This window comes from Mobula birostris, chromosome 25 (genome assembly GCF_030028105.1).
Source record: "Mobula birostris isolate sMobBir1 chromosome 25, sMobBir1.hap1, whole genome shotgun sequence".
Taxonomy (NCBI): Eukaryota; Metazoa; Chordata; class Chondrichthyes; order Myliobatiformes; family Myliobatidae; genus Mobula; species Mobula birostris.
The window spans coordinates 3,135,637-3,413,392 of NC_092394.1; the positions used below are offsets into that span (position 1 = coordinate 3,135,637).

At 47.1% G+C, this 277,756-nt stretch overlaps 3 protein-coding genes and 2 long non-coding RNA genes across 11 annotated transcripts; 3 read left to right on the forward strand and 2 right to left on the reverse strand.

Moving 5' to 3' along the window:
- Positions 1–6,198: 6,198 nt before the first annotated feature.
- Positions 6,199–42,346, reverse strand: ywhae1 (tyrosine 3-monooxygenase/tryptophan 5-monooxygenase activation protein, epsilon polypeptide 1). Of its 2 annotated transcripts, XM_072242789.1 has the most exons (7): positions 41,998–42,346; positions 17,444–17,643; positions 15,280–15,386; positions 13,305–13,511; positions 12,408–12,544; positions 9,795–9,840; positions 6,199–7,225 (listed from the first exon to the last, which is right to left on the reverse strand). In XM_072242789.1, the coding sequence occupies exons 1-6, from the start codon at positions 42,059–42,061 to the stop codon at positions 9,833–9,835; spliced, it is 723 nt and encodes a 240-aa protein (XP_072098890.1). In that variant the 5' UTR covers positions 42,062–42,346; the 3' UTR covers positions 6,199–7,225; positions 9,795–9,832. The 2 variants fall into 2 exon arrangements, with proteins under 2 accessions (XP_072098890.1, XP_072098889.1); XM_072242788.1 differs by lacking the exon at positions 9,795–9,840 and having other exon boundaries at positions 41,998–42,345.
- Positions 42,347–42,452: 106 nt separating this feature from the next.
- LOC140187470 (uncharacterized) lies at positions 42,453–93,261 on the forward strand. Of its 3 annotated transcripts, none has more exons than XR_011883100.1 (4): positions 42,453–42,698; positions 78,658–78,749; positions 87,729–87,934; positions 91,767–92,097. It is a non-coding gene; the product is annotated as an uncharacterized lncRNA (long non-coding RNA). The 3 variants fall into 3 exon arrangements; XR_011883101.1 differs by lacking the exon at positions 91,767–92,097 and adding an exon at positions 93,118–93,261 and having other exon boundaries at positions 42,454–42,698; positions 87,743–87,934; XR_011883099.1 differs by lacking the exon at positions 91,767–92,097 and adding an exon at positions 93,118–93,261 and having other exon boundaries at positions 42,460–42,698.
- Positions 59,496–148,328, reverse strand: crk (v-crk avian sarcoma virus CT10 oncogene homolog). Of its 3 annotated transcripts, XR_011883098.1 has the most exons (3): positions 147,220–148,325; positions 100,930–101,303; positions 92,004–99,382 (listed from the first exon to the last, which is right to left on the reverse strand). XR_011883098.1 is itself a non-coding variant. In XM_072242787.1 (2 exons), exons 1-2 carry the CDS (start codon positions 147,982–147,984, stop codon positions 59,531–59,533), a joined length of 936 nt encoding a protein of 311 aa, XP_072098888.1. In that variant the 5' UTR covers positions 147,985–148,328; the 3' UTR covers positions 59,496–59,530. The 3 variants fall into 3 exon arrangements, 2 of the variants coding, with proteins under 2 accessions (XP_072098888.1, XP_072098887.1); XM_072242787.1 differs by lacking the exons at positions 92,004–99,382; positions 100,930–101,303 and adding an exon at positions 59,496–59,701 and having other exon boundaries at positions 147,220–148,328; XM_072242786.1 differs by having other exon boundaries at positions 92,004–101,303.
- On the forward strand, positions 148,324–181,934 carry LOC140187471 (uncharacterized). Its single transcript, XR_011883102.1, has 3 exons — positions 148,324–148,552; positions 149,787–150,065; positions 180,552–181,934. It is a non-coding gene; the product is annotated as an uncharacterized lncRNA (long non-coding RNA).
- A 23,213-nt stretch (positions 181,935–205,147) lies between these two features.
- Positions 205,148–257,322, forward strand: LOC140187467 (leucine-rich repeat-containing protein 75A-like). Of its 2 annotated transcripts, XM_072242785.1 has the most exons (4): positions 205,150–205,899; positions 243,554–243,682; positions 251,207–251,319; positions 255,653–256,307. In XM_072242785.1, exons 1-4 carry the CDS (start codon positions 205,648–205,650, stop codon positions 256,206–256,208), a joined length of 1,050 nt encoding a protein of 349 aa, XP_072098886.1. In that variant the 5' UTR covers positions 205,150–205,647; the 3' UTR covers positions 256,209–256,307. The 2 variants fall into 2 exon arrangements, with proteins under 2 accessions (XP_072098885.1, XP_072098886.1); XM_072242784.1 differs by lacking the exon at positions 251,207–251,319 and having other exon boundaries at positions 205,148–205,899; positions 255,653–257,322.
- The last annotated feature ends 20,434 nt before the right edge of the window (positions 257,323–277,756 follow it).

The window sequence follows — 277,756 nt, forward strand, 5'->3', positions numbered from 1 at the left end:
ATGCAGATCAATCACAATCTTTCCAAATGTTTCCATGAAATTTGGAAACTTTTAGTTTTAATACCTGTTAAAGCACTTAAGGATCCAAAACAAAATCAAATATATAGAACATTACAATCCCTTGAGCCCACAATGTAGTGCTGAGACTCTAACTACTCCAACTAATCTACTCCTTCCCTCCAACATAGTCCTCCATTTTCCTTTCATCCATGTGCCTATGGCAGGGCATTCCAAGCACCCCCCACTGTTTAAAATAACTACTTGAAATCCCCCACCCACATATTTCCTTCCAATCACCTTAAAATTATGTCTCCATTTCCATCCTGGGGATGGGGAGAATCTCTGGCTGTCCACTCTATTTACACCTCTTATCATCTTGTACACATCTCAGACTCCTTTGCTCCAAAGAGAAAAGCCTTGGCTCACTCAACCTTTCATTAGACATGTTCTCTAATCCAGGCAACATTCTAGCAATTCTCCTTGGCAGCCTCTCTAAAGCTTCCACATCTCTCCTACAATGAGGTAACCAGAACTGAACATAATATTCCAAGTGTGGTCAAGCAGGGTTTTATAGAGCTGCAACATTATGTCCCTGCTCTTGAACACAAGCTGACTAATGAAGGTCACACACTTGGTCTTTGTCTTAATTACAGATTTTCACAAAATTTGCAACTTGTCCAATGCTCTACTTCCTGGTTGACAATCCTGCTTTCCAATGGACTACTATGGAATGGGCAACAGCTCTGCTAATTGTTTACTACAGATTTAGATTTCTTGGCCAAATAGACCTTATTATGGCCCTGCCCTCCCCATCTCTGCTTTTTGCTAGAACAACATTCAACAGTATTGTTGGTGAGTTTTTTCCTATGTACTTCATACAGTAACACCATCACAATTTAGTTTCTTCCTATCAGGCATAAGACACTTCCAGAGTTATCCATATTGTACTTCACCTTTCAAGGCGATAGGCTCCTTATTCTCAGAGCTAGAAGTCTGATCTACTCTACAGGTGACTAGCTCAACAATTGTTCACAGCAACCACTATATTCAACATGACAAGGGTAGAACAAGTCCCATTTACAATTTAGCTTTTATCATGTAATATTTTCTTACTGAAAATGGGCAATCATCACAGCATTTCACTCATTAAAGGATTTGGCTAAATTGTCTCCATTTGAGGAAATGGGAACTCAAAATCGCACAGTAACACACACACAACACTGGAGGAACTCAGCAGGTCAGGGACATCTACAGAATTAAAAAGTCAACGATGGAAATAAACAGTCAACGTTTTGTGCTGAGACCCTTCAATGGGACTCACTGCCTTCAGGGGTTGATGGATAGAAAGCAAGGGTTTCTGCTGAAGATGTTACAAAATAGTCAGAGTGCTACACCAGAAACAGGCCCATCTGGTCTGTGCTGAACAATGAATCTACGTATTCCCATTGACCTGCACTTGGTTCAAAGCCCTCCACACCCCTCCCATCCAAGTACCTATCCAAATTTATCATAAGGCTTCAAATTGCCTCCGCACCCACTTCTACTCGTTCCACACTCTCACCACTGAGTTAAGTTCTTCACCTTAACCTGTGACCTCTAGTTCTAGTCTCACCCAACATCAGTGGAAGACTGCTTGCATTTACCCTATCAATACCCCTCAATTTATACCTTGATCAAATCTCCAAAGTCTTAACCTATTTAACCTTTCCATAACTTAAAAACCTCTACTACCCAGCAACATCCTTGAAAATTTTCTTGATCTTTTACAATCTTACTGAACTTCCCTATAGATAGCTGACCAGAACAACACACAATACTCCAAATTAGGCCTCACCAACAACTTATACAATTTCAACATAACATCCTAATCTCCATACTCAATACATTGATTTATAAATGCCAATACGCCCAAAGCTTTATGACCCTATCTAGCTGTGACACTATTTTCAAGGAATAATGCAGCTGTATTCCCAGATCCCTCTGTTCTACAGCATTCCTCAGTGCTTTACCAGTCACCATCTAAGACCTACGCTGGTTGGTACTACTGAAGTTCAAAACCTCACTTGGGAGTGCAACGGCAGTCTGCACCTGCCTTTTTTCAGCCCACTTTTCCGGCTGTTCCAGATCCCTCGGCAAGCTTTGACTGTCTTCCTCACTATCCACTGCACCCACAATCCTGCAGATTCAGTTAACCACATTATAATTCAGATCACTGATATAAATGACAAACAACGTACCCAGCACCAAACCATTAGTCAGAGATGTAACCATCTACAACCTCTCCCTGGCTTCTCCCGCGAAGCCAATCTTAAATGCCAAGTGACTAAACCTTGACCAACTGCCCTTGTCAAAGAAATTGCTGAAGTCCACACTGACAACATCCACAGCCTTGCCTTCATCAGCTTTCCTGGTAACTTCCTCAAAAAACTAAGACTGGTTAAACACAACCTACCATGCACAAAGCCTTGCTCACTATCCTTGCCTTATCCAAATACTTACATTATATTCAGTCCCTTAGAATACCTTCCAATAACTTTCCCACAACTGACATCAGGCTCACCGGCCTATAATTTCCTGATTTATTCTCAGAGCTTTTCTTAAACAACAGAACATTAATAATCCTCCAATCCTCCAGCATTTCACCTGTCACTAAGGATGTTTTAAGTATCTTTGCTCAGGCACCTGGAATTTTTGCACTAGCCTCCCACAGGATCCAAGCGAGATTTATCCACCCTAATTTAACTTAAGACAGCAAGCTTCTGTAACCATGCTGCTCCTTTGTCTCATAAAGATGCAAAAAATTCAATTTAAGACCTCCCACATTTCTACTGGATCCATGCAGATTACCACTGATCTTCCACTTTTGTCCCCTGTAGACACTCTACGATTCTCCTTCACCTGTCTGCTAAAGCAACCTCATCTCTTCTTTCAGTCCTCCTGATTTCCTTCTCCAATGTTCTATTGCATTTCTTACTCAAGTACCTCATTTGTTCCCGGCGGCCTATACCAGCTGTGCACCTACTTCTTAACCAGGGTCTCAATATCTTTTGAAAACAAAGGCTCCTTAAATCTGTTAGGCTTGCTTTTCGTTCTTTCAGGAACATACAAACCCCATACTCTCAAAATTTCACTTTTGTAGGCCTGCCACTTATGGAATACACCTTTGCCAGAAAACAAGCTATCCCAATCCACACTTGCCAGATCCTTTCTGATACCATCAAAATTGGCCTTTCTCCAATTTTGAATCTTTTCCATATTTATAGGCATCCATTAGTCTCATGAGACCATGGATTTGAGCAGGCCTGGGCAAGGTTGTATGGAAGACTGGCAGTTGCCTATGCTGCGTGTCTCCCCTCTCCACGCCACCTATGTTGTCCAAGGGAAGGGCATGAGGGCCCATACAGCTTGGCACCGGTGTTGTCACAGAGCAATGTGTGGTTTAGTGCCTTGCTCAAGGACACAACACGCTGCTTCAGCCAAGGCTCGAACTAGTGACCTTCAGATCACTAGACGAACGCCTTAACCACTTGGCCACTTTGAAACTAATGGCATTATCATCACTAGATGCAAAGTGCCACCCTACACAAACTTCTGTCACCTGCCCTGTCTCATTCCCCAATAGAGATCCAGTATCACACTCTAATTGGGACTTTATGTACTAATTAAGGAAACTTTCCTGGACATTTAACAAATTCTTCCCCATCCAGTCCTTTACAGCATAGGAATCCCAGACAATGTGGAAAGTTAAAATCACCTACCATCAAAACCTTATGTTTCTTGCGAGTCTTGCGTTTCTTTCTCAAGTCTGCGATCACTCTAATTTGCTCCTCTAAATCCTGTGGACTGTGAGTAGCCTATATAATCCCATTAATATGGTCATACCTTTCTTATTCCTCAATTCTACCCATAAAGCATCACTAGACAAGCTGTCCAATATGTCGTGACTAAGCACTGCTGACTTTTTCTGACGAGTAATGCCACCCTCCTCCTTCAATTCCTCCCTCTCTATTACATCTAAAACAACTGAACCCCGTCTAGTCCATAATAGACTAGATGGTATAATCACAATGTATAATTTTTAGATAACAAAGTCATCATCTAAAAAGCAGCTGCTGTGGTGCCCGGAGACGTGCAGTACTTAGGAGAACATCTTACTCAACTGAAGTGTTTGCATTTCTACTACATGCAGTATACACTGGGACCAGATCTACCACCACACATTCATAACTGCTACTGTAGTTGCAAAATTGTGAAGGGATCCTGTCATCAGAACAGAAACAGACGGCCATTCAGCTCCTCTTGGCTGCTCTGCCATTCAGTAAGGTGTGGATGGTCTTGTATCACAATGCTGGTTTCTTGCATCAACACCATATTGTTAACATCAACATTCAGAAATCTATCCAATACCTCAAATGTAATCAAAAGCAGAGTGCAGCTGCTCTTTGAAGCAGGAATGCCAAAATATTTATTAGCCTCTGGGCAAAATTCTCATCTGCCCTAGTTGGACAACCATTGAGACCATCACTCCTAGCTGGAATTTAATGGCAATTGCCACCAACTATAGAAGGCATATACAACAGCTCATCTCAAACAGCTGTGATGTAGAGTCCAGTGAAGCTGAGATTATCCACATTACAAGTCAGACCAACACCCCAAACTACTGACAAACAAATAGATTAAGATTTTAACAGCAAGTAGGTCACTCAGTCCTGTAAGCCTTGTATTGCCTGATCTGACTACATCCTCTACTTTACAATTCCACCTACCACAGTGACCTTTTCACTTCCTTTGTACACTGCCCTTTTGATTGTCTAAATAAAATCAGGGCAGACACCTAATGCAAACAATGGACTGCCTTCATTATCTTCCTGCAGTCACAAGACAAAATTACTGCTTTTTGAATTGGCAGCCATCAACCCAAATAGATAACATAACACAAGCACACACATCTAAATGCTATTTAAAAACTGTTTGCCCTAATGTCTAACAATGGTTTCTGGCATCTCCAACCCTGCCTGAAACTATAGTGAGCAAACAGTTGTGAATTGTCTGCTTAATTTTCAACTATCAGTGACAATTACTGCTTTTTGAACACAAGCACATGCAACTGACACCACTTAAAAACTTCTAAGCATGGTGTAAAGTCTAATGGCCACACTATTGCACATGACTGACTAGTTATAAACTGTTCAGCAACAGGCTCCTGTCCCAAATTAAAGGAGGGAATCCCAGCTATTTTCTCAATTTGTTTTTATCCCTTAAGAATTGTCCCAAACAAGCAGCTGTCCCGATTAACCGATGTCCCAATTAATCGGAATCCACTGCATTTTCAAAAAAAGTCCAGGGCTCTGCTCCCACTGTCTTTTGAAAAGTTTCAAGGGCAATTCAGTATCTTTGGGGAAAAATTACCTCTTCTGAAAATGGCCACCCCCTTAATTTTAAACGGGTATCATTTGTTGAGATTTTTCCCACTAGAGGAAATATCTTCACTACCTGATCAAAGCTCTCAGGATCTTGTACTTTAATCATCCCATTTCCCCCCATCAATTCTAGCAGATGCAAGCCTAGGCTATCCAAGCTTTCCTCAGACAAGCCCAAGTTATTTAAGATTTTAATCTAATGGACTTTTTGGCGAGTTAACATCCTTTCTTAAGCAAAGACAAATAAATACTCAACACTCTAAATAACCTCAACTTCTATTCAATTTCACTTTGAGGTGAAATTCTTCCCCTTCCTAATCATTAATATTACCTGCACACTATCCTTTTAATAGTGCATTTAGATCTCTGCATTTCAGAGTACTGTGATTTTTCATACCAAAATGAAATTCATGCTATACTCCATTTTCCATACCTCTGCCCATCAACACTATCCATATCCTTTGTAGTCTTCTTTTCAGAACTTTTGTGTCATCAGTAAACTCAGTAATCAAACTTTTGTTAACCTTATCCAAGTCATTTATATAAAAGGTACTAAGTTGAAATCCCACCACACCATTCAGTATATCTTGTCAACCAGAGAAAAACAATTGATGTGAACTAATTTATTTAGCCAGGAACACTGCAGGGCAGTTTAAGATTCTCAAACTTCTCTCCACTATCAGTTCAAATGTCAACACCAACTCCACACAAACAACCAATTCTTTCCTTAATGTCTGCAAAGAAAAAGTGACCATCAGGATAAACAGTAAAACAGATCTTAATTTAGGTTCTTTTATTTTAAGTTTAATATTAATCCATGCTGTGTTTCAGTAAGAAGGATACATATCTGTATCGGTGGCTCCAGTCAGATATATCCAGTAGTACAAATTAGCTTCAAGTTACACATACTGAACAGAGAGAGAAACAAGGGGGCAGTGGGAGGAGGGAGAGAAAGAGGAGGAATGGGTCAGAAAAAATTTTTTTTTTAACAAAGCATGCAGGCTTCAACAGCAGCTCAAACACGACCTGCTCTGCCAGGATGGACAAAAAAATAACAGCAAAGGACTACCCATGGATTGTAACTGGTACCTGCTAGCTTCAGGGTTAAAAACACTGAAAGAAAACAGTGCACATCACGCTCAAAGACTTTCAGAGCTAGCTACTCAACTGCTCACAAATAACACAGTTTTATTTGCTTAGATAGTGGATGTGCATGTACACTTTGAGGTGTAAAGCAAACCAAGAGCATGCAATCACAAAGGTGGTTAAGACTGTTTGGTGCGTTGTAAATACCTAATTTCTTTACCGCTCCCCCCCTCCCCCAAATGGACCAAAGATTTTTGCAGCATTCACAGGAGCTGGGCTCAGATCAATCACTGTGATTCATGTCTGACCACCAATTCACTGCTCAGATTGCCACGGGTAAAAAGGTGCAGGCATGAATTAGTCACAAAACTGGATTTAGTAGAATTGAACAGTTTATTCAAAAAGATTTTCAAAGGATTGTGATATCTAGTCAAAGACAGCAGGTCCCAGTTAAGCATCCACAGAGAGCCAGCATTGCCTTTTGATTTTTTTAAACAAGTAAAAAATAAAAATAAAAAAACAAAAATAATCCTCGGAACCCAAATGGGCACATAGCTAATTCTGAGGTCCAGTACCAACATCAAATTTACTGGTTCTCAGCTTGGACTGGGACTATAGGGATGGCAGGAGAGGGGCAGACAGGGTCTTCTCATTTGCCATGTCTTCTCACTGATTGTCGTCATCAACATCTTGCACCACATCTTTACTTGGTTCTTCCCCTGTGCAAAAGGGAACAAAATGATCATAAAGATAATTGGTTTACAATCTAACAACACACAGGAACAGCAGCTACAAATCACAGCTCTCAGAGATACATGCAGCTTTCTAGAGATTAGCTGGCACATTCCAGCTACTGAAGCAACGGGCAGCCTGCCCCAAACCATTCCATATCTACTGAATGCCACTACTCTTCAGTTCAGGCTAGTTTCAACTCTACTTAGCTTCAAGCACACACTCAACAGATGATCAGACAACTGATAAATCCTCCCCCACCTCCACTGTTTTTACCATGAGAAGATGCAGGATCTGATCACAGAGTAACAAGTTATTCTGCACATGCTACAGAGAGTATATCCAACATTTTCTCCCCTTGTTAGAAGGGCATGGAAACAGGGCCTGATCAAAATCACCAACTATAAATTAAATCAAGTGCCTTCAGCATTATTAGTGGTTACAGCAGAGAAATGGAGAGATCAGATGACTGGTGTTATGCTTGTGTCCAGACCAAAGTGAACACCTGGCAAACACTACACTTCCAACTGTTGGGTACAACAAATCCAGCTTCTGACTACAAAGATCTCAAAATACTCGTACATGAATGTTCAACATACTCACACTTTAGCAGGCTTACTTTAGATTGCATTAGATCTGTTAAAGTAACATTGGAAGTAATTTCATTTAATTACTATGATAACTCAGATGGGCCCAAAGCAGGCCACCTTCCAAAGATAGAATCACTACCTTCAGGAATCATTTTCTACGACTTAGTGGCCATAAGTACAATTTTGATTATTCTAGGTAAAAAAAAATGTACATATGATTATGTAACAGGAACAGCAATTCCTCAGAGAAGAATTTAGTCAAATTGAAAAGGTTCAGTAGCCAACTCTAAACCCCAACACATTTTAAACACTGCTAGGATTCCTAACTTTTAAGAGGAAACTGGTTCAACACCAAATACATCTCTCTCCATGGAGTGACATTACTACATCTAGAATTTAGGCATAATTTCTATCTATTAATAACCAACAGTGGAAAACTACTGTTGCTATAACTACCAAGCTATTTACCATTGTTTCTGGGTTAGTTGAAAACTGCAAAACTCTAGCATGCACCAATGCCACTTAAATTTTGAGTCTAATTATCAGTTAACTCCACACCAACTCTCCCGCACTCCCCAAAAAATTGACTGAATATATCATTTTGTACTAAGTTCAGGGGAAGATTTCAGTGTGAAGGGCAAGTTCCTGGTTTAACTTCAGTGCAAATACACTACATGGTTTTAATGAATAACACAAAAAAATACTAGAGGATTCTGCTAATGTTTTGAGCTGAGACCCTTCATCAGGACTGGAAAGGAAGGCAGCAGAGTACAAACTAGCAGGCATTGCACCCCCCCCCCCCCCCCACATCTGCATCTGGCCACATCATGGTAGTAGAGCAAGCCACAGGCAGACCTGTTGGTAGGGATCGGGAGATCCTGGGTGCTGTGGTAGACAGAGCAAAGGTGCTCAAAGCAATCCCCTTAATTGTCAGGTCTCAATGTAGAAGAAGTCAACACCAAAAGCAATGGATGCAATAAAACACTGGCAGGTGAAAGCACCACTTCAACTGGAAGGTTTCGGGTCCTGAATGGTGATGAGGAAGGTGCCGGGGCAAATATAGCACTTAGCACAGTTGCAGGGGTAATTGGGAGGGTAAAGGGGACAAGGGAATCCTGGAGAAAGCTATCCTTGCAGAAATACAGAAATGGGTGAAACCACATCACACCTGAGCAGACCCACAAGTTGAAATGCAGCTTTGCCGAGTATGTTTCAACTCTATTAGAGCAACTGATTCAGGTCCAACTGTGAACAACTACACAAAAGTTAACACAATGACGGGCTGATGTCACAGAAAGGAAAACCACAATCCAATTTTGATTTTCCTTGTTTGCCTATAAAGATTTTAAGAACTCAACTGGGGTTACAGCATAAAGTATCCATTTGATTAGTAAACACATCTCAAAGATATTAGCATAAAGCTCATGTTTCTGGGAGTGCTTTTGTACTACTCAATAGTCAGTACTATTGGCAGGCAAGGTATACAAAGCCCTGCACAGAATTAGGGGGATGGGGTGTTGTTTTGGGCCCTGAATTTTGTTTGGTTGCAATTTTTGTCAAGCTACTAGTTTTACTTTCTTCTGAATCTTTACATCACCAGAACTGAAGACAGCATTTTCCGCTGTCCCAGACACGGTCATGTCATTTGAAACAGCTGCCAGGATGGAGAACATCAGAATTAGGAAGCATCTGATCTTCACTGGTTAACTCCACAAGTTACTGAGAGCACCAGCACAACCAAACACCTAGGTTCAACTCTCTAATGTTCTTGGGATAATTACATCTCACAGCTTTGAAATTTACAGCAAGAAAAGAATCACAAAACGGTCCTGAATCAGCATTAGTTAACAACTTACTGCTTGCAAGCCAAAAGCCGCACATTATGCATCATTAGAATTTAGTTTGAAAATGGGACTGTGACATCTTGGGATATGCAAGAACTGCTTGGCATTTTACAGCGACTTACAAATTACAGATTACAGGGGAGTGAATGGTTCATATCCTTTAGGAATCTATTCAGGAAGGAGAAAAGTAAAACAGAAGAAAATGAATATAGAAACAAAAGAATATTTAACAATGCTACAACTAAGGACACAAGTAATAGAATAAAATTGCTTGAAATGCAAGATGAATTATACTAGGCAGCCTAATTACCTTGTAGTGCCAATCCCAAATGTAATTATTCACTCAGCAACCAAGCTGACATTCAATACCATTAAGGTTACATTCAGCATTATACTTCCTGATAGAAATGGTTTTCACAATATTAAATCGAAGAACAAAGAGCAAGAGCACTAAAGAAATTCAGCAATGTATTAAACCTAGCCACCCTGTACATGAAATTCAGAACTAAAGCTCAATTTAGAGCATATCAGTTTTAGATTTGGGGGAAAAAAGGGGACTAATCAAAGTGCAGTGAAAGATGCCCCAACTGACAAGTTCTTCTGAGAATTTTTGGCCTTTAACCCAGTTTTGTGTGTCACAGTTACTGCTGCCAACTATGGAAAGATCAACCTGCAGTTGATTGGACAGAATTTATCAAATACTTCCCAAACTGCCACTCAGCAGATGGCAGTGTATGATTAACACTTAAGTGTTCACTTTCCTCACTTGCTTGGATGTTGAGAATCCTTGGGACAGGATAGACAAAGCAGAGTCAATGGATGTTGTTTCCTTGGACTTTCCAAAGATCTTTGACAAGATGACTGAACAAGACAAGGGCCTATGGCGTTATGGAAAGAAACCAAGAAGGCAGAGTAGGTAGGAATAAAGGGGATCTTTTCTGGTTGGCTGCCGGTGACTAACTGTGTCCTACAGAGGTTGATGTTGGGATTGCTTCTTTTCACATGTCAATGATCTGGATAATGGGATTGCTGGCTTTGTGGCCAAGTTTGTGGATGATTAAAAGATAGGTGGACAGGCAGGGAGTTTTGAGAAAGCAGGAAGCCTGCAGGTCTTGGACAGATTAGGAGAATGGGGAAAGAAGAGGTCAATGGAATACAGCATAGGCTAGTGCATGGTAATGCACTTTGGTAGAAGGAATAAAGATGTAATTATTTTCTAAACAAGGAGATTTGGAAGCAAGGGTAAAGAGGATTTGGGAGTCCTCGTGCATGATTCCCCAAAGATTAACTTGCAGGTTCAGTTGGTGGTAAGAAAGCCAAATGCTTTGTTAGGGTTCATTTTGAGAGGATTAGAATATAAAAGGAAGTAATTCTGAGGCTTTATAAAGTGCTGGTCAGACTGCACTTGAGAGTATTGAGGTAAGTTTTGGGTTGGGCCCCTCCTCTAAAAAGATGTGTTGCCATTAGAGGTTCCAGAGGAGGTTCACAAGAATGATTCTGGGAATGAAAGGGTTAAGTATGATAAGTATGAGGAGCATTTGATGGGTCTGGACCTGTACTCATTGGAGTTTAGAAGATTGGTGGTGGGGGAAGAAGAGAAAAAGAATCTAATTAAACCCTCTAAATATTGAAAGGTTGAGAGTGGATGTGGAGAGGATGTTTCCAATAGTAGTTCAGAGGTCAGAGACTCAGAACAGAAAGGCATCCCTTTAAAACAGATGAAGAGGAAATTCTTTAGTTGGAGAATGGTGAATCTTTGGAATTCATTGCCAGACAGCAATGGTGGGAAAATTACTAGGTATATTTAAAGCAGAGTTTGAATTAGCCAAAGGTTATAGGGAAAATGGGGTTGAAGAGGAAATCTGTCATGATTGAATGACAGAGCAGACATAATAGGGCAAATATGCAATTTTGCTCTCAAGTCTTAAAGCATTTATGTCCATAACATGACTGCAAACGAAGCCTTACAAGTGGCTACTTAAAAGACCCAGAAGGCTTTCATAAAACTAAAACCACAATGTACCAATTTGAAACACAAAACCAGTGGAAATAATCTTATTAGGTTATTTCCAGTTGACAAAAGACCGGCAACGGTGACTTGACAATTCATTGCAAGTCAAATAGGATAAACTGTCCTAAAGGATGTTTCCAAAATACCAGTCACCTCAGAAGAAATCCATTTAATTTCTTATCCCTGTAATAATCTGGATGAAAAAAAGTGTCTCCATTATCTTTACTGCATGACACATGCAAGGAGATATAAAATAGTTGTACAGGTCGACCTTCACTAATCCGGCACCACTGGGACCTGAGGAGTGCCAGGTTAGTGAAAATGCCAAATTATAGGGATCACATTAAGCATAGTTACATATGGCCCTTGTGGCTACGGGGGTCAGGGGGTATGGGGGGGAAGGCTGGGGCGGTGTTCTGAGTTGGATGATCAGCCATGATCATAATAAATGGCAGTGCAGGCTCGAAGGGCTGAATGGCCTACTCCTGCACCTATTTTCTATGTTTCTATGATCAGTGCCGGATTATCGAAGGAACCGGATTACAGGTAGTCGGATTAGTAAAGATCGACCTGTACTGTGATCTCACTACATAGCTCAAACACAACCACTCCTCCTTGTGTTTCAAAGAAACAAAGGTAAAGAACAGATGCATACAGGAAAATAAGTTGATTCTACACAAGGAAATAAGATCCTGCAAATCAATAACTTTGGCCATTTACGTACCATCTCCCTGCATGTCTGAAGTCCATAGTGTCAAGTTGTCACGTAACAACTGCATAATGAGTGTAGAGTCCTTGTAGCTTTCTTCACTCAAGGTATCCAGTTCTGCAATTGCATCATCAAATGCCGCCTTTGCCAATCTGCAAGGTGAAAGTTTGTTCTATCAGTCAAATAAGGATGTGACAGTCCAGATTGGTACTTAGCATCTCAGCCTACAGCTTTTGGTGGAATGATTCAGCAGCTGGAGGAACTGCTCTAAAGGAGCAAACTCTCAAAACCTGCATAATTTAAATGAGCACGCTGTTTGTTTTGGCAGCACTGCATGAGAAAAGAATGTCGACTGGAAGTTCATCGAATATGTACCAGGAAACTTTTATCCATTTGAAGCACAGAAAGGGCAGCGGAGACATTAGTTTAATGTTACACACCAAGGTTACAGTAATCCCTCAGATTGGCATCCTAGAGTGGGGATAGATCAATTAATTTACAGATAGAGCGCAGAACAGGCCCTTCCAGCCCAGTGAGCCGCGTCGCCCAGCAATACCCCTGATTTAACCCTAGCTTTATCACAGGTCAATTTACAATAAACCTATTAACCTGTATGTCTTTGGATAATGGGAGAAAACTTTGGCACCCTGAGGAAACCCACACGCTTACAAGCTTCTTACAGAGGACGCCAGCACTGAACTCTGAAATCCCACACTGCAAGCTGTAACTTGCACGCTGACAACTTCTAACATAGTGAAATAGCACATACACAAGGTACTATTCAGACAAGACACCAGAGTACTCCTGGGACCCATAGTAAAGACCAAAGCCTTCAAAACAAACTAACAAAAAATAATTTTGACATACAAAAACAGCTAAGGCAACATTTGCAATTCTATATTCCATACATACCTGCAGGCACGGTCAGGGGAATTGAGGATTTCATAATAGAATACAGAGAAATTCAAAGCAAGCCCTAAGCGGATGGGGTGCGTTGGCGGAAGTTCTGTCATTGCAATATCACTAGCCGCCTTGTAAGCGACCAAGCTGTTCTCTGCCGCTTCCTTCCTGTCATTCCCTGTTGCAAACTCTGCCAGATACCTGTGGTAATCACCTTTCCTGCAATAAGAACAACTAACAATTAGTGATCCCAAGCAACATCACTGCAGTGGTTTCATTCCCATTATTCACTGCAATGGAGATTTAAAACCAGTTTCATTAAAACAGATCAACACAAAAATTACTTGCTTTTGAAAACTGCCAGTAATTAAATGATTCCCACATTACTGTACCTCCTTCCTTTACATTATGTTCTATCCCACATCTCAAATAGAAGCAATTACAATGAGACTAGATTAACATCTATTGTTTAACAAAACCAAGCAGAAGTCAGTAGGTTCATCAAGGCTACTCCAACTTTCATAACTTGTCTGCCTTAGGCCTTTGCATTGCCCACAGTTCCTCAACCTTTCAAATGCTTACCCACCACCTCAAACACCTCCACAATCCTCTTGGGTACAGGGTTCTTGACCACCACCACCTCCCACTTTAAATGACTTGCCTCTGACTTTGCAACGAGGCTTCCTTGTTGGAGTCTTCCACTACTGGAAACATCTCAACATCTACTGCCATGCCCACTTCTACTCTCAACCCTGGACTGGGGCTCAGCCATCCATATGATCACCCATCAATCATCTGCACTTTAAAGAATACAGATCCACACTATACAGTTTTTAATCATTCATGATGGACAAATGCCTTGGCACCACTATTAGCCCACAGTAAATCTTTTCTGGACTGCCTCCAATATTAGGAGGGCTACAGTGCAGAATACTCCACGTGCAACTTGACACACTGTAAAAATGAAACAACATTTATAAACCAGCTACCTTGAAAAGGCCAATAAGCCATTTACCTTTGTAGCCAGTTACATTTGTCTATCCTTTTTTGATTCCTGCAGGGGAAAAAACCTAGATCCCTTTGTACTCCATTTTGAGATTTCTCTTGAGTCAGAGAAGTTTGCCTCTTGATTTTTCTTACCCAAGAGTAGGACCTCATACTTTCCCCACATTAAACTCCATTTGATAACAGATTACCTACTCAACTATCTACATCCTGTGGCTGCAAAAGTAATTACAGCATACCAGCCTTTGCTCCACAAACTTGGTTGGTATTCTGCTACCATTTCAAGTGATTAATATTTCTGGTAAATAATTGAGGGCCAAGAATGGATCCTTGGGATACAACACTAATTACTGCTTGAGAAAAGACCCATTTATTCTGACCCAGTTTTCAATCCATATTAACACTTCCACTGATTTTGCGAGTTCTTACCTAATGCAAAAGCCTCTGGTGGAATGTTGTCAAATGCTTTCTGAAGATCAGTTTAAAGCCTTATTTCAAGGCGTAATAGCATCCTACCCTGCTTAACCCAGCCAGGATGCAGTTTAACAGTACAAAGCAGACAGTCAGTCATGGCTGCCTCTGACATATTTGCAGATATCCACATGGAAGTACACTCAAAGAAATCACTGGATAATTGTACTGATATTTTCAATGGATGTACTGGTTAATTACAGTGGCCCCAAGTATTGTTCTGATGACAGTCCAGAAATACACCTTACATTCTGTGATCACAATCATGAGGAAGCAGCTAGCAACTGGACTAGATCACTAAGGCAATATTATCATTTCTCAACTCTTGGATGAATCCCTCATAAAAAGTGCTATTTTATAATTGAGCTGCAAGCTACAGGGCAATATGTACATTCCAGCTGATTTAAACTGTGCATCGCTCCTATTGAGAGCCAGTATGACTGTGGAACACTTCTGTGCAATCAGTTCTTAAAAAGTAACTGCACACTTCCCCAAAATGCCTGGTACGTACATTTTATAGTAGAAAACCTTCGACTCCCCAGTGTTGGCAGCAGGAATGAGGTGTTTATCCAGTACATCCAGAATGTCATTACAAATTGATTTCAGCTCATTCTCAACCTGAAACAATAAAAGCACTTTAAACACTCTAGAGCCTATATAAATCACCATTATATATTGACAAGATCAATGCAAATTTCACTGGATAAAATTGTGCTTCTGCTAACATTGACAACCAGAGCTTACCAATGAGCCATGGAATGCAAGTTATTTAAGTGCAAATGTCTCAATACATTCAGCTAGAGGATAGGTTAACTGAATTGCTATGCCTCACAGCAGTTTAAAACAAAAAGTCACAGATGACAATGCATATCCATGCAGTATAGCTTTTGGGTTTGGAGCTGCGTATTGGACATCTGTGTTTGAGATACATTTAATGTGTTCCTAGATAGAAGGAAATTTATACTGATTTCTAAGGCAAAATGTATCACTGAGGCATCAAACACCACATACAAAATACTGAACTGAACAAAAGCACCAGAAGCGTGCTCAAGTGTAACACTAATTGAATGGAAGTCTGTATTGCATCACAGGGATATGATGCACCTTTAAGAGGGCAAAGTTAGATTCTAACTGATCCAAAACACCACAGTATTTGCTTTGCAAAGAATTAGGAAGTTTCCAACTGCCCTCCTAAAGGGAAACAAATGAAAAGATTTCTGAACTTGAGCCTGTGATAACCAAACCATTTCTGCCTTGCTCCAAACAGACTTTCACTGATGTAATTAAACCTCAGCCAAGAGTGACTACTATTCCGATTAGATCAGCAAGTGAAACCAATGACAAAAGGAACATGGGAATAAACTGCAATGGCCCACTTCCACACAGTACATGCAGTCATCCACTGAATGTTAGCTTGGACCACGTTCTGTATTACCCTGCCACGTTATGCTCTGTAAGATCATCCCATAAAAACTGCAGGAAACTGCAAAGAAAATTGTGAAATGTAGATCTTCAGAAGTTTCACAACTTAAGGGGGAGGAAATGAAAATACTGGAACAGCTCCTGCAATTCGCCCACTTAAAAATAGAACATTCCTACCAGCACTTAAAATTTAGCCACATTACTCTCACATACTAAGATCTCAAATGGGAATTATCTCAGAGCAGCAGATCACCATGTACAGAGGCAGGAATTTGGCACTAGACAAAATATGTCATACTACACCTATATTACATAACCACTGTGAATTACGAACTAAATGGATTTCTAAAACTGAGATTTTCCAAATAATTTGAACTGAAGTCTATATGCTAAACATCGACCAGAACAACAGAATGCTGGAATTAATTAACTTAATATCTTGGTAGCCCTTGAATCAGACTTTTCCCATCCAGCTAGTTTCCAGCATTCTCAGCTGAAATTTGCTTGCAAAGCAAGATTTGAATCTTGGTTGGAACAGAATTGATAGAACAGTAGAAACAGTTTTACTGTAAGATTAAGTTCCTGACAATGCAGATCACTCATCTGCGGCAGAGAAATATAGCTAAACCAAGCACTGCTCCCTATGGCTGGAAGGGTATTTAAAAATAAAGGACCTCCTTACTACTCAATCAAGGTTGAGCTTTATCTGCAGAGTTGTTAATACGATGGAACCTTTTAAAAAACAGAATTTTGCCATTTCTAGCCTTATGGTAAAGCAGGAATGGTTGAGCCAAGGCACAAACCTGATCAACTCTTAAGTCATAGAGCATCATTTATACCAAATATGCAGAACAAAGGTTATATATATGTACCTACTCCCAGTGTGGATAATAATCCAAGGTATGAAAGGGTTAGTCTGTTACTCTTGTTTTCCTTTTAAAATGCTTAAATCTTGAGAATATTTTCAAGACTGTCATCAGCTGCTCTGACCAAATGGCTATCTGGACCAACCCCCTGCAATCAAATCTGGCAGGGACCCCATCACCTTACCTGGCAACTTTGCATTTTCTCCAAAGATCATTTAATTGTACAATGAAAGTAACATTGAACAGAATTTTAATAAGATAATTAATACAATACACAAAACAAAATCAAGCCCAATGAAAAATACTGAGGTTCAGAAATCAGTGTTGTAAGCAACCAAATCACTGTCTGCTGACATACACTAACACCTATAAATTTGTAAGGCTCACCGTCTGTCTGTATTCACGGATCATTTTTATCTTTTCCTCTCCACCCTTATTCTCCTCCTTCTGCTCAATACTGCTGATTATCCTCCAGGATGCTCTCCGTGCTCCAATAACATTTTTGTAGGCCACAGACAGCAAATTCCTTTCCTCAACCGTCAACTCCACATCCATACCAGCTACTTTCTTCATCGATTCCACCATTTCTGTTGAAGAAGGAAATGTGTTTATTGGCATAGAAACAATGATTGACCAATCTAAAGCCATAACTGCAGCCTTGCAAGTTTCTCATTTTATTATTTGATGCAAAATTAATCCTTGTAGAGCAAGAACCTCAAGTTTTACTGTTCTAGGAGAGCTACCAAACACTTTTGCACTAATACTCCACATGCAAGTTGCCAAGTTTAGTGTTCAGTACAAAATTAACTTTGATGTCATACAACTACCTTGGGTGGATGCATTTTTGCTTTACACCTTAAAACTGCTAGTTTGTTTAATTTAACTAAGCACTACACAAGCTTCCATTATTCTTCAGCAGGGAACTTACAAACTGAATTAGCTGGAACAAAAGATAGAATCAAGATGAGACAAGTTTGCCACATTCCCTACTAATCTACATACATATAAAAATTGGGAGCAATTTTAAACACACACAAAATATTGGAGAATCTCAGCAGGTCAGGCAGCATCTATGGGGAGAAATAAAGTTAACATTCAGGCCGAGACCCTACACCAGAACTGGGGAGGAATGGGGCAGAAACCAAAATAAGGTGGTGGTAGAGTTAAGGAGTACAAACTAGCAGGTGACGAGCTGAAGGAATCTAAAAGACTGTAGAACATGGAAGGTACTTTTACTAGTGTTTTTTCCCCACCATGATTGCTTCTTACAGCAAAGAATTCTCATTATTAAACTCATGTAATTTTCCTACAGTTTGTTAGTTCTGGACCAGACAGGTATCTGTACAATTTGCAATCCATTAGATATGTCAAGAAAACCACCCATATTTGCCAAGCACCAAAAGCAATTTTTGCTTCAGCACAGAAGAGCATCAACACTAAAACCATAAAGAAACAAAGCACCTGCTTTAAATGTCCCAAATCTCTATACAGAATACATTTAGTTGTAAAGCACAGAAACAAGACCTTCGTGCTACACCTATTGTGACCATTATGCCTATCTATACTAATTTCACTTGTTGGCATCAAGTCTATGTATCCCTCTATACCATGCTCATTCAAGTACCTATCAAGATGCCTTGTAAATACTGTTCCTGCCTCCACAAACACTGCTAGCAGTCAACTCCCAATAAAAACTATGGTGTGAAAAATTTGTCCCTTAGATCCCCTATAAGCCTCTTCCCTCTCACTTGAAACCCATGCCCTCTATTATTAGGCACCATGGGAAATAGACATTACATACTTGTACTTAACACAATCTCATATATGCTTCCATTTAAAACTATGTAGTACAAGATTTGCACACATCAACTTCAAAAACAATCAGTCGCTGATTGACAGTCAAATGCAGAAACTCAGCAAATACAAATCACTCACGAATGTTATGTATGCCACCTAGAAACACATTACACTAGCGATGTTAACTGAAATAGAAAATTATTAGACAAACTGATCTATGCCCTGACATCTACAATTAGGAGTGCATGTCTACCAATAGCAGGAGCTCCTGAGACAAGCCAGAACCACTACAAAATTTTCAATTGTGTACACCCAGTATGATTGACAGACCAGTCACAATTGTCAAAGGTAACAATTCAAGATAATTAAAGACAAGATGTAAATGCGTATCTCACCCAATTTATTACACAACAGCAAACTTACTCAACTTTTCAATCCAACTGCAAGCAAAGATCAGATTTAAAAAGGCTAATTGCAGAGAATAGAGACCTGCATTAGTCATTTTGTTTTCCTGATAGTTTGTAACATAGTCTGGTGGTCGCAGGCTATTTGTAAGGGTAGGCATAAATTTACTTTCTACTTTGTTAACTTCTTCAGATCTGGGCATTGCTGCTCATACTCAATTGCCCTATAGATGGCATATGAGAGCCACTAAGTGAAGTCCTGAAAGATTTATGAAGAGTTAAACCAGGATATAAACTCAAATAATGACAACACTTTCATATCAAAAAGCACTAAGAGGGAAACAAGCAGAGATAGTTTCAAGCACATCCTTCTTAGTGGCAATGATTTTGGCAGGGGCTGCTGGAATTAGCCTGGTCCAGTAACCACAGATCAATGTCTAGCTAGTACATCGTGCAGCCACTACGTACCAGTGGTGGAGAGAATGAAATTTAGAATGATGGATTGCTGTATTAACTGAGCAAGCTGATCCTGATTGACACTTTGGAGTATTTGGAGCTACACTCATCCAGTCTAGGTCATTCTCCACAATGTTGACTTGTCTTACAGATGGTGGAAACTTTTGAGCGTGATAGAACATCAAGCTTCTGAACTATTCTTTCCACTAGTGGGGAAATTGGTCCTGTCAATGACTATTCAACAAAGTTAACAATGGGGAACTTGGCAAGGACATTTAATGTAAAAAGAGCATTGCTAAAAGAACTCTGTTGGAGATAGGGCAACGGCATCAATATGGGTGATGCCAATAGGCTCAATAAACTGATTAGAAAGGCTGGCTCTGTTATAGGAATCAAACTGGACAGGCTGGGAGCTGTGGGAAAACAAAGGACCCTTCAGAAAATCCTGGCATTTCTGGACAATGTTTCTCACCCCCTGCATGCCACCATAATGAGTCAACCTACAGCTGGGGAAGTGATGACCCCACTCTAGTTACTGTTTGAGGTATTTTTTAAAAATTCTCTTGCTTCTCTACTAATATGTGTATGTCTGTGCACTTGTAATACTCCACTGTCTGGCTGATGCTGTCTCTCAGGTTTTTTTCCTCCCAATGCCTTTCCTACATTGGCACAACCTGACTAACCTTGAATGTTGGTACTGCATATACTGACCTTAAGTAATCTGACGTCATGCAGCAAAGATTTTAAAGATTTGTCAGCATTCCAGCATTTTCCTTCCTTGTCTCCTATAGCATACTGGGATATATCACCAGTTTTTGGGGGTTACATCTGCCTTTATGCTTGTTAAGCCATTTAATACATCCTACTTTTTAATGTTTGGAATATCACTGCCTCCCTGAAATCTGTATTTCTCATAAATGAATCCCTTAACAATAGTCACTCAAACCTTGCTCACTTCCTTGTGTTCTAATCTATCTCTAATGGGCCCTACTCGCTCCCTGGCTACTTTTTCTGTAAGTATAGCTATTTAATATAGTTGGGATTTTCAAGCAGTAATATTTCATGGTCTGTCTTTGTTCTCCAATTTCATCTGATATAGCACTTCCTCTCCCTTTGCCTGCTTTCAGTATCCATTACTTGCCTCATAATCCCTTTATCAAAGCCTTAATATCTTTCAGCTTCCAGGGTTCAAGGCTTGTCGCCTTTACCTTTCTTTCACACATTCTCTCCACCCCCCATCCCCACCCCAGGGCAGTCAGGAGCGCTGGCATCCCAATACGTTTCTGCAGTTTAATTGTGTGCTCAACAAATACAATATTCCAAATATCTGCACACCAATTTGAATTATCAAGTGGTGATAATTGGGATTAGTATAGAAGGGTAACCTGATGATTGACTGGAGTGTGTCGGGCTTTAGGAGCAGTTTCTGTGCTCCATTTCTACCATTAAGGTGCAAGGTCAGTCAAGATAAGAAAATACAAGCAATAAAGATCAGTCACATAGACAGGCGAGGTCCTTGTATGAACTGCCAGAAGTCAATCCCATCTTCCTGAAAATGTAAGTACCAATAACTAGGATGCTGCACAACAGTGATAGCCAATAAACCAGCTGCAACTGGACAAAGATGAATGGGATTGTCAATGTGGTATCATCTAATCAGATCATAGAAGGCATAAGGCATGCATTCTGGTAACAGGGTTAACTTCTAATGGACCCTGGAGCAAAAAGAATATGAGACTTCAGAGTACGCAAGAACTGGGTTGAGCGCAAAGGGAATCCACAAGTCTAAAACAGATCAGAATATGATGTGTAAGGTGGTATTTCATTCAGTGTTACAGAATTAAACAGTTTCAATGAAAAACCAGTGGCATGGGCTGAATTTGCACTTAAATTGCTAACAGGTGGGAATCTGCCTCAGATTAACTCATCATCACTGACAAATTACACTGCCACAGCTAGATCTATCCCTTGTTGGTTTGTAACTTCTGGACTGGGTCTGCAACTACAAGACTTGGCCAGCTCAGTCAATGGCAGTGCTGCCAAGCTACCCTTCCCACCTCAGCCAGATTGCTACGGTTCTGGAGTTCAACTCCAGTAGTTTGTACAATCTCCCCATAAATTTGGGCATGTGAAAGCTACTAAGTCCCCATTCAGAATGCTATAAGTTAAGCTATCTATTCAGATCTCAGCTATACCTGTCTAGACAAGTCTATTCCAAGAATCAATGTTCAATACCTGCAGTACAGCTAAATTACGTATGATCAAAGGCAAACGTGTGACAATTGTATTGTAACCAACTGAACAGAACAGACATATACCCATACCCTTATGCTCCATAGAAACAAAATATGACCGATTCAGAACCACCCACTGTCTATGCACGCCCCGCCCAATGACAATACACTACAAACTCTCCCAAAATTAGAAACATCCACTTTATCGAATATTGGAGGACACAAGTTTTCAATGAGCTTCCCTCCCCCCTCATTCTTCCGAACACCAGCAAGTACAGGCCCACAGCCATCAAATGTCTTTAACTTAACTCTATAAATATAATGCTAGCTTCATTTAGCTCTCAACTTCTTGCGCTTTAAAAACTGAAAATCAAAGCTGACTGAAGATACTAAGAGGTGCTAGGGAATCAGGTACAAAAATACAAATTTAAAAATGGTAACCCTGAGTCTACCAACCCACGAATAAAACCATCTTGCTTGAAATATCTGCCATCTCACGAAACTGGAATTCCATGTACTGGCTGTCCTCCTGCACCATATCTAAATATACACTCACACACTAATGTATATTAATAAGGTGATAACATTCAGGCTGAATACAAGAGCCAAACCCAAAATGCAATACTAATTGGAAGTACTAATCCATCAAGTCTTTAAAGACCTGTAACCTTAAAAAACCTACAGCACTTGACCCAGGAACATACCTTTGAAGTAAAACCACTGGGTGTATACAGTAGAGATGCTGGCAGTGTTGGTTGCGTTGCGATGGGTGGAGAAAGCTAGACAAGTCAAAGTGTTGATATGCTCAGATTCATCCTCAGTTCTAGCAAGTTTAAGGTCTTTTCACTCAAACAGTCAGCAAGATGTACTTTATGAAGTCCTTCAGTCAGTCACAAGAATTGCAACTCAGGGAGGTCAGGTAAAATTTTTTATGGGTTCCAGCACATGTAGGGATGAAGGGGAATGAGAACGTGGATGAGTTGGCAAAGAGGATGTTAAAGAAAATATAGAAATGCACATTAGTATCAGTAAAGCAGAGGTTAAGTGTGTAATCTGGGAAAAAAAATCAATCAAATGTGGCAAGAAAGATGGGACAGGGAGGCATTTATATCAAATATATAAAAAAAAAGTGTTGCAGGTACTAGGATAGGTAGTGGATACAGAAGAGAGGAGACTGTGTGGACTAGGTTAAAGCTGGGGCACTGTCTATTAAACAAAACATTAAAAAATGATAGGAAAACACCAGACAGGATTGTGTGAGGAATGTCAGGAAGAGGAGTCAGTAGAACATGTAGTTCTGAGTTGCAGGAAGTATGGGATGCAGAGAGAGATGATGATAATCAATCTAAGGGAATTGGGGGTGCAGAAATTCACATTAAAAGGGTTACTGGGCATGGGTGAGAAAGCACAGGTCAGGGTATTTTTAGCTTTAAGGGGTACAGAGTTTTTTTTATAGGATACGATGAATAAGCAGGAATAAGGTACTAGAATGGCCAAAGATGAGAGGATAAAATGTAGGTTAGGGTATATATGTGTGTACAATTGGGTGAAGGACCTTGGAATGCAAGTCTATTGAACACAGCGGAGCAGAAGGTGGCAGTGATGCACCAGTAAGCCGGGTGCCAACTGCCGTAAAACAAGGACCACCACCATTGGGTCATTTATCCATTACTTAAATTTACACTGCCAGAACGCATCTTTCCACTCAATATCCACCCAAAAGTACAAACATTATGAATTGCGACGTAATTATGTGGAGTCAAAAACTTGAATTTTCTCTTTTTCATGGCCTAAAGCTAGAACAAATGCAGTTCCAAACTTGTTTCTAACCAAGCCCTCAAACAGCACTATTGAAACCACACTGTGCCATGCCTCCACCAGCTGTCCTAACAATCCTCAAAGCTAGTTCAATTTCATTTGAACTACAGCTTTAAATATCAATAAATTTTGTGCTGTTTGTACTGCTAAGTCATTGAAAACTAAAAAAAAGCACGAGGTTAGCAAATAGTATCCTGGCCATCATGAGCATCTGCGAACAGATATCCTACATGGGAAGAACTGTGCAGTTTTGCTCTTCTGAACTAAAAAGTGTATTTTTTTGTCAAGAGTATACCAGAGCTTCACTTGACAGGCACCAGAGATTTGACAGTTTTCTGTCAGAGACAGCAGACTAGTTCTATTCTCCAGTTAGAAAATTGTGAGTAATCCATTGAAACATGCCAAATTCTTACAAGACCCAACAGCTGCAGGGAGAATACAGATGAACCGGGGTAGCGGCCAGGAAATAGATGGAATTCAGTTCAGGCAAGTGCTAAGCATTATATACTGGAATGTTACACAAGGGCAGGACTTGTATCACAGATGCTTAGGCCCCCAGAGAAGAGAGACCATGGGGTGCATAATTCTCTGAAAGTGGTGACACAGGTAAACAGGTTGAAGTTAGTGTGGCGCACACTTTACTTCATCAGTCAGGGCATTGAGTTGAAATATCATGTTGCAACTGTACAAATCGCTGGTGAAACCATATAAGCATTGTACAAACATCTGGTTACCTAACTATTTCTAAACACCATTAGGCTAGAAAGTGTGCAGTTAAGATTCACAAGGATGTTACCAGGACTGGAGGGCTTTAAGTTATTAGGAGATGCTAAGACTTTTGCTCCCTGGAGATAGAAGGCTGAATGGTAAACAAAATCAAGAAAAGCATAAACATGGATTGTCTCAAACACACACACACACACACTGTATAATCATACAAAGCCAGAAGACACAAAAAGGTGAGAGGAAAGATTTAAAAGAGAGCAGAAGGAAAAGCTTTTCACATAGGGGGCTGGGCATTTGGAATGAGCTGCTAGAAGAAATAGAGGCAGGTACAACAACAATGTTTAGAGGGACAGTAAAGATTTATAAGGAAATCAACCAAATAGGACTAAATCCTAAACATATCTTGGCTGGCATGGTCAACTTGGGCCAAAGATACTGTTCCTATGCTGCATTACTGACCCTATAAAGCCTAGAATCCAGAGATTAGTCTCAGAAAAAAAGGGTAGACCATTCAGAATTGAGATGAGGAAGAAAATTCTCAGAGACAAATTTTAGAATTTTCTACCGCAGAGGAATACCAAGCATTAGTCTCTTTTGAACAGAAACCCAAAGTGCTTGCAGCATGGTGTGCTTGTACAACTTGGAGCTTAATGCCATTAAGTCCGTGGAAATGAGGACTGACTTCTGCTGACAGCCCCTACCAGCTCCACCTTCGAGATTAACGGTCAGGTGGTGTCATTCAAATTCCTGGGAACTACCAGTATTAATACAGTGAAGTGGAACAAGCATGTTATGCTCATCATTTGGAAAACACAGCAGAGAACTGTCCTTCCTTTTCCAGCTTCAGAAATTTAACATCTCAAGGTGTATCATGATGAGTTTTTACTCAGCCACTGAGTGTGTTATGACCACCTCTATCACCATTTGGTTTTCCACTGCCTCCTCCCTAAGCGTAGGTTGTAGTGAGTGGTTCACTCAGCAGAGAAGACCACTGACATTAAAAGACCTATTCAACACCAGAGCAGAGTTCAAAATGTTACTGGCTCCACCCACCCTAGCAGTCACCTATTCAACAAACTGCCATCAGGGAGACACTAAAAGTCCACCAAAACTACATGTTATCTCTGAAGCTTCTCTCCTGTAGCTATCCAGTTTCTCAACAATACTCACTAGGGTGTGATATCCTAGATGCCCTTGCACATCTGTTAAATTGTCTTTCCTGCTCTCCTTGTTCTGTTGATAATTACCTAATCTACCCATATGTTCCAACTTATTTAGGTTTGGTTATTCACGTACACAAGCAGTAAACATCTAACCATTACATCTCCATCTGCACGCGCAACTTATAGTAATTTGTAACGAACAGTACGTACAGCAAGGCAGTCAATATAGCATAGAAATCCAATTGTATCAGTGTGAATTAATCAGTCTGACAGCCTGGTGGAAGAAGCTGTCCCAGAGCCTGTAATTCCTGGCTTTTATGCTGCGGTACCCTGTCCTGGACGGTAGCAGCAGCAACAGTTTGTAGTTGGGGTGACTCGGGTCCTCAATGATCCTTCGGGCCCTTTTTACACACCTGTCTCTGTAAATGTCCTGAATAGTGAGAAGTTCACGTCTATAAGTGCTGCTGGTCTGTCCGCAGCACTCTCTGCAGAGTCCTGCGATTGAAGTACAGTTCCCATACAAGGCAGTGATGCAGGCAATCAGGATGCTCTCAATTGAACCCCTGTAGAAAATCCTTAGGATTTGGGGATCATGCCAAACTTCAACCGTCTGAGGTGAAAGAGGTACTGTTGTACTTCTTTATCCAACCACACAGCCAGTATGTACAGACCACGTGAGATTCCCAGTGGTATGTATGCCGAGGAACTTAAAGCTGTTCACCCTCCCAACTCCTGATCAATTGATGTCAATATGGGTTAGCCTGTCTCCATTCCTCCTGTAGTCCACAACCAGCTCCTTTGTTTTGCCAGCGTTGAGGGAGAGGTTGTTTTCTTGACACCACTGGCAAGGTGAAGACTCTTCTGCAGGCTGCCTCATTATTATTTGAGATAAAGCCAATCTATGTAGTGTCGTCAGCAAATTTAATTAGCAGGTTGGAGCTGTGGGTGGCAACAAGAGTCACGGGTATACAGAGCGTAAAGGAAGGGGCTTAAGACGCAGCCCAAACTTACCACCCGCTGGCGATCTGACAGGAAGTCTAGGATCCAGCTGCACAAGGCAGGGTGAAGGACAAGGTCTCCAAGCTTCTTGTCAAGCCTGGAGGGAATTATGATGTTGAATGCTGAACTGTAGTCCAAGAACAGCATGCTCATATAAGCATCCCTCCTCTCCAAATGTGTAAGAACGGTGTGTAGAGCTGTGATTATTGTGAAATCTGTCGATCGGTTGTAGCAGTAGGTGAATTGTAGGGGGTCCAGTGTGGGTGACAGCATGCTACAGGTGTCGTCCTTGACCAGTCTCTCCAGGCATTTGCTTATAATCAAGGTGAGTGCCACAGGACGCCAGTCGTTCAGACATGTTACCTTGATCTTTATAGGTACAAGGACAATGGAAGTTGTTTTGAAGCAAGAGGGCACACTACACTGAGAGATGGAAAGACTAAAAATGAGTGGCAGGTCAGGCTTAAAGGACCAGACAGCTTATTACCACTTCTAATTCTTACAAATGTGCATCCCTACAAACCACAAGACCAGAACCATAAAACACTTTATAGTACCAGTGTTAAGGGTTCAATTCCCGCTGCTCCAGTGTCATGCCAATGTCCAAAGATGTACTGATTGGTTGGTTCATTGGTTATTGTAATTTGCCTTGTTATTAGACTAGGGTTAAAACTCGGGAATGCTGGGCGATGAAGCAAAAGGGGCCCAGTTTGTACCGTATCTCAATAAAATAAATTTCATCCATCATACTGCAAGTAACATACTTTACAGCTATATCAAAAACAAGTGTCTTCAGATCCACATTGATGTATTACCACTCAGAAATGAAGGGAATTCTAGCATACCCCTTAAGAGGCTACCAAATTTGGCCTTTAAAAAAATGTTTTGACATCAATCTATCATGGATTTTATGATTTCCATACAATCATTTCTTTTATTCAGGTCCTTGTTCTATTAAAACAAGGTTGAATTTTATTAATTAAAAAAATCTTCACCTAGCTATATCTAATTTCTCTCTTCAAACACCAGTATTTTCTTTTTGAATACAAACACAGGAAGATTGTTAAACATCTTTCAAACATGTTATCACTTCACTGGGGTCCCATTTCTAGATGCATGGTGAGTTTTAGTTTACAATTATGCCCTGACAGAACAGATGGGCTGGCACAGCCAAGAACAGGAGCTCAAAACACAAAATGCTATACACATTTTTTCTATTAAAGCATGTTAATCAGCAAAGCTAAAATCAGCTTCAGCTTTGATAAAAACATCTTCAAATTGATATCGTGAACAGCATGCTGAAGGCAACTTGCAAGACCGTATCTGGAGTGCAGTGTACAGTTACCATTTCAAAATCGGAGGTCATATAGAAGTTTTCCCCAGTTCCTGTTAACAGATGGAGAGAACAAGTCGGTATGAGTGTAAAAAGGTGGATGCTACTGAGTAATTTTCTCTAATGTATTCTGGAATTTGGGGGCATGCCCCCACAATAACAGAACCCAATTTAACAGTGAAGAGGAAATTCTTCCCACAAATCTACAAAGGCAGTCGACGAATATTCAAGACGATGATAGAAGTTGATTAAACTACAGGGAAGGGTAGGTTAAGTGGCATCAAACCTATTACCCTACTCATTGATGGAGCAAACTCAAGTAGCAACAGATCTCTCATTTCTGATGTTCTATTTTATATTTGACAATTTAGTTTATTTCGCTTGACACAATTAACATCTTTTTATCCACACCCTTCCTTGAAACAAGTAGGTAGATATTACCAATATTTCTTACAAAACTGCATTGGTCATATGAAGGAAGGAAATAACCTGTTATAAGTAATAATTCCCTAATGCTTATTCTGTAATGGCCTCAACTACCCAACTAACACCCACCACATTAACCCACAAGTACAAATGAATAGCAAATGTATATTAAGTTTTATTTAATACCAGACTTTCATTTAAATCAACACAAGATGAAAACCTATATGTTATAGACTTCCAATTTCTAATTTCCCCTGCCCATCATGTTCAAAACTTGAAAGCCTAGGCCGAAATGAGCAACACCAAAACTTCAAAACAACCGATTCTCAGAGCTGACAATATAATAAATACAAATAACCAGGTAAAGCTGACTAGTGAAAGTGAGACTGTGTACCCAAAGGCAAACTGAACCATCAATCGTTACTCTGATCACATCCATTAAGCTGGAGGCATTGTATAGACATCAGTTGTTTAAAAAAAATCCTCAAATTCCAATGTCAGCAGTTTTCTTCATGCAATAAAGATGTGTATAAGTATTCAACATTCAACCAAGTCTAACTTTGTGCTCTCATACAAAAGCTCACTCTCTACAAACTAGGCTGTACCCTGAGCTATCAAACCATGGCAAGATGATAATTTTCAACTGTGCCTGTTTGATTACTATACAGAATCTCCAGTTTTCAGATCTCTTGCAAACAAGACTTAAAACTATAAATAACAATTGGCCGTAAACCCATTAAGACAGGTACATTAGATTTTCACCCTTAAACTGCAACTGCTATATATGGTGCACGCAGGCCAAAGAGTATCCAGATTGAAAATAGGAGTTTCATCCGAAAGCAAAGCAACTGAAGATAAAAGGAAATATAAATTTTGTGATTGAAACATTTCAAACTCTGATCATTGAATCAAAAGCTGCCCATGGAAGTGGTAGGTACAGATTCAAATGTAACAGTTAAGAGAAGTTTGGGTTTGTACATGGATAACGGGTATGGAGACAATGGTTGAGGTGCAGGTTGATGGAACTCAGCAAGCAACCAGCTCTTCAGGTAAATGAGCTAAAAGGGCATACTTCTGTACTGTAGTACTCTATTATGACTATTAGTTCCAAACAAGCATACTTCTATTTAACTACTTTATACATGCCAGCTCTACTGCTGACTGATACAATGTCCAGCAATTAATGACTGAAAATGGAAAAGCAGTCTTTTAACCTAAGCAAATTAAGGATTCTTGCAAGCTGCAGGTCAAATAAAAGCAAAAACAGTAACTATCATGCATGTTAAATAAAGAGCTTAAAGACAAAAGGATCACAAGACATAACAGCATAGCAGAATTATTCAGACTACTTAACCAGGCAGACATTCCAAATTACTTATTACATGTATGCTCCATGCTTGATATCTAAAGGTACAAAGGATAAAAAGACTAAGTTAAATAAGTTCTAATTTCTGAACTCTAGCACTGGTACAGAACAGCAAGAATGCACCCAATTCAATTCACTGGAAATAGACTGAATTAGTAATGTCAGCCATGATAAATTAACTGGTGTGGAACAGTTAAGGAGTGGTTCTCAAATGGACCAACACAAGCAGCAACTCCTTTCCAAATAATGGGTAATAGTAGAGAGCAACAGCAAACAGACTGATAAGACTGAGCCCTGTTGATAACATTGTTTAAATGTGATATGATCCAAACTAAAAGCTTAAACTCCAGTCGTAATTTGCTGAACCAGCATAGACAGAAAACATTGGGGATTCTGCAACTGAAGACAAAATGAATTAAAAATTTAGACTAATTACCAAAAAACAATTCAGTTTTCAGTTTGCCAATTTGCTCACAAACCTTTCCTTTGCTCCATTATCACATGCAATCTTTCATAATAAAAACGCTTAGAAAAGATTTGTGTTAAGTTCATTTACGAAGTCCACTCAAGATCCAGGTTACAGACATAGCCTGCTATCACACAATGAACAGCAGTCCACAGAAAAGCTGTGCCATGAACAAACACCTGCCACCTTAATCGTAAATGATCTTAAGCAATCTTAAGTCCACAGATGTGGTTTGAAAACAATAATTTCTAAATTGAACTGCGGTATCCAGTTTTTCCAAGCAAGGACTGCAGTACACTGGAAAGCTTTCCCTGAAATTATTGAATCTGAGAATTTAGATTTTTAACAAGTCACTCCCACTGTCAGTACAAGTACTGAGTGTTCACCCTGGTGACATCACTGCTGCTGAAATCCTCTACAGCTAATATAACTGAATGAGCTTTATGGGAAACAGACAAACAGCAGCAGGCACCATCACTTTGCAGATCATAAAATCCTGCCCACAACTCCAGACAAACCATTTTTTTTCCTGTAAATGTACTAAAACTTTTGCAGTTTGTCACCACTGATTTTAGTGTATTCAAACACTGAATCTAAAAGAAAAAGTGATCATGAAAATTGAGACAAAAGCAGTTAATGAAAGTTAATCCCGTCAAGCAGATTAACATTAAACATTTCAATTTTCAATATGGCTGTGTTTTTTGGACATTGTATTTGGCAGAATACACTGTTTAAATGTGACTCCTGCCACTAAAGTGGTAACATTAACTTAAAATGACATAGCTATAACCCTAACACAGTTGGTTAAATGTTTAAATGTTAACCGCAAAATGTTTCTGTTCGAATACATGTACCACGGCTACTGAAAGACAAACATTCAAATGTATTGGATTTGGATGTTACTGCCACAGATTTCAAAAAAATGGTGGTTTTTAAATATCCACTTGCTCTTTAAAGATAAGCTTGCAGCTACAGTCAATGACTGTTACACACTCAACCACAGCAGTATGGATCCATTGGACAGACTGAAGTAGTGTATCTAATTCAATTAATTGCCTTTGAATGCAAATATTCAGTTTTAAAACTCCAGACTTGAATGGATAAACATTTGTCATCTCCGATAACTTGATCTGAATCTAAGAATTAATGACATTTCTTTTAGCTGGCTTTAAGAGCTATTGACATTGTAAGGACCTTAAAGATAGCTCAAGATAATAATCCCACAAGTAATAGGTATTCTGAGGCATGTACTAAAGTAAACTTTCACTCAAGGAACACCTTAAATCAGAATACAGCTGGAATAGTAAAATCTGAACCAGGAGCAACAGAAAATCTGAAATGTCTTTCACAAACATTAAAATGATGATTCACCCAACATTTCAGCCCATATGATGGACATCCATTTCAAGTGGAAAGACAGGTTTAGCATCAGACATATTCAAAGGTTCATTTATAATCAAAGTATGCATGCAGTATACAAGTGTGGATTCTTCTCCAGAACGCACCAGAACAAAGAAAACAAACAGCAACAAGATCAACTCCCAAACCCCACCTCCCCGTATCAAGCACAAGAATTCCACCCCCACATATCCCTCTCCTCACACAAAGAAGCTAACAAATAATGCAATAAGAACATTAACCCCAAATTCCACCCCCCACACAAAAAAAAATCAGGTAAAAACACAGTATAAAAATCTAAGAGTGAAAAATGTTCATAGTCCATATCCAAAACACAGAAAACATATTTAAAGGATTAATGGCTTAATGCTCAATTCCACTACACCCAACACTAACCAGCTCGATTTCAGCACTGCTCACTCCCTTTCGAACCTTACCCCCTCTGAACGCAGTGCCCTCCACTCTCTCTGCACCAATCTTAACCTTGCCATGAAACCCTTAGACAAAGGAGGTGCTATTGTAGCGTGGCAGACTGACTTCTACCTTGCTGAACCAGGTAGTAACTCAGACACCACCTCTTACTTACCCCTTGAAGAGGACCTCACTGACTATTATAAAACTCCAGAGAACTCTTACCCATTGCAACCACTCATATTTCCCTTACCCCACATTGCCTGCTTCTACCTCCCAGCCAAGATTCACAAACATGACTGTCCCACTGAACTTGTGTCCTCATATCTCAAATCTATTCCACCCCGCCAACCAAGTTCAGTCACTTCCCACCTACTGTACATATACAACACTTCACATGTTCTTGTTCTCACTTTCCCCACGCTTGTCCAGTCCATATACACTTTTAACCCCCATCAATGCAGTCTTAACCAGATCCCCTCCAACAGCACCCTCCCTCTGGCAGAACTGGTCCCCACCCTCAACAATTTCTCCTCAGCTCCTCCTCCTTCCTACCTGGCTTCACCTTATAGCTGTCCTCATTTCACCTCCCCATTCCCCCCCCCACCCTTTACTCTGGATTTCCCCTTTCCCTTCCATTCCCGAATAAAGGTCTCGGCCCGAAATGTCGACTGTTTATTCCTTTCCGTAGATGCTCCCTGACCTGCTGAGTTCCTCCAGCATTTTGTGTAATGCTATTGCATTTCCAACATCTGCCTAGTTTCTCATTTCAATTAGGGTATTATTGTATTTCCTTCAACTAACAGCTCCTTATACTCAATTCTTCATATTCACAACCAGCAATTTTAAAAGAATGGTCTATCACTGAGTGAAGTAAAATAACCCACGTAATGTCTTAACATTCATTTTAGCTGGTGCAATGCTCAAATTCTAAGTGCAGCAGCAAGTTAAACTTTGAAGCTTAGGTAAGTGAGAGACAATTAGAAATGCATCTAAAAACACCTAATTGCAATACACCAATAATGCTTTCACAGTAACTCAAAGCAGATTGTGGTCTGGAATTCTCAGGAAATGCCTTTAACCGAATGAAGAGGAGCTTTAGTCACCATTGTAACTGTTTTTATTTCTAGCTCCTTAATCCCCACCTAACCTACTCTGTCAAAATGAAGAATGTGACCAGGTACAAAATGCTAAATACTCACAACCTATTTACAAATAATTATGCCAATTTCGAATAGTCAATAGTAACCTAAAAAATTTTATGCTGTTCAATGTGGAAGATTTCAAATTACAATGAAAAGGTAACCAATTTGTATCTCAAATTACACGAACTATAAAAACCTTCAAGACTGCCTTACAATACACCTGAAAACAGCATTACCACGCATCTGACATTTCAAATAGATCACAGATTACTAGGTTTCAGCAGCTCTTAAGATTTATCCTAGGCTCAACATATTGATGAAATTACAAAGAAGGGACAACAGAGTGCGCATTTCATCAGGAGCTCGAGGAGACTTGGTATGTCCATGATGCTCAAAATTCCTACCGGTGTACCATGAAGAGTATTCTAACTGGCTGTATTACAGTCTGGTATGGAAGAGCCAATGCGCAGCATCAGGAAAAGCTGTAATAAATTGTAAGTGGAGCCAGCTCTATCAAGGCACCAGCCTCCCCAGCATACAAGACACCTTCAAAAGGCAATGCCAAGAAAAAGTGGCCTTCATCATCCAGCACATGCCCTTTTCTCATTGCTACCATCTGGGAGGTGGTCCAGGAGGCTGAAGTCACAATCTTAATGTTTCAAAAACAGATTTTTCCCCTCTGCCATCAGATTTCTGAATAGACAATGAACCCAAGTGCACTATCTCACTAGTTTTTTTCATTTTTTGCACTTTTTGAATGACTAGTTTATTTTAATATACTGTATTTCTCAATTGTTGGTTATGCTTTTAAAAAAATGTATGCAATGTACTGATTCTGACATTGAAAAATTATTTAAATGCACCAACATGCCCATATCTGCCACTGGGAGAATCTTGACACACCAATAGAACGTTTTGGCAAATTTGCTTAAGCATCTAATCTGACTGCAACACCTTCTGAAGCATAGCTTTATGGATCTTCCTGCTTTTAAAGGATATATTAAAATTGTATTGTACATGTCAACTACTCAGTGAATATTTATTCCCAAATATCCTCCTTTGAAGCTGACTGGTTCCCCAAGTACCCATGCTCCTTCATAAGCACAGATAAGATCCTTACATGGTTAAATCAGCTTGCCAATAGGATTAGAGTTAAACTTATTTACTGTTTTCTCAGTTGCTAAATTCCACCCCTGGAAGCAGCTAATAATTAACATTAGCCTCCTCTGTATTGGCAGAGCTGTTGGGATTACCAATCCTGAGGATTTAATGAGTTCAGATGTAAATGACACATAGCCAGGTTGAGTTCAGCATTCAAAAAGCTTTCCCACTATCTAGGTCACAAAACAACTAATAAATTGAAAATGGGACCATCTTTGAGTTACAAGAGATGGCAAGGAGAAACTACAAATTCACAGCAGTTTCACTACTGGACTAACATCCATAGCGTAGACTACTGATCCAGTGACAAATTTCAATCACACAGCAGCAACTGCAGAAATAAGTGCATCTGAAATTGAAATGGTCATCTTCAAATCGAACAGTTAAAAATCCATTCAATTATTATTTTCTCAAAAAAACTTATCTTTTCCCAGAGCGTGGTACACAACTCCAGATACAGCTGATGTTAGTAATTAGGAGAATCTTGAAATAGCAGGAATCTCTATTGGCAGGCTACTCATTTGAAAAGGGCATAAAGCAACCATATTACGAGAACAGCTATCTCTCAGATTGACTGATGCTGCCATATGCACTAACACTTAAAACACAAGTGCAATGGTTTTTTATGCCGTTTGCTTAATCTGTTATACAAGAAAAATTCCTGGGGTGCTTAATCTCAACTAATATCTCTTGCCCCATTAGTCACCACACCAAGATTTCACCTCCTTGGCTCTACTGTCTTAAGCATTAAAAATATCTCCATCAGGCACCGTATATTTTCTACCCAACTGTATTGTACAGCAAACATCCAGTTACTCCAAAATCACTCCCCTGGTCCTTTTGAAAAAGGGGGGGGGGGGGGGAGAAATTTACCATTGGAAGAATGTTTTTCCCCAACAATAGCTTCCATATACCAAGTAAGCAAACAAGTTTCTCCTTTGGCCTCTGGGGAAGGAAGTTTCCAATCTAAATAATCACCTTAACCTAGGAGCTCTAACAATTTAAAGGAATCTTAACATTCAGTGAAAATGCTTTAGAAAACCAATCCAGAAAATAAACAAGGACACATACAGAGAATCCCTGCACCACGTAGGGGTCGTATTCCTTTAGAGGCATCTATTTAACTACTTAAGTGGTTAAGGCATTGGACTAGCGACCTGAAGGTCGTGAGTTCCAGCCCAAACCGAGGCAACATGTTGTGTCCTTGAGTAAGGCACTTAATCACACATTGCTCTGCGATGACACTGGTGCCAAGCTGTATGGGTCCTAATGCCCTTCCCTTGGACAACATCGGTGTCATGCAGAGGGGAGACTTGCAGCATGGGCAACTGCTGGTCTTCCATACAACCTTGCCCAGGCCTGCACCCTGGAGAGCGAAGACTTTCCAGGCGCAGATCCATGGTCTCGCAAGACTAACGGATGCCATCAATACAACCCCACTTTTCCTAAGCAGAGATAGGATTCTCTATATTTTTTTTCTCATATTAAACCACTTTAAGCAACAAACTGACTCATAGCTGATGCCAACATTAGACTTGGGCAAGGAATGGACAGATAGATTTTGAAAGAACTTAGAAGGGGGATATCAGGGTTCACAAGACTAAAGTAGTTTAGAAATTAGTGTATGGTGGGTGATGGGTAAAAGCTCAAGCGATTCAGTGAAATGAAGAAAAAGCCAAGAGATTACACTTTTGGAGCAGGTTCAAGAGCTGGTCATGATACTGTGGGTCCCCACAACGTAGCTCATCAGACAAAGTAGCAAGGAGACAAAGAACATAGTAGAGCAACACTCCGAAGGTGCCTGTGCACTTGCCCTTGGACTGGAGAGGGCACAGGAAAGGACTTGGCTGTGACTGCCAACCCAACCAGCCAATGCGTGATGCCATATCCAAAGCCCAATAGTACCAAATGATTAAGAATAAAAATTGACATTTCTTTCACTTTGTTAGATCTTATTCCATATCACAAACTTTTGGGGTGTGATTTGTGAATCCCACGAGGAAAGTCTCCATTAGCTGAACCGTGAAAATGCAGGGATCAACTTACAATGATTGGCAGAAACTAGGCTTGGACATCAATTTCAAATGGAAGGTTATAACCTGAGCATTGTTTTTTCAACCGATGCTGCTTAACATTCAGACTTTTTAAAGCTCCTTTTGTAAAAACAAATCTTCATAAAACACAACATATAGATCACAGTAGCATAGTGGTTAGGGCAATGGAGTTTGGAGTTCAATCCCACCACTCACTAAATTCATACACCCTCCTCATGGAATAAGTGGAGTTTCTCCAGGTGCTCTGGCTTCCTTCCACATTCCCAAAACGTACAGATTAGTAGTTAATTGGCCTTTGTAAATTAGAATACTACAGCACAGTACAGGCTCTTCAGCCCTCAATTGTCCCATGATTAGGCTAGAGTTAAATCTGGGGTTACTGGGCAGTGCGGCTCAAAGGGCCGCAGTGAATCTCTAAATAAAAAAAAATTAAATTACCACTTAGAAATAGGGGTATCAGTCAAATATCAAGTTTATGCAAATCAATTAGGATCTCTTTGGAATATCCTCCGGCATTGTTATAGCTGCCAGATGGTACAAAAAAAAACTAGGACACATTCAACAGGCTTGGAAAACTAATGGTTTTAACAAGATCAGAATAGGGTCAAAATACCTGCTGCCTTTGAAAAATAAGCTAATTTATCAATGGAAAATGAAAATATGATATGGGATAGTATTTTCAACTGAAAATGTGATGCAAATTAAACCTGTACTAGTTAAATACTTAAATTGGAAAGTAAAAGGGAAGTGACCAGTGCATCAATTTGAACTTTTGGGGCTTACATGACATACTATGCAGATGTGTTCCCACAATTCTGATCCCAAGGCTTGACACCCTCACTACCATACCAATAGTTAGCTCCACTTGAAAGAAACAAAAAATTAAGCTACTTTTCTCAAACACTAGCCCACTTCCTTTCTGCCATCTGTTCATCATAACAATAATTGGATTTGTCAGATCATCTGAATAAACACCAAGACCTCAAGCCACCATCACATCCCTCTAGAATTATGTTCCAATATCGGTTTCCTAGAAATCCTTGCAGTTTACTTATACTTAATTTGACAATAAAATTAATCCTTAAAAAACTTCTTTCCCAATACATGCTGTTCTGCAAAATCTTTAATGATACAACAGTTGACAGCTTTCATAATACTCCAGGTTCTTACAATGGTAGCCAATTTGTCAAAGTGGTCTTAATCCATCTTTAGTGTCACCACATCATTCTAAATTCCTCCAAAGTTTCACATTACTTAATTTAGTAAGTGCCATCACCGTAGTCCAATATTCTTCCCCCACCCCCAAACACACTCCAATACTTTCAAACTGAATGCCCTCCATTAAGCTTCAATGTTCACCTCAAGTTTCTCAACAATTATATATAGCAAACTGGAACATACCAAATTAAAAGACAAGGGGCATAACCCACACCATCTCTGGGGCCTATACAATCTCCACTATGCACTTAAAATCTGAAGACTTGCCATGATTTTTAACTTAAAACTAAGTAATTGAATTCCCAATTTCACATTAGCTTTAGTTGCAAGAGTCAGAAATTAATGCTTCATAATAAGTATTAAAATGACACAAACCCTTTAAGCTGACTGGAAACTTACAATGTTTTTAAAAATACATTAAAAGTGAGCTATGGTAATTTAATGACAGATGTATTAACTGAATTGACAAATTCCAAAAATATTTCAACCAGGAATGAGAGAATATCTGCAGATGCTGGAAATGCAAGCGATACACACAAAATGACGGAGGAACTCAGGCCAGGTAGGATCTATGGAAAAAAAAAGTTGATGTTTTGGGCCTAGACCCTTCATTTGGACAGGTGAAGTACTACATTTATAACTAAGCCCTAGAAATTATTCTTCTCCAAATTTCCCAGAACACACAAACTCACCTAAACCAGTAATTATGTTTGCCCTCCAAGATGCAGGAATGTAAATATTAACCTATTGCATCTTGTTTATGAACATGCATAATTTGTTTTAATGAAAATTGGCATTTTTTGGCTTCTCAGGTGGCAAATTGGATCCTGCATCCAAGCTTCTAAAAAACTTAACATCCTTGCTGACTTCAGCACTAACTCTGGGCAAACATCACAAACACAATATAGGTACAAAATATGTGGAATGAATTTTGATTTGAAATCTCTAGCTGGTCGAAGCAGTTTTACCCACACGAAATGTCCACCTTTGTGCCCCGCTTACCTATATTAACAGACTGCACATCATTATGTGATTGGATGCAAGGTCATTCAGGAGCAAGATTCATTCTTCACTAGCCACACACATAATAGGTGTCAACTGCAATCTCAGTCAGTAGGAAATTAGGTGACCCTGGTTACAAAAGAAATTGAGGTGCTACAATGTGGATTCCTAAATCATTACTGTTTACACCTCATTTTAGGGGTAGGCAACCTTAAACACAAATGATTTTCTAGCATGCGTTATTCATTAATTTGAGGCAAAACATAACTAGATGTATTTAAATGGATAATTCCTATACTTCAAGTTTTTTTATGGCATTTATCTGGCCCACTGTCCACTCATTAATACACGATCCAGCCCAAGAGCCAAAAAGGTTGCCGACCCATGGTCTATCTGATGAGTGTGCTGAGTGTTATGGCTGCTGTCATTTGCGGATGTACATAAAATTGAAATCAAGATTCTAACACTTGGTTAAATCTCTACATTTAAGATTCTGTACTCCAGTTAAATAAATGGGATGAAAAAAAAAGCAGAAGTGCCACCCACATAACTAGCAGGCAGATGTCAAAGATGCCTTAGTCACAGGTCTTGAGGCATTTTCAATCTCACGAGCCATCATGATGTATTTCATATCAGCTAAATGGTTTAGGATGAGGAGGGGGATAGGACATGGAACATAATCAGAATAAAATCAAGGATACAAGTACACCAAACTGCAGACAAGTCTATGCAAATTTAAAATTCTGAATGTCAGACCAGTTTAGAAGTAGACAATAAATTTTTGTTACTATGAACAATTCAACTTCCCACTCCATGTTTCCCCTCAAGAGGATGGATGAACCAAAGATTAGCTGATGGATTAATTAATATCAGGGTTAGTTAGACTGTAGATCCTGGAAATCTTGACCAACACACACAAAATGCTGGAAGAACTAAGGTTAGGCAGCTGGGAAATAAATCTCAGACCAAAACATCAAATATGTCCCTCCAAAGATGCTGTCTAACCTGTAGAAATTTTTTCCAGCATTGTGTGTGCGTGGTAAACAGATCAAATTTTTAGAGATACAGTTTGGAACAGGCCTTTCAAGCCCAGCAACCCACCTGAAACCTAGCCTAATCACAAGACAATTTACAATGACCAATTAACCTACTAACCAGTACATCTTTGGACTGTGGGAGAAAACCTGAGCTGCTGGAGGAAACCCACCCAAGTCATGGGGAGAAAGTACAAACTCCTTAAGGACTGTACCAGAATTCAACCCTTTGCTCTGTCTAACCACGATGGTACACGGTGCCCAAATGTCCAACTCTGCCAGAATGACCCAGCTCCTGCAGCCCATTAAAACTAGCTAATTACTTTCCAACAGTAATATGAAGATCAACGATGCCTTGACTTTATGCAGGTATTAAAGAAAACACATAGGAGACTTGTTTACGAATTAAGCTTTATTTGTTGCAAATATGAACTGTTCACAATCATCCTAGACCTCTGCCGCCCACCACTTCATGCTGTTGCTCAATTTAAACCTACACACCATTACCAATTTCAGAATAGGTAACACGGAGTGTGCTGGAATCAGTTTGTGATCTCTGCAGATGAGATGCCTGAAAGCCATTAAGGTAGGTACTTTTAATATACAAATGGATCCTGCTGAAAAGATACTATTTCTTATCTTTGAAAACTTTCATTAAATCGTTTGTAACTAGATAATTATTTAAGCTAAAATACACAATGAAATCAGATCTATAGCAGTGTAAACCTGCTAGCATGGTTAGCATAATAAACCAGGTATCCACATCTCAAACTAATTCCAACACATCACATGCTGCCTGTGAGCCAGTGGCTGCATAGATGTATTATGCACTCTGCTTATGCCACCCACGCACCAGAATAATGGCAGTACTGGCAAAAATCTCTGTGGAGCTGTACTTAAGTGTACAATCAGCAAAAATGAGAAAATAATTATTATGGCAATGACTGAAATAGTTAAGTTTGATGCAAGCTGACAAGCCTTTGAGACAAAACACTTGACAACCTCCCCAAAAATTGCAGCAATACTAACCTAATCTGTTAGCTTTCTGAATGTGAAACTAAAGGCACAACACCAATATCTCAAAGACACACGGGACACAACTTTTTTAAAATACCAAATAGCCCCTATTATAGCTGTGGAATATACCATGAAATGAACAGATAAATTATACCACAAAACAAAGTCAAATTAATAATCTCTCTGTAATCACAAAAGAATAGCTCCCCACCCTTCGAACAGAAACACACAGAAGTATACAGACAATGAAATGAACCTAATGCCATGACACTGCTAAACGGTAACAATAGCATTATTTGATTGTATAGTTGAAGGACTGGAATTTTAAAATATTTGCCACAATTAACAAATCAACAGATGAGCTGTTCAGTTAAGGTTTTTTAAAAATATTAAATGGTAGAATTTTGTCTCTACTTAACCCAAAACTACACATTGGCTGTGCTGTATAATCCTTTAAGAGAGATTGAAAAATTAACAGCCCACCAACCTATACTACATGTAAATTCAACAGGGAAGCGGGGGGTGGGGGGGGAGAGAAGAACAAAAATATTCAGAAAAAGCAAAAACAGCATGTTACTGGACTTGAAAAATTCTTTGCCCCGTTGCCTAGCATGTGTTCGCCAAGAATGACCTGTAACTTCCGCCTCGGCAGAGAAAAAAAATTCTATTGTGCAGTTATTCAAACTATGACATAGAAATTATCCCAATTTAATATTTGTGTTGAACACAGCTTTAAACACGGAGGTTTGACCCATTCTCCGAGTGGGACAAACGCCAATAAAAGCCAGGCAGCGACCCTGCCCCCTTGCACTGACCCCACCATGGATGCAGGAAGCCGCTCTCCGCCATTCTGGGCGGGGAGGAGGGGAATCAGGTCGAACCGGTTTCGGAGGCAGGGACTGACGAAAGAGTCGGGAGAATAAAATGTAAAAGAGGAAGCGGCGGGGGGCACGAGGTAGAAATAAAGGGGGAGGGGTGAGAGTATATGCAACAGCGAGGAGAGGCGCCTCGCTGTGCCGGGGAAGGGAGGGGTCGGCTCGGTGCGCAGCGGGCTGGGTGGATGGTGGTGGGTGTAGGTACGGATCACCGATCCGGCGCCGCGCCGCGCCGCGCCACCCCACCGTGCCCGACCCACAGCCGGGGAACGGGGCGGACGGGGGGGGAAGGAGAGGAAAGCGAGCGCGGGCTCCGAGCCGCCGCCGCCGACGGCTGGCCGCCATTTTGTGAGTGGATGGAGCCGGCGGCCGGGGGCGGGGAGGGGGGTAAGCAAAAACCCCCGCCCCGAATCATGGCCCCTTCTCCCCATCACTCACCGTCATAGCGCTCGGCCTGCTCGGCCAGCTTGGCTTGGTAGACCAGATCCTCGCGTTCATCCATCTTCTCCGGCAGGGGGGAAGCTGAGGCGCTCGACAGGGGGGGGAAGGAGGGTTTTCTCTCTGCCGAGAAAGGGGCTGGTCGAGCTTTATTTCTTCAATCCGCTAGCGAAACAAGACAAAGCTCACGGATGATTTTGGCTACTCTGTTGTCGGGAGGGAGGTGAGAGAGCGGGAGAGTCACCGAGCTACGAGCGCCGTGCTCAGGAAGCCGCCGACACACCAGCCTCGCACCCGCCGCCGAGCAGCTGCCAAAATGGCGGACCAACAGAGTGTAGTGCCGGGCCGGGCCTGCCGGGCGCTTGCGCCTCAGCACCTCGGCTCCGACGGTGATGAGGTTAGCGCACTTTTTTCCTTGCGCTCCCACTCTCAGCTTCGGTGTGGGCACGCACATGCGTAGCGGGGAGAAAGGAGTGCGGCGGAAGGATATCGGTCCAACCTTTTCCCCACCCCTCCTCCCGCCCGCGAAAACAGGCACAAAGCATAGTGCCGGGCACCGCGCCCTCGGTGCCTCGCCCGAACCGTCCGCGAGGTGCACCGGTGCAGCAGAGAACAGGCACAAAGAGAAGATGAGACCGCGGTATCAGGCCGCCCTCGGAAAGTAGTGCGGCTTTCGGCGGCGTGTGGGAGCCGGGATCGCGGTGAGTGCACTGAGGGAGCGTCGCGCCGTGTGGGGGGGAGCAGGTGGCACCGGGGGAGCGCCGCACTATGCAGCGGCGGGGTTCTGAGGGAGCGTCTCGCTGTGGGGGACGGTGCTGAGGGAGCACCGCGATATGTGTGGGGGTGCTGAGGGAGCGTCACGTTGTATGTGGGAGCATCGCGCTGTGGGTGGAGACGGGGATGGTCGCGCTGTGGGAGGGGGGGTGACTGAGGGAGCATCGTACAGACAGAAGGACATTAAGCCCGTCCTTCAGTTGAATGATAACACTCCATCACACAATGTTGAAGACGCCCCTGCAAGTGTCCTTGCCAATAATTATTTATTATGAAAATTGAATATCTGGTACTGCCTGTTGTTTGTGGGATCTTACTGTGCGCAGTGACTGCATCGCCGTTACACTGGCCCAGGGAAAGCAGACTCCCTGAACCACCCTTCCTCCAAGCTTCAATTGGGAGGGGTCCCACAACATTCTCCTCAGAGAATGAACACAAGAGATTCTGCAGATGCTGGAAATCCGGAACAACACGCACAGAATGTTGGAGAAACTCAGCAGGTCAGGTAGCATCTACGGAGGAATAAAGAGTCTACATTTCAGGCTGAGACCCTTTAAGAGGTCGTGCTTCCCTGACACTGCCCTCCCTCAGCGCCACTCTCCCCTCTCCCAGCACAGAGCTCCCTCAGCGCCACTCTCCCCTCTCCCAGCACAGAGCTCCCTCAGCGCCACTCTCCCCTCTCCCAGCGCAGAGCTCCCTCAGCGCCACTCTCCCCTCTCCCAGCGCAGAGCTCCCTCAGCGCCACTCTCCCCTCTCCCAGCGCAGAGCTCCCTCAGCGCCACTCTCCCAGCACAGAGCTCCCTCAGCGCCACTCTCCCAGTGCAGAGCTCCCTCAGCGCCACTCTCCCAGTGCAGAGCTCCCTCAGCGCCACTCTCCCCTCTCCCAGCGCAGAGCTCCCTCAGCGCCACTCTCCCAGCACAGAGCTCCCTCAGCGCCACTCTCCCAGCACAGAGCTCCCTCAGCACCACTCTCCCCTCTCCCAGCGCAGAGCTCCCTCAGCGCCACTCTCCCAGCACAGAGCTCCCTCAGCGCCACTCTCTCCTCTCCCAGCACAGAGCTCCCTCAGCACCACTCTCCCAGCGCAGAGCTCCCTCAGCGCCACTCTCCCCTCTCCCAGCGCAGAGCTCCCTCAGCGCCACTCTCCCAGCGCAGAGCTCCCTCAGCGCCACTCTCCCCTCTCCCAGCGCAGAGCTCCCTCAGCGCCACTCTCCCAGCACAGAGCTCCCTCAGCGCCACTCTCCCCTCTCCCAGCACAGAGCTCCCTCAGCGCCACTCTCCCCTCTCCCAGCACAGAGCTCCCTCAGCGCCACTCTCCCAGCGCAGAGCTCCCTCAGCGCCACTCTCCCCTCTCCCAGCGCAGAGCTCCCTCAGCGCCACTCTCCCAGCACAGAGCTCCCTCAGCGCCACTCTCCCCTCTCCCAGCACAGAGCTCCCTCAGCGCCACTCTCCCAGTGCAGAGCTCCCTCAGCGCCACTCTCCCAGTGCAGAGCTCCCTCAGCGCCACTCTCCCCTCTCCCAGCGCAGAGCTCCCTCAGCGCCACTCTCCCAGCACAGAGCTCCCTCAGCGCCACTCTCCCAGCACAGAGCTCCCTCAGCACCACTCTCCCCTCTCCCAGCGCAGAGCTCCCTCAGCGCCACTCTCCCAGCGCAGAGCTCCCTCAGCACCACTCTCCCCTCTCCCAGCGCAGAGCTCCCTCAGCGCCACTCTCCCAGTGCAGAGCTCCCTCAGCGCCACTCTCCCCTCTCCCAGCGCAGAGCTCCCTCAGCGCCACTCTCCCAGCACAGAGCTCCCTCAGCGCCACTCTCCCCTCTCCCAGCACAGAGCTCCCTCAGCGCCACTCTCCCAGCACAGAGCTCCCTCAGCACCACTCTCCCCTCTCCCAGCGCAGAGCTCCCTCAGCACCACTCTCCCAGCGCAGAGCTCCCTCAGCACCACTCTCCCAGCGCAGAGCTCCCTCAGCACCACTCTCCCCTCTCCCAGCACAGAGCTCCCTCAGCGCCACTCTCCCAGCGCAGAGCTCCCTCAGCGCCACTCTCCCCTCTCCAGCGCAGAGCTCCCTCAGCGCCACTCTCCCCTCTCCAGCGCAGAGCTCCCTCAGCGCCACTCTCCCCTCTCCAGCGCAGAGCTCCCTCAGCGCCACTCTCCCCTCTCCCAGCGCAGAGCTCCCTCAGCGCCACTCTCCGAGCACAGAGCTCCCTCAGCACCACTCTCTGAGCACAGAACTCCCTCAGCGCCACTCTCCCCTCTCCCAGCGCAGAGCTCCCTCAGCGCCACTCTCCCCTCTCCCAGCGCAGAGCTCCCTCAGCGCCACTCTCCCAGCGCAGAGCTCCCTCAGCGCCACTCTCCCCTCTCCCAGCGCAGAGCTCCCTCAGCGCCACTCTCCCAGCACAGAGCTCCCTCAGCGCCACTCTCCTCTCTCCCAGCACAGAGCTCCCTCAGCGCCACTCTCCCCTCTCCCAGCACAGAGCTCCCTCAGCGCCACTCTCCCAGCACAGAGCTCCCTCAGCGCCACTCTCCCCTCTCCCAGCACAGAGCTCCCTCAGCGCCACTCTCCCAGTGCAGAGCTCCCTCAGCGCCACTCTCCCAGTGCAGAGCTCCCTCAGCGCCACTCTCCCCTCTCCCAGCGCAGAGCTCCCTCAGCGCCACTCTCCCAGCACAGAGCTCCCTCAGCACCACTCTCCCAGCACAGAGCTCCCTCAGCACCACTCTCCCCTCTCCCAGCGCAGAGCTCCCTCAGCGCCACTCTCCCAGCGCAGAGCTCCCTCAGCACCACTCTCCCCTCTCCCAGCGCAGAGCTCCCTCAGCACCACTCTCCCAGTGCAGAGCTCCCTCAGCGCCACTCTCCCCTCTCCCAGCGCAGAGCTCCCTCAGCGCCACTCTCCCAGCACAGAGCTCCCTCAGCGCCACTCTCCCCTCTCCCAGCACAGAGCTCCCTCAGCGCCACTCTCCCAGCACAGAGCTCCCTCAGCACCACTCTCCCCTCTCCCAGTGCAGAGCTCCCTCAGCACCACTCTCCCAGCGCAGAGCTCCCTCAGCACCACTCTCCCCTCTCCCAGCACAGAGCTCCCTCAGCGCCACTCTCCCAGCGCAGAGCTCCCTCAGCGCCACTCTCCCCTCTCCCAGCGCAGAGCTCCCTCAGCGCCACTCTCCCAGCACAGAGCTCCCTCAGCGCCACTCTCCCCTCTCCCAGCACAGAGCTCCCTCAGCGCCACTCTCCCAGTGCAGAGCTCCCTCAGCGCCACTCTCCCAGTGCAGAGCTCCCTCAGCGCCACTCTCCCAGCGCAGAGCTCCCTCAGCGCCACTCTCCCAGCACAGAGCTCCCTCAGCGCCACTCTCCCAGCACAGAGCTCCCTCAGCACCACTCTCCCCTCTCCCAGCGCAGAGCTCCCTCAGCACCACTCTCCCAGCGCAGAGCTCCCTCAGCACCACTCTCCCCTCTCCCAGCGCAGAGCTCCCTCAGCACCACTCTCCCAGTGCAGAGCTCCCTCAGCGCCACTCTCCCCTCTCCCAGCGCAGAGCTCCCTCAGCGCCACTCTCCCAGCACAGAGCTCCCTCAGCGCCACTCTCCCCTCTCCCAGCACAGAGCTCCCTCAGCGCCACTCTCCCAGCACAGAGCTCCCTCAGCACCACTCTCCCCTCTCCCAGTGCAGAGCTCCCTCAGCACCACTCTCCCAGCGCAGAGCTCCCTCAGCACCACTCTCCCCTCTCCCAGCACAGAGCTCCCTCAGCGCCACTCTCCCAGCGCAGAGCTCCCTCAGCGCCACTCTCCCCTCTCCAGCGCAGAGCTCCCTCAGCGCCACTCTCCCCTCTCCAGCGCAGAGCTCCCTCAGCGCCACTCTCCCCTCTCCAGCGCAGAGCTCCCTCAGCGCCACTCTCCCCTCTCCCAGCGCAGAGCTCCCTCAGCGCCACTCTCCCAGCGCAGAGCTCCCTCAGCAGCACTCTCCCAGCACAGAGCTCCCTCAGCGCCACTCTCCCCTCTCCCAGCGCAGAGCTCCCTCAGCGCCACTCTCCGAGCACAGAGCTCCCTCAGCACCACTCTCTGAGCACAGAACTCCCTCAGCGCCACTCTCCCCTCTCCCAGCGCAGAGCTCCCTCAGCACCACTCTCCCAGCGCAGAGCTCCCTCAGCACCACTCTCCCCTCTCCCAGCACAGAGCTCCCTCAGCGCCACTCTCCCAGCGCAGAGCTCCCTCAGCGCCACTCTCCCCTCTCCCAGCGCAGAGCTCCCTCAGCGCCACTCTCCCAGCACAGAGCTCCCTCAGCGCCACTCTCCCCTCTCCCAGCACAGAGCTCCCTCAGCGCCACTCTCCCAGTGCAGAGCTCCCTCAGCGCCACTCTCCCAGTGCAGAGCTCCCTCAGCGCCACTCTCCCAGCGCAGAGCTCCCTCAGCGCCACTCTCCCAGCACAGAGCTCCCTCAGCGCCACTCTCCCAGCACAGAGCTCCCTCAGCACCACTCTCCCCTCTCCCAGCGCAGAGCTCCCTCAGCGCCACTCTCCCAGCGCAGAGCTCCCTCAGCACCACTCTCCCCTCTCCCAGCGCAGAGCTCCCTCAGCACCACTCTCCCAGTGCAGAGCTCCCTCAGCGCCACTCTCCCCTCTCCCAGCGCAGAGCTCCCTCAGCGCCACTCTCCCAGCACAGAGCTCCCTCAGCGCCACTCTCCCCTCTCCCAGCACAGAGCTCCCTCAGCGCCACTCTCCCAGCACAGAGCTCCCTCAGCACCACTCTCCCCTCTCCCAGTGCAGAGCTCCCTCAGCACCACTCTCCCAGCGCAGAGCTCCCTCAGCACCACTCTCCCCTCTCCCAGCACAGAGCTCCCTCAGCGCCACTCTCCCAGCGCAGAGCTCCCTCAGCGCCACTCTCCCCTCTCCAGCGCAGAGCTCCCTCAGCGCCACTCTCCCCTCTCCAGCGCAGAGCTCCCTCAGCGCCACTCTCCCCTCTCCAGCGCAGAGCTCCCTCAGCGCCACTCTCCCCTCTCCCAGCGCAGAGCTCCCTCAGCGCCACTCTCCCAGCGCAGAGCTCCCTCAGCAGCACTCTCCCAGCACAGAGCTCCCTCAGCGCCACTCTCCCCTCTCCCAGCGCAGAGCTCCCTCAGCGCCACTCTCCGAGCACAGAGCTCCCTCAGCACCACTCTCTGAGCACAGAACTCCCTCAGCGCCACTCTCCCCTCTCCCAGCGCAGAGCTCCCTCAGCGCCACTCTCCCCTCTCCCAGCGCAGAGCTCCCTCAGCGCCACTCTCCCAGCGCAGAGCTCCCTCAGCGCCACTCTCCCCTCTCCCAGCGCAGAGCTCCCTCAGTGCCACTCTCCCAGCGCAGAGCTCCCTCAGTGCCACTCTCCCAGTGCAGAGCTCCCTCAGCGCCACTCTCCCCTCTCCCAGCGCAGAGCTCCCTCAGCGCCACCCTCCCAGCGCAGAGCTCCCTCAGCGCCACTCTCCGCTCTCCCAGCGCAGAGCTCCCTCAGCGCCACCCTCCCAGCGCAGAGCTCCCTCAGCACCACTCTCCGAGCACAGAGCTCTCTCAATACCACTCTCCCTGACTGCCCTCTCACGTTCCACATTTCACTGGTGAGAAGTCTTTGGCCGAGCTCGTTCTCTTTGTAGGTGTTCTTTGGAATACCTGGCTTGGGTAGAGGAAGATAATTCAGATTTGGGGTTACTAAACTGTGGGTATGCTATGTTGGTGCCAGAAGTGTGACAACACCTGGCACTGCCCCCAGCACATCCTCTGACTATGTCGGTCATTGACACAATCAACACATCTCTCTATGTTTTGAAGTACATATGACGAATAAAACAGATCTTTATCACGTGTACATCGAGACAAGTTGTTTATATCAACAACTAACCTAAGAATGTGTTGGGGGTAGCCTGCAAGTGTCACCACACATTCCAACGCCACAGTAGCAGGCACACCGCCTGGCCATAGACTGCATTCACGTTTGTTAGCAAACACTTAAGGTGAGAGGAGGTAGGTTGAAAGGAGATGAATGGGGTGAGTATTGGACATGGTGGGTGCCTTGAATTCACTGCCGGGGTGTGGGGAGATGTTGATATGATGGAGGCATTGAAGAGTCTTACATAGGCATGTGAAAGTGGAGGGATATGAAAGTTATGTAGGCAAGAGGAGTTGGTGTAGTGAAGTGTTCAATTGCTATTTTAAATGGTTTAGCACAGCTTCATGGGCTGAAGGGCCTTTTCCTGTGCTGTCTGGTCTACATTGTTCTCTGTCCCTGAACTTGGTTGCCTCTCTGTTTAACCCACAGTGGGTAGCATAGAACAATTCAACATAGAGACAGGCCTTTTGGCCCACAATGTTGTACCAAAACAATTAAATTAGTAATCAAATGACTAAACTAATCCCTTCTGCATTCACAATATCCATATCCTTCCATTTTCCTCACATTCATGTGCCAATCTAATCATCTCTTAGAAGTCCCTAATGTATCTGCGTCTACCACCATTCCAGGCACTCACCACTCTGTGTTTAAAAAAAAATCTTGCCCCTCACATCTCCTTTGAAATGACCCCCTCTCACCTTAAATGCATGTCCTCTGGTATTAGACATTTCAACTCATGGAACATATTAGTTTTTGTCTGTTCTATCTGTGCCTCTCATAATCTTGTAAACCTCAATCAGATCTCCCCTCAGCCTCTGTACTCCAGAGCATGTGAACACACATTAGATGTTGATGGAATCAAGCTTGGCTCTAATCACAGGTCACTGCTGCCAGACTTGGATCACTAGATCATACAGCAAGACACTGGTTTTGGTTGCAAAGCCCCAACATTAGCCAGGAGATGACCCTAAGACCATAGGGAAGAATTAGGCTATTTGGCCCATCACATCTGCTCCACCATTCTATCATGGCTGATTTATTTACCCTCTCAACCCCATTCTCCTGCCTTCTCCCCGTAACTTTGAAGCCCTGACTGATCAAGAATTTATCAACCCCTTGCTTTAAATATACCTACTGACTTGGCCTCCATGTCCGTTTGTGGCAATAAATTCCACAGATTCACTATCCTCTGGCTAAAGAAATTCCTTCCCCTCCTCCTCTCTGTTCTAAAGGGATTGTCTTCTATTCTGAGGCTGTGCTCTCTGGTCCCAGACTCTCACGACAAGAAAGGTGCTAGGAAAAACAGCATGAAGAGTCTGTATCATTATTACAAAATGGGCTGCACCCATGACACTTGGTCAGAGGCAGATGGCTGATACGGCATAGGATGTCTATCGCCGCCCCCAAACATCTTCCCGCCACCTCAACAGTGATAGAGTTCCTATTCTCTTTTCCTACCACACCACGAGCCTCTGTATCCAACACATCACTCTCTGCAACTACTGCTACCTCCAAAGGGATCCTACCACCAAACATATCTTTACCTCATCTCCTCTCTCTGCTTTCTGTAGGGATAGCTCTCTCCATGATTCCCTTCTCCATTCATCTCTCCCCACTAATCTTCCTCCTGCAAGTGGCCAAAATGCTACACCTTGTATTCTTTCCAACCAGATGGCATGAATAACGATTTCTCCTCTTTTTTAAAAAAAAATTCCCTCCCCTCTTCTTCTATTCCCCACTCTGGCCCTTTACCTCTTCTCACCTGGTTATCACCTCTCCCGGGTTCCCTCCTCCATCCCTTTCTCCTATGATCCACTCTCCTCTTTTCTATCAGATTTCTTCCTGTTCACCCCTTTACCTTTCGCACCCACCTGGCTTCACCTATCACCTTCTAGCTATCCTCCTTCCCTTCCCCTCCCCCCACCTTTTTATCTTCCCCCTTCCTTTCCAGTCCAAAATGTCGACTATTTATTCATTTCTAAAGATGCTGCTTGCTGAGTTCCTCCAGCATTTTGTGTGTGTTGTTTAAGATGTCCAGCACAGTTATAGGCCATTTAGCCCATCTAGTCTATTACCAGTGTCTATGCCCTACCACCCCATGGCATTTGACAGCCTGCGGACCCCAGAATTGTCAAACGTGACGAGCACAGCAGGGAGGTTTCAGTCTGTCAACGGCTATTTCGATCAGTCGCATTCGTGCTTGGTTAGCACAGTGCTTTACAGTGCCAGTGACCCGGTACAGTACAGTACCCGTCGCTCTCTGTAAGGAGTTTGTACATTGTCTCTGCGATCATGTGGGTTAACTCCCACAGTCAAAGATGTACCGGTTGCTAAGTTAATTGGTCATTGTAAATTGTCACGTGACTAGGCTAGGGATAAATCGGTGGGCTGCTGGGCGGTGCCGCTCATTGGGCTGGAAGGGCTCGTTCTGCATTGTATCTGAATAACTAAATAAACAGATTTTCCTGTGAGGCAGAGTACTGGTGTTCAGTATGAAGGAGAAACCCTGGGCTGCCATGTTAAACCTCTGACCTCTCTGTCCATCGCCTGTGCTGTTACATCAAGGGCCAACATGCAACTTAAGCTGAAGGAACAACACCCAGCACCTCACCTTCCATCTGGGCAGGCTGCAGCTGTGGCAAGTTCTCCACTTTCAGATAACTTGCTAATTCTGTCTGTTGTATTAAAATAAATTTATTATCAAAGTACTTATATATACTACCTTCACAGTAAAACAGAGAAATACAATAGGATCAATGAAAAACTACGCACAGAGACTGACAAGTATCCAATGTACAAAAAAAGACAAACTGTGTAAATAAACATTAGCTAGATAGATATTGAGAACATGAGTTACATAGAATATAGAATAGTACAGCACAGTACAGGCCCTTCGGCCCACAATGTTGTGCCGACCCTCAAACCCTGCCTCCCATATAAACCCCCACCTTAGATTCCTCCATATACCTGTCTAGTAGTCTCTTAAACTTCACTAGTGTATCTGCCTCCACCACTGACTCAGGCAGTGCATTCCAAGCACCAACCACTCTCCGAGTAAAAAAACTTTCCTCTAATATCTCCCTTGAACTTCCAACCCCTTACCTTAAAGCCATGTCCTCTTGTATTGAGCAGTGGTGCCCTGGGGAAGAGGCGCTGGCTATCCAGTCTATCTATTCCTCTTATTATCTTGTACACCTCTATCATGTCTCCATGTTGTAGAGCCCTTGAAAATGAATCCGTAGGTTGCGGAATCAGTTCAGAGTTGAGGTAAATGAAGTTTTCCACACTGGTTCAGGAGTCTAATGGTTGAAAGGTAATAACTGTTCCTGAACCTGGTGGTGTGGGACCTGAGGCTCCTGTATCTCCTGCCCAATGGTAGTACCAAGAAGAGAGCATGGCCTGGATGGTGAAGGTAGTTGGTGATGGATGCTGCTTTTAGATTATGAAGACACGTAGTCCTCTTTTATTGTCATTTAGTAATGCATGCATTAAGAAATGATACAATATTTCCTCCGGTGTGATATCACAAAACACAGAACAGACCAAGTCTGAAAAAACTGACAAAACCACATAATTATAACATATAGTTACAACAGTGCAACAATACCATAACTTGATGAAGAAGTCCATGAGCACAGTAAAAGTTCAAAGTCTCTCAAATGTACCACATCTCACGCAGACAGGAGAAGGAAGAAAAACTCTCCCTGCCATGCCCGACCACAATCCGTCTCTGAGTCATCCGAAAACTTCGAGCCTCCGAATCAGCTCTCTGACCCCGAGTACTGAGCGCCATCTCTGTCCGAACGATTCGACCTCAATCTCGGTCGCCAACAGCAGGCAAAGCCGGGGATTTTGAGGTCTACCCTCCAGAAGATTCCCGACCACGCAGTAACGACAGCAGCGAACGAGCGTTTCAGAAATTTCTCCAGATGTTACTCTGTGCTTTCATGTCCTTCTCCATCAAATCAGAATTGTCTACGGTCCCTATTTAACGGATACGATATCATTTTTCACTGGTGGGCTGCGCACGTGCTTTCTTGTGGCAGTGCTCCTTGTGGATGTGCTCGATGGTGGGGAGGGCTTTGCCTGTGATGAACTGGGCTGTATCCACCACTTTTTGTAGGCTTTTCCGTTCTTGGGCATTGGTGTTTCCATACCAGGCTGTGATACAGGCAGTCAGGATACTCTCCACCACACATCTTTAGAAGTTTGTCAAAGTTTTAGATGTCATGCCGAATCTTCACAAACTTTCTAAGGAAGTAGGGGCACTGCTGTACTTTCTTCATAATTGCACTTGTGTGCTGGGCCCAGATCAGGCCCTCTGAAGTGATAACACTGAGGAACTTAAAGTTGCTGACCCTCTCCCCCTCTGATCCCCTCCTGAAGTCGATAATCACCTCCTTGGTCTTGCTGACATTGTTGTTGTTCTGGCACCACTCAGCTAGATTTTCAATCTCCGTCCTATACGCCACCTTTGATTTGAGCTGTGATGGTGGTATCGTTATATATAGTACTGAAGCTGTGCTTAGCCACACGGTCATAAGTGTCAAGTGAGTAGAGCAGGGGGCTGAGCACACAGCCTTGTGGTGCACCTGGGCTAATGGAGATCATGGAGGCGATGTTGTTGCCAATCTGAACTGACTGCGGTTTGCAAGTGAGGAAATCAAGGATCCAAATGCACAAGGGAATATTGGGGCCCAGGTATTGAAGCTTATTGATTAGTTTTGAGCTGGTGAAACTTTGGAATTCCCTCCCATGAGAGCTGTGTAAATGGCGCCACTGAAAATATTGAGGTCTGGAACTTCAAGATGGTTAAGGATCAAAGGGGACAGATAGGGAAATGAAGCTAAGGCCAAAATCACATTAGCTGTGACTTTCTGGGTGGCAGCAGTACAATCCCAGTTTCGCAGTTTCTCCATGTGAGGTAATCTTTATATATTAAAAAATTGCTAAAAGTTTTTTCTTTTTTCCGAAGAAACACTGGGAGATTTTCTTTCAACCACCCCTTGTGGAAGGGAGTTACCCATTTCTACCCTTTGAGAGGTTTACAGGAAGCAATTAGTAATGGCAGAAATACATTAAGACCTGTTTGGAACAGCCAGTCTCTTCTGGGATGCACTCAGGGTTTGAGGGGTCACACTCAGGAGGTTAAAGAAAGGCACTGGGGTGGGGGAGCAGTGTTAGAGAAGGGCATGTTCTCAGTCTGAGACAAAGCACACAGACCCTGAGGTGGCACACTTGGATGTTAAGCAGATGTGCTTTGGGGGGTGTTGGGGTTAAGAGGATGTGATTAGGGTTAGGTTTAGGATGATGTTAATCCTAATCCATTTGGACCTATGTGTCACAATAGTCCCAAATTAGAGTGCTTGATTCTTGACTGTTGTAACAAAGTTACAATTAGCAATGCAAGAAGGTAACACAAGACCATGTCATCAAGGTTGGCGCAGAACGAACAATAAAGAGTTCCAACACACTCAGCAGCAGTGAACATGGATCCCCACTGGAGGAAACAGGTGTGGGTTACCTGACTGGGGTCAGGTGAACAGCTTCGGGAAAGCTGGCCGATTGCAGTGTGCGGTTAAGGTCCTCCGTTATTTCTGGCAGTTCTATTCACTGTTGGTTTTAGACAAGCAGACACATGGCTGTGTTTTGGTTGTAGTTGTTAAACACTGTCCTCTTCACACCCAACAATCTATTGTCACTGAATGAGTGCTGGTTCTGAATTTGTTGTTGAACTCACCTCCGAGGCTGAGATGGACTTCCACCAATCTGTGCATAAACCTGGCGGTTATCTTGTTAATTTGTTTATTTGCATGTTTTGGGGTCAGTCCAGAGGCCAGCATTTATAGCCTGTCCTTGCCCGCCTTTGAGAAAGGAGATGAGTACCCTCCCCCTAAAAAAACAAATATCCCACAGCAATTGTGACCCAGAAGAGAAGTTTTACATGTTATTAAGTTAAAGGAGGTTTTCAATGTTGCTAAAACCATTGGTCTGGGGATGGGAAGTGTCTGGCAGTTCAGCTCAAAGGATGATGAAGAAATCTCCGAAGGAGGAACAGTGTGACAGTGAACGATCAGACTAAAAACTCAAGCAGGAATCTACATAGAAAGCAGAAGGAAATGCTTGTCTTTTAATGCTGGCCACATAGCCTGTTTAGGGAGTTTGCTGTTGTGTTCATCACCGTTCTCTACATTCCCCCCACCCCCCTCATGCACTAACAACAAGAACGCACTGGCAGAGCTTTACACTATCATCAGCTCTGTACAAAACAAGCATCCGGACGGCCTCTTCATAATTGCAGGAGACTTCAATCATGTTATTTATTGTGTTCTTTATGCTTATTGTTGTCTTTTATGCTGAATCGGATCCTGAGTAACATCAGTTTGTTCTCCTTTACACTTGTGTACAGAAGAATGACAATAAACAATCTTGAATCTTAAAGGGAGGGGAATTATAATAGGGTAGTTTAAAATAAATACTTCTTTCTTCAGAATGGAAATGAGTGGAGGGCCAAGGATGCAGAGTGAAGGTTTTAAAAGGCAACAGGGACAGGAATTAAGTGCTGGCAGCCATATCTTGTGAGAGAATTAATTTTATAAAGTACTGTGAGTAAAAGAAGCAATACTGGAGAATTTAATATCCAGTAATGCTCTGGACCGGATGACCGACATCCTTGAGTTTTAACGTGGTGGCTTCCATTTAGTATCAGAGAATGTTTATAATATATAACTTGAAATTCTTACTCTTACACAAAAACATGAGAGAAACCCCACAGAGTGAATGACAATAAAATGCTAGAACCCCAAAGCCCCCTTCTCCCCCTCCCACGTACAAGCACCAGCAAAGCATTGACCCTCCCCCTCCGCCACATTTCAGCAAAAAGCATCAGCACCCTCCACCCACCAGGCAAGCAACAGCAAAGCCCCCAAGAGAGACTGTCATCTGCAGTACAGATCGTTTACCCATCATGCCACAGGCTTCATCCCTTCCTAATAAAGGGGTAGAGAGGTGTCACACAACAGAACAACTCACTAATTACTTACACAGTGCTAAAGTCTGCTACGTTGCACATTCTTTCAGTTCTCTGACTCAAGAATCGACAGCAAACTCTCCCCCCACCAATGAGAGAAAGAGAGAGCGCACACAATTCGTCGAGTACAGGGATCTCCAACTGGTGTTCCTGATATTCCGTTTTCTCCTGCAACACTTCATTCGGTGGCACTGGCATGGAAGCCACAAAGCCTCAGAACCCTGAAGGTACGCGCTCGTCTTCTAGGCCACACCCTTGGGGTATCGAGAAAAGGCCAGTTGGTGAGCCCTGGAAATGGGAACCATCATTGTAAAGAACCACAGTTTGAGTGCAGCTGCGGGTCAAGGGCACTGACAGAACCCATCCAACTTGAAAAGGAAAAAAAAGAGAGGTTGAAGTTAGAAATTAAGCTGTTTCCGCAGATGAGCTCAAAGAAGCCGTTCTCCAGTGCTATTGTAGCTCCACTAAAGACACTGGATTCAACATTGTCACATTGTAGAGTAGTCCCTGTGGATCAGGAGGTGGGAAAATAATTGTCATGTTTGAAAGGAGGGAAAGGAGCAGTCTTTCCAGCTGAGACAACACTTCCCCTGTGAAAATGCTGGGATCGTCTATTGTGTCCAGTACTCCTGGTGCAACCTCCCCTCTGTCAGTGAGACCATAATAAATTGGGGAACCTTTTCGTCAAGCATCTCTGCTCCAGCCACGAAAAGGGGAACTTTCGAATGACCAAACATTTTAATTCTGATACCCATTCCCATTCCAGTATGTCGGTCCATGACCTCCCCTTGTGCCACGATGAGGCCACCCTCAGGGTGGAGGAGCAACACTTTGTATTCTGCATCTCCATTCCTAGACCAAAGGTTTTAGCAACGTTCAAAACATTCTTTAAAGGAAGCCCTGAAGGAGGGTCTAGGCTTGAAATGTCAACTATTTATTCATTTCCATAGACCTCCTGAGTTCCTCCGAGATTTTGTTTTGCTCTGGGTTTCCAGCATCTGCAAAATCTCGTGTTTGTTATTTATTTGTTTGTCTTATTTAGAGATACAGCACAGCTGCAGGCCCTACTGGCCCATCAAGTCCGCACCACTCTTCCCTCCGGTTTCCTCCCACATTCCAAAGACATTCGTAGGTTAATTAGTCATTGTAAATTGTCCTCTGATTAGACTATGGTTAATTAGGTGGGCTGCTGGGTTGTGCGGTTTGTTGGGCCTGAAAGGCTTGTTCCGTGCTGTATCTCCAAATTAATTGATTGTGCACATGTGACCAATTAATCTACCAACCAGTATGTCTTTGGAATGTGGGAGGAAACCAGAGCACCCAGAGGAAACCCACGCAGTCACAGGGAAAAAACTGGCTGTCAGACTGACCAGGTGTCGTAGAATTAGGTGAGCATGTTATGAAAGAGATGGCTGAAAATCATATTGCAATAGCTGCTGGAAATGGAGTCAAGCAGCAGAAAGAGACTCTTTGGCCCATCATGTCCTTGCCAACCATCAAGTACCCATCATTGCTAATCCCATTTAAAACAGAACAGTATAACACAGTACAGGCCCTTCGGCCCACAATGTTGTGCCGACCTTTTAATCTACTCTAAGATTACTCTAACCCTTCCCGCCTATATAGCCCTTAATTTTTCTATCATCCATGTGCCTGTCTAAGAGTCTCCTAAATGTCCCTAATGTGTCTGCCTCTACCACCACCCCTGACAGCATGTTCCATGCACACACCATCTTCTATGTAAAAAAAACTATCTTTCACACCCTTCTATATTTTCCTCCAATTACCTTAAAATTCTATCCCCTTGTATTAGCCATTCACCTGCACTTGGTCCTCTGCTTCCATACCTTGGGGATCTAGGGCTCATCCAGATGCTGCTTAACTGACTGCACTTGACTGCAGCATCCCTTGGGTAGTGCATTGCAGATTCCACTTTGGGGATGGTTAGTCTGTTACCATCTCTGCCGAGTCTCTTGCCAGGTGCAAAGAGATCACAAAAGCACGCAGACTGGTCAAGTCAGTTGGCAGCAATAAGGCAAATGCAAGGTAGGACTTGAATTATTTTGATTTTTAATGTCTGTAAAAAAAAAAAATGAAAACAAAATAGTAAAAATGGGAAAACAGGTGGATCTTGGACATAAGACGTTCAGTGAAGGCTACTTGAGTCCGTCTTTAGCTTATTATAAGCTCAACTAAATCAAAATAACAATATAGCGAAACCTTGTTACAGAGTTGGTGTGGATGTTGGGCTTCTCGCTACAAACACCTCACATACAGCTCTGTCTGTATAGGGTGTGGTGGCTTTCAGAACACTTTATCACCCACCTTTTCCTTTAGTTCCGGTTTCTGTTAGTGACTTCTGTCCAGCTCCCGATATTGGCTCTATGTGTGTGCTCTGAAATCTGAAGATTGCTTTGATCAACTCTGGGAAAAAGCTTCATTTTGTGAGATGGAGCACCTTTTGCCTTCTATCCCATACCCCCCCCCGGTAGATTCCTGTCTGCCAGGCCATTGACCAGCAATCCCATAAGCTGTTCCATGGTCTAGGAGTGGGTTCGATAGACCACGGGCAGCAAGAACATAGAAACATAGAAAATAGGTGTAGGAGTAGACCATTCGGCCCTTCGAGCCTGCACCGCCGTTCAGTATGATCATGGCTGATCATCCAACTCAGAACCCTGTACCTGCCTTCTCTCCATACCCCCTGATTCCCTTAGCCACAAGGGCCATATCTAACTCCCTCTTAAATATAGCCAATGAACTGGCCTCAACTGTTTCCTGTGGCAGAGAATTCCACAGATTCACCACTCTCTGTGTGAAGAAGTTTTTCCTCATCTCGGTCCTAAAAGGCTTCCCCTCTATCCTCAAACTGTGGCCCCTTGTTCTGGACTTCCCCAACATCGGGAAAAATCTTCCTGCATCTAGCCTGTCCCATCCCTTTAGGATTTTATACATTTCAATCAGATCCCCCCTCAATCTTCTAAATTCCAGAGAGTGTAAGCCTAGTCGATCCAGTCTTTCATCATATGAAAGTCCTGCCATCCCAGGAATCAATCTGGTGAACCTTCTTTGTACTCCCTCTATGGCAAGAATGTCTTTCCTCAGATTAGGGGACCAAAACTGCACATAATACTCCAGGTGTGGTCTCACCAAGCCCTTGTACAACTGCAGTAGTACCTCCCTGCTCCTGTACTCAAATCCTCTTGCTATGAATGCCAGCATACCATTCGTCTTTTACACAGCCTGATGTACCTGCATGCCCACTTTCAATGACTGGTGTACAATGACACCCAGGTCTTGCTGCACCTCCCCTTTTCCTAATCGGCCACCATTCAGATAATCTGTTTTCCTGTTCTTGCCACCAAAGTGGATAACCTCACATCTATCCACATTAAATTGCATCTGCCAGGAATTTGCCCACTCACCTAACCTATCCAAATCACCCTGCATCCTCCTCACAGCTAACACTGCCGCCCAGCTTCATGTCATCCGCAAACTTGGAGATGCTGCATTTAATTCCCTCGTCTAAGTCATTAATATATATTGTAAACAACTGGGGTCCCAGCACTGAACCTTGCGGTACCCCACTAGTCACTGCCTGCCATTCTGAAAAGGTCCCGTTTATTCCCACTCTTTGCTTCTTGTCTGCCAACCAATTCGCTATCCACATCAATACCGTGTGCTTTAAGTTTGCACACTAATCTCCTGTGTTACCATTCAGTACCAGGATTGAGTGAGCGTGCTCTGCCTTTTTCCAGGCTTGAGGAACTAAAAACTAGAGAGCACAAGTTTAAGGTAAACGGGGAAAGATTTAATAGGATCTTTAGGAACAACTTTTATTTTACACAAAGGGTGGTATTTATGTGGAATGAGCTTGATGCAGTACAATACAGGTTCAGACAATACTTGACTGAAATGTCAAAATCCCAAAAGCTTTGATATTCAATTTTTTTGAGTGCTGACATGACATCACAAATGGAAAATCCCACCAGGCGCTGGGAAGGTTCCCAGGTGATGTGCAGATCTCTGCGCAGCACTGACAGTTTTGAGAAGTGACCTCGCATACCTAATGAACAAAAGTAAATGAAAAATACAGCATAAAGCAAAATGAAGATCTCGATTGTGTATTGAAAGAGTGGATTTGTCAGCGTCAGAGGGAACATATGCTGCTTAACAGTTTGCTGATCATGAAACAAACAAAGCTCTATCATGGCTGTTACATACTTCATGGATATTTTGTGACTGTCTTATGAGGATGATGTAATGGTCTTGCGGAGGTCACATGATGTAATTTCCCACCGATGTGAGGTCACGTGATGACATGTTCACCACAGGTATATAAGGAGACCCCTGATGTGACGCAGTTAGTTTTCAGTTTAGATCGTCAGTCAGATACTCTGCTATTTTGTGTACTTGGCTCATGACGCAGTTTTGTTTTAAAGTGAAGTTCTACTTCCTATTGTAAGTAGTATTGGAGAGTGAAGACCTTGCCAAAATACAGGAATTCGCTGAGTTGAGTAAAGCTGATATCATTTGGCGGTTTTGGAGAGGATCGACCTTTATTAAATCTTCGTTCAAGTAAAAGTGACCTGCAACTGAGATATCCCCTGCTAAAGTAGGAAAGATAGTGCAGTGTCTAATTGCCAGAGGAAAAGGTCAGTTCCTTTAAACCATTTTATTTCTATCATCGTGAATCCTGTGGACAAGACAGGTTCCAGTTGGGATCAGCAGTATCGTGACCTCTTCGAGGAATTCTTTACTTCAGGAAATTCTCTCCTAATTGACTGTATAAATCTCTTGGACTTTCGAATTTACCATTCTAAGAACTGTGTTCGAATTTACCCTTTTAAGAACTGTTCCAGAGTTGCCGTATAGCGGTTAACTTCCGGTTAAGTCAGTCGTTTAAATATATTTCGCTATGTTCTTGTGCAGAGTTTAATAAATGTTTGTTTGCTTTTATAAAACCTGACTCAATTGATATTCATTGTTGCCAGTCACGTGACATAAATCTGGGGGCTCGTATGGATATGTTCCAATTTTGAGTTTAAGTACTTGTTTAAGTATCAACCTGATTTGGAAAAGGGAAATACCCAATTCTTTTGATTGGTCTGTGGGTGGTATTCGGCAGCAATGAATATTGACAACTTTATGGAATCGCCAAACCTGGAGTTTTTAGCAACAGTGAGAACGGGTGTTGTATCCGAGATTGCTAGAAGGTTGGACCTTAAAGGAATTAACGAAGGTTGCAACAAAGCCAGTAATTCAGAGAAAAATCGCGGCACACTATAAAGAGTTGGGTGTTTTTGATGAAGAAGTGTTAGATAGGTTTCCACTGAGTAATCTAGAGATGCAGTTACATCTTGAACAAATAAAATTAAAGCAATTAGAAGCTGATTTGGAAAGAAGTCGGTTAGAAGCTGAAAATAACCAGAAGGAATTCAAGGCTAGAGAAGCCCATAGGAAAAGGGAATTTGAAGAAAGAGAAGCAAATAAAAGGAGGGAGTTTGAGCTAGAGATGGAGAAATTAAAGTCTGAAAATCAGTCCTCTGGTTTTAGGAAACAGTTTGTTGCTTGTCGAGAGGTTATGTTGGCTCCTCCAGTTAATGAAGCAGAGGTGGACAAATATTTCCAACATTTCAAAATTGTTGCTCTGAGTTTAGAGTGGCCGAAAGAGAGATGGCCAGTGATGTTACAAAGTGTAATTAGAGGCAAGGCACAACAAGTTTATACAGCTTTAAATGCTGAGCAAGCACTTGATTATGATATTGTGAAACAGCATATATTGAAAGTGTATGAACTGGTTTTGGAAGCTTATAGAGAAAGATTCAGAAATTTGAAGAAATCTGTGTAAAAAGCTTGCGTGGAATTTGCCTACAAGAAATCTGTGTGTTTTGAGAGATGGGTTTCCTCTAAAAATGTGAATGAGGAGTATAATAAATTAAAAGTGTTGATTTTACTGGAGGAATTTAAAAGGAGCATTCCTGTTGAAGTGAGGACATACTTAAATGAAAGGGACACTGCTACATTGCAGGAGTCTGCTAAATTAGCTGATGAGTATGTTTTAATTCATAAGAGTAAATTTTCTCCAGGTAGGACTTTTAAGAGGAAAAATAGCACAGAGCATCCAGGTAAACCAGAAATTAAATCTGAAGTTAGTGAGAAAGGTAAGGATGAAGGGAGATGTGAAGGAAAGACTTTTTGGTCTGATTTGTAATTATTGTAAGAAACCTGGACATGTAATAGCTAACTGTTTTCAATTGAAAAAGAAAGAGAAGGAAGAAGTCCCAGATGCTTGTGTGCAGCATATTGAAACACCTGTAAATCCACAGATTTCGATAAATACCAATGAAATTTTGTCAGAGTCTGACCAAGTTAAGAGGGGATATGAACATTTTATAACTTAAGGATTTGTATCCTTGAAAGAGGGATCCAATCCAGTACCAATAAGAATCCTTAGAGATACTGGAGCTTCTCAATCACTAATGTTAGACAGTGTTCGAAAGTTTAGTGACGAGTCTGACATTGGTGAGGTAAACTATATAAGAGGAGTTGGGAGTGCCCTTATGCCGGTATATTTGCGTAGAGTAAATATAAGATCAGGGTTAGTTACAGGGCTTGTTAAAGTAGGACTACAACCCAGTTTACCCGTGAATAATGTTTCTGTTTTGTTAGGGAATGACTTAGCAGGTGGACAAGTTTTTCCTGAAGTGCACTTGACAATCAAGCCTATTTCTGAGGAACCACAGAGGGATTCTAACACAGATTCTTCCTGTGTTGTAACCCGAGCTATGGCTAAAAAGACTGATGTACAGGATGAGGTTGTTATCCATGACTGTTCAACTCGGGATGTGAATTTTGAGGATGTATCAGAAATTTTCTTACCTACATTATTTGATCAGAATTTTGGTAGTAAGTCTGACCATGAAGATTTGTCTTTATCTCGGAAGGAGATGATAGCAGAGCAGGGTAGAGATCCTGAGATTATCAAATTAAAGGAACAAGCTCTTCCAGATAGTGAAATTGAGAAGGTGCCAGTAGGATATTATTTTGAAAAGGAAGTATTAATGAGGAAGGGGAGATCACCTACAATTCCTGCTAGTGAGGAATGGGAAGTTAATCACCAGGTAGTAGTTCCTGAAGTTTATTGAAATGAGATTATAACTATGGCTCATAGTATGCCTTTGGTCGCCATCAAGGTGTAAAGAAAACTATGAACAAGGTTTTTAAACATTTTTACTGGCCTAGTTTAAGAAAAGATGTGGTGACATTTTACAGGACGTGTCATACTTGTCAGATTGTGGGAAAACCTAATCAAGTTACTCCAGTGGCCCCACTGCAACCGATTCCAGCACTTGGTGAGCCGTTTTCCAAAATTATTATAGATTATGTAGGCCCGTTGCCAAAAACTAAAACTGGACATCAATATTTGTGGACCATTATGTGCACAGCGTCTAGGTTTCCAGAGGCAATACTTCTTAGGAATATAACAGCCAAAACTGTGACAAAGGCTCCTATAAAATTCTTTACTTATTTTGGGTTGCCTAAGGAAATACAATCTGATCAAGGTAGTAATTTTATGTCTGGATTGTTTCAGCAGATAGTTTATAAACTGGGAGCAAAACAGATTACCTCATCTGCATATCAACCAGAATCGCAAGGAGCCTTGGAGAGGTTCCATTCTACCCTCAAAACTATGATTAGGACATATTGTGTGGAAAATGAAAAGGACTGGGATGAAGGTGTACATTTACTACTTTTTGCAGTACGAGAGGCAGTATAGGAATCATTAGGTTTTAGTCCTTTTGAACTTGTGTTTGGGCATAGAGTTCGAGGACCTTTGCCCTTGTTGAAGGAACAGTGGATTAATAAAGAGGTACTGAAGCACCTTCAATAACTCCAAAAGACTGAAGCTGGGTGAAATACTGAAAGGCTTTTATTCACTGTACAATATGACCTCCGTGCTGATTGTCTGCCCCTGGACTGAGGGGAAGGGGCAAGGCGAAATCACCTTTATTCAGGATCTGTGGGAGGAGCCACAGGGGCAGTCAGCAGAGGGGCGTGTCCAGACAGTTAACCCAGTTACAACATATATATGAGGTTTACCACATTCATCCCTCCTTTTTTTAAAAAGAGTCCCGCGGGGTGAAGTGACTGGCAATATTTAAACAAGTATATTTACAGGTTAAGTCTATCAGGCAGTCGAGTCTGTCGCTGTGATCTACATAGCATCGGCGACGGTGGTTGTGCTGGCTCCAGCCTGACTTGAGGTGTTAGCACGTTAGGCGTCGGTAATACCTCGTGCGTGTGCGTCACGCCAGGTATGGGAGTGTCATGTAGGGTCTGTATAGGGTTTGGGGTGCACAGTGTCTCGTAGGTACATACATTGGTGGGTACGGGGTCAATAGTCACCACAGAGCGTTCAGGGTAGGGGCCCGGTGCTCCTGCGGGTGCCAGGTCGTGGATGGAGACTGTGTCCTCCCGCCCATCAGGTAAAACCACATAGGCATAGTGGGGGTTCGCATGAAGTAAGTGAACCCTCTCGACCATCGGTGAGTATTTATTGCTCCTCGCATGTTTCCAGAGCAGCACTGGCCCCGGGGACATCAGCCAAGTCGGTGGGGTGATCCCCGTGGTCGACTTTCTGGGAAAAGAAAAGAGCCACTAATGAGGGGTGGCATTGGTGGACGTGCATAACAGGGAGCGGACGGAGTGGAGTGCCTCGGGAAGGACCTCCTGCCAGCGGGAGACCGGCAGTCCCTTTGACCTGACAGCTAAGAGTGTGGCTTTCCACACTGTGCCATTCTCCTTCTCCACCTGTCCATTCCCCCGGGGATTATAGCTCGTGGTCCTACTAGTTGCAATTCCCCTAGCCAGTAGGTATTGGCGCAGCTCGTCACTCATAAATGAGGACCCTCTGTCACTGTGGATATAGCATGGGTATCCGAACAGAGTGAAGAGCTTGCGCAGGGCTTTTATAACTGACGTGGTAGTCGGGGCAGGGGATGGCAAAGGGGAACCGCGAGTACTCGTCGATAACGTTAAGAAAGTACACATTGCAGTCGGTGGAGGGAAGGGGGCCCTTAAAGTCAACACTCAGTCGCTCAAAGGGGCGGGTAGCCTTGATGAGTTGTGCCTTTTCAGGTCTGTAGAAGTGCAGTTTGCACTCTGCGCAGACTTGGCAGTCCCTGGTCATCGTCCTGATCGCAAGGGAGCAAGGGTTCCGGGCTTTCACAAAGTGGAAAAGCTGGGTGACCCCGGGGTGGCAAAGATCTACATGTAGGGCATATGGCCGATCGATCTGCGTGCTGGCGCACGTTCCCCGGGATAGGGCATCGGAGGGCTCGTTGAGCTTCCCAGGCCTGTACATGATGTCATAGTTGTAGGTGGAGAGTTTGATTCTCCACCTCAGAATTTTATCATTTTTGATTTTGCCCCGCTGTTGCTTACTAAACATGAATGCGGCTGAGCGCTGGTCAGTTAGCAGGGTGAACCTTTTGCCAGCGAGATAGTCCCTCCAGTGCCTAATAACTTCCAGTATGGCCTGGGCCTCTTTCTCTACCGCAGAGTGCCGAATTTCAGGGCCTTGAAGGGTACGGGAGAAGAACGCCACTGGTCTTCCTGCCTGGTTGAGGGAGGCAGCCAGTGCAAAGTCGGAGGCGTCACTCTCTACTTGGAAGGGAATGGCCTCATCCACCGCATGCATTGCTGCTTTGGCAATGTCCCCTTTTATGCGGTTGAAGGCCGCGCGGGCCTTGGCTGAGAGGGGGAATGTGGTAGACTTGACCAGGGGCGGGCCTTGTCTGCGTAGTTAGAGACCCATTGGGCGTCATATGAAAAGAAGCCCAGGCACCTTTTGAGGGCTCTGAGGGTGTTGGGAAGAGGGAGTTCCAACAGGGGGTGCATACGCTCGGGGTCAGGGCCAATGACTCCATTCTCCACGACACACCCAAGGATAGCAAGTCGGGTGGTCCCAAGTACACACTTGCCCTTGTTATAGGTGAGATTGAAAGCTTTGGCCGCTTGGAGAAATTTTTGGAGGTTGTTGTCGTGATCCTGCCGGTTGTGACTGCAGGTGGTGATGTTACCCAGATATGGGAACGTGGCCTTCAGTTGGCACTGGTCCACCATCTGGTCCATTGCCCTCTGGAAGACAGATACACCATTCGTGACACTGAAGGGGACGCGCAGGAATTGATAAAGCCTGCCGTCCGCCTCGAAGGCAGTGTAAAGGCGGTCCTCCCGGCGGATGGGGAGTTGATGGTAAGCGGATTTTAGGTCTATGGTCGAGTACACCTTGTACTGTACTATCTGATTGACCATATCCGCGATGCGGGGTAGAGGGTACGCGTCGAGCTGCGTGAACCTATTGATGGTCTGGCTATAGTCCACGAGCATCCTATTCTTCTCCCCGTTCCCAACAACCACCACCTGCGCCCTCCAAGGACTTGTGCTTGCCTCAATGACCCCCTCCCTGAGCAGCCGCTGCACCTCCGACTTAATGAAAGCTCTGTCCCCCGCGCTGTACCTCCTGCTTTTAGTTGCCACAGGTTTACAGTCGGGGGTCAGGTTGGCGAACAGCGGTGGGGGAGGGATCCTGAGGGTGGAGAGGCCGCAAATGGTGTCGGTAGTGTGGCAGTTGGCATGGTGTTGGGTGGGATGTGCGAGTCGGTGTGTGTGTGGTCAGTAGCGGGGTATGTGACGTATCTCTACAAAACTGGGGATTTACGACAGTAATTGGCGGGAGGGGCCCATCATACTTCATTGTCACGCTTTTCATGTGGCTCTGGAAGTCCAACCCCAACAGCACAGGGGCGCACAGTTGAGGCAAGACCAGTAACGTAAAGTCTCGATATTCTGTGCCCTGCACCACTAGTGTCGCTACACAACCCCCCCGGATGTCTGTTGTATGCGACCAGGAAGCCACGGTGACCCTCTGACTTACCGGCTATATCATGAGTCCACAATGCTGCACCGTGTCCGGGTGGATAAAACTCTCCGTGCTGCCTGTGTCAAACAGGCAGCTTGTCTTGCGCCCCTGCACCAGGATGTCCATCATTGACCTCGCGAGCTGGTGGGGAGCGCTTTGTTCGAGGGTCACGGAGGCCAGGGTTGAGTCACTGTCTTGGTCCGGCGCAGTGGGGTGCCCCGTGAGCACCCGTTGGTCGTAGGTGATGGGAGGGGGCACTGACCAAGATGGCTGCCCCCATGTCTCGCACATGGTGGCGGCGTGCAGAGAAGATGGCAGCAGGCAAGATGGCTGCCCCCATGTCTCGCACGTGGTGGCGGCGTGCAGAGAAGATGGCAGCAGGCAAGATGGTGACCCCCATGTCTCGCACGTGGTGCTGCTTGATCCCACTCGTTGTTTGGACTTACAGACCTTGGCGAAGTGGCCCTTCTTTCCGCAGCTGGAGCAGGTAGCTTGTTGAGCCAGGCAGTGTTTCCGGGGGTGCTTCTCCAGTCCGCAGAAGTAGCACTTTGCGGACTCACGACTGGCGGGTTGTGGGGTCTGCGGCGCCCACGAGGCCATCGGGGTATCGCGTGCCTGGAGAGCCTCAGAGTTGTGCAGAACGGCCTCCAGCGTGTCGGCCAGCTCGATCGCCGAACTTAAGGTAAGATTGTTTTTTTCCAACAGCCGCTGGCGCACATACACTGACCTGGTCCCTGTGACGAAGACGTCTCTCACTAGGAGTTCTGCATGCTGCACCGCCGTCAGCTCCTGGCAATTGCAGGCTCGCATGAGCGTCCGTAGGGCCTGGACGAACTCAGCACTTGACTCCCCGGGCCGTTGTTGCCGTGTCGCTAAGCGATGTCGCGCATAGACGCTGTTTATTGGCCGCAGGTATTGTCCTTTGAGTGTGCTCATCGCGCCATCGTAGCTCGGCTGGTCTCTGATCAGCAAATAGACCCGTGGACTGACCCTGGAGAGTAGAACTCTGCGCTTCGCTGTGAGGTCGGTCGCTTTAATCTCCTCTAGGTACGCTTTGAAGCAGGCCAGCCAGAGTTCGAAAGCGTTTCCAGCTTCAGGCGTTTGTGGATTGAGGTCTAACTTGTCAGGTCTCAGTGAATTTTCCATGCTTTAAAATTTACAGCGAATAAAATTGAAGCACCTTCAATAACTTCAAAAGACTGAGGTTGGGTAAAATACTGAAAGGCTTTTATTCGCTGTACAATACGACCTTCACAGTGAGTGTCTGCCCCCGGACTGAGGGGGAGGTGCAAGGCGAACACCTTTATACAGGACTCTGTGGGAGGAGCCACAGTCAGCAGAGGAGCGTGTCCAGACAGTTAACCCAGTTACAACATATATGGTTTACCACAGGTACACACTAATTTGCTAGATTGTGTTTTAAAATTTAAGGAAAGATTACATAAAGCTTGTAGCTTGGCCAAGGAAAATTTAAAATTGGCTCAGGAGAAGATGAAAACTTGGTATGATAAGGAAGCAAGAATGAGGTCATTTAAGCCTGGGGATAAGGTGTTGGTTCTTTTCCCGGTGCAAACGAACCCATTACAAGCTAAATTTCATGGTCCTTATGAGATTAAATCTAAAGTAAATGATGCGGATTATGTGATTAAAAACCCCAGATCGAAGAAAGGCAACACAGCTGTGTCATATAAATATGATAAAACCTTATTATGAGAGGGAGGTTGCTACTATGACTGTTATGGTCAATACCGAGTCTGATCTTCCTAAAAACTTAATGGATGGTTCATGTGAAACTCATTTTAAGCTCAACATTATTTCTGCCAGGTTACCAAACTGCACAATTCTGGGAAATATTGATGAGAAATTAGCTCATTTACAGCCAGAGCAGAGAGAGCAGATGAAACAGTTAAATTTTAAATATAGGGATTTATTTCCAGACGTTCCTAGAAGAACCACCATAGCTTCGCATGATGTAGATGTTGGAGATGCAAAACCCTTAAAACAACATTCGTATCGGATGAACAGGGAAAAATGTGAACTTGCTGAACAAGAAATTAAGTATATATTAGAGAATGATAATATTAGACATTCTAATTCGAATTGGAGTTCACCGTGTGTTATGGTGCATAAGCCAGACAGTAGTTTTGTACAGATTACAGGAAGGTGAATGCTGTGACAAAAACTGATGCATATCCAATCCCTAGGGTAGATGATTGTGTGGATAAAGTTGAACAAGCAAAGTTCCTTACAAAGATTGATTTGTTAAAAGGTTATCGGTGTGTTCCATTGATGGATAGAGGTAGGGAGATTTCTGCATTTGTAACCCCATCTGGGTTATATGAATATGATGTTCTTCCATTTGGGATGAAGAATGCACCAGGTACTTTCCAGCAGATGATTAATAGTGTGATTCATGGGTTAAAAGATACAGATGCCTATATTGATGATTTAGTTACAGGAAATAATACGTGGAAAGCCCATATTACTGCGGTGGAGAAACTATTTGAGAGACTTTCAAAAGCTAACTTCACTACTAACTTAGCTAAAAATGAATTTGGTCATGCCACTGTGACTCATCTTGGTTCTGTTGTAGGTCCGGGCTCAGTTGAAGGAAATGCTTAAGGAAATAAATCAAACTCTAATTTAGCAACAAAGTTTGATGTTACAGGAGTATAATATTTTGATAACTCATATTAAAGGTAAAGATAATGTGATGGCTGATTGTCTATCTAGATGTTAAATGTACAATGTAAATTTTTTTATGGAGTGATATTTTAACCTTTGTAACACTCCTACTGTATGTTAGTTTGCAAAATGCTGTATGATAATACTGTGTATGTTGTAAATTTTATACATTTGTATTTTTTTGTAAATAGTTAATTGTTAAAATTTTGCTCTTAAAAAGACCAAAATTTTTGTTTTTGGAGGGAGGTGTTACATACTTCATTGATATCTTGTGACTGTCTTAGGATGATGTAATGGTCTTGTGGAGGTCACATGATGTAATTTTCCTGCTGATGTGAGGTCACGTGATGACATGTTCACCAAAGGTTTATAAGGAGAGCCCTGATGTGACGCAGTTAGTTTTCAGTTTAGATCGTCAGTCAGATACTCTGCTATTCTGCATATTCGGCTCATGACGCAGTTTTGTTTTAAAGTGGAGTTCTACTCTCTATTGTAAGTAGTATTGGAGAGTGAAGACCTTACCAAAATACAGGAATTCGCCGAGTCGGGTAAAGCTGATATCGTTTGGCGGTTTTGGAGAGGATCGACCTTTATTGAATCTTTGCTCAAGTAAAAGTGACCTGCAACTGAGATATCCCCTGCTAAAGTAGGAAAGATAGTGCAGTGTCTATTCGTCAGAGGAAAAGGTCAGTTCCTTTAAACCGTTTTATTTCCGTTGTTGTGAATCCTGTGGACAAAGCAGGTTCCGGCTGGGATTAGCAATAACGTGACCTCTTCGAGGAATTATTTACTTCAGGAAAGTCTCTCCTAATTGACTGTATAAGTCTCTTGGACTTTCGAATTTACCGTTCTAAGAACTGTGTTCGAATTTACCATTTTAAGAACTGTTTTTGCATTTACCCTTTTAAGAACTGTTCCAGAATTGCCGTATAGCAGTTAACTTCCGGTTAAGTCAGTCGTTTAAATATATTTCGCTATATTCTTGAGCAGAGTTTAATAAATGATTGTTTGTTTTTATAAAACCTGACTCAATTGATATTCATTGTTGCCGGTCACGTGACATGGCTAACTAAAAATTGAAGGGGATTGTAAATATTCAGCAGGCTGGTTGCAGAAATTTAAGAAAAGACATTGCATTGATTTTTTTAAAGATTTACGGTGATGAAGCATCTGCTGGTGACGAAGCAGCAGAAAAATTCATTGCTAAGTTTGCCAAGATCGTCACTGATGAAAATCTAACACGCTGAATGGCTGCCTCAGTACGTATGTGTGATGAACAAATGTAAGGCAAAGACTGCTTGCTGGTAGCACATAAATTCTGAGCCAGGAATGATGGCGATCCCAAAATATATGACATATTCTGAAATCTGAAACACTTAAACAAAACAGCATTCCACTGGGGCCAAGGTGCAAAACACAGTCACACACAGCACGCATAGTTACAGTACACATGCAGTCACAGAAAGTAATGTTAGCTCTAGTCCCTGAGTGGCATGACCTGTAGATTGATGGTGCATGGGATGTTGTTCTGGAGTCACACTTCTATAAGAACAAGCACACAGCAATTCCTCATCCCACGTGAGTGCAGCTGCAGGCAAAGGCAATCGGCTTGTCTTCCAGGGAGCAAACACTAGAGCGCAGCGTCAACAGGAGGCGCAAAGTCCCCAGCCTAGCGCATTTGCTGCACGTGTTCTGCCCCACACCGCCTCCGTTGCCTCCTCCCCTGGGAGGTTGTAATAGGCATGAGGGCATTGTCTATGCATCAGCTGAGGCCACGCATCTCCCTCACCATTTCAGTTAGAACGTTATGAACCAAACTCTGGCGAGTAGAACTAGCTTGGATGGACATGGACCAGTTGGGCCAAAAAGCCTGTTTCTGTGGTTTATAACTGACTATCAGTGAAGGCAAGCTGGCTTTTGTGGATGTCTTACTATTGCTTTATAATTTAAAACCAAAGATTCAAGTGCTGGGTACATGTAAAATGGAAAAGTAGACTTTTCTTTGAAAAGTAAGAGAATGGGAAATATTGGTATTTAGAGAGATTTGATCCTTGTACATCACCCCCAGCAAATTAACAAGCAAGAATAAGAAAGTATTGCAGCCAACAAAAGATGTGTCATCATTTTGCAAAAAGAAAATAGAGTCCAAGAGTTAAAAAGTGTTTCTGCAATCATCTTGGGGTCTGTGTGCAGTTTTGGTATTGTAGACTTCACTGTAACAGGCCCTTCAGCAGACCGCCGTGCCTCTCGGTGGTCATCCTATTTGCCCAGCTCAGACCTGGGGCTCTGTATGCTTTTCCTGCCAAATTCCATTTAAACATTGTAATTGTATCTACCCCACCACCTCCTCAGGCAGCTCATTCCAGATATTCACCACCAACTGTTTGGAAGGACTTACTCCTCAGCTCACCTTTAAAATTCTCCCCTCTCACTTTGAACATGTGCCCTCTATTCTTGGCTGACCTGACCTTGGAAAAAGACCCAATCTGTTGCATAGCGGTTATCACAGCGCCTGCAACCCAGGCTGACCGGAAGGAGTTTGTATCTTCTCCCTGTGACCACGTAGCTTTCCTCCGGTTGCTCCGGTTCATCCCACATTCTAGGCGTATTGGTCAGCGCGGGCTCATCGGGCCTTAGGGGCCTGGTACTGTGCTGTATTTCTAAATTAAAAAATTTTTAAAACATAGCATTTTATGAAAAACTACACATAAACAAAGACTGACAAACAACCGACGTGCAAAAAACGACAAACTGCAAATAAAAATAATACTAAGAACATGAGTTGTAAAGAGTCTTTGGAAGTGAATCTATAGCTTGTAGAATCCATTCAGAGTAAAGGTGGGTGAAGATATCTACAGTGTTGGTTGAAGGATAATAACTGGTGTGGGCTGTAAGGGTTCTGTACCTCCTGCCCAATGGTGATAGTAAAAAGTAGGGAAAGCCTGGATGGTGGGGGTCCTTGACGATCAGTGCTGTCTTCTTGTGATAGCACTTCTCGTGGATGAGCTCAACAGCAGGGAGGGTTTTTCCTGTGATGGACTGGGCTGTATCTACCACTTTCTGTCGTCTTTTCCATTCCTGGGCATCGGTGTTTCTAAAACAGGCTGTGATGCAACCAGTGAGGATCTTTGTTACATAGCCTGTCCTTCCCACTAAAGAATGATTTATTGTTACATTATCCAACTGAGATCACTGCCACACAGTTCTTAAATCCTCTGACCACTTCCATCCAACACCATTTACAATCATAAACGTGGGACGCTAGAATTCTGGTCAGGCAGCATCTACGGAGGGAAATAAACAGTTGACATTTTGGGCCTGGTCTCTTCACCAGGACTGGACAGGCTTCTTTCTCTTTCCTTTCCAGTCCTGATGAAGGTTCTCGGCTCAAAATATCAACTGCTTGTTCCCTTCAGAGACGCTGCCTGGCCTACTGTTTTACTTGTATTTTATTTAAAGATGCAGTACAGCAACAAGCCCACACCATCCAAATACACCCCTGTGAGCAATTAACCTACTAACCCGTGTGACTTTGGAGTGTGGGAGGAAACACACGTGGTCACAAACTCCCTAGAGACTGAACGCAGCTTGCTAGCACTGTAACAACGTAATACTGCCATACCACCCCTGAGTTTCTCCAGTACTGAGTGTGTATGTTGCTACCATTTACAGACGGTTTAGCCAGAAATCTCAGTTTTAAGCTGAGAAGAAAGTTTTTCTTGCACAGGATTATAATTCATTGGAATTGTCTTCCCCTTCAAAGAGCTCAGGGGTGATACTGATTAACAGTTGTACATTCAGGGAATCGACATGTGTGGGTGAAGAACAAGGTACAACTGAGGCAGAAGGTGATCTTGCTGTTGTGACTGGAGGAGGCAGTCTTTAATACACACACATCAAGGCCTCAAAAATCATGTTCTCGTTCAGCGAGATCACTCCTTGTTCTTCCCAACTCCAGAGGGTCTGCAGGATGTGTGAGTGGGTGATCATCAAGCTCGTTGCCGTCTCTGCAGCTTGGAAGCAACAGCGATGCTTTATGTCATCACTTCCAGATTTGCTGAGACTTCTTTACAGGAGGGATGCCAACACTTTGGAGAGGGTACAGAAGAGGTTTACCGGGATGCTGCTTGGATTAGAGGGCGTGTTCTATAATGAGAGGAAACACAAGCATTCCACAGGAAGGATATACGAATTCCTTACAGAGGACACTGGGATTGAACTCAGAGTTCCGACCAGCCCGAGCTGTAATAATGTTGTGTTAACCACTATGCTACTTTGTCACCCATTAGTGAAGCCCTTTCCCATCCCTCATCCAACCAATCCCCGCAGCCATGTGGCCCTCATTGCCGACTCTCGACCAGCTCCAGAACTCAGCCTCCCCCACCCTCCCCAACTCAACTCAGCCTCCCCCACCCTCCCCAACTCCAGAACTCAGCCCCCCCATCCTCCCCAACTCCAGAGCTCACCCTCCCCCACCCTCCCCAAATCCAGAACTCAGCCCCCCCCACCCTCCGAACTCCAGAACTCAGCCCCCCCACCCTCCCAACTCCAGAGCTCACCCTTCCCCACCCTCCCCAACTCCAGCCCTCTGTCTCCTACACTTACTAGCACATAGAAAGTGCTGGAGGAACTCAGCAGGCCAGGCAGTATCTCTGGAAAAAAGTACAGTTGACATTTCTGTCAGAAAATCTTCATCAGGACTGGGGAAAAGGGATGAGGAGTCAGGGTAAGAAAGTGGGGGGGAAGGGAGGAAGAACCACAAGGTGATAGGTGAAACTGTGAGTGTGGAGGGGTGAAGTAAGGAGCTGGGAAGTTGATTGGTAAAAGAGATACCAGGCTGGAGAAAGGGGAATCTATTAGGAGAGGACGAAAGGCCTTGGGAGAAAGAGTGGGGGAGCACCAGAGTAAGGTGATATGCAGGTAAGGAGATAAGGTGACAGAGGGAAAAGGGGATGAGGAATGGTGAAGAGGCCGGGCATTACTGGAAGTTCGAAAAATTGACGTTCATGCCATTCGTTTGGAGGCTACCTGGACGGAATATAAGGCATTTCTCCCCCAGCCTGAGTGTGGCCTCATCGCGGCAGTAAAAGAGGCCATGGATTGACATGTCAGAATAGAATTGGGAAGTGGAATTAAAGTGGGTGGCCATTGGGAGATCCCACTTTTTCAGGCAGACGAATCTTTGGTGCTCGGCGAAACAGTCTCCTAATCTACATTGGGTCTCACTAATATACACCCAGGAGCACCAGATACAGTCGATGACCCTAACAGACTCACAAGTGAAGTGTCACCTCACCACCAGCTCCAGGGCTCTGCCTCCACTCTCTGCCCAGCCACTCAGTAAAACAAATGATAAACTGGTTTTATTGCATTTCTTGCAGGAAGACTGAACCGGGGCTTAGGGGAAGGAACTAACAGGCGTTATCACAATGACCAGCACGCACTATGTGGATCAAATGGGGAACTGAGGCTGTTATCTGCAGAGACAGAAGTGTTTAAAGACCAGGAGAAGGAGCTCTGGATGGGTTGTCTATAATCTTCCAAAGTCTCAAAGGGGGAAAAAAGAGGAAGTAAATGCTGTGTGTGTGGCATTAACAGGAATGCATCAGTGAAGATAAAGATGAGCTTTATTTGTCACATGTACGTCGAAACATAGTGAAATGCATCGTTTGTATCAACGACCAACAAAGTCCGAGGGGGAGGAGAGGGGCAGCCCACAGGTATTGCCATAGCATCTCCACAGCTTGTTAACCCGAAACAGTACATCCTTGGAATGCATGAGGAGACCCACGCGGTCACAAACTCTTTGCAGACTGCGGTGGGCGTTAAACATCTGTGGAGGCGCAAGGATGGTGAATGTTCCGGCTTGAGACCCTACATCAGGAGATGTTGCCTTTTGTTCTGGGGTTGGACTGAATATCAAGACAGGCACTCAACTGGCAGCCAACCGGAAATCCACAGAGGGAGCGTCCAGAGTCTGGATAAACAGTGGAGGGCAGGGATTGAACTGTGGAGCTGGTTAACATCGTTGGATAATTTTTTTGCATACCAGGTGAATTCGGGTTATAGGGAAAAGTTTAGATTATGAAGACACGTAGTCCTCTTTTATTGTCATTTAGTAATGCATGCAAGTTAGGTAGGTAGAGCTGAGTCCAAGTTCTTATTGATCTTGCTGAATGGTAGAACAGTCTCTTCAGGCCCGATGGCCGACTCCTGCTCCTATTTCTTATGTTCAAAATACCCAACAGCAAGTTACAAATCAGCCTGAGGCAGATGACAAAAGCTGCAGTTGCCAATGCTAATGTACAAAGAGGAACAAGTCCTCTTGGCCAACATGAGGACAGCAGTCTGCACCACATCCTCCACTCAGCCAGGTCACTGCTGGGGCTAGAGAGACTGTGGAGTGGGCCTGGTGAAGCCAGATCATTGCTCGGGATACAGAGCCTGGACTGGGCCTGGTAAAGCGTGTTCTCATTTTCCTGAGTCACCAGAGGTCAGTGCAAGCCGCAACTGCTGCAAATCAGATTTAATGCAACATCTTGCACACCACTGAAACCGTTCAGTCCTTCGTCCTGTTCTAGTGTTAAAACAAGGTCATTTCTGGGCCCCTCTATCCCAAAATCAAAGTCAAAGAAAAATTTATTCTCAAAGTACCTTGAGATTCATTTTGTTGCAGACGTTTACAGGGGATAGAAGAAATACTATAAAATTCATGAGAAACTGTACATTTCATAGACAAACAACCGATGTGCAAGAGAAGACAAACTGTGAAATAAAATAAATAATACTGGGAACATGAGTTGTTGAGTCCTAGTCTGTAGGTTGTTGAATCAGTTCAGAGTTGTGGTGAGTGAAGTTATCCACACTAGTTCAAGAACCTGATGAAGGGTCTCGGCCCGAAACGTCGACTGTACCTCTTCCTAGAGATGCTGCCTGGCCTGCTGCATTCACCAGCAACCTTGATGTGTGTTGCTTGAATTTCCAGCATCTGCAGAATTTCTCGTGTTTAGTCCTTTCAACATTTATTAGGTTTCAATGAGATCCCCTCACATTCTTCTAAATTGCAATGAGTACAGACCCAAAGCTGCCAAACCCTCCTCATATGTTAACCCCTTCATTCCCAGAATCGTCTCATGAATCTCCTCGGGACTCTCTCCAATGATAACACATCCTTTCTGAGATACGGGGCCCAAAACTGTTGACAATACTCAAAGTGCGGCCTGATCAGTGTCTTATAGAGCCTCAGCATTATCTCATTATCTGTTTGCTTTTATATTCTATGCCCTTGAAATAAATGCCAAAACTTCATTTGCCTTCATTACCACAGACTCAAACCTGTAAATTAACCTTCTGGGAGTCTTGCACGAGGATTTCTAAATCCCTCTGCAACTCTGATGTTTGAATCTTCTCCCCATTTAGATAATAGTCTGCATTATTTTTCCTTTTACCAAAATGCATTATCATCCATTTCCCAACACTGTATTCCATCTGCCACTTTTTTGCCCATTCTTCCAATTTGTCTAAGACCTGTTGCAATCGCATTGTTTCCTCAGAACTACCTACCCCTCCACCTATCTTCATATCATCTGCAAACTTTGCCACAAAGCCATCAATTCCACTATGTAAATCACTGACAAACAATAAGAAAAGCAGCGGTCCCAATACTGACTCCTGAGGAACACCAGTAGTCAATGGCAGCCAACCAGAAAAGCAGCCTCCCTTTATTCCCACTCACTGCCTTCTCCCTGTCAGCCATTCCACTATCCATGCCAGTATCTTTCCTGTAACACCATACTGTTTTATCTTGTTAAGCACCCTCATGTGTGGCACCTTATCAAATGCCTTCCACTGTCTCTCTTTTGTTCACCCTGCTTGTTACTTCCTCAAAGAACTCTAACAAATTTGTCAGGCAAGATTTTCCTTCACAAATTTCCCTTTGCTGACCTTGCCTTATTTTACCATTAGTCTCCAAGTACCCCAAAAATGTCATCCTTAATAATGGACTCCAACACTTTCCCAACCACTGAGGTTAGGCTAACTGGTCCATAATTTCCTTTCTTTTGCCTTCCTCCCTTCTGAAAGAATGGGCAACCTTCCAGTCTTCCAGGACCATGCCAGAATCAAGTGATTCTTGAAAGACAATAACCAATGGTTCCTGGCACTCCAGCCAAGGAAATCATCAGTTTCATCCATCCTGTTAACTCTTTAGTGAGATCCCATGGTCAATGGTGTGGCCAGGGACAGTGACTCCTCCTCACCCCCACCCCAAGGTCAGCAGGTCCCGGGATTGGAGCTCCATGCAGACAAGAGCCACAAGGGTCGGGGGACCCAGGTTGGTGAATCCCAAGGTCAAGGTCCATGAGAGTCCAGAGGTTGAGGCTTAGAAGTCATTGTTCTGTGATGGGCAAGTCCTGGTGTCGATACCCAAAGGTTGGCAAAGTCTAGAGTCAAAGTCCAATCCAGAAAATGAAGCCTGAAGGTTGCCGGGTCAGCCCCAGATCGGCGAGTCCCAAGGTTAGAGGTCTGTTTGGACAGGAGACACGAGGGCTGAGGATGAACACATAGTCAGTGACTGAGGTTGTAGGCCCCGTAGACAAGGCATGGTAATCTCCCAGGTTGGTGAGTCCAGTGGTCAAGGCTCAAACGTCAAAGCCCCTGGGACAGCGGTTCCAAAGGCCAAAGTCTGCATATCTGAGAGTCCGGGGCGAAGGATGGGTGGCCAGAGGCCCAGAGATGCCATGTACTGGGTCTGTGTGTGAATGGGTGGGTGGGAAAGGGGCTTGTTCTGCTGCCCGCCCCTCTTCTTCTATTTCCCATTCTGGCCTCTTATCTCTTCTGATCTGCCTATCACCTCCCCCTAGGTCCCCTCCTCCTTCCCTTTCTCCTATGATCCACTCTCCTCTGCAATCAGATTCCTTCCTCTCCAGCCCTTTACCTTTCCCACCCACCTGGCTTCGCCTATCACCTTCCAGCTGCCCTCCTACCCCTCCCCCAACATTTTTACTCAGGTGTCTTCCCCTACCTTTCCAGTCCTGATGAAGGGTCTCAGCCTGAAATGTCAACTATTAATTCCCCTCAATAGATGCTGCCTGATGTGCTGAGTTCCTCCAGTATTATATGTGCATTGCTCTGCTGTTGTTTTGTTTTGTTACTGCTTGTGTCGTTTTGCTGAACATGGTGGGTACATTATGTTGGTGCCAGAATGTGTAGTGACACTTGGGGGCTGACCCAGTGCGTCCGTGGGTTGTATAGATTGTTCATACATTTCACTGTATGTTTCAATGTACATGTGCTTAGTAAATGAATGAATCTAAATCAGAATCCGAGATCACATCTCAATCCTCTGAGCTCCAGATAGTCCATATCCCGTCTGTTTAACCTCTCCCTGTTCAAAAAAATCTGCCATCCAGGGAATTAGACCAGTGGAGGAACAGAGAGAACTTGGAGTCCGTGTCTACAGATCCTTCAAAGTGCCACACAAAACGATAGGGAGGTTAAGAAGGTAAGTGGTTTATTGACTTTCAATAGTCGGGGGATTAAGTTCAAGAACCATGAGGTAATATTGTAGCTCTATAAAACCATGGTTAGACCATGTTTTGGAGTATTCTGTTCAGTTCTGGTCCCTTCATTACAGGAAGGATGCGGAACATTAGAACTGATACTGTAAAACTATAGGAGATAGGAGCAGAATTAGACTATTCAGCCCATCGAGTCTGCTCCACTGTTTCATCATGGCTAATCCATTTTCCGTCTCAACTCCATTCTCCTACCTTCTCACCTTAATCTTTCATGCACTGACCAATCAAGAATCTATCAACCTCTATCTTAAATATACCCAAGGATCTGGTCTGCACAGCTGCCTGTGGCAACAAATTGCACAGATTTACTGCCCTCTGGCTGAAGAAATTCCTCCTTACCTCCATTCTAAATGGACATCCTTCTATTCTGAGACTCTGCCCTCTGGTGCTAGACTCCCCCATTATAGGAAATATCCTCTTTACCTCCACTCTATCTAGGCCTTCCAACATGCAATATGTTTCAATGAGATTTCCCTTCATTCTATCAAATTACAATGAGCACAGGCCCAGAGCCATCAAATGCACCTCATACAATAACCCTGTCATTTCCAGAACCATTCCCATGAACCTTCTCCAATGTTAGCATATCCTTTCTTGGATAAGGTGCCAAAAACTGCTCACAATATTCCAAGAGAGGCTTCACCAGGGCCTTATAAAGCCTCACATTATATCCTTGCTTTATATACTAGTCCTCTTGAAATGAATGCTAACATCGCATGTGCCTTCCTCACCACAGACTGAACCCGCATACTAACCTTTAAGGAATCCTGCACAAGGTCTCCCAAGTCCCTTTGCACCTAAGATTTTTAAATTATCTCTCCATTTAGAAAAAAATAATATATGCTTTTATTTCTTCTACCAAAGTGCACGACCATACACTTCCCAACACTGTATTCCATCTGCCACTTGTATGCCCATTTTCCTAATCCATTTAAGTCCTGTAGTTTCCCTGCTTCTTCAATCTTGTATCGATTGGTAGCTGCATACCTGACCAAACAAAAATGACATGCGGAGTGCCTTAAGGGTCCATACTAGGGCATCTCCTGTTTAATCATGGCAAGCAACAAGATATCTTGCCTTAATCATACCGATGACACTCAGATTTATATAACAGTGTCACCAAGTGACCATGGTCCCATACGATTACTAAAAAACTGTATTGAACAAATCACTGATTGGATGTGCCAAAATTTCCTCCATTTAAACAAAGAGAAAACTGAAATAATTATTTCTGGTGCCAAAAAGAGTTAGTGCTCACTTAGAATCCCTGTCATTATAAACCACAATGCAAGCCAGAAACCTTGGTGTTGTGATGGACTCCGACTTAAATTTTAACTGCCACATTAAGACAATTACAAAGCCGCCTACTACCATTGTAAAAGTACAGTGAGAGTTAAAGGGCTTATGTCTCAGCAAGATCTAGAAAAACTCTTCCATACATTTATTTTTAGTAGGCTTGACTACTGTAATGGCGTTTTCACAGGTCCCTGTAAAAAAAATCCCTCTGACAGCTGCAGCTCATTCATAACAGTGCCTCTAGAGTCCTCACTAAGACCAAGAAAGCAGAACATATCACTCCAGTTCTCAGATCCCTACACCGGCTTCCTGCCCATCAGAGGATTGACTTTAAAATATTACTAATGGTTTATAAAGCACTGAATGGTCTATGGCCAAAATACATCTCCGATCTTCTGCTGCATTGTGAACCTTCCTGAGCTCTCAGTTGTCTGGAGTGGGTCTGCTTGTCATCCCCTGGATCAAAACTAAACATAGTGAAGCAGCTTTTAGTTACTCTGCTCCACATATCTGGAATAACCTTCCTGAGGATCTGAAGTCTGCCCCAACTTTAAGCTATTTTAAATGGAGGCTTAAAACTTTTCTTTTCACTGTAGCTTTTATTTAGAATCTCCTGCACTGTAACTTCTATTTATCATATCTATTTTTGTGATTTTATACACTTATATGTTTTATGCAATTTGATGTTTGATTTTTATATCTTGTTCTATGTAAAACACATTGAGTTACCTTGTGTTTGAAAAGTGCTGTGCAAATAAACTTGCTTCCTTGCTCAATTCTACCTACCCCTCCACCTATCTCCGTTTCATCTGCAAACAATCACAAAGCCATCAATTCCACCATCCAAGGAATTGACATAGAGTATAATGTCAAAAGAATCGGTCCCAACACAGACCCCTGCAGAACACTACCAGTCACCTGCAGCCAGCCAGAAAAGGCTCCCTTTATTCCCACTCTTTGTCTCCTGCCAACCAGCCACTGCTCTATCCATGCTAGAATTTTTCCTGTAAAACCATGGGCTCGTATCTTGTTGAGCTACCTCGTGTGGCATTTTGACAAGGGCTCTCTGAAAATCCAAATATATTACATCAACCAATTCTCCTTTATCTATCCCGCTTGCTGTTCCTTCTAAGAATTCCAACAGATTTGTCAGGCAAGATTTTCCCTTGAGGAAACCATGCTGTCTTGGGCCTATCTTATCTGCTGCATCCAAGAACCCTGCAACCACATCCTTAACAATTAAGTCCAACATCTTCGCAACCATTGAGGTCAGACTAACTGGACTATAATTTGTTTTCTTCTGTGTCTCTCCATTTTTAAAGGACAGAGTGATATTTTCAATTTTCCAGTCCTCTGGAACCATTCCAGAATCCAATGGTATTTGAAAGATCAGTACTAATACCTCCACAATCTCTTTAGCTACCTCTTTCAGAACCCTGGAGTGTAGACCATCTGGTCCAAGTTACTTATCTGCCTTCAGACCTTTCAGTTTCCCAAGCACCTTCCGCCTAGTAATGGCAACTTCACACACTTTTTGACCCCTGACACTCTCGAACTTTCAGCATACTGCTAGCATCTCCCACAGTGAAGACTGATGCAAAATACTTATTAAATTCATCTGCTATTTCTATGTCTCCCATTACTTCCTCTCCAGCATCATTTTCCATATACCCTTGCTTCTCTTTTCCACTTGATATATCTGAAGAAACTTTCTGTATCCTGTTAAATATTATTGGCCAGCTTACCTTAATATTCCAACTTTTCCTTCTTTATGACCCTGTTAGTTCCTTCTGTTGTTTTTTTTTAAGCATCCCAATATTCTAACTTCCTGATTACTTTTTGCTCCATTATATGCCCTCTTTTTGGCTTTTGTGTTGGCTTTGACTTCTCTCGTCAGCTATGGTTGTGTCATCCTGCCTATACTACTTCTCTGGAATGTAAGTATTCTCTGCCAGAAACTGCAGCCATTGCTGATCTGCCATCATCCTTGCTAGTGATCCCTTCCAATCAATTTTGGCCAATTGCTCTCTCATGTCTCTGTAATTCCCTTTACTCCACTGTAATACTGATACACCTGACTTTAGCTTCTCCTTCTCAGAATAGCTGATCCTCCAGTGGGTTCAACAATGAGCTGCTCTAAAAGCCATTTTGGAGGCATTCTACAAATTCTGCCTCTTGGAATCCAGCACCAAACTGATTTTCCTAATCAACCTACATTTTGAAATTACCCATGACTATCATACCATTGCCATTTTGGCATGCATTTTCTATCTCCCGTTGTAACTTCTAGACCATATCTTTACTACTGTTTGGAGTTCTTTACAGTGGTGCTAGAAAGTTTGTGAATCTTGTATGATTTTCTCTATTTCTGCATAAATATGACCAAAAACTGATCAAATCTTTGTGTAAGTTCTAAGTCCAGATAAAGAGAACACAATTAAACAAATAACACAAAAAATTATATTGACTTCGTTAACTTTGCCTCCAACTTTCACCCTGCCCTCAAGTTTACCTGGTCCATTTCCGACACCTCCCTCCCCTTTCTTGATCTTTTTGTCTCTGTCTCTGGAGCTTATCTACTGATGTCTACTATAAGCCTACGGACTCTCACAGCTACCTGGACTATTCCTCTTCCCACCCTGTCTCTTGCAAAAATGCCATCCCCTTCTCGCAATTCCTCCGTCTCCACCGCATCTGATCTCAAGATGAGGCTTTTTATTCCAGGACGAAGGAGATGTCTTCCCTTTTTTAAAGAAAGGGGCTTCCCTTCCTCCACCATCAACTCTGCTCTCAAATGCATCTCCCCCATTTCACACACATCTGCACTCACTCCATCCTCCCGCCACCCCACGAGGAATAGGGTTCCCCTTGTCCTCACCTACCACCCCACCAGCCTCCAGGTCCAACATATAATTCTCCGTAACTTCCGCCACCTCCAACGGGATCCGACCACTAAGCACATCTTTCCCTCCCCCCTCTCTCTGCTTTACGCAGGGATTGCTCCCTATGCGACTCCCTTGTCCATTCGTTCCCCCCCCCATCCCTCCCCACTGATCTCCCTCCTGGCACTTATCCGTGTAAGCGGAACAAGTGCTACACATGCCCTTACACCTCCTCCCTCACTACCACTCAGGGCCCCAGACAGTCCTTCCAGGTGAGGCGACACTTCACCTGTGAGTCGGCTGGGGTGATACACTGCGTCCGGTGCTCCCAATGTGGCCTTCTATATATTGGCAAGACCCGATGCAGACTGGGAGATCGTTTCGCTGAACACCTACGCTCTGTCCGCCAGAGAAAGCAGGATCTCCCAGTGGCCACACATTTTAATTCCACGTCCCATTCCCATTCTGACATGTCTGTCCACGGCCTCCTCTACTGTAAAGATGAAGCCACACTCAGGTTGGAGGAACAACACCTTATATTCCGTCTGGGTAGCCTCCAACCTGATGGCATGAACATTGACTTTTCAAACTTCCATTAATGCCCCACCTCCCCCTCGTACCCCACCCGTTATTTATTTATTATCCCCCCACCCTTTTTTCCTTTTTTTTTTCTCCCTTTGTCCCTCTCACTATAACTCCTTGCCTGCTCTCCACCCTCTGGGCTCCCCTCCCCCTTTCCTTTCTCCCAAGGCCTCCTGTCCCACAGATCCTCTCCCTTCTCCAGCCTCGTATCCCTTTTGCCAGTCACCTGTCCAGCTCTTGGCTCCATCCCTCCCCCTCCTGTCTTCTCCTATCATTTTGGATCTCTCCCTCCCCCTCCAACTTTCAAATCTCTTACTAACTCTTCCTTCAGTTAGTCCTGACGAAGGGTCTCAGCCTGAAACGTCGACTGTACCTCTTCCTAGAGATGCTGCCTGGCCTGCTGCGTTCACCAGCAACTTTTGTGTGTGTTGCTTGAATTTCCAGCATCTGCAGATTTCCTCATGTTTGCGTTGAAAGATTATATTTGTTCATTTATTTATCGAGAAGAATGACATGTATTTGTTGGAAAAAGTATGTGAAACTTTGCTTTCAGTAACTGGTGTGACCACCCCTTGTACAGCAATAACTTAAATCGAACGTTTTCGGTAACTGTTGTTCAGTCGTGCACATCAGCCTGGAGGAATTTTAAACTATTCCTCCTTACAAGACGGATTCAACTCTGGGGTGTGGGTGGGCTTCCTTGCATGACTGCTTGCTTCAGGTCCTTTCTCATTATTTCTCTAGGATTAAGGTCAAGACTTGAGTTGGCCATTCCAAAACACACATTTTCTTCCTCCTAAACCATTCTATTGACTTACTCTTGTCTTTTGGATCATCGTCTTGTTGCATTATCCATCTTCTATTAAGCTTCAGGTGGTGGACTGTCATCCTGCGGGAGTTCTCTTTATCTAGGTTTAGAACGTGTGAAAATCTGATCATATTTCAGGTCATATTTATGCAGAGATGGAGAAAGCTATACAGGGCTCACTGACTTTCTAGCAGTACTGTATAAAGCTCCAAGGGTCTTTTAACCCTTGCAGTTCCTTAGCTCTATCCACAACAATTCTACACCTTCCAATTCTGTCACCACTTAATGACTTTATTTACTTATTACAAACAAAGCCATGCCACCTCTCTGCCTACTTGCCTGTCCTTTTGTTACAAAGTGCATTTTAGATGTTAAGCTCCCACCTATTATCACCTTTCTGCCACAATTCAGTGATGCCCACAATGTCTTACCTGGCAATCTGTAGCTGTGCTACAGGTTTCTCTAACTTATTCTGTATACTGTGCATATTCAAATATACCACCTTCAGTCCTTTTCAATTTTGTCCCCCTTTTACACTGTACCTCAACTCATTCACCGCAGTTTTGCCCTTTCCTTGACCTCTCCTTGTCTCACTACACACACCCATCCTCAGCACTGTCAGTTAGATTCCCATCCTCCTGCCAAATTCGTTTAAAGCTTCCTGAACAGCTCTAGCAAACCTCCTCTCAGGCTCAGGTGTAACCCATCCCTTTTGTACAGGTCACACCTTCCCCAGGAGAGATCCCAATGATTCAGAAATCTGAACCGCTCCCTCCTGTACCAGTTCCTCAGCCACACATTCATCTGGCAAATCGTCCGATTCTTACCCTCACTGGCATGTGGCACAGGCAGCAATCCAGAGATTACTACCCTGGAGATCCAGCTTTTCAGCTTTCTACCTAACTCCCTAAACTCTCTCTTCAGGACCTCTTCCCTTTTCCTACCTATGTCATTGGTGCTGTTATGAACCAAGACTTCTGGCTGCCCACCCTCCCTGTTTAGAATGCCTCAGACCCAATCCAAGACAGCCAAGACTCTAGCACCTAGGAGGCAACATACCATCCAGGTGTCTTTTTCACATCCACTGAAGCTGATGTCTGTTCCTCTAACAATGGAATCACTACTGCAGTCCTCTTCTCCCTCCTTCTTCTCTGAGTCAGTGCCTCCCTGGTAGGTTGTCCAGCCCAACAATTTACAAAGTGGTATACTTACTATTGAGGGAAACAGCTGGAGGGGTACTCTGTACCCGCTGCCCATTTATTTTCCCCCTCCTGACAGTCACCCAGGTACCAGCCTAGGGATAGCTACCTCCCTGTAGCTCCTATCTAACACTTACTTCGTTTCCCAAATGAGCGGAAGGTTACTGAGCTGCAGCTTGGTGAACCTGGTGCAGGTGTGGTTTCTTCACTCTCCCAGAATCTCCACATTTCACACACACAGCACAACACAGCCCTGGAGCCATTCTTACTGCTCCACCCATGTACTGCTAACGGACGAAAAATGAAGAAGTTGCAATCTAACAGAGATGTTTAAAATGATTAAAAAGCTACTGTACATTTAAAGCAGAGGTTGATAAGGGTGTCAAGGATTACAGGCTGAAGGCAGGAGAATGGGATTGAGGGGGTGATGAATCAGTCATGTTGAATGGCAGAGCAGACTCAATGGGAGAAATGGGCTACTTGTGCTCCTACGTCTTATGGTCTTGTATAGGAATTTATTTTCTGGGAGGACAGCAACCATTTGCTCTACTGGAAGAATCCAAAGCAACTTTCACATTGGAGCTATGTCTTTTTAAGATTAATATTGTAAAGCATTTTTTGCCTTCACAAGACAATATATACTTGGGTCTGGATGGCACCAAAACAAAGTTCCCCTCCACCCGGGATAATCTCTCTTCTCCGCACTTCCATTTGGGGAAAGAAATGTGTACCACCATGCATGAACATCAATTTCTCGAACTTCCGGTAATCCCCCCCCCCCCACCATTCCTCCTCCCCTTTTCCCCTCTCGCCTTATCTCCCATTTGGCAGGACTGGAGAAAAAAAGCAGAGTATTCTTACTACTCACCTTTTTTCCTCCAGTCCGGCAAAGAGTTTCGGCCCGAAACATCGACTGTACTCTTTTCCATAGATGCTGCCAGGCCTGCTGAGTTCCTCCAGCATTTTGTGTGTGTTGCCACCATGCTCAAGGACAGCTCTACGCCACTGTTATCAGAATATTAAATGGTTCCTCATACGAGAAGATATACTCTCGACCTCAGTCTACCTTGCACCTTACTGTCCATCTGCATTACACTTCCTCTGCACTCTGTCATTGTTTTACCTACTCCCCCCAATACACTGTGGACACTCTGTCTGCAAGCTCAGCTTTACATTGTCTCTCAATAGATGTATCAAGGGATGTCAGTCAAAGGTGACTACATGGGGCTGGGGTAAGTAAAGATTCTGTCACTGATTGGTGGAAGGGGTTTAAAGGGCAGATCTTTAATTCAAATCATAGCTCATAGATGTCGTAGGCAACTTACCCCCAGTTGGCCTCAAGGTGGTAGTGGTAAGCTACAGTCCACACGAAGCTGTGGGGAAGGCAGTTCTAGCAGAGGAACAATATTATTTCCAGGTGTGGAAAGTGCAGCCTAGAAAGGTTCCCACAGTAATTAACTCTACAATTTGTGAATAGGCTTACGGGCCGACCAGTTGGAGCACTATAAATATAGGAACAGAACTGGGCCATTTGGCCTGTCAAATCCGCTCTGCCATTTGTTCATGACTGATTTATTGTCCCTCTCAACCCCATTCTCCTGCCTTCTCCCCGTAACCTTTGATGCCCTGACTAATCAAAAATTTATCAACCTCCACTGATGACCTGGCCTCCACAGGAGTCTGGCAGTGAAAACCACAGATTTATCACCCTCTGGCTAAGGAATTTCCTCCTCATCTCTGTTCTAAAGGGATATTTGATAGGTGATTTGATAGGTTCAATATTTGATAGGTGTCCATGAGATTTCCCCTCTTTCTTCTAAACTCCAGTGAGTACAGGCCCAGAGACATTAAATGCTCCTGTTACATTTAACCCTTCTATTCCTGGGATCTTTCTCATGTACCTCCTCTGGATCATTCCCAATGCCAGCACATGTTTCCTTATGGGTATACGGGGCCTAAAACTGCTCACAATACAACAAATGTGGTCTGATCAATGCCTTATACAACCTCAGTATTACCTGCTTGGTTTTGTATTGTAGTCATCGTTTTAGGAAGTGTTAAGTAACTCAGTGTGTTTGTTGTTAAAAATACTCCTCATGTTGCATCAGCAAACAAGGAAAGTTAACGTGGTGTCAGTTTGTCCCGGACAGTGACAATCGATCAAACTGCATTCCTCAAGACTGGTGCCTCTATATTTTGGACAACTGTTAAAATGAACAAGCCTCCATTTAAATGGTCTTCAGCTGTTGCAGCTGCCCTGGGGAGGAGACACTGGACCTGCCTGCTGATGTTGCTCTCCAGTGTTCATTCTCTGGCTTGTCTTCGGCTGCATTAGCTGCATGGTGTGTATATTTGTTTTTTTTTTGTGTGTGACTATGTTTTTCTATTGTAACTATTTGTGCTACATGCTGCATGTGGCTGTTGGCACTATGTTTTGTACCCTAGTTCCAGAGGAATGTTGTTTCATTTGGCTATGTGACAATCAGACTTGAATTTGAACTAAATGGTCCTCTGCTGAACCAATACTTTCAAACCAAATAAATGCAGAATGTCATAGCCAGTTTGTATGTAGTAAGATCTCACAGGGCCGTTGAAACAACAGGATATCAAATGAGAAAACAGAACCTCAGAATTTATTCCAAAAAGGACCATAGGGAAAAGCTAAGAAACTACAAGTTGTGCATCAATAGTGGGGAAATTGTTGGGAAAAAAAATTCTACAGGACACCAGTTGTTGGAAAGACAGGGATTGATTAGGAGTGAACATGATTTTGTCCCATCTCACAGGTCAAATAGTTACCACCTCAACAAAAACTAAGAAGATTGATTGCACTCCTAGGAAGGCTGCGGAAGCTTTAGAAGGGTTGCAGAGATTTACCAGGTTGCTGCTGGGTAGAGAGCATGCCTCATGCGGATAGACTGATTTCTCTTTGGAGCAAAGGATAAGAGATCACTTGATAGAGGTGTGTAAAATGATGAGGCATAGATAGTGGATAGGCAGCAACATTTTCTTCAGGGGAAATAGCTGATACAAGGGAGCATGATTTTAAGGTGGAGGAAAGTATAGTTACAAGGGAGGGGGGAAGAGAGGGAAGATGTCAGAGGTAAGTTTTTTTTTTGCAGAGTGGTGGGTGTATAGAACACACTGCGGGGGTGGTGGTAGAGGTTGGACAGACTGCATTTATTCTCACTGGAGAGGTGTCTATAAGGGACATAAAGGGTAGTCACAATCTTTTCTCAGAATTTGGGGAATCTAAACTAGGCTTAGAGTGAAGGATGGACACAGATTTAGGGTAAGGGATTAAGAGGGGATCTGTGGTTACCTGGAACACTGCCAGAGAGAGCTACAGAAGCAGTTGCTAACAGCAATTGAATTACTTTGATACCAAAGGCTACAGGCCAAGTGCTGGGAGAGGGAATTAAAATGGAACGTATGTGTAGACCTAATGCCCCATTCCTAAATCGTGACTGATCCCACCTTCCCTGGGAGAGAGCCCAATAATCCAAAAATTTGATGCTGTCCCTCCCACATCAACTGCTTAGCCACAAGTTAAACTTTATAATCTTCCGAGTTCTGGCCTTATTAACACGTGGCACAGGTAGCAATCCTGAGATTCTGCCCTTTAACTTAACACCCAAGACCCTATGCAGAACCTCACCACTTGTTCTACCCATGTCATTGGTATCTACATGGAGGACTTGTGGCTGTTCACCCTCCCACCTAAGAATACTGAAGACTCAATCTGAGATATCCAGGATCCTGGCACCAGGGAAGCAACATACCATCCAGGAATTAAATTCTCAACCACAGAATCTCCTGTCCATTCCCTATCACCCCAACCCACCTCTTCTTCCCCCCTTCCCTTCTGAGTCATGGAGCCAAACTCAATGCCAGAGACCTGACCACTCACTTTCCTCTGTTAGGTCATCTCTCTCTCCCCCACCCACCCCCCACCAATAGTATCCAAACTGATACATCTATTGTTTGGGGGATGGCCGCAGGGGTACTGCACTGGCTGCTTAATCCCTTTTCCTTTCCCGACTGTCACCTAGTCCTGGTTTAATACCAGGTCCTACCTATTCCCCCCCCCCCCCCAACACCCACCTACCGAATGATCCCGAGTTCATCCAGTTCCAGCTCCAACTCCGTAATAGGGAGTGTTAGAAGCCACAATTGGATGCACTTCTTGCAGGTGTAGTCATCAGGGACACTGACGGTTTCCCCACATCCACAACAGGAATATTCAACTATCCTGTAACTAAACAACAAACAAACTGTATCAAAGTAAATATGGAAACAGATAGGTCTAGTCCACAGGTTCAGTTCTAAATTGGAGAAAGGGCAATTTTGATGGCATCATAAAGGATTTGAGAAGTGTGGATTGTGACAGGCTGTTTTCTGCCAAAGGCGTAGTTGGTACGAGGGCAGCCTTGAGAAGTGAAATTGAGAGCACAAGGCTTGTATGTACCTGTCAGAATAAAAAGATGAAGATAACAGGTTAGGGGAACCTTTGTTTTCAAGAGATATTGAAGCTCTGGTTAAAGAGAGAAAAAAGGTGCTGATTACAAGAAATGCAAAGACAGCTAAAAGGCTGCATGAGGTTGTCCCAAAACACAAGGAAAGGAGAATCTTTAAGGGATTCTGCCGATACGTAAAGGGCTCAAGGATTGCAAGCAACAAAGTTAGTCCCCTGGAAGATCCAAATGGTAATCGATGTGTGGAGCCAAAAGAGATGGGGAAAGATCTTAAATGAATGTTCTACATCTGAATTTACTCGGGTGATAGACTGAATTTATAGAAGCAAGGCAAAACAGATTGCACAGGAGGCAGTCTTTGCTGCCTTGAGGCAAATTAGGGTAGATAAATCCCCAAGGTTGATCCTCAGGCCCTGTGGGAACTAAGTGCAGAAATCACAGGGGTCCTAGCAAAGATACTTAAACCATTTAAGAAAGGCTCTAAAAATAAACCAGGAAATTATAGGCTGGTGATCCTGACATCAGTAGTGGGGAAAATAATTGGAAGGCATTCTAAGGGAGCAGGTATTATATTATCAAAGTACGTTCCAATGAGATGGGGAAAGGATGGTAGGGTACAAGAACCGTAGTGTACAAAGGTTGTTGAAAATCTAGTCAAGAAAAGCTTTAAAAAGGTTAAAACACACAACTAGTTAATGATAGAGATCTAGAAGATAAGGCTAGCAGGATTAAGGAAAACCCCAAGGCATCCTACAAGTATGTGAAGATCAAAAAGGTAAGACGTGAGAGAATAGGACCAAGTGTGACAGTGTAAAGGTGTGTATGGAACCGGAGAAGAGAGCAGAGATACTTAATGAATACTTTGCTTCAGTATTTGCAATGGAAAAGGATCTTGGCAATTGTAGGGATGACTTACAGCAGATTGAAAAGTTTGAGCATATAGACATTAGGAAAGAGGATGTGCTGGAGCTTTGGGAAAGCATCAAGTTGGATAAGTCACCAGGACTGCAGGAGATGTACCCCAGGCTACTGTGGGAGGCAAGGGAGGAGATTGCTGAGCCTCTCGCAATGATCTTTGCATCAATAGGGATGGGAGAGGTTCTGGAGGATTGGAGGTTTGCAGTTGTTGTTCCCTTATTCAAGAAAGGGAGTAGAGATAGCCCAGGAAATTATAGACCAGTGAGTCTTACTTCAGTGGTTGGTAAGTTGATGGAGAAGATCCTGAGGGGCAGGATTTATGAACATTTGGAAAGGCATAATATTATTAGGACTAGTCAGCATGCCCTTCTCAAAGGCAGGTTATGCCTTATGAGCCTGATTGAATTTTTTGAGAATGTGACTAGGCATTATGATTAGGAATAGGCAGCAAGGCATAATGATTAGGAATTAGGAACAGTCAGCATGGCTTTGTGAAAGGCAGGTTGTGCCTTACAAGCCTGATTGAATTTTTTGAGGATGTGACTAAGAACACTGACGAAGGTAGAGCAGTAGATGTTGTGTATATGGATTTCAGCAAGGCATTTGACAAGGTACCCCATGCAAGGTTTATTGAGAAAGTAAGGAGGCATGGGATCCAAGGGGAATGCTATGGTGCTTAGGATAAGAAAAAAATTGGAGAGGAAAAGAGATAGGAGTTTAGTGCATATCTTTGACTTAACTCTTACTCATTTATAAATAAAATGTTATGTTCACTTCACAGTATATAGGACCTCAAGGACCTCAAAAGGTGGAACACCAGAATGGATTTGGACATTTTCAAGTGGGATGTTCCATGATTGCCCTGAAGTGGCACATGGAACTGTGCTTTGGGACAGTACCCTGGACAATACAAAAATCTCACCCTGAGATAATGTCCTCGAATGTGGAGGTTCTGAAATTGTAGACACTTTGTGCTTAGGGCAGCGTTTTAACCCAGATTGAAGCAGACATCACAAAGTAATTTCCAAAGTGATTTATTTGCTAGGTATAATAAACATACATTACAATACATGCTACAGAAAATAAAGATGTATTTTAATTGTCATGGAGAATATAGTGTTGATGGTTCATCTCTTCATATTAACAATGCAATAACATTTCCACAGTATTAACCCAGAATTCCCCCTCCCGACAGCTTGACAAAGTACAGTATAATTACAAAAATAAGAGCATCTTAACACATTTGCTGAGGGTTGAAGTCTGCATGGACATTGTTTTTGTAGGAAGACAAAGTCAAACCCATAATTCAACCAGGATTCCTCAATTTTGATCTCTATGAGTGGATAGAAATGATGGAAATGTGTTAACTTAATTTTGTTTTAATTGCTTGCATGTCCTGTAATAACTGCAGGTCATGTTTGGAATGAGGCAGGCTTAGTCCTTAACAGAACCCCAAACTGAGGTCTGAATGGAGAAAATTTGTAATGCTTGGACAATTCTTTTGTCAGTCCCATAGACAATGATGAAATTAGCAGCGGTGTGGTTACAGCCCACTGTCTGCATTAAGTTACTGCTACCCACCACAGGTCTGTAAACAAATCCCACTCCAAGTTCCTTATAACCAGCTACAGGATGGGATACAATTGCAATCACACCAGCAGCACCCTGCATTTACCCAAAATGCCGGCCAGCTGTTTAACACAGGTTCTTGGTGATGGCAGCATAGACCACAGTGAAGACCTCGTCTTTCCCCCCCATTTAAACTCCAGCTAATGCCTTGCTCAACCCTATTCAGTTGCGCAAATGGGTAGTGGCACCAGGCATACAATTATTCAGCACAGAAACAGGCCATGAGCCAAACTCATTCCTGTAATATAGCCCTCTATGTCTAACAAATACGTCAGGCATGTAGAACTTAGAAATCCAAAGTAACAGAAAATGCTGGAGAAACACTCAGATGGCATCTGTGGAAACTTGAAGGGCCTCAGCCTGAAATGTTAACTGTTTATCCCCTCTTCAGAGATGTGTCTGATCTGCTGAGTTCTTCCAGCTTTTTGTGAGATGCACAAGACAAGTATTCAGTAGAGATGTGTTAAATACTGTCAATATCCTAATTTCAAATAATCTTGCAGGCCGTGTACTCCACAAGCACTGGTACATGGGAATGTGGAAAGAAACCAGGGCATCCAGAGGAAACCCACGCAGTCACAGGGATTCAAGATTGTCACCTACTTTCCTGACTTTAGTGTCTGTACTACAATAAAACCATGTTTTGAACTGTAGAATGTCAGTTTTGAAAATAGCGTTTCTTCAGTCTCTTCCCTTTGTACATGATGCAGTTATAAAGTCAAACAGCCCTTCAGCCCATCCTACCTATACTAAACTGTGATTCTGTCTAATCCCATCAACCTGCACCTCACATCCATATACTTATCCAAACTTCTCTTAAATGTGAAAACAGAATATGCAACTTTTTATCTTCTGGGATGCAATCCTACTAATGGGTTAAAAACTTAAGGTGCAAAGTAACTCCAGCTAGTGGACAAAAGCCTTGATAGTCATACTTTATTGATCCCGGGGGAAACTGATCCCAGAGTATTTGGATTAACAATGGCCAGAACAGCCAGCTGATTGTACAGACGCCCATTTTTCAGTGCAATCTGTTGGGTTTTCAAGTACCAAATGATTGCCTTGAACATGGCATTCAGTCAATCTCACCTGATGCAGAGATTGGGAAGGGATAGGAATCTAAGATTCCCACCTTGGTTCAGATACCCAAGTAGGCTTCACGCTTAGTCACGCAGGCTTCACTCTCAACACTGTCTTATAGCACAGATAAAACAGATTAATATGGCTCCAATTATAGATAATTAAAAATTGACAAATGATAGGGACAGAGGCCAAAGCTCTCCCATGCAACGCTATACTCCCATTTCACATGGGAGACTTTGAATGGCATAAGGTGAAACAGCTAAATTAGCATGCTTTGTCACTGGTCCCTGATGGGTGGGGCAGCAAAACAATTCCTTTCATCCCCATTCTTCCATTTCAAGATTAGCTCAGACTATAATCCTGCTCAGTACCCAAACAAGAAATACTCTCAACGACTGAGCTCCAGGGAAATGTAAGAGTGTATTTCTTAATTGTCAGGATGGCTTACTTTGCCATCTTCCAGTAAAGGAAACAGTCTCATCAGCAAACATTAATAGAGCAGATCAGAGACAAAGTAATCGATGTTTTACTTCTCCACGTACACATTCAAACTGCATACATGTTGGAGGGCCAGAAGTATTATGCGGCACAAAGCACTGCTCCATTGATCATTGCGGAGAGGGGTCCAGTATCAGAACATTAGAAATAGTTGGTCCTGTGCAGCATCACAATGTCATGATAATCCAAGGTCTTTCCTCTGTGCAACCCTCTCACTCCAGACTGTCTACTCCCCGCCCCCCCCCCCCAAAAATGCACACTTGCCGTCACTTCTAGGTGATGGAAAATGCACACTGCACATCTTTCAAATGCTTCATTAATATTCCCTGCCTGTTTGTAGCAGGTTTATAGCAAATCTGTGGAGATATTTGAGAGATTATTAGATAGGCACATGGATGAAAACATAGGGGAAGGATCCTGGAGTAGGTTCCTGACGAAGGGTTCCGGCCCAAAACGTTGACCGATCTTTTCCACTGATGCTACCCGACCTGCTGAGTTCCTCCAGCATGTTGTGAGTGTTGTTTTGACCCCAGCATCTGCAGATGATTTTGTGTCTTGGAGTAGGTTAAAGGATTGGCACAACATGATGGGCCAAAGGGCCAATATTCACAGTTCCAGCATACAGCTCTGAGGTACTTACTCATGTTACACTGACTCAGGGAGATAAGGCCTCTGTAGTGGCAATTGTTGTTGTTGTTCAATGATTTCCTCAGAAAGTCCAACATTCACAACAAAAATATCAGTCCTGCCAACTGGTCAGACACTACTTGTACTTTATAATAGTGAATATCCCACCCCATCTGGGACTGACTATTCATCGGCCTTTTTTTTTGTTGACTACTGGTCAGTCATGCAGGACATACAGTCCCCTACAGGTATGTGGTTAAGGGTGCACTGAAACCAAGCACTGCAGCTGAGGAAGTCCATAGGGAAGGCCTATATTCCCATTTGTCTCTTCCAGCAGCAAAACTATTTGCAAGTTCAATTCAGGACCTCTCCACCTCAGTGGCAGGGTATAGTGTAGAATCAGGGAAGGACGTTGGTCCTCCTTACTAGTCAACACTGAACATTTCATTTCAGTCATTAAACCATTGGAAAATTTAGTGTTAAGTAAGTATTTCAAAACAAACAGCATTTAGTTTTCATTGGATATGTAAAATAGTGGCCAAATGGAAGTTGGCAAAAAGGATTCTTCCATGCATGTGGCTGTGAGTTCAACACCTTAGTCACTTTGACTATTTGCAGCAATGGGCTATTAAGCAGGACAAACCCGGGCTGTGTTTCTTAATTCATAATCTCCAAATAATTAACCACAAAAATTCTTAAATGCCATAACCAGAACCTTAAACAAGATTTTATAGATGGCATAGAGTTTAATGATAGTTTCATTTGGTGTAGGAAGTAGAAAGAACTGCATCTACAGAAATTAAATTGGAATTGAATTAAATATGTAAGAAAAGAGACGAAGGAAGAGCTATTATATCCTCAATATATGTATCCGCACCAAATGGCTTCTTGCAATAATGTCATATTCAGCACTCATCACAATGCTTTGATAGCGAAGTCTACACATCAGCTATGCCTATAGTTTTATCCGGGATAATTATCTTCCCCAAATGACAGGTTTAAACTCCGATCAACTTTCATGCATCAGATATACAAGGGCAAGCAGGGCAAGGAAATCAAGACCTCCCCACCATCCCAAATAGGCTAAAGTGGAACTCCTGCAACAGTCCCGCAAGTAAAAGGCCCGAAACACTCAAATAATTTTACTGGAGGGGCAAAATACAACACCAGAGACTTATCAGTTGCTCAGTTCATTTCTACATTGATATTTTAACCACAGGAACTGTAGGAGAGAGTTTAAAGTTACTGGCCATGAAACCTGCAGTCTTTAATGGGCAGAAACAGAAACTTCAAATACATGTAATAAACTGATTTCAGTCATTGCTTTGGAGTAACACTGGCATTGGAATATCAATAACACTTTGAATTTTAACACAAAAGTGAAACCTACTGTGCAAATTTCCATCAGTTTCTAATCAGGGCAACTCACTCAAATAAGCAAGTTCTATTCTTGCCCGGCAAGAAAATAAATTAAATCTGCAAATGAAGCTGCCACCAGGAGAGACTCGAGAAGTTTTGGCTCCACAGACCGTACGTGTGCTGTTGTGATATGGAATTGTTTCCACATTTCCTCAACCTCAGTAGAAACTACAACTGTCTCGTTGTTCATCTAGCATGCCTTTGAGAGTGATAATGTTAAATAGACTCCACCGGCTCTTTGAGCAAGCATTGGCAGGTAATCACCTGCAGATGCTCTCACTATTTTCCAGTCACTAACAATTAGGTATGGTAATCCTGCCAGAGATGGGTAGAGCTACCAACAATATGTCCATGGGGAAAATGCACACATTAACAAAACTGTAATAACCAGGACTTAGTGCGAACTCAAGCTGAAATAAATCACATTTAAAACACTTAACCAATGAATCACTACGTTTTACAGGCAATTCCAGAATGTAATAAGAATACACCCATTTCTGGAAAGCGAGACAGCTATTTGGAAAGCTGTATTAGCTTGCTGACATGCTTGTGTCATGGAGGACCAGAGGACAGACAAATAGATGGACATCCCTTTAGAATAGGAGATGAGGAGGGACTTCTTTAGCCAGAAGCTGCTGAATATGTGCAATTTATTACCGCAGAGGGCAAATCATTGGGTATATTTAAGGCGGAAGTTGATAGGTTCTTGATTAGTAAGGATGTCAAAGGTAATGGGGAGAAGGCAGCAGGAAGAGGCTGAGGAATAATAAATGAGCTACGATGAAATGGTGGACTCAATGGGCCTAAGGCTCCCATGTATTATGGTGTCAGCAAGAGTCAAATGAACAAGTCCCAGATTTGCAGTATTCTTTACATCGGCTGGTAAATGGAAAGGTGGGCAGCAGCCCGGGAGCTTCAGGTTCTGAGATATTCCACACAGTAGCAATGCAAAGTAATTCTGCATTGGACAGTCCCAAGCCTGGCTGCAAAAGGAGGACAATTTGGTATGGGGCTAGCAACCCCATAATCATGTTACAGGAACACCAACAGAAGCTTCAAAGACCTCACCCCAGGGAGAGCCGAGGAAAGATATAGCAACCTGGAAACCCCTGAAAGACTGGTGCAGGACAGAAGAGCAGAAGACTCTGGCAAGCAGCTGTCGGCAGCTTATGTCCCTGCAGGGTGACTGATGGGTTTAAGAAGCAATGCAAAGTGATCCACAGGAAAATAAGAGCAAAAATTAACTCATGGGCTTCACCCAATGGTTTTGCCCATGCACCGGCAGTAAGGGGAAAGTTACCATTTGTCTTAAAAAATGTCCCAGACCCTCCAATGATTCAAAACCTTCGTTCGGCTGGTTCCATTTTCACTTTCAACCAACTGAGGCTACTGACTGATTGCAACAAAGGACAGTGAGCTAAAGGTGAAGGAATTTGGTGATAATGAGCAGCACTGAACCATCATTGCTTTGTAGAAAAGGTGACCTAAGCTCAGAGGGTTGGCTCAAATATTAAGACCCCATAATTATAAAATTTCTGTAACTACAAGATCTTCTTTGAATTATAAACTTAATACTGTTCATATAATTTCTACTAGTAATAGTATTTTCATACAAAGTGTGAATTTGTACAGACCAACCATGATTGATGGGTAATATCACAAAGGTGGGGAAACTAACAGGAAATCAAGCCTACACCACTAATACTTTCAGATCACTTCTTCCAGCTTTGGTGTATGTTTTTTTTTAAAAAAACAAGGTGTAGTTAAGTACAGAAACCAATCAGCACTAGTATATAACCTCCTGTCTCCAAGGAAGCTCATCCTGACGATTCCCATTTTCCCTCCAATTGCCTTATAAATTAATGTATTTGTTACCTGGTAGCAGCCATCCAAAAACTTGTATACCAGTTTTTGTTTGGGAAATGTGTATGCTGTTCTAGATGTGCTTTAGAACTGAAATTCATTTAGGCTTTGGAAGTCAATGCATATACCAAAAGTCAAAGGCATCCATTGCTGTTGCCTCTTCCCCCACGACCCGCAGACACAGAAAACAGAGTCTGAAAATGGACATGTGTTACTCACTCACTCTTCTGCAACTAACATCAGCCTTTCCAAGGAAAGTGTGGACACAGGTAATTCAAAGAAAATCCTTTAAGCACATTTTCAGGCCACAATTATTCACTATTCTCAGGTAAAACTCGAGAACCAAGCTATCAATTATGTCATTGCTTACTTTCAATGTGCATGTAAGGGGGATACAAGGGAGAGGGTGAGATTTTAAAAACTCATGTGCATCTGAGACACGTCCTGATGTGATGTCTCCTGCATTTTAAACGACAGATGGGAGGTAAAACCACTGATCCCTTTTCATTTCACAATCTCTATCAGATGAAGCAACACACAAGGAGATAGTCAGGTTTAAATTTAACCACAGAGTACTGATGGCCAGTGAGAAATGCAGAGGGATGTCACAAATCACAGGGCTGAATAAAACCTTGTTTTAATGGACATCATACTGCTGGATGGGGTGGGGGGGGGAGCAGAAAAGAAGCCCACTTATTAAACTACCAGAAACAGGCCTGAAGTGACAATAAATTGCATAGAAATGTTTGGCCACTGAATATTTAGGTGAGATGCTCATTTCCCCAATGAACACAATTCTCCCTGCCATCCCACTTGTTTCACATCTCCAGCCTTTGCCAAAAATCAGTATGACAAGCAGGTCCTAATGCCACCACTGGCTACCCGCTCCACACACCACTCCCAGCTATTGGCGTTAAGGAAAAGTGGTCACAGCAACCCTATAACAATAAATACAAGTCTAGATTTTGTTACACTGAATTAAACAAAAACAATTTCAATATAATCTGAAATCAGAACAGAAATTGAACAAAGGTTAAAAATAAGGAAAATAAATTTCAGAGAAGACATTTGTAGAAGCGTTAGTACAGCTGCTATGTTTAACTGTGCTGTATGTCAAACGTAACATGAGAGATTAAGATGCAGTTCAGTCCAGAAGATGAAGTACGTGTTGTATGACGTCTTCCTGTACAATTCATTAGATCGTTATTGTGTCATGGAGCAACGAGGCTTCATATAAAGTAACAACTGGAAGACTGTATCTTGGAGTCCATTATGCGTCTGAGAGAAGGAACCATCCAAGGAATGTGCCAAGATGTAGGTAGTGTATGATAAAGGAAAACATTTTTCATTAACGCTGTTGAGAAACATGGTTCTTTGCTTTGGAATGCCAAAGCGTACATTAATAATTGGTCATTAGGCACTGATTGATCAGAAGACAAACAAACATGGTTAATTCATTGCCCCTGTCCCCCACCATAAACTTGCTGCACACTATCAGCACACAAGATCTAAACTTGCTTTAAACCCTCCCAAAATCAAGCATTAATCTTTTGTAGTGTTTCCTGGTTTATGTGGCAGCAAGTTTACAAAAAACACTTGCATCTCTTCTAAAAATCCTAAAATTACTTAGGTTTGTTGCTTGGCAAAAGTCAGTATCTTGGAAAAGGCCTGCAAGACTAAGTGGCATTTGATGTTTACAGATCAGACAGCCAAATGTTCAAAATGTCACCAAGATATGAACATATCTAACAGCCATTAAGTCAATATCGGTGAACATTATCAGTTACCCAGACCAAAAGTTAGTGTCTCTTTAATGGTTACTGCAAAATAAAAGCATTTACCATATTCACAAAAGATTTTACAGATGCTTGAGTTCCAGGGTAACACACACAAAATGCAGCAGGAACTCAAGTCAAGCAGCATCAATGCAGGGGGTTTCCTGATGAAGGGTCTTAGCCTGAAACATTAACACTGTTAATGTTTTCCATACATGCTACGTGACCTGCTGAGTTCCTCCAGCATTTTGTGTTACTTATAAACCCTACTGAAGTGATACACATAAATGATCTTAAACATTTGCTTAATATTCAGCTAAAGGTCCATCCCTATGCAGACAAAATGCTGGAGAAACTCAGGTCAGACAGCATCCATGGAGAAAAATAAACAGTCGATATTTTGGGCCAAGAACCTTCATGCCTTTTCCGTAAAAAGCAGCAACATTCAAAGGATGTCAGCCTGAAATGTCAACTCTTTATTCCTTTCCACAGAAGCTGCCTTACTTGCTAAGTTCCTCCAGTATTTTGTGTGTTAATTTAAATTTCCAGCATCTGCAGGACCTCTTGTGTTTACATCCCTATCCAGTAGTGTTTAGTAATTGCAACCATGAACCTTGATGTTGTGTGAGATCGTGTAAGAGGCTTATCGTCACTTCACCTGCTCCACTACCTTGATACTCCCTGCTACCAGCTGCGTTCAAGGTATAATTACAGACCTTGATCCGACCTTCATCCAAAGACCACAAACTGGCTGTTGTAGAAGGGCTACTGGATGACTTGGGCTGGGTTGAATCTCTTCTTCACTCCCTTTTCTAATTTAGGGGCATCAAAGACAAGACCAGCAAAGTACAGGGCTGAGATATGATTTAGTGTGGTACTGCAACCATCATTGCCCACTTGGCCATAGGAGAGTTCCATTTGCCCTTTACAAATCTCACACACACATCCAGATCAACAGCCACAATATACTTGCAGGAACATTGATTAGTTAGGAAAGAAACTCTGATTGTTCTCAGCTCCGAATGTGCCCATCATGTGAACATTACTCACCGATGAGTGCAACCGTTAAAGCATACACCAGAACCGCGGCTGCAAACCGCAACCTAAACAGTTTCAACAGTTCCATAGGCAAGTTAACCGCAATCTCACTGGGCTAGTGTAAACATTAGACGGCCAAAGTCTCCGGGTGTGGGCTTGGGCGGGGACCAGTTTGTTGGAAAATGGAACTGTAGAAAGTTTATTCCCATCTGAGACTCAAATCATTTTGTTGCCTAAAACAGATCCACTCAGCTTAGGTCCTCCTCAGGGTTCTGTTGATCAAGAAGTCGGACGTGGGTGAAAGGGAAGTGACCGTGTTTACCGTTACATTCTCCTTCCCACTGGCCATTCACGTTGATCTTGGTTACCTTCACTAGGTCACCAACCTACAAGAACAATACAAGGTCACAATCAGTTACTGTAAAAGGAGAATATCACAGGAATGTAATAGACATGATTCATAGCAGATTTCTCACTTTACACTTCCTTATGAAACAAGGTGGCCATTTGGCCCATCAAATCTATACCAGCTTTCAATTTAATCCTTGAAACTTATTCTCTCTCATGAGCCCATTAATTCTCAGCCACACTAGGAGTAATCTACTTTTTTACCTTTGGAGTTCCAACCATCCTGCCCATCAGTGATGAGTGCAAAGATTAAAATAATCTTTTCAAACAGGAAGGTTAGAATAGCATATTAGGAAGATCTAAACAGAGGGAGATTTGCGAAGGAAACTTCAAAACTTAGGATTGAGGACTAGAATATAAAATCAAGGATGCATTGCTGAGTAACACACACAAAATGCTGGAGGAACTCAGGCCAGGCAGCATCTGCAGAAAAGACATTTCAGGCCCAGACAATTCATCAGTCCTTGGAGTATTGAGAGCAATTTTAGGCCCCTTTTGTAAGAGTGGGTGCTGGCATTGTAGAAGGTTCAGAGAATTAACCCATGAATGAGCAGCGTTCAGCAGCTCTAGGCCTGTACTCGCTGTTTAAAAGAATGAAGGAGTGTTGAAACCTATCAAATATTGGAAGGCCTAGACAGTGGGTGAGGAGAGAATGGTTCCAATAGGACCAGAGGGCACAGCCTCGGAATAGAAGATGGCCCTTTAGAACAGGGATGGAGGAGTTTCTTTAGCCAGAGGGTGAGAAATCTGTCGAATTCATTGCCTCAGACAGCTGTGGATGCCAAGTTATTGGGTATCTTTAAAAGAGGTTGATAAGGAATCAGAGGTCACAAGGAGAAGGCAAGAGAATGGGGTTGAGGGCAATGATAAATCAGCAACCAGGGGGCCGGAATCTGCTCACAATAATCCTAGTGCAGTCCGACAAAAGCTTTTAAAGAGCTGGTCACTAACCACAGCCACCACTTATTCTCGCCCACATTGCAACAAAATGTGGATCTCAGATCAGCCTCTACAGCCACCTGAAGACCCACCAGTAAAAATGCTTCAGAATGTCATACTGGATTCAAGTGACTGCACTACTAAAGCCCCAGCATTACATCCTTGCTTTTATATTCTGATCCTCTGCCTTCTTTGCCACCAACTTAATCTTTAGGGAACCCTGCACAAGGACTCCCAAATCCCTTTGCACTTCTGATTTCTGAAGTGCTCTTATTTGGTATACTGGCCTCACTGATTCTAACTATGTCACTGTTACAAAAGCCCAAAAGTTCTGGAATTCCCTCCTACAACTTCTTCCTGCTTTCGAATTCCCCAGAAAATCCTTTTTTAGCTTTGAGCAGATGTACTATATCTGCTACAAAGACCACTCGAAAAAAAACACTGGAGGGCTCCTGACATACTAAGAAATACTTCAGGAGGACAGAAAGGGTAAAGTTAAAACACAGGAAAGCTGGATCAATTTAATTGCATTCAGCACAAAAGCAGGATGGGGACTATATGGATCAGATGCAGGGTTAAAAAGAAATTATGGTAATCTTAATATCTAACACCCACATGAGTAAGCAAAACCCATCCATCTTAAATCCTTATCTAGCTACATTCTTTCAGGCAAAGGAGTCAGACGTTTGAAATACAGCAGGTCGAGACTGATAAATTGCCTGGCTGTTCCTACGTCCTTGCACACAGAATCAAATGAGGGCTGGCTGCTACCAGTCACAGCCGCATAAAGTGTGAGTCATTGCAGTGGGCAGCCGTCAGGGCAACACCCAGCGCGTTGAGCAAAGCAGACTATAGCTAAAACATTCCTTTGTTCCAAATACTTCTCGTTTAGCTCTTGAGCAGAATTTGTGTTTACCCCTCAATTCTTTTCCACACTTATACTGAGTTTAATTTCTGAATGTTATAATTGAGCTTCCCATCTCTACTCAGCCCAAGTGCCTCCATGTTACCAAAAATAGCTATTTTGCCCTTTTGCCAATCACCTGTCCAGCTCTTGGCTCCATCCCTCCCCCTCCTGTCTTCTCCTATCATTTCAGATCTCCCCCTCCCTCTTTCAAATCTCTTACTAGTTCTTCTTTCGGTTAGTCCTGACGAAGGGTCTCGGCCCGAAACGTCGACTGTACCTCTTCCTAGCGATGCTGCCTGGCCTGCTGTGTTCACCAGCAACTTTTGTGTGTGTTGCTAGGTAACTCTATAGCTTGCCCAGGATTCAATGGTCAATTTGTGCTGTTGGCTTTAACCATTTTTCTCCTCCATCAAACAAGAAATATTACATTCAACCGTGCAGTGCCAAAGATATTCAAGGACAGAAACTGATGACACTGGAAAAGCCCCTAATCAGCCAAAATGGCAATGGAAACACAAGCGAGCTGGCTACTTTTTAAAAAGCATGGAACCTTCTAGATGTACACTGACTGTTTGCATCACAATCTGGTATGGAGACATACCGATGTATCCTTGAATGGAAAATCCTACAAAATGCAGTTGATACAGCCCGGTCCATTACGAGTAAAGCCCCCCCAATCACTCAATGGAGCAGCGCTGCAGGAAAGCAGCATCCACCAATGACTCCCACCACCCAGGACACGCTCTCTTCTCACTGCTTCCATCAGGAAGATGGCACGAGAGCCTCAGGACTCTACCGCGTTCAGGAACTGTTAATAACCCTCAACCATCAGGCTCTTCAATTAGAGGGGATAACTTCACTCACTCCCACAACCTGTGGACTCAGTTTCAAGGACTTTCTCTCATGTTCTCGATATTTATACAGTTCCTTGTCTTTTTGCACATTGGTTGTCTGTCCATACCCGTGTGCAACATTTTACTGATTCCACTGTTTCTTTGTATTTCCTGTGAATGCCCGCAGAAAATGAATCTCACGGTTATATAGGGTGACAGACAATACACACACTTAGTTCAAAAATTGAACTTAAATTTATTTCTAAGCTATGAAATACTATTCTGGAGAAATATCCAGAATGAAAAAAATCCTTATCATTCAAACCAGGACTGAAAAAGGCTTGTTTGAATTAATTAACCCAGCCCTCTTTTAGACACCCAGTCACGATGAACCATCATGTGCCAAACATAGCTGTCTGGTTCTGACTAACGTTAAACTGCCTCGGGATTGAATAAAACAATGCCAAAGGCATTTGTGTACGTTTCATATGAATATCTCTATGCACCTCGTTACACTGACATATGAAATGAGTGTTGAATATTGAAAGGCCTAGCAAGGGTGGATGTGGAGAGGACGTTTCCAGTAGTGTATAGCCTCAGAATAAAGGGACATCCATTTAGAATAGATGAGGAATTTCTTTGCCAGAGGGCAGTGACTCTGGGGAATTCATTGCCACAGACAACTGTGGAGGTCAAGTTGATGGGTATATTTAAAGCGGAGGTTGATAGGTTCTTGGCTAGTAAGGATGTCAAAGATTACGGAGTCCAGGCTCTCCCACCGCTCTATCCACCCTAATTTTGTGTCAAAGTCTGGAAGGCTTGAAGATAATTGGCAGAATGCAATCAAAAAAATTCATGCCCAGATTCTCCAATATCATTTAGCTTCTAAGTCCAGCAAGTAAAACTTCTGCATAAGTGAGATCTGTCAGATCTAAAGACTCTTTCCCCAAGACAAGAATAGAAACAGCATGAAAATCTGAGCCTTTGGGATTCTTCTAAGTGTGTATCTGTTTCTTTTAATTTTGGCCCAGTTGTGTTGCTGGTACAGGTTAGGGGTTTTAAAATCAAAAATATATTAAATCAGATGAGTTGACCTTCAAGTGCAAAGGGACTTGGGGGTCCTCGTGCAGGATACCCTAAAGATTAACCACCAAGTTGGATCGGCGGTAAGGAAAGCGAATGCTATGTTGGCATTCATTTCAAGAGGAATAGTGTATAGGAGTAAGGAGGTGTTGATGAGGCTCTATGGGGCATTAGTGAGACCTCATTTGGAATACTGTGCGCAGTTTTGGGCCCCTATCTTAGAAAGGATGTAATGATGTTGGAGAGAGTTCAGAGAAGATTTACGAGGACGATTCCTGGAATGCAGGGGCTAACATATGAGGAGCGTTTGTCACCTCTTGGATTGTATTCGTTAGAGTATAGAAGAATGAGGGGATCTCATAGAAACATTTCGAATGTTGAAAGGGTTGGACAGAGTAGATGTGGAAAGGTTGTTTCCCTTGGTGGGTGAGTCCAGGACAAGAGGCCATAGTCTTAGAATTACAGGGTACCCAGTTAAAACAGAGATGAGGAGAAATTTTTTTAGCCAGAGGGTCGTGGATTTGTCGAATTTGTTGCCACATACAGCTGTGGAGGCCCGATCATTGAGGGTGTTTAAGGAGGAGATTGACAGGTATCTAATTAGTCAGGGTATCAAGGGATATGGGGAAAAAGCCAGAAATTGGAACTAGATGGGTGAATAGTTTAGTTCATGGGGGAGCTGCGGAGCAGACTCAATGGGCCGAATGGCCTACTTCTGCTCCTTTGTCTTGTGATCTTATCTCCTCAATCATTTACTGAGCCTCTCCAGCATTTTTGTGTGTTATTCAATATCTTTGCTTTTCCAATATATCTGATTCCTGTAGCAAACTGAAGTCCAGAATCAGGCTTATTATAACTGACATATGTCGGGCAACTTGTTTTGCCAACTTCCTTAAGTTGACAATCAAAGCCTTGGCCTTGCTGATGTTGACTGCGAAAAACTCTCACTCTTGTTGGTTTCATCACCATTTGAGATTCTGCCATCTCCTATCCTGAATGGACTCAATGACTTAGCATCTGTGAGAATCAACAATTTCTCTTCTCAATTTTAGACCTTGGAAGGGTACTCTCTGACTCTCAATTTTGCAGTGAAGGGAAACTGGTGTCTCATCCAAAAGAGCCCTTAAAAACATTGTGATCATTCTTCTAAATTCCAGGGTGCAAACTTCATCCATTCTTTCCCTCAGAGAAATCAGACTAACAAACGCTAGTGAAGGAGAATTTAAAACTTCAGGTTAGTGGACAAAAACTGGACATACTGGTGTGGCCCCAATTAGTCTCTAAAACTGGATATACACCGATCCTCTCAGACTTTCTGATTGACAGTTTTGACAATAGGTAATGGTGAGGCATTCCATTACAGGTGACCCTATGTTATGAAGGGAGAAAAACAAGATAAATATTTATCCCAAAGGAAATAGTTGCTGCAAGATTGTTTAGTCAGAAACATACACTTTACAATACATAATGTAAGCATTGAGGTACAAAAAAATACAAAATATGCATTAAAAGGTAATAGTACAAAATTTAGATGTGCAATGAAACCATATACTTATATACTTAAGGAGAAAGGATCTCCTGTGGCATTCAGTGGCACACCTCAGGTGGAATGAGTGTAACTGAAGGGGCTCCTGTTTGTCCAGTATGTCATTGAAGAGGAGAGGGGGATTGCCCATAATGCTCTGTAGCTTCTGCAGCATCCTCCTCTCAGACAACCATCAGAAAATACAGTTCCACCCCCAAAGCAGAACCAGCCATCCTGACAAGCATCGATTTTCTTGGCAACAGCTGCTCTCACCTCGCTGCCCCTGCAGACTACAGCGTAGAATAGAATGTTGGCCACCACTGAGTCGAACATCTGCAGCATAGTACTGCAGACATTAAATGACTGGGGCCTCCTTAGTCGGCTCTGTCCCTTTCTGTACAGGACCTCTTTTTAGTCCAGTCCAGTTTATTGTCCAGGTGAGATCCCAGGTATTTAAAGGCCTGGACAACTTCCACACCAGTTCCCTTGATGGAGATGGAGATGGGAATGAGAATGAGAATGCAGGGCATTTTCACTTTTCTGAAGTCCACCAATTCCTTTGTCTTAGTGATGTTGAGCTGCAGGTTGATTCAGCCCACACCACTCAAAGTTATGTCCACCACTCTTCTGTACTCAACCTCTTGACCCCGGCTGATGCAGCCCACAACTGCCAAATTGTCCAAAAACTTCTAAAGGTGGCAGGACTCCAAGTTTATCTGAAGTCTAAGGTGTAGATGGTGAACAGGAAAGGGGCAGGACAGTCTTGTGGTGCCCCTGTGCTGCTAACCACAGTATCTGATACACAGCTCTACAATCTCACATACCGTGGCTGCCTGAACAGGTAATCTGTAATCCTGGACACTAGTGCAGCTTCCACCTGCATCTCCTGTGAGCTTACTCCCTAGTAAAGCAGGTCACATGGTATTAAAAGCTCTGGAGAAATCAAAGAACATGATTGTAATAGTGCTGCCCGGCTCATCCAGATGGGTGCAAGCCTGTTGAAGCAGAAAGATAATGGTGTGCTCGACTCCAATGTGTGGTTGGTAGTTGGTAAGCAAACTGCAGGGGTCCAGTTGATGGCTTATGATGGTCCAGTGGTGTCAGGACCAGTTTTTCTAAGCATTTCATAACGTGAGGTCATGCAACACAAGGTTGTACATTTGTAAAAGGATCTGTATGCAAATTTTTACAAGACTGCACACATCAAGAAACAAGTTTTTATAGCTATTCCCCCCCCTCCCCCAGGTAAATTCTTGGTGAATTTTATTGCATTTTAGATTTGCAAATTCTAAATGTGAATATTGCCATAACACAGGAGATAGCTGTACTGTGTCTGGAAGCATGGACTGGAGAGCCAGGTTAAAATCTCACCAAGTTGGCTGTGGAATTTAAAACAGTCAGCAGAAATGGTACTGTGATTGTCATGGAAACCCATATGGTTCAACAAAGGGGAGAGAGTCTGCCATCATCCTAGTCCAGTCTGGCCAATGTTCAACTCCAGAGCAACCAATCTGTTTAACCCTTAAATGACCTACCTCTGAAATGGCCTGGTGAAAGATGCCCAGATTCTAAAATTAAAGAAAGCATAAAGTAATTGTTCTCTCCACAGCTACTGCCTTATCCTCCAGGATTTTCAGACTCACGGCATGACATTTTTGACCTATTGAATTTCAGTCGTTCTCCACTTTCATACTTCAGACCGTATGAAAGTTCGTTAACTTCACTGCACCTGCACACTATGTCTGTATTTACTGAGATAGCCAGGTCCTTCTGACTACTTGCATTTCCTGCTCTCACCATTTACAGAATTAGCTTTATTGTTTCTCTTTGCAAATTAAACATGCCACATTTTCTAGATTAAACTCCAATTTAACCTATCCACATTCAATGTCTCACTCAATCTTCTTTTCACACTGCTCACAGTTCATAGTCTTCAGATCTGTGTGCAGTGTTTACAACTGTTCCATGTGACTTAGCAGCTTCTGCTGGATGCTGCCATTCTCTCTCCGCCCCCCCCCCTCCACACACACACACATACTGGTAGGCTAACTGAATCATGTTGACAATCCCTTCGCTGTGGTGGGTGAGCGCCTGTGCTATGTCGAATACTGGGTGAATGAGTAGTCTTGGTAGTGCAAGTCTGTCTTTATTGATGCTTTGCTGTGTACTTGAGTGCTCGGTGAGGGGGGGTGCCAATGCTTTTCTGCTGTTGGGGGAGGGTCAGTGCTTTGCTGCTACTTATGCGTGGGAGGGGAACATTGGGGTTCTAACATTTAATTGTCATTCATTCTTTTGGGCACTCCTCTGTTTTCGTGGATGTTTGCAAAGAAAAGGAATCTCAGGATGTATATTGTATACATTTCTGACATTAAGTATACCTATTGAAACCTTCACATTGCTTTATTATCTTTACTAGATAGTAATAAACACTGGTGCCAAGCTGTATCAGCACTTGCCCTTCCCTTGGACTACAGTAACGTGCTTGCACCCTGGAGAGGTCAGTCCACCAGCAGTGCAAACGCATGATTCCCTGCGATTGACAGCTGCCTATTACTATAGACAGACAGTGCAGAACGGGCCCTTCCAGCACACCAAACTGCACCACCCAGCAACCCCCAATTTAAACCCTAGACCAATCACAAAGTGACTTACAATGATCAATTAACCTACTAATCAGTACATATTGGACTAGAGGGAAACTGGAACACCCAGAAGAAACCCACATGGCCACGGGAAGGAACATACAAACTTGCTTACAGAAAATGCTGGTACTTAACTCCAATGCACCAAGCTGAAATTGAATCGCACTAACTACTATGCTATTGTGGCACTCCATATAGTTGGGTGGCAAAAAGGAAACAGGGAAATTGGTAGGCATGGTAGAAAGTACAGTTAGAGGTGCATGGAATTGGATCTATGGGATTACTTTGCTACCCACAGCTCTAATCTAATTAACTTTGCTGACAACACTATATTGGTTGGCCTCATCTCAAGCAATAACAAGGTGGCCTACAAAGAACAAGTCACCTCTCTGACACGGTGGTGTCAAGAAAACAATCTCACCCTCAATGTCGCAAAAACAAAGGAGCTGGTTGTGGATTACAGGAGGAATGGAGACCAGCTAACCCCTATTGACATCAATGGATCTGGGGCTGAGAGGGTAAAGAGCTTCAAATTCCTCGGTATCCATATCATCAAGGACCTCACGTCATCTGTACACACCAGCTGTGTGGTGAAAAAGGCACAATAGCTCCTCTTTTACCCCAGATGGTTGAGGAAGTTTGGTATGGCCCCCAAAAACTTTCTACAAGGGCACAACTGACAGCATCCTGACTGGCTGCAACACTGCCTACTATGGGAACTGTACCTCCCTTAATTGCAGGACTTTGCAGAGAGTGGTGCAGACAGCCCAGTGCATCTGTAGTTGTGAACTTCCCATGATTCAGGGCATTTACAAGGACAGGTGTGTAAAATGGGCCCGTAAGGTCATTGGGGACTTCAGCTGTCCCAACCACAATCTATTCCAGCTGCTACCATCTGAGAAGCGGTACCGCAGCATAAAAACCAGGACCAACAGGTTCTGGGGCAGCTTCCTCCACCAGGCCATTAGACTGATGAACTCACGCTGATTTGAGTACTCTATATTACATTGACCGTTCTATTTATTATAAATTACTATGATTACACATGGCATATTTAGATGGAGATGTAACAAAGATTTTTACTCAAGTATGTGAAGGATGCAAGAAAAAGTCAATTGAATTCAGCTCAATTCATTGGATGGACTGAAAAGCCACCCCTGAAGCCTAAATTTCATGACATGACCAAAGCCAGCACAAAAGCAGCAAAGAAAATTTTTTAGGTTATCAAGTCTACATATTCCTTGCAGTTAGAGCTGAGGTTAGATTAAAGTGGCAAACAATACATTTCACTGCCTGTTTCAATGTACGTGACAAATAAAGTTAACCTTTAATCTATCGAGAAGAATTCCACACATCTTATGTTGCAAGACCTTTCTTGGGTTCTGACACAAAACAAGCAAAGTGAGCAAGCAGCAAAAGAAAACAAGGAGATACTTATCTGAACCTTGCCCATTCAATGAGTTTGCTGTCCTCCTTTGTCACCAAAGCACCTCACTGAAAAGCTCACAGCATGAAATGAAGGAAACACAGATGAGAAGAGGTAGAACAAAAGTTAAAAATGGAAAGAGAAGCAAAGGTTGTATGTAAATACTGCAATCAGCCTTGTAGAATTGCTTTCTCAAAAGGGGCAACTCCAACTTCAAAAGATAACCAGCCCAGTACTTGACAGTATGTAAAAGCAAGTCATATGGGAACACATACTAAAGAACAGATCAAAGATCACTGGTGCAACAATTGTAAATTATGGATAAATGTTCAGAGCATGGCTGTTCACTGAAGAACTGGGACCATCTCTGGAAGGCTGACCAGCTCGAATCACATTTCCAACTTTTTAAAAAGCTACTATAATGGTCTCAAACTTTCCATCCCAGATTTACAAGCACTAATTTCTCTCTGGCTTCCCATTAATCTCACACAATTCACCATTGAAAGGCCTGGACAGAATGGACGTGGAGAGATTTCCAATCATGGAAAGTCTAGGACCAGAGGGCACAGCCCCATAATACAAGGATACCCCTTTAAAACAGATGAGGAGCAATTTCTTTAGCCCGGTGGTGAAACTATGGAATCGATTGCCACAGACAGCTTGGAGGCCAAATCATAGGGTCTATTTAAAGCAAAGGTTGATAGCTTCTTAATTAGTCAGGGCATCAAAGATTACAGGAAGGCAAGAAAATTGGGTTAGGGGGAAATAAATCAGCCATGATCGAATAACGGAGTAGACTTGATGGGCTGAGTGGTCTAATTCTGCTCCTCTGTCTGTGAACAAGGACAAGTGTTTCACATTTCATAGTTTTATGGCAAAGGAGCCTGTCATTTGACACAATGACCCCAGTGGGGCAATATCATTCACATCATCACTCCTCTCTTCACGTACATCTACAATCTGTTCTCTTTCTCACATACCTACTGACTGCTTTTGGAGTCTTTAGGTACTCAAGTTGGTAATTCTTTTTTGTAGCTAATTAACTCTGATATAGCACGAGCTCCTATTCCCGTTCTACCCAACCAGCTGGCTTCATCTCCAACATGGTTCAGCCAATTATGCCCCCCCCCCGCATCATGTTAAAACACTTGCCTAATCAGAAATAACATGGAATCCAAGAAAGTGCAAAAGTGAATGCAAAACTGGCAGTGGCAGGAAGCAGAGGATCATGGACGACTGCCAAGCTGTTCCCAGTGGTACTCCACAGGGCTTGTAACAGATTCCCTACTTGCAGCAATATATAATAATGATCTAGGACAGCAGAGTTATGTATTGGTTAGTACAATCACTTTACAACACCAGCAACCACCAGTGTTTGATTCCCGCCACTGTCTGTAAAGAGTTTGTATATTCCCCCCGTGACTGTGTGGGTTCCCTCCCACATTCCAAAAAGTACTGGTTAGGTAAGTTGTGGGCATGCTATGTTGGCACCGGATTTGTGATGACACTTACAGGCTGCCCTTGGCACAATCCTTGCCGATTTGTTTGGATGCAAACAAATTCCACTGTAATTCAATGTACACAAGACAAATAAAGCTCATCCTCATCAACATAGGGGACATGGTAATGGTTGCTGACGTATGAAAGTTGGCAATGCAGTCAACTCAAAATGTACCCATGTTGCTCTACCAAAACTTTAAACAGCATTTCTTCAACTTCACCCATACTAAGCAGGAACTGACAGGCATATTAAGAGATCCACATCCAATTTCTTTCATGAAGATGCAAACTGGATTTTGTCTGTAGGTCAATCAAGCATCATAGCTGCTGCTTTTATGAGCTATGATTGCAATAGTTGAGATCATAAAGCAATGTAGAATCATTATTAAAGCTTTATACCTACATGGCCCTTCACAGTAAGGATTCAGCTTCAGTAAGGAATCTGACCAACTGGAATGCAACTTAATTTAAACTTTACGCATACAAGTATTTCCGCATCTGGAATTTGCTTCCCAGGAGTTGCCCTCAAAATGCTGAACTATTCCAAGCCACACATTTTCACACTCAACATTGCTCAAATGCACGTGTATTACCCATTTTCACTAAATTTGTCCCTATTTTTTAAAAAAAAAGCCAAAATAATTCAAGCACATTTTTACCTTCTGACCCCAACAGATCAGCTGAGCACAGAATAAGAATGAAAATTGGATCTTCTTCCCACAGGAATTGCATTGTTATCCTTACTATGTTCAAAACATTAAATTCTCCTCTCCTCAGCTCAAAGGCCACAGAATCAGAACTCATCAAGTCAAGGCAGGAAGTTCTTGAAACATGCAGTACATGTCTAGCAAGAGGAGAGAGTGAGCAGTTTCAAGTTTCTGGATGTCAAGATCTCTCCGAACCTAACCTGGTCCCAACATATCGATGCAGCTATAAAGGCGGCAAGACAGTGACTATACTTCATTAGGAGTTTGAAGAGATTTGGTACCTCAACAAACACACTAAAACATCTATAGATGTACCGTGGAGAGCATTCTAGCATTCTGATAGGTTGCATCACTCTCTGGTATGGGGGGGGGGGGGGGGGGGCGCTACTGCACAGGACAGAAAGAAGCTGCAAAGGGTCATAAACTTAGTCCGATCCATCTTGGGTACTAACCTACAAAGTACCCAGTACATCTTCAAGGAGCAGTGTCTCAGTAAGGCAGCATCCATTTTTAAGGACCCCTAGCACCCAGGGCATGTCCTTTTCTTATTGTTACCATCAGGTAGAAAATACTGAAGCCTGAACACACAGCAATTCAGGAACAGCTTCTTCCCCTCTCCCATCGGATTCCTAAATGGACATTGAAACCGTGAACACTACCTCATTTTAATATTTATTTCTGGGTTTTTTGCACAATTTTTAATCTATTCAATATATGTATACCGTAATTGATTTACTTTTTTTTCTTCTATATTGTGTATTGCATTGAACTGCTGCTGCTAAGTTAACAAATTTCATGACGTATGCTGGTGATTCTGACACTCTGCCTGCTCACTGAACACAGTAGGTAGAGAATGTGAGTCATGCACCACGCCCAAAAATGGGAACTCATTTAGTGGAATTTCCCAGGCTACTCACAGACAGCATTTTTATCACAGAACTACAAATTCCAGTTTTAGTTTTCCCTGACTGATAGAAAGTCTCACGACAGGTTGTCACGGTAACATAGCAGTTAGCGCGTCACTATTACAGCTCAGGGCGAAGTTCAGAATTCAACTCCAGCTGTACGGGTCTGTACGAGTTTGTACGTTCTCCCCACGATCACATGGGTTTACTCTGGTTTCCTCCCACATTCTAAAGACTAGTTAGTAGGTTAATTGGTTATTGTAAATTGTCCTGTGATTAACCTAGAGTTAAATAGGTAGACTGCTAGGTGATGTGGCTTGTTGGGCCAGAAGAGCCTGAACTGTGCTGTCTCTCTAAATCAGGGGTTCCCATCCTGCAGTCCACGGACCCCTTGGTTAATGGTAGGGGTCCGCAGCATAAAAGATGAGAACCCCTGCTCTAAATAAATAAAATGAACTGAACCCAGAAAATTTACATGGACAATGTTTCACACCACCTAAAATCAACCACACAAGCTTCATCTGTGGAACACAACCACATAGAGAGAAAATAACCATCAAAAAGATGGAAAGGGAGGTAAACTGAAAAGGTTTGAAAAATAATGTACGCACAAGATTGTCCTTGGCTTTTAAGGTCAATGCAATAAACAAACACCATTACCAGAAAGCATTCCAACCAGCAGACATCACATTCCAACACTGACCTGTTGACCTGACTGGCGCTGGTCTGCTGGAGCACTTAAATACCAGATGTGAACAAAGTAATACAAAATAATTAGGAAGCAAAGCAGGAATCCAAAGTGGTTCTGTAGATTCCTTTTGCAGCACACAAACTTATCACTGGAAAAATGTCTCCTCATTATGGACATCACTACTGTTGTCATTGTTCAGGTCACCATTCTACAAGCATGTTTGGGAATATTAATCTCCGATACCTTATCATACACTGTGGTGCGATTAAGGGCAGGGGTACCCCAACCAGCAAGATGTCCAGAAATACTTTATTCAAGTCAATTCTCTTGAAAGAACTTAATTAAAAAGAGGAAAAACACTACAAGCGTTCAAAATCATTCAAGAAATCCTATTAAGCCATTTGCAATTTTGTTTTTGAGTCTCATCAATAATGAGAAATAACTAATTTTAGCTGTTGCAAAGAACTTTAGTCAGTAAATGACATTATAGCATATTTTGGGTTTTTCCATAAACCAGAATAGTTGCTATCAATTTAGAACCAAATTTGAAAACCAGTGTTCAATTCAATCTCTAAAACAATTCCCAATAAAAACCTTTCCTTTGTAGGGATATTTAAGCAACTACAATCCCTCACTGGCCATACAGCCTGATTCTAGCCCAAGTGAAATACTGCTAATCTTTTAAAACATCAGCTAAATATTTTGGCTATGAACTTCTAGGACTCAGTGAGTTCAGTTTTGTTGCTCACATTAAGCAGAAATAGTCAACAAGATAAAAAAACAGAAAAGGTGCAGATGTTATCCCGGTATCTTGTTAAACTCATATATTTACAATAACCCTGTTTTGTATGTTTTGGTAATGAGAAAGTTTAAATCCAGGATACAGAAAATAAACCAGAAACTCTCACAAGTAGATGCAAGCGATTAAGCCCCTCAAATCTCTACCATTCAAACACTCATTCTTAAACATGCCTCTGTCTATTTGACCACAACTGTAGAAACAAATGCATTTTCATTTTAAGGAAAAGATTAATTAAACAGGGTCGGTCCCCAAAGGTTCAAAAGTTCAGACTATTGTTAGATTTAGTTTTGCTGTATTTCAGCTTAGACTGAATCAAGTGACGTTGGATCATGGTTGGATGGGACAGATACAATTTTAACGCACGATAAAGAACACATGCTATCTAGAATCATCAGCTTACTTGTTCCAGCACTGTAAAGACATACTGTTCTCTTTACTAAGTTTTAGAATAAGGTAACACATCTGCACTAGTGTTTCAGCTTTCCTCTGACGTCTGCATTATAATTCACTAATACAGGCAACCTGTTTTATTTGGAGGGGGCTGGTTTTAACAGAACAGAAATCTACAACATATTACAGGCCCTTCAGCTCAATGTTGTGCTGACCATGTAACCTACTCCAGAAACTGGCTAGAATTACCCTACCGCATAGCTCTCTATTTTTCTAAGCTCCATGTACACATCTGAGAGTCTCTGAAAAGACCCTATTGTATCTGCCTCCACCACTGCCGCCGGCAGTGCATTCCACGCACTCACCACTCTGAAAAACTTGCCCCTGACATCTCCTCTCTACCTACTTCCAAGCACCTTAAAACCATGTTTCTTAGAAAACTGACCATACGGCAACTTTCCATAACGCAAAATCACATTTGCACACATATCAAGAGATAGGCAGAATCGGTTGATTTATTTACATTTTTTCCATCCCACGCAAATTTCATCGAGCAGATTTTATTTCTTAGTTCAAATTTTTGGGCAGCTATGAGTGACATGTACCAGGAAATTATTTGAAAATTAAATTTAAAACTTCCACATCTCCAGTGACTTACTCAAGAAAATCTGATGTAATTTTTTTTTTAAAAATGTAAAGATTTAACTCCTTGGGCTGCAATGCTTCAGAGACAAAGATGCAAAGAAATCCTCCACGATCAAGGCACCCAGATGCAGGATGAATTTGCTTTCCTCTCAGCCCCATCCTAAGACGCTTCAAGGAAATTTAGTACTTCCAGTGTCAGCATCGTCTGGAATCATTCAGGAGTGACAAACATGCTTCAACAGTCAGGGAAAATGTGAGAAGACCGCGGTAAAACTGAGTTAACCAGGAAAGTGAAACTGTTGTGGATGGGGGGGGGGGGGGGGTGCAATTCAAGATTGTTTAATGTCATTTCCAGTACACAAATATAAAGAAGAATGAAATTATTGTTACTCTGGATCCGATGCAGCACAACAATGCAAAACAATAATAAAAATACACATATATCATACACAAGATAGAATCAATGTATAGAAGCTATGTCCATAAAATGACTCTTGGTACAGGAATGTCTGTACGCAAGGTGACTGACAGGAAATGATAAAGTAGTGGTGGATCCCCCAGGGCATCCTATTCTTACCCTCACTGTGCTAGGTGCCAGTGAGGGTAGGAATAGGATGCTCTGGAGGATGAACAAGTGGCTGAGGAACTGGTGTAGGGGGCAGGGTTTCAGATTTCAGGATCATTGGGACCTCTTCTGGGGCAGGTGGGACCTGTACAAGAGAGACGGGTTACACTTGAACTACAAGGGAACCAATATCCTTTCAGGGAGGTTTGCTAATGCTATTGGGGAGGCTTTAAACTAGATTTGCAGGGGGATGGGAACCAGAGTACCAGAGCGACAGTGTGGCTGGGGTGAAAATAAATGATGTTTAAAGTTCAAGCAAAACCGCAAATAGAAAGGTTGTGAATGGTGGTAAAAGTCTTCTGAGGTGTATATATTTCAATGCTAGGAGTATTGCGGGGAAGGCAGACGAGTTGAGGGCGTGGATCGACATGTGGAATTATGACATTATAGCAATTAGTGAAACTTGGCTACAGGAGGGGCGGGACTGGCAGCTTAATATTCCAGGGTTCCAATGTTTCAGATGTGATCGAGGCAGAGAAATGAGAGGTGGGGCGGTGGGAGGGTGGCATTGCTTGTCAGGGAAAAGGTTACAGCAGTGCTCAGGCAGGACAGATCAGAGGGTTTGTCTACCGAGGCCATATGGGTGGAGCTGAGAAACAGGAAAGGTATGGCCACATTAGTGGGGTTGTATTATAGACTACCCAATAGTCAACGAGAATTGGAGGAGCAAATCTGCAGAGAGATAGCAGGCAACTGCAGGAAACAAAGTTGTGGTGGTAGGGGATTTTAATTTTCCACATATAGATTGGGACTCCCATACTGTTAGGGGTCTAGATGGTTTAGAGTTTGTAAAATGTGTTCAGGAAAAGTTTTCTAAATCAATATAGAGGTACCAACTAGAGGGGATGCAATAGTGGATCTCCTGTTAGGAAACGAGTTAGGACAGGTGACAGAAGTCTGTGTAGGGGAGCACTTTGGTTCCAGTGATCATAACACCATTAGTTTCAACTTGATATGGACAAGGATAGATCTGGTCCTAGGGTTGAGGTTCTGAACTGGAAGAAGGCCAAATTTGAAGAAATGCGAAAGGATCTAAAAAGTGTGGATTGGGATAGGTTTTTCTCTGGCAAGGATGTGATTGGTAAGTGAGAGGCCTTCAAGGAGAAATTTTGGGAGTGCAGAGCTTGTATGTTCCTGTCAGGATTAAAGGCAAAGTGAATAGGAATAAGGAACCTTGGTTCTCAAGGGATATTGCAACTCTGATAAAGAAGAAGAGGGAGTTGTATGACATGTATAGGAAACAGGGAGTGAATAAGGTGCTTGAGGAGTATAAAAAGTGCAAGAAAATACTTAAAAAAGAATTCAGGAGGGCTAAAAGAAGACATGAGGTTGCCTTGGCAGTCAAAGTGAAGGATAATCCAAAGAGCTTTTACAGGTATACAGGTATATTAAAAGGATTGTAAGGGATAAAATTGGTCCTCTTGAAGATCAGAATGGTTGGCTATGTGCGGAACCAAAAGAAATGGAGGAGATCTTAAATGGGTTTTTTGCGTCCGTATTTACTAAGGAAACTGGCATGAAGTCTATGCAATTAAGGGAAACAAGTACTGAGATCATGGAAACTGTACAGATTGAAAAGGAGGAGGTGCTTGCTATCTTGAGGCAAATTAAAGTGGATAAATCCCCAGGAACTGACAGGGTATTCCCTCGGACCTTGAAGGAGCCTAGTGTTGAAATTGCAGGGTCCCTGGCAGATATATTTAAAATGTCAGTGTCTACGAGTGAGGTGCCGGAGGATTGGAGAGTGGCTCATGTTGTTCTGTTGTTTAAAAAAGGATTGAAAAGTAATCCAGGAAATTATAGGCCGGTAAATTTGACGTCAGTAGTGGGTAAGTTATTGGAGGGAGTACTAACAGCCAGAATCTACAAACATTTGGATACACAGGGACTTATTAGGGAGAATCAACATGGCTTTGTGCGTGGTAGGTTATGTTTGACCAATCTATTGGAGTTTTTCGAGGAGGTTACCAGGAAAGTGAATGAAGGGAAGGCAGTGGATGTTGTCTACATGGACTTCAGTAAGACCTTTGACAAGGTCCCGCATGGGAGGTTAGTTAGGAAAATTCAGTCGTTAGGTATACATGGTGAGGTGGTAAACTGGATTAGACATTGGCTCAATGGAAGAAGACAAAGAGTGGTAGTAGAGGATTGCTTCTCAGAGTGGAGGCCTGTGACTAGTGGTGTGCCCCAGGGATCAGTGCTGGGTCCATTGTTATTTGTCATCTATATCAATGATCTGGATGATAATGTGGTAAATTGGATCAGCAAATTTGTTGATGATACAAAGATTGGAGGTGTAGTGGACAGTGAGGAAGGTTTTCAAAGCTTGCAGAGGGACTTGGACCAGCTGGGAAAATGGGCTGAAAAATGGCAGATGGAGTTTAATACAGACAAGTGTGAGGTATTGCACGTTGGAAGGACAAACCAAGGTAGAACATACAGGGTAAATGGTAAGGCACTGAGGAGTGCAGTAGAACAGACGGATCTGGGAATACAGATACAAAATTCCCTGAAGTGGCGTCACTGGTAGATAGGGTCGTAAAGAGAGCTTTTGATACATTGGCCTTTATTAATCAAAGTATTGAGTATAACAGCTAAAATGTTATGATGAGGTTGTATAAGGCATTGGTGAGGCCGAATCTCGAGTATTGTGTTCAGTTTTGGTCACCAAATTACAGGAAGGATATTAATAAGGTTGAAAGAGTGCAGAGAAGGTTTACAAGGATGTTGCCGGGACTTGAGAAACTCAGTTACAGAGAAAGGTTGAATAGGTTAGGACTTTATTTTCTGGAGCGTAGAAGAATGAGGGGAGATTTGATAGAGGTATATAAAATTATGATGGGTATAGATAGAGTGAATGCAAGCAGGCTTTTTCCACTGAGGCAAGGGGAGGAAAAAAAAAGACATGGGTTAAGGATGAGGGGGGAAAGTTTAAAAGGAAGATTAGAGGGGGCTTCTTCACACAGAGAGTGGTGGGAGTGTGGAATGAGCTGCCAGACAGGGTGGTAAATGCGGGTTCTTTTTTTTAACATTTAAGAATAAATTGGACAGATACATGGATGGGAGGTGTATGGAGGGATATGGTCCGTGTGCAGGTCAGTGGGACTAGGCAGAAAATGGTTCAGCACAGCCAAGAAGGGCCAAAAGGCCTGTTTCTGCGCTGTAGTTTTTCTATGGGATGGTGTGTGAAGCAGTGGGTTAGTGAGTGAATGTGTTGATCAGCCTTACTGCTTGGGAAAAGTAACTGTTTTTGAGTCTGGTGGACCTGGCACAGATGCTACGTAATCTCCTCCCTGATGGGAGTGGGACAAACGGTCCATGATCTGGACAGAGGGGATACTTCATGATGTTACTGGCCGACTTCTGGCACCTTTCTCTATATAGGTCCTTGATGGCAGGTAGGCTGCATTAGGCAGTTTTCATTACCCAGTGATGAGCCCTCCTGTCTGCCAGAGTGCAGTTTCCATCCCACACTTACCATCAAGAAAAATCACAAGGAAATCATGTTTACCATTAGTTCTATTCCTTGTTGGACATTAACAATAAAAATCAATGCAATCTAGCACTATTTCAACTTAGTAATGCTGTCTGGAAGTTTATACATTCTCCTCACTGGCTTGGTTTCCCTCAAGGGCTTGTCTCCCCCCACATCCCAGAAATATGGCTGTTGGTATTGGTCTATCACTGTCAATTGTATCAAGATACAGTGAAAAACCAATGTCTTGCATACAGTTCACAAAGATCAAATCATTCATCAGTGCATTGAGGTAGAACAAAAACAATAATGCAGAATAAAGTTAAAAACTATTGAAAGGTGCCGTACATGTAAATGACAAAGAACAAGATCATAAGGTAGACTGAGGTCAAGAGACTGACAACGGGGGTTAGAATGCAAACAACAGGAATTCTGCAGATGCTGGAAATTCAAGCAACACACATCAAAGTTGCTGGTGAACGCAGCAGGCCAGGCAGCATCTCTAGGAAGAGGTACAGTCAACGTTTCCGGCCGAGACCCCTCGTCAGGACTAACTGAAGGAAGAGTGAGTAAGAGATTTGAAAGGGGGAGGGGGAGATCCAAAATGATAGGAGAAGACAGGAGGGGGAGGGATGGAGCCAAGAGCTGGACAGGTGATAGGCAAAAGGGGATACAAGAGGATCATGGGACAGGAGGGGCCCAGGGAGAAAGATGGGGGGGGGGACCCAGAGGATGGGCAAGAGGTATATTCAGAGGGACAGAGGGAGAAAAAGGAGAGTGAGAGGAAGAACCAGATGTTAGGTTAATTGGCAATATAAATTATCTGGTGATGTGTAGGCAAGTGGCAGAACTTGGTTTGAGGGGATGGGGATAGAATTGATGGGAAAGTGGCATTAGTATAGAACATGCATAAAGAGGAGCTTGGTCAGTGTGGACTTGGTGGGCCTATGCTGTGCAACTCATGAACCAAAAACCCAGCACTTCATGATTTCATCCCGTTTCCCGTGGTTTTTGACCTTCAAGTACTTCAAGCAGTTACATGAAAAGTGAAAGTTAAGTTTGAGTTATCGTAAGTGACAGAAATACAAACATTTACCAGCTGACAGCCAGCAAGACAAGCTTCAGTGAAGTCACACTCCGATGGCTTAAGGACTGGGAACAGGAAGGTAAATATCAAGTTTTACTCAGTAAGACTTAGTGAGACTACATCAAGAGAATCACTTCCGTATTGATCACCTTAAGGAAGGAATTCAAAAGGTTCAGTAGACATATTCCAGTGACATAGAAAAGAATGACAGTGGTGAGAGGGGCGAGGTGCTATTTCCCCTTTCGGAGAGATTGAGGACAATTCTTCCATCACCAGACTAGTGCAGGTTAGAGAGATTACTAGTAAAACTTCTCAAATTCAAGCATTAGGATGTTGCACTGCACATGGAAAAAAAAAGTTCACACCACCCCTTGTGCTTTATATTATAAATATTCTCCCACTTATCTACTCTTGAAGTTAAGAATCATGAAGCTCTCAGCTTAGTGTCACCACAGCAGGCATGTGTTTACCATTACCCCAACTACATCTGCAAGTCCAGAAAGTGTCAAGTGATTGTGCCTCCAGGATATTGATACTTATAATTTATCAGGTTGACTTCACAGACATGCTTCAAAATTTCAGCATGCTGTCGTGTAAAGTAAGCAGAATTATCCATGTTATAGATATCATTTGTGATTACATCAAAAATGTCTCCAAAAGATGCCCAACATTGTCACCTGTTATACACAGCCAAAACTCTTGAATTAACATCCAACTGCACAAAGAGCCGTCAACTTCAAGTCTTCAAACAGTGAATTGTTGTTAGAACACAAGTAGTAAATCAATCTGAGGAAATGAGTCAGCAAATGAATCAAACAGAATGGTAGGTGTGCCTCAGTTACAAGACCAGCTTTGGCCAAGTTAGAGTTTTACTTCTCTTTTAGACTAATTTAGACATGGAATTTCATCCCATAATCCAAAATACTAAATGGACAATTAGTATTTACAGCTCAATAAATAAATAATTCCTCCAGGAGGACCACAACCTTGCCTTCCTCAATGACCTGGACAACTATGCTGGCTGAAGTCAGGGCTTTATGCATTGGCTCTTGATAGAGTCACCCATGTCAAACAGGCAAAACAGGTCAAAGAGTAGAAACCAGACTAAGTGATCCACCAGTCCTCCAGGTTTGGGGGTGTGGGTGGGGGAGGTTTCCAGATCAGGGTTAACAACCCTGACTGGTAAAACTAAGCTGTTACAGTGTTAAAGAAGCAACAATGAAGATTCTGCCTACAAATGAGTGCAACAGTCACAGTGAAAATGTCCAAGGACAAACAAAGATGGGATCCTATATTGTTGCCCAAATGCCAGCAGGCTTGATGGGCCAGGAAGTAAATAATTCAATGTATGTATTATAATACATGACTGAGGTAGAAATTATAAAGGCTTGGCAGATAGTTATTTCTCTAATGCCTTGCTCACTTGGTAAAACTAAAACAGTGATTCCTAGTATCATTCTAAAATTGTGAAATGTTTAACACAGAACAGTACATGCCCTTTGGCCCACAATACTGTGCCAACCTTATAACCTACTCCAAGATCAATCTAACCCTCCATTTTTTTTATTTCATCCATGCATCCAAGTTTCTTAAAAGTCCCTAATGTATGCCTCTATCACCACCACTGGCAAGCATTTCATGCATTGTTAAGGAGATCGTGGAACAAGTGTCCATCAGAATTCCAAATCTTCATCTCATTCCTGAAATCAATACTCGGTTGAAGATTTTCTTACTGGCCAAATACATTTGACAATGTAAATCATAAATTGTTTTATTGTTCAAGGAGAATGGAATTGAGACGAGAAACATCCAGATCTTTACCATGTTCCCTTCAGCTGAAGAGGGCAACAGCTACACACTGCTGAAAGAAAGGCAGTTAATGAATATTGATTAACAATGTATCTAGAATATGCGCTGCAACACAGCTTCTTTAGAGAACCGCAATGTCAGCGAGGCAAATTAATGAAGGAAACTGAAGTCAGTGTTATTCATTTGGGGACAATCTCATCTGACTCTATAAACGTTATTAACACTCACAACACGCTGGAGAAACTCAGCAGGTCAGGCAGCATCTGTGGAAACGATCAGTCAACGTTTCAGGCCGGAACCCTTCGTCAGGACTGTAGAGGGAAGGGGCAGAGGCCTTATAAAGAAGGTGGGGGGAGGGTGGGAGGGAGAAGGCTGGTAGGTTCCAGGTAAAAAACCAGTAAGGGGAAAGAGAAAGGGGTGGGGGGAGGGGAAGCAGGGAGGTGATAGGCAGGAAAGGTGAAGGAATAGGGGAAAACACAATGGGTAGGAGGCGGAACCATGAGGGAGGTGACAGGCAGCTGGGGGAGAGGGCAGAGTGAAACTGGGATAGGGGAAGGGAGGGGGAGGGAATTACTGGAAGTTGGAGAATTCTATGTTCATACCAAGGGGCTGAAGACTACCTAGATGGTATATGAGGTGTTGCTCCTCCAACCTGAGTTTAGCCTCATCATGGCAGTAGTGCTTGATGAAGGGGTCCCCCAATCTGCGTCGGGTTTCACCGATGTAGAGGAGACCACACCAGGAACACCGGGTGCAATAGATGACCCCAACAGACTCACAAGTGAAATGTTGCCTCACCTGGAAGGTCTGTTTGGGGCCCTGAATGGTGGCAAGAGAGGAGGTGTAGGGACAGGTGTAGCACTTACGCTTACAGGGATAAGTGCTGGGTGGGAGATCTGTGGGGAGGGACTTGTGGATCAGGGAGTCAGAGGGACCGATCCCTGCAGAAAGCCGAGAGGGGTGGAGAGGGAAAGGTGTGCTTAGTGGTGGGGTCCTGTTGAAGGTGGCGGAAGTTGCAGAGGATGATGTGCTGGGTCTGGAGGCTGGTGGGGTGGTAGGTGAGGACAAGGGGAACTCTGTCCCTGTTGTGGTGGCGAGAGGATGGGGTGAAGGCCGAAGTGCAGAAAATGGAGGAGGTGTGGGTGAGGGCATCATTGATGACGGCAGAAGGGAAACCACGATTCTTAAAGGAAAGAGGACACACCTGCGAGTTATTCTATGACCAGGTTTTGTGCTCTGATCTCAACCCAAATCAAAATCAGATGGTTAGGATATTCCAATCCTACTCAAGATGTGGGCACAATAATCTGGGATTGATACACTACAATATTCAGAGGTGCTTTTATAGCAAAAGATTAAATAGAAAATCTGTTTGTTCTCCCCAATAAGCAGGAAAACCTTCTAGAACAATTTCTTAAATAACTTACTAATTACTATGTGGCAGTATTACTCACACCGTATTTTAACAGATCTCGTCATCATTCTGCACTGAGAGATCTCATTGTGCACAAAATACCTTTCACAGTAAATTAGTGAAGTAACGGAGCTTTCAGACGTACCATGTTGGCTGTAAAGTGTTTTGGAACATTCTGAAAAGGTACAAGATGTTCAAATCTCAAGGATCGGATTTATCACGTGTACATCAAAACGCAAACAACACATTTCACTGTGTTAACTACCAACACTCCCCCAAAGATGTGCTGGGGGAGCCAACAATTGTCACCACACATTCCAGCACCAAATCATTGTTAATGCTTTCATTCCTTACTAACTCAGTCGGGATGACATTACAATACAGTAATCCTGAGGAAATGTGGTTATTTGACTAAATATGTACAAATCCATTTTAATCTCAGGAAAACCTCGTAAATCAGCAGACAAATTTAATTTGAAACACAGATGTGAGAAGATACAGCAGAAAACTACAGACACTGGAAATCTGAAACAGGACCAATACTCAAAAGCGCTCAGGTCAAACCACATCTACGGGGAGAGAAAGAGTTGACATTTCAGTTCAGAACTGCTCTCAACATGAAATTTCCCACCCACCAAATGCAACTTGATCTGTTGAGAGCTTCTAGTGCTTTATTTTTGTTAGAAATGTCAGGCAGGTCTCAAAAACAACGCATTATCTTAAACATGATAAAGTCTGCAGATGCTGAATATCTAGAGCAACACACCTCAAAATGCTGGAGGAACTCAGCAAGTCAGGCAACATCTATTGAAATGAATAAATAGTTGACGTTTCAGTCCGAGACCTTTCTTCAGGACTGGAAAGGAAGGGAGGAAACGCAATAAAAAGGTGGGGAAAGGGGAAGGTGGCTAGCTCGAAGCTCATCTGCAGACTGAGTGTTGTCTGTGGTCTACACATTCTTTCTGTAACCAAAGACATGCAGGTTGGTTCTGATGAAGGGTTTCAGCCCCTTACATTGACCATTTATTCCCCTCCATAGATGCTGCCTAACTTGCTAAGTTCTTCCAGCATTTTGTGCATTAACTGCAGGTTGGTAATTTAATTGACCACTAAACTGCATACACATTCACAAGAACTTGTTTATTTATGCACATAAACATGCAATCATTTACAAGCATGCCCTCAAATGGTTCTGGTTAATATCAGAGAATGTATACAGTATACAACCTGAAATTCTTACTCTTCGCAGACAGCCACAAAACAAGAAACCCCATATAATGAATGATAGAAACATCAGAACCCCAAAACACCCCTCCCATCGCACAGGCAGTATCAACCCTCCCCTGGCCCCTGCATTCATACGGGCACATTCATTCATACACACCCAGAGAGGAGACTGTGTTTGTTTACTTTGGAGCAGAGGAGGCTGAAAGGGGATCTGACAGGTGTACAGAATTCTGAGAAGCAAAGATAGTGTAGACAGCAGGGCACTTTTAACCATGTCAGAGGTATCAAAGAAGAAACAGTATAGGGGAGGAGAAAGCAGTTTTAAGAGTTAAGGAATTTGTTTCAACCAGAGGGTAGATGAAGTCTGGAACGCAGTCTGGAACACACTGCCTGAGGGAGCTGTGGAGGGAAATCTACTCGACGTCCCAGAAGCATCTGCACAGGCACTTGAATTACTGAGGTTTAGTCGGCTGTGAACCAAGTGCTGGTCATTGGGTCAATACAGATAGATATTTGTTGATCAGCAAAGACAGAAGGGGCTGTACTGTATGATCTATGACATACATATTCACTCTTATATACATCCATAAACATAGACAGGTGTGTGCAGCATAACTGCTGACACACAAGCTCACTCTCAATTGCCCCTCCTGCAAAGATCAGTGGTAGAATCTGGAGGAGGATCTTGTGGGATTTGGGGGCAGGGGGAAGATGGTTTGGATAGGAGGATAGTTAACGCAGATTTGGGTTGAAGGGCCTGTTTCTGTGTTGTCCCTCCCCATAACAAAATTGGCAAATTGATTTATGGTCACATGTATCAAGGTACAGTGAAAAGCTTTCTTCAGGTAGTAAAAGGTAAAACAATACCAGAATGCAAGGATGTTACCGGAACAGGAGGACCTACATTACAAGGAAAGACTGAATAGATTAGGACTTTATTCCTTGGAAAGTAGAAGACTGAGGGGAGATCTGATAGAGGTATACAAAATTATGATGGGTATAGATAGGGTAAATGCAAGCAGGCCTTCCCCCCACTGAGGCCGGGTGGCACTACAACTAGAGGTCATGGGTTAAGGGTGAAAGGTGAAAAGTTCAAGAGGAACATGAGGGGAAACTTCTTCACTTAGACTGTCACGAGAGTGTGGAATGAGCTGCCAGTGCAAGTGGTGCATGTGAGCTTGGTTTCAATGTTTAAGAGAAGTTTGGGTAGGTACATGGAGAGTAGGTGTCTGGAGGGCTTTGGCCCCAGTGCAGGTCAATGGGAGTAGGCAGTTTTAATGGTTTGGCTAGGACTAGTTGGGCCAAATGGTCTGTTTCTGTGGTGTATTTTTCTATGGCTTGATGATTACATTTTTTTTTAAGAAACACCTGTACCTCTAATTCCATCAAACCTAGAACAGGACATCACAGGAATAGGCCCTCTACCATGATGCCTGTGCCAACCATGGTGTCATTTTCAACTTGTGTCTTACATCTGCACATGGCATATCCTGCAATCCCCTACCTACTCTTGTGTCTAGAAATAAATCTTTGGGTCCATTTTTCTGTCTCAAAGAAAACAGACTTCAACATTGAGGATGTCTGGTTTATCCATGTTGAAATTATAAACAAGGTTGTTACAAATCTCACTGAAAATGAGAAGTGAAACAATCTGTTACTACCCTTGGCTTCCAAAATATTTTTGCAAGTAAAAATAGGATCTAGTGCTTTCCCAGTGTATATGACAAATAAACTTCTCTGGCTTCCAGCCGGGTACAGGTATCAACTATAACTAATGTTTCAGTAACAAACTCCATCTTCATCAGGGATGATGCCTGGGTATGTCTAGTCCAGTGGTATTTATTATACCCATGTAGTCTGTCCCTCCTGATTGGTTAGTCCTCAACCAATTAGGCTTCCACTCCCCCACCTTACTTACAATCAAGTTCTTACTTAGAGCGGAGACCTTCATCCTTGTTAAAATTATTTTCCTCTAGAATATTTCAATTCTTTACCAGCTGGTCCCAAAAGCCATTTGCACAGCGCAGTAGTTTTGTGCCGAAGTCAATCTTATGGCCATTGTAAACGCAACGTTCTCTTACTGCCCACTTCTCCAAGTAACCCAATCAGACACACCTGCTGCCCTCAAGCATCATAACTGATGACGATGGCAGAATTTGTCATTAAAACAATTATTATCGATACCTATACCCAGCTGGAAGCCCAGGGAATTTATTCGTAATTTTGCAATATTTGCTTGCTCCACACTTCCTCAACTAGCTTTTTAAAAATTAAATAAATGACTGCTTCAGCAAAACAACCAACCATTCAGAAGTTAAATGAATTGATTAATTCTGTGAACTATTAAGTACACAGTTCTTACCAAGACATTTAAATACTGTTCGAGTCATGTATGAAGCATCTGTAAGCTCCAATTACAGACTCAAACATTACAAGAATTAAGAGGTGTGGAATTGAAGGGCATTTGCTGTTGGATGCGATGAGAAGAACAGAAACATCAGATGCATACAATCTAACTGCTCTGTAATTTTCCCCTGAAGCAATGATTCAGTAGGTTCACATGTTAAATTCAGCACCACTCAAGTTGCTATCTAACTTTTGGTTCATTATAGGAGTGATCTTTAGCATCTGGAAAAACATTTGGAAAGTCAGTTAAACAAACATGTCAACTTTCATTGTCTATGCTTGAGCAAATTATCACAACAGCAAGTCAATGTGAAACATCTCTGCAACAATTCTATAAACTTCAAAATGAAACTGCCATTATTTTAGAGAATGCACATTGTGACGAGAATACACATAGATTAAGATGTTAGCTGTCCTGTGCTGGCACCAGTGGGACCAGCAGTTGGTCTGCCACCTGTCTTCAGGAGAAAGAGAGATAAGGAAAACAATGGAGCAGCATTTGGAGATGTTAATAAAGGGACGGGAGAGTTTAACGGAAGGAGAGCTGTCAAGATCGGCTCCCCCTTTGAACCCTGAACTGTTTGAAGTGATGGACAGGCGATACCCCAGCAGGGGGATAAAAAGGGACAGGTTCGCTAAGGCAGACACATACGACACCCCGAGGTAACGAGACCCTGGAAGCGGTGCGTCTCCCACAAGTCGGTGGGAAGTTTTGGACGGCTGGTCGCGGAACAAGCCATAGACGCACAGAGTGGAAAGGTACGATCGGCGGGAACCTGGTGTGTGTCCACCCTTGCCTGGGTGCCAGGTTCACCGCAGAGAAACGATCGTATCTGGAAATGGAGGGGTCACGGTCGGTGACCTCAGATGACATCACAAAGGGCTCGCCCGAAAGCTGACTGCGAAGGTCTGTGTGGAAGTCGTTTGACTATTCATTCGTTTTGCTCCCTCTCTCCTTCCCCCTACTGTCCATCTTCCACAGCAGTGATTACTGCAAACTGAACTGAACTAAATTGAACTGAACTTTGCGTCACTTTGAAACTGGTCATTTACCCCTAGACAACGACAGAGCTTGATTGATCCTGTTATCCTAATTCTGTGCACGTGTGTTTATCATTGCTGAACTGTTGCATTTATTATCCTTTTGATTAGAGTACTGTGTTGCTTGTTTCTTTAATAAAACTTTCTTAGTTCTAGTAATCCAGACTCTAACTGAGTGATCCATTTCTGCTGGTTTGGCAACCCAGTTACGGGGTACGTAACAACATGTAGATCCTACAAGAATGTTGGCTGGCATGAACCTTGCCTGCACTATTCATGCTTGTTCTTAATCATACATGCAGGAAGTTGAAGCAAGTCTCTGTTGCAAATTGCAGAATTGGGCAACTTTCAATTGCAAATCCCATGGCTGGGTCTTTTAATAAGACTGTTAACCACTTGCTTGGACACAGTTCACAAAATGTTTGAGGCCACAACCTTAGGAGCAAGGATGTTCATCTTTAAAAACTGACAAAAAGCCTTCCTTTCACAGAACTACCATGTTTTTTGGCATCAACTGTTTAATTTAATTTCCACTTCAATAACTGACTAGCTCATCCATAGACAAAAAGAACTGCTAGAGGAAATCAGTTGTGATGCAGGGTTACAACACTTCATACAATACTAATTTGAAAGCCACTCATAGTGGTCTGAAACCAAAATGCAAATTCTACAAGGCTGCGATTTAATGCCAGCATCGAGTTAGATCAGTGGGGGAAAAGGAGTTCTTTGGGATGGTGCTTTTCATCAAGTAAATAAAAACTTCAAACTTTACTCATACAGAGTGGACAATGAGAGGGGTCAGATTACTCATCTAGAGGTCAATCACACACAACAGAAACAGACCATTCAGCTCACTGTGTTCACACTGATCAAAGTACCCAGTATACAAATCTCATTTACCCACACTTGCTCTGCTATTTTTAAAATCCTTTCTTGCACTTAACAACCCATATTTTCATGGGAGCCAAAGACCACTTATTTCCCTAAATTACACAGCTCACGAATCGTCCAAGTGAGTTCTCAAAGCCAATAAGTATTCCCCCTCCCTTTGAAGTTTTCATGTTTTATTGTTTTACAACATTGAATCACAGTGGCTTTATGCTTAGGGTCATTGTCTTGCTGGAAATCAAATCTTCTCCCAAGTTGCAGTTCTCCTGCAGACTGCATCAGGTTTTCCTCCCAAGATTTCCCTGTATTTTGCTGCATTCATTTTACTCTACAAGTTTTCCAGGGCCTACCTGCAGTGAAACATCCCCCATAACATGATGCAGCCACCACCATGCTTCACGGTAGGAGTGGTGTGTTTTTGATGATGTGCAGTGCTTGGCTTATACCAAACAGCGTTTAGTCTGATGGCCAAAAAGCTCAATTTTGGTTTCAGACCATAGAACCTTCTTCTGACTTCAGAGTCTCCCACATGCCCTCTAGCAAACTCTAGCCAAGATTTCATGAGTTGTGTGTTTTTTTTTTAAAAACAGTGGTTTTCTTTTTGCCACTCTCCCATAAAGCTGTGACTGATGAAGCACTCAGGCAACAGTTGTATGCGCAGTCTCTCCCACCTCAGCCACTGAAGCCTGTAACTCCTCCAGAGATGTCATAGGTCTCTTGATGGCCTCCCTCACTAGTCCCCTTCTTGCATGGTAACTAAGTATTGAGGACTGCCTACTCTAGGCAGATTTACCGCTGTGCCGTATTCTTGATAATTGACTTAACTGTACTCCAAATTCAGTGACTTGGACATTTTCTTGTATCCATCTAACTTCTGCTTTTCAACAACCTTATTCTGGAGTTGCTTGGAGTGTTCTTTTGTCTCCATGGTGTGATTTTTGCCAGGATACTGGCTCACCAGCAGTTGGATCTTCCAGATACAGGTGTATTTTTACTGCAATCAATTGAAACATCTTGACTACACACAGAAGGTCTCCATTTAACTGTGATTTCTAATACCAATTGGCTGCACCAGTGATGATTTGGTGTGTCATATTAAGGGGGGGGGGGGGTGAATATTTATGCAATTATTTCATGTTTCATATTTGTAATTAATTTAGATCACTATTTACTAGTGTGAAATGAGCTGTATGGATGGTAAGCAAAACTAAGTTTTACAGCAAACATCAGTAATGTGACAATATACCAATTATCAATTACTCTTCAGTAGACAAGTTTCAGTATTAATTTAAAGGCAGCATGGTCATGTGGCAGTTAGCGCAATGCTTTACAGTGGCAGCGCTCAGGGTTCAATTTCCATCGCTGTCTGTAAGGAGTTTGTACCTTCTCATGTGAACTTCCTCCAGATGCTCCGGTTTCCTCTCACATTCCAAGAGCATACGAGTTGGTAAGTTAATTGATCATATTTGGGCAGCAGTGAGCCAGAAGGGTCTGTTACAGTCTCTATATAAAGAAAACTCTCCCTTTCACTGAGATGACAAAACTATTGTGTTAGTGGTGCCAGTGTAAAATAAACTCTGATCAGCGTACACAGAAATGAAATTGGCAAGTTTTCTGAAATACTGTTGTAGAATTTGAGTCACTTCTGTCAGAGTGCCATTTCTGGATTTCAGTTCAGCATTTAACACTATTGTCCCACATACGTTGATGAACAAAGTCCTTCGCCTGGGTCTAAATGTACCACTGTGCAACTAGGTGTTGGGCTGCCCAGACAGTCAGCACGCACAACCACTCCTTCCTCTCCCATCATCCTCAACATGGCTGTCCCACACAGCTATGTGCTGAGCCCATTGCTGTATACACTGCTCACACATGACTGCACAAAAAAACACCCAAGCATACACATCAAGTTTGCTGACAGCACAACAGTGGTGGGGCTCTTCACCAGCGACAATGAGATGGCCGAAAGAGAGGAGGTGGAAGAGCTCAAGGCCTGGTGCCAGGCAAGTAACCTCTTCCTTAATGTCAAATAGACAAACGAGATGGTTACTGTCTTCAGGAGAACTTGCACCACTCACCTTGGTGGCACAGCTTCAAACTCCTGGAAGTGCACATCACACACAAACTCTCATGGTCCCAGAACACATCCAACACAGTCAAGAAACTTCACCAACATCTCTATTTTCTGAAGAGGCTAGAGCTGAACTTTGGACATTCATACTCACATTCTATAGATGTGTAGTAGAGAGCATCCTGAGAAGCTGCATCACTGCTTAATACAGAAACTGAACTGCAGCAGAGAGGAAGGCAAAACTGCCCAATGCTCACCAGCCTACCTGTCATCCAAGACATATACAGAAAGGTGCCAGAAAAGGGCCAGTCAAATCCTAAAGGATCCGACACACCCCACTCCTGGACTGTTTGTCCCACTCCCATTAGGAAGGAGGCTACATAGCACCCACATTAGGACCACCAGACTCAGTTACTTTCCCCAGGCAGTAGAGTTGATCAACGCCTCCACTCACTATCTCCATCACCATTTCCTGTCAAGCACCTAGCATTGTTTCATGGACATACAATGTATCTATATTTGTTTTTTATTATTGCATTCTTTTTGTGCTGCATTGGATCTAGAGTAACAAACACTGTTCTCCTTTATACTGTACAGAAAATGAAATTTAAATCATCTTGACTGATTTCTTTCTGACTGAATCTGAAGAACATGGAATCATGCTGAGATTTGATTTAATTTCTTACAAGAATTAGTGGAGGTCTGCATTCATAGAAAATTCTGCAATTTTGCCTTCTTGCTCAACCAACTTGAGCAGAACCTCAGGAATGAAGGTGGCTTGAGAGATGGAGCGTATGTTCTAGTATTTATACTAGGTCTTCAATATCTTCCTCAATGTTCCCTCTCTACCTTAAGTGGTCATAGACAGATTCATGTGCCAGAAGAGATGCTGTATTTTGCAAATTAACTTTCAGTATATCTTCAAATTTTTTTCCTGTCTGTCTTGGAATAGAGTGCTAGTTTCAGGACACATGAATCATGTAGCCTGCCTAACAGAACTAAATGAGTACAATTAGTACTTTAATGGCAAGGACATTCTGCAAAGATAACATTACATGGATTGTGGGATTCTGCAACAACTCCTGGTCTGCTTCCTACAAGCATTCCATTCCATTTGTTCTGTTTCTCTGTCTCACTCATACCTGCCATGACATGGCTTTATAGAGGGAGGGATACAAGGGAAATGGCCAGACTCTTGCCCTATACAAAAACATCTCCAACCCAGTAATAGCACAAGCTATTATGACAAAGTTGATATATTCCTGATCTTCCTTAACACATCTCCAGACTTGGACGCAATTAACCAGACAATCTTCCTTCAAGTTCTCCATGAAACCTACAGGCCAAATTTGTGGACAACACAAAACAGATAGGATGGTGAGTTGTAAAGAGGATACAAAGATGCTGTATCCTCTTTGTATAAAGTACAAAGAGTATACTGTATACAAAGTTACTGAAAGCTTAAGTGAGCAGTAAAAGATTGGAAAATAGGAAAGTTGTTCATATTGAAAGAACACAAGATTTTGAAGAAAACCCACAGAAAGCTGAAATGCAGATGTTGGCAATCTTTGTGCATGAAACTCTGGTACATTTAATAGGGAAATCTAATAGATGAGTGGTTCTTTTTTCAACAGATTTGAGAGCATAGAAGGCAGGAAGTCTTACACAACTATGCTGACAAATCAAATCACATCTAGCTTTACATTTCTGTCCTGATGAAGGGAAGTTTATTTCACTGGAGCAGATTAGGAATTCAGATATGGAGCTCTTCAAGGAAGTGTTAATCAAGATGATCAAAGTTCAAAGTACGCACGTCACCATATACAACACCGAGATTAATTTTCTTGCAGGCATTCACAGTAAATACGAAGAAACAAAATAAGTCGCTTTTATTGCGGGTACAGTACACAGTAAAAACGAAACGTTCCTCCAGGACCATGGTGCTACATGAAACAACACAAAACTACACTGGACTTCAGGCCTACAGGGGACTACATAAAGTGCACAAAACAGTGCAAGACAGTACAATAATTAATAAACAAGACAACAGGCACAGTAAAGGACAAATTACAATATAATAATATAAATGTAAATATAAACAATGTTTTAGCAGGAATTGAGAAAGAAATGAGCAAAAATTGCAAAGGGAGTGGAGTGGTCTTCAGTTGTGTGTGTGTGTGTAGGTTGGTGTCAGTCCAGGCTCTGGATATTGAGGAATCTGATGGCTTGGGGGAAGAAACTGTTACACGGTCTGGTCGTGAGAGCATGAATGCTTTAGTACCTTTTGCCAGATAGCAGGAGGGGGAAGAGTTTGCATGAGGGGTGTGTGGGGTCCTTCACAATGCTGTTAGCTTTGCCGATGCAGCGTGTGGTGTAAGTGTCTGTAATGGCGGGAAGAGAGACCCCGATGATCTCAGCTGACCCCACTATCCGCTGCAGGCTCTTGCCATCCGAGGTGGGGCAATTTCCGAACCAGGCAGTAATGCAGCCCCTCAGGATACATTCTCTGTAGAATGTGTTGAGGATGGGGGTGGGAGATGGACTTTCCTCAGCCTTCACAGAAAGTAGAGACGCTGTTGGGCTTTCTTGGCTATGGAGCTGGTGTTAAGGGACCAGGTGAGATTCTCCGCCAGGGTGAACACCAAGAAATTTGGTGGTCTTAACGATCTCTACGGAGCAGCCAGTGTTCAGTGGAGGGTGACTGCTCTGTGCTCCAATTATCAATAACAAGCAGTATCTCTCTCACAAGTGAGTCCATTGGTTGTGGGAACAGCTCAGTGATGGAGCGAGTCAAGTTGAGTGAAGCCATCCCCTCTGGTTCAAAACCCCCCCAAACTGTTCATGAACCAGGTGGTGTGGGTCCTGAGGCTCCTGTACCACCTTCGTGTAGAGCTGTGACTCTACACACAGCTTAGAATAAAAGGCAATGTTATTGAAACATACAAGATCCTCAAGATGATTTACAGGTTTAATGATGAAAATACGTTCCTTCACTTGGCAGAATCAGATCCTACTGAACAGTGGACCAGGCACAAGGGTCTGAACGGCTCACTCCTGTTCCAACTTTTTATAGCCTTGCCAACCCAGAGGGAAAGATTTCAAATCTTGCCATTCACAGAGAATGAACTGCAATGGTTGCCATCCTGAATTTAAACTACACACAAAATGCTGGAGGAACTCAGCAGGTCAGGCAGCATCCATGAAGGAGAATGAACAGTCAATGTTTTGAGCCAACAGCCTTCATTGGGAGTGATCAATGGTCTGAGCCCAAAATGTCGAAAACTTATTTCTCTCCACAGATGCTGCTTAACCTCGAGCATTTTGTGTCTATTTCTCAAGACTTTCACACTTGCAGAATCGCTTCTGTATACGAATCCAAACCACCCCTGGTTATCCGAAAGATACTTCACATGTGAATGCGGTTGGCAAAGCCTGCACTCATTTCCATACCCAACTGTTTCAGAATGGAGTCATTTCAGAGTCAATTACATCACCGTGGGTCTGAAGTCACATTAGCCAGACTGGGCAAGAATACTCAAAGGGACATTGGTGAAATGGGGTTAAAACAAAAACCTGATAATCTCATTATTGGGCTAATTTTTTTTCCTCCAGATTTAGTAATTTAAAATTAAATTGCCAAATATTTGAATGGGAAACCCTCACCTTCGGATCAGCAATCCACATTCTCTGGAAACTATCCCAGGACATCACTCTTCTTGACCTTCTCCCATTTTCACCTAGGTGCTACCAATGAGCAACAGTATCTAAAATTGTGTCAACCTCCACAACACATGCATATGAACACAATTTTACTTGCAGATGCCATCCTTCACCATTTCCAGCTGAAATCTTCATTCATGCCTCACTACCTCTGGATGTTATGCTGGCTTTCCTTGTCTATAAAGTTTGAGCTCACCAAACTGCTGCCATGTACCAAATCAAATTCAACAATCTTCCAAACCTACACTGGTGCCCGGTTACAGAATATCCCAACTTAAACATATTCCTGACAATGAACACAAGCACAAATCAAGGATGTATGATTAGCTCACTGCTCCACTCTCTCGACTGTGTGGCTAGGCACAGCTCAAACACCATCTACAAATTCACTGACAACACACGTGCTATTGGCAGGAAGTGGGCTAGTCTGTGTTTAGGTGTTAATACTCAAGGTTTGATCAGTAAGTTAGTGGACAACACAAATTAGGATGGGCTGAGTGGGAAATAAATTTTGATACAAATAAACATGAGGAGATGCATTTTGGAAAGTCAAACAAGCATAGGACAATGGTAGGGCACTAGAGTATTTCGTGGAACAGAGGGAGTAGCAGTAGAAGTCAACAGTTTGTTGAAAGTGATGTTACAGGTAGACAGGATGATAAGGGGATTTAGCACACTGCCTGTGAGTCAGAGTATTGAATATACAAGTGTGGACATCATGTTGCAAGCTGTACAAATTGCTTGTGAGTATTGTGTGGTTTTGGTAACCCTGTTACAGGAAAGATTAGCTTAAACTGCTTACATTGCAGAAAAGATTAACAAAGATTTTGCCAGGACTACAGGACCCAATATTAGAAAAGGTCAGCCTGGGTCTTTATCATACATACAAGAATGAGGAATGACCTACAGAAATGGGTAAAGTTGTGAGACACAGAGATATGCTGGGTAGTTAAGAGTCTTTCCCCCAGGGTAGAGGAGGCCTAGACTATGAGGCATAGACCTAGCTGAGAGGGGAAAGAGGAACTTGGTGCAAATTTTTCCCACACAGAGGGTGGAGAGTACAAGGAATGAGCTGCCAAAACTGGTTGAGGCAGGTTCAATAGTAACATTTAAGCACATGGATAAGTAGATCTTGAGGAGAGGCTTAGAGGGATATGCACTGAATGCAGGAAATTGGGACTAACTGGGTGGGCACTGTGGTCAGCATGGACTTCTTAGATCAAAGGGCCCTATCCATACAACTATGCTCCTGAAGCTTGGACACCTAATAGCAAGCAGAGTCAACATGTTTTTAAGAAATGAAAATCATGTTTGACAAATTTACTTGAGCTCTGAGGATGTAACAGGAGTAGATGGATTCAAGGTCCCACATACATCTTATTTCACAAGACAAAGGTGTACAGGAGCCACAAGAGACTGCAGCTGTTGTAACCTGAGCCAACAATCCAGAGGAATGCAACCAGTCCAGCAACCACTCTACTGGGTGTTTTTTTTTATATATAGACCTCTCAATAGTAACAGGGACACTGAGGAGCAGATAGGGAAGACAGATTCTGGTAAGGTGCAATAATAACAGGGCCATCATGATGGAAGATTTTAATTTCCCAAATATTGATTGGCATCTTCCTAGAGCAAGGGGTTTAGATGGGGTGGAGTTTTCTTAGGTGTGTTCAGGAAAGTTTCCTATCGATATGTAGATAAGCCTACAAGGGGAGAGGAAGTACTTGATCTGGTATCGGGAAATGAACCTGTGGAACAGCATTTTGGAGATAGTGATCACAATTCTATCTCCTTTACCATAGCATTGGAGAGGGATAGGAACAGACAAGTTAGGAAAGCGTTTAATTGGAGTAAGGGGAAATATCCTGGAAGCATAAATTTGAACAGATGTTCTCAGGGAAATGGACAGCAGAAATGTGGATAAATGTTCAAGGGATATTTGTGTGGAGTTCTGCATAGGTACATTCCAAAGAGAAAGGGAAAGGATGGCAGGGTACAGGAACCATGGTGTACAAAGGCTGTTGAAAATCTGGTCAAGAAAAAAGCTTCCAAAAGGTTTTAAAAAACTAGGTAATGATAGAGATATAGAAAATTATAAGGCTAGCAGGAAGGAGCTTAAGAATGAAATTAGAAGAGCCAGAAGGGACAATGAGAAGGCCTTGGCAAGCAGGATTAAGGAAATCCCCAAGGCATTCTACAAGTATGTGAAGAGCAAGAGGATAAGACATAAGAGAATAGGACTAATCAAGTGACAGTGGAAAAGTGTGTATGGAACCAGAGGAAATGGCAGAGGTACTTAATGAATACTTTGCTTTAGTATTCACTATGGAAAAGGACTTTGGCGATTGTAGGGATGACTCACAGCAGACTGAAAAGCTTGTGCATACAGACATTAACAGGCTGTGCTGGAGCTTTTGGAAAGCATCATGTTGGATAAGTTACCGGGACCAGATGAGATGTACCCCAGGCTACTGTGGGAGGCGAGGGAGGAGATTGCTGAGCCTCTGGCGATGATCTTTGCATCATCAATAGGGACAGGAGAGGTTCCAGAGGATTGGTGGGTTGCAGACGTTGTTCCTTTATTCAAGAAAGGGAGTAGAGATAGCTCAGGAAATTATAGATCAGTGAGTATTACTTCAGAGGTTGGTAAGTTGATGGAGAAGATCCTGAAAGGCAGGATTTATGAACATTTGGAGAGGCATGATATGATTAGGAATAGTCAGCATGGCTTTGTCAAAGGCAGGTTGTGCTTTACAAGCCTGATTGAATTTTTTGAGGATGTGACTAAACACAATGATGAAGGTAGAGCAGTAGATGTAGTGTATATGGTTTCAGCAAGGCGTTTAATAAGGTACCCCACACAAAGCTTATTGAGAAAATAAGGAGGCATGGGATCCAAGGGGGCCTTGCTTCGTGGATCCAGAATTGATATGCCCACAGAAGGCAAAGAGTGGCTGTAGATGGGTCATATTCAGCACAGAGGTCAGTGACCAATGGTGTGCCTCAGGGATCTCCTTTTGTGATTTTTATAAATGACCTGGATGAGGAAGTGGAAGGATGGGTTAGTAAATTTGCTGATGACACAAAGGCTGGGGGTGTTTGGATAGTGTGGAGGGCTGTCAGAGGTTACAGCGGGACGTTGATAGGATGCAAAACTGGGCTAAGTGGCAGATGGAGTTCAACCCAGATAAGTTGAGGTGATTCATTCTGGTAGGTCAAATATGAAGGCAGAATGTAGTATTAATGGTGAGACTCTTGGCAGTGTGGAGGATCAGAGGGATCTTGGAGTCTGAGTCCACAGGACACTCAAAGCTGCTGAGCAGGTTGACTCTGGTTAATAAGGCATATGGTGCATTCGTCAACTGTGGGATTGAGTTTAAGAGCTGAGAGGTAATGTTACAGCTATATAGGACCTTGGTCAGACCCCACTTGGAGTCATGTGCTCAGTTCTGGTCGCCTCACTACAGGAAGGATGTAGAAACCATAGAAAGGGTGCAGAGGAGATTTACAAGGATGTTGCCTGGATTGGGAAGCATCCCTTATGAGAATAGTTCGAGTGAACTTGGCCTTTTCTCCTCGAAGCGACAGAGGATGACAGGTCACCTGATGGAGCTGTACAAGATCAATGCCTCTCATCATCGATAGTCAGAGGTTCTTTTTTTTTAAAACCATGGCTGAAATGGCTAACATGAAGGGGCAGTTTTAAGGTGCTTGGAAATAGGTACAGAGGAGATGTCAGAATAAGTTTGTGTGTTTTTTTTAAAACTACACGCAGAGGATGGTGAGTGTGTGGAATGGGCTGCCGGCGAACGTGGTGGAGGCAGATATGATAGGGTCTTTCAAGAGACTCCTGGATAGGTACATGGAATAGAGGGCCATGTGTAACCATAGGTAATTTCTAAAGTACATACATGTTCGGCACGGCATCGTGGGCCGAAGGGCCTCTATTGTGCTGTAGATTTTCTATGTTTCTATCTCAGGGGCACAAGTATTGTCAGTATTTCAGGTCCAAACCCTGTATGGGGTTTGAAGATGGCACATGACATGGCCAGGGTTGCAGCTATCTAAAACAGTTATGATATAATAAGCCATTTTCCAAATGGCAAAGAGTCATTACTGGTATGTGGTATGCAGAAATGCCGAAGCCAGTTTATCATGTACAGTACAACAGTGATTTGGATGAAAGGACTGGGAGGGTCCCATCAGATTTGCTGATGATACAAAACAGAGTGAGTTTGTGTCCTCCTCACAACACGCTATACTGCAAAAGAGATGCTGATGGGCAACAAGTTGGCAGTTGAAGTATTGTGCAAATATCAGGTTATCCACTTCGTTTATTTAGTGATGCAGAGCAGAGCAGGCTCTCATAGCCCTTCGGCCCAATAAGCCACACTGTCCAGCAACCACAGATTCAACCCTCGCTTACCTAATCACAGGACAATTTACAATAACCAATTAACCTCCTAATGTGGCATGCCTTTGGACTAGGGGAGGAAATCCACGTGCTCATGAGAAGGACGTACAAACTTCTTGTAGACATCAGAATTGAACTCTGACATCACAAGCGGTAATAGCATTGTGCTAACCATTATGCTACCGTTGCACTCTACTTTGGAAAGGAGAATGAATTTAAAGATTCAAAGTACATTTATTATCAATGTATAAAATTATACACCTTGAGATTTGCTTGCTTACGGGCAACCACAAAGCAAGAAAGCCATAGTGTGAACGTAACTTTGCTGGATCAAATAACGACAGCACAAAAAGATCGTCACTTATCTTTTCACCCGTTTATTTCTTCGAGCTCAGCCGGCGAGTGAACTCGGACCCGACATCAGGGAGAGACCCTTCCTCATCTCCCCGGCGGTTCTACAAGTTCACTGCCCGATGTCAGAATTGTGAGAAGTTATAAGGCCACCGATACAAACGAACAGTCAGTTTGATAACCATTCCGGCCAAGTCAATGGACTATTGATACAAAAGTGCTATCAGTCTGTGAGATACTCCAGCCACCTTAAAGAAAAGAATGTCATACCTGGTTTGCTGGAGCCACAACTTAATGACAAAGATAAGAACATCCGTCAGATTTGTGCTTTAATTAAGAAAAGAATGTTCTAATTTGCATCAGGTACTGCTTTTTGTGAAAATCAAAAGGTGTGAAAAGCAAACAGTCATCTGATGTGGATTTGGGTGAACTTTAATCATCTTGCTCCAAAGAAAGCAGCTGTGAGACATTATTCAAACACACTGCAGTCACAGACATAGTCAGTACTGAATCTATTGTTTACAGGGATCTTGAGAATCCCCCCATTCCCTTAAACTTTATCAATAGAATCCAATTTTAAAGAAGACCTTAACCACCGCGCAGAGAAAGAGAAAAAACACATACGCATCATGCAAACGGACAGAAGCAAACGACGGCATTCCAAACCAGATTGTCTTTCGATCCGCTCCCTGGAGCAGAAGTAGGCAGACTCTAGCCTCATTCACAGTTCATATTAGTGGGGCAAAAATGGCTCAAAACTTGGAGAGACAACAGCCGTCAGAGCAGTTCACAGCCTCAGCACCATGGGGAGAAGAATAAACATTGTGGGAGAGTGAGCAAATATCAGCCTGACCGTCACCTCTGGTCCCAATTCTCGGGCTTTCCAGTCTATCCGAACCAGCATTTAAATACTGCAAAAGTACAAAATGTTGTGGCACAGAGGGATTCAGTATTAGCCTAGCAAGAAATGTGATTAAAATCAGAGGAGTTTTATGCAAGTTTACAGGGTATTGACATCACAACAGCTAAGTCCTGAGCACGTCAGTTGACCCCTGGGACGGGGGGGTTGATGCGTAACAGAGGATTGAGCAAGCATATTCACATTGGAGCATAATTTTTTATTGAATTATGCAAAATTCTGTAAAGTTGACAGAATGGATGCCAAAAGGATCTTCCCCATGTGAATATCTTGAATGAGGAGTCAGAGTTTCTGCAAAATCAGTTTCAGATTTGAGGGATTTTATTAGAGAGTCACGAATTTCTGGAATATTCTATCTCAGCATCATGCCACTTGTAACTGTTTTGCCATTTTGGAAATCACCAACACATCCTGACTTTTACTAAGGTTCTCCCACATCCATCTCAATACATTACCAAACCTGAACAATATCACAGCGAAGTCTTGCAGGAAGTTGTGGGCTGATGGTTACCTGTTAAAATCATGAGGGGCCTAAGTACGGAAGATGCACCCTTTACGCAGTGTTGAGATGAAGAAAGGATGATGGTGCAAAGGAAACACGGTTGACAAGAGAAGGAACATTTAATCAAGAGGAAGTAGGACTTGAAAGCAAAAAAAAAATCAAACAGGGATCTTGAGTTACAAGATAGTCTGGACAGAGCTTGAGACTGAGGAGATCTAGAGAATGACACAAGGTAAAATGAGCAGGATTAAGGAAAACTCAAAGGCATTCTACGTGTACATGACGAACTAGAGGATGACTAGAAGTGAGGATAGGTTGCTGAGGGATAAGACAAAACATCCTGGAATTGGTGGTACAGAAGGTCCGAAATGAATACCTTGGCTGTTCTACGCTGGTAAATGAGCTCAGTGTATAGCCGGCTGATATGCTGGAGCACATGGACGTTAAGATCTGTCAAACTTGCTACACAAGTTGATGGGGGGGTTAAGGCGGTACATGATATGTTGGCCTTCATTACTCAGGGGACTGAGTTCAGCAGCCACGAGAGAATGTTACCTACTCCATAAAGCCCTGCTTAGACCATACTCGGAATCGCATGTTCAGTTCTGGACACCTCATTATAGGAAGGATGTGGAAGTTTTAAGAGGCTGCAAAAGAGATTTAACACAATGCTGTCAGAGTTACAGAGCACGTGTTTGAGAATGTGTTGAGTAAGCTCAGGCTTTTCTCTTTGGAGTAATAGAGGTGTGCAAGATTATGAGGGGCGGATTTAGTGAAGATAGCCATTACCTTTTTCCAAGGGTTGCAACGGCCAAAATCAGAGCACATCCATTTAAAGGTGAGTGGAGGATAGTGGGGAGGTGCCAGAGGCAGTTTGTTTTTGTACAGTGGTAGGTGCCTGGAACACACTGCTGAGGGTGGTGGTAGATGTTGATACAATAGGGTCAATTCAGGGACCCTTAGATTGGCACATGGGTACAAGTGGAGGGTTATGGACTGTGTAGGAGGGAAGTGCAAGATAGATCATGATAGGTTTCTGGAGGTTGGCACACCACTGTGGGCTGAAGGGCCTGTACCATTCTATGTCATATCTTATATTTAGAATGGTGGCCAAGGACAAAATTGTGCAAATTTTGTTTTGAAAACACAGGAATGGCTTGTGCAAGGAACTCCTGACAAAAGTTACATTTAAATGAGCAGAGAACAGGGAGACAGACCATGGAATTTGTTTGTATTACCACTGTTGTCAACACAGAAGGGCCTATTCCTATAATGTACAATTGCCCCATTTTATTGTATAAAACCAGGGGCAATGAACTTAACTAAGGCAGAGAATGGACACGACAGAACAAGGTCAAGGCTATGGGAGACAGCAGAAAAATGAAGACAAGATTCAGTTATTCATGATTTCACTGAACGCCATGGGAGACTTGAAGGGTTGACTGGTCAAACCACGAACATAAAAACAAAACAAATGCTCGAAAAAGGGTGCTTTTCCAACCACAACTCCAGTTTTTATGAGCAATGTAATGAGAAGATACTGCCAGCACCATCTCTGCAAATCCACAGAATGACAAGCAAAGGAATATGAGCGCCCTTTCCCAGATCAACATCCCCGGCACTGCGGTTGTAATTCTGTCAGCTCTGATAAGCAGGCCATGTTACGATTCCGAAATAGACTATCTGAAGCTTTGTGACAGAAAGTGGTTACCGAACAGATGGGAAAAGATTCAGGATGAAAAATGCAATATTCCCAATCTCCTGGGAATCCCACATCCAAGAATGCACACAGCGAAAAAAGGAACATTCAGAATGGCACCAAGAACCTCATGGCCACACATGAGGAACAGTTATAAATTCAAGTCCTGCTCCAGAGAGCTGAACCTATGTGCTTTTTGGAAATGTAATGACAATAACCTCGACTTGAAATTTACTTTATAAAAGGACATGCTTGAGTATTACATAGCAGAGCAGCTCTCCCCAGATTCCTCTGGGTAATATTTCTCTCAAAAACCCAGATATTTGGCATTTTGCCGTTCAAGGATCTTGCATTGTGCAAATTGGCTGTCCCAAGAGTTGCAGGCTCAGGAATATTTATGAAAAACTTTATGGCATTAAGGTGCTGTAAAGAGGAAACTTCTTTCAGTCAATTCATTGCAATATTTGCTAATTTACCAAATACATTCAATTCTGCACAGGCTCTAAAACACCTCATCTTGAACACCTTGGCTTAATTATGACTGATCATTAACACAGCAATTCCCATATCTCTACTCTAGTCTTTTCATAGAATACACAACTCAGCACGTCAGGTAACATCCATTGGCACGTCCATGTTTTGGGCCAAGATCTAGTCCTGAAGGAGGGCCTTGGACCAAAATGTTGACTGATTATTCATTTCCATTGACACTGCTTGACCTTCTGAGGTCCTCCAGCATTTTGCGTGTTGTTTTGGATTTGCAGCATCAGCGGAATTTCTCGAGTTTATCACATAGAATACACATGGGCTCCTTGGTAAAGCTATTCAATTTACACAAATGAAGTGTGAAGTGACTACACAAAAGGCTGCTCAGCTGTTCAATAAACTGACAGTTAACTTGATTGGAACCTGTATCCTTCCTCTACTTTGTTTATTAAGAATTCATTGCTGCTTTTTAAAAATATTCAAACAATTCCACCACTACTTGATGAATGGACTTCCAAAACCACTTATGCATAGAAAAAGTTGTCTTATTTAACTTTTATACTTAAGCATCACTGACCTGTCAAATGTTTTAATGAAATAAATTTATGCTGCAAGAGCTTCCACATTTTAAAAGACTAAACATTCAAAACCTTCCAGGTCTATAATAACTACACTAGAACTAGTACAAAGTAAATGGCAGGATACTTGGTAGTGTGGAGGAGCAGAGGGATCTCGGGGTACACGTCCACAGATCCCTGAAAGTTGCCTCACAAGTAGATAGGGTTAAGAAAGCTTATGGGGTGTCAGCTTTCATAAGTCGAGGGATAGAGTTTAAGAGTTGCGAGGTAATGATGCAGCTCTATAAAACTCTGGTTAGGCCACACTTGGAGTACTGTGTCCAGTTCTGGTCGCCTCACTATAGGAAGGATGTGGAAGCATTGGAAAGGGTACAGAGGAGATTTACCAGGATGCTGCCTGGTTTAGAAAGTATGCATTATGATCAGAGATTAAGGGAGCTAGGGCTTTACACTCTGGAGAGAAGGAGGATGAGAGGAGACATGATAGAGGTGTACAATATAATAAGAGGAATAGATAGAGTGGATAGCCAGCGCCTCTTCCCCAGGGCACCACTGCTCAATACAAGAGGACATGGCTTTAAGGTAACTGGTGGGAAATTCAAGGGGGATATTAGAGGAAGGTTTCTTTACTCAGAGAGTGGTTGGTGCGTGGAATGCACTGCCTGAGTCAGTGGTGGAGGCAAATACACTAGTGAAGTTTAAGAGACTACTAGACAAGTATAATGGAGGAATTTAAGGTGGGGGTTTATATGGGAGGCAGGGTTTAAGGGTTGACACAACATAGTGGGCCGAAGGGCCTGTACTGTGCTGTACTATTCTATGTTCTAAATCTGAGCTTGTGATTACTCCATTTATTCAATAAATTCCATTACTTTATTTATTCAATAAAGTTTGGACAGCTTTGATAAATTCTGCAGATGCTGGAAATACAGCAACACAAGAAATGCTAGAGGAAGTCAGCATCTCAAGAGGGGAATAAGCAGTCAACGTTTCCAGCCAGAAGTCCTGAAATGTCAACTATTTATTCCCCTCCATACATGCTGCCTGACCTACCGAGTCCCTCCAGTATTTTGTGTTCGATTCTGGCCGTTTTAATACGCTATAGAGAGGAGATTTACCAGGATGCTGCCCGGATTAGACAGCATGCTTCATGGGGGAAATAGGCTGAGCAAACTAAGGTTTTCCTCTTTGGAGAGAAGGACAAGAGGTGACTTGACTGAGGTGTACAAGATGATGAGAGGTATACAGAGTAGACAGACAGAGACTTCTCGCCAGAGTGAAAATGGGGCATAATTTTAAGGTGACTGGAGGATAGTGTAGGTGATATCAGAGGTAGGTATTTTATAGTGTGTGTGGAATGGCCTGCCAGGGCAGTGGGAGAGGCAGATACATTAGGGATAGAACACTGAAAATCTACAGCACATTACAGGTCCTTCAGCCCACAATGCTGTGCTGACCTTGTAACCTACTCTAGAAACTGCCTAGAGTTTCCCTCTATTTTTTAAGCTCCATGTACCTACCCAAAGTCTCTTAAGAGACCCTACTGTATCCACCTCTATCACCTTTGCAGGCAGTACATTCCACACACCCACCACTCGGTGTGAAAAACTTACCCGACATCCCCTCGGTACCGATTTCCAAGCACCTTAAAACTATGCCCCCCACCACATAGAAACATAGAAAATAGGTGCAGGAGTAGGCCATTTGGCCCTTTGAGTCTGCACCACCATTTATTATGATCATGGCTGATCATCCAACTCATTAGCCATTTCAGCCCTGGGAAACGGCCAAGCCTCTGACCATCCACAGGATCAATGCCCCTCATCATCTTATACACCTCTATCAGGTCCCGTCTCATTTTCCATCACTCCAAGGAGAAAAGACCCTCCAATCCAGGGAACATCCTTGTAAATCTCCTCTGCACCCACTCTATAGTATCCACATCCTTCCTGTAGTGAGGTGACCAGAACTGAACACAGTACTCCAAGTGGGGTCTGACTAAGGCTGTAACAAGGGATGTTGAAGAGACGCTTAGATAGGCACATAGAAGATAGAAAAACGGAGGCATGTGGGAGGTCTTGCAGTAGATTAAAAGTTTGACAACACTGCGGACAAGGACTGCAAGGTTCTTTATCGGTTCTACAGGAGTGCGGTGCTGGGGCAGCCGAGCTGGAGAAGTGCACCTACCTCCAGGGCCAGCGCTGTCTTGTCGTACGCATTGGGCACCCGCTTCTGGAAGGCGCGGGCGTACACCGGCCCGTTCTGCAGGTTGGGCAGCGGGGTGCTGACGCTCGGCTGGGCGTAGGGCCCGAACTCGGGCTGCTGCTGCGTCGGGGTGCCAGCCTGCGAGCTGTCCGGGCTGCCGGCCGGGCCCAGCACCGAGCTGGGCCGGCAGCGCTCCACGTACGGCACGGGGATCATGCCGCAGCGGCCGTCGCCGCTCTGCGCGTTCCACCACTGCTCCTCGGGCTTGTCGAGGACCCGCAGCAGGTCGCCCTTACGGAACGGCAGGTCCTCCTCGTCGTTGCCCGGGAAGTCGAAGAGGGCGCGGACGAACTCGGCATCGGCGTGCTGCCTCGGGCCGCCCTGGCCGGGCCCGGGCCCGAGGTGCGGGGGCCTGGCCACCGGCTCCTGCAGGGTGGTGGTGTCCAGGTAGTGGATCTTGTAGAACTCGAGCAGGCCGGGCAAGTGCTCGAAGTCCTGGTCGCCGATGCGGAAGCGGGCCGGGCCGGGGCCGGGGCCCGAGCCGGCCTGCGGGCGGCTGTTGATGATGTAGTGGGAGACCCGGGAGTTCTCGCTCACGCTCAGCACGTAGTCGCCGGGGATGGTGTGGCTGTCCCTCACTAGGAAAGTGCCGTGCCTCTGGCCTTGCAGCAGCGACACCGCCTCCTCCCGCCTCATGCTGCCGAAGTACCAGCTCGCCCAGTCCTGCGCGTCGAAGTTAGACGCCATCCTCCTCGGCGGCGGTCCCGGCGGCGCCGGCCGCCACCACCACCAGCCCGCCGACTAGGCCGCAGGCCCCGGGGCTCGGCTGCTCAGCGCAATCCGAGAAGCCTGCCGCCGTGGATTTACCTCATAGAAGCCGCTCGGCGCCCGTCGTGGAGACACACCAAGTATGCTGTTCAGTGTCTGAGTGGGGAAGTCGAAGCCCCGCAGCTTCTGGGGCGTGCGGCCTCTTCACCGATAATCACCGTCTGGCCGCCGGGCAGCCGCCGCCCCCTCCCGCGCCGCGCCGACCCGTTCAGCCCGACGCCAAACTAAAATGGCGGCGATCGAAGTGGGGGAGGGAAGAGAAACGGCAGGAAGTTCTGACCTCATCCGCCGGAAGTTCGGACCGGGAGGTGCCGTCCGCCATGTTGGAAAGGTCAGGCGGCGTCATTGCGTTGTCGGCACGCTGGAAGGGAGGCGTTGCCGGGAAAGTTTCAAAGTTTTCATTACAGGGGATGGAAATGCGTCCAATCACATTGGAAAATGCTGAAAGAATTCAGCAGGTCAAAGTCAAAATAAATATGCCATCAAAGTAAGTATTTGCCGCCATATACAGCTCATTGCGATTCATTTTCTTGCAGGTAAGTAGGTAAATGCATCAGTTATTTTTAAACTTTATCTAAAGGCTGAGATGCAGAAGAGTGCAAATAAGAAAATAAATGTTACTGATAAACTGAGGAGCGGAGAGTTGAAAAGTGAGGCTGTAGGCTGTAGAATCAGTTCAGAGTTGGGGTGAGTGAAGTTCAGGAGAATGATTGTTGGGTAATAACTGGTGGTGCGGGACCGAAAGCTCCCGTACCTCCTGCCTGACGGCAGCAGCGAGCAGGCAGCACGGCCTGGATGGTGCGGTCCTTGATGGTGGAAGCTGCTTTCTTGTGGCAGGGATCCATGTAAAAGGACTAACTGTTGGGAAGGTCTTTGCCTCTGATGGGCTAGGCTGTACCCACCACTTTTTGTAGACACAATATGGAGGGAAATATAAAGTCAGAGAGAATCCCAGGTGAAAGAAGTAACTATTGTCATGGAAGAGCATTGAAATAGACCCTCTGATGCATCAATATGAAGCTACGTCACGATCCCTCTACACGTGACCCTCTCCATTGGTGTAGGTCGACCATGGATATTGCATCCTAGCTGTCTCCGTGACACACCAGACATGGCAGAACCATATGAGGAGCAATACGTTACTCATGCAGCAGCTCCATCATGGGCACAGGCCCCACCAGCTCCATCGTGGGCACAGGCCTCACCAGCTCCATCATGGGCACAGGCCTCTCCTCCCTATTCTCAAGGACTTCTAAAAGAGTTGCTTCAAGCAGACAGCATCCATCAGTAAAGACCGTCATCACGCTCTGTTTTTGCGCTACCTTTATATATCTGTGTGTGTGTGTGTGTGTGTGTGTAATTTTCATCATAATTTAACTCTGTCAGGGACGGTCCCAATCCCGGCTGTGAAAGGAAGGGGTTGGGTGTGGGGCTAGCAACTTCATCCCATCAAAACCCAGAGGTACAGGAACACCAACAAAAGGTCATCCTTGCGAGAGGAAGGATCTTTGAGGATGGGCTACACCCGGGGACAACGTGAAAGACTGGCCCAGTATATTTTATGTATTGCACAGTACTGCTTCTGGGAAACAGCAAATTTCACCACATTTCACATGTGATAATAAAATTGATTCTGATTTTATTATTTTTCACAATTAATTGTTATCAATTGTCATTATTAATAACGTTTCATTATTAATTTGATCCTGTTATTCTGACAGACTTTAGACGTGATTCCGGTTGCTGATCCAAAACACTTCCACTTCAGTTTTTCTCCGGGCAAACCTGCTGAGCTTCCGGAAAGCCGGGACTCGGAGCATTTCTTGGGAAGTGGCAGCCACAGAACTGGATGTCAAACCACTGGACTTCCGGAACAACTCGATAACAGATTATCTGAGTCGCACAGGACATGAACAGCCAGATAAGCTGCCTGTCATTGGGGATGACAGCCGGAAAGAGTGGCTGTGAAAGGCTCGGCAGAGGATGTACTGTGTGTCTCGGTAAAACTCCCTCCATCTCCCCCAGAGCAGACTGGGACAATTCTCCGCTGACATCAGAGAGAGCGTTCTGACCTAGAGAGTGTCCTGACAGAGAGAGTGCCCTGACGTAGAGAGCGCCCTGACGTAGAGAGCGCCCTGACGTAGAGAGCGCCCTGACGTAGAGAGTGCCCTGACCTAGAGAGTGCCCTGACGTAGAGAGTGCCCTGACGTTAGAGTGCCCTGACGTTCGAGAGTGCCCTGACCTAGAGAGTGCCCTGACCTAGAGAGTGCCCTGACCTAGAGAGCGCCCTGACCTAGAGAGCGCCCTGACCTAGAGAGCGCCCTCACGTTACAGAGTGTCCTGACGTTAGAGAGTGCCCTGACGTTAGAGAGTGCCCTGACGTTAGAGAGTGCCCTGACGTTAGAGGGTGCCCTGACGTAGAGGGTGCCCTAACGTAGAGGGTGCCCTGACGTAGAGAGCGCCCTGACCTAGAGAGTGCCCTGACGTTACAGAGTGTCCTGACGTTAGAGTGTCCTGACGTTAGAGTGTCCTGACCTAGAGAGTGCCCTGACGTTAGAGTGCCCTGACGTTAGAGTGTCCTGACGTTAGAGTGTCCTGACGTTAGAGTGTCCTGACGTAGAGAGTGCCCTGACGTTAGAGAGTGCCCTGACGTAGAGAGTGTCCTGACGTTAGAGTGTCCTGACGTTACAGAGCGTCCTGACCTAGAGAGTGCCCTGACGTTAGAGTGTCCTGACCTAGAGAGTGCCCTGACGTTAGAGAGTGCCCTGACGTTAGAGAGTGCCCTGACGTAGAGGGTGCCCTGACGTAGAGAGCGCCCTGACCTAGAGAGTGCCCTGACGTTACAGAGTGTCCTGACGTTAGAGTGTCCTGACGTTAGAGTGTCCTGACCTAGAGAGTGCCCTGACGTTATAGTGCCCTGACGTTATAGTGCCCTGACGTTATAGTGCCCTGACGTTAGAGTGCCCTGACGTTAGAGTGCCCTGACGTTAGAGTGCCCTGACGTTAGAGTGCCCTGACGTTAGAGTGTCCTGACGTTAGAGTGTCCTGACGTTAGAGTGTCCTGACGTAGAGAGTGTCCTGACGTAGAGAGTGCCCTGACGTTAGAGAGTGCCCTGACGTAGAGAGTGTCCTGACGTTAGAGTGTCCTGACGTTACAGAGCGTCCTGACCTAGAGAGTGCCCTGACGTTAGAGTGTCCTGACCTAGAGAGTGCCCTGACGTTACAGAGTGCCCTGACGTTAGAGAGTGCCCTGACGTTAGAGAGTGTCCTGACGTTAGAGAGTGTCCTGACGTTAGAGAGTGCCCTGACGTAGAGAGTGTCCTGACGTTAGAGTGTCCTGACCTAGAGAGTGCCCTGACGTTAGAGAGTGTCCTGACGTTAGAGAGTGCCCTGACGTAGAGAGCGCCCTGACGTTAGAGAGTGTCCTGACGTTAGAGTGTCCTGACCTAGAGAGTGTCCTGACCTTACAGTGTACTGACATTAGAGAGTGTCCTGACGTTAGAGTGCCCTGACGTTAGAGAGTGCCCTGACGTTAGAGAGCGCCCTGACGTTACAGAGCGCCCTGACGTTACAGAGCGCCCTGACGTTAGAGAGCGTCCTGACGTAGAGAGTGTCCTGACGTTAGAGAGTGCCCTGACCTAGAGAGTGCCCTGACGTTACAGAGTGTCCTGACGTTAGAGTGTCCTGACCTAGAGAGTGCCCTGACGTTACAGTGTCCTGACGTTACAGTGTCCTGACGTCAGAGAGTGCCCTGACGTCAGAGAGCGCCCTGACGTCAGAGAGCGCCCTGACGTCAGAGAGCGTCCTGACGTCAGAGAGCGTCCTGACGTAGAGAGGGACCTGACGTAGAGAGCGCCCTGATGTAGAGAGCGCCCTGACCTAGAGAGTGCCCTGATGTTACAGAGTGTCCTGACGTTAGAGTGTCCTGACCTAGAGAGTGCCCTGATGTTACAGAGTGTCCTGACGTTAGAGTGTCCTGACGTTAGAGTGTCCTGACCTAGAGAGTGTCCTGACCTTACAGTGTCCTGACATTAGAGAGTGTCCTGACGTTAGAGAGTGCCCTGACGTTAGAGAGTGCCCTGACGTTAGAGAGTGTCCTGACGTTACAGAGTGTCCTGACGTTAGAGTGTCCTGACCTAGAGAGTGCCCTGATGTTACAGAGTGTCCTGACGTTACAGTGTCCTGACGTTAGAGAGTGTCCTGACGTTAGAGAGTGTCCTGACGTTAGAGAGTGTCCTGACGTTAGAGAGTGTCCTGACGTTAGAGTGCCCTGACGTTAGAGAGTGCCCTGACCTAGAGAGTGCCCTGACCTAGAGAGTGTCCTGACGTTAGAGTGTCCTGACGTTACAGAGCGTCCTGACCTAGAGAGTGCCCTGACGTTAGAGTGTCCTGACCTAGAGAGTGCCCTGACGTTAGAGAGTGCCCTGACGTTAGAGAGTGTCCTGACGTTAGAGAGTGCCCTGACGTAGAGAGTGTCCTGACGTTAGAGTGTCCTGACCTAGAGAGTGCCCTGACGTTAGAGAGTGTCCTGACGTTAGAGAGTGCCCTGACGTAGAGAGCGCCCTGACGTTAGAGAGCGCCCTGACGTTAGAGAGCGCCCTGACGTTAGAGAGCGCCCTGACGTTAGAGAGTGCCCTGACGTTAGAGAGTGCCCTGACGTTAGAGAGTGTCCTGACGTTAGAGAGTGCCCTGACGTTACAGAGTGTCCTGACCTAGGGAGTGCCCTGACGTTAGAGAGTGTCCTGACGTTAGAGAGTCCTGACGTTAGAGTGTCCTGACGTTAGAGAGCGTCCTGACGTTAGAGAGCGTCCTGACGTTAGAGAGCGTCCTGACGTTAGAGAGCCCTGACGTTAGAGTGCCCTGACGTTAGAGTGCCCTGACGTTAGAGTGCCCTGACGTTAGAGTGCCCTGACGTTAGAGTGCCCTGACGTTAGAGTGCCCTGACGTAGAGAGTGCCCTGACGTAGAGAGTGCCCTGACGTTAGAGAGTGCCCTGACGTTAGAGAGCGCCCTGACGTTACAGAGCGCCCTGACGTTACAGAGCGCCCTGACGTTACAGAGCGCCCTGACGTTAGAGAGCGTCCTGACGTAGAGAGTGTCCTGACGTTAGAGAGTGCCCTGACCTAGAGAGTGCCCTGATGTTACAGAGTGTCCTGACGTTAGAGTGTCCTGACCTAGAGAGTGTCCTGACCTTACAGTGTCCTGACATTAGAGAGTGTCCTGACGTTAGAGAGTGTCCTGACGTTAGAGAGTGCCCTGACGTTAGAGAGTGCCCTGACGTTAGAGAGTGTCCTGACGTTACAGAGTGTCCTGACGTTAGAGTGTCCTGACCTAGAGAGTGCCCTGATGTTACAGAGTGTCCTGACGTTACAGTGTCCTGACCTAGAGAGTGCCCTGACGTTAGAGAGTGTCCTGACGTTAGAGAGTGCCCTGACGTAGAGAGCGCCCTGACGTTAGAGAGCGCCCTGACGTTAGAGAGTGCCCTGACGTTAGAGAGTGCCCTGACGTTAGAGAGTGTCCTGACGTTAGAGAGTGCCCTGACCTAGAGAGTGCCCTGATGTTACAGAGTGCCCTGACCTAGAGAGTGCCCTGACCTAGAGAGTGTCCTGACGTTAGAGTGTCCTGACATTAGAGAGTGTCCTGACGCTAGAGAGTGCCCTGACGTTAGAGTGTCCTGACCTAGAGAGTGCCCTGACGTTAGAGAGTGCCCTGACGTTAGAGAGTGTCCTGACGTTAGAGAGTGCCCTGACGTAGAGAGTGTCCTGACGTTAGAGTGTCCTGACCTAGAGAGTGCCCTGACGTTAGAGAGTGTCCTGACGTTAGAGAGTGCCCTGACGTAGAGAGCGCCCTGACGTTAGAGAGCGCCCTGACGTTAGAGAGCGCCCTGACGTTAGAGAGTGCCCTGACGTTAGAGAGTGCCCTGACGTTAGAGAGTGTCCTGACGTTAGAGAGTGCCCTGACGTTACAGAGTGTCCTGACCTAGGGAGTGCCCTGACGTTAGAGAGTGTCCTGACGTTAGAGTGTCCTGACGTTAGAGAGTGTCCTGACGTTAGAGAGCGTCCTGACGTTAGAGAGCCCTGACGTTAGAGTGCCCTGACGTTAGAGTGCCCTGACGTTAGAGTGCCCTGACGTTAGAGTGCCCTGACGTTAGAGTGCCCTGACGTTAGAGTGCCCTGACGTTAGAGTGTCCTGACTTTAGAGTGCCCTGACGTAGAGAGTGCCCTGACGTAGAGAGTGCCCTGACGTAGAGAGTGCCCTGACGTAGAGAGTGCCCTGACGTTAGAGAGTGCCCTGACGTTACAGAGCGCCCTGACGTTACAGAGCGCCCTGACGTTACAGAGCGCCCTGACGTTACAGAGCGCCCTGACGTTAGAGAGCGTCCTGACGTAGAGAGTGTCCTGACGTTAGAGAGTGCCCTGACCTAGAGAGTGCCCTGACGTTACAGAGTGTCCTGACGTTAGAGTGTCCTGACCTAGAGAGTGCCCTGACGTTACAGTGTCCTGACGTTACAGTGTCCTGACGTCAGAGAGCGCCCTGACGTCAGAGAGCGCCCTGACGTCAGAGAGCGCCCTGACGTCAGAGAGCGTCCTGACGTCAGAGAGCGTCCTGACGTAGAGAGGGACCTGATGTAGAGAGCGCCCTGATGTAGAGAGCGCCCTGACCTAGAGAGTGCCCTGATGTTACAGAGTGTCCTGACGTTAGAGTGTCCTGACCTAGAGAGTGCCCTGATGTTACAGAGTGTCCTGACGTTAGAGTGTCCTGACCTAGAGAGTGCCCTGACGTTACAGTGTCCTGACGTGACAGTGTCCTGACATTAGAGAGTGCCCTGACGTTAGAGAGTGCCCTGACGTTAGAGAGTGTCCTGACGTTAGAGAGTGCCCTGACGTAGAGAGTGCCCTGACGTAGAGAGTGCCCTGACGTAGAGAGCGCCCTGACGTAGAGAGCGCCCTGACGTTAGCGAGTGCCCTGACGTTAGCGAGTGCCCTGACGTTAGAGAGTGCCCTGACGTTAGAGAGTGCCCTGACGTTAGAGAGCGTCCTGACGTAGAGAGTGCCCTGACGTTACAGAGTGCCCTGACGTTACAGAGCGCCCTGACGTTACAGAGCGCCCTGACGTTAGAGAGCGTCCTGACGTAGAGAGTGTCCTGACGTTAGAGAGTGCCCTGACCTAGAGAGTGCCCTGACGTTACAGAGTGTCCTGACGTTAGAGTGTCCTGACCTAGGGAGTGCCCTGACGTTACAGTGTCCTGACGTCAGAGAGTGCCCTGACGTCAGAGAGTGCCCTGACGTCAGAGAGCGTCCTGACGTAGAGAGGGACCTGACGTAGAGAGTGCCCTGATGTTACAGAGTGTCCTGACGTTAGAGTGTCCTGACCTAGAGAGTGCCCTGATGTTACAGAGTGTCCTGACGTTAGAGTGTCCTGACGTTAGAGTGTCCTGACGTTAGAGTGTCCTGACCTAGAGAGTGCCCTGACGTTACAGTGTCCTGACGTTACAGTGTCCTGACGTTAGAGAGTGCCCTGACGTTAGAGAGTGCCCTGACGTTAGAGAGTGCCCTGACGTTAGAGAGTGTCCTGACGTTAGAGAGTGTCCTGACGTTAGAGAGTGTCCTGACGTTAGAGAGTGTTCTGACGTTAGAGTGTCCTGACGTTAGAGAGCGCCGTGACGTTAGAGAGTGTCCTGACGTTACAGAGTGCCCTGACGTTACAGAGCGTCCTGACATAGAGAGTGCCCTGACGTTAGAGAGTGCCCTGACGTTAGAGAGTGTCCTGACGTTAGAGAGTGTCCTGACGTTAGAGTGTCCTGACGTTAGAGTGCCCTGACGTTAGAGTGCCCTGACCTAGAGAGTGCCCTGACGTTACAGAGTGCCCTGACGTTACAGAGTGCCCTGACGTTACAGAGTGTCCTGACGTTACAGAGTGTCCTTTTTTTTTTTTTTTTTTCTGCAGACTTCCTCACTTTTATTAATATTCAGTAGATGTTCTTTGCTACTCCCTGAACTGGTGATGAAAGTCCATGGGTATTGTAATTTTAAAAAAAATACACTTCAGCTAAAGAAATACAAATGAAACCTTCTGTCAATCTCAAATGTTAACTGTTTCCCTCTCCTGTTGAGGTCCAGCACTTTCTATTTGATTTCAGTATCTGTAGGTTTTGATTATCTTCATTTCCTCCGCAGTACGTTTCCGCGTCTCTCTCCGCGCATGCCCACGGGGAGCGCAGAGCGAGAAGCTCCGCGAGCAGCAGAGCGAGGTCCCACCGCGGCCGCGAGCCCATGGTCGATCCTCGCGCTGATCTAACCGTCTCCCACAGAAGAGGGCGGAGCGACCTGTCAGAGCGAAAAGTTTCTCCTCCTGAGCCTGTACGCGAAGACTGACTCCTGACGTTAGAGAGTGCCCTGACGTTAGAGAGTGTCCTGACCTAGAGAGTGCCCTGACCTAGAGAGTGCCCTGACCTAGAGAGTGTCCTGACGTTACAGAGTGTCCTGACGTTACAGAGTGTCCTGACGTAGAGAGCGTCCTGACGTAGAGAGCGCCCTGACGTTACAGAGTGTCCTGACGTTACAGAGTGTCCTGACGTTAGAGATTGTCCTGACGTTAGAGAGTGTCCTGACGTTAGAGAGTGTCCTGACGTTAGAGAGCGCCCTGACGTAGAGAGCGCCGTGACGTTAGAGAGTGTCCTGACGTTACAGAGTGCCCTGACGTTACAGAGCGTCCTGACATAGAGAGTGCCCTGACGTTAGAGAGTGCCCTGACGTTAGAGAGTGTCCTGACGTTAGAGTGCCCTGACCTAGAGAGTGCCCTGACCTAGAGAGTGCCCTGACCTAGAGAGTGCCCTGACGTTACAGAGTGCCCTGACGTTACAGAGTGTCCTGACGTAGAGCGCGTCCTGACGTAGAGAGCGCCCTGACGTAGAGAGCGCCCTGACGTTAGAGATTGTCCTGACGTTAGAGATTGTCCTGACGTTAGAGTGCCCTGACGTTAGAGAGTGTCCTGACGTTAGAGAGTGCCCTGACGTTAGAGAGTGTCCTGACCTAGAGAGTGTCCTGACCTAGAGAGTGCCCTGACCTAGAGAGTGCCCTGACCTAGAGAGTGTCCTGACGTTACAGAGCGTCCTGACGTAGAGAGCGTCCTGACGTAGAGAGTGCCCTGACGTCAGAGAGCGCCCTGACGTCAGAGAGCGCCCTGACGTCAGAGAGCGTCCTGACGTCAGAGAGCGTCCTGACGTAGAGAGGGACCTGATGTAGAGAGCGCCCTGATGTAGAGAGCGCCCTGACCTAGAGAGTGCCCTGATGTTACAGAGTGTCCTGACGTTAGAGTGTCCTGACCTAGAGAGTGCCCTGATGTTACAGAGTGTCCTGACGTTAGAGTGTCCTGACCTAGAGAGTGCCCTGACGTTACAGTGTCCTGACGTGACAGTGTCCTGACATTAGAGAGTGCCCTGACGTTAGAGAGTGCCCTGACGTTAGAGAGTGTCCTGACGTTAGAGAGTGCCCTGACGTAGAGAGTGCCCTGACGTAGAGAGTGCCCTGACGTAGAGAGCGCCCTGACGTTAGAGAGTGCCCTGACGTTAGCGAGTGCCCTGACGTTAGAGAGTGCCCTGACGTTAGAGAGTGCCCTGACGTTAGAGAGTGCCCTGACGTTAGAGAGCGCCCTGACGTTACAGAGCGCCCTGACGTTACAGAGCGCCCTGACGTTAGAGAGCGTCCTGACGTAGAGAGTGCCCTGACGTTACAGAGTGCCCTGACGTTACAGAGTGCCCTGACGTTACAGAGCGCCCTGACGTTAGAGAGCGTCCTGACGTAGAGAGTGTCCTGACGTTAGAGAGTGCCCTGACCTAGAGAGTGCCCTGACGTTACAGAGTGTCCTGACGTTAGAGTCTCCTGACCTAGAGAGTGCCCTGACGTTACAGTGTCCTGACGTCAGAGAGTGCCCTGACGTCAGAGAGTGCCCTGACGTCAGAGAGCGTCCTGACGTAAAGAGGGACCTGACGTAGAGAGTGCCCTGATGTTACAGAGTGTCCTGACGTTAGAGTGTCCTGACCTAGAGAGTGCCCTGATGTTACAGAGTGTCCTGACGTTAGAGTGTCCTGACGTTAGAGTGTCCTGACCTAGAGAGTGCCCTGACGTTAGAGAGTGCCCTGACGTTAGAGAGTGCCCTGACGTTAGAGAGTGCCCTGACGTTAGAGAGTGTCCTGACGTTAGAGAGTGTCCTGACGTTAGAGAGTGTTCTGACGTTAGAGTGTCCTGACGTTAGAGAGCGCCGTGACGTTAGAGAGTGTCCTGACGTTACAGAGTGCCCTGACGTTACAGAGCGTCCTGACATAGAGAGTGCCCTGACGTTACAGTGTCCTGACGTTACAGTGTCCTGACGTTAGAGAGTGCCCTGACGTTAGAGAGTGCCCTGACGTTAGAGAGTGCCCTGACGTTAGAGAGTGTCCTGACGTTAGAGAGTGTCCTGACGTTAGAGAGTGTCCTGACGTTAGAGAGTGTCCTGACGTTAGAGAGTGTTCTGACGTTAGAGTGTCCTGACGTTAGAGAGCGCCGTGACGTTAGAGAGTGTCCTGACGTTACAGAGTGCCCTGACGTTACAGAGCGTCCTGACATAGAGAGTGCCCTGACGTTAGAGAGTGCCCTGACGTTAGAGAGTGTCCTGACGTTAGAGAGTGTCCTGACGTTAGAGTGTCCTGACGTTAGAGTGTCCTGACGTTAGAGTGCCCTGACCTAGAGAGTGCCCTGACCTAGAGAGTGCCCTGACGTTACAGAGTGCCCTGACGTTACAGAGTGCCCTGACGTTACAGAGTGTCCTGACGTTACAGAGTGTCCTTTTTTTTTTTTTTTTTTCTGCAGACTTCCTCACTTTTATTAATATTCAGTAGATGTTCTTTGCTACTCCCTGAACTGGTGATGAAAGTCCATGGGTATTGTAATTTTAAAAAAAATACACTTCAGCTAAAGAAATACAAATGAAACCTTCTGTCAATCTCAAATGTTAACTGTTTCCCTCTCCTGTTGAGGTCCAGCACTTTCTATTTGATTTCAGTATCTGTAGGTTTTGATTATCTTCATTTCCTCCGCAGTACGTTTCCGCGTCTCTCTCCGCGCATGCCCACGGGGAGCACAGAGCGAGAAGCTCCGCGAGCAGCAGAGCGAGGTCCCACCGCGGCCGCGAGCCCATGGTCGATCCTCGCGCTGATCTAACCGTCTCCCACAGAAGAGGGCGGAGCGACCTGTCAGAGCGAAAAGTTTCTCCTCCTGAGCCTGTACGCGAAGACTGACTCCTGACGTTAGAGAGTGCCCTGACGTTAGAGAGTGTCCTGACCTAGAGAGTGCCCTGACCTAGAGAGTGCCCTGACCTAGAGAGTGTCCTGACGTTACAGAGTGTCCTGACGTTACAGAGTGTCCTGACGTTACAGAGTGTCCTGACGTTACAGAGTGTCCTGACGTAGAGAGCGTCCTGACGTAGAGAGCGCCCTGACGTTACAGAGTGTCCTGACGTTACAGAGTGTCCTGACGTTACAGAGTGTCCTGACGTTACAGAGTGTCCTGACGTTAGAGAGTGTCCTGACGTTAGAGAGTGTCCTGACGTTAGAGAGCGCCCTGACGTAGAGAGCGCCGTGACGTTAGAGAGTGTCCTGACGTTACAGAGTGCCCTGACGTTACAGAGCGTCCTGACATAGAGAGTGCCCTGACGTTAGAGAGTGCCCTGACGTTAGAGAGTGTCCTGACGTTAGAGTGCCCTGACCTAGAGAGTGCCCTGACCTAGAGAGTGCCCTGACCTAGAGAGTGCCCTGACGTTACAGAGTGCCCTGACGTTACAGAGTGTCCTGACGTAGAGCGCGTCCTGACGTAGAGAGCGCCCTGACGTAGAGAGCGCCCTGACGTTAGAGATTGTCCTGACGTTAGAGATTGTCCTGACGTTAGAGTGCCCTGACGTTAGAGAGTGTCCTGACGTTAGAGAGTGCCCTGACGTTAGAGAGTGTCCTGACCTAGAGAGTGTCCTGACCTAGAGAGTGCCCTGACCTAGAGAGTGCCCTGACCTAGAGAGTGTCCTGACGTTACAGAGCGTCCTGACGTAGAGAGCGTCCTGACGTTACAGAGCGCCCTGACGTTACAGAGCGCCCTGACGTTACAGAGCGTCCTGACGTTACAGAGTGTCCTGACGTTACAGAGTGTCCTGACGTTACAGAGTGTCCTGACGTTAGAGAGTGTCCTGACATTAGAGAGCGTCCTGACGTAGAGAGGGACCTGACGTAGAGAGCGCCCTGATGTAGAGAGCGCCCTGACCTAGAGAGTGCCCTGATGTTACAGAGTGTCCTGACGTTAGAGTGTCCTGACCTAGAGAGTGCCCTGATGTTACAGAGTGTCCTGACGTTAGAGTGTCCTGACCTAGAGAGTGTCCTGACCTTACAGTGTCCTGACATTAGAGAGTGTCCTGACGTTAGAGAGTGTCCTGACGTTAGAGAGTGCCCTGACGTTAGAGAGTGCCCTGACGTTAGAGAGTGTCCTGACGTTACAGAGTGTCCTGACGTTAGAGTGTCCTGACCTAGAGAGTGCCCTGATGTTACAGAGTGTCCTGACGTTACAGTGTCCTGACGTTACAGTGTCCTGACGTTAGAGAGTGTCCTGACGTTAGAGAGTGTCCTGACGTTAGAGTGCCCTGACGTTAGAGTGCCCTGACGTTAGAGTGCCCTGACGTTAGAGTGCCCTGACGTTAGAGAGTGCCCTGACCTAGAGAGTGCCCTGACCTAGAGAGTGTCCTGACGTTAGAGTGTCCTGACGTTACAGAGCGTCCTGACCTAGAGAGTGCCCTGACGTTAGAGTGTCCTGACCTAGAGAGTGCCCTGACGTTAGAGAGTGCCCTGACGTTAGAGAGTGTCCTGACGTTAGAGAGTGCCCTGACGTAGAGAGTGTCCTGACGTTAGAGTGTCCTGACCTAGAGAGTGCCCTGACGTTAGAGAGTGTCCTGACGTTAGAGAGTGCCCTAACGTAGAGAGCGCCCTGACGTTAGAGAGCGCCCTGACGTTAGAGAGTGCCCTGACGTTAGAGAGTGCCCTGACGTTAGAGAGTGCCCTGACGTTAGAGAGTGCCCTGACGTAGAGAGTGTCCTGACGTTAGAGTGTCCTGACCTAGAGAGTGCCCTGACGTTAGAGAGTGTCCTGACGTTAGAGAGTGCCCTGACGTAGAGAGCGCCCTGACGTTAGAGAGCGCCCTGACGTTAGAGAGCGCCCTGACGTTAGAGAGTGCCCTGACGTTAGAGAGTGCCCTGACGTTAGAGAGTGTCCTGACGTTAGAGAGTGCCCTGACGTTACAGAGTGTCCTGACCTAGGGAGTGCCCTGACGTTAGAGAGTGTCCTGACGTTAGAGTGTCCTGACGTTAGAGTGTCCTGACGTTAGAGAGTGTCCTGACGTTAGAGAGCGTCCTGACGTTAGAGAGCGTCCTGACGTTAGAGAGCGTCCTGACGTTAGAGAGTGTCCTGACGTTAGAGAGCCCTGACGTTAGAGTGCCCTGACGTTAGAGTGCCCTGACGTTAGAGTGCCCTGACGTTAGAGTGCCCTGACGTTAGAGTGCCCTGACGTTAGAGTGCCCTGACGTTAGAGTGCCCTGACGTAGAGAGTGCCCTGACGTAGAGAGTGCCCTGACGTTAGAGAGTGCCCTGACGTTAGAGAGCGCCCTGACGTTACAGAGCGCCCTGACGTTACAGAGCGCCCTGACGTTAGAGAGCGTCCTGACGTAGAGAGTGTCCTGACGTTAGAGAGTGCCCTGACCTAGAGAGTGCCCTGACGTTACAGAGTGTCCTGACGTTAGAGTGTCCTGACCTAGAGAGTGCCCTGACGTTACAGTGTCCTGACGTTACAGTGTCCTGACGTCAGAGAGCGCCCTGACGTCAGAGAGCGCCCTGACGTCAGAGAGCGCCCTGACGTCAGAGAGCGTCCTGACGTCAGAGAGCGTCCTGACGTAGAGAGGGACCTGACGTAGAGAGCGCCCTGACGTAGAGAGCGCCCTGACCTAGAGAGTGCCCTGATGTTACAGAGTGTCCTGACGTTAGAGTGTCCTGACCTAGAGAGTGCCCTGATGTTACAGAGTGTCCTGACGTTAGAGTGTCCTGACCTAGAGAGTGCCCTGACGTTACAGTGTCCTGACGTGACAGTGTCCTGACATTAGAGAGTGCCCTGACGTTAGAGAGTGCCCTGACGTTAGAGAGTGTCCTGACGATAGAGAGTGCCCTGACGTTAGAGAGTGCCCTGACGTAGAGAGTGCCCTGACGTAGAGAGTGCCCTGACGTAGAGAGTGCCCTGACGTAGAGAGCGCCCTGACGTAGAGAGCGCCCTGACGTTAGAGAGTGCCCTGACGTTAGAGAGTGCCCTGACGTTAGAGAGTGTCCTGACGTTAGAGAGTGCCCTCACGTTACAGAGTGTCCTGACCTAGGGAGTGCCCTGACGTTAGAGAGTGCCCTGACGTTAGAGTGTCCTGACGTTAGAGAGCGTCCTGACGTCAGAGAGCGTCCTGACGTAGAGAGTGCCCTGATGTTACAGAGTGTCCTGACGTTAGAGTGTCCTGACCTAGAGAGTGCCCTGATGTTACAGAGTGTCCTGACGTTAGAGTGTCCTGACCTAGAGAGTGCCCTGACGTTAGTGTCCTGACGTTAGAGTGTCCTGACCTAGAGAGTGCCCTGACGTTACAGAGTGTCCTGACGTTAGAGTGTCCTGATGTAGAGAGTGCCCTGACGTAGAGAGTGTCCTGACGTTAGAGTGTCCTGACGTTACAGAGCGTCCTGACCTAGAGAGTGCCCTGACGTTAGAGTGTCCTGACCTAGAGAGTGCCCTGACGTTAGAGAGTGCCCTGACGTTAGAGAGTGGCCTGACGTTAGAGAGTGCCCTGACGTAGAGAGTGTCCTGACGTTAGAGTGTCCTGACCTAGAGAGTGCCCTGACGTTAGAGAGTGTCCTGACGTTAGAGAGTGCCCTGACGTTAGAGAGTGCCCTAACGTTAGAGAGTGCCCTGACGTTAGAGAGTGTCCTGACGTTAGAGAGTGCCCTGACGTTACAGAGTGTCCTGACCTAGGGAGTGCCCTGACGTTAGAGAGTGTCCTGACGTTAGAGTGTCCTGACGTTAGAGTGTCCTGACGTTAGAGAGTGTCCTGACGTTAGAGAGCGTCCTGACGTTAGAGAGCGTCCTGACGTTAGAGTGTCCTGACCTAGAGAGTGCCCTGACGTTAGAGAGTGTCCTGACGTTAGAGAGTGCCCTGACGTAGAGAGCGCCCTGACGTTAGAGAGTGCCCTGACGTTAGAGAGTGCCCTGACGTTAGAGAGTGCCCTGACGTTAGAGAGTGTCCTGACGTTAGAGAGTGCCCTGACGTTAGAGATTGTCCTGACGTTAGAGATTGTCCTGACGTTAGGGATTGTCCTGACGTTAGAGAGTGCCCTGACGTTAGAGAGTGCCCTGACGTTAGAGAGTGCCCTGACGTTAGAGAGTGCCCTGACCTAGAGAGCGCCCTGACCTAGAGAGCGCCCTGACCTAGAGAGCGCCCTGACCTAGAGAGCGTCCTGACGTAGAGAGCGTCCTGACGTTACAGAGTGTCCTGACGTTACAGAGTGTCCTGACGTTAGAGAGCGCCCTGACGTAGAGAGTGCCCTGACGTTAGAGAGTGCCCTGACGTTAGAGAGTGTCCTGACGTTAGAGAGTGTCCTGACGTTAGAGAGTGCCCTGACGTTACAGAGTGTCCTGACCTAGGGAGTGCCCTGACGTTAGAGAGTGCCCTGACGTAGAGAGTGCCCTGACGTTAGAGAGTGCCCTGACGTTAGAGAGTGCCCTGACGTTACAGAGTGCCCTGACGTTACAGAGTGCCCTGACGTTACAGAGCGCCCTGACGTTACAGAGCGCCCTGACGTTAGAGAGCGTCCTGACGTAGAGAGTGTCCTGACGTTAGAGAGTGCCCTGACCTAGAGAGTGCCCTGACGTTACAGAGTGTCCTGACGTTAGAGTGTCCTGACCTAGAGAGTGCCCTGACGTTACAGTGTCCTGACGTTACAGTGTCCTGACGTCAGAGAGTGCCCTGACGTCAGAGAGCGTCCTGACGTAGAGAGGGACCTGACGTAGAGAGTGCCCTGATGTTACAGAGTGTCCTGACGTTAGAGTGTCCTGACCTAGAGAGTGCCCTGATGTTACAGAGTGTCCTGACGTTAGAGTGTCCTGACGTTAGAGTGTCCTGACCTAGAGAGTGCCCTGACGTTACAGTGTCCTGACGTTACAGTGTCCTGACGTTACAGTGTCCTGACGTTAGAGAGTGCCCTGACGTTAGAGAGTGCCCTGACGTTAGAGAGTGCCCTGACGTTAGAGAGTGTCCTGACGTTAGAGAGTGTTCTGACGTTAGAGTGTCCTGACGTTAGAGAGCGCCGTGACGTTAGAGAGTGTCCTGACGTTACAGAGTGCCCTGACGTTACAGAGCGTCCTGACATAGAGAGTGCCCTGACGTTAGAGAGTGCCCTGACGTTAGAGAGTGCCCTGACGTTAGAGAGTGCCCTGACGTTAGAGAGTGCCCTGACGTTAGAGAGTGCCCTGACGTTAGAGAGTGTCCTGACGTTAGAGTGTCCTGACGTTAGAGTGCCCTGACCTAGAGAGTGCCCTGACCTAGAGAGTGTCCTGACGTTACAGAGTGCCCTGACGTTACAGAGTGCCCTGACGTTACAGAGTGCCCTGACGTTACAGAGCGCCCTGACGTTAGAGAGCGTCCTGACGTAGAGAGTGCCCTGATGTTACAGAATGTCCTGACGTTAGAGTGTCCTGACGTTAGAGAGCGTCCTGACGTTAGAGAGCGTCCTGACGTTAGAGAGCCCTGACGTTAGAGTGCCCTGACGTTAGAGTGCCCTGACGTTAGAGTGTCCTGACGTTAGAGTGCCCTGACGTAGAGAGTGCCCTGACGTAGAGAGTGCCCTGACGTTAGAGTGCCCTGACGTTAGAGAGTGCCCTGACGTTAGAGAGTGCCCTGACGTTAGAGAGTGCCCTGACGTTACAGAGCGCCCTGACGTTACAGAGCGCCCTGACGTTAGAGAGCGTCCTGACGTAGAGAGTGTCCTGACGTTAGAGAGTGCCCTGACCTAGAGAGTGCCCTGACGTTACAGAGTGTCCTGACGTTAGAGTGTCCTGACCTAGAGAGTGCCCTGACGTTACAGTGTCCTGACGTTACAGTGTCCTGACGTCAGAGAGTGCCCTGACGTCAGAGAGCGCCCTGACGTCAGAGAGCGCCCTGACGTCAGAGAGCGCCCTGACGTCAGAGAGCGTCCTGACGTCAGAGAGCGTCCTGACGTAGAGAGGGACCTGACGTAGAGAGCGCCCTGACCTAGAGAGTGCCCTGATGTTACAGAGTGTCCTGACGTTAGAGTGTCCTGACCTAGAGAGTGCCCTGATGTTACAGAGTGTCCTGACGTTAGAGTGTCCTGACCTAGAGAGTGTCCTGACCTTACAGTGTCCTGACATTAGAGAGTGTCCTGACGTTAGAGAGTGCCCTGACGTTAGAGAGTGCCCTGACGTTAGAGAGTGTCCTGACGTTACAGAGTGTCCTGACGTTAGAGTGTCCTGACCTAGAGAGTGCCCTGATGTTACAGAGTGTCCTGACGTTACAGTGTCCTGACGTTAGAGAGTGTCCTGACCTTACAGTGTCCTGACATTAGAGAGTGTCCTGACGTTAGAGAGTGCCCTGACGTTAGAGAGTGCCCTGACGTTAGAGAGTGCCCTGACGTTAGAGAGTGTCCTGACGTTACAGAGTGTCCTGACGTTAGAGTGTCCTGACCTAGAGAGTGCCCTGATGTTACAGAGTGTCCTGACGTTACAGTGTCCTGACGTTAGAGAGTGTCCTGACGTTAGAGAGTGTCCTGACGTTAGAGTGCCCTGACGTTAGAGTGCCCTGCCGTTAGAGTGCCCTGACGTTAGAGAGTGCCCTGACCTAGAGAGTGCCCTGACCTAGAGAGTGTCCTGACGTTAGAGTGTCCTGACGTTACAGAGCGTCCTGACCTAGAGAGTGCCCTGACGTTAGAGTGTCCTGACCTAGAGAGTGTCCTGACCTAGAGAGTGCCCTGACGTTAGAGAGTGCCCTGACGTTAGAGAGTGTCCTGACGTTAGAGAGTGCCCTGACGTAGAGAGTGTCCTGACGTTAGAGTGTCCTGACCTAGAGAGTGCCCTGACGTTAGAGAGTGTCCTGACGTTAGAGAGTGCCCTGACGTAGAGAGCGCCCTGACGTTAGAGAGCGCCCTGACGTTAGAGAGTGCCCTGACGTTAGAGAGTGCCCTGACGTTAGAGAGTGCCCTGACGTTAGAGAGTGTCCTGACGTTAGAGAGTGCCCTGACGTTACAGAGTGTCCTGACCTAGGGAGTGCCCTGACGTTAGAGAGTGTCCTGACGTTAGAGTGTCCTGACGTTAGAGTGTCCTGACGTTAGAGAGCGTCCTGACGTTAGAGAGCGTCCTGACGTTAGAGAGCCCTGACGTTAGAGAGCCCTGACGTTAGAGTGCCCTGACGTTAGAGTGCCCTGACGTTAGAGTGCCCTGACGTTAGAGTGCCCTGACGTTAGAGTGCCCTGACGTTAGAGTGCCCTGACGTTAGAGTGTCCTGACGTTAGAGTGTCCTGACGTTAGAGTGCCCTGACGTAGAGAGTGCCCTGACGTAGAGAGTGCCCTGACGTTAGAGAGTGCCCTGACGTTAGAGAGTGCCCTGACGTTACAGAGCGCCCTGACGTTACAGAGCGCCCTGACGTTAGAGAGCGTCCTGACGTAGAGAGTGTCCTGACGTTAGAGAGTGCCCTGACCTAGAGAGTGCCCTGACGTTACAGAGTGTCCTGACGTTAGAGTGTCCTGACCTAGAGAGTGCCCTGACGTTACAGTGTCCTGACGTTACAGTGTCCTGACGTCAGAGAGTGCCCTGACGTCAGAGAGCGCCCTGACGTCAGAGAGCGCCCTGACGTCAGAGAGCGCCCTGACGTCAGAGAGCGTCCTGACGTCAGAGAGCGTCCTGACGTAGAGAGGGACCTGATGTAGAGAGCGCCCTGATGTAGAGAGCGCCCTGACCTAGAGAGTGCCCTGATGTTACAGAGTGTCCTGACGTTAGAGTGTCCTGACCTAGAGAGTGCCCTGATGTTACAGAGTGTCCTGACGTTAGAGTGTCCTGACCTAGAGAGTGCCCTGACGTTACAGTGTCCTGACGTGACAGTGTCCTGACATTAGAGAGTGCCCTGACGTTAGAGAGTGCCCTGACGTTAGAGAGTGTCCTGACGTTAGAGAGTGCCCTGACGTAGAGAGCGCCCTGACGTAGAGAGCGCCCTGACGTAGAGAGCGCCCTGACGTTAGAGAGTGCCCTGACGTTAGAGAGTGCCCTGACGTTAGAGAGTGCCCTGACGTTAGAGAGTGTCCTGACGTTAGAGAGTGCCCTGACGTTACAGAGTGTCCTGACCTAGGGAGTGCCCTGACGTTAGAGAGTGCCCTGACGTTAGAGTGTCCTGACGTTAGAGAGCGTCCTGACGTCAGAGAGCGTCCTGACGTAGAGAGCGTCCTGACGTAGAGAGCGCCCTGACGTAGAGAGCGCCCTGACCTAGAGAGTGCCCTGATGTTACAGAGTGTCCTGACGTTAGAGTGTCCTGACCTAGAGAGTGCCCTGATGTTAGAGTGTCCTGACCTAGAGAGTGCCCTGACGTTAGAGTGTCCTGACGTTAGAGTGTCCTGACCTAGAGAGTGCCCTGACGTTACAGAGTGTCCTGACGTTAGAGTGTCCTGACGTAGAGAGTGCCCTGACGTAGAGAGTGTCCTGACGTTAGAGTGTCCTGACGTTACAGAGCGTCCTGACCTAGAGAGTGCCCTGACGTTAGAGTGTCCTGACCTAGAGAGTGCCCTGACGTTAGAGAGTGCCCTGACGTTAGAGAGTGCCCTGACGTTAGAGAGTGTCCTGACGTTAGAGAGTGCCCTGACGTAGAGAGTGTCCTGACGTTAGAGTGTCCTGACCTAGAGAGTGCCCTGACGTTAGAGAGTGTCCTGACGTTAGAGAGTGCCCTGACGTAGAGAGCGCCCTGACGTTAGAGAGTGCCCTGACGTTAGAGAGTGCCCTGACGTTAGAGAGTGTCCTGACGTTAGAGAGTGCCCTGACGTTACAGAGTGTCCTGACCTAGGGAGTGCCCTGACGTTAGAGAGTGTCCTGACGTTAGAGTGTCCTGACGTTAGAGTGTCCTGACGTTAGAGTGTCCTGACGTTAGAGAGTGTCCTGACGTTAGAGAGCGTCCTGACGTTAGAGTGTCCTGACCTAGAGAGTGCCCTGACGTTAGAGAGTGTCCTGACGTTAGAGAGTGCCCTGACGTAGAGAGCGCCCTGACGTTAGAGAGCGCCCTGACGTTAGAGAGTGCCCTGACGTTAGAGAGTGCCCTGACGTTAGAGAGTGCCCTGACGTTAGAGAGTGTCCTGACGTTAGAGAGTGCCCTGACGTTAGAGATTGTCCTGACGTTAGAGATTGTCCTGACGTTAGGGATTGTCCTGACGTTAGAGTGCCCTGACGTTAGAGAGTGCCCTGACGTTAGAGAGTGCCCTGACCTAGAGAGCGCCCTGACCTAGAGAGCGCCCTGACCTAGAGAGCGTCCTGACGTAGAGAGCGTCCTGACGTAGAGAGCGTCCTGACGTTACAGAGTGTCCTGACGTTACAGAGTGTCCTGACGTTAGAGAGCGCCCTGACGTAGAGAGCGCCCTGACGTAGAGAGTGCCCTGACGTTAGAGAGTGCCCTGACATTAGAGAGTGTCCTGACGTTAGAGAGTGCCCTGACGTTACAGAGTGTCCTGACCTAGGGAGTGCCCTGACGTTAGAGAGTGCCCTGACGTAGAGAGTGCCCTGACGTAGAGAGTGCCCTGACGTAGAGAGTGCCCTGACGTTAGAGCGCCCTGACGTTAGAGAGTGCCCTGACGTTAGAGAGTGCCCTGACGTTACAGAGCGCCCTGACGTTACAGAGCGCCCTGACGTTACAGAGCGCCCTGACGTTAGAGAGCGTCCTGACGTAGAGAGTGCCCTGACGTTACAGAGTGCCCTGACGTTACAGAGTGCCCTGACGTTACAGAGCGCCCTGACGTTAGAGAGCGTCCTGACGTAGAGAGTGTCCTGACGTTAGAGAGTGCCCTGACCTAGAGAGTGCCCTGACGTTACAGAGTGTCCTGACCTAGAGAGTGCCCTGACGTTACAGTGTCCTGACGTCAGAGAGTGCCCTGACGTCAGAGAGCGTCCTGACGTGAGAGGGACCTGACGTAGAGAGTGCCCTGATGTTACAGAGTGTCCTGACGTTAGAGTGTCCTGACCTAGAGAGTGCCCTGATGTTACAGAGTGTCCTGACGTTAGAGTGTCCTGACGTTAGAGTGTCCTGACCTAGAGAGTGCCCTGACGTTACAGTGTCCTGACGTTACAGTGTCCTGACGTTAGAGAGTGCCCTGACGTTAGAGAGTGTCCTGACGTTAGAGAGTGTCCTGACGTTAGAGAGTGTCCTGACGTTAGAGAGTGTTCTGACGTTAGAGTGTCCTGACGTTAGAGAGCGCCGTGACGTTAGAGAGTGTCCTGACGTTACAGAGTGCCCTGACGTTACAGAGCGTCCTGACATAGAGAGTGCCCTGACATTAGAGAGTGCCCTGACGTTAGAGAGTGTCCTGACGTTAGAGAGTGTCCTGACGTTAGAGTGTCCTGACGTTAGAGTGCCCTGACCTAGAGAGTGCCCTGACCTAGAGAGTGCCCTGACGTTACAGAGTGCCCTGACGTTACAGAGTGTCCTGACGTTACAGAGTGTCCTTTTTTTTTTTTTTTTTTTTCTGCAGACTTCCTCACTTTTATTAATATTCAGTAGATGTTCTTTGCTACTCCCTGAACTGGTGATGAAAGTCCATGGGTATTGTAATTTTAAAAAAAATACACTTCAGCTAAAGAAATACAAATGAAACCTTCTGTCAATCTCAAATGTTAACTGTTTCCCTCTCCTGTTGAGGTCCAGCACTTTCTATTTGATTTCAGTATCTGTAGGTTTTGATTATCTTCATTTCCTCCGCAGTACGTTTCCGCGTCTCTCTCCGCGCATGCCCACGGGGAGCACAGAGCGAGAAGCTCCGCGAGCAGCAGAGCGAGGTCCCACCGCGGCCGCGAGCCCATGGTCGATCCTCGCGCTGATCTAACCGTCTCCCACAGAAGAGGGCGGAGCGACCTGTCAGAGCGAAAAGTTTCTCCTCCTGAGCCTGTACGCGAAGACTGACTCCTGACGTTAGAGAGTGCCCTGACGTTAGAGAGCGTCCTGACCTAGAGAGTGCCCTGACCTAGAGAGTGTCCTGACGTTACAGAGTGTCCTGACGTTACAGAGTGTCCTGACGTTACAGAGTGTCCTGACGTAGAGAGCGTCCTGACGTAGAGAGCGCCCTGACGTTACAGAGTGTCCTGACGTTACAGAGTGTCCTGACGTTAGAGATTGTCCTGACGTTAGAGATTGTCCTGACGTTAGAGATTGTCCTGACGTTAGAGAGTGTCCTGACGTTAGAGAGTGTCCTGACGTTAGAGAGTGTCCTGACGTTAGAGAGCGCCCTGACGTAGAGAGCGCCCTGACGTTAGAGAGTGTCCTGACGTTACAGAGTGCCCTGACGTTACAGAGCGTCCTGACATAGAGAGTGCCCTGACGTTAGAGAGTGCCCTGACGTTAGAGAGTGTCCTGACGTTAGAGTGCCCTGACCTAGAGAGTGCCCTGACCTAGAGAGTGCCCTGACCTAGAGAGTGCCCTGACCTAGAGAGTGCCCTGACCTAGAGAGTGCCCTGACGTTACAGAGTGTCCTGACGTAGAGCGCGTCCTGACGTAGAGAGCGCCCTGACGTAGAGAGCGCCCTGACGTTAGAGATTGTCCTGACGTTAGAGATTGTCCTGACGTTAGAGTGCCCTGACGTTAGAGAGTGTCCTGACGTTAGAGAGTGCCCTGACGTTAGAGAGTGTCCTGACCTAGAGAGTGTCCTGACCTAGAGAGTGCCCTGACCTAGAGAGTGCCCTGACCTAGAGAGTGCCCTGACCTAGAGAGTGCCCTGACCTAGAGAGTGCCCTGACCTAGAGAGTGTCCTGACGTTACAGAGCGTCCTGACGTAGAGAGCGTCCTGACGTAGAGAGCGCCCTGACGTTACAGAGCGCCCTGACGTTACAGAGCGTCCTGACGTTACAGAGTGTCCTGACGTTACAGAGTGTCCTGACGTTAGAGAGTGTCCTGACGTTAGAGAGTGTCCTGACGTTAGAGAGCGCCCTGACGTAGAGAGCGCCCTGACGTAGAGAGCGCCGTGACGTTAGAGAGTGTCCTGACGTTACAGAGTGCCCTGACGTTACAGAGCGTCCTGACGTAGAGAGTGCCCTGACGTTAGAGAGTGCCCTGACGTTAGAGAGTGTCCTGACGTTAGAGAGTGTCCTGACGTTAGAGAGTGTCCTGACGTTAGAGTGCCCTGACCTGGAGAGTGCCCTGACCTAGAGAGTGCCCTGACCTAGAGAGTGCCCTGACCTAGAGAGTGCCCTGACCTAGAGAGTGTCCTGACGTTACAGAGTGTCCTGACGTAGAGCGCGTCCTGACGTAGAGAGCGCCCTGACGTAGAGAGCACCCTGACGTTAGAGATTATCCTGACGTTAGAGATTGTCCTGACGTTAGAGTGCCCTGACGTTAGAGAGTGCCCTGACGTTAGAGAGTGCCCTGACGTTAGAGAGTGTCCTGACCTAGAGAGTGCCCTGACCTAGAGAGTGCCCTGACCTAGAGAGTGTCCTGACGTTACAGAGTGTCCTGACGTTACAGAGCGTCCTGACGTAGAGAGCGTCCTGACGTAGAGAGCGCCCTGACGTTACAGAGTGTCCTGACGTTACAGAGTGTCCTGACGTTAGAGATTGTCCTGACGTTAGAGTGCCCTGACGTTAGAGAGTGCCCTGACGTTAGAGTGCCCTGACGTTACAGAGTGTCCTGACGTTAGAGTGTCCTGACGTTAGAGTGCCCTGACGTTACAGAGTGTCCTGACGTTACAGAGTGCCCTGACGTTACAGAGTGCCCTGACGTTACAGAGTGCCCTGACGTTACAGAGTGCCCTGACGTTACAGAGTGTCCTGACGTTAGAGAGCGTCCTGACGTAGGGAGTGCCATGACGTTACAGAGTGCCCTGACGTTACAGAGTGTCCTGACGTAGAGAGCGCCCTGACGTAGAGAGCGCCCTGACGTAGAGAGCGCCCTGACCAAGAGAGCGCCCTGACCAAGAGAGCGCCCTGACGTTACAGAGTGTCCTGACGTTAGAGATTGTCCTGACGTTAGAGATTGTCCTGACGTTAGAGAGTGCCCTGACGTTAGAGAGTGTTCTGACGTAGAGTGCCCTGACGTTAGAGAGTGCCCTGACGTTAGAGTGTCCTGACGTTAGAGAGTGTCCTGACGTTAGAGTGCCCTGACGTTACAGAGTGCCCTGACGTTACAGAGTGCCCTGACGTAGAGAGTGCCCTAACGTAGAGAGTGCCCTGACGTTAGAGAGTGCCCTGACGTTAGAGAGTGTCCTGACGTTAGAGAGTGTCCTGACGTTAGAGTGCCCTGACCTAGAGAGTGCCCTGACCTAGAGAGTGTCCTGACGTTACAGAGCGTCCTGACGTAGAGAGCGTCCTGACGTAGAGAGCGCCCTGACGTTACAGAGTGTCCTGACGTTAGAGATTGTCCTGACGTTAGAGATTGTCCTGACGTTAGAGAGTGTCCTGACGTTAGAGAGTGCCCTGACGTTAGAGAGTGTCCTGACGTTAGAGTGTCCTGACGTTAGAGAGCGCCCTGACGTAGAGAGCGCCGTGACGTTAGAGAGTGTCCTGACGTTACAGAGTGCCCTGATGTTAGAGAGCGTCCTGACGTAGAGAGTGCCCTGACGTTAGAGAGTGCCCTGACGTTAGAGAGTGCCCTGACGTTAGAGAGTGTCCTGACGTTAGCGTGCCCTGACCTAGAGAGTGCCCTGACCTAGAGAGTGCCCTGACCTAGAGAGTGCCCTGACCTAGAGAGTGTCCTGACGTTACAGAGTGTCCTGACGTAGAGCGCGTCCTGACGTAGAGAGCGCCCTGACGTAGAGAGCGCCCTGACGTTAGAGATTATCCTGACGTTAGAGATTGTCCTGACGTTAGAGTGCCCTGACGTTAGAGAGTGCCCTGACGTTAGAGAGTGCCCTGACGTTAGAGAGTGTCCTGACCTAGAGAGTGCCCTGACCTAGAGAGTGCCCTGACCTAGAGAGTGCCCTGACCTAGAGAGTGCCCTGACCTAGAGAGTGTCCTGACGTTACAGAGTGTCCTGACGTAGAGAGCGTCCTGACGTAGAGAGCGTCCTGACGTAGAGAGCGTCCTGACGTAGAGAGCGCCCTGACGTAGAGAGCGCCCTGACGTTACAGAGTGTCCTGACGTTACAGAGTGTCCTGACGTTAGAGATTGTCCTGACGTTAGAGTGCCCTGACGTTAGAGAGTGCCCTGACGTTAGAGTGCCCTGACGTTACAGAGTGTCCTGACTTTAGAGTGTCCTGACGTTAGAGTGTCCTGACGTTAGAGTGCCCTGACGTTAGAGTGCCCTGACGTTACAGAGTGTCCTGACGTTAGAGAGCGTCCTGATGTAGAGAGTGCCTTGACGTTAGAGAGTGCCCTGACGTTAGAGAGTGTCCTGACGTAGAGTGCCCTGACGTTAGAGAGTGCCCTGACGTTAGAGAGTGTCCTGACGTAGAGTGCCCTGACGTTAGAGAGTGCCCTGACGTTAGAGAGTGCCCTGACGTTAGAGAGTGCCCTGACGTTAGAGTGTCCTGACGTTAGAGAGCGCCCTGACGTCAGAGAGCGCCCTGACGTAGAGAGCGCCCTGACGTAGAGAGCGCCCTGACGTCAGAGAGCGCCCTGACGGTAGAGAGCGCCCTGACGGTAGAGAGCGCCCTGACGGTAGAGAGCGCCCTGATGGTAGAGAGCGTCCTGACATTACAGAGCGTCCTGACATAGAGAGTGCCCTGACGTTACAGTGTCCTGACGTTACAGTGTCCTGACGTTAGAGAGTGCCCTGACGTTAGAGAGTGCCCTGACGTTAGAGAGTGTCCTGACGTTAGAGAGTGTCCTGACGTTAGAGAGTGTCCTGACGTTAGAGAGTGTCCTGACGTTAGAGAGTGTTCTGACGTTAGAGTGTCCTGACGTTAGAGAGCGCCGTGACGTTAGAGAGTGTCCTGACGTTACAGAGTGCCCTGACGTTACAGAGCGTCCTGACATAGAGAGTGCCCTGACGTTAGAGAGTGCCCTGACGTTAGAGAGTGTCCTGACGTTAGAGAGTGTCCTGACGTTAGAGTGTCCTGACGTTAGAGTGTCCTGACGTTAGAGTGCCCTGACCTAGAGAGTGCCCTGACCTAGAGAGTGCCCTGACGTTACAGAGTGCCCTGACGTTACAGAGTGCCCTGACGTTACAGAGTGTCCTGACGTTACAGAGTGTCCTTTTTTTTTTTTTTTTTTTCTGCAGACTTCCTCACTTTTATTAATATTCAGTAGATGTTCTTTGCTACTCCCTGAACTGGTGATGAAAGTCCATGGGTATTGTAATTTTAAAAAAAATACACTTCAGCTAAAGAAATACAAATGAAACCTTCTGTCAATCTCAAATGTTAACTGTTTCCCTCTCCTGTTGAGGTCCAGCACTTTCTATTTGATTTCAGTATCTGTAGGTTTTGATTATCTTCATTTCCTCCGCAGTACGTTTCCGCGTCTCTCTCCGCGCATGCCCACGGGGAGCACAGAGCGAGAAGCTCCGCGAGCAGCAGAGCGAGGTCCCACCGCGGCCGCGAGCCCATGGTCGATCCTCGCGCTGATCTAACCGTCTCCCACAGAAGAGGGCGGAGCGACCTGTCAGAGCGAAAAGTTTCTCCTCCTGAGCCTGTACGCGAAGACTGACTCCTGACGTTAGAGAGTGCCCTGACGTTAGAGAGCGTCCTGACCTAGAGAGTGCCCTGACCTAGAGAGTGTCCTGACGTTACAGAGTGTCCTGACGTTACAGAGTGTCCTGACGTTACAGAGTGTCCTGACGTAGAGAGCGTCCTGACGTAGAGAGCGCCCTGACGTTACAGAGTGTCCTGACGTTACAGAGTGTCCTGACGTTAGAGATTGTCCTGACGTTAGAGATTGTCCTGACGTTAGAGATTGTCCTGACGTTAGAGAGTGTCCTGACGTTAGAGAGTGTCCTGACGTTAGAGAGTGTCCTGACGTTAGAGAGCGCCCTGACGTAGAGAGCGCCCTGACGTTAGAGAGTGTCCTGACGTTACAGAGTGCCCTGACGTTACAGAGCGTCCTGACATAGAGAGTGCCCTGACGTTAGAGAGTGCCCTGACGTTAGAGAGTGTCCTGACGTTAGAGTGCCCTGACCTAGAGAGTGCCCTGACCTAGAGAGTGCCCTGACCTAGAGAGTGCCCTGACCTAGAGAGTGCCCTGACGTTACAGAGTGTCCTGACGTAGAGCGCGTCCTGACGTAGAGAGCGCCCTGACGTAGAGAGCGCCCTGACGTTAGAGATTGTCCTGACGTTAGAGATTGTCCTGACGTTAGAGTGCCCTGACGTTAGAGAGTGTCCTGACGTTAGAGAGTGCCCTGACGTTAGAGAGTGCCCTGACCTAGAGAGTGTCCTGACCTAGAGAGTGTCCTGACCTAGAGAGTGCCCTGACCTAGAGAGTGCCCTGACCTAGAGAGTGCCCTGACCTAGAGAGTGCCCTGACCTAGAGAGTGTCCTGACGTTACAGAGCGTCCTGACGTAGAGAGCGTCCTGACGTAGAGAGCGCCCTGACGTTACAGAGCGCCCTGACGTTACAGAGCGTCCTGACGTTACAGAGTGTCCTGACGTTACAGAGTGTCCTGACGTTAGAGAGTGTCCTGACGTTAGAGAGTGTCCTGACGTTAGAGAGCGCCCTGACGTAGAGAGCGCCCTGACGTAGAGAGCGCCGTGACGTTAGAGAGTGTCCTGACGTTACAGAGTGCCCTGACGTTACAGAGCGTCCTGACGTAGAGAGTGCCCTGACGTTAGAGAGTGCCCTGACGTTAGAGAGTGTCCTGACGTTAGAGAGTGTCCTGACGTTAGAGAGTGTCCTGACGTTAGAGAGTGTCCTGACGTTAGAGTGCCCTGACCTGGAGAGTGCCCTGACCTAGAGAGTGCCCTGACCTAGAGAGTGCCCTGACCTAGAGAGTGCCCTGACCTAGAGAGTGTCCTGACGTTACAGAGTGTCCTGACGTAGAGCGCGTCCTGACGTAGAGAGCGCCCTGACGTAGAGAGCACCCTGACGTTAGAGATTATCCTGACGTTAGAGATTGTCCTGACGTTAGAGTGCCCTGACGTTAGAGAGTGCCCTGACGTTAGAGAGTGCCCTGACGTTAGAGAGTGTCCTGACCTAGAGAGTGCCCTGACCTAGAGAGTGCCCTGACCTAGAGAGTGTCCTGACGTTACAGAGTGTCCTGACGTTACAGAGCGTCCTGACGTAGAGAGCGTCCTGACGTAGAGAGCGCCCTGACGTTACAGAGTGTCCTGACGTTACAGAGTGTCCTGACGTTAGAGATTGTCCTGACGTTAGAGTGCCCTGACGTTAGAGAGTGCCCTGACGTTAGAGTGCCCTGACGTTACAGAGTGTCCTGACGTTAGAGTGTCCTGACGTTAGAGTGCCCTGACGTTACAGAGTGTCCTGACGTTACAGAGTGCCCTGACGTTACAGAGTGCCCTGACGTTACAGAGTGCCCTGACGTTACAGAGTGCCCTGACGTTACAGAGTGTCCTGACGTTAGAGAGCGTCCTGACGTAGGGAGTGCCATGACGTTACAGAGTGCCCTGACGTTACAGAGTGTCCTGACGTAGAGAGCGCCCTGACGTAGAGAGCGCCCTGACGTAGAGAGCGCCCTGACCAAGAGAGCGCCCTGACCAAGAGAGCGCCCTGACGTTACAGAGTGTCCTGACGTTAGAGATTGTCCTGACGTTAGAGATTGTCCTGACGTTAGAGATTGTCCTGACGTTAGAGAGTGCCCTGACGTTAGAGAGTGTTCTGACGTAGAGTGCCCTGACGTTAGAGAGTGCCCTGACGTTAGAGTGTCCTGACGTTAGAGAGTGTCCTGACGTTAGAGTGCCCTGACGTTACAGAGTGCCCTGACGTTACAGAGTGCCCTGACGTAGAGAGTGCCCTAACGTAGAGAGTGCCCTGACGTTAGAGAGTGCCCTGACGTTAGAGAGTGTCCTGACGTTAGAGAGTGTCCTGACGTTAGAGTGCCCTGACCTAGAGAGTGCCCTGACCTAGAGAGTGTCCTGACGTTACAGAGCGTCCTGACGTAGAGAGCGTCCTGACGTAGAGAGCGCCCTGACGTTACAGAGTGTCCTGACGTTAGAGATTGTCCTGACGTTAGAGATTGTCCTGACGTTAGAGAGTGTCCTGACGTTAGAGAGTGCCCTGACGTTAGAGAGTGTCCTGACGTTAGAGTGTCCTGACGTTAGAGAGCGCCCTGACGTAGAGAGCGCCGTGACGTTAGAGAGTGTCCTGACGTTACAGAGTGCCCTGATGTTAGAGAGCGTCCTGACGTAGAGAGTGCCCTGACGTTAGAGAGTGCCCTGACGTTAGAGAGTGCCCTGACGTTAGAGAGTGTCCTGACGTTAGCGTGCCCTGACCTAGAGAGTGCCCTGACCTAGAGAGTGCCCTGACCTAGAGAGTGTCCTGACGTTACAGAGTGTCCTGACGTAGAGCGCGTCCTGACGTAGAGAGCGCCCTGACGTAGAGAGCGCCCTGACGTTAGAGATTATCCTGACGTTAGAGATTGTCCTGACGTTAGAGTGCCCTGACGTTAGAGAGTGCCCTGACGTTAGAGAGTGCCCTGACGTTAGAGAGTGTCCTGACCTAGAGAGTGCCCTGACCTAGAGAGTGCCCTGACCTAGAGAGTGCCCTGACCTAGAGAGTGTCCTGACGTTACAGAGTGTCCTGACGTAGAGAGCGTCCTGACGTAGAGAGCGTCCTGACGTAGAGAGCGCCCTGACGTAGAGAGCGCCCTGACGTTACAGAGTGTCCTGACGTTACAGAGTGTCCTGACGTTAGAGATTGTCCTGACGTTAGAGTGCCCTGACGTTAGAGAGTGCCCTGACGTTAGAGTGCCCTGACGTTACAGAGTGTCCTGACTTTAGAGTGTCCTGACGTTAGAGTGTCCTGACGTTAGAGTGTCCTGACGTTAGAGTGCCCTGACGTTACAGAGTGTCCTGACGTTAGAGAGCGTCCTGATGTAGAGAGTGCCTTGACGTTAGAGAGTGCCCTGACGTTAGAGAGTGTCCTGACGTAGAGTGCCCTGACGTTAGAGAGTGCCCTGACGTTAGAGAGTGTCCTGACGTAGAGTGCCCTGACGTTAGAGAGTGCCCTGACGTTAGAGAGTGCCCTGACGTTAGAGTGTCCTGACGTTAGAGAGCGCCCTGACGTCAGAGAGCGTCCTGACGTCAGAGAGCGCCCTGACGTAGAGAGCGCCCTGACGTAGAGAGCGCCCTGACGTCAGAGAGCGCCCTGACGGTAGAGAGCGCCCTGACGGTAGAGAGCGCCCTGACGGTAGAGAGCGCCCTGATGGTAGAGAGCGTCCTGACATTAGAGAGCGTCCTGACGTAGAGAGCGACCTGACGTAGAGAGCGACCTGACGTAGAGAGTGCCCTGACGTTAGAGAGTGCCCTGACGTTAGGGAGCGTCCTGACGTTAGAGGGTGCCCTGACGTCAGAGAGTGCCCTGACGTCAGAGAGTGCCCTGACGTAGAGAGTGTCCTGACGTAGAGAGTGTCCTGACGTCAGAGAGTGCCCTGACGTAGAGATCGCCCTGACGTAGAGAGCGTCCTGACGTCAGAGAGCGCCCTGACGGTAGAGAGTGCCCTGATGGTAGAGAGCGCCCTGATGGTAGAGAGTGCCCTGACATTAGAGAGCGCCCTGACGTAGAGAGTGTCCTGACATTAGCCAGGACTGGTTTGGTGCAGCATCCTCTTACTGTGTACGAAAACTACAGGGAACAGTCAGCTCAGCTGGAAAGGTCATTGGCTACAGCTGACGGTCACTGCAGGAATGGTATGTGTTCAGGACAAAGAAGCGGGCAGGAAAAATCATTGCAGGCACTACCCACCCTGCAAACTACCTTTTCCTACAGCTCCCTTCCAGAAAGTGCAATAGGGCTGTTAAAATCTTCACACCATATTGAAAAGTTTCTTCCCCTCTCAGCTAGTCTGATCAACCGTTCTAGTTAGCCCCCTCCCAATCCACCCCTCTATTCTACCCCGTCACTGTAAACACTTTCAATGCTGAGTATTTATCCTGCTGTTTCCATTGTAAATGCTGAGTATTTATTGAACTAATACTGAGTGGTATAACTTGAAGCTGATTGGAGGGGAACATAGGTGGGGCGGGGGGTGTCCGAACTAAGTTTTTTACACAGAGAGTGCTGAGTGTGTGGAACATCTTGCCAGAGGTGGTGGTAGAGGCAAATAAATTAGGGATATTTAAGAGACTCTTAGATAGGTCCATGGAGGATAGAAAGATCAAAGTATTTATTCTCAAAGTATGTAGACTCTATACCACCTTGAGATTCATCTTCTTGTCCAGAACAAAGACCCAATGGAACCCATTGAAAACCCAAAGAATGTCAAACACCCAGTGTGTGGAGAAACAAACAAATTGTGCAAACAAAAAACAAGTAAACATAACACACAGAACATGAACTGTAGGGTCCACAGTCCCAGAGCCAGTTCAGTACTGAGGAGAGTGAAACCAGTCCAGGAGCCCGATGGCTACAGGCCACAGCCACAACCAGTTCTGCTCTGAAGTGCAAGTCAAATTGGGTAAATAGTTTAAAAAAAGGAAAGGAAAGCACATGGAAGGTGAACTGCAAAGACTCCGGAAGTCCCTGAAATGATGGTGATGTTGGAGGGAATGGTTAGATGGATCTCAGAGTAAGTTAAGCAGTCGGTAAAAGATCACGGGCTGAAGGGCGTGTTCTCTGTTCGAGGTTGCTGTTATAGACTTTGGCGTGGCTGTCACAGTGTTGCACACAGTTAAAGTCCCCCTGTTACAGCTAGACATCATGACATTGGAAATCATGCAAACTCCTGGCAATTAGATACATTTTAATATACAAATTAAAATCGGACAATATAGATTGAGTAGACAGCCAGAGAGAGTGTTTCCCAGGTTGGAAATGGCTAATACCAGGGGGCATAATTTTATGGTGATTGGAGGAAAGTAATGGGGGGACGTCAGGTTTTTTACACAGAGTTGTGTGTGTGTGTGTGTGTGTGTGTGTGTGTGTGTGTGTGTGAAACGTTAGGGACATTTAGGAGACTCTGGGATAGGTACATGGAGATAGAAAAATCTTCTGTGAATTGTACCTGACTGCACATGGCACAAATTCCACATTGGACATCAGTTTTATCTGGGATAGTTATCTTCCGCAAATGTCAGGTTTAAACTCCGATTAACTTACATTTATCAGATATACAGGGGCAAGCAGGGCAAGGAAATCAAGACCTCCCCACCACCCCAAAACAGGCTAAAGTGGAACTCCTGCAACAACAGTCCCGCGAGTAAAAGGCCCGAAACACTCAAATAATTTTACTGGAGGGGCAACGGATTAAAGGATCAACATGGAACAACAGGGCAGTGAAAGGGGCACTTTGCCAATCCATCTGCCTACACACAGTCTGTCTCTGTTCACGGCCGGTCCAAGTGGCTGTTAAACCCTGCAGGAAGTGCATGTGTTGATGGATGGCGAGGTGGAGATACGTCCCCACCGGAGAAGGTGTGTGATGATCCTTCCCTCCACTCACCCGCAGGTCACCCTGGGGCAGTGTACCCCCCGATCAGGGTCAGGTGAAGCCGGTGAGGGGGCGGTTGTGTGCACATCACGTCGTGGTTCTGTGGCCACTGACGCCAGGCAGACGAGGGTTGATAATGGCTGCGGCCCAGAAGAAGGCCAATATTCTATAGAAAAACTTGCCAAGACTATCATGGTCACGTAAGGAGCGTGACCACCTGCGTCACACGACACAGCACGTATTGAATGAATGATACATGCTTTGATATTACATTTACTTTGAGCCTCTCCTTACAGTTGCTGCTCTGCAATCCAGGCAGCATCCTGGTGAACCACTTTGGCAAAGCCGCCACACTCTTCCTGTCGTGTGGCAACCTGAACTGCACACAGTCCTCCAGACACAGCCAAACCAAAAGTTTTATGCACTTACAACAGGACTTTATACTTAGTGCCTCTACCAATGAAAGCAGGAATGTCCTACGCCTTCTTTGTCACCCTGACTACTTGGCGCTGTGGAGCGCCACCTCAAGATCTTTCTGTTCATCTCCGAAGGGTTCTGTCATTTACTGTCTATTTTACTCTAATATTTGACCTTCCAAAGTTGTCTGGATTAAACTGCATCTGCCATTTCCTTGCCCATATTACCAACAGATCTACATCCCATTGAGTCCTGAGAATTGTTTCCTCACTATCGGCAATTCGGCCAATTTCTGTGTAATCTGCAAACGTATCCATCAACCTGACTGAAACAGAGGTCCAGGCACTGATCCCTGTGGATCACCATCGCTTAAACCCTTTCCCCACACTCTCTGTCTTCTGTTGTTGTGCCAGCTTTGAATCCTTTCTACCAAGTCACCATGAATCCAATGTGTTTTAATCTCCTGGATCAGCCCACCGTAATGGAGGCTGTCACGAGATTTATCAGATTCAGATTCGTTTATTTATCACATCTGTATCAAAACATGAATGCTGCCGACTGGCACATTCTCGGCCACACGGCTGCAGGAGTACGTGCTGAAGGACGCGCTGAAACTTGGTGCAGACACCGCAAGGGCCCGGTGGGGGAGGACCGCGGTTTAGGGTTCTTCTCCCGCGGGAGTGGGAGGGGCCGGGGGCGGGGAGTATACCCCTCAACAATGGTGTGGAAATGTGAAACAACAGAGTGCCACGTAGGTGGCTAAAAGTGTGGAAATGTAAAGCCTGTAATGGAAACATCTGTAAAGGATTGACAGTCATTGAATGGTTTATTGTACATAATTTTATTTTTGAATGAAGTATATTTTGAAATTTAAAAGATCTGTATTGAAGCATATAGTGAAATGCATTGTTTGCATTCACAACCAACACGCCCAAGATGTGCTGGGGGCAGCCCGCAAGGGTTGTCACACATTTGATGCCAACAGAACATACCCACAATGCTCAGCAGAACAACATAAACAACAACACAAACTCCACCCACAATGCTCATAACAATGTAAACAACAACAGCACAAACCCCTTTGCTCCCTCTCTCCACCCGCTCGCTCACACACACGACAGGGTTCCCACCCCAGGACAGGCAGGCTCTGGGCCTTCGGCCTGCAGTGGTCTCAGACATGTTGACATCGAGTCTCTGGTTTCTGGGCTCACTGATTTCAGTATTCGACGTTTGAGTTTCAACCTTTGATATTACCCTTAACACTTGATGATCGTGGGAGTTGGAACTGTGGGCTCACACAGACCTCTGACCCTGGAATTCGCTGACCTGGGGGGACTTAGCAACCTGAAGGTTCAACAGTCCTTGTCAACTGGACCTGCTGACCTTGGTCACTGAACACAGGGCCGGGTGGTCTTTGTCCACAGCACCTGCTGACCCAACATACGCCCACGAGGATTGCCAGTGTTCAACTCCAACCTGGACTCCAGGCATGGGCCCCTGCACCAGATTGCTCATTTACTGCCCTAACCTCTAACCCCCCACATCCCTGTCCCTAAACCCTAATCTGACCTCTAACTCCCGTCACCCCTGACCTGTCCCCTAACTCCCCGTCACCCCTGACCTGTCCTCTAACCCCCCACATCCCTGTCCCTAAACCCTAATCTGACCTCTAACTCCCGTCACCCCTGACCTGTCCCCTAACTCCCCATTACCCCTGACCTGTCCTCTAACCCCCCACATCCCTGTCCCTAAACCCTAATCTGACCTCTAACTCCCGTCACCCCTGACCTGTCCTCTAACTCCCCGTCACCCCTGACCTGTCCCCTAACTCCCCATTACCCCTGACCTGTCCTCTAACTCCCCGTCACCCCTGACCTGTCCCCTAACTCCTGTCACCCCTGACCTGTCCTCTAACTCCTGTCACCCCTGACCTGTCCCCTAACTCCCCATTACCCCTGACCTGTCCTCTAACTCCCCGTCACCCCTGACCTGTCCCCTAACTCCTGTCACCCCTGACCTGTCCTCTAACTCCCCGTCACCCCTGACCTGTCCCCTAACTCCCCATTACCCCTGACCTGTCCTCTAACTCCCCGTCACCCCTGACCTGTCCCCTAACTCCTGTCACCCCTGACCTGTCCTCTAACTCCCCGTCACCCCTGACCTGTCCCCTAACTCCCCATTACCCCTGACCTGTCCCCTAACTCCCCGTCACCCCTGACCTGTCCCCTAACTCCTCGTCACCCCTGACCTGTCCCCTAACTCCCCATTACCCCTGACCTGTCCCCTAACTCCCCATTACCCCTGACCTGTCCTCTAACTCCCCGTCACCCCTGACCTGTCCCCTAACTCCCCATTACCCCTGACCTGTCCTCTAACTCCCCGTCACCCCTGACCTGTCCCCTAACTCCTGTCACCCCTGACCTGTCCTCTAACTCCCCGTCACCCCTGACCTGTCCCCTAACTCCCCATTACCCCTGACCTGTCCTCTAACTCCCCGTCACCCCTGACCTGTCCCCTAACTCCTGTCACCCCTGACCTGTCCTCTAACTCCCCGTCACCCCTGACCTGTCCCCTAACTCCCCATTACCCCTGACCTGTCCTCTAACTCCCCGTCACCCCTGACCTGTCCCCTAACTCCTGTCACCCCTGACCTGTCCTCTAACTCCCCGTCACCCCTGACCTGTCCCCTAACTCCCCATTACCCCTGACCTGTCCCCTAACTCCTGTCACCCCTGACCTGTCCTCTAACTCCCCGTCACCCCTGACCTGTCCCCTAACTCCCCATTACCCCTGACCTGTCCCCTAACTCCCTGTCACCCCTGACCTGTCCTCTAACTCCCCGTCACCCCTGACCTGTCCCCTAACTCCTGTCACCCCTGACCTGTCCCCTAACTCCCCGTCACCCCTGACCTGTCCCCTAACTCCCCATTACCCCTGACCTGTCCCCTAACTCCCTGTCACCCCTGACCTGTCCTCTAACTCCCGTCACCCCTGACCTGTCCTCTAGCTCCCCGTCACCCCTGACCTGCCCCCTAACTCCTCGTGCTGTCCCTGCAAACCTAAAGAGGAACGAGGCTGGCCCTGAGCCACGAGCTGGACACACACTGAAACACGGTACCATCACGGATGCAGTTGGATACCAATCTTTACAGAGCAAAACTTCCCAAGTGTTGATGAAACTCAACCGGTCAGGCAGCATGTGTGCAGGGGAATAAACAGTCGGCATTTCCGGTTGGGACCTTTCATCAGGACTGCATCAACAGTCCCAGCCTGAAACCCTAGACTGTTTATTCCTCTCCACAGATGCTGCCCGACTTGCTGAGTTCCTCCAGTATTTTGTGTGCATTGCTTTAGATTTCCAGCATCTGCAGACTCTCTCAGGTTGGTGAGATGTGTCATTTGCATCAACGACCAAGGCAGTCCGAGGAAGCTTGCTCACAGCTTACTAACCCGAACTGGACCATTTTGGGAAGTGCGAGGAAACTGGAGCTCCGGGAGGAATCCCATGCGGTCACAGGGAAAACTCCTTTTCGGCAGCGACAGGTATTGAACCAGTGTCGCTGGTGCTCCTTCCCCTCCGCCATCAGATTTCTGAATGGACAATCAACCCACGAACAGGACCTCAGTATTTTTACCTCTATTTTTGCTCCGCTTAATTGATTTTTTAAAAAATAAATGCTGAATTCATAATTTTATTATTATTACAATTTGCAATGTACTGTTGCTGCAAAAAAACGACTTTCACAGTTGTTTGTTTGTTATATGCCGTGGTTGATCATGGTCTTTCCATGACCATGATTGTTCTTGGCAAAGTTTTCTATCGAGGTAGTTTGCCATTGCCTTCTGGGCAGCATCTTTACAAGATGGTTGACCCCAGCCATTATCGATACTCTGCAGAGATTGTCTGCCTGGCGTCAGTGGTCACATAACCAGGACTCGTGATATACACCAACTGCTCATATGACCATCCACCACCTGCTCCCGTGGCTTCCCGTGACCCTGATTGGGGGGTGGGCTGCTACGCAGGTGCTACACCTTGCCCAAGGGTGACCGGCAGGGAAAGCAGTGCCTTACACCTCCTTTGGTAGAGACATATCTCCACCCCGTCAACCAATTCATGACATACGCCAGTGACATTAAACCAGATTCCGATTCTGTGATAGCTTTACGCAAAGCCCCGCACCACCACCCCCCCCCAAATTATTACCTTTTCTTAATGGTCCATGAGCAGGTTTCCTCCCACATTCCAAAGGTGTTAGTCGGGCACATGGGTGTAATGGGGCAGAGTGGCCTTTTACCCTGCCATGTCTCTGAATTCAAGTGGTGGTGAGCTGGGAGTACTGCCACCTACTGGTGAAATGGCTTCAGCACACGTTCTGGAGTTCAGAATCAGCATCAGCTTCATGTCATGAAACTTGTTGTCTTTGCAGCAGCAGCACAATGCAATACATAATAACAGGGAAAAAATTAATTACAGTAAATATACATAATAGTTAAATTCGATAAGTAGTGCAAAAATGGAAATAAAAATTAGCGAGGTAGTGTTCATGGGTTCAATGTCCATTCAGAAATCTGACGGCAGAGGGGAAGAAGCTGTTCCTGAATCGTTGAGTGTGTGTCTTCAGGCCCCTGTACCTCCTCCCTGATGGTAACAATGAGAAGAGGAATGGCCTGAATGATAGGGGTCCTTAATAACGGATGTCGCCTTTCTGAGGCACTGCTCTTTGAAGATGTCTTGGATGTTCAGGAGGCCAGTGCTCAGGATGGAGCTGAGTAAGTTTACAACTTTCTGCAGCCTTTTCCAACCCTGTGCAGTAGCCACTGCCCCCCCCCCCCATACCAGACGGTGATGCAGCCAGTTAGGATGCTCTCCACGGTACACCTGTCGAAAATAGGCCTGCTAAGGACGAAAGATCAGCTCAGGATGGTGTGCACTCTGAGGGGAACCTGCGGGTGGGGGTGCTTCTCTGCATCTACTTCATTTGCCCTGCTTGGGGTACTCTTGTACTCTTCCACTCTCCCCCCCCCCCCACCACAATCTGTGGCTATGGCAGAACTCTTCCTGGGCTCATCATTCAGGAGTGGGAGGGGGAAGCTGGTGGTCTGGGAACTAAAGCTCCTGTACCTCCTGCCCAATGGCAGTACTGAGAAGAGAGCAGGTCTGGATGGTGGGTTTTGTCAGTAGGACCTCCAGTGCTGACTGTGTGGAGTTTGCCTGTTCCCCCGTCACTGCGTGCTTTCCTCTGGTATAAGACAGACATGGAATGGAGGGCTGTGGGGAACTGGCTCCAGAGAGGAGTTGAGGTGAGCGTAGGTCACCCATGCAGGTTAATTGGCCATTGTGAATGTGTGTGGATGAGTGTAAGAATTTTGGGGGGAGCTGATGGGAAGGTGTGAGTGTAAACGTGAAATTCATATTGGATTGGTTATGTGGATGTTGATAGTTGGCACGGACGACGGGCCAAGAGATTTCTTTCTATGCTGTATCTCCCCATGGCTGTGGCCTGTGACTAGCTTCTCTCTCTGCTGATGCTGACTGACCTGCCGGGATTTCCAACATATTCTGTTTTTATTTACCTTCCCTGCATCAGATGGATTTTGATTTCCATTCAGAGCCATGCTTCAATATCTGAGCCGAAAGCAGACCCTCAAACGTAGGAGCAGAATGAGGCCATTTGGCCTATTGAGTCTGTTCCACCATTCAATCATGGCCAATCTATTTCCCTCTCACACCCATTCTCCTTCCTTCTCCCGGAGACCTTTGACACTCTGACTAATCTAGAACATATCAACCTCCACTTTGAATGTACCCAATGATTTGCCCCCACAGCCATCCGTGGCAATGAATTCCACAAATTCACCACCCTCACCTCTGTTCTAAAGTGATGTGCTTCTATTCTGAGACTGTGTCCTCTGTTCCTAGACTCCCCCACTGTAGGAAACATCCTCTCCACATCCACTCTATCTGTGTCCTCTGTTCCTAGACTCACCCACTGTAGGAAACATCCTCTCCATATCCACTCTATCTGTGTCCTCTGGTCCTAGACTCCCCCCCTATAGGAAACATCCTCTCCACATCCACTCTATCTGTGTCCTCTGGTCCTAGACTCCCCCACTACAGGGAACATCCTCTCCACAACCACATCCACCTATCTTTTAATATTCGGTAGTTTTCAATGAGCCCCCCCCCCCAACCATTCTTCTGAATTTTAGCGAGGACAGACCCAAAGTTATCAAATGCTCCTCATACATTAACCCTTCGATTCCCAGGATAACTTTTGTGCACCTCCTCTGGATCCTCTCCAAACCCAGCACATCTTTTCTGAGATAGGGGGGTCAAAATGCTCCAGACGAGGTCTGACCAATGCCTTATGAGGTGTTCACAGAATTAAGTTTCAGCAGGATCACTGGCTGGTGTTTCAGTTTGCATTAAATCTTTGTCAACATGCAGGAAGTAGTGGGGGCCGGCTCATGTGCAGTCAAATCCACAGCCTAGCTAATGGTGTTTCCCCCAAACAACTTACCGGGCTTATTTCAGTTCCCTCACCTCGGTAAACATCACAGGGAACGTAGCGATCAAAATTAACTTTGGCCATCAAAGGACAGAGCAGAGGGCGAAGGGTAACAAAGTTCAATAATAAGATACTTGGCTTCAAGAGCCAATTCCAAAAGCTGAGTGCCCTGTAGCTGAAGATATGGTCACTGGGCGGAGTGATGAGAATCGGGTTTATCATCACTGATGTGTGCTGTGAAAAGTGTCGTTTTTGTGGCAGTGGTACAGTGCACAACATCAACATTATTACAGATTATAATAAGAATATATAATAATAAATAGATAGATTATTAGGGCAAAAAGTGAGCAAAACAGTGAGTTAGTGTGCGTGGGTTCATTATCCATTCAGAACTCTGATGGCAGAGCAACCCCAAAGCATTGAGGTTGGGTCATCACTCTCCTGTACTGCCTCCCTGGTGATAACAATGAGAAATAGGCGTGCCCCTGGTGATAACAGTGAGAAACAGGCATGTCCCTGGTGATAACAATGAGAATGGGGCGTGTCCCTGGTGGTAACAATGAGAACGGGCTGTGTCCCTGGTGATAACAGTGAGAAGGGGGCGTGACCCTGGCGATAACAGTGAGAGGGGGCGTGTCCCTGGTGATAACAGTGAGAATGGGGTGTGTCCCTGGTGATAAAAGTGAGAAGCAGGCGTGTCCCTGGTGATAACAGTGAGAAGGGGGGCATGTCCCTGGTGATAACAGTGAGAACGAGGCGTGTCCCTGGTGATAACAGTGAGAAGTGGGCACGTCCCTGGTGATAACAGTGAGAACAGGGCGTGTCCCTGGTGATAACAGTGAGAAGTGGGTGCGTCCCTGGTGATAACAGTGAGAAGGGGGCATGTCCCTGGTGATAACAGTGAGAAGTGGGTGCGTCCCTGGTGATAACAGTGAGAAGGGGGCGTGTCCCTGGTGATAACAGTGAGAAGCGGGCGTGTCCCTGGTGATAACAGTGAGAAGCGGGCGTGTCCCTGGTGATAACAGTGAGAAGGGGCGTGTCCCTGATGATAACAGTGAGAAGGGAGGTGTTCCTGGTGATAACAGTGAGAAGGGGGTGCGTCCCTGGTGATAACAGTGAGAAGGAGGCATGTCCCTGGTGATAACAGTGAGAGGGGGCATGTCCCTGGTGATAACAGTGAGAAGGGGGCGTGCCCCTGATGATAACAGTGAGAACTGGGCGTGTCCCTGGTGATAACAGTGAGAAGCGGGGCGTGTCCCTGGTGATAACAGTGAGAAGCGGGGCGTGTCCCTGGCGATAACAGTGAGAAGTGGGCGTGTCCCTGGTGACAACAGTGAGAAGTGGGCGTGTCCCTGGTGATACCAGTGAGAAGTGGGCATGTCCCTGATGATAACAGTGAGAAGGGGGCCTGTCCCTGGTGATAACAGTGAGAAGTGGGCGTGTCCCTGGTGATAACAGTGAGAAGGGGGCGTGTCCCTGGTGATAACAGTGAGAAGGGGATGTGTCCCTGGTGATAACAGTGAGAACGGGGTGTGTCCCTGGTGATAACAGTGAGAAGCAGGTGCGTCCCTGGTGATAACAGTGAGAACAGGGCTTGTCCCTGGTGATAACAGTGAGAACAGGCGTGTCCCTGGTGATAACAGTGAGAAGTGGGCGTGTCCCTGGTGATAACAGTGTGAATGGGTGTGTCCCTGGTGATAACAGTGAGAAGGGGATGTGTCCCTGGTGATAACAGTGAGAACGGGGTGTATCCCTGGTGATAACAGTGAGAAGCGGGAGCGTCCCTGGTGATAACAGTGAGAAGTGGGCGTGTCCCTGGTGATAACAGTGAGAACAGGCGTGTCCCTGGTGATAACAGTGAGAAGGGGATGTGTCCCTGGTGATAACAGTGAGAAGCGGGAGCGTCCCTGGTGATAACAGTGAGAAGGGGGCGCGTCCCTGGTGATAACAGTGAGAAGGGGGCGCGTCCCTGGTGATAACAGTGAGAAGCGGGTATGTCCCAGATGGTGAGGGTCCTTCATGATGGATGCCACCTTCTTGAGGCATCAGGTTTTGACGACGTTAGCACAACATCATGGGCAGGAAACCTGCACTGTGCCGTAATGTCCTGCGAGTGCAGAGCAACACACACAAAATGCTGGAGCAACTCAGCGGTCCGGCAGCATCTGTGGAAAAGAATGAGCGGCTGACATTTGAGGACGAGACTCTCATCAGGACTGGAGTGGAGTCAGACTGAGACGGTGGGGGATGGGAGGAAGGTAGCAGGTGATAAGTGAAACTCGGAGAGGGGGATAGGGTGAAGTGAAGAGCTGGGAAGTTGATTAGTGGGAGAGATAAAGGGCTGGAGAAAGGGGAGTCTGATAGGAAGGGAGAAAAGCACCAGAGAGAAGGAGATAAGTTGAGAGAGGGGAATGGGAATGGGGGATGGTGATGGTGATGGGGACCCGTTACTGGAAGTTTGAGAAATCAATGATCATGCCATCAGGTTGGAGGCTACCCTGTTACGTAACCAGCAACAATGAATATCAATCGAGACAGGTTATATAAAAATAACCAAACATTTATTAAACACCGATAAACGATGAGGGAAAAAAAACAAACGAAAACTTTAACCAGAAGTTAACAGATATTCAGCTGTTCACCAACTCGCCACTCAGCTCTGGTTCTTAAAGCGTTAAATACGAAAACAGTTCTTAAAGCGATAACTTCGAAAGTCCAACAGTTTTAGACGTTCAATTGGGAGAGACTTCTCTGGAGAAAGATTTCTTCACCAATGCACCTTTACGGCTGGTTCTGTCCACAGGATTCACGATGCCGAAAATAAACAGTTTAAATCAACTGACCTTAAATTCCTTTAGAGAGAGAGCACCTTTCTGCATGAACTCCTTGCTCTTTGTGGCAAGAGTTATCCTCGATGCAGGTCGCTACTCTTCCAATGAAGACTCAATAAGGTCGATCCTTTATTAAACTGCCAAATGATGCCGACTCCTCTCGATCCTTTGATCCTGTAACTTCAATAAATTCTTCACTCTCCCTTCTAATGTTGGAATTGAGTAAATCAACACATCTAGCAAAAACTTCCAGTCCAAATAATATGGTATTTTGCAACAGAACGCACAACTGTTTTGAAAAATGAAACTGCGTCACAAAAACAAACACGCAACAGAAACGGAGATACAGCACGTTCTACCTTGAAATCTACAAACTCAAAAACCCACGTCACCTGGGTCGACCCTTGTATAGTCACGGGTCACATGTCATCACGTGACCTCACATCGGTGGGAAAATCACATCAGGTGACCGCCAAAAGACCATTACATCATTATCACAGGAAAAAAACAGATCTCCTTCAGCATGTAACAACCCAAACAGAATACAAGTGTCTCTCCTCCAACCTGAGTGTGGCCCTATCACCACAGTAGAGGAGGCCATGGACTGACATGTCAGAATGGGAATGCGCAGTAGAAATGAAATGGGCGGCCACTGAGAAATTCCACTTTTTGTGGTGGACGGAGTGAAGGTGCCCGTGAAGTGGTCTGCCAATCTAGGGTGGGTCTCACCGACATACAGGAGGCCACACCAGGAGCACTGGATACAGCAGATGACCCCAACAGACTGACAGGTGAAGTGTTGCCTCACCTGAAAGGACTGTTTAGGGCCCTGACTGCTGGTGAGGGAGGAGGTGTAGGGGCAGGTGTAGCACTTGTTCTGCTTGCAAGGGTAAGTGCCAGGAGGGAAATCAGTGGGGAGGGATGAATGGATGAGGGAGTCGCGTAGGGAGCGATCCCCATGGAAAGCAGAAGGTGCAGGTGGGGGGGAGGAGGGAAAGATGTGTTTGGTGGTGGGAGCCCATTGGAGGTGGTGGAAGTTCTGGAGAATTATGTGCTGGATGCTGAGGCTGGTGAGGTGGTAGGTGAGGACAAGGGGAACCCTATCCCTGGTGGGGTGGCGGGAGGATGGGGAGGAGCAGATGTGTGTGAAATGGGAGAGGTGTGGTTGAGGGCAGCGTTGATGGTGGAGGAAGGGAAGCCCCTTTCTTTGAAAAAGGACATCTCATTAGTTCTGGTGTGAAAAGCCTGAGAGCAGATGCAGTGGAGAAGGAGGAACTGGAAAAACGGGAATGGCATTTTTACAGGTGACAGTGCTGGAAGAGGCACAGTCCAGGTAGCTGTGAAAGTTTGTGGGATTATAAAAGTTAGCAGTAGACAGACTCCAGGGAAAGGGACAGGTAAATTGAGAAAGGGGAGGGAGGTGTCAGAAATGGACCAGGAAAATTTGAGGACAGGGTGGAAGTTGAATGCAAAATGAGCTCGGCATGGGTTCAGGAAGCAGCAGTAATGCTGTAGGAAGAGTTGGGGAGCGATGCAGGTGTAGGCTTGGAACATGGGCTGTTCCACATAGCTGACAAACAGGCAGGTATCACTGAGACCCTCGCCAGGGCCCATGGCTACACTTCGGGCTTGAAAGAAGTGGGAGGAGCTGAAGGAGAAATTGCTCCCTCTGCCTTCTACATGTCCAGATTTCTAAGGCGGTTGGCCCAGGACACTGCCCTGATGTCTTGAACATCCACGAAAACCTTTTTGACCTACACTAATCCTATTTGTCTGAGTAAGGTCCATACAATAGAAAATAAGACCATGAGACATAGAGGCAGAATTAGGCCATTCAGCCCATCAAGTGTTCTCCACCTTTCAACATGACTGATTTATCTTGCCCTCCCAACCCCTTTCTCTGGCCTTCTCCCTGTAACCTTTGACACTCCGACTAATCAAGGACAAATCAACCTCCACTTTAACTATACTCAATGACCTGTCTGTGCCAGCAAATTCCACCGATTTGCCACCCTCTGGCGAAATAAATTCCTCCACATTTTCATTCTAAAGGGATGTCCTTGTATTCTGAGGTTGCGTTCTCCAGTCCGTTCTCACGCACCAGAGGAAACATATTCCCCATTGTCCTCTCTGTCGATATTCATTAGGTTTCAATGAGATTCCCCCCCCCCGCCCCGTTCTTCTGAACTCCAGTGAGTACAGGCCCAGAGCCATCAAACACTCCTCGTACATTAACCCTTTCATTCCCTGGCTCATTGCTGTAAACCAGGGCGAAGAGCAATGGAAAACTCCAAATGAAGGACTGATAGATTTTGTTGGCTCAGGACTTTACAGTGATGGAACCAAAGCAGGCAGGTGGAGGTGGTATCAACAGTGTCTCGATGAGGCTGGGGACTCGGGGGATCGAATCCAACTGCAGAGACAAGTACACAAACCCAGAGATAACATCTCACTGTTGTACTGACCCACCCTTTCATGTTTTGCCTATTTAAATGTTTCTTTAAATACCTCACACTTGTCATGATGTACACCAGCAATGTTGGGACCCAAACATGAAGGGAAACAGGTGTAGAGACAGCGACCGGAGTTTATTCGGAAGAATTCCAACAGAACATCACTGCCTCAGCCAAGTGACACCCTGAGATGTAACATTCTCAAAACTTGGGCCCCACGTTCAGCACGAATTGGACATCCACTTAAATAATACAGTAACACAAAATCCCTGAGCCTAACCAGCTAAACAGAGACTGCATTGCAAAGAGCAACACACGGCTTCTGCAGATTTTCTCATGTTTGTGTCACAAAGAGTGGGTTGCTCAAGAAAAACAGAAGGAACTGTAAACAATTAAAAACTCACATTAAACAACAACTTACCAGTTCAGGTGCTGTAAAAACCTCAGAGCCCAACACTTTCTGGCGTCCGCACAAGCCCAAGGAGATCATTGCACCGTATGTTTCGATGCTCTGATGTTCATGTGACAAATAAAGCCCATCTGATCTCTCAAATGTGGTCACTGTGTCTGATTCCATCGCCTCTGGCAACAAAGTTTCAGGTGTCAACCACTCTGTCTTTAAAAAAAAACTCTGCCCTCAAAATGCCTTTGAAAACTTTCTCCTCTCACCTTAATCAAGTGTCTTATTTTCAATTCTTCTGCTTCTTCTTAGTCCATCACCCCCACTGAACTGATCTCCCACAGGATGCCGACAGCAGCTCGCCCAAGTCCTCAGTCCCTCACCCCCACCCCCACTGGGGCATAGAGTCCTCAGTCCCTCACCCCCACTGGGGCATAGAGTCCTCAGTCCCTCACCCCCACCCCCACTGGGGCATAGAGTCCTCAGTCCCTCACCCCCACTGGGGCATAGAGTCCTCAGTCCCTCACCCCCACCCCCACTGGGGCATAGAGTCCTCAGTCCCTCACCCCCACTGGGGCATAGAGTCCTCAGTCCCTCACCCCCACCCCCACTGGGGCATAGAGTCCTCAGTCCCTCACCCCCACCCCCACTGGGGCATAGAGTCCTCAGTCCCTCACCCCCACTGGGGCATAGAGTCCTCAGTCCCTCACCCCCACCCCCACTGGGGCATAGAGTCCTCAGTCCCTCACCCCCACTGGGGCATAGAGTCCTCAGTCCCTCACCCCCACCCCCACTGGGGCATAGAGTCCTCAGTCCCTCACCCCCACTGGGGCATAGAGTCCTCAGTCCCTCACCCCCACCCCCACTGGGGCATAGAGTCCTCAGTCCCTCACCCCCACCCCCACTGGGGCATAGAGTCCTCAGTCCCTCACCCCCACTGGGGCATAGACCAGCTCAGAGTCCTCAGTCCCTCACCCTCACTGGGGCGTAGACCAGCTCGTCCGAGTCCTCAGTCCATCACCACCCACTGGGGCATAGACCAGCTCAGAGTCCTCAGTCCCTCACCCTCACTGGGGCATAGACCAGCTCGTCGGAGTCCTCAGTCCCTCACCCCCACTGGGGCATAGACCAGCTCAGAGTCCTCAGTCCATCACCCCCACAGGGGCGTAGACCAGCTCGTCTGAGACCTCAGTCCCTCACCCCCACTGGGGCACAGACCAGCTCAGAGTCCTCAGTCCATCACCACCCACTGGGGCATAGACCAGCTCGTCCGAGTCCTCAGTCCCTCACCCCCACTGGGGCATAGACCAGCTCATCCGAGTCCTCAGTCCCTCACCCCCACTGGGGCATAGACCAGCTCGTCCGAGTCCTCAGTCCCTCACCCCCACTGGGGCATAGACCAGCTCGTCCGAGTCCTCAGTCCCTCACTTCCACTGGGGCATAGACCAGCTCGTCCGAGTCCTCAGTCCCTCACCCCCACTGGGGCATAGACCAGCTCGTCCGAGTCCTCAGTCCCTCACCCCCACTGGGGCATAGACCAGCTCGTCCGAGTCCTCAGTCCATCACCCCCACTGGGGCACAGACCAGCTCAGAGTCCTCAGTCCCTCACCCCCACCGGGGCATAGACCAGCTCGTCCGAGTCCTCAGTCCATCACCCCCACTGGGGCATAGACCAGCTCGTCCGAGTCCTCAGTCCCTCACCCCCACTGGGGCATAGACCAGCTCGTCCGAGTCCTCAGTCCACCACCCCCACTGGGGTGTAGACCAGCTCGTCCGAGTCCTCAGTCCATCACCCCCACTGGGGTGTAGACCAGCTCGTCCGAGTCCTCAGTCCATCACCCCCACTGGGGTGTAGACCAGCTCGTCCGAGTCCTCAGTCCATCACCCCCACTGGGGCATAGACCAGCTCAGAGTCCTCAGTCCCTCACTTCCACTGGGGCATAGACCAGCTCAGAGTCCTCAGTCCCTCACCTCCACTGGGGCGTAGACCAGCTCGTCCGAGTCCTCAGTCCATCACTCCCACTGGGGCATAGACCAGCTCGTCCGAGTCCTCAGTCCATCACCCCCACTGGGGCACAGACCAGCTCAGAGTCCTCAGTCCCTCACCCCCACTGGGGCATAGACCAGCTCGTCCGAGACCTCAGTCCCTCACCCCCACTGGGGCGTGGACCAGCTCAGAGTCCTCAGTCCATCACCCCCACTGGGGCATAGAGCAGCTCGTCTGAGTCCTCAGTCCCTCACCCCCACTGGGGCATAGACCAGCTCGTCCGAGTCCTCAGTCCATCACCCCCACTGGGGCGTAGACCAGCTCGTCCGAGTCCTCAGTCCACCACCCCCACTGGGGTGTAGGCCAGCTCGTCCGAGTCCTCAGTCCATCACCCCCACTGGGGTATAGACCAGCTCAGAGTCCTCAGTCCCTCACCCCCACTGGGGCATAGACCAGCTCAGAGTCCTCAGTCCCTCACCCCCACTGGACTCTCTCTCCCTTTTGCACGGAGCAGGCCTGTGCATAATATTCCAGACAAACATGGGATCTCAATCAACAAATATTATTAGAAGAAGAAGCCTACTGCTACTGAATTCCTGGTTGAAAAATTTTATGAGAACTGACTTATAGAAAATGTAAACACAGGAGATTCTGCAGATGCTGGAAATCCAGAGCAACACAGACAAAATGCTGGAGGAACTCAGCAGGTCAGGCAGCGTCTGTGGAGGGAAATAAAACAGTCAACGTTTCAGGCCGAGACACCTCATCCCAACATAAGAAAATATTCCCACATGGTGCAAAGCTAAACTGGTGCTCACACGATAAGCAGCGGTTACCAATAAAATGTGTGTCTTTATGGGTAACTTTTCACTGAGAGGGGCAATGTGGGGTTCGGTTTCACAAGAAAGAGTAGATACAAACCCCATATTTCACAGGAGGCTGCAGAAAAATATGAACAGGAATTGAAAAGGGGAAGATGGGGAAAGGGAAAAATGGGAAAATGTGGAGGTGGGGAATGGGGGAAATATGAAACATGATGGGAAAGGAGGGAGAGGGAAAGGGGGAACAATGGAGAATGGGGGTGATGGAAAAGGGAAATATGGGGAAGGGCAAGATGGGGAAAGGGGAAGTGGGAAAAGGGGGAGATGGAGAAGGGAGGAGATGGAAAAAAGGGAAGATGGGAAGAGGGTATATGGGGACGGGGGAGATGGGAAAGGGAGATATGGGGAAAAGGGGAAGTGGGAAAGGAGAGATGGGGAAAGAGGAGATGGGAAGGGGGGAAATGTGAAAGGTGGAGATGGAAAAGGGGGAGATGGGAAGGGGAGAGATGGAGAGGGGGAAGTAATGGGGAAAGGGGAGATGGTGAAAAGGGGGTGATAGGGAAAGGGGGAGTTGGAAAAGGGGGAGATGGGGAAAAGGGGGAGATGGGAAAAGGGGCAGATGGGGAAGGGGAAGTTGGGGAAAACTGGGGGTTGGGGAAAAGGGGGAGATGGGGAAAGAGGAATTGGGAAAGGGGGAGATGAGAAAGGGTGAGTTGGGAAAGGGGAGGTGGGGAAAGAGGAGATGGAAAAGGGAGAGATGGAGAGGGGAAGCAGTGGGGAAAGCAGGAGATGGAAAAGGGAGAAATGGGAAAAGGGGGTGATGAGGAAAAGGGGGAGGTGGGAAAAAGGAGAGATGGGAAACGGGGAGATGGGGGAAGGGGATATGGAAAGGGGGGTTATGGGAAAAGAGGGTGATGAAGAAAAGGGGGAGATGGGAAAAAGGAGAGATGGGGAAAGAGGAGTTAATAGACAATAGTGTGAGGGGATCCAGGAGTACCCCTATTAACTGTTTGGAGAGAGACATTTATCATTGATGGTTTGTTTGGAAAGGAGAGAGAGACAGAGTTATTTACCGCTGATATGTTGCTTTTGAAAAGGGAGAGGGAGACGAAGATTAACAGTTGGACTGTCACTTTAAGGCATTGGAAGTAACTTTGGATTTTTACTGAGTTTGGAGTTGGAGACAGCACCGAGCAGCTCGAAGGTTGCTATGGTGACTGAAGGTTGTGGACACTCGATGTTGTGATTTTCAGCTGGTTGTTGATGTTACTTCCAAGGACTTGTTGCCTGCTTGTGCACTCCTTCACAGACAAAGGAGGGAGGGACTCTTTGAATGGCAGGTGATGCTCAGCCTGGTGAAATAAATGGGAGGTCAGATGATACAGACCTAGGACACATGATCCGCACACTGAATGAGCATAGTTGTGCCCGCAGAGAAAGTGGGTTTTGGAGGATCAATCAGGCAGATCGATCCAAATTGCTATTCCAGTTTGAGGAGAAGGGGTTGACTGGTGGGGAGTTATCTATGTGTCCACCCTCGCCGGGGTGATAGCTCCACCACAAGAAGACCGGTCCCCCTGGTTAAAGTCACAGTCCGTGACTTGTAAAGGATTTTGGAGGATGTCGAGAAGATCGACGGCATCAGCTCACCTGAAGACTCAACTCACTCTCTCTCTCTCTCTCTCTCCATCGCTATTCAACTAAATACCATGAACTGAACTGAACTGAACTTTACTCAACAACGTAAGACTGTATCTTTTTACCCCTAGACTTAAAGAAGCTTGTTTTTTTCATACATACATATATATTCCACACTTACTTTTATCTATAATCATTGCTAACCTGTTTGATTTATTTACATTTATATTCCTGTATTGTGCAGTTACTAATAAATATTATTAGTTTATAGCAATACTGGACTCCAAAGTGTTTTCCATCTCTGCTGGCTCTTTATCCCCGTCACGGGGTCCGTGACAATAGACAATAGGTGCAGGAGTAGGCCATTCGGCCCTTCAAGCCAGCACCGCCATTCACTGTGATCATGGCTGATCATCCACTACCAGTATCCAGTTCCTGCCTTATCCCCATAACCTTTGATTCCGCTATCTTTAAGAGCTCTATCCAACCCTTTTTTGAAAGCATCCAGAGACTTGGCCTCCACAGCCTTCTGGGCAGAGCATTCCATATATCCACCTCTCTCTGGGTGAAAAAGTTTTTCCTCAACTCCGTTCTAAATGGCCTACCCCTAATTCTTAAACTGTGACCTCTGGTTCTGGACTCACCCATCAGCGGGAACATGCTTCCTGCCTCCAGCGTGTCCATTCCCTTAATAATCTTAGATGTTTCGATAAGATCCCCTCTCAGCCTTCTAAATTCCACAGTATACAAGCCCAGTCACTCCAATCTTTTGACATATGACAGTCCCGCCATCCCGGGAATTAACCCAGTGAACCTACACTGCACTCCCTCAATAGCAAGAATGTCCTTCCTCAAATTTGGAGACCAAAACTGCACACAGTACTCCAGGTGTGGTCTCACCAGGGCCCTGTACAACTGCAGAAGGACCTCTTTGCTCTTATACTCAATTCCCCTTGTTATGAAGGCCAGCATGCCATTAGCTTTCTTCACTGCCTGCTGTACTTGCATGCTTGCTTTCAGTGACTGATACACAAGAACACCTAGATCTCGTTGTACTTCCTCTTTTCCTAACTTGACTCCATTTAGATAATAATCTGCCTTCCTGTTCTTACCACCAAAGTGGATAACCTCACATTTATCCACATTAAACTGCATCTGCCCACTCACCCAGCCTGTCCAAGTCAACCTGCATTCTCATAACATCCCCCTCATATTTCACACTGCCACCCAGTTTTGTGTCATCGGCAAATTTGCTAATGTTACTTTTAATTCCCTCATCTAAATCATTAATATATATTGTAAACAGCTGCAGTCCCAGCACTGAACCCTGAGATACCCCACTGGACACCGCCTGCCATTCCAAAAGGGACCCGTTAATTGCTACTCTTTGCTTTCTGTCAGCCAGCCAATTTTCAGTCCATGTCAGTACTCTGCCCCCAATACCATGTGCCCTAATTTTGCCCACTAATCTCCTATGTGGGACTTTATCAAATGTTTTCTGAAAGTCCAGGTACACTACATCCACTGGTCTCCCTTGTCCATTTTCATAGTTACATCCTCAAAAAATCCCAGAAGGTGGAAAAGGGGGAGATGGGGGAAAGGGGATATGGGAAAAGGGGGTGATGGGGAAAAGGGGGAGTTGGGGAAAGGGGAGATGGGAGATGGGAAAGGGGGATATGGGAAAAGGGGGTGATGGGGAAAAGAGGGAGTTGGGGAAAGGGGAGATGGGGAAAGGGGAAATGGGGAAAGGGGAGATGGGAAAGGGGAGAGATGGGGAAAGGGGAGCGATGGAGAGGGGAGAGATGGAGAGGGGAGAGATGGAGGGGGAGAGATGGAGGGGGAGAGATGGAGAGGGGGAAGCAATGAGGAAAGGGGAGATGGGAAAAGGGGAGATAAGAAAGGGGGATGATGGGGAAAGGGGAGATGGGGATGTGGGAAATGGGGGGAAAGGGAGAGATGGGAAAAGGGGGTGGTGGGGAAATGGGGAATGGGGGTGGGGAAACGGAGTGGTGAGGAAAGCGGGAGAATGGAAAAGGGGAGGTGGGGAATGGGGGAGGTGGGGAAAGGGGGAGATGGGGAAAGGGGGAGATGGGGAATGGGGAAACGGGGAATGGGGGAGATGGGGAAAGGGGGTGGTGGGAAAGGGGGTGATGGGGAAAGGGGGTGATGAGTAAGGGGGAGTTGGGTAAGGGGAGATGGGTAAGGGGGAGATGGGGAAGGAGTGAATTGGGGAAGGAGTGAGTTGGGGAAGGAGTGAGTTGGGGAAGGGGGAGATGGGGAATGGGGTGATGGGTAAGGGGAAATGGGGAATGTGTGAGCTGGGGAAAGAAGCAGACAGAAAAGGGGGAGATATGGAAAGGGGAGAGACTGGGACAGGAACGAGATGGGGAGAGGAGGAAATGGGGATTTGGGAGTTGGGGAAGAGGGATTTGGGGAAATGGGAAGATGGGAAGGGGAGAAACAGAAAAGGGAGAGAGTCGGAAAGGGAGATGGGGAAAGGGGAGATGAAAAAAGGGGAAGGTGTGAATAGATGAAGGTGGGAAAAGGGGGATGTGGGAAAGCAGGAGTGGGAAGAGGTGATGGGGAAGGGTGGGACATGAGTAAAAGGGGACTGGAATGAGGTGGGAAAGAGTAAATGGAGAATGGGGGAGATGGGGAAAGGGGAGAGATGGGAAAAGGGAGAGATGGGGATTGGGGAGAGATGGGGAATGGGGAGAGATAGTGAACGGGGAGAGATGGTGAACGGGTGAGCTGGGGAAAGGGGAGAGATGGGGAAAAGGAGAGATGGGGAAAGGGGAGAGATGGGGAAAGGGAGAGATGGGGAAAGGGGAGAGATGGTGAACGGGAGAGATGATGAACGGAGAGAGATGGGGAAGAGGGGGAGATATGGGGTAAGGGTGGAGATAGGGAAAAGGGGGAGATGGGGAATGGGGTAGATGGGAAAGAGGGTGATGGGACAGGGAGAAGGTGGGGAAAGGGGAGATGGGGTTTGGGAGATGTGGAAAGCGGAGGTAGATTGAGGAGGAATGTGGGAATTTCAGGACTGAGGTGGGGATTACGGGAACAGGAAGTGTGGGAGAATTTCATAGGTTAGGGGAGGGTTGTGGAGTTCGGGACCTGGTGTGGATCAGTGTGGTTGTCGGAGAATCGGCGGCTGCGATTCGGAGCCTCTGTGATGAATGCAGATGTTTGCGAGAGCCTGTTTGCGTCCTGTGGGCTGGCCGTGTTGCACAGTGTGGGATCGCTGCCAAGTAAATCTTGGCTGAATCGGCCTCCCCTTTAATTACACCGACACCATTTCCAACATCTGGAAACGTTTTCACATCAGACGAGCTCTCGTGTTCCACCAATCAGCAAGATGGGATGTGGGTGGGGGGAGGGGGATGTCTGCATGCCGAGCTGTCCCATGGGAATAGTGCGATGGACATAGTTCCGGATCAAATTCCACTCGCTGTTTCCCAGCTCAGTTAAATCCTAATGGATTTGGGAGACCGTACCCACTTCTCACCTTTCCCAACCCCCCACCCTACAGTATTTCACTCCTCCCTTCCCAAAGCCACCTCATCAAGACCCTCTCAATCCATCAACCCCTCCTCTGCTCCCCAATCCTTTTCCGTCCACTTCCCTCTACCTCCTACTCCGGTAGCATAGCGGCCGACAGAACACTCCACAGTGCCCGAGATCAGAGCTCAATTCCTGCCGCCGCCGCCTTGTCTGTTCTCCCCGTGCCTGCATGGGTTTCCTCCGAGTGCCCCGGTTTCCTCCCACAGTCCAAAGACGCACGGGTTAGGGTGAGTGAGGTGCACATTCTACGCTGGTCCAGAAGCACGATGATACTCGCGGGTTGCCCTCAGCACCACCTCAGGCTCTGACACATTTCACGAACAAGAGCAAATCTGCAGATGCTGAACATCCAAACGACACACACACACAAAATGCTAGAAGAACTCACCAGGGCAGGCAGCATCGACGGGAAAAAGTACAGACAACGTTTCAGGCCGAGACCCTTCATCAGGACTGCCGAACGGTCTCGGCCCGAATCTCTTTTCCACAGATGCCGCCTTGCTGCCTGGCCTGCTGAGTTCCTCCAGCATTGTGTGTGTGTCGACACATTTCGCTGCATGCTTCAACGTTTCAATGCACACTGCCTGTACCAGATAAATGCAATCTCCTTCATCGTCCTTTAACCAGTACGTCTTTGGGACATGAAAGGAACACAACATGGTTTCAGGCCCAGCGTCTTCCCCTCTGCCATCAGATTTCTGAACAGACATTCAACCCGTGAACACTTCCTCAATATAGTTGTTGCTTTCTTTCTGCATAACTTATTTAATTATTTTAACATATAATCCTTTCCGTAATTTTTAGTTTTTTATTATGTATTGCATTGAACCGCTGCTACAAAACAAATTTCACGACAACTGCTGGGACATTAAACCTAATCCTGACTCTGACAATTATCTGAAAATGACACCAAACCATTCTCATTCTGGCATCTGCAGCCTCCCATGACTCCATTCAACAGAAAATGAATTTGGTGCTTATTGCTGGTAACATCACAAATCATAAAATCCATTTCCTTAATTATCTGGTAGGAAAGCGTAAAATTCCATTGAAAATAAATCCATATTTCCTGTCCGCACATCACTCTAATACTTCAGAGTCCATGGGAAATTTTTGTTTCTGGGCGATGCTAAATTGTTCTGTTAAGATTGGAGTCCACATTCGGATTTAGGTTTATTAATCGCATGCGGTGAAATGCGTTGCTGGGGTACATACCCTTCATGGAGAATGCCTGCGGCTGACGCACAGGCCGGGGCAGCCAACACACACACAGTCCCTGACAGATCGGGGTCAGGGTCCGGTGACATGCGAGGCAGGACAACTGAGGACCTTCCTCCGCCTTCACTGCCGTTGTGTCATGTCATCACCTTCCACCAGCCCCTCCGTTGAGGTCTTGGCTGGATCACTCTTTGTCTGGAATCTCTCTGCGACTTTACTGCCACGGGCGGCCCTACCAGGAGCTATGAGAGCATCACTCCCAGGATCTCGGGAACTCTGAAGCCTCTCCTGCACCGCAAGGTGAGAATCCGTCCAGCGGAGCCTCAGGGCAGCCACGGTGGTCACCGTTCCTCTGGTATGTCCATCACGTTGCGTAAAACAACACAAACAACAACAGCAAGACAAGGCCATCCTGCCCCCCCCCCCACACACACACACTTCTTCTTCGGTTGTCCATCGAAATCCGATGTCGACATCCACTCCTTTAACGGTGAGATCTTTGATGACTATACAGTTCCTGGACCCACAGGCTCTATTGCAGGTGGGACATGTACATATAGTAGTAGTGACAACCATGGCTGCATTTCTCCTGGCTCTCTTCTGCTGTCTTCTGGTTGTTCTTTCCATCTCCAGAATACAAACCCTGTCCCTACACAGCTGTCGCCAAGTGGTACGGTCAGCAGCAACATCCTCCAGGTCCTCGGGTCTGATCTTGCACTTCCTTAAAGCATTCTTCATCTGATCCTTATAGCGCTTCTTCGGCCCTCCAGCTGAGCGTCGACCATGATGTAGCTGGCCGTATAACACTCTGTGGGGTAGCCGACATGGGGGCATCCTTATCACGTGCCCCAGCCACTGCAGCTGACGCTGGGTGATCATGGCCTCAATACTCCTGCGGTTGGTCTTTACAAGTATTTCAGTGTGAGGCACCCGCTCACGCCAGGTAATTCCCAGGATGCGCTGGAGGCAGCTTGTGGAAGCGCTCCAAGGACTTGATGTGATGGCTGTAGGTTACCCAAGCTTCACAGCTATAAAGGAGGGTGCTGACACAGACCGCTTGGTATATGGTGACCTTTGTGGAGGGACGAAGGCTCCTGTTCTGAAAGACTCTACGCTGAAGTCTCCCAAAGGCAGCTGATGCCTGTTTAATGCGGCTCTGGATGTCGTTGTCAATGCCGCTATCCTCAGAGAGAATGCTCCCCAGATATTTGAAAGATGGCACTACTGACAGCTTTTCATCACCAACAGTGAAGGAAAGTAGAGTGGGTGGGACACTGGTACTCCACTGGCAAACCACTTCTGTCTTGGTGGTATTGACAGTCAGCCCCATCTTGCTGTACACTCTCACCGCCACAGCAAGGGCAGTCTGAAGATCCTCCGGAGTATGGGCCACGAGAGCACAGTCATCTGCATATACAGGCACACACACACATACATATAATTACACACACACACATATACATACACACACATAAACATATACATACAATGCAACCATACACACACATACACAGACACACACACACATACATATAACTACACACACATATACATACACACACACACATAAACATATACATACAATGCAACCATACACATACATACACAGACACACACACATACATATAACTACACACACACAGACACACACACAGACACACATATACACACACAGACACACACTCACACACACACACTCACACTCACACTCACACAGGTCTCCAGTCTCAGGACAGGCCGCCACCGGACTCTCAGATATGCAGATGTCGGGTCTCTGACCTCCTCACTTCAGCCTTCGGGCTCGTACCTTTAGATTCGCCGTCTTCAGTCTTCGACCTCCGGGTTTTCACCTCTGGACCAAGCGGAACTTGCACCCCTGACCCTGGCTATACAGGGTTAGTGTAATTCGGACGGATTAATTAAACTGTGGGAGGAGCATTCTGAGGGAGCGCCGCGCCCTGGGACTGTGGGAGGAGCAGTCTGAGGGAGCGCCGCGCTCTGGGACTGTGGGAGGAGCAGTCTGAGGGAGCGCCGCGCCCTGGGACTGTGGGAGGATCAGTCCGAGGGAGCGCCGCTCTCTGGGACTGTGGGAGGATCAGTCCGTGGGAGCGCCGCGCTCTGGGACTGTGGGAGGAGCAGTCTGAGGGAGCGTCGCGCTCTGGGACTGAGGGAGGAGCGTCCCGAGATGCTGTGGTCAGGGCCCCAGCAAAGGGTTCGGGAGTTCCTCCCAAGTCCCGACCACAGACGACCCCCTCATTGGCCCACAGTGATGCTGGGATCTTGCCGTGCTGTGAGACGGCAGGGCTGCCCCCTATGCCCGGTGCCGGAGCGGCCGCCTCCACCCGGACTGTACCCACCAAGGGTTAAGCGATGCTAACCCCGCCCCGGCTCAAGGGTACGGGCGCCGTTTCTCATTGTGGCCGAATTTAAATCGCTGCAGAAGGCAGCCTCTCGCCTTTAAGGAGCAGCCGATCGGGAGGGGAGCGGAGCGGGGATAAGGGCGGGAAGCGGCGCTCGGAGCGCAGCCGGGACACGGGAGGAGACCGGTGCCCAAAACGGAGCCCCAGCGGCGGAGAACCGGCGCACGGAGCCAAGGCAGCGGCGGGACACGGAGGAGCAGACCCGGTGCCCAAGCCGAGCCCCAGGGGCGGAGAACCCGGAGCCGAACTCTGACCGCTTTGACCGGAGTAGTGAGCGGACAGTGGCCTGGGACCGAGGCCGGTCTCCCTCCTCTGACCTCTACTCCCGCCGCCCCGGGCCCGGGGTCGGGGCTTGGGGGAGAGGTCGCCCCGGCCTCGATGCCTCCTGCCGGGGGTCGGGCGGCGCCCGTGTCGGGACTGAGGCGGTGAGTCCGGGGGATTCCGGGGCCTCGGCGTAGCGGCCCCCGTCACACTGATGTGAAGTTTGCGCGGGACTTTGACGGCTATTCGGCCATGGGAGGCAAGCAGACGAAGGGGAGGGGGGCAGCGGGCCCGGCCCATGCCGCTGACCTCAGGATGAAGCCGCCGGACCCCGGTGGGGGCGACCTCCCCCCGACCGTCGGATTGAAGGCGGAGGAGCGGCGGAGCAGGAGCGGACCCCCGGCCCCTTACCAGCGGCGGGTCGGCCTGATCCAGGACTTGGTGAGCCTGGCTAAGCAGGGGAGGCAGCAGGAAGCGGCGCAGCTGCTGCGGAGCCTTCGACAGGTGAGGTGACAAGCGGCCCCGTCCCCCTCTTCTCCTTTTTTCCTCCCCTAACACCCCCCTCTACTTTCCTCCAGACATTATGCCCCGTTGGCTTTAGTCATTTCTACCCTGGGTAAAGGTCCCCTTGATCCGTGCCTCTTGTAAGTTTCTATCAAGTCGGGCTCACCCTCCTTCACCCCAAAGAGAAAACCCCTTTCTCACTCAACCTGTCCTCATAAGACATGCTCTCTTGATCCGGGCAGCATCCTGGTAAATCTCCTCTGCACTCTCTCCAAAGCTTCCCCATCCTTCCTACAACAATGCGCCCAGCACTGATCACAGTATTGCAAGTGCCATCTGACCCAGGGTTTTACAATGTTACCCGGTGGCTCTAGAACTCTACCCCCTGACTAAAGAAGGCCAACACACCAAACGCCTTCATCGCCCTGTCAACTTGTGTGACAGCTTTGAGGGATCTACAGGGGTAGACCCCAAGACCTAGTACTGTACCCTGCTGAATAAGCCACTGAGGCACTGGTGGAGTTGTGTCTGCCCTCTGAACTAAGGTGGTGTGAAAAGGGAGTTTCTGAAACTAGTTGTTATGCTGTAGGCAGGCTGCAGTTGAAGCAAGTTTGTGGGAGCTTGCTGTGTACCATTGTAGTGCGATCGCGCGAGTCGAGTGTGATGTTCTTTCAGGGGTTATTCCCTATGTGGAGAATGCCTGTGCATAATTTTGTTTAACATGAGGAGGCTGATGTACAGATAGCCCCCACTCGGTCCTTGACCGTTCGGGGTTAGGGTCCAGGGCATGGAATACAAGACAACCAGGTACCCTTCACTGCTGCAGCCTTCGCCGCCATTTTCCGCCAGCTCCACCGATGAGATCGTGGGTGGATCGCTCATTGTCTGACCTTACCGTCATAGGTAACCCTGCCAGGAGCTAAGCTCCGGACGGAATCACTCTCAGGAATTCTTGGACCTCTCCATCATGACAAAGTGGTTTGCCACAGGGACACGTGTCAAAAGGAGCCAAATCTTTCCTTGGAGAGAAGGATTCCTGCCATGTCTCAGAGCATTGCCAGAGGTCATCAGTCCAAGTCAGCAGACAGTTCTAAACGTTCTTCAAACCCAATCTAAATGTTGTTGTCACATGTATGTTGAAACGGTGAGTGAAATGGTTGTTTGAGTCTGATCAGCAAGGAGTGTGCTGGGGTTACCACGCTTCTGATGTCAGAGTAGCTCACAACTCTAACCCCTGGGAGGAAACCAGAGCACGCACAGAAACCCACGTATTCACTGGAGAACACGCAAACTCCTTCAGGACAGTGGCGGGAATTGAACTGTTCTCGCTGATGCTGTGAAGCAATTGCATTAACTACTGCATTACAGTGCCTTGAGTGTTGAGTGCCAGCGGGAGCTTGGCTGCTGTACTGTGTGAGTGAAGCTGCTCCGGGCTGGTCCTTTGAAAGATGTGCTTGGGGGCAGTGACGCCTTCGTAGCTGTCGACTGTCCTCACCCTGGCAGAGGCCTCTGCCCTCCCTGCTGGCCCAGCTCACTGCTTCATTTTCCTCCAGACTCTGCCCAGAACACTGGCTTCATAACTTCACCTACTATTTCCTGAGAAAATACCGCTCCAGGTAGAGCAGGAACTGGTAAGTTCTCGATTCACTGTCCTTGACAAAATCCTTCCCCGCTCTGAGAGCTGGCCAAGTCTGCAAAATGGTCGTGCTGTCAGCTTTGGAATAATCTAGCACCCTTATGATTTTGGTGCTAGACTGGCTGATTTTTCTGGATGTTATTCCTGTTAATACGCCACCATGGACAATACCTACCCAGCAAACTGCCTCTTCCAAAATATCCCTTCTGGAAAGTGCTATAGGGCAATTAAAGCAAAAAAAAAACTTCACACCACCTTAAACGTTTTCCCCCAAGGCAGTTAATCTGATCAGCAGCTTTAGCTAGGCCCCCCCACTCCCTCGATTAACCCCGTCATTGCACAGCGAACACTTTAAACCCTGTTTATACTGTACATGCTGATATTTCTGTACATTTTATTCCACATCCATTCTTTAACCTGTAACTTTATTTTAGGTAATTCTTTATTCTATAAAATTGTTGATTGTTGTTGTGTTGGGTCACACTCTGACCCCCACACCACAGCAAATTCCTAACACGCAAATGTATTTGGCAAATTAAGTTCATCCCTGACTCTCTGTCTTGTAAATTTCCCAGTGAATCCAATCAGTTCAAAGTGGGGTTCCCGATCTGGGGTCCTTGCACCCTCTACTTCATGGTATTGTTCGATGGCATAAGTGTTGGGAACTCCTGTTCAAAGGATTCACAGGGAATGGAATTCTAGTGCAGGAACCGGGATCCTGAGTGGGAAGGCAACGCTGCAGGTATCTCAGAATAGTTTGGGAGCAGATTGTTGTCTCACCGTGGGGTGAGGGGGGTCTGTAGATAGCAGGATAAGAGCATCGATTATGTTCTGAACAGGAAGTAAGTTCAAATATCTGAGGTGTAAAGGGACCTGGGAGCCCTCATGCCAGATTCCCTAAAGGTTAAGTTGCAGTAAGGAAGCCAATGGCAATGTGAGCATTCACTTCGAGAGTACTAGAATACAAAAGCAAGGATGTAATGCTGAGGCTTTATAAGACACTGGTCAGGCTACACTTGGAGCATTATGAGCAGTTTTGGGCCCCTTGTCTAGGAAGAGATGTGCTGGCATTGGAGACGGTCCAGAAGAGGCTCGTAAGAATTATTTCAGGAATGAAAGAGTTAATGTATGAGGAGCATTTGATGTCTCTGGTCCTGAATTCACTGGAGTTTAGAAGAATGGGGAGAGGGGGATCTAATTGAAACCTATCAAATATTGAAAGGCCGAAACAGTGGATGTGGAGAGGATGTTTCCTATATAGTATTAGGAGAGTCTAGGACCAGAGGGCACAGCCTCTGAATACGAGGACATCCATTTAGAACAGAGATGAGGAGGGATTTCTTTTGCCAGAGGGTGGTGAATTTGTGGAATTCATTGCCACAGGCAGCTGTGGAGGCCAAATGATTGGGTATACTTCAAGCAGAGGCTGATGGGTTCTTGATTAGACAGAGCGTCATTGATCAGACAAAGTGTCAATGGTTACAGGGAGAAGGCAGGAGAACGGGGTTGAGAGGGGTAATGAATCAGCCATGATGTAATGACAGCAGATACGATGGGCTGAATGGCCTCATTCTGCTCCTATGCCTTATGGGCTGGTGTTTTTGTGAGAGATCTAGGGGTTAATTGTGTGGGAGGGGTGAGTAGGTTCAGATTGGAGATTCGGACACGTCTGTGATCTTGTTAAATTACCAATGGGACACTGCCGCTGTGACAGGGTTAAAGACTGAGCTCCGACGTGCCTGAGTTAAGCAGGAAGCCGTGTGGGGGAGGGTGGCAGGCTGGCACCGAGCTTCTCACAGTACACAGATAATCATCGGGCAGGGAGGCTGCAGATTCTTGGTGGGGGGGGGTGAGGGAGGAGATTGTTGGCTGAGGCACAAGACTGTCTGCTTCTGGTGTACCTGAATGAGGCGGGAGGGAGGGTGTTGAGGTCTACTTCAGTCTGTAGGCCCTGCACGTAACACCCCCACCTGCCCGCACCAGTTACCTCCCCCACTCAGTAATACTGTCTCCACCTATCTCGCCCATCCAGTAATGATTACTGCTAACAAAAGTGAGGGGGGTGGGGAGTGGGTGTTTTTAGGAGCTGCTTCTGCGTGGCATCAGATGAAGAGCCCATTCCCTCCCTCCCTCCCCCTGCTGTCTGAGTGCACGTAATCAGGGGACATGGGGTTGGAACGGGGCAAGTAATGAAGGATATGGGCAGACCCGGTGTGGGGAGGGAGTCGCTGGTGGTTGGGGTCTTGTGTTCATGACTCTTTCATTCCCTCTCTTCCTGCCCCTCCCCCCAATCTCCCCACATGCCCTACAACCCACAGTGTTGTGCAAAGCTTTCTACCGACCCCAAAATCAATAAATGGCATTTATTGGAGAATGGAACTTCCCTCCAGTCCACTCTTCCTGCAGGGTGGGGGTTGTCGTCCTTTCCCTGAGCGTTAGTGTGTTGTCACGGGGTGATGTTTTGCTGCAATGAGCAAAGCCGGCTGTGTGTCCCATCTGGGCTCCAGTCAGCTGTGCTGGGTCTGGAGACGGGATCTAGAAGGTTCTTTGGAAGTCAAGAATGAGGCAGCTGTGGTGACACCTGTTGCGTTCATTAAACAATAACCATCACCACTGTAGGGAGAGGGTGAAGCGAGGGAACGAAAGGAAGGGCCCTAGTAGTTGTGGTTTTATAACGAACAAGATAGATAAGAGACATTCCATTGAATGAGACAGCCTACCAGACGGTCAGGTTAAACTGGGCTGCAGAGAAACTGCTAGAAAATACAGATGGGTGTGCAATTACAGAAAATTAATTGAACAATCACACAAATGTGATTATGTAAAAATATAAAAGCAAATCTGTGATGCTGAGGCGCTCTCAGGCCCTGGTCAGACCACACCTGGAGTGTCGTGAGCAGTTCTGGACTTGTTATCTGAGGAAGGACGTGCTGACATTGGAGAGGGTTCTGGAGGTTCACAAAAATGATTCTGGGATTGAGAGGCTTGTCACATCAGGAGTGTTTGATGGCCCTGGGCCTGTTCTTGCTGCAATTCAGAAGAATGAGAGCTGCCCTCATTGAAACCAATCAAATGTTGAAAGGCCTCGATAGACTGGGTGTGGAGAGGATGTTTCTTATAGTGGGGGAGTCTAGGACCAGAGGGCACAGCCTCAGAATAGAGGGATGTCCATTGAGAACAGATGAGGAGGAATTTCTTCAGCCAGAGAGTGGTGAATCTGTGGAATTCTTTGCCAAAGGCAGGTGTGGAGGCCGTCTTTATGTATATTTAAGGCAGAGGTTGATAGATTCTTGATTGGTTGGGGCACAAAGGGATACGGGGAGAAGGCAGGAGACTGGGGCTGAGAGGGAAATGGAGCAGACTCGATGCACCAACTGATTGAATTCTGCTCCGAAATCTTATGGTCTGAACATATGCAACAGGAAGCCAAAGTACAAGACAAAAGGATTTAGACTCTGCGATTTAGTGATAGCAAGACATTTGTTCTTTGCTGCTGCTGGGAATGGCTTTGGTTCATTCACGGTTTGTTTACTGTGGTGTTTGTGTCCCTGGCGACCACAGGGGGACTGCATTGGTCTCTGAATCAGCACTCCAGTGATGTCAGCCTGACTCTGCTGCACTCGTTATGGAGGTGGAGGTGAAGGTGTCCTTGTGGGAGGGGTGGGTACCTCCAGGGTGAAATTTAATCCCGACGGGAGCAGCGAGCTGGAGTTGTGGGGGAAGGGCAGTGTAATCGCGGGGTTAAAGCTGAGGGGAGTGGACATGAGTGAGCTTTCGAAGGTGCCAGGCAGGTTAAGAAAGCGGTATAAAAGCAACTGAGATGAGGAGAAACTGCAATCAAGTTCACGCTTATCGTCATTCAACTGTACACATGCATACCACAGACCGAAACTGTCACAATGGGGGCGTTGGGAACGGACCCAAATACAAGACACAGACACTGAAGTACAAGGAACAGGATTTGACTAGAGTAGGGACGTGACAGGATACAGACAAGGAGCAGGGACAAGAATGCAGACCAGGGCCAGGACATGGACTAGACAGGGAACGCAGACAAGGAACTATGAACTAGGAGCCCGTGCTTGGAGTCCGAGCCAGAGACTGGACAAGGACCCAGAACCTGGGTCTTGCCTCGGGCTTGGACCCCAGAATCAGGCAAGGACATGTCATGGCTGCAGGACAGGACGTGGCTGGGGTCGTGGCTCTTGGGACTTGAGGCTGATAACTCGGAGGCTGGAGCTCAGAGACAGACTGGGAACTGTACATCAACATAGAGTCAGGACTTATCCTTCAAAAAGCCAGGACTCATCTTTAACATGACACTAACACAAGACGGCAGTATATAGACATAGAGCCGGGACTTATCCTACAACAAGCCGGGACTCAACTTTTAGCTCCACGCCAAGGTGGGACAGGTAACAGCAGAACAGCCAGACTTACCCAACAGAGGCGAGGACAAGAAAAGACAAACACTGAAGAACAACAGACAGTTCCATCTCTGCTTCAGGGTTGCTCCGAGTCACAGTTACAGCCAACAACCTCAGCTGGCTACGGAAACAGCCAGATCCCTACTGTTACGTACCCCGTAACTGGGTTGCCAAACCAGCAGAAATGGATCACTCAGTTGGAGTCTGGATTACTAGATCTAAGAAAGTTTTATTAAAGAAACAAGCAACACAGTAATCGAAAGGATAATAAATGCAACAGTTCAGCAATGATAAACACACGTGTGCACAGAATTAAGATAACAGGATCAATCAAGCTCTATCGTTGTCTAGGGATAAATGACCAATTTCAAAGTGACACAAAAGTCCAGTTCGATTTAATAGTTCAGTTCGCAGTAATCGTTGCCATGGCGATGGACAATGTGGGGGGAAGGAGAGAGAGAACAAGAACGACTGATCATTCAAAACGGCTTCCACTCACAGACCTGCGATATTGCTCACAAGCAGCTTTCGGGCGAGTCCTTTGTGATGTCACCTGAGGTCACCGACTGTGACCCCTCCTGCAGATGCGGTCGATCCTCTGCAGTGACCCTGGCAGCCCAGGCAAGGGCGGACACACACCGGGTTCCCGCTGATTGTACCTTTCCACCCTGTGCGTCTAAGGCTTGGTTCCGCAACCAGCCTTCCAAACGACTCCCACCACTTGCGTGGGGGGGGGGGGCACCGCTTCCAGGGTCTCGTTACCTCGGGGTGTTGTGTGTGTGTGCCTTAGCCAACCTGTCCCTTTTTATCCCCCTGCTGGGGTATCGCCTGTCCATCACTTCAAACAGTTCAGGGTTCAAAGGGGGAGCCGATCTTGACAATACCCAGACTGATGGCTCCTTCATTAACATCTCCAAATGCTGCTTCATTGTGTTCCTTATCTCTCCCTCCCCTGAGGACAGGTGGCAGACCAACTGCTGATGCCACTGGTGCTAGCCCAGGCCAACAAACATCTCAATTTATGTGTATTCTCGTCACACTTCCCCCCCTTTAAGGATTTTTACCGGGGTAAAAATTACAAACATGAGTACATTATTTGATACACACAAATATACATCTTTATCAGCTATTTGGCTAGTACAGAGAATTTGAAGTTGTCAGCACCTTGACAGACAGTCAGCAATCACATTTTCCGTCCCTTTTATATGTGTTATTAATAATCCCTTAGACCAGGCTCCAATTTAGCAAACTCCATAGTGGCCAAAAACACTGATGAATTGCGATCAATGTAACCTCTCATTTGGTTTTGTCCCAGACCACAATAACAAGGGTCGTCCCATTCTGACTTAGTTTTCTCTCGCAAGGGCTTAGTAGGAGGGGGAGGGGTAGTGACCGCAGAGTTATTGCAAAACTTCCTACAGTACCCCACCATCTCCAAGAGCCTTCTGAGGGCCCTCTTGTCTGTCGGGGTTGGGAGGTCAGCGATAGCCTGCACTGTAGCTTGCATCGCTGCCAGCTGCCCCTGTGTCACCACAATTCCCAGGTAAGTGACCTTCGTGTGGCCGAACTCATTTTTTTCAAGCTGGCTTCAGACAGCCGTATTAAATTGCCAATACACACCTCTGTGTTCGTCAGCCCTTTAGTCACTGAATTACTCATTCTATATGGGTGTTGCTTACTAGGCTGTCCTATTGTAACAGACACCACCCAACGTCCCAGTTCTTTGCATCGCCTCGGGACAATCAAACACACGGGTGCGAGTCGTTTAATTACTTCTCCTAAAGAGTCGCTTTGTTTGGGGATTAAGGGAGAGACCTTATCAGCAGACCTGGCCAAAACAATAGCCTTCTCCCATCTGGTCGATACCATACTCATCTTTTCAAAATGGTTCTTTCCTCTTATCAGGGGGCCCCTAGCTTCATTGACGTCCACGCTAACCCTGACTAGGTTTGTTAGCGTATCAAAAGCCTGTGACCGTCTCAGTTCACGTCAGCCATAATCAATAACATCCTCCCCCCGGGCAGCCGGTAAACCTCTTCCATGGTTCCACCAACTGTTCCCTCCAGTACCCCAAAATGTCCACCGGGGGGTACCTTGTGGGCCAGGTTAAAAACCTCATCCTCATAACTCTTTTGCACCACCCCCCATTCCTCATCTGTGGGTACTGTACTTGATTTCCCTTCCTTCCTTAGCACTTCCTCCTCCGCACAATAGCCTACTAGTTCCCTTGTCAAGTCTGTGTCAGAGAGAGCTCTCTCTGCCAAAACCATCAGCCCCTCGTCTCGCTCCTGCGTCTGCACAAATTCTTTCCTGGCTAATGCTACGTCTGTCCCAGCTCCCTCACTACCTCTTGCCTCACTACACTCCTTTTCATTTTCTACCCCTGTCTCGTACAAGACTGGCAGAAACGTCTCAGCTAAATTCACTACCGCGGTCCCGTGATGAACCTGTGAGTCCATGGGCGGGGCCTCAATGCTGGCAGGCTGACCTGTCAATCTCACGACTGGGAACACGATTCCCCCGGCGATGTCATTACCGAGCAAGACTTCCACGCCTTTCATCGGTAATTCAGACCTCACCCTGATCATGACTAGTCCAGAGACCAGGTTGCTTTGTAAGTGTATCTGGTGCAAAGGGACTGACTCTGTCCCTTCCCCAACACCTTTGACCTTGACCTCCCCAGTCTGGGTCTCTGAGCTAAGCTCTAATACACTCTTCAGTATTAGTGACTGACACGCTCCCGTGTCTCTCCAGATCTGCACTGGAACTGGGTTTAACCCCTCCTTCACTGACACCAATCCGGCCGAGATAAACCTCTCGCGCCCTTCCTGAACTTCGGCAGACCTGTCCTTCCCGCGGTTCATGTACCAGCTCGATACAGCCAGTCAAAATCGCTGTCTTCTCTTTTCCCGTCTACTTCTTTGGGGCAAAGCACCTGGACGCAAAGTGTCCGACTTTCCCACAATTATAACAGACGACCCCAGGGGACTTCCTGCCAGACTGCTCCTGGTCTACCTTATCCTTCTCACTAGTCCCCGGCTTACTTTCTGACTTTTCCGGCGGACTCTCCCCGCCCTCTTGACTACCCTTCTGGTAGCTTTTACTCAGGGAAAACTTCATTTTATGCGTCAACGCATACTCGTCCGCTAACTTAGCAGTTGTGGCTAACGTGGCTGCCTCTTTCTCATCTAGGTAGGGTCTCATACCCTCAGGGACACAACCTTTAAACTGCTCAATCAGGATCAGCTGTAGCAGTCTGTCATAATCCCCCTCTACCCCCTTTGAGGCGCACCAACGCTCACAATATGTCTGCATCTCACGGGCAAACTCCAAATACGTGCGGTCCCACTGCTTCCTCGCATTCCGGAACCTCTGCCGGTATGCCTCCGGGACCAACTCATAAATCCTGAGGATGGCCTCTTTCACCATCTCATACCTCTGGGCATCTTCCGCGGACAAAGCTGAGTAAGCTTGTTTGGCTTTCCCTTTCAGTACACTCTGAAGCAAAACAACCCACTTATCCCTCGGTGAGTCCTGACTTATAGCCACTTTTTCGAAGTGGAGAAAGTACCAATCCACGTCAGTATCGTCAAATGGGGGAACCAGCCTAACCTCCTGGGTCGCCCGGAACCCTCCACCTTGGTTCGGCACGAGCCCCTGCTCTGCCCTTAACCTTAACTTCTCCAGCTCGAATTCCCTTTCCCTCTGTTTCTCCAACTGCCTCTCTCTCTCTCTTTCCTTTCTAACTCTCTCTCCTGCTCTTCTCGCTGTAACTGTCTGTCTGTCCCTCTCTTTCTCTTCTCGCTCCAACTGCTGTACCCGGAACTCGTGCTCGAGTCTCAGTTTTTCAAGCTGCACCTGTACCGCGTCTCCGGCAGGTTTTTCAATAGATACCACCTCCAGCTCGCCTTGGGGAAACACACCTTTTGATACATAGTGCTCTACGATAGCTCTGTGTATCTCCTCTCTCCTCATTGTCGACTTCCCCTTAGCAAGATTCAACCGTTTGGCCACAGCTTCCAATTCCGATTTCCTGGCATCCTCTAATGCCTCCAAGGTTGGCGCCTTTATAAATTCCTCAGCCTCCATTTCTGCTGTTTGTCTTTTCTTTCGTTTGGGAATTTTGACCCAATCAATTTACTCCGTCCCAAATTTAGCGTTCAAAATCGTGGACAAGAACCCCACTTATGTTACGTACCCTGTAACTGGGTTGCCAAACCAGCAGAAATGGATCACTCAGTTGGAGTCTGGATTACTAGATCTAAGAAAGTTTTATTAAAGAAACAAGCAACACAGTAATCGAAAGGATAATAAATGCAACAGTTCAGCAATGATAAACACACATGTGCACAGAATTAAGATAACAGCATCAATCAAGCTTTATCGTTGTCTAGGGATAAATGACCAGTTTCAAAGTGACGCAAAGTTCAGTTCAATTTAGTTCAGTTTGCAGTAATCGTTGCCATGGTGATGGACAATGTGGGGGGAAGGAGAGAGAGAACAAGAACGAATGATCATTCAAAACGGCTTCCACACACACACCTGTGATATTGCTCACAAGCAGCTTTCGGGCGAGTCCTTTGTGATGTCACCTGAGGTCACCGACTGTGACCCCTCCTGCAGATGCGGTCGATCCTCTGCAGTGAACCTGGCACCCCAGGCAAGGGCGGACACACACTGGGTTCTCGCTGATCGTACCTTTCCACCCTGTGTGTCTAAGGCTTGGTTCCGCAACCAGCCATCCAAACGACTCCCGCCACTTGCGGGGGGGGGGGGCACTGCTTCCAGGGTCTCGTTACCTCGGGGTGTTGTGTGTGTGTGCCTTAGCCAACCTGTCCCTTTTTATCCCCCTGCTGGGGTATCGCCTGTCCATCACTTCAAACAGTTCAGGGTTCAAAGGGGGAGCCGATCTTGACAATACCCAGACTGATGGCTTCTTCATTTAACATCTCCAAATGCTGCTTCATTGTGTGCCTTATCTCTCCCTCCCCTGAGGACAGGTGGCAGACCAACTGCTGATGCCACTGGTGCTAGCCCAGGCCAGCAAACATCTTAATTTATGTGTATTCTCATCACACTACCTAGCTCAGAGTGGCTGAGAGCCACTCAGCTGGCCCAGGAAACGGCCAAATCCATACCACAAAGACAGCCCTGACTACTGACAGCAAGGCTCCATGAGGGGATGGTTCCCCAACGTGGCCTAAAGATGGCAAGTGGCTGCTGTAGTCTTCCACCGGCAGGTTGCTCCCAGGGGATCTTGACAAGACAAACCAACAGCCCACACTCAACCCCAAGGCTACTTATATTCCAAGCCCCAAGATGGGAATCAGGTGCCTGTGATTAACTCAACCAAAACAAGGGATAGCTGGAAGACCCGGAGTCCTGAGTCCATGGACCGGACCTTGAACTGGAATACGGACTTCACAGACCAGACCATGAGAGAAACGTCCTCCCTCCAGATCAGGGGCACGTAACCTGGACACAACAAAGTCATCAAGGTTGAAAGTAAATTTATTATGGAAGAACATGTCACCACTTACACCTTGGGATTCACTTTCTTGTGGACATAATCAATGAAAGTCTGTAGAAACAGGGTAGATAAGCAGTGTGCAAGCACAACAGACTGTGCAAACACAAAAGAAAATAATAGTAAATAAATATGCAATAAATATCGAGAACATGAGATGAAGTGTCCCTGAAAGTGAGTCGATTGGTTGTGGGAATAAGATGACAAATGGTAAAGTATATTGCTGAAGATTCTGAGCTCGCTGTCAGTGTGGCACTTGGCATGACACGATTGCAGCTCCAGGCATTCCAGAGTTGTTAGTTTAATTCCTGCCCCACTCGTAAGGAGCTTACGTTCTCCCTGTGAACTGCAGGGGTTTCCTCCGGGTGCTCTGGTTTCCTCCACCAATCCAAAGACTTGCCAGTTGGAAAGTTAATTGGTCACTGTAACTATGCTGTGGTGAGGTTGGGGTGAAATGGTGGTTTCTGGGTGGTGCAGCTCATTGGGCCTGTCCTGCGTCGTATCTCCAAGTAAATGAATGAACGCACGCATGAGATGCATTTACGACACCAGTTAAAAAGTAAACAGTGTAACGCTACTGGTGCTGGGTGGTGACGGTGTTCAGTAGTCTCACGGTCTGGGGGTAGAAGCTGTTTCCCACTCTGCCAGTCTGCAGTCAGAGTAACCTGGGTCAACTTGTGAATGGCTGGAGCTTTCAAACAGGTGGCGGAGTAAGCGGCCACGGGCGGGCCCAGGGCAGCCCTGGTAAATGTGTGGAACAGTACAGACCCTTTGGCCCATTATTGTTATGCTGATCCCTGAAACTTCTGCAAGTTCAGTCTAACCCTCTCTCACATTACTCTAGAAAGAGAAACTGTGGGCATAGATATACATGCATGGGGGGGGTGCGGGAAGAGTTCAAAATATTTATTATCAAAGTGCCTATTTTACCTTGCAATTAATTTCCCTGTGGGCATTTACAGGAGAATGAAGAAATACAATAGAACTTAGGAAAAAAAACTGTATAAACAAAGACTGACAAACAACCAATGTGCAAAAGACAAACTGCAAATATAAATAATATTGAGTTGTAAAGACTCGTTGAAAGTGAGTGCGTAGTTGTAGAATCGGTTGAGAGTTGTGGGTGAAGTTATCCACACAGGTTCAGGAGCCTGATGGCTGAGGGATAGTTACTGTTCCTGAACCCGGCGGTGTGGGACCTGAGGCTCCTGTCCCACCTCCCTGATGGCAGCAGTGCGAAGACAGCGTGGCCCGGGTGCTGGTGCTGGGTGCTGCTTTCCTGTGGCAGTGTCAATGGTGGGGAGGGCTTTGCATTTACAGGGACAGAAAGAAATAAAATAGAATTCATGAAAAACTAAACATGGACAAAGATGCACAAACGACCAATGTGAGAAAGAAGACAAAACTGCAAATGAATAATTCTGAGAACAGGAGTCAGGGTCATTGAAAGGGAATCTATAGGTTGTGGTTTGACCATTGCAGACATCCCACCCTGCAAAAACTCATTTCAGGGAGGTAGCACCATCAATTTGCGGGAGAGGTGGGATGTCTGTAGTAGAGTAGCTCCTTAGCAGCTGGCCATCTAGTTTAAATAACGTTAGCTATGCTAATGAACGAAAGACACCTGTTAAACTCACCTCAACATGGCTTGTACAGTCTTAACCCACCATGGGCAATAGAAAAGTCACTGTTGCAAACAGTACAGTGAGCAACACTGTCATTATTTTTGACCCTTATTAGGCCGGGGTACACTAGGGAGGTCTGGGGTGATGTACATTTTATATTTTTTGCAACACTCCACAATGGCGTGTTTTCTCCGCCCCCTCTCCCCCCCTCTCCCCCCTTCCCCCTCCCTCCCCCTCCCTCTCCAGCTTGCCTTCACTCGCGCGCTCTTGCTTGCTTTTTCTCTCACTCGCTCTCAAAAAAAAATGATTTCCGTGATATTGTATATAATTTGCGGGCATCAGGGAGCCAGTGTTAATATGCGGGAGACTCCCGGAACTTCCGGGAGAGGTGGGATGTCTGCCATTGACTTGTGACGTTCCATCATGTGTGTAAAATCAGAAATGACTTACTGTAATTTATAGTTTCTAATCAATGTTCTCACTAATTTTTAGTTGTCAGTGTGCACAAAAATCTTATGTTGTGCAAATTTTTTTCCTGTGACAAAAATATGTGCGCACTGAATGCACACATGGGACAGTTTATGTAGGGTTACAAAATATTTGACATAAAACTGCACAGAATAACAACAAAATATCATACATATTTAAGTCACACACACAAAAAATGCTGGTGAACGCAGCAGGCCAGGCAGCATCTCTAGGAAGAGGTACAGTCGACGTTTCAGGCCGAGACCCTTCGTCAGGACTAACTGAAGGAAGAGCTAGTAAGAAATTTAAAAGTGGGAGGGGGAGATCTGAAATGATAGGAGAAGACAGGAGGGGGAGGGATGGAGCCAAGAGCTGGACAGGTGATTGGCAAAAGGGATACGAGGCTGGAGAAGGGAGAGGATCATGGGACGGGAAGCCTCGGGAGAAAGAAAGGGGGAGGGGAAACCCAGAGGATGGGCAAGGAGTTATAGTGAGAGGGACAGAGGGAGAAAAAAGAGAGGGGGAAAAAAAGGGAAAGAAAAAATATCAAAATAATAAAAAATAAATAAGGGATGGAGTACGAAGGGGAGGAGGGGCATTAACGGAAGTTAGAGAAGTCAATGTTCATGCCATCAGGTTGGAGTTATTTAATTTTTATCATATTTAAGTCACTCAGTTTTTTTTCTCTCTCCTGTCTTTGGCATTTACCCATTCTTTGTAAACTCTATCTAGACTAATAGAACTTCCATCCAATTGAAGCTTTTGATTCTCATTAACATATCCAAATGACATTCACCTAAACGGTTTCTCAGCTTGTTTTTGGGTTGATTCATTGGGCTAAAACCTCGCTCACAGTCCGCACTAGACACAAGAAAGGTTCCCCCAATGTCCATCAACTGTGCAAGGTCGCAAAACTGTTCATTTTGAAGTACAAATGCCACCATTTGAGCAAAGTTTGAAATTGGTTTGGATTTAATTTTTTTCTTGCACAGAAAATTTGAAATCATTAAACTGTCTAACTATTACGATATTTTCAGCTAGAAAGTCATGATATTTTAGACATAAGGACATTAACTTGTTCATCGCCAAATGTGAAGTCACAATCTGCAATTGCGGAGAAATCAAAAGCTGACCATTCTTGTCCCTCAACTTTGATCTCTGGGTTTGATTGTTTTCGCTCTTGCTCATCTGCACTCAACCGTAACATGCGCAGCACTCCTGTAACGGGTAATGATGGGTTCTGTTGCCTGAGCTTTTGTACACCATCCAAATGCGATTTACTTGGCAAATGACACTTCAAAAAAGTCAAGTTTCCAAATATCACCCCACTTCTTTCCACTAGCGAATTCTCCAGCAACTTTCACATCAGGGCAATACAAACAGAAAACTCCAGTTTCCGAATTATACATAAATATTTCTCATAGCTGAACGTTCATGACCTCATGAGCTTTCGGTGTAGCAGTTTCTACTGTTTTGTTAAGCCATTCAACTTTAAACAAATTTGCAGTTCTTTTACGCTTCACGCCCTTCGCTTCTTTTGAATTCGACACAGTGAATCAATATTTTTTCCAATAAAAACTTAGTAAGCTATCTACAAGATTTGAAACAGATCTTTGTAAACTTTACAATATGAACACTGTCCGCCAAGCACGGCTGCCGCCGTTGCAGCTATACAAACTGGAACAGGAAAGGTGAGGTGACGTGCATTGTGGTATTTGAAAAACCGACTAACTAGTTATCAGAAACGGTTAGCTAAAAGATTATTTTCAATAAGTATAATTATTAATTACTACATTACTTTAGGTAACTAACCTTTTGTGCGAACATTAATTTCTTTTGTGTGCTGGTTGAAAAATGTGTGCGGGCACACACACAGCTTAGAGGGAACTATGTTTCTAATGTATTGCAATCTACTTCTGGCGCAAAACAAGAAAATTCACAGCATATAACAGGAATTCTGCAGATGCTGGAAATTCAAGCAACACACATCAAAGTTGCTGGTGAACGCAGCAGGCCAGGCAGCATCTCTAGGAAGAGGTACAGTCGACGTTTCAGGCTGAGACCCTTCGTCAGGACTAACTGAAGGAAGAGTTAGTAAGAGGTCCTGACCAAGGGTCTCGGCCTGAAATGGTGACTGTACCTCTTCCTAGAGATGCTGCCTGGCCTGCTGAATTCACAGCATATGCCAGTGATATTAAAACTGGCTGTGGTTCTGAAGCATTCACGTGCTGGTGGTGTTTCTGAGAAGATGAGGCTTGTGAATCACTGACATCTTAATAAAAGACTGGAAAACAAGCAGGCAGGTGACAGCGAAATGGCTGGAATTGAGATGCAGAAAGGGCCAGTGCTGGAAATATTCACCAGGTTGGGCAGCGTCTGTGGAGGCACACAGTTCCGGCATAAACTGGCAAAGCTGGTCATCTGAATCCCTGAGTCGCAGCTTATGTTTAACTAAGGCTGTGTCATGGTCCGGTCTGTGAAGTCCGCATTCTGGTTCACAGTCCAGTCCGTGGACTCAAAACTCCAGGTTTTCCAGCTGTCCCTCGTTGTTTGAGTTAATCATAGGCACCTAATTCCCATCTTGGGACTTGGAATATAAGTAGCCTTGGGGTTGAGTGTGGGCTGCTGATTTGTCTTGTCAGTCCCCCTTGGATTAACCTGCCGATGAAACCATTTGTGATCTCTAGGCCTGGTTGGAGGACCACTGCTTCATGGAGCCTTGTTGACACTTGTTGGAGAAGTCTTTGTGGTATGGATATGGCTGTTTCCTGGGCCAGCTGAGTGGCTGTCAGCCCCTCCGAGCTAGGTAGGGATCCAGCTGTTTCCGTAGCCAGCTGAGGTTGCTGGCTGAACTGAGACTTGGAGCTTCCCTGGAGCAGAGATGGAACTGTCTGTTGTTCTTTGGTGTTTGTCTCTTTCTGTCCTTGTCTCTGTGGGTAAGTCTGGCTGTTCTGCCGTTACCTGACGGAGGGACTTGTCCCACCTTGGTGTGGAGATGAAGTTGAGTCCCGGCTCTGTGTCTATGTTCTGTCCTGTCTCATGTTAGTGTTGTGTTAAAGATGAGTCCCGGCTCTATGTTGATGTTCGGTTCCCAGTCTGTCTCTGAGCTCCAAGAACCCGAGCCTCGACGATTCCGCAGTCAAGCTGAAGACCCAAGACGCCAGCCTCAAGTCTCAAGAGCAAAGACCCCAGCCTGTCTCCAGGCTCTGGCCTCTGGACCCCAGCCACATCCTGTCCTGAAGCCACGTCATGTCCTTGCGCGGTTCTGGGGTCTGAGCCCGAGGCAAGTTCCTTGTACTTCAGTGTGTCTTGCATTTGGGTCCATTACCAGCGCCCCACTGTGAAAGGCTGGGCTGTTCTAAGTACTCGCTTTGTAATAAAAGGCAGATTCTTGGGCTTTCTGGTGCACATCTCGACCACACCAGTGATGTCTGCCCAGGGAGAGTACGAGCCACACATCGGACCTCACTTCCTGCACCGAAATCCAGGACACTTTGCCTCCCTGGCTCCCCGCACTGCATGCCTGCATTTTGCTGCTCGGTTTCCTGGCATTGGACTTCATCTGCACACCTGGCTGGTGCTGAAGGCTCTGCTGTTGAGAAACAGTACTGTTTGTCTGAAGACTCCCGAGCAAATGGAGCTGGTGAGGATTGCGATGCTGGTGCAATGCAGACAGGTTGCACAGCGTGTCGTCAGCCCTGGCAGAGCACGGAGCATCTGCTGACCTCACCACGTCAGAGAGTGAATGTGCTTCTGTGGGGATTTGAAACCCACACTGCCCAGAAAATGCCGAGACTCAGCTCTCGTCAGGGCGACAGACCCTGAGTAGTTTAGATTAGATGTCGGGGTCAGTTTGTCACATGTACATTGAAGCAGAGTGAAATACTTTGCTTCCTTTGCTGACCAGCACAGTCCGAGGATGTGCTTGGGGCAGACGGCAAGTGTCACCACACACTCCGGCGTCAACATAGCGTGTCTGTAACTTACTGACCCAAACCTGTACCCCACAGTAAACAGACCGGACAGTGTACTTTCCACACTCCCCCATCCCCACAGTAAACAGACTGGACAGTGTACTTTCCACACTCCCCCATCCCCACAGTAAACAGACTGGACAGTGTACTTTCCACACTCCCCCATCCCCACAGTAAACAGACTGGACAGTGTACTTTCCACACTCCCCCATTCCCCACACTAAACAGACTGGACAGTGTACTTTCCACACTCCCCCATTCCCCACAGTAAACAGACTGGACAGTGTACTTTCCACACCCCCCCATTTCCACACAGTAAACAGACTGGACAGTGTACTTTCCACACTCCCCCATTCCCCGTGTCCCCATATTGACTCAGCAGTGTTCTCTCTCTCTCTCTCTCTCTCTCTCTGCCATTCAAGCATTTGTTCAGATGTTTCTGAAACGCCATGAGAATCTCTGCCTCTCTGGCATACTACAGGCTCCAGCCACCCGCCCTGTGAAAAATTCTCCTCGGATCCCCTCCAAATTTCTTAAAGTGAGTTTTATCTGTGATGTGTACAGTGAAACTTCTGTGAAATGGGTAGCTTGAGTTCATACCCATCCGTGTGAGGATGTGCTGGGGGCAGCCCGCAAGTGTTGCCATGCTGCTCGTTCCAACATAGCGTGCCCACAACCCGTAATGCTCGTCGGTGCCTAATTGGAATGTGGAGGAAATTGGCATGGGGCTGTGGCGAATGTACAGGCGGTGGTGGGAATCGAACCTGAGTTTCTGGCACTGTGTGAAGTGTTGCACTAACCGCTATGCTACCGTGTTACCCTTCCACTGACAGTTCGATCTCTCATCCCCTCTGTCTCACTTTGTATCTGGAGGAGCTCAGCAGGTCAGGCAGCGTCGTGGAAGGGAGTGGATGGTCCATGTTTTGGCTGAGACCCTCAATCCCGAACACCGTCGGCCCATTTCCCTCCATAGACTGGGCGTCTGGTGTAACACTTCACAACACCACTGATGGGGGTTTATTTCCCACTGCAGTCCATCAGGAGTCTGTATTTCTCCGTGATTGTGGCCTTGCTCCCACATTCCAAAGACGCCCGGGTTAGGGTCAGTGAGTTGTGGGCCCGCTGCATTGGCACAGGAAACGTGGCACCAGCTGGCCAGCGTCTCCTCAGCCTGTGGTTGCTGATCTAAATAACTACACTGTTTCAATGCACATGACAAATAAAGCTGTTCTTTCTTCAGTATCTTTGAAGACGAAAGATCTTTAATCAGTAGATGCTGCCTGACCTGCATTTTGTGTTTGCTCCTGATTTCCAGCACCTGCAGTCTTGGTTTTACTGGTTGAGTTTTGCGTCTGCAGTGTTCTGGGTTCAGCGACCAGTGTGTTGAAGGTTGCTGTACTGTGTATCGGGACATTGACAGTTAGTCCCCGAGGTTCCAGAGATCTGAGTGACTATTACAGCACTGAGCCGTGTGCTGGCTTTGTCTCCCTCCCATCAGCCCGGCTGTAATGAAAGAATCCACTAGGATTCGGCCTCGACCGACTCCCTTGGGAAGGAAGGGCACACATCCGCAGGGATCGGCAGTCTCGCCGAACTCCCTGCTTTCACCCCATGTGGGTCTGCTGATCTGCGGGCTGACCTTGGGATCAGCACCCCCCCCCCCCCCCGCCCCGGGACTATGCTGTCTAAGCTGTCCGCTTTCCGCACCATCACCCGTGTACTCTCCGGCTGCTCCACAGGCTCGGTCCTCGTGACTGAATCTTTGGTCACCTTGACCGTAGAGAATTGGCAGGCGCAGCTGGTGACGTAACTGTGTCAATAAGCATCTGGTCTCTGGAGAGGGAACAAAAGTAATTAAAATTAGAGGCAACAGAATTTTAAGGTGATCGGAGGAAAGTATAGGGGAGATATCAGAAATAGCATTTTTTAATATAATTGTGGGTACATGGAATACCCTGCCAGGGGTAGGTGGTAGAGGCAGACACATTAGGGGCACTTAAGAGGCAGTTGGATTGGCAAGTGTACGGTAAAAAAAATGGAGGGCTACGTGGGAGGGAAGGGTTGGATTGCTCTTGGCGCAGGTTAAGGGATCGGTACAGAATTGTGGGCTGAAGGGCCTGTACTGTGCTGTAATGCTCTATGTCGTTTACAGTCTTGGGCACGTCCTTCCAAATCATCTTTGGGTTCTGTTCTGGAGACTGCTGTGACTCTCATCGTTTCAAACTGATGTGCGATGGATTTGTTTGTACAGCAATGGTTTGTTCAAGGTCAGACCAGGCCCCTTGCTGCCCCAGGGCTTTGCTGGGAAAAGCAGTGAGCCTTTGTTGCATCGTAATGTCCTCTGACAGTGTGTGTGGATGCAAGCCAAGTTACCAAGTGTGGGCAGGGGCAGGGCCAACAGAGGCGAGGTGACACTTGGGGGCTGCCCCCCGGCACACCCTCAGTCGTTGATGCAGTCCAGGCCTTATAGTTTACAATGCAGGTACCTGCTGGAATTCCTGTATTTATGCACATTTTATTCCATATCTGTATTTTTGTAATTCTTTATAATTGTTGGGTGTTGATTGCCAACACACCACAGCAAATTCCTAATGCATGCAATTGTATACTGTACTTGATGGCCTCCTGTATTAAATAATGTGGCCACTGAGTATATGTAGGCCGTATCTCGGGTAGTGATGAGTTTGAACACGGAGGGGAAATTAAGAACCTGGTGGCATGGTGTGAAGACAATAACCTATCCCTCAACGTCAGCAAGACGAAGGAATTGGTTGTTGACTTCAGAAGGAGTAGTGGACCGCACGACCCAATTTACATCGGTGGTGCGCAAGTGGAACAGGTCAAAAGCTTTAAGTTCCTCGGGGTCAATATCACAAATGACCTGATTTCGTCCAACCAAGCAGAGTTCACTGCCAAGAAGGCCCACCAGCGCCTTTACTTCCTGAGAAAACTAAAGAAATTTGGCCTGTCCCCTAAAACCCTCACTAATTTTTATAGATGCACCGTAGAAAGCATTCTTCTAGGGTGCATCACAACCTGGTATGGAAGTTGTCCTGTCCAAGACCGGAAGAAGCTGCAGAAGATCGTGAACACGGCGCATCACATCACACAAACCAATCTTCTGTCCGTGGACTCACTTTACACCGCACGTTGTCGGAGCAGTGCTGCCAGGATAATCAAGGACACGACCCACCCAGCCAACACACTTTTCGTCCCTCTTCCCTCCGGGAGAAGGCTCAGGAGCTTGAAGACTTGTACGGCCAGGTTTGGGAACAGCTTCTTTCCAACTGTGATAAAACTGCTGAACGGATCCTGACCTGGATCTGGGCCGTACCCTCCAAATATCCGGACCTGCCTCTCGGTTTATATGCACTACCTTACTTTCCATTTTCTATTTATGATTTATAATTTAAATTTTTAATATTTACTAATTTTAACTATCAATATTTATAATATTTAATATTTGTAATCCAGGGAGTGTGAAGCGCAGAATCAAATATTGCTGTGATGATTGTACGTTCTAGTACCAATTGTTTGGTGACAATAAAGTAAAGTATGTTCATGGTCTTCTGTTGTGGCCCATTCACTTCTAGGTTCGACATGTTGTGCTTTCAGGGATGCTCTGCTGCACACCACTGTCGTAACACGTGGTTATTTAAGTTACTGTCGCCTTCCTGTCAGCTTGAACCAGTTGGGACATTCTCCTCTGCACTCTCATTAACAGGACATTTTCACCCACAGAACTGCTGCTCACTGGATGTTTAGTTGTTTCTTACACCATTCTCTATAAACTCTAGAGACTGTTGTGTGTGAAAGTCCCTGGAGATCAGTTTCTGAGTTACTCAAACCATCCCAACTAGCACCAACAATCATTCCAGGGTCAAAGCCACTTGGATCTCATTTCTTTCCCATTCTGATGTTTGGTCTGAACCTCTTGACCATGTCTGTGTGCTTTTATGCATAGAGTTGCTGCCACACGATCGGCTGATTGGATATTTGCATTACTGAGGTGTACAGGTGTCACTGAGTGGATATAGATTCCCTAAAGTTGTTATCACCACGATGGGGAAGGGTGTAGAATAAGCTCCTACTACTCATTTTATTTTCCCAATGGCTTGTATCTCAAATAGCCTCTGACAACCAAATCCAGCTCCTGGCCTTTACGTCTGGCTTGGCTACGAAGCCCAGAAGAACCATTTCTACTGACAGGGAGGGCAAAGCTTGGTTACTGGCACGTTAAAACTAGTTGCTTCAGGTGGATGAGGCTTGGCAGCTCATCTCAGAAGGAGAATTCTGATCTCCAACTTAGGCTGCTTTGTAGCTCTATCCACTCATGGGGAAGGTTTTGCTCATAAATCCTGAGGGAATCCCTAAGGCAGTACAGCCTTGAGTTCAACATTGACTGGCATCTCCTGCAACACCACTGGTGCCAAACTATTGGTCTCTGCTGTTTCTTTGGGTTCATCGGCTGCGTGGAGTGGGGGAGCCTGCTGCACGGGCAACAGCTTGCTCTCCATATCGTACTGTCCTGCGTAGGCAGCTGGGAGACAACATCTATGGTCGACCCTGGCCAACAAAGGCCAGGAGTGTATGTCACAAAGTTGATCCTTGAACTTGGACGATCTGTCTGACAGGTAAATAAATCTGAATCAGAGGATGCACTGTGCCTAACCAGGGCACCGGCTGAAGGGATGGCTTTTTAGAGCAGTTTGTTGTTGAGCCCACTCGGAGATCGGATGTGCTGGATTGGGTGTTGTGCAATGATATGGAGGTGATAAGAGAGCTCAAGATTAAGGAACCCTTAGGGAACAGTGATCACAATATGATCGAGCTCACTTGAAATTTGAGAAGGAGAAACTAAATGCTAATGTGTCAGTATTTCAGTGGAACAAAGGAAATTACAATGGCATGAGAGGGGAACTGGCCAAAGTTGACTGGAAAGGGACAACAGCAGGAAGGACAGCAGAGCAGCAATGGCTGGAGTTTCTGCGAAAATGAGGGAAGTGCAAGACAGATATATTCCAAATAAGAAATTTTCGACTTGAAGAAGGACACTACCATGGCTGACAAGTGGCCAAAGTAAAAGCAAAAGAGAGGGCATACACAGAAGCCAAAGCTAGTGGAAGCTGGAGGATTGAGAAGCTTTTTAAAAACTTGCAGAAGGAAACTAAGAAGGTCATTATGAAAGGAAGCTGGTGAAAAGTATCAAAGAAGATACTAAAAGCTTTTTTAAGTATATAAATGGTAAAAGAGAGTTGAGGGTAGAGATAGGACCAGTAGAAAATGACGTTGGAGATATCATAATGAGAGATGTAGAGATGGCAGAGGAACTGAATGTGTATTTTGCACCAGTCTTCACAGTGGAAGATTTCTACAGTATACCAGACATTCAAGAGTGTCAGGGAAGTGAAGTATGTGCAGTGACAAGTATGACTGAGAAGGTGCTCAGGAAGCTTAATGGTCTGAGGGTGGATAAATCTCCTGAACCTGATGGAATGCACCCTCGGGTTCTGAAGGAAGTAGCTGGAGAGATTGCGGAGGCATTAACAATGATCTTTCAAGAATCGATAGATTCTGGCATTGTACTGGATGACTGGAAAATTGCAAATGTTACTCCGCTATTTAAGAAGGGTTGGAGGCAGTAGAAAGGAAACTATATACCTGTTAGCCTGACGTCAGTGGTTGGGAAGTTGTTGGAATCGATTGTTAGGGATGAGATTACGGAGTACCTGGAAGCACATGACAAGATAGGCCAAAGCCAGCATGGTTTCCTGAAAGAAAAATCCTGCCTGACTAACCTACTTCAATTCTTTGAGGAAATTACAAGCAGGGTAGACAAAGGAGATGCAGTAGATGTGGTGTACTTGGATTTTCAGAAGGCCTTTGACGAGGTGCCATACATGAGACTGCTTAGCGATATAAGAGCCCATGGAATTATAGGGAAGTTACTCGCATGGGTGGGGCATTGGCTGATTGGCAAAAAACAGAGAGTGGGAATAACGGGATCCTATTCTGGCTGGCTGCCGGTTACCAGTGGAGTTCCACAGGGGTCAGTGTTGGGACCGCTGCTTTTTACGATGTATGTCAATGATTTGGACTACGGGATTAATGGATTTGTGGCTAATTTTGCTGATGATACAAAGATAGGTGGAGGAGCAGGTAGTGTTGATGAAACAGAGCCTGTAGAGAGACTTAGATAGTTTAGAGGAATGGGCAAAGAAGTGGCAAATGAAATACAATGTTGGAAAGAGTATGGTCATGCACTTTGGTGGAAGAAATAAACGGGCAGACTATTATTTAGATGGGGAGAGAATTGAAAATGCAGAGATGCAAAGAAACTTGGGAGTCCTTGTGCAAGATACCCTAAAGATTAACCTCCAGATTGAGTTGGTGCTGTAGAAGGCGAATGCCATGTTGGCATTCATTTCTAAAGGTATATTATAAGAGTAGGGATGTGATGTTGAGGCTCTATAAGGCACTCATGAGACCACACTTGGAGTATCATGAGCAGTTTTGGGCTCCTTATTTTAGAAAGGATATACTGACATTGGAGAGGGTTTAGAGAAGATTCACGAGAATGATTCCAGGAATGAAAGGGTTACCTCTTGGAACGTCTGGCAGCTCTTGGGCTGTATTCCCTGGAGTTCAGGAGAATGAGGGAGAATCTCATAGAAACATTCGAAATGTTAAAAGGCCTGAACAGATAAGATGTGGCAAAGTTATTTCCCATGGCAGCAGATTCTAGGACAAGAGGGCACGACTTCAGGATTGAAGGACGTCCTTTTAGAACTGAGATGCGGAGAAATTACTTTAGTCAGAGGGTGGTAAATCTGTGGAATTTGTTGCCACAAGTGGCTGGAGGCCAAGTCATCGGGTGCATTTAAGGCAGAGATAGGTAGGTTCTTGATTAGCCAGGGCACCAAAGGGTAAGAGGAGAAGGCAGGGGAATGGGGTTGACTGGAAGAATTGGATAGTCATCTTGATGTAGATTCTCGATCTGAAACAACAGGTCCCTTTCCTCCTTCCCACCCACACAGACAAGTGTACGATCCCAGGGCCCGCAGACATTGAACCTCTGACTTCCGGACACACTGACCCCAGGGGCTTCAAGCATCGGGCCTGGAGGTGGCATCCATTGTGAAGGGCTCACCACCCAGGACATGCTCTCTTCTCATCACTACCATCAGGGAGAAGGTACAGGAACGAAGGATTCAGCAGGTGCTAGAAATCCAGAGCAGGACGACATGCATTGCTGGAGGAGCTGGAATTTTGTTCTGCTCCAGAGAATTGCGTAACCTCTCCTTGTCAGACAAACCTGCCTTCCAAGGAATTGATCTGGTGAACTGTCACTGTACTAATGCACTGATCTCCTTCCTTTGGGTAGGAGACCTGATATCACATTTCAGCAGGGCTCTATTATTACAGCAAGACAGCTCCACTCTTGTACTCACGTCCTGTCTCCGTGAAGGCCAGCATCTTGTTTGTTGCCTTTGAACTGATTGCCGGGTTTATAGATTAACTTTCAGTGACTGGGTACAAGGACACACAGCTCCTTCTGAACACCCGCATGGCTGAACTCATTCAGTCTCTCCAGTTCACATCTGCACTGCCGCCTTGAAGCATCACATTTTGAAGATGACCTCCCCTTTCCAACATAATGTCTCTCCCAAGGCTTTGCCCCTGTTGCTGGAATCAGTACACACACACTTACAATTCAAGTCTACTTTATTTTCCTTGTGCACAGGGAGAACAGATTTGCCCCTGAGTTCTGAACAGAGAAAAGGCATTTTTATACAGAATTGACTAGCAGCTATGGATACTGACCATTTGGTAAACTCTATATTGTACATCTCAATTCCTTTCTTGTAAGATCAATTATCATTCACAATACAGGTGTTAAAAGACAGAAGAAATGACAATCGATCATATTTTGAAGTTTGTAAAGCATTTGTCCCTTAGTGTGTATTCTTTGGATCAGTGATCTCGTCTCCAGACCCCTGCTGTGCAAGGGCAGCTATGCTCTTCAAAGGCCTTTTGTGTCTGGGCTTCCTGCATTCTGAATATTGTGTGAGGTCGTACAACTTTCACAGAGTCTGTCTACATCCCCTCAAGCACCTGTTGACTTTGTGTGCTTGCACTTTTTCTACAACAGTGATGTGGAAGATGGGATTGTGAACCTGTGAGACCCGGAGCTGCTCTCTTCATCCTGGTCCGTGACTGTGGTCTATTATAGTTAGTCTCGAGAGACCATGGATTTGTGCCTTGGAAGGTTTCCAGGGCAAGATTGTATGGAAGACCAGCAGTTGCCCATGCTGCAAGTCTCCCCTCTCCACGCCACTGATGTTGTCCAAGGGAAGGGCACTAGGGCCAATACAGCTTGGCACCAGTGTCGTCACAGAGCAATGTGTGGTTAAGTGCCTTGCTCAAGGACACAACACGCTGCCTCAGTTGAGGCTCGAACTAGCAACCTTCAGATCACTAAACCAATGCCTTAACCACTTGGCCACGCGCCAACACATGACTGTGGTCTATGTCAGTGTATAATGCTCAACACCAGATTCAGAGTGGGATTCAGTTTTATTTATTGCCCATACATTAAAACATGCAGTGAAATGTGTGTCTACGCCCACCTGGACAAGCCAGCGAGCACTGTGAGGGTCATGTTTTTTGACTTCTCCAGTGCATTCAACACCATCCGTCCTGCTCTGCTGGGGGAGAAGCTGACAGCGATGCAGGTGGATGCTTTCCAGGTATCATGGATTCTTGATTACCTGACTGGCAGACCACAGTACGTGTGCTTGCAACGCTGTGTGTCCGACAGAGTGATCAGCAGCACTGGGGCTCCACAGGGAACTGTCTTGTCTCCCTTTCTCTTCACCATTTACACCTCGGACTTCAACTACTGCACAGAGTCTTGTCATCTTCAGAAGTTTTCGGACGACTCTGCCATAGTTGGATGCATCAGCAAGGGAGATGAGGTTGAGTACAGGGCTACGGTAGGAAACTTTGTCACATGATGTGAGCAGAATTATCTGCAGCTTAATGTGAAAAAGACTAAGGAGCTGGTGGTAGATCTGAGGAGAGCTAAGGTACCGGTGACCCCTGTTTCCATCCAGGGGGTCAGTGTGGACATGGTGGAGGATTACAAATACCTGGGGATACGAATTGACAATAAACTGGACTGGTCAAAGAACACTGAGGCTGTCTACAAGAAGGGCCAGAGCCGTCTCTACTTCCTGAGGAGACTGAGGTCCTTTAATATCTGTCGGATGATGCTGAGGATGTTCTACGAGTCTGTGGTGGCCAGTGCGATCATGTTTGCTGTTGTGTGCTGGGGCAGCAGGCTGAGGGTAGCAAACACCAACAGAATCAACAAACTCATTCATAAGGCCAGTGATGTTGTGGGGATGGAACTGGACTCTCTGACGGTGGTGTCTGAAAAGAGGATGCTGTCTAAGTTGCATGCCATCTTGGACAATGTCTCCCATCCACTACATAATGTACTGGTTGGGCACAGGAGTACATTCAGCCAGAGACTCATTCCACCGAGATGCAGCACAGAGCGTCATAGGAAGTCATTCCTGCCTGTGGCCATCAAACTTTATAATTCCTCCCTTGGAGGGTCAGACACCCTGAGCCAATAGGCTGGTCCTGGACTTATTTCATAATTTACTGGCATAATTTACATATTACTATTTAACTATTTATGGTTCTATTACTATTTATTATTTATGGTGCAACTGTAATGAAAACCAATTTCCCCCGGATCAATAAAGTATGACTATGACTATTTGTATTAACAGTCAGCACAAAGTTGTGCTGGGGACAGCCCGTACATGTCACGGTATATTTTGGCACTGACAGAGTATGCCAAAAAATGCTTGGCAGAACAACACAGGAGACAACCAAATGAAACGCAAACAGCAACAACACAACAGCAAGTCCCTCCCTGAAACATTCCGTTCTGCAATGCCTTTAACCTCTCATTCTGGTTCTCTGAGGTACCCACCTGCTTCAAGCAAGCTTCAGTTATCATCCAGTAGCACTGACACCCACAGTGATGAAGAGTTTTGAGAGATTCATAATGAACTGTATCGACTCCTGCCTGCAAAGTGACTTGGATTTGCTCCAATTTACCTCCCGTTACAGCAGATGCCATCTGCAGTCAACCCTGGAACATCTGCACAGCAAAGATGTGTACATCAGGATGCTCTTTATTGACTACAGCTCGGCATTCAATACCATCATCCCCTCAAAACTAATCAATGAGCTCCCAGACCTGGGCCTCAATACCTTCCTGTGCAACTGAATCTTCGATTTCCTCAACGGTCAGTTCGGATGATTGGCTACATCTCCACAATCTCCATCAGCACAGGTGCACCACAGGGCTGTGTGCTTGGCCCCTGCTCTACTCGCTTTACACCTATGACTGTGAGGCTAAGCACAGCGCAAGTGCCGTATTTAAGTTTGCTGATGACACCGCGGCCACTGGCTGAATCGAAGGTGGTGACGGATCAGCATACAGGGGGAGATTGGAAATCTGCCTGAGGGGTGGCACAGCAACAACATATCACTCAGTGTCAGCAGGACCAAAGAGATGATTACTGACTTCAGGAGGATGAAACCGGAGATCCGTGAGCCAGTCCTCGTCGGGGGATCAGGGGTGGGACAGAGTCAACAACTTTAAAGTCTGTGGTGTGATCTATTCAGAGGATCTGTCTTGGGTCCGACACGAGTGCCGTTATGAAGAAAACAGCAGCGCTTCTCCTTCATTGGGGGTGAGGTATTGATGTGGATAGAGAATTGGTTGGCAGACAGGAAGCAAAGAGTGGGAATAAACGGGACCTTTTCAGAATGGCAGGCAGTGACTAGTGGGGTACCGCAAGGCTCAGTGCTGGGACCCCAGTTGTTTACAATATATATTAATGACTTAGATGAGGGAATTAAATGCAGCATCTCCAAGTTTGCGGATGACATGAAGCTGGATAACAGTGTTAGCTGTGAGGAGGATGCTAAGAGGATGCAGGGTGACTTGGATAGGTTGGGTGAGTGGGCAAATTCATGGCAGATGCAATTTAATGTGGATAAATGTGAAGTTATCCACTTTGGTGGCAAAAACAGGAAAACAGATTATTATCTGAATGGTGGCCGATTAGGAAAAGGGGAGGTGCAACGAGACCTGGGTGTCATTATACACCAGTCATTGAAAGTGGGCATGCAGGTACAGCAGGTGGTGAAAAAGGCGAATGGTATGCTGGCATTTATAGCGAGAGGATTCGAGTACAGGAGCAGGGAGGTACTACTGCAGTTGTACAAGGCCTTGGTGAGACCACACCTGGAGTATTGTGTGCAGTTTTGGTCCCCTAATCTGAGGAAAGACATCCTTGCCATAGAGCGAGTACAAAAAAGGTTCACCAGATTGATTCCTGGGATGGCAGGACTTTCATATGATGAAAGACTGGATGAACTAGGCTTATACTCATTGGAATTTAGAAGATTGAGGGGGGATCTGATTAAAATGTATAAAATCCTAAAGGGATTGGACAGGCTAGATGCAGGAAGATTGTTCCCGATGTTGGGGAAGTCCAGAACGAGGGGTCACAGTTTGAGGATAAAGGGGAAGCCTTTTAGGACCGAGATTAGGAAAAACTTCTTCACACAGAGAGTGGTGAATCTGTGGAATTCTCTGCCACAGGAAACAGTTGAGGCCAGTTCATTGGCTATATTTAAGAGGGAGTTAGATATGGCCCTTGTGGCTCAAGGGATCAGGGGGTATGGAGGGAAGGCTGGTACAGGGTTCTGAGTTGGATGATCAGCCATGATCATACTGAATGGTGGAGCAGGCTGGAAGGGCTGAATGGCCTACTCCTGCACCTATTTTCTATGTTTCACAGTTTGTGAAGATTCAGCATGTCATCTGAAACTTCCCTAATTTCTGTAGATGTGTGGTGGAGAGAATATTGACTGCCTGCAACACGACCTGGTATGGAAACACCAAAGTCCTTGAATGACAAAATCCTACAAAAAGTGGTGGATACAACCCAGTCTATCATGGGTAGAGAACTCCCCACCATTGAGCACATCTACATGAAACACTGTCTCAGGAAAGCAGCATCCATCATCAGGGACCCCCACCACCGAGGACATGCCCTCTTCTCATTGCTACCATCAGGGAGGAGGTACAGGAGGCTGAGGACACACACTCAATGATTTAGGAACAGCTTCTTCCCCTCCGCCATCCGATCTCCGGATGGACAATGAACCCATGAACACTATCTCACTCGCTCTTTGCATGACTTGTTTGATTTAAATATTTCTTGTTGTGATGTGGAACTCAATGTATTGCTCTCACAAAACAAAGTATTTCACAAGATATGCCGGGGATATTAAATCTGATTCTGATTTCTGAACTTGTCTGTCTACTGCCCCAAACCTGAAGAAATAATTTCCCTTGAATTCACACTGACATTGACCAATCCTTTTCCCACTTTCAAAGTGCCCATTAAATGCTTTTAAGAACAGCTACAACATTTTGTGATGACAGATCTCAGGTTGACAAGTCTGTAGTTAGACCATAAGACATAGCAGAATAGGCCATTCAGCCCATCGAATCTGCTCTGTCATTCCATCATGTCTGATCCCAGATCCCATTCAACCCCATACACCCGTCGTCTTGCCATATTTCTTGATACCCTGATTTGTCAGGAAACTATTAATTTTTGCTTTAAATATACTCACAGTCTTGGCTTTCTCATCTGTCTGTGGCAGAGCATTCCACAAATTTGCAACTCTCTGACTAAAAAAAATTCCTCCTTACCTAATTATAGGAAGGATATCAGTAAGATTGAAAGAGTGCAGAGATTTACTGGGATGTTGCCGGGTCTTCAGGAGTTGAGTTACAGGGAAAGATTGAACAGGTTAGGATTTTATTCCTTGGAGTGTAGAAGAATGAGGGGAGATTTGATAGAGGTTTACAAAATTATGAGGGGTATAGACAGAGTAAATGTGAATAGGCTCTTTCCACTTAGATTAAGAGAGATAAATACAAGAGGACATGGCTTTAGGGTGAAAGGGAAAAGGTTTAGGGGGAACATTAGGGGGAACTTCACTCAGAGAGTGGTGGGAGTGTAGAACGAGCTGCCATCTGACATGGTAAATGTGGGCTCACTCTTAAGAATAAATTGGATAGATACATGGATGGGAGAAGTCTGGAGGGTTATGGACTGGGTGCAGGTCAATGGGACTAGCGGAATAGTTTCGGCACAGACTAAAAGGGCCAAATGGCCTGTTTTCTGTGCTGTAGTGTTCTATGGTTCTGTTCTAAAAGGTCACCCCTCAATTTTGAGGCTGTGCCCTCTAGTTCTGGATACCCCCACCAGAGGAAGCATCCTCTCCACATCCACCTTATGTACCTGGGTAGAGAACTCCCCACCATTGAGCACATCTACATGAAACACTATCTCAGGAGTACCTGTTCAGTTCATCCGCCATTACTACCTCACTAGCATCATTTTCCGGTGGTCCAATGTCAACTCTCACCTCCCTTTTACTCTTTATATAACTGAAGAAAACTTTTAGTATCTTGCTTTATATTATTGACTAGTTTGCCCTCATATTTAATCTTTTCCTTTTTTATTGGCTTTTTTAGTTGCCTTTTGTGGGATTTTAAAAGCTTCCTAATCATACAACATCCCACTCACATTTGCTACCTTATATGCCTTTTCCTTGCCTTTACAGAGTCCTTAACTTCCCTTCTCAGCCACAGGTGCCTACCCCTGCCATTTGAGAACAACTTCTGTGTGACATACCTATCCTGCGCCTTGTGAACTATTCCTAGAGACTTCAGTCACCTCTGTTCTGCCGTCATCCCCACCAGCATCCCCCTCCAATCCACCTGGGCAAACTCCTGTCAAGCCTCTGTACTGTAATTTCCTTTATTCCATTGTGATACTGATACTTGTGACTTATGCTTCTCCCTCTCAAATTGCAGTATGAATTCAATCATATTATGATCTCTGTCTCCTAAGGGTTCCTTTATCTTAAGCTCCCTCATAAAATCTGGATTATTACACAGCATCCAATCTAAGATGGCCTGTCCCCGAACTGGCTCAAACACAAGCTGCTCTAAAAGTCCATTTCATTGGCATTGAACAATTTCCCCCTCTCACATTCTGACACCAACCTGATATTCCCAATCCCCTTGCATATTGAAGTCCCCCATTACAATTGTGTCATTACCCTTATTACATGCCTTTTCCAGCTCCCTTTGCAACCTCAACCCCACATCTTGGCTACTATTTGGAGGCTGATATATGATTCCCATAATGGTTTTTACCCTTGCCGTTTCTGTGCTCCCTCCACAAAGATTCATCATTCCCTGAACCTATGTCACTTCTTTCTGAAGATGCAATTCCATCTCTTACCAACTGAACCACATCACCGCCTCTGCCTTCCCGCCTGTGCTTTCGATACAAAGTACATCCTTTGACGTTAAGCTCCCAACTATGGTCTTTCAGCCACGGCTCAATGGTGCCCGCACCGTCCTACCGACCAATCTCTAATTGCGCCACGAGTTCATCCACCTTATTCCAAACGCCACGTGTTATTTAAATACAGCACCTTCAGTCCTGCATTGTACACCTTTTTGAATTTTGCTTCTGTGATACAATTTAACTCTTTGCTCTGTCTGCATTTGTACCCAGTCATTGGCTTGTCCTTCCTTACATTCATGTTACACCCCTCATCGACTTGTAAACCTGCTGGCTCATCCTCAGCTCTACCACACTGGTTCCCATCCCCCTGATATTAGTTTAAACCACTCCCAACAGATCTTGTAAAACCTCCTCCAAGAATATTGGTCCCCCTCGGATTCAATACAACTCATCCCTTTTGTACAGGTCATACCTGCCCTAGAAGAGGACCCAATTATCCAGAAATCTGAATCCCTGCCCCCGTTCCAATTCTTCAGCCATGCATTTATCCACCACCTCATTCTATTCTTATCCTCACTGTTGCGTGGCACAGGCAGCAATCCGGTGATTACTACCCTTGAGGTCCTGCTTCTCAGCTTCCTTCCCAACTCCCTGTATTCTGTTTTCAGGACCTCCTCCCTTTTTCTAGCCTATGTGGTTGGTACCAATGTGTACCACGAGCTCTGGCTGCTCACCCTCCCTTTTCAGGATATTGTGGACGTGTTCAGAAATGGCGTGGACCCTGGCACCTGGGAGGCAAACTACCATCTGTGTTTCCTTTTTGCATCCACAGAATTGCCTATCTGTCCCTCTAACTATAGAGACCCTATTTCTGCTGTGATCCTGTTCATTTCCCTACCCTTCTGAGCTACAGGGCCAGACTCAGTGCCAGAGGCACGGTCACTGTTGTTTCCCCAGGTAGGTCGCCCCACCGACAGTACTCAAAATGAAGTACTTATTGTTGAGGGCAGCAACCATACAGGTGCTCTCCACTATCTGACGTTCACGTTCTCCCTTCCTTCTGACAATCATCCATTTATCTGTCTTCTGTAGCCTTGGGGTGACTACCTCCCTGTAGCTCCTGTCTACCACTGTCTCACTTTCCCTGACGAGCTGGAGGTCATCGAGCTGCAGCTCTAGTTCCCTAACATGGTCTCTAAGGAACTGCACTTCGATGTACCCGGTGCAGATGTGGCCATCGGGAAGGCTGGGAATTTCCTGGAAATCCCACATCTGACACCCGGAATAGAACACTGGCTCTGTAGACATCCCCCCGATTCTCTCTGGAGTTTAAAAATAAGGAAGGAAAGGAAAGGTACGTCACATCCAGAGTTTCTCCGGTCGGCGGACGATTTCCCTCCACGCCTCTCTGACGTAGTGGGGAACCGCGTACGAGGCAAGTTACAGCGGTGGTTTGCCATTGCCTTCTGCCGGGTGAGTTTCCAAAGAGATCAGCAGCCGGTAACCCAGCACGGGTGGAAAGCGTGCAGGGGAGCCGGCTGGATTCGAACCCGCGACCTTTCGTCCCGAAGTCCGACACTGATGCCACTACGCCACCAGTCGAGTCAGAGTTAAATAAGAAATTAAGAAATAAACTTGCCTCTTTGCCTTGCATTCTCATGTTCTTGCCAAAGTCTGTCGAGCCAAGGCCTGACCACTCTGACTCAGGCCAGTCCCACCATGACTGCTGTGCTAGATGATGCTTTTCTTGTGGAGACAGTTTTCCAAGCTCCACTTTGGACCTGAGCGGGAACGCAGCTCCTGCTTCTGTGAGCTTTCTCTCTAGTTTCCCGCTTTCTACCTCTGACCCAGGACGTTCCTTAGTGCCTCTTTCCTCTTCCTTGCCTAGCTTTTTGATGTTTTGTTGAAACTGCCTGTGATATCTCTCCCCAGCTGTTGAAAGGTGACGTGAGAAGAGATATTAGTTTGTATAATCATATGTACAGGGAAGCATATTTGTTGTTTGCATCAAATCAAATCACTGAGGAGGGAGGGTGAGAGAAGGAAAGAGAAAAGGAGAGGAAGGTGGAAATAAAAGCTGGACATTTTCAGTGAAAAGATGAAAGATTAGCTTTATTTGTCACGTGTACTCTGCTTCGACAGGCAGGTGACGGGTCACATACCCTGGTGAGCCCTGTCCTGGGCGAGCTGAGCGGCTGAGATCCGATGGGCAGGAAGGCTGTTCTGCCGCGCTCTCTGGATCTCGCGTATTGAGCTACTGCCATGTGATTGGCAGTTCAAATGTTTGCATTACCGAGCGGGTGTACAGGGGTACCGGGTAAAGAGGCCACTGAGGGTCAGCGAAAAGATCTGGGTTTGCCTGCAAATGTTTCACCATTGAATGAGGGATGGTTGTATCTTTCTGAATCTATTCTCTCAAGCCACTGAAGGGCGTGGCCTAAAAAATCATCAATTTGACACCTCTCTGCTCCCTGACAATTAACCCACTCCCGATGACTCCTTGAAACAAGCTCTCCGATCTCCAGCCCCACTGGATGTGCTGCTCTCAGACAGCACGTGGCGGGTGTTTGTCGTGGAATCTTTTGTGCATTCCCTTGAGACCTGACGTGGGAACTCGGCCGATTAGAGCTCAGCTTCTCAGTGCCCCTCTGTTCCGTCTGTCATGACAGGCAGACGCCACTCATTTTCATTCTTCCGACGTGTTATTCCATGGCCACCTCGACCTCCATGATGAGACCACACCTCGTATTCCATCTGGGTAGCCTTAAGCCTAACGGCACGCACGTTAATTTCTCTAACTTCCGGTATTTCTCCCACCTTCCCACTCTCTCTTTTCCATTTCCCATTCTGAATCCCTCTCTCCTCCTCACTTGCCCGTCACCTCCCTCTGTTTCCCTTCCTCCTTCCCTTCCTCCCAAGGTCCACGCTCTTCTCCTATCGGATTCCTCCTTCTTCAGTCCTTCATCTCTTCCACCAATCACCTTCCAGCTTTTCACTTCATCCTCCACACCTGGTCTCATCTATCACTTATCAGCCTGTACTCTGACCCTGTACCCCATCGCCCCATCACCCACCTTATTCTGGCTTCAAGTCCCGATGAGGGATCTCAGCCTGAAACATTGACTGTTTCTTCCCCTGCCCGACCTGCTGAGTCCCTCCAGTATTTTGTGCGTGTTGATTGGGGACCGGAGGACGCTATTCTTTTCCATCAGGTCTGATGGGCCTGGACATCACAGCGGGCGCTCAGCTGGGTCCTTCCACCCCTCACACTGCAAGGTCGTTTGATTCCAAACAACTGGTTTATTGATCATTACAGAACGCCTCTCTGGTGCTTCCTGCTCCCTCTCCTCCCCCACATTCCCCTTTTCCCAACTATGATTCCCCTCTCCCTGTCCCCTTCCCACCCTCGGTCCACAATAGAGACCCAGATCAGAATCAGGTTTATCATCACTCACACATGTCATGAAATTAGGTTTTTTTTTTGCATCAGCGGTACAGTGCAATACATAAAATTACCTCAGTACTGTGCAAAAGTCTTAGGCACCTTATCTCTCTATAGAGATGATATATTTTAAATATATGATGTAAATAAAGACTTTTACACTGTTGTGTATGTATCTCTTATTGTAATTGTTTTATAATAAAATTTAGTTTACATTGATAATGGTTTATCTGTGTACTGCTGCCACCAAACAACACATTTGGCGACGTGTCCGTGACATGAAACCAGATTTTGATTGTGAGGTGCAGCCTTGCCACTGGTTGTCGCAGTGTGCAGGACCCCGGGAGGGTGAAGGCTCGGGGGCTTCGGCAGCAAGCTCGCGCTTGGGCTTGGGGTCTGAAAAATCCCCTTAAGAACAAACGGGGCTGAGACTGAATGTGACAAAGGCGGAGAATAGGGGGAGGGGGGTTGTTCCATGAGTTGAGGCGGTGTGGACTGCGGACATAGTTTTTGATCTACAGGGGAGTGGACAGCATGCAATGCCCTGGATGTGGGTGCCTGGGTGGGTGGGGAGACGGTAAGAAGACTCTAACCCCTTGGGAAAAGTACAGTAAGATTTATCAACGCCACCCTTTCAGTGGCGAATCTGTGCAGTTTTTTTTGCTACAGGCGGCTATGAGGGCCAAGTCTTTATATTTAAGGCGGAGATTGATAGATTCTGGATAAATCAGGGCATGAAGCGATACAGGCAGAAGGCAGGAGGGTGGGGCTGAGAGGAAAATTGGATCAGCCATGATGAAATGGTGGAGCAGACTCGAAGGGCCAAATGGCCTAATTCTGCTCGTATAACGTATGGTCTAAAACATTTCCTGTCAGACACTCCTTTCCCTAGCATCAATTTATAGACATACAATCAATCTATGCAAGTTATCTTAAGTATTTAAATTACTTTGTTTTAAAAATTATTTTTCTTGTCTTTATCTTGTTGTTTATTTTTGTGCTGCATCAGATCCAGAGTAACATTATTTAGTTCTCATTTACACTCCTGTACTGGAAGTGACATTAAACAATCTTAAATCTTAAACAAGCAACAAAAAAAGGTAAAACAACAAACGCTTTTTCGCTCACTCACTCACTCACTCACTCACCCACACACCCACACAGCCACACAGCCAGGCCTCCAGTCACTGGTTCTTGGCCCCAGACTCGTAGACATCAGGCCTCCAACCTCCAATCACTGGCCTGGACTTGCAGACCTTTGACCTTTGGACATGCAGACCTAGGGGCTTCAAACTCCAGACTTACCAACTTTGATCTTCAACCTTTGGGCTTTGACCTCTGGGCATCGACACCAGAATTTGCCAACTATGGGACTTTGACCTCTGAGCCTTAACCTCTGAACTCACACAGACTTTTGACCCCGCAACTCAGGGGAACACATTAACCTGAGGAGGAGGGGGTACTACTGGCTCCTGCCCCTGACTCCATTTATTGACCTCTAACGCCCCGTTACCCCTGTACCTGACCCCGAGCTTCCCATGCTGCTCCCAAAACCCAAAATCCAACCAAGTCTGAGCCACAGGCTCAATGGAAGTTGCAGTGCAGCACCAGCGTGACCAGAAGTTTGATTTTGGCCAGGTGAGAAATCCCACAGAGAATTTGGGAGCCCTTCAGTCCCAGAGTCTGGGATACGTGTGGGTCTTTTCCCACTGACTCCCCTACTGGGGACTGAACAGAGTGAACCTCTCCCTTTTTCCCCACGGACTCCTGTACTGGGGACTGAACAAAGTGAATCCCCCTTTTCCCACCGACTCCCGTACTGGGGATTGAACAGAGTGAACCTCTCCCCCTTTTCCCACCAACTCCCGTACTGGGACTGAACAGAGTGAACCCCTCTTTCCCCACTGACTCCCGTACTGGGAACTGAACAGAGTGAACCCCTCTTTTCCCACGGACTCCTGTACTGGGAACTGAAGAGGGTGAACCTCGGGATCTTACCATGCATGGCAGAGGGTCTCAGACAGATCAGTCATGGTGGGATAGGTTTGATGGGCCAGGTGGCCTACTGCTGTCTCCCTGCGAGGTTCCAGGTCTGTGATTTGCTGCTGATTTTTCTGCCACAGGACCTGGGCATGGAGTCGACCTCGCTGGACAGCGTCCTGTGCCGATACGCCAGCTTCCGAAACCTGGTGGATCCCATCACGCACGAGCTGATCATCAGTCTGGCCCGTTATATCCACTGCCCCAAACCGGTAAGGAACCGACGTTGAGCCATGTACTGATTCTTCCGAGAGAGGGAAACTGAGAGGTGACTAGCTAGGGGTCTCGGGTAAGACAGAGATCAAAAACACAGGAGGTTCTGCAGATGCTTGAAATCCAAAGCAACTCTCACAAAATACTGGAGGAACTCAGCAGGTCAGGCAGCCTCTGTGGAGAGGAGCCAACAGCTGACGTTTCAGGCTGAAACCCTTCATCTAAAGATCGAGTGGGCAGCCAGAGAGCTTTTCCTGGGATGGAAATGGGTAATACCAAGGGGCATAATTTGGTGGGAAGTGTCGGGGGGATGTCAGAGGTGGGTGTTTTACAGAGTGGTGGGTGTGTGGAATGCCCTGCCAGGGGTGGTGGGAGAGGCAATGGGGAGATTTAAGAGACTGTGATATTAGAAAAATGGAGCCTATGAGGAGGGAAGGGTGAGATTGATCTTGGAGTGGGTTAAAAGATTGACACAGCATTGTGGGCCGAAGGGCCTGTATGATGCTATACCATTTATGTTGTGCTGGGGGCAGCCTGCAAGGTCACCACGTTCCCGGCGCCAACTTAACGTCCACAGCTTACTGACACTGGCGTGTACGACTTTGGAACGTGGGAGGAAACCGGAGCACCCGGAGGAAACCCACGCAGTCACAGGGAGCACGTACAAACTCCTTACAGGCAGCAGCATGATCGAACCCGTGTCGCTGACACCCTGATACCCCGACAAGACAGAGTTGGCACACTCCCAGCTTCCCAGGGATGTGTGCTGCTGGCGAGCCTGAATCCCTGTCCCTGACACGACAGAGTTGGCACACTCTCAGCTTCCCAGGATGCGTGCTGCTGGCGAGCCTGAATCCCTGTCTGCTGGCCTTGGTTCGGTGCAGTTGTTGAGACAAGTGCCACAGTCCTTCAGAGAAAGCATTAACCCGGTGGCAACGCACAGACAACACTGCAGGAACTCAGCAGGTCAGGCAGCATCTGTGGAGAAGGAGCAGGCGGTATCGATGGGAACAGAGGGGGACATCTGGGAAAGGTGAGGTCCTTGGGCTGCAGTGATTGTAGATAGTAAAAATTATATTTTAATATGAAGCTAATCAAGTTATCAAGCCCTGATTATTATATAGGATTTCGCTGTTGAGTGCATTTTTGTTTAAAAAAAATATGGAGGGAAAGAAAACCATCTGAGACCATTCCTTCATCAGGACTGAGTGAGTTGGAAGGGAAAGGTATCCTTCCTTTCCAGTCCCGGTGAAAGGTCTCGGCCTGAAACTTTGACTGCTTATTCCCCTCCATAGATGCTGCCTGACCTGCTGAACTGTGTGTGTGTGTGTGTGTGTATGTATGTGTGTGTGTGTGTGTGTGTGTGTGTGTGTGTGTGGCTGAAGGCTTCCAGCATTTCTGAAATCACTTGTCTCTGTTAACCCAATACTCCTCACCTTGCATTTCGAGTTGAGAAGTTGGTTGCACAGAGGGGGGAAATTGAGTTTTCAGTATATTGGTTTGGTTGGGGCTATGACGTCGGTGTTGAAGCTAGGCCATTGACTGGACCCTTCCTCCTACGTCAGCCAGCCGTGCCCTGCCCCCGATGGGGTATCTGGCCTCGGGAATGCGGGCCAGGACGTGGGACGTCTCTGAGCTGGGCAGACTGAATGCTGGAACATCTCGAGGCGGAAAACCATCCCCTGCCCTGGCTAACAGGCCTTCGAGAGGCTGAATGGCCCTCTCCCATAAAATGATGTGTTCGCCATTCAGAAAGCAAGCAGGGAGTTTTCTGGCATCCAGTCAGTGCTGTGCCTGGGTGGTTTTACCACTGCCTCTGCTCCCGAGTGGCGGTGGGTGGGCTTTGACCTGTCAGGGGTCAGGGGTGCAGGTGGAAGTTGGCTGGGTCAGGTCTGCATGTGAGGGCTCTGATGGGAAAGTACTACCTTCGAGTCCCTCAGCTGCCAGGGACTGAACCAGGGAATGCGGGGAAGTCGGAGGGGTGGGGGGATTGGGGTAGAAGGACGTGAGGTTAAATAGAAACTAATAGGAAAGCACCACACGTTCAGGGGTGTACGTTCAGGGGTGTATGTCCAGGGATGTGTGGTGTGCACACAGCGCCTCCTGCAGTACAATACAGGGATTGCAGACATGCCCAGGGACAGAGACACGCAGTCGCCTGTTAAGTCAGACAACTTAAGGCCAGGGCTGTGCCCTGAACTGTCGGCTGGTGTGTGACCTTGCTCTGGCCCCATCCCTGGCTGTGTGAGTAATCTGGGATGAGTGCATTCTGAGCCGCTCCCTGTGCCCAGGGAGCGAGAGGCCAGCTGGTACCAGCAATAATGCGGCTGACAGCTGTCTGGGAGCAGTGCTGCAGGTTCCCGGCTGTCTGCCGGGACCCCTGTCTGCCTCAGACCCCTCCAGCAGTTTCTGGCACATCCCTGTCACTGGACACCCCAGGACTGATCCTGTTCCACTGAGCCCCACACTTTGTAATCCTGCCCTGACACTGGACTGGACTGGACTAGACTAAAGGCTCTCCCTGCCCTGGGCCACCATTGGAGATTCCTGTTGGGACCATTCCGTTGTCCCAGAGAGTAGGAAGATTCCCTGGACTGAGGACAGTCGTTCAGCATGATCTCAGGCCCTTCAGCACAACTGGTCCATGCTGTCTGTGACTGTAGCACAGGGAGCGAGTGGCATTTACCTGCATTTGGACCGAAGCTCTCTGCACCTTTCCAATCCATGTCGTCTCTCCTCAAGTCCTGATGAAGGGTCTCGACCTGAAACATCGACTGTTTCCTCTTTTCCAATGATGCTGCCTGGCCTGCTGAGCTCCTCCAGCATTTTGAGTGTGCTGCTTCCTTATTTAACTTTCAGCAGGAATTTAGTGGGTTATAGTTTTGCTCCTGAATTAGCTGAGGTTCTTTGAAATAGGAATCCTTGCCCATGGAGGCTGCCTTCTTGCATCAGTACTCCATGTAGACGTGCTCAGTGGTGGGGAGAGCTTTGCCAGTGACGGACTGGGCTGTATCCACTACTTTCTGCAGCCTGTTCCGTTCCTGGGCTTTGGTGTTTCCATACCAGGCTGTGATGCAACCAGTCAGGAGACACTCCACTGTGCATCTATAGGAGTTTGTCACAGTTTTCGGTGACGTGCTGAATCTGCACAAACCTCAAGAAAGCAGAAGTGTGTCGTACTCTCTCTGTGATAGCTCTTACGGCTGGTGCCAGGACAGATCTCAGATATGTTAACTCCAATAAATTTAAAGACACTGACTCTCCCCATCTCCCATCCTCTAATGAGGACTGGCTTAAAGGCCCCCCAGTTTCTTCCTCCTGCAATCAATAATCAGCTCTTTGTTTTTGCCGACTTTGAGTGAGATTTTGTTGTAGCACCATTCAACTGGATTTTCTGTCTCCCTCCTGTGTGCTGATTCTAAAGCTGTAGCAGTGTCTCGACATGGGAAAAATCACTTGTTGCTTCAATAATGCACCCCTTTTAAAGTTGCATTATTTTCCCCTCGTTTAGTTGAGGTCCCTAAATAATCTCTTCAACTTCTGTCAGAAATCCGTTAAACTTGGCTCTAGTGAGATCTGACCTCATCTCTCGCACAGCTTTGGTCTCAATGCTCTGAGGTCGAATCCATGGCTTCGCAAGGTTCAGTTATCAGGTGGCATTGTCAGCTATTTATTGAAATATTTGGAGGATAATCTGCCTTTTGATCCACATTAAACTCCAGGTTCAGAAGTTCAAAGAACATATATGTCACCATATCACCTTGAGGTTCATTTTCTTGCAGGAATACTCAATTAATCAATTACCATAGTAGGATCAATGAAAGACCACAACAACAGGATGGACAAAAACCAGAATGCAAAAGAAAAAAGGAAAATAATAATAATAATAATAATAAAAAACAAATAATGAGTCCATTGGTTGTGGGAACAGATAGGGTGAGTGAAGTTAACCGCTCTGTTCAGGAGCCTGATAGTTAAGAGGTAGTAACTGTTCCTGAACCGGGTGGTGTGGGTCCTGAGGCTCTCGTACCATTTTCCTGATGGCAGCAGTGAGAAGGGAGCATGGCCTGGGTGGTGGGAGTCTCTGATGAAGGCTGCTTTCCTGCACCAAGTACACCTGCACTATAGGGAACTGGGGCTGAAATTCAGACCTTGCACGGATGATAAATGTTTGTAGCTATGGGTTGGATATTTTTGATCAAGGTTAAGGGAGCTAGCATGAGGCTTATGGTATGAATGGAAATTGGTGTTGCAGATTGGCGCTGTTTCTCTACAGATTGGTCTGTGAGACTGCACAGAATTACTGTGAGCTCAGAGCTCGCAGTTGGTGTGAATGAGGGCGTGCTGTAGTGTGTGTGTGCACGCTGCCAGGACCCCTTGGGGAAGGGCTGGGACATCCGGAGTTCAAGGGTTGTTGGATTTCATCAGTCTGTGTTTAGCCCCCAGTGGCACAGAGGAGACTTGGCTGCCAGTGAGGAGGAGGTGTGGTGTTCACTATTGACAGGAACTCTCCAAAGATGAGCACTGTACATCGAAACGTATGGTCAGTGACCAGCACTGTCCGAGGACTGCGTTGGGCAGCCCGCAGGAGTCCACTGCCAACACAGCACAACACCGGCCTGTCTTCAGCGTGTGGGAGGAAACCCAAGCCATCACGGGGACTGCGTTCAAACTCCCGACAGATACAGCAGGACTCGGGGCCCAATTTCGGGCACTGTCACACTAATTGTTACACTGCCGTGTTCAGTTGGTGCACGTGAGGGGTTGTACCTCGGGACGGTGAGAGCCCAGCACTGCCGGGTTCGGGCATCTGGACTCACGGAACAGAATCGGGGGGTGGGGTAGGGGTAGGGGCCTGTGGCTGGAGGCTGGGGGGGGGGGGGGACAGTTGTACTGCAGTCCGACTGCCCCAGTAATGAAGCAGGGCACCTCTTCCCCACCCCACCTCCACCCTCAGAGTGAGTTGTTTACAACAGAGAACAATTCAACACAGAAACAGGCCCTTTGGCCCACAATGTTGTGCTGAACCAATTATATTAGTAATCAAGTGACTGAACTAATCCCTTCTGCATTCACAATACCCATATCCTTCCATTTTCCTCACAGTCATGCGCCAATCTAAACGTCTGTTAGAAGTCCCTAATGTATCTGCGTCTACCACCACCCCAGGCCCTCGCCACCCTCCGTGTTGTTAAAAACAATCTTGCCCCTCCCATCTCCTTTGAAATGACCCCCTCTCACCTTAAATGCATGTCCTCTGGTATTAGACATTTCAACTCATGGAACATCTTAGTTTTTGTCTGTCCTATCTGTGCCTCTCATAATCTTGTAAACCTCAATCAGATCTCCCCTCAGCCTCCGTCACTCCAGAGAAAACAACCCAAGTTTGTCCAACCGCTCGTTACAGCATGTGCCCTCTAATCCGGGCAGCATCCTGGTGAACCTCTTCTGCACCCTCTCCAAAGCCTCGACATCCTTCCTATAGTGGGTAACCAGAACTGTACACAATACTCCAGATGCAGCCTAACTGGAGTTGACAAAACTGCAAAATAACTTCCTGACTTTTGAACTCAGTGCCTCGACTGATCAAGGGCAAACATTCCGTACGCCATCTTAACCACCCTCTCAACCTGTGTAGACCAATGGTTTGCATCGACGTAGATTTACACTGACGATTCTGTGGAGGATGTGGAAGCTTTGAGAGGGTTTGGAATGAAGCGAGGGACCTGGGTGGGCACACGAGGAGGGAATACAGAGTGAATGCAGTCAATAGGAGGTGCAAGCTGGGACAGATGTGTTTGTTCAGAGATACAGTACGGTAACAGGCTCTGCTGGGCCCACGCTGCCCAATTGCACCCAAATGACCCGTTAACCATCTGTCTGTGGACTGTGGGAAGAAACAGGAGCACCTGGGGGAAACCCACGTGGTCACAGGGAGAACGTACCAACTCCTTATAGACTGACGGGAATTGGAAGCTGGGTTGCTGCTGCTGTGAGTGTCTGTGCTCATCGCTACACTACCCACAACTTCCCTCTTTAACACAGTCCCTCAACATCCTCAAAACGGTTTCTGCACCGTTTCTAGTGTAATAACATCCTTCCTATAGCCGGGTGTACAAAGCTGAACACAATATTCTGTAACTGCAACATCTTACCTCTGTATGTTGGACTGAGGAGGTGGGGGGAAGGAAATGCTGATCAGCTGGGATTCGATTGGAACTGGTCTCATTCCTGGATCTAATCAGCTGGGATCCCCATTGGAACTGGTCTTGATCCTGGATCTAATCAGCTGGGATCCCCATTGGAACTGGTCTCGATCCCAGATCTAATCAGCTGGGATCCCCATTGGAACTGGTCTCGATCCCGGATCTAATCAGCTGGGATCCCCATTGGAACTGGTTCCAGTGCCCACTGGTCTTGTTCCTGGAGCTGTGGTTTGTTGGCCTCAAAGTTCAAAATAAATTCATAATCAAACTAGACATTGGGCCATACACACCCTGAGGTTAATTTTCTTGTGGGCATTCACAGTAAATACAAAGCAACACAGAAGAATCCATGAAAGGCTACAAAACAATATGGACAAACTCCCCATGTGCAAACTGCAGATACAAAAACACACAAAAAACAAATATCGATAAATAAATAATAAATATTGAGAACACGAGCTGTAACGTCCTGAGCAGGGAGTCCATAGGTTGTGAGGACAGTTCAGTGATGGGGTGAGTGAAGTTATCCACACTGGTTCAGGAGCCTGCTGGCTGAGGGGTGATAACTGTTCCTGAACCTGGTGGTGTGAGGCTGCTATACCTTGTCCCTGATGGCAGCCGTGAGAACGGGGCGTGTTCTGGGCGGTGGGGGACCCTGATGATGGAAGCTCTTTTCCTGTGCCAGTGCTCCGTGTAGATGTGCTCAATGGTGGGGGAGATTTAACCGTGACGGACTGGGCCATATCCAATACTCATTCCCTGGAACCTCGAGCCCACTGCCCCAGGAGTGAAAGGGTTACCGTATGAGGAACGTCTGGCAGCTCTTGGGCTGTATTCCCTGAAGATCAGGAGAATGAGGCGGGGAATCTCATAGAAACACTTTGAATGTTAAAAGGCCTGAACAGATTAGATATGGCAAAGTTATTTCCCATGGTAGTGGAGTCCAGGACAAGAGGGCACGACTTCAGGATTGAAGGACGTCTATTTAGAACTGAGATGCGGAGAAATCACTTTAGTCAGAGGGTGGTAAATCTGTGGAATTTGTTGCCACGAGTGGCTGTGGAGGCCAAGTCATTGGGTGTATTTAAGGCAGAGATAGATAGGTTCTTGATTTAGCCAGGGCAACAAAGGGTATGGCGCGAAGGCAGGGGAGTGGGGATGACTGGAAGAATTGGATCAGCCCATGATTGAATAGTGGAGCAGACTCGATGGGCTGAATGGCCTACTTCTGCTCCTATATCTTGTGGTCTTGTGGTCTATTCTTGGCAGCTGCTGTGTGGACAGTGAGTGACCACTGCACTGTGTTATTGTTTTCAGGAGGGGGACTCGTCGGGAGGCCTGGAGAGGATCGGCCGGCAGCTGACCCACCACCTGAGCCCACACTCACAGTACAGACGCCAGGGGTTCCTCAAGCGCAAACCTCAGGCCTGGTAATCCCCACCACTCGCTCCTTCTCAACGTGCCTCACGCATACGACTCTGCACCTCCCTTCCATTAGGCATCGGAACAGAATTCGGCCAAAAAAAAAATCTTCCTCATCTCTTTTGTGAATGGATGCCCCTCTATTCTGAGGTTGTGCCCTCTGGTCTGAGATTCACCCACTGTAGATCCTCTCCATATCCAGTCCATCTACGTTTTTCAATATTCTATAGATTTCCCACTCCCCCCCCCCCCCCACCATCTTCTGAATTGCAGCGAGTACAGGCCCAGAGCCATCAAAGATTCCCCATGAGTTCACACTTTTATTTTTGGGATAACTTTCACTTTAATGCCAGCAAATCTTTTCCTTCGATGATGGACGCAAAACTGCTCCCAATCCTCGAGTACAGTGTGACTGAAGCCTCATAAAGTCTGAACATCACATCCTTGCTTTTCTATTCAAATCCTCTTGAAATGAATGCTAACCTTGCATTTGCCTTCCTCACCACCGACTCAACCTGCAAATTCACCTTCCAGGAATCCCAAGTCCCTTTGTGCCTTGGATTTTTAAATTTTCTCCCCGTTTCGAAAGTAGTCTGTGCCTTTATTCCTTCTACCAAAGTGCATGACTGTACACTTCCTGACACTATTCCATCTGGCACTTTGTTGCCCGTTCTCCTAATCTGTCTGAGTCCTTCTGCAGACTCCCTGTTTCCTCAGAACTACCTGCCCCTCCACCTATCTTCCTATTGTCCACAAAGCCATCAATTCCATCATCAAAATCATTAACGTATAATGTAAGAAGAATCGGTCCCAACACAGACTCCTCTAGAACACCACCAGTCACCGGCAGCCAATCAGAAAAGGCTCCCTTTGTTCCCAGTCTTTGCCTCCTGCCAACCAGCCGCTGGTTTATCCATGCCAGAGTTTTTCCTGTAATACCATGGGCTCTTGCTAAGTTATCTTATGTGCAGCATCTTGTCAAAGGCCTTCTGACAATCCAAATACATATTACCCACTGGTTCTCCCTTGTCTATCCTGTGTGTTACTTCCTCAAAGAATTCCAACAGATTTGTCAGGCAAGGTTTTCCCTCGAGGAAATGGAAACCATGCTGACTTTGGCTTATTTTATCATGTGTCTCAAGTATCCAGAAACCTCATCGTTAATAATCGACTCCATCTTCCCAACCACTGAGGTCATGCTAACTGGCCTATAATTCCTTTTTCTTCTGTCTCCTTCCCTTCTTGAAGAGTGAAGTGACATCTGCAATCTTCCAAATTCTATTAGTTCATGAAAGATCATTACTAATACACCCACAATCTCTTCAGCTACCTCTTTTGGAACCCTGGGTGTAGTCCATGTGTCCAGGTGACTGGTCTACCTTCAGACCTTTCAGCTTCCCAAGCACCTTCTCCCTAGTAATAGTGACTGCACTCACTTCTGCCCCCGGCACTCTCGAACTTCTGGCATACTGCCGGTGTCTTCCGCAGTGACAGCTGATGCAAAGTACTTATTCAGTTCGTCCATCATTACTAGCTCTCCAGCGTCATTTTCCAGCAGTCCAATATCAACTCTTCTCTCTTCATATATCTGGAAAAGGTTTTTAGTATCCTCTTTGATATTTTTGGCTAGCTTACTTTCATATTTCATCTTTTCCCTCCTTGTGGCTTTCATTACTTGTCTTTTGTTTTTTTTAAGCTTACTATCCACTAACTTCCCACTGAATTTTACTTTGTTACATGATAATTTTGGCTTCCCTTGTCTGCCACAGTTGAGTCACCCTGCCTTTGAACACTTCGAGGTGTGTCTATCCTGCACCTTCTGAATTGCTCCCAGAAATGCAGCCTTTTCTGCTGTGCCATCATCCCTGCTAATGTCTCCTTCCAATCAACTCTGGCCATCTCCTTTCTTGCACTTTGTAATTCCCTTTACTCCACTGCAATCTTGATACATCTGGCTTTAGCTTCTCCCTCAACTGCAGGGTTAAATCTGTCATATTATAATCCCTGCCTCCTAAGGCTTCCTTTACCTGAAGCTCCCTTATCAAATCTAGTTCATTACACAACACACAATCCAGAATAGCTGCTCCCTTTGTTGGCTCAAACATGAGCTGCTTTGAAAAGCCATCTCATAGCCATTCTACAAATTCTCTCTCTTGGGATTGAAAATCAGCACTAGTTGATTTTCCCACTCTCCCTGCATACTGAAATCCCTCATGACTATAACATTTCCTCTTTAACATGTATTTTCCATCTCCCATTGTAATTTGTACCCCACATCCTGGCTATTGTTCGAAGGCCTGTATATAACTCACATCAGGGTCTTTTTACTCTAGCAGTTCCTTAACTCTCCCCACAGGGATTCTACGCCTTCTGATCCTATATCATCTCTTTTTAAGGATTTGATATTATTTTTTACCAAAAGGGCCACCTCACCCCCTCTGCCTCCTTGTCTGTCCTTTTGATACAAGGTGTATCCTTGAATGTTAAGTTCTCTGCCATGATCTTCTTCCAGCCGTGACTCAGTGATTCTTGCAACGTCATACCTGACGATTTGTAACTGAACTACAAGGTCACCGGCCTTATTCTGTGTACTGTGTGCTTCAACTGTAATACCCTCATCAGAGGTTTCAAAGGTACATTTAATGTCAGAGAAATGTATACAATATACATCCTGAAATGCTTTTTCTTCACAACCATCCATGAAAACAGAGGAGTACCACAAAGAATGAACGACAGTTAAATGTTAGAACCCCAAAGCCCCCGTCAGCTCCCCCGTCCCACATGTAAGCAGCAGCAAAGCAATGATCCCCCCACCAGCAAAAAAGCATCAGTGCCCTCTATCAAGCACTCAAGCATGCAGCAAAGCATCAATAAGGACACAGACTTGCAGTACCCCAAAGACTACTCGTTCACCTGGTTTTCGACATACCACAGGCTCTCTCTCTCTCTCTCTTCCTAATATGGAAAAAAGAGATGTCTCTGTGTCACAGCAAGAGGGGAGACATATCAAACAACTCACTGATTTATGATGTTAAAAGTCCATTGTGTCACTTTTTCCGAGCTCCGTGCCCAAAGTTCTCAGGTCTCTGGGCACGCAGCCAATAGCCACTTTTGATCTTTCATCTCCCATGACACACCGAGTTCCTGCAGAGACACAGACCTTCGGTCCACCCGTCTCCAAAGCCACGAGATCCCGGAACTCCGAAGGCGAGTTAATCTCCTAGGCTGCACCCTTGGCATATCGAAAAGCGGCCACTCACGAAGTCCCGAGAGCAGGTCCTGTTCCGGCAAAGAACCGAAGTCAGCATGTATTCGTCACCCTTTTCAGTATTGTCTCCCTGCAGCTCATCTCACTTTCTGCAATTTTGCCCTGTCTGTCTGTCTGAGTCTCACTACACGCTGCCTCTGCTTGTAAACCACCTGCCCCATCCTCTGCCCTATTACTCCAGTTCCCACCCCCCCCCCGGGCCAAATTAGCTTAAACCCTCTCCAAAAGTTCTAGCAAACCTGCCCGCAAGGATATTGGGAACCCCTCGGGCTCAGGACTAACCCATTCCTTTTGTACAGGTCATACCTTCTAAAGAGATTCCAGTGATCCAGAAATCTGAAGCCCTGAGCCCTGCACCAGTTCCTCAGCCACATCATCCTGTTCTTACCCTCACTGGCATGTGGCACAGGCAGCAATCCTGGGATGACCACCCTGCAGGTCCTACTTTTCAGCCTTCTACCTAACTCCCTAAATTCTCACTTCAGGACCTCCCCACTTTTTGTACTTGTATCATTTCTGAATTTGCTCCTCGTTCAGAAAAAGTCTGCACCTTAATTCTTAAAACCAAAGTACATGACTGTACACTTCCCTACACGGTATTCCATCTGCCACTTCTTCACCCATTCTCCTAATCTTGGCCTCCATAGTCATCCATGGCAAGGAATTCCACAGATTCTCCACCCTCCAGTTAAACAAATCCCTCCTCATCTCCGTCCAAAGGGACGTCCTTCTGTTTTGAGGCTGTGCCCTCTGGTCCTAGACTTTCTCACTATTGGAAACCTCCTCTCCACGTCCAGTCTATCTACGCCTTCCAATATTCAGTAAGATCACCCTCCCCCATTCTTCTCAACCTCAGTGAGTGCACAACCACAGCCATCAAATGCTCCTATGTTAACCCTTTCATTCCCATGAACCTCTGAAGCCTCTCCAATGCCAGTACACCCTTCCTCAGGAGCCCGAAACTGCCCTGTGCACTCTGACCAACGCCTCTCCAAGCCTCAATGTTGCAACCTTGCCTTTACATTCTGGTCCTCTTGAAAGGAGTGCTAACTTTGTCACCGTTCCTTTCGCAGTCTGAAGGCTGCCCTGTCTGGGAGCCCGCCGAGCACGACTGTGGACTTGTCCGGAATTGCGCTGACCCCGCGAGACCTGCCTCGTGTCACCCTGTACCTGCAGCGCTGCTGGGAGATGGTGTGCACCGTGGAGTTAGGTTTCACCGAGCTGACGGACGAGGGCTTCCTGCAGCTTTTGCCCACCTTGGCCTCGCTGCCCAACCTCTGCACCCTGTCCCTCAACGGCAACAAGCTGACCCGGGCCATCCTGCGCCAGCTGACCGACGCCCTCAAGGACCTCGACAAGTTCCCCAGCATCAGTTGGATCGACCTTGGCAACAACGTGGACATCTACTCGCTGCCTCAGCCCTTCCTGGTTGGCCTGCGGAGGCGTTGCCCCAAGCACGGGAACCTGCCCACCATCTTGGAATTCGCGGAGAGCCAGGGCGGCGAGCCGGCGGCCGAGGGGATGGTGACAGTCCAGGAGCCTCCACTGGACATGGCTGCCGGCGGCGCAGAAAACTCAGAGGAAGAGGGGGCCGCGGGGGAGGCCGGCCACTTGGTGGAACACACGTGACGTGCGCAGGCCTGTGGTGGAATGTCGGCCATTGGGTGTTGGAGGCGTTGGCCCTGTGGGCAGTGCTCTTCTCTGACCAGACTTGTTTTGGGTGTGGCCAGCCTTCCCTGCTGATACACTCCGGGCCACGCTGGCCCCAGTGTCTTCCCTGACTGCGGCCCATCTGCTGTCAAGCCGTGGCACCCGCCCGCTGTCTGCGCCGGAACTGGGCTCCTTGCGACAATGAAATGATGGGACATGGAGGGGCGAGCCCACACTGGTCTCAGGACAACGACTAGCAGACTCTTTACCCTTGGGGTCTCCGTTCCTCCAAGCCCACGTGTGTGTATGTGTCCGTGTCTGTCTGCGTGGTGTTCCCCGTCACGGGGGCTGGCAGGTTTGCCCCTCGGACACCAGCGCCGGTGGTGCCGTGGCGGGCCCAGCCCGTGCATCGGTCAGTGTTGGAGTGGCGGACTGGCTCCCTGTGGTCAGACAGCCTCCAGCCCTGGTCAGCGAGGCAGCTGGTTACGTGTGCTCTGGGGTGGTCTGAGTTGCGAGGGTGCCGGCTTATCGCTGTCCACAGCTGAGGTTTGCTCCGCACCCAAGTGGACGGTTCAGTTGCCCCAAACCTGACCTTCCCAGTGGCCTGGTACGGAACTGCCCTGAACCTTTACCCTCAGCCTCTTCGTCCAGGATCCACCCCCGAGGCCGCGGCACGTACTCACTCCTCTCCACGGTTTGCCTTGGCACTCTCCTAACCGTGACAGCCAGCCACTGGTCTGCCCCCCTCTTGCTTCTGCAGGGCAGGGCAAGGCTTGCACCTCCCCACCCGGCTGTTGGCTGGAGCTTCACCTGCCCTGGGTGCCTCTGACCCATCAGCAGCCCCCTCCCCCAGCAACCGGAAATGCTGACCGTCGGCAGTCCTGACGAAGGGTCTCTGCCTGACTCTTTATCCTCCTCCACAGACGCTGCCCGACCTGCTGAGTTCCTCCAGCATTTCAGAATCAGGTTTATTATGACCGGCACTTGTTGTGAAACTTGTTAATGTAGCGGCTGCAGTGATAATATAGAAAAAAATAAGCAAATCAATTACAGTAAGTATGTTTATTAAACAGTTAAATTAAAAATAGTGCAAAATCAGAAATTTAACAAAGTAGTGATTCATGGGTTGAATGTCCATTCAGAAATTGGATGGCGGAGAGGAAGAGGCTGTTCCTGAATCGCTGGGAGTGTGCCTACAGGCTCCTGTACCTCCTTCCCGATGGTAGCAGTGAGAAAGGGGCATGTCCTGGGTGGTGGGGGTTCTCAATGATGGACGCTGCCTTTCTGAGGCTGTGTTGCTCTGGACCCCAGGTCCTGTCTGAAGATGCCTGGCCAGCCTCAGCCTCAGCAGCTCTCGGCCAGCACAGAGCGGTCAGTGTGGCTCAGTGCTGGGCACCCTCAGTTGACAAAGGACTTCTCTTCCACGGCAATCAGTGAGCCCCTGAGAGGGGGGACGAGGCTGGCCATCGGCTCACTTTCCATCTGCTCGCTGCGAGCACCACCGCGCCTCCCTCACCTCTGCCCCCAGCGAAAGCAGTGGCAGAACTGTCATCCCGGAGACGTCTGCGGAACCGAAGCCCACTAGGTGGGGCACCCCGTGCCTCAGGAGTTTGTCTGATGGGCGTCTCAATCACTCACCTCTCCGAGTCCAGCTCCAGGCAGATTCCGAAGCAGTTGGGGCTGGTTTCCCCTGCACTGCCTCTGGGCAGAAGCTGCCTTCCGGATTTTGCTGGAGGGTTCCAGGAAAGTCTCAGAGGCAGTCACCCTCTGAACTCAGGATACCTTCACACCATGTCACTGGGACAGACCCCGTCACCAAAGGGGGCAAGGCGGTGTTGGGAGTCACAGCTTGAGGGCCAACCCCACTACTGAGTTCCACTGTAACCCCCCCACCATGCTCCCACTCACCTGCATTTTCCTCATCTCCAGGAGAGGAACTCCTCCCTCCCTGGAGCCTACAGGTTCAGGAATCACTGGTACCGGAACAGCCTCGGTATCCAAACCCGATCAGCCCACGACCTACGCACCACACTTCTCCCAGGCCCCTGCTGAACTTGGGCAACACTGTTACAGTACCAGCAGCCCTGATAAAGGGGTTTCACTCTGTGTCTGACCCCAGGAGTGTGTGATGGGACGGTGCGGAGGGAGTTTCACTCTGTGTCTGACCACGGGAGTGTGTGATGGGACAGTGAGGAGGGAGCTTCACCCTGTGTCAGACCCCAGGAGTGTGTGATGGGACAGTGGGGAGGGAGCTTCACTCTGTGTCTGACCCCGGGAGTGTGTGATGGGACGGTGTGGAGGGAGCTTCACCCTGTGTCTGACCCCGGGAGTGTGTGATGGGACAGTGAGGAGGGAGTGTCACTCTGTGTCTGACCCCGGGAGTGTGTGATGGGACAGTGAGGAGGGAGTTTCACCCTGTGTCAGACCCCGGGAGTGTGTGATGGGACAGTGAGGAGAGAGCTTCACCCTGTGTCAGACCCCGGGAGTGTGTGATGGGACAGTGTGGAGAGAGTTTCACCCTGTGTCAGACCCTGGGAGTGTGTGATGGGACAGTGAGGAGGGAGCTTCACTCTGTGTCTGACCCCGGGAGTGTGTGATGGGACGGTGTGGAGGGAGCTTCACTCTGTGTCTGACCCCGGGAGTGTGTGATGGGACGGTGTGGAGGGAGTGGCACTCTGTGTCTGACCCCGGGAGTGTGTGATGGGACAGTGAGGAGGGAGTTTCACTCTGTGTCTGACCCCAGGAGTGTGTGATGGGATGGTGTGGAGGGAGTTTCACTCTGTGTCTGACCACTGGAGTGTGTGATGGGACAGTGAGGTGGGAGCTTCACCCTGTGTCTGACCCCGGGAGTGTGTGACGGGACGGTGGGGAGGGAGTTTCACCCTGAGTCAGACCCTGGGAGTGTGTGATGGGACAGTGTGGAGAGAGCTTCACCCTGTGTCAGACACCAGGAGTGTGTGATGGGACGGTGGGGAGGGAGCTTCACTCTGTGTCTGACTCCGGGAGTGTGTGATGGGACGGTGGGGAGGGAGCTTCACTCTGTGTCTGACTCCGGGAGTGTGTGATGGGACGGTGTGGAGGGAGATTCACTCTGTGTCTGACCCCGCGAGTGTGTGTAGGGTCACTGTTACAGAACCAGCAGCCCTGGTTCAACTCCGGTCACTGTCTGTAAAAAGTTTCAATTCTCCCGGTGACCGTGTGGGTTTCCTCCGGGGGGCCCCGGTTTTCTCCCATAGTCCAAAGACGAACAGATCACGTGGGGTGGCTCTGGTGCAGTGGACCGGAAGGGCCTGTCACTGCTCTGAATCTCTAAATTTAAAAAAAAACAAATAATTAAAAAATCTTAATGGCATTCAGGCTCCTCGGCGCACGGCCGGAACCTGGCCGCAGTCGGCGCCTCCTCGCCTTCCCCCGCGCCGCGCGGTTCCCTCGCCTCAGCCTTGTGGGTCTGAGGTTACAAAGCCAGGGTCTATGCTCCGGAATTTGTGACAAGTCCTCTCGAACGGACCCCGCTCCTGTACGTACGGCACCGCGGGCGTTCGGGGCTCGAGTCCGCATGAGAGGTGTGCGCGTCGAAGCGATCATTGAGCCGAGCCCCGACACCCTCCGGCCGGAAAGGCTGGCGTGACGGGCTGAAGGTTCCTCAACATCACGCTGGATAGGGGTGATGCGGCCCACCAGGGTGAGACGGGGAGGGAGAAGGTGATTTGTCCCGGGTGGGGAGCCACCGGCAGAAGTTGTGATTCCCCTTTAGCTCAGCAAGGTCAGCGCCATTATTTCCACGCAATGCTTGTGCCAGGGTGCGGGGGCATTTAACCTTGCGGTCAAAGTGCATTTTGAACTGTCCCGTAACCGCACGAGTATCGTCCTTGCAGGCAGATTCCTGTCGCTGTCTGTGAGGAGTTTGCACGTTCTCCCCGTCACTCCGGGTTCCTTCCACATTCCGAAGATGTACCGGTTGGGTTATTGCGTCGTGAGCGAGCACTGTTGCGCAAGGAGCGCGCCGACACTTGCGAGCTGCCCCCGACACTTGCGAGCTGCCCCCGGCACAATCCGCGCGAATGACGCGTTTCACCGTGCTTCGATGTGCGTGACTGATCTTTATCATTCGTTACCTGGGTGTCTGAGTGTCACCCGGGACTCTGACCGGACACGGTAACAACGCACGAAATAGGGAAAACTGCCGCTGATATCCGAGCAGCGAGTGCCTGCAGACAAATGGAAGCGAGCACGCCTCCTGTACATGGCGTAATCCCGTTGTGTATGCAGACCCAGTCGGTCCCGTCCTGCGAGGAGTGGAACACATTGCTGGCAGTCCTTAACCAGCCCTTGTTGTTTACGCAGGGAGACGTAAAGAAATTTTTCACTGTTGAGGTATTGGGAAACTAGCACACTGTTATTTTTCTCTGGCGTGACCCCGCGTGGAAAGGCCCCGTAAATCCCGATAAATCCCCAAGCCACGAAAGGCCAAGATATTGCAAGGAAACTCTGACACCCGCCACCGACTGGTAGGGCAGGAGGGAGCGGTTTGTTCTGATGTCAGACGGTGACTCTCTCCCCCGGGAGGAGAACAGCTCTCTGGCAAATTGCAAACAGCTGCCGCAAGAACACAAAATAATCTGCAGATGCTGGGGTCAAAGCAACACTCACAACACGCCGGAGGAACTCAGCGGGTCGGGCAGCATCCGTGGAAAAGATCGGTCGACGTTTCGGGCCGGAACCCTTCGTCAGGACTGAAGAGGGAAGGGGCAGAGGCCCGATAAAGAAGGTGGGGGGAGGGTGGGAAGGAGAAGGCTGGTAGGTTCCAGGTGAAAAACCAGTAAGGGGAAATATAAAGGGGTGGCGGAGGGGAAGCAGGGAGGGGATAAGCAGGAAAGGTGAAGAAGGAATAGGGGAAAACACAATGGGTAGTAGAAGGAGGCAGAACCATGAGGGAGGTGATAGGCAGCTGGGAGAGGGGGCAGAGTGAAACTGGGATAGGGGAAGGGAGGGGGAGGGAATTACTGGAAGTTGGAGAATTCTATGTTCATACCAAGGGGCTGGAGACTACCTAGATGGTATCTGAGGTGTTGCTCCTCCAACCTGAGTTTAGCCTCATCATGGCAGTATAGGAAGCCATGTATGGACATATCCGAATGGGAATGTGAAGCAGAGTTGAAGTGGGTGGCTACTGGGAGATCCTGTCTGTTTTGGCGGACGGAGCGGAGGTGCTCGACGAAGCGGTCCCCCAATCTGCGTTGGGGTTCACCTGCTTCCCCCTCCCCCACCCCTTTATCTCTCCCCATACTGGTTTTTCACCTGGAACCTACCAGCCTTCTCCTTCCCACCCTCCCCCCACCTTCTTTATCGGGCCTCTGCCCCTTCCCTCTACAGTCCTGACGAAGGGTTCCAGCCCGAAATGTCGACCGATCGTTACCACGGATGCTGCCCGGCCTGCTGAGTTCCTCCAGCGTGTTGTGAGCTGCTGCAAGAAAACTCGCCGTCAGCAGTGGCCAACAAACACAGTGTGAAATTCCCACACTGAAACATCCACACTCGTACATAACAACTACATCCATCAGTTTCCCTTTTTCTCCAAGCTCAGGATGACGGACATTTGTGCTCTCTGTCTGACCCCGGGAATGTGTGATGGGAGAGTGTGGAGGGAGATTCACTCTGTCTGACCCCGGGAGTGTGTGATGGGACGGTGTGGATTGAGCTTCACTCTGTGTCTGACCCCAGGAGTGAGTGATGGGACAGTGTGGAGGGAGTTTCACTCTCTGTCTGACCCCGGGAGTGTGTGATGGGATGGTGTGGAGGGAGCTTCACTCTGTGTCTGACCCCGGGAGTGTGTGATGGGACGGTGTGGAGGGAGATTCACCCTGTCTGACCCCGGGAGTGTGTGATGGGACGGTGTGGAGTGAGCTTCACTCTGTGTCTGACCCCAGGAGTGTGTGATGGGACGGTGTGCAGGAAGTTTCACTCTGTGTCTGACCCCGGGAGTGTGTGATGGGACAGTGAGGGGGGAGCTTCACCCTGTGTCTGACCCTGGGAGTGTGTGATGGGACAGTGAGGAGGGAGTGTCACTCTGTGTCTGGCCCCGGGAGTGTGTGATGGGACAGTGAGGAGGGAGTTTCACCCTGTGTCAGACCCTGGGAGTGTGTGATGGGACAGTGAGGAGGGAGCTTCACCCTGTGTCAGACCCCGGGAGTGTGTGATGGGACAGTGTGGAGAGAGTTTCACCCTGTGTCAGACCCCGGGAGTGTGTGATGGGACAGTGAGGAGGGAGTTTCACCCTGTGTCAGACCCCGGGAGTGTGTGATGGGATGGTTTGGAGGGAGCTTCACCCTATGTCTGACCCCGGGAGTGTGTGATGGGACAGTGAGGAGGGAGTTTCACCCTGTGTCTGACCCCGGGAGTGTGTGATGGGACAGTGAAGAGGGAGTTTCACTCTGTCTGACCCTGGGAGTGTGTGATGGGACAGTGAGGAGGGAGTGTCACTCTGTGTCTGACCCCGGGAGTGTGTGATGGGACAGTGAGGAGGGAGCTTCACCCTGTGTCAGACCCCGGGAGTGTGTGATTGAAACATAGAAACATAGAAAATAGGTGCAGGAGTAGGCCATTCGGCCCTTCAAGCCTGCACCGCCATTTATTATGATCATGGCTGACCATCCAACTCAGAACCCCGCCCCAGCCTTCCCTCCATACCCCCTGACCCCCGTAGCCACAAGGGCCATATCTAACTCCCTCTTAAATATAGCCAATGAACTGGCCTCAACTGTTTCCTGTGGCAGAGAATTCCACAGATTCACCACTCTCTGTGTGAAGAAGTTTTTCCTAATCTCGGTCCTAAAAGGCTTCCCCTCTATCCTCAAACTGTGGCCCCTCGTTCTGGACTTCCCCAACATCGGGAACAATCTTCCTGCATCTAGCCTGTCCAATCCCTTTAGGATCTTATACGTTTCAATCAGATCCCCCCTCAATCTTCTAAATTCCAACGAGTACAAGCCCAGTTCATCCAGTCTTTCTTCATATGAAAGTCCTGCCATCCCAGAAATCAATCTGGTGAACCTTCTTTGTACTTCCTCTATGGCAAGGATGTCTTTCCTCAGATTAGGGGACCAAAACTGCACACAATACTCCAGGTGTGGTCTCACCAAGGCCTTGTACAACTGCAGTAGTACCTCCCTGCTCCTGTACTCGAATCCTCTCGCTATAAATGCCAGCATACCATTCGCCTTTTTCACCGCCTGCTGTACCTGCATGCCCACTTTCAATGACTGGTGTATAATGACACCCAGGTCTCGTTGCACCTCCCCTTTTCCTAATCGGCCACCATTCAGATAATAATCTGTTTTCCTATTTTTGCCACCAAAGTGGACAACTTCACATTTATCCACATTAAATTGCATCTGCCATGAATTTGCCCACTCACCCAACCTATCCAAGTCACCCTGCATCCTCTTAGCATCCTCCTCACAGCTAACACTGCCACCTAGCTTCGTGTCATCCACAAACTTGGAGATGCTGCATTTAATTCCCTCATCCAAGTCATTAATATATTTTGTAAACAACTGGGGTCCCAGCACTGAGCCTTGCGGTACCCCACTAGTCACCGCCTGCCATTCTGAAAAGGTCCCGTTTATTCCCACTCTTTGCTTCCTGTCTGCTAACCAGTTCTCCACCCACACCAATACCTTACCCCCAATACCACGTGCTTTAAGTTTGCACACTAATCTCCTGTGTGGGACCTTGTCAAAAGCCTTTTGAAAATCCAAATATACCACATCCACTGGTTCTCCCCTATCCACTCTACTAGTTACATCCTCAAAAAATTCTATGAGATTCGTCAGACATGATTTTCCTTTCACAATTCCATGCTGACTTTGTCCGATCATTTCACCGCTTTCCAAATGTGCTGTTATCACATCTTTGATAACTGACTCCAGCAGTTTCCCCACCACCGACGTTAGGCTAACCGGTCTATAATTCCCCGGTTTCTCTCTCCCTCCTTTTTTAAAAAGTGGGGTTACATTAGCCACCCTCCAATCCTCAGGAACTAGTCCAGAATCTAACGAGTTTTGAAAAATTATCACTAATGCATCCACTATTTCTTGGGCTACTTCCTGAAGCACTCTAGGATGCAGACCATCTGGCCCTCGGGATTTATCTGCCTTCAATCCCTTCAATTTACCTAACACCACTTCCCTACTAACATGTATTCCGCTCAGTTCCTCCACCTCACTGGACCCTCTGTCCCCTACTACTTCTGGAAGATTATTTATGTCCTCCTTAGTGAAGACAGAACCAAAGTAATTATTCAATTGGTCTGCCATGTCTTTGCTCCCCATAATCAATTCACCTGTTTCTGTCTGTAGGGGACCTACATTTGTCTTTACCAGTCTTTTCCTTTTTACATATCTATAAAAGCTTTTACAGTCCGTTTTTATGTTCCCTGCCAGTTTTCTCTCATAATCTTTTTTCCCCTTCCTAATTAAGCCCTTTGTCCTCCTCTGCTGAACTCTGAATTTCTCCCAGTCCTCAGGTGAGCCACTTTCTCTGGCTAATTTGTATGCTTCTTCTTTGGAATTGATACTATCCCTAATTTCTCTTGTCAGCCACGGGTGCACTATCTTCCTTGATTTATTCTTTTGCCAAACTGGGATGAACAATTGTTGTAGTTCACCCATGCAATCCTTAAATGCTTGCCATTGCATATCCACCGTCAATCCTTTAAGTGTCATTTGCCAGTCTATCTTAGCTAATTCATGTCTCATACCTTCAAAGTTACCCCTCTTTAAGTTCAGAACCTTTGTTTCTGAATTAACTATGTCACTCTCCATCTTAATGAAGAATTCCACAATATTATGGTCACTCTTACCCAAGGGGCCTCTCACGACAAGATTGCTAATTAACCCTTCCTCATTGCTCAAAACCCAGTCCAGAATAGCCTGCTCTCTAGTTGGTTCCTCGACATGTTGGTTCAAAAAACCATCCCGCATACATTCCAAGAAATCCTCTTCCTCAGCACCTTTACCAATTTGGTTCACCCAATCTACATGTAGATTGAAGTCACCCATTATAACTGCTGTTCCTTTATTGCACACATTTCTAATTTCCTGTTTAATACCATCTCCGACCTCACTATACTACTGTTAGGTGGCCTGTACACAACTCCCACCAGCGTCTTCTGCCCCTTAGTGTTACGCAGCTCTACCCATATCGATTCCACATCCTCCCGGCTTATGTCCTTCCTTTCTATTGCGTTAATCTCTTCTTTAACCAGCAACGCCACCCCACCTCCCCTTCCTTCATGTCTATCCCTCCTGAATATTGAATATCCCTGAACGTTGAGCTCCCATCCCTGGTCACCCTGGAGCCATGTCTCTGTGATCCCAACTATATCATAATCATTAATAACAATCTACACTTTCAATTCATCCACCTTATTACGAATGCTCCTTGCATTGACACACAAAGCCTTCAGGCGCTCTTTTACAACTCTCTTAGCCCTTATACAATTATGCTGAAAAGTGGCCCTTTTTAATGCTTGCCCTGGATTTGCCGGCCTGCCACTTTTACTTTTCTCCTTACTACTTTTTGCTTCTACCCGCACTTTACACCCCTCTGTCTCTCTGCACTGGTTCCCATCCCCCTGTTGTGAACTAACCTCCTCACGCCTAGCTTCTTTAATTTGATTCCCACCCCCCAACCATTCTAGTTTAAAGTCACCTCAGTAGCCCCCGCTAATCTCCCTGCCAGGATATTGGTCCCCCTAGGATTCAAGTGCAACCCGTCCTTTTTGTACAGGTCACGCCTGCGCCAAAAGAGGTCCCAATGATCCAAAAACTTGAATCCCTGCCCCCTGCTTCAATCCCTCAGCCACGCATTTATCCTCCACCTCATCGCATTCCTACTCTCACTGTCGCGTGGCACAGGCAGTAATCCCGAGAATACTTCCTTTGCGGTCCTTTTTCTCAACTCCCTTCCTAACTCCCTATATTCTCCTTTCAGGACCTCATCCCTTTTCCTACCTATGTCATTGGTACCTATATGTACCACGACCTCTGGCTCCTCACCCTCCCACTTCAGGATATCTTAGACACGATCAGAAATATCCCGGACCCTGGCACCAGGGAGGCAAACTACCATCCGGGTCTCTGGACTGCGTCCACAGAATCGCCTGTCTGACCCCCTCACTATCCAGTCCCCTATCACAACTGCCCTCCTCTTCCTCGCCCTACCCTTCTGAGCTACAGGGCCGGACTCTGTGCCAGAGGCACGGCCACTGTCGCTTCCCCCAGGTAAGCTGTCCCCCCCAACAGTACTCAAACAGGAGTACCTGTTGTTAAGGGGCACAGCCACCGGGGTACTCCCTATTACCTGACTTTTCCCCTTCCCCCTCCTAACCGTGACCCACTTGTCTGCCTCCCATGGCCCCGGCGTGACCATCTGCCTGCAACTCCTCTCTATCACCTCCTCACTCTTCCTGACCAGACGAAGGTCATCGAGCTGCAGCTCCAGTTCCGTAACGCGGTCCCTTAGGAGCTGCATCTCGATGCACTTGGCGCAGATGTAGACGTCCGGGAGGCTTGGAGACTCCAGGGCCTCCCACATCCGACGCCGAGAACAGCAAACTGCCCTCACAGTCATACTGCCCCTCTCCTCAAATAACAACAGAAAATGAATGCCAAACCTTCCTCGCCTGTTTCCGCCTAAGCCCGTTGAGCCGAAGCCCTTAAGTCTTCACTCTGCTCCCGGCTCACTCCGCAGCCCGCAAACTCCGCTGTCCGCTCTATGAGGCTCTGTTCCTTTTAAATCTGCCGCACCGCACAGCCCGATGTCACACCTCTCAGAACGCCGTTGGAGAAAAAAAAACCCGAAAATTTCAAAAATGTCTTTCTTGGCACTCCCACTCAGACTTTCAGACTCCTTCTTCGAATCAAGAAGATGATGGGACGGTGTGGAGAGAGTTTCACCCTGTGTCAGACCCTGGGAGTGTGTGATGGGACAGTGAGGAGGGAGCTTCACCCTGTGTCAGACCCCGGGAGTGTGTGATGGGACAGTGAGGAGGGAGTTTCACTCTGCGTCTGACCCCGGGAGTGTGTGATGGGACAGTGAGGAGGGAGTGTCACTCTGTGTCTGACCCCGGGAGTGTGTGATGGGACAGTGAGGAGGGAGTTTCACCCTGTGTCAGACCCCGGGAGTGTGTGATGGGACAGTGAAGAGGGAGCTTCACCCTGTGTCAGACCCCGGGAGTGTGTGATGGGATGGTTTGGAGGGAGCTTCACTCTGTGTCTGACCCCGGGAGTGTGTGATGGGACAGTGAGGAGGGAGTTTCACTCTGCGTCTGACCCCGGGAGTGTGTGATGGGACAGTGAGGAGGGAGTGTCACTCTGTGTCTGACCCCGGGAGTGTGTGATGGGACAGTGAGGAGGGAGTTTCACCCTGTGTCAGACCCCGGGAGTGTGTGATGGGACAGTGAAGAGGGAGCTTCACCCTGTGTCAGACCCCGGGAATGTGTGATGGGACGGTGTGGAGAGAGTTTCACCCTGTGTCAGACCCCGGGAGTGTGTGATGGGACAGTGAGGAGGGAGTTTCACTCTGTGTCTGACCCCGGGAGTGTGTGATGGGATGGTTTGGAGGGAGCTTCACTCTGTGTCTGACCCCGGGAGTGTGTGATGGGACGGTGTGGAGGGAGCTTCACTCGGTGTCTGACCCCGGGAGTGTGTGATGGGACACTAGAGAGAGTTTCACTCTGTGTCTGACCCCAGGAGTGAGTGATGGGATAGTGCGGAAGGAGTTTCACTCTGTGTCTGACCCCGGGAGTGTGTGATGGGACGGTGTGGAGGGAGTTTCACTCTGTGTCTGACCCCGGGAGTGTGTGATGGGACGATGTGGAGGGAGATTCGCTCTGTGTCTGACCCCGGGAGTGTGTGATGGGACAGTGAGGAGGGGAGCGCCATCTACTGTCTGACTCTGGGAGTGTGTGATGGGATGAGCTTCCGCAGATTCGAGCTAAATTTCCAATGAAGGGGAATCTGCGTGTTGACAGTATAATTTATTTAAAGATTAGTTGTATTTGTCACGTGTGCATCTAAACACTGAAGCTCACAGTGAAATATGTTTGTGTCAACGATCAACACTTGCAAGGAGCAGCCTGCATGTGTCACTGTTTCTGGTGCAAACGCAGCAGCCCACAACTTCCTAACCCTAACCCGTAGGGATTTGAAACGTGGGAGCAAACGGGATCACTTTGGGGGAAACCTGAGCTGTCAGCGAGTGAACATACAGGCAGGGGCGGGAATCGAACCCATATCGCTGGCGTTGCGCTGACTATTCTGCCACCTTCACTGGTTGGATGAAGGGCTGAGGAGACAGGGAACGCCGGTCTGCACTGCTGCACATGAGGAGGACCACCTTCTATTTGATAAATGTTGGGCCCAGAGGCCTCCTGTGCTCTGTGTTTGTCCTCGTCCACCTGGGAGGAAGATACGGCCTCACCTGAACGTGTCCCGCCTGTGGGCGAGAGGCTGGAGGGAACCTACTACATCCTCCCTCCCTCCCCACACCCCGCCTGACTTTCGGGTTCAATTTTGAAGTCCGGTACGTAGCGGTTAGCGTGACGCTATTACAGCTTGGGGTGCCGGAGTTCAGAGTTCGATTCCAGCATCCTCTGTAAGGGGTCTGTACGTTCTCCCCGTGAATCGCATAGGTTTCCCCCGGGTGCTCTGGTTTCCTCCCACAGTCCAATGACATACTGATTAGTAGGTTAATTAGTCATGGTAAATTGTCCTGGCATTCGGGCTAGGATGGCAGCGTAGCTCAGTGGGCCAGGAAAGACCATAAGAGAAAGGAGCAGAAGTCGGCCATTCGGCCCATCAAGTCTGCTCCGCCATTTTATCATGAGCTGATCCAGTCTCCCATTTAGTCCCACTCCCCCGCCTTCTCACCATAACCTTTGATACCCTGGCTACTCAGATACCTATCAATCTCTGCCTTAAATACACCCAATGACTTGGCCTCCACTGCTGCCCGTGGCAACAAATTCCATAGATTCACCACCCTCTGGCTAAAAAAATTTCTTCGCATTTCTGTTCTGAATGGGTGCCCTTCAATCCTTAAGTCATGCCCTCTCGTACTAGACTCCCCCACCATGGGAAACAACTTTGCCACATCCACTCTGTCCATGCCTTTCAACATTCGAAATGTTTCTATGAGGTCTCCTGTCATTCTTCTAAAATCCAAGGAATACAGTCCAAGAGCGGACAAACATTCCTCATATGTTAACCCTCTCATTCCTGGAGTCATTCTAGTGAATCTTCTCTGTACCCTCTCCAACGTCAGCACATCCTTTCTTAAATAAGGAGACCAAAACTGCCCACAGTACTCCAAGTGAGGTCTCACCAGCGCCTTATAGAGCCTCAACATCACATCCCTGCTCCTGTACTCTGTTCCTCTAGAAATGAATGCCAACATTGCATTCACCTTCTTCACCACCGACTCAACCTGGAGGCTAACCTTGAGGGTATCCTGTACGAGGACTCCCAAGTCCTGTTGCATCTCAGAACTTTGAATTCTTTCCCCATTTAAATAATAGTCTGCCTGTTTATTTCTTTTGCCAAAGTGCATAACCATACACTTTCCAACATTGTATTTCATTTGCCACTTCTTTGCCCATTCTTCCAATCTATCCAAGTCTCTCTGCAGACTCTCTGTTTCCTCAGCACTACCGGCCCCTCCACCTATCTTCGTATTGTCAGCAAACTTAGCCACAAAGCCATCTATTCCATAATCCAAATCGTTGATGTACAATGTAAAAGGAAGCAGCCCCAACACGGACCCCTGTGGAACACCACTGGTAACCAGCAGCCAAGCAGAATAGGATCCCTTTATTCCCACTCTCTGTTTCCTCCCATTCAGCCAATGCTCTATCCACGTATGTAACTTTCCCGTAATTCCATGGGCTCTTATCTTGTTAAGTAGCCTCATGTGTGGCACCTTGTCAAAGGCCTTCTGAAAATCCAAATATACAACATTCACTGCATCTCCCTTGTCTAGCCTACTGGTCATTTCCTCAAAAAATTGTTATAGGTTTGTCAGGCAGGATTTTCCTTTAAGGAAACCATGCTGAGTTCTGCCTATCTTGTCATATGCCTCCAGGTATTCTGTAACCTCATCCTTGACAATCGACTCCAACAACTTCCCAACCACCGATGTCAAGCTAACAGGTCTATAATTTCCTTTTTGCTTCCTTGCCCCCTTCTTAAATAGCAGAGTGACATTTGCAATCTTCCAGTCCTCCGGCACCATGCCAGAATCTATCGACTTTTGAAAGATCATCGCTAATGCCTCCGCAATCTCCACAGCTACTTCCTTCAGAACATGAGGGTGCATTCCATCTGGTCCGGGAGATTTATCTACCCTTAGACTATTCAGCTTCCTGAGTACTTTCTCTGTCGTAATTGTGACTGCGCACACTTCTCTTACCTAACACCCTTGAGTGTCCGGTGTATTGCTGATGTCTTCCTCAGTGAAGACTGATGCAAAATACTCATTCAGTTTCTCCGCCATCTCCTTATCTCCCATTACAATTTCTCCAGCATCATTTTCTATCGGTCCTATATCTACTCTCACCTGTCTTTTACTCTTTATATACTTGAAAAAGCTTTTAGTATCCTCTTTGATATTATTTGCTAGCTTCCCTTCATAGTTAATCTTTTCCCTGTTAATGACCTTCTTAGTTTCCTTTTGTAAGCTTTTAAAAACTTCCCAATCCTCTGTCTTCCCACTAATTTTTGCTTCCTTGTATGCCCTCTCCTTTGCTTTAACTTTGGCTTAGACTTCTCTTGTCAACCACAGTTGCATCCTTTTTCCATTCAAAAATTTCTTCGTTTTTGGAATATACCTGTCTTGCACCTTCCTCACTTCTCGCATAAACTCCAGCCACTGCTGCTCTGCCATCCTTCCCGCCAGTGTTCCTTTCCAGTCAACTTTGGCCAGTTCCTCTCTCATGCCACTGTAATTTCCTTTACTCCACTGAAATACCGACACATCAGATTTTGGTTTCTCTTTCTCAAATTTCACAGTGAACTCAATCATGCCTCCTAAGGGTTCCTTCACCTCAATCTCTCTAATCACCTCTGGTTCATTACACAATACCTAATCCAGTACAGCCGATCCCCTAGTGGGCTCAACAACAAGCTGTTCTAAAAAGCCATCTCGCAGACATTCTACAAATTCTCTCTCTTGAGATCCAGTGCCAACCTGATTTTCCGAATCCACTCGCATGTTAAAATCCCTCACAATTATCATAATACAGCCTTTCTGACAAGCCTTTTCTATTTCCAGTTGTAATTTGTAGTCCACATCCCTGCAGCTGTTTGGAGGCCTATAAATAACTGCCATCAGGGTCCTTTTACCCCTGCTATTCCTTAGCTCAACCCATAAAGATTCTGCACCTTCCAATCCTATATCACCGCTTTCTAATGATTTACTATCATTTCTTACCAATAAAGCCACGCCTCCCCCTCTGCCTACCTGCCTATCCTTCTGATACACCGTGTATCCTTGGACGTTCAGCTCCCAGAGACGTGCATCCTTTAGCCACGTCTCAGTGATGGCCACAATATCATACCTGCCAATCTGTAGCTGTACAACAAGATCATCCACCTTATTCCTTATGCTGCGTGCATGTAAGTATAACACCTTAAGACCAGTATTTGATACTTTTCGCTTTGATTTCACTGCAACTTTATTGCACTGCAACTCATCCCAATGGCTACAAATTTGCCCCATCACCTGCCTGTCTTTCCTGACATCTTTACTGCTTAGATTTATTTCTGTTTTCCCCTTCCTCCGCTCTATCATTCTGGTTCCCATCCCCCTGCCAAATTAGTTTAAACCCTCCCTAACAGCTCCATTAAACTTTCCCGCCAGGATATTGGTCCCCTTCAGGTTCAAGTGTAACCTGTCCTTTTTCAACAGGTCATACTTCCCCAGAAGAGATCCCAATTATCCAAGAATCTGAAGCCCTGCCCCCTGCACCAGTCGCTCAGCCACGCATTCATCTGCCTGATCCTACTATTCTTGCCCTCGCTAGCACGTGGCACAGGTAGCAATCCCGAGATTACTACCCTGCAGGTCCTGCTTCTCAGCTTCCTTCCTAACTCCTGGAAATCTCTCTTCAGGACCTCCTCCTTTGTCCTATCTATGTCATTGGTACCAACATGTACCAAGACAACTGGCTGCTCACCCTCCCGCTTCAGAATATTCAGGACCCGATCCGAGACATCCCGTACCCTGGCACCTGGGAGGCAACACACCATGCGGGTATCTCTATCAGGCTGACAGAATCTCCTGTCTGTTCCCCTGACTATGGAATCCCCCACGACTACCGCATTCCTCTTCTCCCTCCTTCTCTCCTCCACAACTGCACCAGGCTCAGTGCCAGAGACCCAGTCACCGTGGGCGTCCCCTGTCAGGTCATCCCCCTCTACAGCATCCAGAACAAGATATTTGTTGCTGAGGGGGACAGCCACAGGTGTGCTCTCCACTATCCGGGCATTTCCCTTCCCTCTCTTGACAGTGACTGTTCCACACGATCTCTGAATAAGTAAATAGTTATCAGGCCAGGATTTACTTTCCATTCCCGTTCGCCCTCGGGAACATTTCCAAATCCATTGCCCAAGTCCCTGTGTCGAAGCCTGCTGACAGAAAGTGCAGATGTGGCCCGGGTGATCGATTTGCCAGACAAATTCTGGGCTGTGTTGACAAGCAGTTTATCTCTATCCCCGTTGATGGCACCGAGGTGAAATGAAATCTCTGAACTGTCAAGTGCTTCCTGAAACACAACCAGACGGTTTTAAAAATACCAGCAGTTTCGTTTTTTTGCTGGACTTTAATCCCTATCTATGGGATGGCATCCTGGCGTAACGCTTTACAGTGCCAACAATTGGGGTTCAACTCGCCGCTGTACGGACGCTCTCCCCGTGTCTGTGTGCGTTTCCTCCGGGTGCTTTGGTTTCCTCCCTCGACGAGCCCACAGCGGGAGCTCGCCGTTCGGGCTGCGAAGGGTCTCAGCCGAGAGCCACGAGCAGGAACAGAACACGTTTCTGCTATTTCTGGATAATTGCTTTAATTAGTGAGTCAACCCTGCCGTGTTCATCACCGAATAGTCTTGGTAATTAATCTTGTCACACTCTGACGGGAACATAGATACAGCTCGGCTGGAGGTTGCACCCCCGCTCATCGAACAGCCCAGACCGTCACAGAGAGGGTCAACACAGCCTGGGACTGGGAACGCTGTACCTGCCCACTACCCCTGAGTGTACATCGGGGACAGGACACACAACCCCACCCCACACACGTGTTTCCCCGTCCAACACAGACACGGAACCTTGTGTGTGTGTCTAATATTATGCATATTATCTCTCTCTCACACACTCACACAGGGAGGAGGGTCGGTCTCACCCTCACTGGCTAATCGTGGCCAACAGTAGAAGGGTCAGGGGTCGGAGACCGTTCCACATCACATCATTCCGCTGGGGGAATGGGTCTGAAGAAGGCAGATCAGCCCCGGGGCGCCACAGGGGGGGTGAGGGATGTGCGGTAGGTGCTGGTGTTGTGATGCCAACGTCCCAGAAATGGACTTCTGCGCGCACACACCCACACACGCACGCTGAGTGTGGGATCGCACTGTGCATTGGTAGGTTGCATTTTTGCATCAGAGACGTGTCTGGTGTTGTGTGAGTGTCACAACGGCCAGCTTTACTCGTCACGCGTGCGGTGAAAGTGATCAAAGCAGCGAGGGTGTCTGCACGCTTCCGGCGCCGGCACAGAACCCCGACCCGCACGTCCGTGCAATGCGGGGGGGGGGCGCGAGACCTGCGAGACCTGCACGTCTGTGCAATGCGGGGGGGGGGCGCGAGACCTGCACGTCCGTGCAATGCGGGGGGAGGGGGCGCGAGACCCGCACGTCCGTGCAATGCGGGGGGGGGGGGCGCGAGACCTGCAGGTCCGTGCAAAGCGCGTGGTGAGACCCGCACGTCCGTGCAATGCGCGGGGGTGGGGGTGTGAGACCCGCACGTCCGTGCAACGCGGGGGGGGGGGGCGCGAGACCTGCACATCCGTGCAATGCGGGGGGAGGGGGCGCGAGACCCGCACGTCCGTGCAATGCGGGGGAGGGCGCGAGACCTGCAGGTCCGTGCAATGCGGGGGGGGGCGCGAGACCTGCAGGTCCGTGCATAGCGCGTGGTGAGACCCGCACGTCCGTGCAATGCGGGGGAGGGCGCGAGACCTGCAGGTCCGTGCAATGCGGGGGGGGGCGCGAGACCTGCAGGTCCGTGCATAGCGCGTGGTGAGACCCGCACGTCCGTGCAATGCGGGGGGGGGGCGCGAGACGTGCACGTCTGTGCAATGCGCGGGGGTGGGGGGGTGAGACCCGCACGGTCACGGGGAGAACGTGGGCGGGATCTGAACGCCGATCGCTGGCGCTGTAACAGCGTTGCGCCAACCACGGCGATGCCGCGCCGGCCAAATTGCGCGTCCTTTTTGTGCCGCAGTTACACGGTGCAGTCCAGTGCCGTGTTGCCGTGGCTGGTGTGACTCGGACACCGCAGTGTGATCCACGGTCTCCATCTACAGGCCACGCGAGGAAACTCCCTGAAACACGGTTCAATCAGGTGGAGAATTGTGTTGTTTTGTCGCATCAGTACAGAAAACAAAATCTATAAATTACAATAAGAAACATATATAATTAAATTAAATAAGTAATGCAAAAGAGAGACAAAAATAGTGAGGTAGTGTTGGTGGGTTCACTGTCCATTCAGGAATCGGATGGCCGAGGGGAAGAAGCTGTTCCTGAATCTCTGAGTGTCTGTCTTCAGGATGGTAACAGCGAGCAGAGGACACGTCCCGGGTAGTGTAGGTCGTCAGAGATGGATGTCGTCTTTCCGAGGCATCGCATGGTGGAGAAGCTGAGTTTAAAACCTCCTGCAGTTTTTCCGATGCTGTGCAGTGGCCCCTCCAGACAAGGCAGTGTCTGAACGCTCTCCACGGTACATTACTAGAAAGCTGCCGGGGTCTTCGGTGACGAACCAAATCTCCTCAAACTCTAATGAAATATAGCCCACGCCATGCCTTCTTAGTGATGGCTTCAACATGTCGGGCCCAGGACAGACCTCAGAGATGCTGACACATCAGAATGGAAACTGCTCGCTTTCCACTGCAGGCCCCTTGATAGGGTTAGCGTGTGTTCCTCCAACCTCCCCTACCTGAACTCCACAATCCATTCCTCAACTCCGCAATCCATTCCTCAACTCCACAATCCCTTCCTCAACTCCACAATCCATTCCTCAACTCCACAATCCATTCCTCAACTCCACAATCCATTCCTGAACTCCACAATCCACTCCTCAACTCCACAATCCATTCCTCAACTCCACAATCCCTTCCTCAACTCCACAATCCATTCCTGAACTCCACAATCCACTCCTCAACTCCACAATCCATTCCTCAACTCCACAATCCCTTCCTCAACTCCACAATCCATTCCTGAACTCCACAATCCCTCCCTGTGTCTGAATGACACCAACAATCTGTTCATGTGCCCTCTCCCCCTCCCCATCCACAGCATCCTGGGGTCTGAAGGATTAAACTGATACTGACTCACCCGGTGGAACACAGCGGTCAGAGTCTGCCATTCGTACTCAAACCCAGCACCACGTTCATCGTTCAGAGAAGCATCAGCGATGGGCTGAGGCCGGACCTTGGAGAAATTGCTGTGGATCTGTGGAAAATGTTATTCCCTTAAAGCAGAGGGACATGTTCCTACTTTATCCCAGAAAGCAGGGGGATATATTCCTACTTTATCCTGTAAAGCAGAGGGATACATCCCTATATCATTCCCGGAAAGCGGAGGGGCCACAGGAAAGCTGATCCATCTGTGGCGTTTAACAACAGTCTCAAACTCTAAGGAGGAGCTGTTACTGGGCTCAGCAGTGGGAGCATTTGGGAAACTCAAGTTGAAAGTAAATGTATTATCTATGTATCTATATACCGCTGTATACAAACCTGGGATTCATTTTCTTGTGAGTATTCACAATAAATACACAGAAACACAACAGAATCAATAAAAGATCGCACACACCAAGACAAACAACCAGCCAGCGTGCAAAAGACAATCTACTGTGCAAATATAAAAAAGAAAGATAATGGTCATAATAAATAAGCAATAAATATTGACAACACGAGTTGTAGAGTTTTTGAAAGTGAGTCTATAGAATGTGGCAACACACATCAAGGTTGCTGGTGAACGCAGCAGGCCAGGCAGCATCTCTAGGAAGAGGTGCAGTCGACGTTTCGGGCTGAGACCCTTCATCAGGACTAACTGAATGAACAGATAGTAAGAGATTTGAAAGTGGGAGGGGGAGATCTGAAATGATAGGAGAAGACAGGAGGGGGAGGGATGGAGCCAAGAGCTGGACAGGTGATTGGCAAAAGGGATATGAGAGGATCATGGGACAGGAGGCCCAGGGAGAAAGAAAAGTCGGGGGGGGGGGACCCAGAGGATTGGCAAGGTGTATAGTGAGAGGGACAGTGGGAGAAAAAGGGAGGGAGAAAATAAATATATATAATAATAATAATAAATAAATAATGGATAGGGTACGAAGAGGAGGTGGGGCATTAGCGGAAGTTAGAGAAGTCAATGTTCATGCCATCAGGTTGGAGGCTACCCAGACGGAATATAAGGTGTTGTTCCTCCAACCTGAGTGTGGCTTCATCTTTACAGTAGAGGAGGCCGTGGATAGACATGTCAGAATGGGAATGGGATGTGGAATTAAAATGTGTGGCCACTGGGAGATCCTGCTTTCTCTGGCGGACAGAGCGTAGGTGTTCAGTGAAATGGTCTCCCAGCCTGTGTCGGGTCTCGCCAATATATAAAAGGCCACATTGGGAGCACCGGACGCAGTGTATCAGCCCAGCCAACTCACAGGTGAAGTGTCGCCTCACCTGGAAGGACTGTCTGGGGCCCTGAATGGTGGTAAGGGAGGAAGTGTAAGGGCATGTGTAGCACTTGTTCCGCTTACAAGGATAAGTGCCAGGAGGGAGATCAGTGGGGAGGGATGGAGGGGACGAATGGACAAGGGAGTCGTGTAGGGAGCGATCCCTGCAGAATGCAGAGAGCGGGAGGGAGGGAAAGATGTGCTTAGTGGTGGGATCCCGTTGGAGGTGGCAGAAGTTACGGAGAATAATATGTTGGACCCGGAGGCTGGTGGGGTGGTAGGTGAGGACAAGGGGAACCCTATTCCTAGTGGGGTGGTGGGAGGATGGAGTGAGAGCAGATGTGCTTGAAATGGGGGAGATGCGTTTGAGAGCAGAGTTGATAGTGGAGGAAGGGAAGCCCCTTTCTTTAAAAAAGGAGGACATCTCCTTCGTCCTGGAATGAAAAGACTCAGGATGTGGTGAAGAGAAGTTTAGATAGGTAACTGGATGGGATGGAATTGAAGAGAAGTTTAGATATGTACACAGGTGGGAGAGGAATGGGA

Excerpts from the sequence above, each read along its gene's own strand:
- ywhae1 (XM_072242788.1), bottom strand. The coding sequence starts at position 42,061 with ATGGATGAACGCGAGGATCTGGTCTACCAAGCCAAGCTGGCCGAGCAG. Across the intron at positions 17,644-41,997 it reads GCAGGCCGAGCGCTATGACG|AAATGGTGGAATCGATGAAG; the intron begins GTGAGTGATGGG and ends CTTCTTCAACAG. Across the intron at positions 13,512-15,279 it reads AAGGTTTTCTACTATAAAAT|GAAAGGTGATTACCACAGGT; the intron begins GTACGTACCAGG and ends TTCTTATTGCAG.
- crk (XM_072242787.1), bottom strand. The coding sequence starts at position 147,984 with ATGGCGTCTAACTTCGACGCGCAGGACTGGGCGAGCTGGTACTTCGGC. Across the intron at positions 59,702-147,219 it reads AGACAGCGCTGGCCCTGGAG|GTATGCGAGGTCACTTCTCA; the intron begins GTAGGTGCACTT and ends TTTGTTCATTAG.
- LOC140187467 (XM_072242784.1), top strand. The coding sequence starts at position 205,648 with ATGGGAGGCAAGCAGACGAAGGGGAGGGGGGCAGCGGGCCCGGCCCAT. Across the intron at positions 205,900-243,553 it reads TGCTGCGGAGCCTTCGACAG|GACCTGGGCATGGAGTCGAC; the intron begins GTGAGGTGACAA and ends TTTCTGCCACAG. Across the intron at positions 243,683-255,652 it reads ATATCCACTGCCCCAAACCG|TCTGAAGGCTGCCCTGTCTG; the intron begins GTAAGGAACCGA and ends TTCCTTTCGCAG.